This window comes from Lonchura striata, chromosome 19, assembly GCF_046129695.1.
Source record: "Lonchura striata isolate bLonStr1 chromosome 19, bLonStr1.mat, whole genome shotgun sequence".
In the NCBI taxonomy this organism is placed as follows: domain Eukaryota; kingdom Metazoa; phylum Chordata; class Aves; order Passeriformes; family Estrildidae; genus Lonchura; species Lonchura striata.
Window position 1 is genome coordinate 1318422 of NC_134621.1, and position 285760 is coordinate 1604181.

At 51.1% G+C, this 285760-nt stretch overlaps 1 protein-coding gene across 1 annotated transcript; it reads left to right on the plus strand.

Annotated features, from left to right (window-relative positions):
* Window positions 1–35754: 35754 nt before the first annotated feature.
* SHISA6 (shisa family member 6) lies at window positions 35755–169132 on the plus strand. Its single transcript, XM_021542398.3, has 6 exons — window positions 35755–36434; window positions 48290–48450; window positions 66324–66419; window positions 150082–150144; window positions 159393–159545; window positions 162866–169132. Exons 1-6 carry the CDS (start codon window positions 35755–35757, stop codon window positions 163414–163416), a joined length of 1704 nt encoding a protein of 567 aa, XP_021398073.3. The 3' UTR covers window positions 163417–169132.
* The last annotated feature ends 116628 nt before the right edge of the window (window positions 169133–285760 follow it).

The window sequence follows — 285760 nt, forward strand, 5'->3', positions numbered from 1 at the left end:
CAGCATTCCACACAGGAAAACAGAGACCTGTAGCACATCAGCAGCCCCTCGGGAATGCCAAAAAAATGCAGATTTCCTGGAGAAATGTGAGTCGTGTTGGTGAGAAACCTCTAAAGGGCAAGGGAGGGAATCACCTCTACAGGGCATCAGTGAATCCAGCCTGTAAAGAGCACAGAATAAACAGGAATAAAGAGGAATAAAAGGGATTGAAATGAATCTTTCCTTCTAAGCTGTGGGCTTGGAGAGAGAGCACAGTGGCAGCAGCTCCTCAGGAATAAATGTGACTCATTTCTATGTAATGTACTAATTTCTATATAATAAATGTACTTATTTCTATATAATAAATGTGTGTGACACATGGCAGGGATGGAGGTGGTGGCTGAGGTTTGGCCCCAGTTCTTGGAGACCTCCAGGCACATTCAGGGCATGAAAAGGAGCTGGGAAAGGGCCTGGAGCAGCTGCTGCTGAGGCTGCTGATGCTCCTGGAGGAGCCTGAGCCAGGAGGGATCCATGCTGAGGAACCTGCACGTGCCTCAGTGCCCCCTGCAAATCAGGAATCAAAAGCAATTCCATAACCAGTCCTTGAGAAACTGGGATGCAGCCAGGCTGGGAGGGAGGAAGGCCTTTCATGCACTCTAATGAGCTGATCTGACATCTCCTCGCTCGAGCTGACACTTATTACTGGAAATCTCAGCTTGTTTTCTTGCCATCAGCCAGGCCTCCCTCTTAATTTCCTCAGATTTCTCCCTGTCAGGTCACTTTAGAATTTCTTTGAAATAAAGACAGTCTTGTAAATAAATGGGGGCCAAGATGCTTCCCAGGGAGATGAGACAAGGCCTGTCAGGAGAAGAAATGAGGATTTGGAGCAGAGTCAACAAGAAGCACGTCTTTTGTTGCAATTGCTAACTAAGTGTAATTAACTTCCTGATGAGGTGCAGGATCTTAAGGACTGATTGGAGTTACAGACTAATCATTATTCATGAGAAATTAACAGACACTACTTACAGGGAGCTGAATGCTTAAAAAACCCCTGTAAAAGCTCACTGGGGCAAACACATCCATGATCCAAGGCTGTGGATGAGCTGCTGGATGGATTCCTCCAGGCCAGGGTGCTGTGGGGAGAGGAGAGGAATGAGCTCCCCTGAATTTGAATCCCTGAGTGAGGCTCCAGAGGGAGAGGGGTTCAGCCCATCCCATTTCAGAGCTGTGCTCCATCAGTGACCCCCTTTTCCAGGATAGCACCAAGGCTGTGTGGTACCCCAGGGTTCTGTGGTTTCATCCCAGGCAGGAGGGTGGTCCTGGCTCAGAGCCCACAGCCAGAGCCACCCAAAGCTCCATTCACCAGCAGCTCCCCTTTCTGCCCAGAAGGAATCCCCTGGCACTGGCAGAGGAGAGTTTTGCCTTCCATGCTAAGCAGATTCTCACACCTCTGGGTCTCAGGGATTGCAGCATCGTTAGGAATCCCCCACATTTGTCCTTAGTTCCAGCATCACAGGTGGAAGGCTCAGCAGCAGCAGGGTGTGCAGGGCTCCTGCAGTGCTGAGCAGATCCAGGGGAGCTGGAGCTGGCTGTGCCCGCTCCTTGCAGGGAGCTCTGCCTGATTATTGCTGAGCTGCTCCTTTTGGGCAGGGTTTGGGAGCACTGGGGAGGGGCTGAGCTCCCTGGCAGCTCCTGGAGCCTCTGGCAGCCTGACAGCCCCTCTGGCAGCTCCAGGGGCTCACAGCAAGTGTCAGCTGGAAAAAGAAATGGTTCCTTTGGAAGGGGCTGACCTAAGAGTGCAGGCAGGGCTTTGCTGGCCCCTGTGCCACTCACCCAGGGAAATGAGTCAGCGGAGGAGGAGGAATTGCTTCATGTGCAGAACACCTGAGCTTGGTCCCTTGGAAATGAGCTGTTCCCAGGGATTCCCAGCCCCAGGAGCTCCCTGCATCTCTGACACACGTGCCACAATCAGGCAGGGAGAGAGGGTGAGTTTATCCCTCCAAGTCCTGGAGCAGCTCCCTGGGAACGCTGCTGAACTGCAGGGGTTGGGCAGCCCTGGAATCACGGCAAGGAGAGACTGTGTCAGTCTGGGGAAACAAAACCCAGTGCTGGATTTTGGGGAGGTGTGTCAGCACTCCACCTCTGGATGTGTCCATTGGACACCCGTGTTCCTGCAGAAGGGAGCAGGTGAGAGCTGTGAGGAGGGAACTGTGTAAATCGGCTCCAAGGCTCTGCCCAAAGATCCAGCATTGGTCTGTCCTGCTCCTGGCATCATCCAAAGCTTCACCCTCCTCCCTTCCCTCCTTCTCCTCTCTGTCCTGCCATGTTGCTGCCTCCCAGGTGACACCAGAGGTAACTGCTGGTGACAAGGCACATCCTGCCTGCCGTGGCAGTGGCACCTCCTGTCCCTGGGCCCGGACAGCCCCAGCCCAGCGCTGCTCCCCTCGTCCCTCAGGGAGCAGGTGAAGGTTTGAATTCCTGCCCCAGGACCCACCAGAAAGAGCTGAATCCAGCTGGGGAACGACTGAATCGTCCTCCCCTGCCCCATTTGGAAGGAGGAAGGTAAACGGAGGTGTGGTGATGCTAAACATGTAAAATAAATGTGCTCAGTTTTGCTAAGGGGCTTGGTAGCGAAATGGAAATGCAAACAAGCAGGAGATTCAATCCCAGCCCCATCAGACTTTGCAGAACGTACTGAACTGGCGTTTTTATAAACTGACAGATGCCTCTGTCACCAGAAGGTATCAGCAGCTGTAGAAGCAGGTGTAATAATGAGATTGAAATTCTGGGAATCTGAAGTTTATGAAAAAACAAAATGAAAACCCAAGGAAAGCAACGCTCAGCTGTTTCTTCCTGAGGCATCTTTGAGGCCAGTTTTGAATCCCAGAATGGTGTGGGTTGGAAGGGTACACAGAGCCCATCAGTGCCACTGTCCCAGGTGGCTCCAATTCCCCTCCAGCCTGGCCTTGGGCACTGCCAGGGATCCAGGAGCAGCCCCAGCTGCTCTGGGCACCTGTACCAGGGCCTGCCCACCCTCTCAGGGAGGAATTCCATCCCAAAATCCCAACCTAAACCTGCTCCCTGTCACTGTGCAGCCATTCCCTCTTGTCCTGTCCGTCCTGGCCCTCTGCCTCATGGAGCATTCCCAAAAAGTGCTCGCCAAGCTGGGGTTGAATCCCTCTGCTCCATGAGATTTGTGCAATTCCTTTTGGATTTCTGCTGCACACTCCTGGCTGTGCTGCAGCAGGGCTGTCCCAGGGCACCGTGAGGGGCTGGACAAACCCCCTGCAGCAGGGGATGCAGCAGTGGCATGGGCAGGGCAGAGGCAGGCGGGCATTGGGAAAGCAGGGAGCTGGAAGTGACACAGGCACAAATCCCAGAGGAGCCAGCCAAGAGCCACCCGTGGGTCGGGCTCCAAAGGAGCTCCTGGAAATGGAGATAACAGATGTGGGGAGAGCTGAGCCTTCGTCAGAGCAGATAATTGGGATGTTCAGCGGCTCCATGCGAGTCCTGCGCTCCTAATTGCTGCAGCACCTGCGTTCTCTGGCTGGCACAGAGCTCCAAACCTTCAAGGAGATGAGAAAAAAAAAAAAAAAAGAAACGCTGAAAGTTTCCTGGCTTGCAGGCAGCTGCTGTATTCAGCCTTGTGTTTTGCTCCTGAAGGACATTCCCACGGCAGGGCAGAGCATTTGTGCTTCCAGGAGCAGCCTTGGGCTGGTCCCTCTGCTCCCCCAGCCCTTGCTGTGCTCCTGCAGGTTCCATTTTATTTCTTAGACATTTCTAAGCAGAACTATTTTAATTTTTTTTTCTTTTTGGTCCCCTTGTGAAGGAGAATTCTGAAAGCTGAGGGCTGCCTTGGCATAAGGAGTCTTCCCACATCTCCTGGCATGGTTTCCTCCTCTGTCTTGGTAGAGGAAGAGGCAGAGGGAAGGAATTGTTGGGTTGGGGGTGCTGGGTTGACAGTTGGCCTTGGTGAAGAATTAGAAGTGTTTTCCAACCTTGAAAATTCTGTGATTCTAAGCAAGGAGCCTGGAGGAGCTTGGAGGAGCCTGGAGGAGCCTGGAGGAGCCTGGAGGAGCCTGGAGGAGCTCTCTGGGCTGCTCTTCATGCTTGGATGGGGGAAAACCCAGAACCAACAGCCTCATTTGGGGGATTTCAGCCTGAATCCAGGACAAGGAGCTCAGCAGAAGCAGGAACTTGCCTGGGAAGTGACATTCTTACACTGATTATTGTCACCCTGCTCACCTGCACACTCCCTGGCACGGTTTGAGCTGTGCTGCCCTCCAGCCTCCTGCCCAGGGCTCAGCAGGAGCAGAGACCATTCCCAAGGAGCTTTTCCTGCAGAATTCAGGGGCAGCCTGAGAGGCTGGGCAGCCCCTGGAGCCCTGGCAGTGCCAAGGCCAGGCTGGACACGCTGGGAGCAACCTGGGGCACTGGGAGGTGTCCCTGCCATGGCAGGGGTGGCACTGGGTGATCCTAAAGTTCTCTCCCAGCCCAAACCAGCCTGGGACTCTGGAGCATGACCCCAGAAGTTGCAAAGGGCAGAAATGACAGCAGAGCGTCCCTGAACACCTGGAGATGTCCCTGAACACCTGGAGCTGTCCCCGAACACCTGGAGCTGCCCCCGGTCCTGCAGTGAGCAGGGACCAGGGGATTCCCCTCGGATTCCCTTCCACTTGGCTGCCAGGAATGGCTTTTTTTAAACGCAGCCAGGCACATAAAAATGCAAATAAGCAGCCGGTAGGATTTTTAAAAGCACATAATCCCCGGTAATTTTGTGGCAGGGAGGTGCCTGAATACAGATAAGGATCTGGGTGCAGGTTCCGGGCATTTACAGAACCAGTCCCAAGGGATGCCTCCCTGAGATACCTGCAGAGCTTTTTCTGCCCTGCAGCCTGGTTCAACACTGGCTTTCCCGAGGACTCCTGGCACCCAGAAATCCCCAAGTTTCTGCAGAGCAGCATTCCCCGTGATTGCTGCAAGCAACGTGGCTCTGCCAGAGGCGCACTAAAGCTGAAAGCTCTGGCTCTGGAAAATTCAAATGACATGCAAAATGCACGCAGAGGCATTACTCATTAATTAATCTAAATAATTGACCATTTCAGAATTGTGTCTGATCTCCTCCTGCAGCTGCCTCGCTTGTTCTGTGGACATCCCCGGGAAGGATTTGGGGAATGCACAAAATATTGAGCGTTTGACTGTGGCAGGAGTAAATATGCTTTTTATCCAAGTCCTCCAGAAACAATTAATTAACATTATAGCCTCCAAAAAGGGAGCTCTCCATAAATCACTGTCACTAAACCAACCTGCCTGGGTCTCTGCAACACACACACAAAAAAAAATACAGTTGTTTTATGTGCACAGACATAGCTGAGGCTTCTATCCCTGGGTGATCAAAGAGGGATTGCAGAAATACATTCCTTGGGAAAAAAGAGCTCGCAGGCACTTGACACTCCAACAAGCCTTGGAGAGCATGTCTGCCGTGCCAACAGAGCAAACATCTTCATCCTCAGTGAGATCCTGAGATTCTGTCTGCAGCGGGTGGTTTGGGAGGTCCCACCTGCCTGCGAGGGAGGGAGGGAGGGAGGGAGGGGTGGCTCCAGGGCTCCAGCTGCTCCACAGGATCCAGGGATGTGTGGGATGTGTGGGATCTGTGGGATCTGTAGGACCTGTACGATCTGTAGTATCTGTAGGACCTGTGGGATCGGTAGGATCTGTAGGATCTGTGGGATCTATAGTATCTGTAGGATCTATAGGATCTGTAGGATCTGTAGGCACCTGTTTGAGGTTTGGTCCTGCCAACAGCCACATGAAAGGGCTGCAGCAGGGCTGGGGACACGGCCAGGCCGGGAGGAGCAGCTGGAGCAGCGCCTGGTGGGTGCTGGGGTGAGAGCTGGGACCCAGAGCCCCCTGCCCTGGGCTGAGCTCAGGGTGATCTTCCAGGACCTGGAAGGATCTACAGGGAACGTAGAGAATTGACAAGGGATGGGGGACAGGACCCAGGGAATGGCTCCCAGTGACACAGGGCAGGGCTGGATGGGATTTTGGGAATTGGGAATTTTTCTCTGTGAAGGTGGGCAGGCTCTGGCACAGGGTGTCCACCCTGGATCCCTGGCAGTGCCCAAGGCCAGGCTGGACAGGGCTGGAGCAGCTGGGGCAGTGGGAGTGTCCCTGCCATGGCAGGGGTGGCACTGGGTGGGATTTAAGTCCTTTCCAATCCAAACTATCCTGTGATTCCCTGATTAAGTGCATCCCAGTGAAGCTCATTTTGCTCTCAGATTTATAGCACAGCTCCCAGTTTTATTTTGGCGGTTCAAATCTCTGAGAGGACTTGAAACAAAAAAAAAAAGCCCAAACTAAACAAAGAACAGCAATTCCATCAGCGAGACTGAGCCATGCCGGGTGAGAAACTCCCAGGGCCTGATCTGATTTGCACAGGTTAGGGGGTTTGCTCAGCCTCTTATTCATGAAATAACAGATTTCACCTAAAAAGTTTATTTTCCTCTTAGTTTTGTTGTTCTTTCCTGTTTTCAGAAGAACGGCACTGACTAGGAGGAAGGTTAGATGTTCATGATTTTCTTTTCATGCCAGAATTTTTTTTTTATCATTTCAACACCTTTGTTGTGATATCATTTTCTTCCTTGCTTTGCAAGTGTGGAGAGTTTGCCAGGTGGAGAGTTTAGATAAAATTTATGGGAAGATGGAGAGTTTGGATAGGATTTATGGGAAGATGGAGAGTTTGGATAGGATTTATGGGAAGATGGAGATTTTGGGTAGAATTTATGGGAAGATGGAGATTTTAGATAGGATTTATGGGAAAATGGAGAGTTTGGATAGGATTTATATGGAAATGGGCCTGTCAGAGTTTGTTACCTGGTGACACCAGAGCTCTCCTTGACTGTAGACAAAACCCAGTCTCTTTTCAAGGCAGGGATCCCAAGGACAGCCCTTCCCAATAATCTGGAGGGGGACAAAGTAAGGAAATGATCCCAGGTCTAGTGCAGCCCATGGTGGGAACAGGTTCCCAACTGTGGTCATTCAAACAGCAAAAAAAGGAAGAATATTTTCTTCCAAGAAGTAACTCCCAGCAAAGGAAGAGACTGTGATTTCTGAAGAGCTTCCATATGTATTTTAAACTTGGCTTTGGGATCCAGCCATCTGTCCAAATATTGAAATTCCTCAGCCGTTTCAAGTGGGCGTTCATCAAGCAAAAACATCCAAGGGAGCTCCCACGCCTGCTGTGTTCCTGGGCTTGGGCCACAGCCAAGCACCATTGACACAATTTTCTTGCTTTTGCATCTTAACTTTTTTTTTTTTTTTTTTTTAATTATTATTTTTTGGCTGCAAATCATCTCGGGATGGGAGCAGAATAGAGCTGTCAGTAGTGGCAGGGCCACGTGTCCTCTGGAGGTGAGGACAGCACCACCCATGTGCCCGTGGAGACAGAGAGAAGGAATATGAAGGAATATTTCCAGTCACACAGAAAGAAGGAATATTCCCAGTCACACAGAAGGAATATTCCCAGTCACACAGAGGGAAGGAATATTCCCAGTCACACAGAGGCTCCTTCTCCCCTCCCATGTGCCTCCAGAAAGGTCTGGAGAGCCTCAGGAAGCTCTGGTCTCACAGGCAAGGCCTGCTCTGCACTACTTATCTGCGTTTTCTTTCATACTTTGCCTAAAAAAGTTATTTTTTGCTTTTCTCTTCCAAGTCTGGCTGTCATTTCAAGGGAAGTAAAGTAATTAAAGTAGGGGAAGGAGCAAAGTCAGGCCAGAGCCCTGTGTGCAGGAACACAATGCTGTCCTGGCAGTTCAGAAAGGATCCTTCTGCTCTGGAAGGGTGACTCCCCTCCCAGCTGGAGCTGAGGTTTCCAAGCCCCGACTGGAAGATGCTGATTCCACAGGTTCTGACCCAGAACCGGAGCCAGAGCTGACCCAAGGGGCCCTGAGCAGGCAGTGCAGGGTGTGAGAGCTGGCAGGAGGGTGGGGGGGATGCCCTTGGCACTGCCATGGGCAGGAAGGGGCTGGCTGGGCCCGGGACAAGGACAAGAACTGCAGCTCTGCAGGGGAATCGTGGCTGCTGCACCCACAGAGGGCAAAGGATGAACCTGGGCCAGGCCTGGCAGGACACCTGGGTGAGTGGTGGGATTTCAGCCAGCTCCAGAACCCAGAATTTGTCTTCTGTTATTTGTTTTTTTTTAAAGTTTTGCAGTTTTTTAGAAAGTTTTCTATGTCTTCTGATGTTTACATATTTTTTGCCGGAGTTTCTTACAGTGTTCATCTAAAAAATGATTGTTTTACATTCTTTGTGAGAGGAGAGGATTGATAGACTGTTAGTTTAATTAGTGTAGTTGGAGGGGGTGGTAATTTCATCTTCTAATTTACTGTCACTTTTAGAATTCTGTATATTGCGGAGTCAGAAATAAACTTCCTCTTTTTTCCCCTCTTTTTCATCTAGTGTGAATGTGTTATTCTGTGTCACAGTGAGACATTGTCCCTCAATCCCGTGGCCACCAGAACCCTTCAAACGTCCCTGTCCCAGCCCTGCTGTGGAAGACTTGTCATGGAGCCATGGGGACATCCTGTGCCTCGATTTCCCCAGGAATGGGCCTGGCATAGCAGGAGAAGCTGGCAGACCCTGGGGACTTCACCCAGGGCTTTGGATCTCCAAGATTTGGGATTTCAGGAGACGCTTTTGGCCAAAGCCACTGAGGGTGGTTTGGTAGAATGTAGTGGATGAGTAAGTGAGGAAATCAAGGCTGGCACCTCCAGCTGCTGTCCCTGTGCCAGCCTGGCTCTGAGTTACCCATGCCATCAGCTTTTCCCGTGTTTTTGACCAAAAAACCTGGAAAAAGCCAAAGGATCAGTGGGAGAAGCCGAGCAGGGTGTGACAGGCCTGGGGAGTTTCCTTGGCAGAGCTCTGCTGAAGGACCTGGCCAGGAGCTCCTGGTGGCACAGCAGGCACGGGGGCATCATCCAGTGGGGAGGAGGGTTCACCCACGCCCTGTTCCACTCAGATCACTCACTGAACCCCAGCACTTCACCTGGCACTGCTCAACTGGCCTCCTGAATCACATTCCCAAACTGAAGCCAGGAATTCTCGTCCTTTTCCACTTTCCTCTGCCCACCAAAACTTTCTCTTCTTGCCCCTCCTCTCAATATTTGGCTTGGTTTGTTTTGTTCATAAACTCAAAACAAAGAGATCCTTTTTTTTTTTTTTTTTTTTTTTAAATTTAATCCGAGGATTTGGGAAGTTCATAACATGTTAAATCTCTTGCTAATCTCATAAATATAAATGACAATATTGTGATGAGCCAAAGAGGTGCAGACAAAGCAGGATCATTAAATCTGAGACTTTTAATGGATAATACATTCCTTCATCTGCAACTGATGAGGAGAACTTTGCTTTCTGTGTTTTCATGGAGAACTAGGGTTGAGAAAAATGAAATGCTGCTTTTGACATTTATAACCCTTGGTCCAAAATGACATTTATAATCCAGGTCCAGAAATGCCCCTGACAGGCAGGGGCACACGGAGCAGGCTCAAGATGAGGGATTCAGAAGCAGCAAATTTTGTGGCCTAAGACCTGGCTGGAGCTTCACCCACAGAAACACTTCACGGGACAATTGCAATGTGGAATAAATCGCTGGGATCCTTTCCCATCTAATTACACCCCAGCCCACGGTAGGATGCTCAGGGTAATCAGGATCAAACACAGCAAAGCTGTCTGCCAGCATCAAAGACAATGTTTGATGGCCAGAAATCCATCCCTGAGCAGACATCTGTGCACTGAAGCAGCCATGAGATGAAATTCATTCCTCACAGAGTGGGCTCTGAAATCCCCCTCCTCCTCCTCCTCCTCCTCCTGCACAAACACAGAATTTGCATTGATTTAGGAAATCTTGCAGCCTTTGAAATTGTGTGTTAATTAAAAATTCTCCACTCACAGGAGAACGGGGGAAGGTTTGAGCAGGAATTGCCACAGATCTCGCTGCAATTACAGCAGCAGAGACCCCGGGTGTCCCTGTGGGCACTGCCAGCCCTCTGTGGCATCCCTGGGCAAGGTGGAAAGTGCTGGCACAGCTCTGGGACCCTCCTGAGCTGCTCCTGTGCTCAGCAGTTCTGCCTTTGGGGTCACAATGGGCTGGCCTGGGAAGAACCTGAGAGCTGAGGGTGACTTTTCATCCCTGTTTTTAATGCTGATGCTTCCCCTTTGAAACAATAGGCCCAAAAATGATCTTTCAGAGCCCTGCCCTTCCTCCATCCCTGCTGGCACCCTTTGGGTCAGGAGGGAATTTCCAGGGTCGTGCCCTTCCTGAGATGTTCCACTCGGGGCCATTTCCACTTCCCCAGTACAAAATCATCCCAAAGCAGCTCAGGCCCTGCTCTCTGGAGTTGCTGCTCCTCTCCTTCCTGCACTCTCTTTCCTGGGAAGCCTTCACCTGCTTCTTTTGTGATTTCCAAGGATTATAAATGAGGACATTTATTTCACATTGCAGGCAAACTTGTTTGCAGTAGCAACAATCATAAGAGTAGGCAGCAGCTGTGAAAGACATTTTATTTTTCCTTCTGAATAGCAAAAGTTTCTCATTTACCTTCCAGACACTCTGGGAACACACTGCTCTGGAATTAAATACATGTTACCAGCAAGGAATCAGCGAGTGAAAGGAGGCATTGCTTGAAAATCCATTTCACTGCTTCCCAGCAAAAGAAAAGGCTTGGAAAATACTGCAGACAGCTCTTCTGTGGTGCCCAGATTGGAATCAGCCTCTCCAATGCCATGGGGACTTTCTCACCACAAGCAAACCCTGCCTGCTCCTGAGCTCTGAGAGCTGACTCAAACACCACCCAATCCTTCTGGAGGCCAGCAGATGCCACCAGGCTGCCAGCAGCAGGGTCCCTCCTGCCATGGCCCTGGGAAGAGGTGGCACAGCAGCAAAGGAGGGCTGGAGTGACCTGGAGCAGAGCCCCAGGGTGGGAGCAGAGCCCCAGGGCTGGAGTGACCTGGAGCAGAGCCCCGGGGCTGGAGCAGAGCCCCAGGGTGGGAGCAGAGCCCCAGGGCTGGAGTGACCTGGAGCAGAGCCCCAGGGGTGGAGCAGAGCCCCAGGGTGGGAGCAGAGCCCCAGGGTGGGAGCAGAGCCCCAGGGTGGAGCAGAGCCCCAGGGTGGGAGCAGAGCCCCAGGGTGGGAGCAGAGCCCCAGGGCTGGAGCAGAGCCCCAGGGTGGAGCAGAGCCCCAGGGTGGGAGCAGAGCCCCAGGGCTGGAGCAGAGCCCCAGGGTGGAGCAGAGCCCCAGGGTGGGAGCAGAGCCCCAGGGCTGGAGCAGAGCCCCAGGGTGGAGCAGAGCCCCAGGGTGGGAGCAGAGCCCCAGGGTGGGAGCAGAGCCTCCTGTGGGGAGCTGCAGGAGTGAGGAGACCCCTGAGATTCCCTTCTGCAGTCCCAGCCCCTCCAGCTCCCTCAGCCCCTCCTCACAGCACTTGTGCTGCAGACCCCTCCCCAGCCTTGTTGCTCTTCTCTGGACATGCTCCAGCCTCTTCACGTCCTTCCCAAATTGGGGTGCCAGAACTGGGCACAGCACTCGAGGTGCTGCACAACCAGTGCTGAGCCCAGGGGAAGAATCCCTGCCCTGCTCCTTCTGGCCACACCATTCCTGACCCAGGCCAGGAGCCACTGGCCTTCTTGGCCACCAGGGCAGTCTGTGGCTCATGTCCATCCTGCTGTCCCTCTGTCCCTGCAGGTCCCTTTCTGCTGTCCAGCCCCTCTGTCCCCAGCCTGGGGCACTGCAGGGGTTGTTGTGGCCAAAGTGCAGGACCTGGCACTTGGACTTGTTAAGCCTCACCTTGCTGGGTTCTGCCCCTGGCTCCAGCCTGTCCAGGGCCCTCTGCAGAGCCCTCCCACCCTCCAGCAGATCCACACTCACACCCAGCTGCTGTCACCTGCAAATTTCCCCACGGTGGGCTCCTCTCAATGAATTCTCAGAGTCACCCGGGGCACCCAGCACAGCAAATACTCAAACATGCTCACTTCTCCTGGCTGTCACCTTAAACCACGCTGAGCTGCCCTTCCAGCAGGCTGAGCTGATCCTCAGAGCCCAGGAGAGCTGCCAGGGAGCACTCAAACCTCTGGCCTCAACCAGCTCCTGTCTCTGGAAGCTGCCTTGCACTTGCTGCCTCTCCTCTCGGGGCTGGTTGCCCTTGTTACCACCTTGTTCACCTCCCCTGCAGGCAGCAAGGCAGGAGCAGTCCCAGGAGCGCTCCCGGGGCAGGACCCAGCTGCTCAGCACATTGACTCTGCTCTGGAGTGGAGCTGACATCCCAGGGCCTCCTGGGAGGATTCCTCCCCATCTGCAGGAGGGTTTGGGATCACACTGCTGCGCTCAGAGCCCTGCTGGGAGCAAGGAAACGCTCCTTCCACGGAGAGGAGAGAATTGATTTGGCCTCATTTGGCACAGGGAAGGCTCTGGGTGCAGGGGGAGCAAATATTTCCTGTGGCAAAGTGCAGGTGGGCATCGGAAAACAGGGATGAGGAGTGTGGGTGTGATGCAGGACATGGATGGGATGCAGGACATGGATGCAGGACGTGGATGGGATGCAGGACATGGATGGGATGCAGGACATGGATGGGGTGCAGAACATGGATGGGATGCAGGACATGGATGAGATGCAGGAAATGGATGCAGGATATGGGATGTGCTGTGAACTGGGCCAGTGACACTGAAAATGCTTTGCTGGGGTGGAACTGGGAGCTCATGGATACCAGGACTCCCTGGTGGGGTGAGAACATCTGGTTACACTTAGATGTTAAATCATCAACCTTTTCTTCTTTGTGTTTCTGTTTCCAGGGGCCTTCAGAGAAGGGATTGTGCTGATGCTGGAAAAGAGGAAGAGTTCTCTCTCTTTGTGAAGTTCTCTATTGATTGAAGGATTTAATCTCGATTTTTTAGATGTTTATTTTTGCCTGTTGTAATAAATTCTAATTAAAATATCTTTGTGGATTTTTCATCGGGTGGCTCTGTCATTTGGGTCTCAGGGTGCTTTGTATTTTCTGATATTTAATCAGTTCTGCTCACAGGCAGTTTTCCCTTTAAGCTCACCTTCACAATTGGCTGTGCTGCTCACAAAAATACAAGTTTATTAAACAAGCTGGGAGCTCGGGGGACCAAAGAAACCCTGCAGCTGCTGGCTCTCAATTTCCAAGTGTACATTACCCAGAGCAGCTCATTGGAGATGCAGAGGGGGAACTCATCCCCATCTGCTCAGGAGCACAGAAACGGAACCATGGTGCAGACAGGCTCAGCAGAACTGGGCGTTCCGAAGTCCAGGATTTCTGGAATTGTCCCCTGGCTCCTGTGTTCCAGCTGTGGGATCCTGCAGAGCCCTGCCTGAGGAGCTCAGAGCTTGCACAGGGCTTGTGCTGGAGACACAGCAGAAAGGAGGATTCAAAAATCCAGAAAGGAAGATGCAGAAATCCAGAAAGGAAGATGCAGAAATCCAGAAAGGAATATCCAGAAATCCAGAAAGGAAGGTTCAGAAATCCAGAAAGGAAGATTCAGAGCGCAAATAAACTTGGCAGGTTTTGGTTGAGGGAGGAGATGGGGACAGAAATCAGCTCATGTCCCCTGATGTCACCCCCAGGCTGAGCTGTGCTGTGACACCAGGCAGGGCTCTCTCCATTCCCTAAGCTCAGAAACAGAATTTGGCTTTAATTTTGGCCTGGAAACTGGTCTGGGCAGTGCCCAAACACGGAGCCACTCCAGGAGACATCCCCAAGGCAGAGATTCCTGTTCCCAGCACAGATCCTGCTTCCTTTGGCCCAAGCACAGCAAGATTTCCTCAGCTGGCCTTGGGGCAGCTCACAGGGATGTGGGGAAGGTTTAAAACCCAACAGAGGGGCAGGTGTGGCACAGAGGGGCAGGTGTGGCACAGAGGGACAGATGTGGCACACAGAGAAAGGTGTGGCACAGGTGTGGCACAGAGGGACAGATCATCGCTGCTCCCCTGTTTTGGAGCTCTGCTGATGTTCTGTACCCACTGCTTGATCCCAGAGCTGCTCCTGACCTTGTTCCTTTGCATTTTTCCTCTCAGCCCCACTGCAGAACTGGGATTGTTGGGTTTGTTTGCGCTCCCGTTCCCACCCCCAGCTCGGCAGAACCGTCGATTCCATGTTTGCATTTTTTCCACAGGATGAAAACCTTTTCTATTCAGCAGCCATCTGGGCTTTGTTAGGCTTTGTTGAGCAAAGCTTGGATCTGGAGCTGCAGACTCCTCAGCCCTTCCCCAGCACACGCAGGCAGTTCCAGCAGATCCCAGATTATTTGCCAAGGGATTATTCATCCAATATGTCCATTATTCATGCAGCAATTTTCCCATTATTCACCACATTCTGCCGGCCCACCAGCTGCATCCCAAACCTGGCAGCTCCTGCTGCTCTACCGTGTCCAAAAAATGGTCTCATGCCCACAAATCCACCCGTGGAGGGGTTTGACCCCTTGGACACCCCTCTGGAATGTCGGGTCCCAAGGGCTGTGTGGGGCCAGCCCTGGCCCAGGCGTGGGCTCAGCTCTGTGCTCAGCTCTGCTGCTGAAATCCCGGGAATTCTGCTCCAGGTGCTCCAGGGCCCCACAGTGTGGGTCAGCCCAGCCTCCAGCTCTGACAGCACAAATCCCTGCTCTTAGGACCCCCAAAAACATAAACAACAAGCTCTCCACATTTGTCAGGGAAGCAGGAATTCCCATTCCAGGTGCTCCATGTCATTCCTTCCTCACAACATCCCTGGATATGAAACCTAACCTGGCTGCCGGGTTAAAACACGTTTCTGGCACTGGTTATTTTTTATTTTTTTACGTCTTAATTCTCAGATTCATCTCTCGATTCATTCCGAAGCACAATTATCATGCAGCTAATGAAATAAGTAATATTTTCTCATTCCAAGAAATCTCGTTAAGCTAATTAGCAGGCTCCTCTGGCAGCCGAGATTGGGTTTGCACTGTTAAATGTGTGCGGGGTTTATTTCTTTGCTGGCCTGGGCCCTGTCCCCTCCCTCCACGTGGGAGGGAGGAGGAAAGCAAGGAGCTGTGTCCTCCTTGGAGTAGGGATGGGCAGGGGGCCGTGAAAGAGGCCAGCACAGGAATTCCCCATTTCTTGTGGTACCCTGAAGGGACACAGCTCGTGGCACTTTTCCAGCTCCCTGCTGTCCCTCCTGTCACCTTTCCCAAAGTTCCTTCCCCTCTCCAGGGTTTTTGTCCTGTGCAATGTCACTCCTGCAGGAAGGGGCTGTTTGTGCCTGTCCTTCCTCGTGGCTCTGTGCTCAAAGCAGCATCCAATTAGGAGAAGTTTTGTTGTTCAATTATGCAAACCCCTGTCTAGACACCCTCGTTTGATTCTAATTCAGCAGGGATCGGTTCCTGACACAGTGACATTAAATCAAACAGAAAAAAAAACCCACCTGGATGCTGCTCCTTCCATCTCTGCAAATCAAAGCCAGGAAATCAATCCTGGAAATCATCATGGGGGGCTCTGGAATCTCGAAATTTCATTTGGAGCTTCAAGGACCATTTTGCAAAGGGCAGTGCAGGACCCCAAGAGTTTCAGGTTTTTTATGCCAGTAAGTTCCAGCTGTGTGGAACGCACGAGGAGAGCACAGCACCAAAGTTTGGTTTGGCAGGGCAAATCCCGGGCTCAAAGCTGACTCTAAGACACAAACCCAGCAGCTGACGAGCTCCTGGCTGCGCTGGGACCTTGCCCAGTGTGTGGGAGCTGTGCCAGAGGTGCTTCTGTGCTGGGAGGAGAGCTGAGGGCCATTTCAGCGTCTCAGAAAGGGGAGGATGAGCCCAGAGGGCACCTGAGGAGTCTGAGCTCTCACTGGTGCCTCTCAGTGCTCTGATGCACCCACAGGGAAGGAGCAGAGCCAAGGATCCAGACCTGCAGACAGCCCAGCCTGGGGGTGCTCAGGTGCAGCACAAACCACCTCCCACAGCAGCCCAAGGTTTGGGCTCCTGGCTCCCAGCTGCTTTTTAGCCTCTCAAACAGGAGTAAAATCCACATTTCCACTGATTCCTGGGAGATTTGACCAAATACCTTCACAAACCTGACAGGAGAAAATATTTGAGGCTCCGCACTGGGAAGGATTACAGCCCCAATTCCCTGTGTTGGTTCTCAGTGCCACCCATGCTCAGGATAACCTCTGCTGCTTTTGTGTCTGTAAATGATCACCTCTCCACACCCCGCCAATGCCAGAGCATCCTTTGCCAGGTGACAATTGTACCACTCCTAAAGCTGGAAAATTCCACCCTTGCCCATGGAAAAGATCACCCCATTGGCTCCAAGTAAATTCCTGTTTTGTGGGGCTGCAAACGTTTTCCCTTTCTCCTGAAAACCCCATCAGTGTCCTCAGAGGAGGAGCTGAGGACTCGGCACAGAGCAGCTCCTGTCAGACACTGAGCATCAGAGAAATTCTGTTTGACAGGGTTCGGAATTAATTTGATCCAAAGCACTCCAGTCTGAATAAAGCAATGAAATCATCTGATATAGGTCAAATATCCCCTTGCAAGCCCAAGGGAAAATGGAGTGTCTGTTCAGAAAAGTGAAAACAGGTTTTGGAATTGCATCGTCCCCTGGAAAAGTGTCTGACAGGAAATTCCTCAGCAGAAAATTATGGATTATCTATGGTTGTTTATGGTTTTTCTGTGGGTTATCTGTGGTTTATCTGTGTTTTATTTATGGTTCATCTCTGGCTCTCTCTGATTTATTTATGGTTTTATTATGATTTATCTATGGTTTAGCTATAATTTATCTGTGGTTTATCTCTGGTTTATTTATGGGTTACCTGTGGTTTATCTATGGTTTATCTGTGGCTCTCTCTGGTTTATTTATGGTTTTATTGTGATTTATCTATGGTTTTATTGTGATTTATCTATGGTTTATCTATGATTTGTTTATCTATGATTTATTTATGGGTTACCTGTGGTTTGTGTATGGTTTATCTGTGGCTCTCTCTGGTTTATTTATGGTTTTATTAGGATTTATCTATGGTTTCTCTATGATTTATCTGTGGTTTATCTCTGGTTCTCTGTGGTTTATCTATAGTTTATTTATGGGTTATCTGTGGTTTATCTATGCTTTATGGCTCTCTATGGTATATTTCTGTTTTTCTATATTTTTTATGGTTTCTCTCTGGTTTTTTTATGGTTCTCTATGGTTTATTTATGGTTTATTTATAGTTCACCTGCGGTTTATCTGTGGGCTCTATGGTTTATCTCTGGTTCTCTATGGTTTATCTATGGTTTTATTATGGTTTTATGCTGGTCTATCTCTGGTTCACTATGGTTTATCTCTGGTTATCTCTGGTTTATCTATGGTTTTATGCTGGTTTCTCTATGGTTTATGGTTTTATGTTGGTTTCTCTATGATTTTATGCTAGTTTATCTACGGTTTATCTCTGGTTTCTCTATGGTTTTATGCTGGTTTATCTCTGGTTTTATGCTGGTTTATCTATGGTTTATCCATGGTTTATCTCTGGTATCATGCTGGTTTCTCTGTGGTTTATCTATGGTTTTATGCTGGTCTATCTCTGGTTCGCTATGGTTTATCTCTGGTTATCTCTGGTTTTAAGCTGGTTTCTCTATGGTTCTCTATGGTTTCTCTATGGTTTTATGCTGGTTTATCTCTGGTTTCATGCTGGTTTCTCCATGGTCCATCTCTGGCTGTCCATGGCTCCTGTGCCCTTCAGCCCAGCCCAGATCTGACGTGTTCCCACAAAATCCCTCCCCAGCTCCCTTTGGAGAGAGCTGTTCAAAGACCAGGAGGTGTAAGAGCCAAGAACCCTCTTGGAGGAGTAACTTGCTAAAGGCACCCTAAACTGCTGAAAAATCCCATTTCTTTCCCCCAGAACAGAACCTCTCCCAGCAAGCGGAGCACCGAGGCAGCTGGGGAGGGAAGGCTCAGCACTGAAGGCACTCAGAGCTCTGCTCACCCACCCTGAGAGCAGAAAAACCTGAGGAGAAGCTGCCCCGTGTCCCCCGAGCCCACAGAGCTTGGAGGTGGCAGCAGGGAGGAAGAGGAGCTGAGGCAGCAGGGAGGAAGAGGAGCTCTGGCAGGATGGGACGAGGGGACAATGCTGCTGTGTCACTGTTGAGTCAGGAACAGATCATAAATGACACAGACTCTCGCTCAGGAGGCTAAAGAGGCTGAAAGCCCCAAATTTATTGGAATCCCTTCTTTTGTACCCTGATCGATACAGGTGGATCCAATTGGTTATTTAATTAACACATTTCACACAATTGGCTGATTAAGAAGACACCCTTCAGTAAACATCTTATGAGAAAACCAATTTTTATCAACACCCCCTGCACATAGCTGACCATTTGATACCATTCTTTCTCTCTGCCTCCCTGGAGCTTCCCAGACCAATTCATGGGAAAGTTTATGTGGCTTTCTGTGTCTCTCTCTGTGACACCCACTCTGCTTTTCCACAGCTTTCCCAGTCTGTCACCCAGCCCACCCAGGCAGCTGAAGGACACAGGGCAGGGCCATTCCACGGCCTTGTGGCCATGCCAGTGGGGCTGTCCCTGCTGGCTGCTCCTGCCAGCCCCCTTTGGAAGGAATCCTCTGCACAGATTCCTCATGGGAAAACCTCCCTCGTGCCAGACCAGGAGGGTCCTGGGGACAATCGGGGACAGCAGCGATCCCACATGCCACGGAGTGATGTGCCTCCCCTCTCAGCCCCCCAAATTACTAGACTAGCCCAGAGGTACAAGGCCTCAAATCAAGGATTCAAAAGAGGCTCCAACTCCCCGATGTGGATCTCCAAGCTGTTTAATCCATGAGATGAGGGGGAAAGAAAGAACAGGAAGGGACATGGCCTTATCTAGGCTCTGGACAGGGTGGGCTCTTTTAGCTCTTTTAGCTCTCTGCCAACCCCATCAGAGCAGGAAGGAGGGGACCAGGCTTATCTGATCCCAGTCACAGGGGTCCCAGGGAATGGGGCGAGCACTGTAACACCAGAGCCCGTGCCAGGTGCCCTGCACAGCCCGGGGCTGCCTGCTCCGTGCCAGGGCACTGTGCAGGCAGCTCTGGCTGCCGAGTGCAGCTTCACCTGCGTGTGATAACAGCAGGGGCTGGGCGAAACCTTCACCCGGCCCTGGGGTGTGTGAGCACTATTGAGAGCAGCCCTGCACAGCCCCGAGCGGGCAGCACGAGTGACAGATGTGCAGGGCTCTGTGCTGGGCTGTGCCACCAGCAGAGCTCCTCTGCACTGATGAGGAGCTGCTCTGCTCCTCTCAGCCCACGGTGACCCTGCTGGCCTGGCCTGCGCTGCCCACAGGAGGCTGCGCTGGCAGCCCTGGCCTTTTCCTGCTGTGAAGATGTGGTAATTAGTCCACAGTTACCTTCCTGCCCTACTTTGGAAATGACATTTACTCCTGGAGTTTCTCTGGCTGCTGCTCTTTAGCGCTAATTAATTCTGTGCTGCTCACGAGGGCTCTGCTCCATCCCGGGGGAGCCTTGGCCACCCGTGGAGCTCCTTCCCCTTCCCCTCACTGAGGCTCCAGTAATTGGCCTGGCTCCCTCTGCCCCTTCCCGAAGATGTTTCCTCATCTGCAGAGCTGGAAGGGATGGCAAATGTGAACGTGCAGCTGATGGAGCAAAGCATTTCCTGCAGGAAGCTGCTGATCCGTGGGCTCGCTCAGGCAGCGGCCACCAGCGAGGGACACGGGGTGACACCCCCCGATCTGCCCCAGAAATGGCCACAAATTGTCACTCACGGATGGCCCTAATTGCTGAACACACCTCAGCAAAGCAGTCCCGAGCACTTGGCACATCCCAGTGGGAAAACTGAGGGGCTGACAGGGAAATCCCTCGTGGCACGGGGCAGGCCCTGCAGAGAATCCCAAACCTTGGGGAGCCAAAGGGGGAGATTCGTGCAGAGCTTCTGAAGCTCTGCAGTGCTTGCTGCCGTTATCACGTCCTGATAAAGAGAGGGAAATCACATTTCCAGTGAAGGGAAATGAATGTTCTCCTGCACAGACCCCTGAGCTCCCCGGCAGCGCAGGCTGTACTGCCGTGCCTGTGGCCTCTCCCAGCCTGGGTCACACTTTATAAATGGCACCAGGGCTGCTTTATGGGCAGGGGGAGGGAATTCCCCACATGCTTGAGCAGGGGATGAAGAAGCACGCAGTAAATCAGCAGGGAGGAAGAGGAGGAGGAGGAGGAGGAGGAGGAGGGGAGCGTGGAGCAAACGCTGCCACAGATCTGCGGGGCTGTCACGGGGGTCTGTGCCTGAGTGACTGCGGGGCTGGGGGATTTGGGAGATTTCAGTCTCCCTGAGAAACTGTGGGATTCCAGCTCCAGGGGCCTGCAGAGCCTGGCCAGCCAGAGGAGCTGAGCCTGACACAAAGGCTCTGCTGGAGGAGCCTCTGGGCTTCCCTCCTGCTGAGCAGGGCCAGGGCTGGGAGTAAGGTTAGGGTTAGGATTGAGGTTTGGATTGAGGTTAGGATTGAGGTTAGGGTCAGGATTGAGGTTAGGATTGAGGTTAGGGTTAGGATTGAGGTTAGGGTTAGGACTGAGGTTAGGAGTAAGGTTAGGGTAAAGGTTCGGATTGAGGTTAGGGTTAAGGCTAGGGTTAGGATTGAGGTTAGAATTAAGGTTAAGATTGAGATTAAGGTTATGTTTTGGGTGAGAGTTAGGGTTGGTTATGTTGCATGTTGGGGTTCGTATTAGTGTTAGGATTAGGGAGGAATTTCTTCCCAATATCCAACCTAAATTTCTCCTCTATCTTTCTGCACCCATTCCCCTTGTCCTGCCCCTCCAGGGCCTTGTCTGAAGTCCCTCCCCAGATCTCTTGGAGCCCTTGAAGCCCCAAAAGGGCTCTCTGTTGGCCCTGAGCCCTCCCTTCCCCCAGTGAACAGCCCCAGCTCTCCATCCCCACTGCAGACCAGTCCACACCAGTGCTGCCAGCCCTCTCCAGCACAGGGAGCACATCACCAGGGGTGCCATGCCAGGGGGTGGCAGTGCCCACCTGATGCTCCCCAAACCTTGCCAGACCCGTGGGTTTGTCCCCACACGTGCCCTGCAGGCAGGAGGAGAAGGGCAGCTCCTTTGTGCTGCCTCCCGTGCCGCAGAGCCAGCCTGCAGCCATTCTTTTTATTGCTGATGCTGCTTCCTATGGAAACAATTTCGTGCTAATAAGCTCCATTTATAATAGTAAGGAATGGTTCGGTGGGATAATTGTCTCTAAATACCATTCACGGCTTTGTTGCTTTTCCTGCGCGTTGCTAATTATTCTGCATCTGAAATAGCACCCAGAGAAGGCACTGAATGCCACTGAATAGGGCTCTGAGCACTCCAAAAGGATGAGGCAGGGTGTGATTAGGAATATCAAGGCCCTAATCCAGCAGACAATGCCCTGCTCCCCATGTCTGCACAAAACCACTGCCTTTGCAGGGGAAATGCAGAGTTCACTGAGCCCCAGCGAGCCTGCAGGGGTGGAGGAGAAAGTTCCTGCCACGGGGGCAGTGCTTGGAGAACCCCAGAATCCCAGAATCCCAGCACCCCAGAACCCCAAAACCCCAGAACCATAGAACCCCAGAATCCCCAAATCCCAGAACCCCAGAATCCCAAAATCCCAGAACTCCAGAATCCCAAAATCCCAGAATCCCAGAACAGGTTTGGTGGGAAGGGATCTCAAAGCCCACCCAGTGCCGCCCCTGCCATGGCAGGGACACATCCCACTGTCCCAGGTTCTCCCAGCCCTGTCCAGCCTGGCTTGGGCACTGCCAGGGATCCAGGGGCAGCCCCACCTGTGCCAGGGCCTGCCCGCCCTCCCAGGAAGGATTTCTCTCTAATATTCAGACTGAATTTCCCATCTTTCAGTCTGAAGCCATTCCTGCTGTCCTGTTGATGCCTCAGGTTTTGGCTTTTATATTTTTCACATTCTGTGCTGCTTTAGTGTGTAATTCTGGGCTTCACACGAGGGGATGGTGAGCTCTGCACAGAGCAGGAGACAAAACAATTCCTGCTCCAGCTGGGCACCAAGGACAAATTATCCAAACCTCAGCCCAGGAGCACAAACACCGTGGGCTGGAGAGAGAAAAACAAGGATGGGACTGCCTGGGCTGGAGCTGGAATGGGACAATGAACTCCAAGGTGCCAATGGAGCAGAACTGATCCCAGGGAGAGCCCCCGGGAGCGCTCGTGCATTTTGGGACCATTTTGGGACCATTTTGGGACCATTTTGGTTCATTTTGGTTCATTTGGGTGCAGCCCTGGCTGGGCTCTGGCGCTGCCCAAGGTGGATCCATGGAGGAGATCCTTGAATAAATCCCTATTTATTCTGTGACTCTGCCCAGCTCTGCTCCAGCTCAGCCTTCTCAAAGCATCACTGTCACTGCAGTTCCTGCTGAAAGTCCCTCTCCAGGTCCTGGTAGCCCCTTTCAGCTCCTGGTGGCCCAGGGTTTGGACACCCCTGCTGTGCCCAGCCCTGGCAGGCTCCTCCTGGGCTGCTCCTTTAGGGACTGCACAGCTGGAACTGAGATCCACGCCTGGTACTACACTCACCACAGCCAGGAGGGTGATCCCTTCACTCCCAAGGTGGTTTGAGCTGGGCTTAACTTTTAAGACTCATCCAAGCTGAAAAACATTTTTCTCAGTGGATCTCACCAGTTTCAGGAGCTGAGAAATCAGGTCCTGGCCCATCTCCAGCGTGCCCTTCCTGGTGGGAAAGCTGATCCCTTGGATGTTGGAGCCATGGATCACTATGGTAACATTATAATTGACATTTCTGGGGGATTATGGAGTCTGAAAGTCATAAACTTAATGAAAGTATGTTTTTATTGCACTCCAACTTCATCTCTGATTAAATCAAATTTGCATAATGGAAAGTTATTACATTTCCACGTTTCTAATTTCCCTTCCACCCTCCCTCTCCTTTTTGCTCCTTTTGCCGAGCGTGTCTCAGGTTTTGTCTGCAGCCGGGGCTCTGAAGGTCGCCCGAGGCACGGAGGGGTGAAGAAGCTTTTAACCCTTTGTGCCAGAGGAGCCGGGCAGCCAAGCCCTGGGGCTCTGTGCCCTGTGAGCAGCCTCTCCTTCCTCCCTGAGGAGACAGCAGCTGCTGAAAGGTCATTTATCAAAGAGCCAAGTGCTCTGCCCGTCCCCAGCCTCACCTTTGCATTTTACATTATATTTTAAGCAGCCAGTGTGGTTTTATTTTCAATAAACAAACCTCCCAGCCCTGCGTGTTCCCTGCTGCACTCAGGGATGACCCTCCCTGAACGGCCCTTGGGAGCTCCATGGAGTTTTGGTATGCTCAGTAAAAAGAAAAGCTTCTTTGGGTTTTCTCTGGGTTGTTTGGTTGATTTTTTTTCCCCCTTGGAAACCTGACAGTATCTGCTGAAATAAATGCAGCTGAAAATCCAATTTTTCTTTTCTTGTTGGCAAAATTTTGACAGGTTTTATCATGAAGCAATAAAAGCCTCTCTCCGGGGATTAAGGGCAGTGGGGCTGGCACCACTAATGAAAAATAAACAGGAATTTCCAGCAGCCTTGAGCTAAAGACCCTCCTGCAGGGAGAAAGGCCCATCCCAGAATGGGGAGGGGAAAGATGCTCCAGAATGGGCCAGGCCAGTGCTGAGGGACAGGGACAGGACAGGGACAGGGATGGGACAGGGACAGAGCAGAAAAGAGCCACACTCCCCTGCTGGGGCTGGGAAATCCCCCAGGGACCACCAAACCCAGCTCCTGCATCCTGGCAGGAATGTTGTGTGGCACCAGTGCAGGCAGAGGGAGGGAATATTCTGGGCACTACCAGAGGTGTTTCTGTTTGCCTCCAGGCAGAGAAGGTCCAGCTACAAACCACCAGCTCCTTGGAGAACACTCAACTCAACGCTTTCCTTTCAGAAAAAAATGAAAAAAGAGATTGCAGCTTTCTGTGGAAATTCCAGCCCCTGCTCCAAAGCACAGAAGAGCTGGAATTATTCAAAGAATGAGTCTCCAGTGTTCCTTGTCTTATCAAAATGAGGCCTTTTGTCTCCAGCTCAGGCTCAGAAATAGCAGAGCTGTGGGGATGAAACACAGCAGAACGCTTCAGCCTCTGCCAGAAGCTCGAGGTGGAAAATTTCAGCCCAGAGATGCAAGTGTGGAGGGCCGGGCTGTGCGATGGGGAGCTCTGAAATTTCCAATCTTCCCAGTGATCCTGGGAATATTGACATTTCCAGCTCAGGGCCGGGCTGTGCGATGGGGAGCTCTGAAATTTCCAATCTTCCCGGTGATCCTGGGAATATTGACATTTCCAGCTCAGGGCCGGGCTGGGTGGGGGCAGCAGGAGCAGCATCAGCAGGAGCCAAAGCCCCAAGGGAACAGTGTTGCCCTGATTTTTAAAAGTGCTATATTTCCTTTTATAGGTCTTTTGAATGTTTTAAAGTTCTCATAAAACTTACTTAGCCTTCTGATAATGAGAGCCAGAGTTCCCACACAATTTCATGGATAAATAGAATAGTTTCTATTCATAGTTTCATATTTCTCCGTGGGTGGAGAAATGATTGATTAATCTTTGGACCAGTGTGGTTGGGGAGGTGGTAATTCCACCCTGCAATCCATATCAGCTTTAGAATTCTATTAATTCCAGATGTTGGACTAAAACTGGGTCTTTTTCTCTTTTGAACTTCCCAAAGTTCTGTACACACATTTTGTGTCCAATAGTGACAAAGAGCATCCCCAGGCTGGGGATGTGCCCTGGAGCAGCCACCTGCAGCACCCGGGCTGTGCCAGGAGGGCTGCCAGGAGGGCTGGCCACAATGCCAGCACCTCTGCACGGAGCATTTGTCACCCATCTATATTTATTAGATATATTGTTTATTTTTAAGTATGTGTATATGATTTGATATGATATGATATGATATGATATGATATGATAGATATTATATTATATTAATTACATTATATTATATTTTAATGTTATATTTATTATATTATCTATTATCTTGAACTATTATTAACTCATTAATTAGAAAAACTCATGACTCTCTGTTTGAGAGTCTCGACATAGTTGTGGATTTAATCAGTTCATGAATTTAAACAACTATCACTAGAATTTAATTGAGAAATTACTTTGGGGAAATCATTTTCATACTATATTTTATGTGGGTATAAATACAGGAGCAGTGAGTGAGGTAAGGATTGTTTTGATCATTCTTTCTGTGCTTCTCCAGGAAAAACCCTGGGAGAGAACCAAGTCTCTGCTCAGAGAACATGAATGCCACAGCATTGCACACAGAGGAGCAGAGAAGGAAAAATCAGGCAAGCTAGAAGTTAAAAAAAGTTTAAAAATGGTGTTTTCTTTATGGATTATTGTTAAATTGACATTTTTAATCCCAGTGAGACACCAGGCACTGTTCTGGTGTCCTTCCAGGAGCAGGATCTGTCCTTCTGTGCCCTCCAGCACTGAGAATTCCCATCCAGCCTCGTGCTCAGTGCCTGGAAAAGCCAAAAAAACACACAAATTCCTGGCTGGAGCCTCTGGGGAAGCCTGGGCAGGCCCAGCCCAGCCAGGAACAGGTTACATCTGCAGCTGGTGGAATTCAGAGGAAATCCTTGTGAGCCCAGCCAGGAACAGGTTAAAGTCAGAGGAAATCCTTGTGAGCCCAGCCAGGAACAGGTTAAATCTGCAGCTGGTGGAATTCAGAGGAAATCTTTGTGCAAGCAAACCCAGCTTCCTCCTGTGTGTTCTTAAATGATCCTTTAAGAGTTAAACAAAAGAGTGGCTGGTGCCTTTTAAACACCAGTGACCTTTCTCCTGGTTCTTCCTCCCAGGTAAGTGTATTTTCATGTCGTCTTAAAGTCCTTAAGGTTTGGGGAGTGAATATTTGGTGTGTGGGTTTCAAAATATCTGGTGAGCAGAACTCCAATATTGACCCGAGGCTGGATTAGCTCAGGCTGGGGTTCCTTCTCTTTCCCAAAGCTGTGCAGGCTGCAGCTCTGGGATGCACTGTGGGTCTCAGATTCAGTCAAAGGAAGAAACTGAGTTTCTAGCCAGGCAGAGGCCTGGGAAAGAGCTGGGAAAGGATGTAAATAATTCTTTATCTCTCTTGTTTTCACACTGTTTATAGTTAAGATCTATCACTGTGCGTCAAGCACTCTGCACCAATGCTGTGACTTGTTTTCACTTCAGAACCAATGGATTTGGTCGTTGCAGAGCTCTGCATAAAAGAGCGGTGTATTTTGAATAAATCAGAGTTTTACTCTCAACAGCCTTTGGAGTCAGAGTCCTCTCATTCCTGTCCTAGCCAGAGCACATCCCAGGGCAGGGCCACCAGCAGGGAGCCCCTGGTGCCCCCTGAGCTGCTGTGGGGCTTTTCACAGAACATAAATCCCACCGATTCCCTTGGGTGGGAAGGGACCTTTTAAAGATTGACCTTAAAGCCATGGCAGGGACACTCCCACTGCCCCAGGTGCTCCCAGCCCTGTCCAGCCTGGCCTTGGGCACTGCCAGGGATCCAGGGTGGACACCCACCCTCCCAGGGAACAATTCCCAATTCCCAAAATCCCATCCAGCCCTGCCCTGTGTCACTGGGAGCCATTCCCTGGCTCCTGTCCCCCATCCCTTGTCAATTCTCTGTTTCCTGTAGATCCTTCCAGGTCCTGGAAGATCACCCTGAGCTCAGCCCAAAGCTTCTCCTGCCCAGGTGAGCGATGCCAGCTGTGCCAGCCTTTCCTCCAGCAGAGCTGCTCCATCCTCTGCTCATGCTGGAGCCTCTCGGGGCTCTGCAGCAGCTCCAGCTCCTGGGCTGGGGCAGCTCTGCAGGTGGGGCCTCACCTGAGCACAGGGAATGGCTCCCGCTGGCCCAGGGCAGGGATGGGTGGGAGACTGGGAATCAGGAATTGTCCCCTGCGGGTCCCGTTCCATCCCGTTCGGTTCCGTTCGGTTCCGTTCGGTCCCGTTCGGTTCCGTTCGGTCCCGTTTCATCCCGTTCCATCCCGTTCGGTCCCGTTCGGTCCCGTTCCATCCCGTTCGGTCCCGTTCGGTCCCGTTCCGTCCCGTTCGGTCCCGTTCGGTCCCGTTCCATCCCGTTCGGTCCCGTTCCATCCCGTTCCATCCCGTTCGGTCCCGTTTGGTCCCGTTCGGTTCCGTTCGGTCCCGTTCCATCCCGTTCGGTCCCGTTCGGTCCCGTTCCATCCCGTTCCATCCCGTTCGGTCCCGTTTGGTCCCGTTCGGTTCCGTTCGGTCCCGTTCGGTGCCGCGGGCGGTGCGTTACCGCCCCCTAGCGGTGCTGGCCGCGGGCCGCCGCCTCCGGGCGCTGCTCCGGGACCGCCGATCCCATCCCCGATCCCATCCCCGATCCCATCCCCGATCCCAGCCCCGATCCCAGCCCCGATCCCAGCCCCGATCCCATCCCCGATCCCAGCCCCGATCCCAGCCCCGATCCCATCCCCGGTCCCAGCCCCGGTCCCAGCCCCGGTCCCAGCCCCGATCCCAGCCCCGATCCCAGCCCCGGTCCCAGCCCCGATCCCATCCCCGATCCCAGCCCCGGTCCCAGCCCCGTTCCCATCCCATCCCATCCCATCCCATCCCATCCCATCCCATCCCATCCCATCCCATCCCATCCCATCCCATCCCATCCCATCCCATCCCATCCCATCCCATCCCATCCCATCCTCTCTGCAACCTGCATTATTTTACTTCCTCCTGCTCCCAGTGAAAGGTTTGTGGAGGGGACAGGACGAACAGATCCGTGCTGGGATTCATCCCTGGAGCAGAGCAGCTCTGCAGCTCCGGCTGTACCAAAATCTGCCCCCATCACCATTTTTTCCCTCTCTGAAGAGGAAATTAGGGAACAGCACCATTGGCTGGCCCTGCCCCTCCAAGTGACAGCCACAGCACAGTGGGAACACGGATTCCCACCCAGACAGGACTGGGAGAGAAGAAATTTCCCTTTTTTTGGGAAGTAACAGCTGAGCCAGGTTTCCAGAGGAGCATCAGGAATTCAGACTGCGAGTTTCCTCCTCCAACCTGTCTGCTGGGAGGGACGGGAAGGGGCCAGGACAGGGATTTCATTCAGGAACAAGTGCTTCCTGGGCTGGCTGCGTGCTGCAGGGCTGCATGTGCTGCAGGGCTGCATGTGCTGCAGGGCTGCACGTCCTGCAGGGCCCGTGGAGAGCGGATAGCAGCGGGGAGCAGCAGGAACACAGCGAGGCTGGAAGCAGCTTCCTGCCAGGAGAGGCACTTCCAGACAGGAACGAACCGGGAATGTTCATATGCACAGGGAAATCAAGCAGGAACCAGGAGGGGGTAGAAAATAGATCGTGGAGCTCTGGAGGAACAGCTGGAGTAAATTAAGGCAGGTAATTGGAGCAGGATAAGGTGGCTGAGCAGCGAGGCTGGAGGCAGCTATTCTTAGTGCAGCATTTACTCAGCAGCACACGGAATCCTGCTCTTGGCTGCTCTGGGAATGGCTTTGGCACTTGGCTGGACCCACTTGTTAGTCCAAGCCTGTGGTGACATGTGTCCGGAGGTGTCCAGAGCCTCTGGGGACACCTGTCCAGAACCTCTGGGGACACCTGTCCAGAGCCTGTGGTGACACCTGTCCAGAACCTCTGGTGACACCTGTCCAGAGGTGTCCCGTGGGGCACAGGGACGGGGAGTGCCGCTGTCCCCGCTCCCAGCTCAGGGGAGGGGACAGCCCTGCTGGGATGCTGTGCCCCGGGGCATTGGTTTGGCTCCGCTTTGGAGCCCACAGAAGCAGGGGTTGATCCTTTTTTCACCGCGCGTGGTCCAGCTTCTGTTGGATTTGCCGGGAGCTGCCAAGGACTCCTGGTCTGTGACACAACATCGTCACCTGGGGACAGCCACCTTGGCACAGCTCGGAGAGCCAGGGTGCTCCACAGGGCTGAGGGGGAGCTGGGGACCTTCCCCTGAGCAAGGACAGCCACCACCCCTCCTGCCGGGGTCTGGGTGTCCCCACCAGTGGGACCTGCTGTCCCCAGCTCACGCTCCCTGGCTGTTCAGCTGAGCTGAGCGGTGGCATCAACTCCTCTGAAGGTTTCCCGGTGCTGGGAGCATCACCCCGGGCGGGTTATTCCAAGGTGGAGAGGCTCATTCCCGTCTCCAGGCCGTGGCAGGGGTGTAACAGCTCCTTCCCACTTCCCTGGTCTCGTTCTTGGGGCTGCACTGAGGATTTGTGGTTTGAGCTCAAAACATCCCTGTCAGCGTCTGTAACAAAATTCACGGGTTTCGTTCCTCCAAGAGAAGCCACCGAGTCAGAGGTAACAACCACTTAGGCCAGTTAAGTCTCCTCCATTTGATCTAAAATATCAATTAATGCAAACCATCGGAATGAAATAACCGTGCTCCAAACCCTGCTTATCCCTCAGCTGTAGAAGAAAATCCCGGCAAACAATTTCGAGTAAACACCTTCATTAAACCCTGAAGGGAGGCGGCCGGGATTACGAGGCTCTGTAAACAAGGGAACAAACGGGCTGATCTAATCTCCCGAAAGAACAAAGCAAGAGGCGAGGGGACCCGGCTGCGTGTGACTAATGAAGGGCTGAGAAGTGAATAATAGCGGCAAGGACTAATTAATGCCTGAATATAGAGGGCTGGCAATGGGGGCAGGCGATCTGGGGAGGAAACCGTTATTTTGTAAGGCATTTCTTTTATAGTGTCTTTACTTAGGGTGGGAAAAGAAGGCTCAGTCCCCCGGCACGGTGCCCCCCGTGCCCTTTCTCCCCAGGCTGAGCTGTGTGGGCAGCACCACAGCGGGGATGTGCTCCCACAATCCTGTCCCTCCCCAGGTGTCCCCGCAGCCCAGAGAACCAGATCTATGACAAATGGGTTCTATAAATCAAATTATCACCTCTGCTGCACCCCAGAGCGTCCCCCCCACTTAAAACATAAATAAAAAAGAAATGCAGGAGGGCAGGGAATGAGGCTGGGGCTGGTGGGGAAAGGGTGGAGCAGAACGAGTGTCCTGGCAGTTCAAGAGAGGACTTTAAACATCTAACCAAAGCATGGTTTTGTTTGTTTTGCTGGAGAAAAATGAAGATCTAGAGACCATCATTATCCTGGGGTTAGTAAAGCTAGAAAAGACCTATTGCTTGTGCAGCCTGAAAAATCCAGCTGGTTATTTTTGGGGGTGGGAAGGGAGCTTCGTGCTTGCTCTTCTGAGAAGAGCAGAAACACATTGTCTGTGCTGATGGCATTTTGTCCCTGGAACTCATCCCACAGCTGATCACTCCATCACGGCAGAGATTTACTCCCATAGCTTCTGTGTTTTATAACATTTCCCAACTCGCTCGCTCCGCTTGCTGAAAACCCCAGGGGTGGGCAGTGCCCCCCAGCTCTGCTGCTCTCCTGGAAAAGGATTTGTCAGCGGAGGTCAAAGTTTTTATTCCTGCAGGTGACAGAGAGGAAACAGAGTGGAAACAGAGTGGAAACAGGAATCGTATCTCATATCTCATCTCACCCCACCTTTACCATGTTCAGGGACACCTCCCACTGCCCCAGGTGCTCCCAGCCCTGTCCAGCCTGGCCTTGGCACTGCCAGGGATCCAGGGGCACCCACAGCTGCTCTGGGAATCCCATCCCAGCCCTGCCAGGGAACAATTCCCAATTCCCAATCTCCCATCCAGCCCTGCCCTGTGGCAGTGGGAGCCATTCCCTGGCTCCTGTCCCTCCATCCCCTGTTCCTCCGCAGCTCTCCTGGAGCCCCTTCAGGTACTGAAAGGCCACAATAAAATCACCCTGGAGCCTTCTTGTTCTGCTTCCCTCTTGCTACAGGCCTGAGGATTTCAGTCAGGTTTTGTGCCACTTTGAGCCCTCAGCACGTGGAGAAGGAGGAGGAAGAGGATGAGGAGGAGGAGAGGCAGCTCCTCCTGCCCATCTGCAGGGACAGAGAGCAGGGCTGTCCCCTGCCACATCCATGGATGTAGAGGCTGAGGGATTTTCCAGCCTCCAGGGATTGCTCTGGCTTTCTTTCTGCCTTTTCTGTAATTGTATCGATGTGGGAAAAAAATGTAAATAGGAATTTTAATAAAAGTATAGCAGTAAGCAGATCTAATCTCTAACCTTTTGAAATATGAAGAAGCTGCTTTATCTGCGAGGAAGCACAATCTCTCCCCAGCAGAGATGGGAATTTGTGGGAGTTAAATTAACTAAGGCAGTGCTCCCCTCTTGCTCGTTGAATGTAAACGAAGCATATTGAGGATTATTGCAAGGGGAGAGTTAATAAAAACAGAATGGGGAAGTTTCAGAGCCAGGCATGTTTGCTAATCGTTTCCCAGGCATGGGGAGAGCAGCCCGTGGTCCCAGCAGAAGCTTCCGTGGAGAAAGAGGAGGAATGCTGTGGCAGCCTTGCAGTGGAAGCAGGAGCTGCAGAGTGAGGAGCGCTCCCAATTCCATGTTCCATCTACACACAGCTCTGCAAAGTGGGGCCCCTGTGCCTCCAGCCCCGAATTCGTGGGTGCCCCTCGGTGTCCCCCACTTCACCCACTGTGGGCTGCTCGTGGGGTGTGCCCGTGGATGGCCTTTAATGCTGGGCTTTAACGTCCCTTCCACCCCAAACCATCCGGTGATTTTATGATAATTTCTCCCGCAGCTGCCCGGTTTTGTGAAGAAGTCTGAAGTCCCTGGCAGAACGCGCTCCTTGCCCAGCTGGGATGCTCCTTCCTCCTCCCCTGGGCCGCTGTGCTGGCCGCAGGCAGCAGCAATTGGGCTCCCGAAGTGCTCCTTTGTCTGCTCAGAGGAGTGAACCGGCAGCAGCACAAAGACCTCAGGAAAAGAATTCCCATTAAGGCAGGGGCGCCCTGCCGGAGCAGCGCCTGCCCCAGCCCGAGCCGCTCCTCCCTCTGCCCCTGCTGGGCTCTGCGATTGTTCGTGCCCATGCAGGGCTGCCCCGGCCCGCCGTGCACACCGGGCTCCATCCCACACTCTGTTCTCAATTGGGCCAGCCTGGGGCTCTGCTTTCTTTGGTCTCCCTCTCAGCCTTGAAAAATATCCCGATTTCACAGAGCTCTCGGCTCTATTCAAAGCACTTTTGAATCCTCCCATTTTCCAGTCATTCACCTGGCCCATGAGCGACTGGGAAGGACTGGCTCATCCCTGGGGATTTTAGAAAACGTATAAAATTCACCTGTAAAGAGAAACAGAGGCACTCAGGGAGCCTGGGAGCGGATGTGTCACTCTCTCTGAAATCCCTGTCGTGCCTCAGGGACTCATCTGCTTTCTGGACAAATCTGCCTGCCTGGCACAGGGGCAGAGGGAGGAGCTGGCACCCGGCAGGAGCTCTCCTGGGAAACTCCTGTGTCTTTATCAGGCCATGGCATGAGCCCTGCACTTGGAATCCATCCACGTGGGGCCACCTGAAGCAGAAGACAAAGAAACTTCTACAGCAAATGAGAAATTCCTCATTATTTATCCAGCTCTGCTCATGTAGAAGCCTTTAGAAAGAATCCCAGCTCCTCAAATTGTACCAAACCCCAGAAACCACGGAATTCTCTCAGGCACAGGAGAACAAACCGTGACAACTGGTGAAATGTCTCTGTTTCACTCCTGTTTCTTGTCCTGTCCTTTGGGGCAGCTGCTGGGAAGCTGCAGGAGAAGCTGACCACATCTGGCCCAGCCTGTGTGAGCCCTGCCAGCCCCGTGCCCGCTGCTTCCCCTGGCATTTCCCAGCTGCGCTGCACCTGGAGCCAGCAGCCTCCTGCTGCACCAAACCCGGCATCCATCCACCCATTCCTGTTGGGCAGGAAGGAATCCAGCTCCACAGAAATAACCTCCCAAACTCCTATGAGGAGCTTTTTGTAGCTACATTAATTTTAGGAAAAAAAAAAAAAAAATAGGTCCGAAGTGCTGGGCTCATTTTAATGAAGATTCACGGTCACAGCTGAATCCCCTGAGGAGGAACCAGCTTTTGAGCACATCGGGCTCATTAGAAACTCCTCTCAAAGTCATCGGAGGTGTGGCAGGACAGGGGACCAGGGAGGAGTTGGATTTCGGGACTTTCTGAACCTGCGCTTCCCCTCCCTGCCTGCAGCCGCGGCCGCTCCGGCGAGGAGATGAAAGCAGCCGGCAGGGATGGTAAACAAGAAAACAGCTCTGGAGCAGTCACGCTGCCAAAAACAAGCTGGGGAGGATGGGACGGGAGATGAAAGTGCTGGAGGTTTTGGAGTGACTTCCAGGCGGGATGGAGCTGGCACAGCCACAGCGCTCCGCGGGCACGGGGGGAGCGCGGCTCAGCATTTTCTCCCACAAACATCTCAGCCTCTGTCCTTCCCTCCCACCGCCAGCAACGCGGCTCCAAATCCCAGGGAAGTCCCAGAAATCCAGCGTTGCTCCTTGGGGACTCTTTCCTTCTTTTCACATTTGCTTCAGCTTCTTCTCTCCCGTATTTTGGCTGCGGGCGAGGCAATGGGATTGTACCGCGCATCCAGGGAAGCTCCGTCCTTCTTTAGCTGCTCGGTGGCGTTGGTAAATGGAGCAGGAGGAGGCAGAGGAACCCGGGTGGGGTCTCACCGTCACCTCGGTGGGATAAAGCTGTGGTGGCATCAGAGGAGCACGGGAATCCGAGGCTCAGGAGGCTGGGCAGGCACGGAGGAAAAGCCAATCTCAGCCCCCACATATCCTGTGGGGCAGAAAACCTGACCCTCGGTGCTTCAGCAGGCACTCTCTGTGCCCTTGTAATGCTTGGTGTGAGGACAGAGCTCTGCCAGATGTTTCTGTCTCAAAACCATCGCATCTTTCCCCCAAGGGCTGCCTGCAGCAGGAAGCCTTGCCCACCTGGGAGAGGATGCTGGGTTTTTTGGGGGGCAGCTCCTCTCCCCTGAGCTGCCCTCCCTGCAGAGACCCTGGCTCCTGTGTAGGTGTGCAGGGATCAGCCACTGAGGGAAGGAGCCGGATTGTTCCATCCGGGTGCCTCCCACACCTTGCAAAGCCTTGGAGAAGCAGAGACAGCCCAGACCTGAGGAAGTTTTCTGTGGTGAATTTGATGAGGACATGTGGAAGGCCAGCAGCGTTTGGAGATGGCCTCCCTACATCAGTCAAATCTGGGCTCAGACACTGCGGAGGTCTGGGCACACCCCATGGTGTGGATTCACCTGGGCACCCCATGGATTCACCTGGGCACCTCCCTTAAGTCCAGTTCTCAGCAGCCATGGGAGGGTTACAGCTCTCCCCTCTGTGAGCAATGAAGGGATTTTTGATTTCCCCAGGGACTCCCCAGCACCAGAGCAGCTTTAGGTGGCAGAGCTAAAACTCTTTGCCAAGCTCACAGTCCGTGGGCTCTCCTAAGGGATTTGTCAAATGAGCTGTGGGCACTCACACCTTGGTAGCTCGAGGAAATGATTCCCGCAGGGTGTAAGATGGGATTTTTAGGGGTGCTTCTCCCTTTCCTTGCTGCCTTCCTCCTCCACTGCATTCCTGACACCTGCCTGTGTGCAGCCGCAGGGATTCCTTCAGGTCCCGTGTGCTCCTCCTCGCTGGGATTCCTCGCTGTCCTCTGTGTGTCCTTACAGCTGGCAGCACCTTGGCTTCTTCAGGAAATGTTTGCAGAGGCTTTAGTCGGGTTTGCAGTGGGACACGGAGGAAGCACCGGGACTTTGAGGAAATTCTGCCTCGGTGGCCGTGGCTCACAGCAGTGAAATCTGCCGTGCCTGAAGGGATCTTGCTCAGAACAAACCCGCGGTGGCTGTGCCCGGGTCACTGGGCAGCCCAGGCAGTGCCAGCTCACCCCTGCAGCTCCCCAGAGCTCTCCTGGAGTGGGAACAGCCGGGAGAAGTGGGGAGTGTGTCGGGCTGGGGTGGGGTGCTGCTCTGCCTCCACGCCGAGCACATCAGGGAGCAGAACTGGGACTCAGCCACCACAGGTTTGTTCCCTGCCAGGACCACACCCCCGGGGACAGGCACAGGGACCTCACTCCACACAAACCTTTAGGGACCACACCGCCGGGGACAGGCACAGTGGCACTCACCGCATCCCTGCCAGGAGCACATCCCTGGGACAGGTCCTGTGGGCACTCACCGCATCCCTGCCAGGAGCACATCCCCGGGGACAGGCACAGTGGCACTCACCGCATCTCTGCCAGGACCATATCCCCGGGGACAGGCACAGTGGCACTCACCGCATCCCTGCCAGGAGCACATCCCGGGAGACCCGCGCGAGGTGCGCACCCCACACACCCCTACACGCACCCCCCGCCCCGGGCCCCTTCCCCGCGCCCCTCCGGATCCCCCCGAGCTGCGGCGCCGCCCCGGCCCCGGCCGGGCGGGCGGGCGGCGGTGCCGGGGTGCCGGCGGAGCGGCGCGGCTCGGCGCGGTCCCGGTGATGTCAGGAGCGGCCCGGCAGCGGTGGGCGGTCCTTCCCCGGCTCCCGGCTGGGCTCGGCGCCCGCCCCTGCTCCGCGCCCGGCTCGGCGCCGCTGCGCTCCGCCCCCGGCTGGGCTGGGAGCGCGGGCAGCCCCGCGGCCCCGCTGCAGTCCCGCTCCGGCATGGTAAGGCCGTGGGCACGGGCCGGGCGGGCGGGGGCGGGCCGGGCTGCCCGGGGCGCGGCGCGCTCTCACCCTCTCCCCGTCTCTCGCAGCGCCTCTCCGGAGCAGCGCCGGGACCCCGCCGCCCGCAGCCGCGCTCCGCCGGGCTCCGCCGCTCGCCGCGCTCCGGCATGAAGCGCCCGGCGCCGGGCGGCCGCCGCTGAGCCGCCGGCGGGACCCCCGGCCGAGCCCCCCGCCCGCCCCGCTCCATGGGGCAGCGCCGCGGCCGCTGAGCGCCCAGCCCGGCCCCGCGCCCCCCGCGCCTCGCCCCTCGCCATGGGGCCGCGGCACCTGCTGCTGCCGCTGCTCCTGCTCTCGCTGCAGCTCCTGGCGCTGCTGCTGCTGCCGCCGCCCGCGCAGGCGGCCGGGCCCCCCCGCGCCAAGGGCAACCGGACCCAGGGCGCGGCGGCGCCGCGGCGGACCCCCAGGCCGGGCAAGGAGCTCCTGAACCAGACGCTGGCGGGCCCGGGGGCCGCCGCCCCCACGGCGCCGCCCGGGCGCGGCAAGGGCGCGGGGGGCGGCAAGGCAGCGCCCGGCGGCGGCGGCGGGGGCTCGGCCCCGGCCCACGAGACGTGCTGGGGGTACTACGACGTGAGCGGGCAGTGGGACAAGGAGTTCGAGTGCAACAACAGCCTCACGGGCTTCCGCTACTGCTGCGGCACCTGCTTCTACCGCTTCTGCTGCAACAAGCGCGCCGAGAAGCTCAACCAGAGCCTGTGCCGCAACTACAAGAGCCCCGAGTGGGCCCACCCCACCACGGCCAGCGGCGCCCTGCCCGCCGACGGCGGCGACGGCGGCGACGGGGACGCCAACAAGTACGACCCGGACAAGGACAGCACCAACGCCACCGTCTACATCTCGTGCGGGGCCATCGCCTTCGTGCTCATCGCCGGCGTCTTCGCCAAGGTGGCCTACGACAAGGCGCGGCGCCCGCCCCGGGAGATGAACATTCACAGGTGCGCTCCTTCCCCTGCTCCCCCTCGGCAGGGTGTCCTGGCGCGCTGCCCAGCCAAGGGGCCTCCTTTGGAGCCAAGGGCTCCCCGGCTGTGCAGTTTCCCGTTGCATGGCTCCTCCAGCAATGCCACCTTTGGACTTGCTGTCCAAGGGCTCCGTTTTCACACCTCTGCCCAGGGGTTCTCCTGCCGCGCTCTCTGCCCAAGGAGTCTCCCTGTGGGACACCCACTCGGGTCTCTGTGCTTTGCTCTGGCTCTCCAGGAGTTTCCCCTGCCAACCCTTCCGAGGGTTTCCCCGGTGCCATGACTCTCCGACGGCTGTGCCACCTGGCCGAACGATTTCCCATTGTTCTGCCGCGCCGAGGGGTCCTCCCTCGAGTCCTTTATCCAAGGATTTCCCCCTCTGCGAGGGCTGTCCAAGGGTTCCTCTTTGCACCATCCACCACAGCGCTTTCCCTTTCCATCCTCTGCCCAGGAGTTCCTCCTTCCCACGGTCCGAGCAGGGCCACCCGCACCCCTCTGGCCATCCCAGTGCCCACCCCTGCCCGTCCTGCTGCCCGGTGCCTCTTCTCCCGCGGCCGCGCTTGTGCTCTCCTGACCCCGCGTTCTCCCTCAGCACCGGCTCCGCGGACAGCTCCGGGACAGCTCCGGGACAGCTCCGGGATCATTCCCGGACAGCTCCCGGGTAATTCCCGGACAGCCCCGGGATCATTCCCGGACAGCCCCGGGACAGCTCCGGGATAATTCCCGAACAGCTCCCGGGTAATTCCCAGACAGCTCCGGGATAATTCCCGGACTGCTCCCGGATAATTCCCGGACTGTTCCCGGCCAGCTCCGCGCTGCCCAGACTCCGTCCCGGAGCTCCGTGCGCAGCCGCCCCCGGCACCCCCCGGCATTCCCCTCCTGCCCCCGGCACCCTCCTCTACATCCCAGAACGTCGCCCTTGCCCCTCGGCATCCCGGCACCCCTCTCCTGCCCCCAGAGCCTCCCTCTGCACCCCGGCACCCCCTTTTACCCCTCGGAGCTCCCTCCTGTTCTCCGGCACCCCGACACCCCCTCCTGCTCCCGGAATCTCCTCCAGCATCCCGGCTTGGCTCCTCTGCATCCCTCCTCCTTTCCCTGGGACCCCAACACATCCTTCCTGCCCCCTGGCACTCCCCTCCTGCCCCCTGGGATCTCGTACATCCCTTCTCCCCCTGGCATTCCCCTCCAGCCCCCGGGCTCCTCAGCAGCCCCCAGAACCCCCAGTTTGTCCTCCAAGCCTCCCCACAGCTCGCAGGGACAGCAGAGCCGCTCGGACCCCGCGGGCGCTGCCCTGCCCTGCCCTGCCCGGCCCGGCAGAAGTTTTTGGGGTGGATCGGAGCCCCCTGGCCGGCGCCTTCCCCGCGGGGGCTGCGTGGGGACAGAGCTCTGCCCATCCCCGTTTCCCCTGGCTCCCTCTCCACCCTCGGGAAGCTCTCCCATCCCTCCCTGCCGGCTGGAGAGGCGGCTCGGCTCGGCTCGCTGGAAGGACAGGAGCGCTCGGCGTGGCACAGAAAATCCTGCTCCAAAGCAAAGGCTCGGGCGGCTGTAGCAATCCTCCTTTTTAGCAATCCTCCTTTTTAGCAATCCTCCTTTTGGGCAGATGCGCGTTCTCTCTCAGTTCATATTTATTTTATGATGAAAAAGTCCCTCCAAATGATGAGTGCTGCTTGCGTGCCGCGAATCCGAGAGCTCCCTGTGTCTGAACATAAAAATTGGTGAGAGGCTTCTTTAGAAGAGCAGTGGTGAGCATCAGGGGGAAAGACCTTAACTCTAGCAGATAATGCCTCCTAAAAATTATTTTAATGAAGATTTTTAATCAGAACTCTTGAAATCATTGACCATGTTTTAAAGGCTGAACTTCAACCACAATCAACAGAAAGTGGGGGGAGAAATTTTAGTTTTTTACCTGGAAAAAAGAGATGGGTGACGCAGTTTTTATTTATTTGGAAAGATGTGTTTTATTTAGACTCCTCCCTGCAGTGAGGACAAACTGTGAGGCTGGTTTACATTTGCTGAGGGTCTGGCCCACATATTCCATTCCAAATCTCACCTGCCCCATGTCCCTGCAAGAACATAACTCCACAGTGTTAAAAACTACACACAGCTCGGGAGAGGCAAGGGTCCTGCAAGTGGCTTAGCCAGAAAATCGGCTTTTTTAAGTGTTCTGTTAATGATGGGATGGTTCCCCAGCTGCCCAGCTCTTCTGGCTTCAAGGCAACTTTGCCTGGGCCTTATCTTCACACTAAATTTGGAAATCTGGGTTGGATGTCCATATGTTACTTCTGCTCCAGCTCCAGCTCCAGCCTGCTGCAGGGTTGGATCCTTCACCCTTGGAAATCAGAGGCAGCGTTGCCAGACTTGTCTGGATTCTTCCTGATGTTTTCATTTCTTTGATGCTTGCTTTGCTTTATTTAGATAAGTTCTGGTGAAATGATTCACCTGTGTGTAGAAGTATGAATGGCAGATTGAGTGCTCGGGAAGCTTGACTTCCAGAGCATTTTAAGGAGTTGATTGACTTCTATAATATGGTAGCTGGTAAAAGATTACACCTTTCAGAGCTGTGTTACCTGAACCTGATCAACATCACACGAGGGTTTAAATATTTTGAAGTGCATCTCCTGCACCGGGCTGAACGCTCCGGGTGCTCGAAGCAGAATGTAAATACGAGGAGAGGAGTGGTTTGTCTTTGTCTCTGACAGCTGCTGGGGAGGAGCAGGGGAGGAGGAAAGCAGGTTGGGGTCAGATATTTCTGTCTGTTCGAGGTCAGCTGGAGTGAAGTGTGACACCCAGAATAATTCTGGGTAGTGCCGGCGGGTGCACCAAGCCTCAGTGTGCATCCTGTGGGAGGAGGAGAGCAGCAGCATGAGCACGGCTTGCTACAGGGGCTGGAAGGAGCCTCTGGGGCTCGTATCCCACAGGCAGGGAGGGAGAATCAGTCAGAACTTCCCTGCACTCCCCACCAGCAGCACCACACTGCAAATTTGACTTCCTTGTAAACGCCCACCGAGCAGTGTGGATGGCATCCCTCTGCTTATTGCTCGTCCAGCTTTTAAGAAAATCCTTATGAACTCGCTTGGAAAGAACATTTTGAGGGAGGCAGGGCTCACAGAACGTCTTCTGGTGGAAGGAGGCTTTACAAATTCCCAGCAGGGCTGCCAGCGTGCTGTGGAAGGAAGGGCTGGCTGTGCATGTGCAGCTCCGAGCTGGAACCAGCTCCTGTTTCCAGGCACTGCCACGTCCCTTTAAAGCAAGGCACTGCTGTGCTTCTGGGCTCACAATCACTCACACAGGCGTTTCCAACAGCAGTTAAGTGGAAGTGCTTTGAAAACCAGGAGCTGAAAGATTCCTATTGTACAGAAATCCTTGTAATGCTTTCAATTGAACTGATTTTTTCTTTTTTTCCTGGGCAATTATAGGATCTTTCAGCCTGGCCCTATAGAAGTGCCTCTTGCTTTGGGGGTTGCACAGGCAGAACTTTGCTGGGCTCCAGGTGGAAGCTGGGGCTGCTTTCTGACAGTTCCACCCAGCAGTGCTGCGTGTGCTGATGCTCTCTCCTGCATTGGTGAGGACAGGTTGTTTTCATCTCATTGCCAGGCTTGTTTTCTTCTCCTAAGCACTTCTTCAGTAAAATTTAAGAAGTATTTGAGTTGTTTTCAGTCTGGGGATGAGTATCATCTGGTCCTTTCCAAAGCTGGGTGAGTTTTTCCTGCAGCAAGAAGGGGTGACACAGAATGTTCTCATCCCGTGGCCATGCCTGCATCCCCTGCTAGAGAACACAAATAATTCACAGCTGTAGCACTGCTCCACGACCCCTGCTTAGCCTCAGCAGCAGCCACTGCACTCTGCTGAGCTGGGAGTGCACAGATTGGGACCTGGATTGAAATATCCCACGTGCATCCCTCTGGTCAGCTGAAGGCAGAGGGACACGGTGACAGAGCTGGCCCTGGGGCACTGCTGGGAGCCCAGCTGCTCTCCTGAAAGCAGCACTGGGATTTTCCCAGCAGCACTGGGATTTTCCCAGCAGCACAGGGGTTTTCCCCAGCATCACAGGGATATTCCCCAGCATCACAGGGATATTCCCCAGCAGCACTGGGATGTTCTCCAGCAGCACAGGGGTTTTCCCCAGCAGCACTGGGATTTTTCCCAGCAGCACAGGGATTTTTCCCAGCAGACCAGCTCTGTGTGCTGCTAAAAAACCTTATCTGGCCTTGCATGGAGCGTGGCTGAGGGGTGGGAAAGGGAGAAGGGAAACAGGCTCTGTGCTGTGCTTCACTTCACCCTCCTCCCACAGCATCTGTGCTGCTGCAAAGAGGGAAGAGATCTGTGCTGCTCTCCTCTCCAGCCTCTTTGCATCTCCTGCTCTGTGAGTGAGAACTGACAGCTTTTACAGAGGAACATCCTTTGCCCGTGTAGAGACCAGAGTCAAATTGTTCCACTCCTGTTTTTTTTTTTTTTTCTGCTCTGTGGCTCTGAATTCCAGCAGGGACCAGAGCAGTGGCTCTGTCTGCTCACAGATCCAAGGTCTGTGGGAGCCCAGGCTGCCTTGGAGCAGGGTTTGTGTTCCTGCAGCCCGGGGCTGGCTGAGGGGCTGCTGCAGGTGGGGAAGGTTGTGAGCAGTGCCTTTCTCCAGCCCTGCTCTTTGAGATGGGGATCACAGGCAGCTCCTTCAGCTCTGCTCTCTGCTGCTGGGGCCAAAGGATCAAACTCCACCGTCCCCAGGGCAGGGAGGGAGTGATGTGAACACTCCTGGGGAAACACATCAGTGGAAAGAGGCTGAAAGCAGGAACAGCATCCAAGAAAGAAAACCTCCTGCGGAGGTTTTCTTTCTTGGATGCTGTTCCTGCTTTCAGCCTCTTTCCACCAATGTGTTTTCATGCTCTGCCATTTTTCACTCCACTCAGACTCACTCGGGTGCCTTTCAGCTGCTCTTTGCCCTGCTTTGAGTTGTTTAATCCTGACGCTTTCTGAGTCTCTCCTCTGAAGTGCCCTGTCCCTCTCACAGGCACACAATACAGGTCAGACCGAGCTAGGAAAAGCCAAAAAAGGTGCAGCCATCAAATCCCAGCATCACAGAATGGATGGGGTTGGAAGGAGCCTTGAAGATCATCTCATTCCACCCCCTGCCATGGGCAGGGACAGCTTCCAGCTGGGACATCAGAGAAGTTGTTCTGTGTCAAACCATCCCTGCACCTGGCTGGCTTTGGGGTACCTCCTAAGCAGGGAGAACTCCTGGCTCTTGTCCTTTTGCAGGGTGAATTGTCCAGATGCAGACCCAAATCCAGGCCAGGTGTGTATCTGTGTGCCTGCACCTGTGCAAAACATTTTTCCTTTTGTTTCTCTTCCATGTGCTGGGAAAGCTCCAGTCTGGAGCTCTGGTCGTGGTTTGCAGTTTGATAATTGGGGTTTTCTTTGCTGTGTTTTCCTCTCTGAGTCCATTTTATGAAGAGATTGACTCTGTGGGAGCACAGAGGCTGCCTGGCCACTGCCTTCCTCTGGATGCTTCTGGGCTTCTCCTTTCCCTTTGAACTTCTCCTATTACGAGAGGCCAGGCTCAGAAATATGCTGCCTCCACCAAATCATCTCAGTGTCTCTAATTCCCATTTATTTGGCATTTTCCTGCTTGCTAATTAACTTTTTCTGTTAGTCCAACTCCGTCATGAGGTGTCGAGGGAATCCAGTGTAGCTCTGAACTTGATTCCTTTTAGTTTTGTAATGCCTTATATCCTTAAGTAGCAGTTGATCTCTGCGCCTTTGGAGATCAGATGCCTTTTTAAATTTCTGTTTCACATAAGATCTGGACTTTGTGGGGAAGAGGAGATCAGGACATGTGCTGCTTTCCTTTGCCCTCACGTGGGCTGGCTGTGCTTCCTCAGATCTGTGTGCACTGATGCTGGGAGGGCTCCGTGTTTATCTCCTTCCCCAGGTGGATAAACAGAATTCTTCCACAATCAACCCTGGGCTGTGCTTCAGCTCTCTCCACAACCTCCTTTGTTGTGAGGGCCCTTCAGAGAAAGTTCAGCTTTCCTCAGGGAGTTCAAAGCCCCGTTGCTGTGCTCGGAGCAGGGGATTTGGTGGAAAAGCAGAGCCCTGTGCCCGACCCTGCCCAGGCGCAGCCGCGTGAGCACCGGGTTCTGCGGCCGTGTTTGTGCCTGGGGGTCACAAACGGGAGCAGGACGAAGCTGGGCCAGCAGAGCATCATTCCCACAGCTGTCACACCCGGCAGGGCCTGCTGGCTTTGTTTGCTCTCCTTTCATGTGCCCTGTCCCTGTCCTGCACAGCTCCCCGCTCTCCCTGGCACCCCGATGCCTTTCCTGGGTGCCTCCCTTTCCAGGGAGCCCCCCCATTGCTGTGGGAAGAGAAGCACGGCTTCTCAGGCAGCTCCTGCCCTTGCTGAGGACACTCTGTGCTCAGGGTGACATCTCTCTGCAGAGAAACATCCCTTGGAAAGGTTCATTTTAAGCTTTTAATTACCAAATCTTTACATATCAGCTTTTGTTCTCCTCAGGGCTGCTGTGTTCAGAGGAACTGGTGTCACCCACTTTGAGCTCAGCCACTGCTGGAAGTTCTCTGCCCACGTCACAGCAATAGCCAGGGATTATTCTGTTTGGACACTGGTGTGAGGTGTGTGAAGTGGCTGCCTTTAGAGCCAGAGCTTCCCAAGTTCTTGCTGGCATTAAGATTTTTCTGGAGACATCTGATTTTTCCTGTGTGCCCTGGGCTGGCAGCCCCTGGAGTGTGGGAATGTCCAGCCCTGGGCACACAGGACCCGGCTGGCATCCCCTGGGATGTGGGAATGTCCCTGGAGTGTCCAGCCCTGGGCTGGCAGTCCCTGGAATGAGGGAATGTCCAGCCCTGGGCATGCAGAACCAAGCTGGCAGCCTCTGGAATGTGGGAATTTCCCAGGAGTGTCCAGCCCTGGGCACACAGGACCTGGAATGTGGGAATATCCAGCCCTGGGCACACAGGACCCAGCTGGCAGCCCCTGGAATGTGGGAATGCCCCAGGAGTGCCCAGCCCAGGGCATGGTCATTGTTTGGAGCTTCCCAGGCACCCAGGGGTGTGGGACAGGAGCCAGGCCATGACAAATGCACGGCTGCTCTCTGGGAGAGGCTGGTGTCCCAAGTGCTGTCCCTCGGAGAGAGCTGTCCCTTCCAGGTGAGCTGGCTCCAGGCTGGACAAATCCATCTCCTGCAACAACTGCCTCTTTCTTTCCCAGTTAGTAACAGAGCATAGGGGACTCTTCAGCCTGGCTTTTTTGGTAGGGAGATCCTGGCTGTGCTGAAGTGATTGGAGTTATGCCACCAGCTCCATCCCCACTCTGCTTTTGGCAGCTCCAGCTCAGGCAGGCACTGCTCTCTTCACTGGGCTCTGCCAGACCCATTTGGTCATTATCCTTCCATTCCTCCCCAAATTCGCAGGGGCTTGGAACAGGAAATTCTGTTTTTAAGGTCTACAGGTGAATCAGTGAAGCTTTGAGTGTGCACCACTGGAAAAGGGCAGCTCTGCCCTGTGCCCTTCCCGTGCAGCAGCCACAGCCCCTCAGCCCAACCTGGTTTCCCTCTGGCCACATCCCAGCCCTGGAGCTGTCCCCAAAGCTGCCCTGGCCTCAGCAGGAGGGACACCGTGCCCAGTCCAGAGTGTTAATTTAGAATAAGTGCTGGGAACCTGTGCACAGGGGGAAAGTGGGGCAATACCTTCCCAAAAAGGCTGTGGGGAGGACAGCAGTCCTGGTGGGAAACTCAGGGAGCAGAGTCAGGTTCTGGGCTGGGTTAGAGGGGCAGGATGAGCTGCAATGAGCTGGTCCCTCCCAGCCCTGCAGTTTCACCTTCTCCCTGGCTACAAAGCCACATTTTGGGATCAAAATCTGTCATTTCTCCTTCCAGCACCAGGCCCCAGCTGCTGGCCAGCCTTGCTTCCCCACTGCTTCAATCCACCCCCTCGATTCCTTTGGATTTACACCAAATCCTTTTGATTTTTCCATCTGAAAATTGATGTTCATCCCACTGGGTTCTTTCCAAAATTCGTGCAGAGTGCCACGAGAGCCATCCCAGGGAGCAGGACCTGGCCTGGGCTGTCCAGCCACGGGACACATCCGTGGGTTTCCCTCCCCCAGGCCAGAGCAGCCCCCGGGAGCAGCATCCCAGCTGGCACCCTGGGTTTGGCTGTGATGACGTGAGGGAAAGGTGTCACAAATCCTCGCCACAAATCCTTATCAGTGACACGCTCCAGCCAGGGAGCTTTGTGTTCCTCAGATAAGAGGTGTGTCGTCACAGGAAGGTTTTGGAGTGTCTCATATCCTTGTGCAGGTGATTAGGGGGCTGGTGACATCAGTGGCACTGATTGTGCCCAAACGGCTGCACACCCGGGATCCGGATATTCCAGTGGGTCTGTTCTGGAGCTCCGTGCTGGGCAGTGAGCCAGCTGGACCAAGCAATGTCACCAACCAAATCTGCCTCTTTGAAGTGGGACTGACCTTCCACGCCGTCAGGGCTCTGTGGAAATGCTCTGGATCCCACACAGCCCGTGACTGAATTGGCTCAGAAGGAGCCAGCTCCATCCCAGCTGGGCTTGCTGGTTTGTCCTGCCCCATTCCTAAAATCCCAGCTCCTCCAGCTCCCACCCTCTAGTAAAAAAACACTGCAAACCCCAGCTCAGGGAAGAAATGATGGTGTCTGCTCCAGAGCAGCAGGCTGAAGGATTGCTTTATTAAAATTATACTATATTACATTAATATACTATTTAAAGAGATGCTATCCTATTCTACATACTTACTTCTTACTTACCTAACTAACTGTCACTATTGGACATGAAATGTGTATACAGAAGTTTGGTAACTTTAAAAGAGAAAAGACCCAGTTTTATTTAAACATCTGGTATTTATAGGATTCCAAAGGTGACTGTGCCTTGGAGGGTGGAATTACCACCTCTCCAACCACAGTGGTTTAAAGATTAATCAACCATTTGTCTCTACTTATAAAGAAATATGTAAACTATTCTATTGATACATGAAATTTTGTGGGAACTCTGATTCTCAAATATGCAAACATTATCAGAAGGCTAAAGAAGATTTATAAGAACTTTAAAACTTTCAAAAGAACTATAAAAGAAAACACTTTTAAAAATTAGGGCAACATCTAACTAACTCGGACTCGTGACTCTGCTGAGAGCCCGAGCTGGATCCATTGGTCACTGACCCCAAACAACCTCACCAGATCCAACCCAGCCATCCCTGCAGGTGGACAATCTCCACACCACATTCCACATGGAATGTGGAATAATATCCTTCTCCTTTCCACATGGGGAGGACAAAGGAGCAGAGATAAAGATTGTTTTCTCCTCTCTCTGTGCAGTCCTGAGAGGCAGTACCGTGTCTCTGTCCAGGGAAGGTGAATGCCAGCCCACCCCAGCCTGTCCTCCCCGGCTGCCTCCATCAGAGCAGCTGGAATGAAGTGCTCTGGAGCTCTCCAGCCTGTTCAGTGTTCTCCCCAGCTCCTGGAGTGATGTGCTCCTGACACTCCGAGAGCCTTGGACGAGTGTTCCACACGAGCCCCAGCCACTGTGGGCCAGTAAATAACCGTGCTAAGGCAACGTGTGGGATTGAAAACCAGCCCTGAGAATGCTCATCTTGTGCTGAATGCACCTTGGAGATTCCTAGCAAGGGCTGGGCTCTGCCAGCCTGCTGTCCGTGACAAGTGGGATGGCTCCGGTGTGGGCTGGTGCCAAGCTGGCAGAGCTCACCCTCCCCATCCTCCCCAGGCAGCAGGGCTGGGGGCAGTGGGGAGGTTCTGGCCTGGAGAAGCCACCAGGATTGCCGGGGTGAATGATCCCCTCCTCCTGTGCTGTCACACAGGGCAGGAGCCTCAGGAGCAGCCTAGGGTCCTTGTTCTGCCACTCTTGTTCTCCGTGACCTTGGGCAAGGAGACAAAGTGACAAAAGTGTCCTGTAGCTTGGGGACCAGTGAGGGAGCACCCACAGCTCTGTGCCAGTCGTGGGGGAGGAATCCAGAAGCTTTGGGGCAGCACCAAACACCAGTTCCTTACCAAAACCCACTTCTTCACCCAATGCCATTTCCTTACCAAAACCCACTTCCTCACCCAATGCCAGTTCCTTACCAAACACCAGTTCCTGAACACCAGTTCCTCACCAAATACCAGTTCTTCACTAGAAATTAGTTCCTCATTACCAGTTCCTCACCAAACACCAATTCTGATTCACCAAACACCAGTTCTTCAACACCAGTTCCTCCCCAAACAGCAGTTCCTCACCAAAATCCACTTCCTCACCCAATGCCAATTCCTTACCAAACACCAGTTCTTCATTACCAGTTCTTCATCAAACGCCAATTCTTCACTAGAAACCAGTTCCTCATTACCAGTTCCTCCCCAGCACCAGTTCCTCCCTTCCCCAGGGGCAGACAGAAGGAGTCCTGGCCTGGCACAAGGCTCAGCACCCCTCTCCTGTGGTGCCACCTCCACCTCTCTCTGGCCTGGCCCAGCACAGCCTGTGCTCTCCTGTCCTTGCAAACAAAAATCCCTTCACCCCACCAGGATCAGTCTGTGTGCACACACGGATATCCATCCCCTGGTTGCTTATAGCCTCAGGTCTGCGCTTTCTACAACCAATAAATAATCAAAAAAAAGGGTAAAAATATCCTTATTCTCTACAGGCTGGCGCTGAACTAATGTGATCCTGCTCGGGAGCCTGTGAGATCCTCCAAGAGTTCCTTCTGTGGAGCACATTAGTATTGCAATCCATTATGCACAGGGACGGGAGTCTGGAGAGGAGATGATTTGGAAAATGGAACGGACCCAGGTCCCAAACTATTTCTCAGATGAAAGCCCAGAAATGTGGCATTTAAGGGATGCCAGTGGATATGAGCAAGGCCAGCATCCCTCTTGTTAATCTGCCATGAGGGGATGTCTCCTCCTGACATCTTCCCTGGGACCTGAGGTGACTCCAGACGTGTTCCCCATGCCAGGAGAAAAGAGCTTTTCCAGCTCCATCAGCCTTCAAGTGCCTCTGTCCCTCACAGCCCAAAGCCATCCCTTCCCTGCTTTTCCTTCAGGCCCAGCAGAGAACCCGGGGCTGCCCGAAGGAAATATTTCACTGTGTCCATGATATTCACAGAGTGGGGGAAAAAATCTTGGAGTATCCAAGGGGAAAGATTGGCTGCAGCTGGACTGGGTGACATTGCCTTTTCCTGGGAATGGCAGGGGGAACTCAGCCCTTAAAGCAATCCCTGATGAGCACAGAGCTCAAGGCAGGCTCAGAGCTGACACCAAGCCCTGGAGCTTGGTTAATCCATTTTTCTGGCTCGTGGTTCTCCTTTAAAAAACACTCCCAGCACTGCAGGGGTTTGAGCTGTGTGCAGGGATTTCAGGATGTGGGGCTCACACTCCTGCTCTGAGTTTTAAGGGACCTTGGCTTGGGCAGGGTGGTTTTGGTGTCACTTTGAGGAGGTGCCAGGGCTGGGGCTGGCAGTGGCTCCTGATGGGGCAGTGCTTTATGTGCCAGGAGCAGTTTGGCTGCTCTGGGAGATGACGGAGAGGTACCATAACCCTGAAGTGAATTAGAGAGAGCAGGTGAGATACCAAACAATAGCCAGGCGAGCCTGGAAATACCTGCAGCAGATACACAGAAAAACCAGAGCTTTTAAGCCATGTTTTTAAATTTTATTATTAGTGCTATCGTTGCTTTTTTTCTGTGTTTATGGTATGAACCCAGCTGCTTTGGATTCACCAGTACAAATACTGAATTCTATTCTGTTCTGTTCTGAATACTGAATTCTAGCTGCGTGAAAATACATTTCCCCCTTTCTTTTCCTGTCTCCCCAGGGCTCTGGCCGACATCCTAAGGCAGCAGGGACCAATCCCAATCGGACACTGTGAAAGAGAGACAATCTCGGCCATAGATACCTCCCCCAAAGAGAACACCCCCGTCAGGACCTCCTCCAAAAACCACTACACCCCCGTGCGCGCCGCCAAGAGCAACCCAGGTAAGTGCTGCTCCCTCAGAGCATCACCTGGGCCTCTGCAAAACCCAAATTTAGGCTGGCCAAGGGCTCCAGCAGGCAGCCAGGCAGAGCAGGGCTGGGCTGGTGGCTCCGTCAGCTTTCTGCCGAGCTCCCCTGGCCAGGCACTTTAAAAATCCACCTCAGCTGGGCTGTGAGTGCAGCTGGCAGCTGGGGAAGGTGCTGGGCTGTGTGTCTGCTGCTAAACTCCCCTGCTGCAGGCACACAGAGCTCCAAAAGCTCCAGAGGGCTGGGGCTGCCCTGCTCGAGCCCAGGGATGCTCTGGGACGTGCAGAGAGTGACCCCAGGGCAGCCCAGCAGCTCACAGAGCTGCTCCAGGAGCACTGGCCTGGGAATTGGGGCCCACAAAATGCATCTGTTGTCGTTTTTAGCTTCTTTTCATAAAAAAAAAAAAAAAAAAAAAAAAAAGGAATTTTTTTTGCCTTGATTTCCCCAGTGGCCCAGGGATTGCAACCTCTCCCCTGCAGACATTGTTCTGATTTACTTAATGCTCCATGGATGGGTAATTGTTGTTTCAGTGGGGTGTGGCAGCTTCTGTGGCACACAGTTTGTGTCCCTGGCACTGGGCTGTGTGTGGCACAGTTTGTGTCCCTGGGCTGTGTGTGGCACAGTTTGTGTCCCTGGGCTCTGTGTGGCACAGTTTGTGTCCCTGGCAGTGGGGCTGTGGCCCAGCCCCATCCCCAGATGTTCCAGCTGTGCAAAGCAGGTGAGCAGCACTGGCAGCAATGAGCCAGGGAGTGCCCAGGGGTGCTGAGCAGCCACCCAAGGGAGCAGAGGGCACCCAGGGCAGTGCGTGGACATCAGGGTGTAAAATCTGGGGAAAGAACAGCAAGAGCAGAGTTGTGGTGTTGTTCTGTGTGGTTGGAGCCTCCTGGAATTGCATGGTGGCACTCTGGGTATCGTGGCTGTCTGGACATGTGCTGTGACACGTCCCTGCCCTCGCAGGGAGGAATTCTTCCCTTAAATGTCCAGTGTGAATCTGCCCTCTTCCAGCTCAGGACCGTTACCTCTTGTCCTCTCACTCCACCCCTTGGAAACCATCTCTCTCCATCTTTCCTGTGGCTCCTTCAGGTCCTGGAAGGCCACACTGAGGTCACCCCAAAGCTTCACCTCTGCAGGCTGAGCACTCTCAGCTCTCCAGCCTGTGAATGTTCTGGAAGCCCTTCTGGCTTTCAAAATACTTGAAATATTTGAAGGCCTTTTGGAACCCGAATGCAGAGGGTCGGTTTTCTTTTCTCAGAATGTGGCAAAGCACCCAAAGGTGCACAGAGCTGGTGCCATGAGGGTGTTCTGAGTGCCCGAGGAGCAGAGGGGTGGCAGACATGCAGGGTCATCTCCTGGCTGTTCCCCAATCCAAGGAAAACCACAGACAAACCCAGGGAAGGCTTCGGCTGATCTAAGTCACTGTTCTGGCAAAGTGCTGGGTTTATTAAAACCTTATGGGTCAGGGGACTCAAATCCTGCCCCAGAGCTGGGACAGATCTCTGATCCTCCAGCACAGCACATTTCTGAAGTGTCCTGTGGGAATCCAGAGCATCCCTCTGGCTGCCCTGGGACCCTGGCAGGGGTCAGGAACCCCCTGGACAGAGCCCCCAGAGACACTGGCTGTGATCTCTGCCCATGGAAAAGAGTTTTCAGTCTTACAGGATGAATTACCGGCTCTGAGTGTTTGATAGAAGTAAGAATTAAGTGTGGCACGGGTGCAAAAGTAAAATTTTAGGATTCTAGATGAGGGGTCCAAAGGGGACAAGATGGAGGAAATTGGGTGTGCCTTGTCCTTTTTCTCCTTCTTCATGCCCTCCATGTCTCACTGTGGTGTTGGCATTTTTCTGTTGGTTCAGGCTGGGGACACACTGCCCAACGTAGGTGACAGATATTGGCACGTTCTTGTAAATCCAGCCCAGGGAGTTTCTGGTATTTAATGTTTGTCACATCCCACTGAGGGCAGAGCCCCACACGCTGCCCTGCAGGACAGAGCTGGGCAGAGCAGCAGAACATGTGAGAGATAAACAGAATAAACAACCTTGAAAACCAACACAAACAATTTATAAATTCTTCTTTGGCAGCGGGGCTGACAAAAACTTTCTACAATCTCAAAATCATCTAAATACCACAAATTCCAGCAGTGTTCCTTTATCCTCAGTCTCCTGCTGGCTCTCCCACGCTGACTCTTTTCCATGCAGCTCTCCTGCCATCAATCCCAGCCTGGGAGCAAAGGGATATTCAGCTCCATCAGGCTGATGTGGGAAGGCAGCTCTGCTCAGGACAGGGATGTCCCTGTCACCCCGTGAGATGCTCTCAGCAGTGAAGGCTCCCAGGTGTGCCCTGCTCCAGCAGCAGGCAGGGAGGGGAAGGCTGTGCCTGGAACTCTGGCACCTCTGACCTCCTCCAGCAGCAGGAGGCTGGGGAGCAGTGATGGGACAATTTTGTAGGAGGAAAGACTGGCCTAGGTCTCCATTCTGCTGGCCTCCTCATCCTCAGAATATCCAGCTGCCTCTCCAGGGGGATGCACAGGTCTGGGTCCTGCTCCAGAGGTGCCAGGGGAGGGCTGGGCACAGGGAGACCTTTGCCAGGGCTAAAAGCTGCTCCTCACCTGTGCTGGGCCAGCGGGACCTGCAGGTTGGAGAAGAGCTGGCTGCCAGGATCAGCACTTGGAATGCAGCAAACAGCACAGGCCGCTGCTCTGATTAGCCTGATCTATCTGGGGAAGGCTTTTAATAAGCAGTTGGAGTCAGGATGTTCCCGAGATGGATGCATTCAAAGTGCTGCTTTCAGCAGCGCCTCGCACCCAGAGGCACATTCTGAGCTCCTCGTGAATGTGAACAAACGCAGGGCAGGCCTTAAATCTTCACGGAAATTGTGGCAAACGGCTCCAGCCAAGCCCAGAGCAGCGTGGGGAGCCTTTCCACCCTGAGCAGCATCGGGAAGGGCTCTGTGCCCCTGGCCCTGCTCCCCACGGGCCCAGCAGGGCTCTGCCCTTTCCTAAAGCCTGGGGATCCAGGTTCCCTGTGCTTTATCAGTGCCTCCCCAAAGCCCAGGGGATCCAGGTTCATTCCAGGTTATCAATACTTTTCCTAAAGCCCAGGGGATCCAGATTATCAGAACCTTCCCCTAAATCCCAGTGGATCCAGGTTCATTCCAGTTACCAGTGCCTTTCCTAAAGCCCAGGGTATTTAGGTTTATTCCAGGTTATCAGTGCCTTTCCTAAAGCCTGGGGGATCCAGATTCCCTCTGCTTTATCAGTGCCTCCCCAAGGCCCAGGGGATCCAGGTTCATTCCAGGTTATCAGAATCTTCCCCAAAGCCCAGGGGATCCAGATTCCCTCTGGGTTATCAATGCCTTCCCCCAAAGCCCAGGGGATCCAGATTAATTTCAGGTTATCAATGCCTTCCCCAAAGCCCAGGGGATCCAGGTTCCCCCAGGTTTTCAATGCCTTCCCCTCATCCGTCCTTCCCCTCTGTCCCTTCCCCCAGATCAGCTGGGCTCTGCTTCCAAGCGCTTCCTTTCCTCCTTCGCGGAATTAGCGAGCTTCTCCCCCAAATCCCCAGCAAGTATTTGAATTAATTTGCCGAGGATCAGTGCCGGGCTGTGTGTGGAAGGCGTTCCAGCCCCTGCTGTTCGCAGTTTGTGTTGTCATTTACAGCTGTTCAGGGGAATACAAAGCAGGTGGAAAACGATCCCCCGGCCGTTTTCCAGCCCCTGCCTTCGCTGTGACAAACTACTTAAGGTGCAGGTGGGTGAAGAATTAGGGAAAGCATCTGGAAAACACCCAGAAAACACCCGGAGTATTCCAGGAACGGGGCTTTGCTGTTTCCATGCTCCTCTTGCCATTCCCTGACATTTGGAAAGAAGGGAACAGGACCAGCTTTGGAACCGTGAGGATTTGCAGGAGCTGGGGCGAGTCAGAGCCACTCCATCTGCTTCTCCTGCCAGCACATCCCCCGTGCTGGAGAGCCCCGGTGCCTTCCCTCCCAGCAAAACCCCAAAGTGCTCAAAACGTGTTCCCTGAGCCGCCCGAAAATGTCAGAGTTTCTTTCCCAGAACATTTCCAGGGGAAGAGTTCCTCGGTGTCCTGGCAGCCGAAATATCATTGCCGAGGGGAGGATCCCAGCAGGGCTGGGGGAGCTGAGAGCACACCAGCTGCTCTGTGGGGTGAGGGATTTAGGATCCTCATCTGGGACACCAGCAGCTCTGTGGGGTGAGGGATTTAGGATCCTCATCTGGGACACCAGCTGCTCTGTGGGGTGAGGGATTTAGGATCCTCATCTGGGACACCAGCTGCTCTGTGGGGTGAGGGATTTAGGATCCTCATCTGGGACACCAGCAGCTCTGTGGGGTGAGGGATTTAGGATCCTCATCTGGGACACCAGCAGCTCTGTGGGGTGAGGGATTTAGGATCCTCATCTGGGACATCAGCAGCTCTGTGGGGTGAGGGATTTAGGATCCTCACCTTGGACAGCAGCTGCTCTGCTCTGTGGGGATTTAGGATCCTCATTCCACCACGGCTGCCCAGAGATGCTCCTCCTGCATCTCCACTGGGCTCCTCAGTCCTGCAGCCTCAGGCAGCCGGGGCTGGGAGCAGCTTCCAGTGTTCCCTGGGCACTGGGGCTGCTGTGCCAGCAGCTTCCCACCCCAGGAGCTCGGCAGAGGGGATGGGAGGGCAGGAGAAGGAGCTGCAAGGCAAACACCCCAATTGCCCTGCCTCCAAATGGATCTGTGGAGCTGCTACAAATATTCCTTTGCTTATCTTTCCTTCACCTCGCTGCTTTGGCCACCCAAACTCTTGGAGCAGGCCCTGGTGTGTGTCGGTGGCTCTGGATGCTGCTGCTGAGCAGCTCCTGCAGGTGTCATTTCCCCCTCTGTGTGTACACACTCACACCCTCCTCCTCCTCCTCCTCTGGTTCCCCACAACAGCCAGACTTCCTGAGCTATTCTTTTTTCAGATTTGTCACTTGTTAGCTGCTTTAGCACACGAGCCCCTGCCATCAGTCACAGGGGATATTTGGGCATGAGACACCCTCCAGGTTCTCAGGGTCTTTCCTAAAGCCCAGGAAATTCCAGGTTCACTCCAGGTTCTCAGTGTCTTTCCTAAAGCCCAGGAAATTCCAGGTTCACTCCAGGTTCTCAGTGTCTTTCTAAAGCCCAGGAAATTCCAAGTTCATTCCAGGTTCTCAATGCCTTTCCAAAAGACCAGGAAATTCTAGGTTCATTCCAGGTACTCAGTGCCTTCCCCCAAAGCCAAACTCTTCTACCTGCAGTTAAGGAGCTTCAGCTAAAGCTGCTGAGAGTTTCCTCAGGGAGCAAAGCCAGGCCAGCTCACTGTCTAAGCAGCTGTGCCGTTCTGTAGCTGTGGACAGGTAAAATCATTTCTGTAGCAGGGCTGAGTCTCCCTGTTTGCCTCTCCGCGTCTCGCCAGATCAATTATTGTTTGTTACCTCCATTAGATCTTCAGGAGAAAGGCAGAAACACAATCTTTTCCTTCCATTAATCAGAGCAGTTTACAGAAAACATCAATTTAAAATGTTAAGGCCAATTTGCAACTGGTATTGACGACAATTAAATTGGCCTCCAGAAAGTTGCTTTTTGACACAGGGAGGAATGAAATCTTTATAAGCACATTGTGCGTGCCGGGCCTCTCCTGGCTCCTGCCTGCTGATCCCACCACGCTCCAGGGAGGTGTGAACAGAGGTGAGGAGCTGGAGGCAAAGCTCCATTGCTGGAACTCAAAATGTCCCTCAGACATTTTTAGAGGTTCCAAGCCTTGGTCAGAAGCATTTGAGACCCTGGCAGGCAGCTGGAAACAGCTGTGATTTTGGGTTTGAGCCATGGAATGAGTTACCAACTTTGAAGGTGGAACAAGCAGTCACAAAAGGTTAGATAGGACAGTAAAAGTAGTTACAAAACAGAGGGGAACATTTTTTAGTATTGTACAGGGGGGTTTTAGCACCTGTCCAGGGGGGTTTTTACTTTGTACATGGGGGTCAGAAGTTCTAAGATGGAGGAAAGTGGGCTGATCCTGTTCTTCCTCCTTCTTCTTCCTTGCCTCCATGTTCTTGGTGATGCTGGCACTCACAGATTGGTTTAGAGTAGAAAAGCACTTTGTAATGTAGGTAGTAGGTATCGGGGGAAAACTATAAACATGTAATACGTAATATATCATATAAAAGACAGCAGCAGCCCTGGGCAGGGAGAGAAGAAGCAGTCAGAGAGGAGAAGAGTCAGAGAAGGAGTCAGAGAGGGTTGTTTATTTGAGGAGCCCTAAGAAGGAACGATGCCCTCCTGCAGGAAAGGACACACCAGCTCTGTTTGGTTTGAAATATTTGAGGAGGAAGGGAAAGGGAGTACATCTGTCACAATCTCACTTACAATCAGTGAAGTTAATGGAAAGATTCCTTCTGACTCTCCTGGGCTTTGGACAAGGCCCTGTGCTGCAACATTAGCAAATAATGAAGTTCACATCTCATCAAATCCTCCTCAGGAAAATAACTCTAAAATATGTGGCTGGCCTTTTGCAGCTCTCTCCCAAATCCGTCCCTGGTTTGTGGGCTGTGCCAACACCTCTGTCTCTGGTGGTAAATCACCTCTGTGGGTAAGAGCTGCTCTCTAAGAGACCCCCACACACATTTTCCACCACTGCCAGTGCCCAGCAGTGCCCCAGGGCTCAGGGGGGCTCCTCCTGAGTGCTGAGCTAAATATTGAATTCTCAGAACGTGGCTTTCTACCCAGTGTCTGCAGCTGCAGGGATGCAGAGAATCTCCAGAGGATCTCCACAGGGACCACGAGTCCAGCCCCTGGCACTGCCCAGACCCCAACAATCCCACCCTGGGCATCCCTGGCAGCTCTGTCCAAACTCTCCTGGAGCTCTGGCAGCCTCGTGCCCATTCCCTGGGGAGCCTGGGCAGTGCCAGCACCCTCTGGAGGAAGAACCCTTCCCTAAATCCATCCCCAACCTGCCCTGGCCCAGCTGCAGCCGCTCCTGGCTGCTGTCCCTGTCCCAGGGCAGGGAAGGGTCAGGAGCTGCCCTGGCAGCAGCCCCTGAGCTCTGCCCGCTGTGATCCCCCTGGCAGACCCAGGGCACAGTGGTGCCCTCTCTGTCTCTGTTTCTCCTCCTCGCTGCCCGTCCCAGAGGTCCAGGGGTGACCCTGGGACTCCAGGTGTGGCACAGCTGGAGCCCGTTCCTGGCCCAGCTCCTCTGCTGCCCCTGCGGGGCACAGGGCAGCACCAGGAGGTGGATGGTGACTGCAGCAGCTCCCCACCTGCCTGCCAGGATCCTCAGTGGCTTTATCCACCAAAGGACTCGGGTGGGGATGGCTGTGGGATCTGCCCGGTGCTGCTGGAAGGGAATGGAGAGCTGGAGTGGGGCTGGACAGTCGAGTCGCTGCGGAACGTTCTGGAGCTCAGAGGGTGATGGTGTGGCTGTCGTTCTGATCTGTGATGTTCCCCTGTCCCTCAGGAGGCTGTCAGTGACCCAGGGCAGAGGCAGCAGCCCTGAGGAGCAGCCCCAGCTCTCCTGTCCTGGCACACAGCCCTGAGCTTTGCCCAGGGGCTGGGGCTGGGTCACTTCCAGGCTGTGAGACCCGGCCTGGCACAAAGGCAGAGGAGCTCTGGGTGCCCCTGGCTGGGCAGGGCAGGCAGGACAAGGCGTGGGCACCCTGCCAGGGGCCAGGGCAGTGATCTGGGGCAGTGAGAACTGGAAGAACCACCAGGACCTGTTAGAACCCCGTTAGAACCCACAAGGACCCTCCTCCTTTCGGGCTGTGCTGTCAGCCAGAAGCACAAAGGTTCTGGATCCTTCTCTGCAGGAGAACCCAAAGCCCCTGAGGCCTTTGGTGCTTGGGCTTGAGCTCGGTGTGAGCCACAGCATCATTAAAGCTGGAAAACACCCCCAGGGTGACCAAGGCAGTCTCCCTGAGGAGCTGCTGTGCTGCCCGTGGTGCTCACTTGGGCTCTGGCAGTCTGGGCAGTGCTGAGCTCTTCCCAAGGTACAAATTCTGCTCCGTGGGCTCCCGCTCTCACCTGTGGGCTGTGGTGCTGCCCTGGAGCTCCTGGAGCGTCCAGCTCAGCCCTGAGGAGCTGCCAGCCCTGGTCACTCCGTGGGACCTGCTCTGCTGGCACAAGCAGCTCCCAGCCCCGTGCTCAGAGGCAGGTGACACCTGTGAACATCACTAACACAATTGTCAGAGTGATCCGTGCTGGAGCTGATGAAATATTTACCTTGCAGCAGCTGGCCATTAATGTTTCACTGGCTGCTGCCAGCCCGCTCCTGAATTGTTTATGAGGTTTAATTGCGCTGCCCTCTTCCATCAGGGCTTCGATGGGCCACTTAATTAGCAACAGCTCCTGAGGGCAGCCCTGGCACAGGGCGGGGGTGGCACACCCACCGGGTGCCCCCATCCCACCCTCAGCATGGCCTGGGTGCCCAGTGCCACCCTGCTGTGTGCCAGGCTGGGGCACGGGGCTCTGCTGTCCCCAGGCTCAGTCCCTGGGGCTCTGCAGCCACTCTGGGCACAGCAGCACATGCAGAGGGGCTCCTTTCCCCTTGGCACCGCTGTGGGTGCCTCCCCGAGGGATGCTGGCCCAGCTCGGGGTGGGCACAGACACAGGACAGAGTGTGTGGGAATCCAGAGCTCCCCTCTGGCTGCCCTGGGACCCTGGCAGGGTCAGGAACCCCCTGGACAGAGCCCCCAGAGACACTGGCTGTGATCTCTGTCCATGGAAAAGAGTTTTCAGTCTTACAGGATGAATTACCAGCTCTGAGGGTTTGATATCAGTAATAATTAAGTGTGGCACAGGTGCAAAAGTAAAATTTTAGGATTCTAGATGAGGGGTCCAAAGGGGACAAGATGGAGGAAATTGGGTGTGCCTTGTCCTTTTTCTCCTTCTTCATGCCCTCCATGTCTCACTGTGGTGTTGGCATTTTTCTGTGGGTTCAGGCTGGGGACACACTGTCCAACGTAGGTGACAGATATTGGCACGTTCTTGTAAATCCAGCCCAGGGAGTTTCTGGTATTGAATGTTTGTCACATCCCACTGAGGGCAGAGCCCCACACGCTGCCCTGCAGGACAGAGCTGGGCAGGGCAGCAGAACATGTGAGAGATAAACAGAATAAACAACCTGGAAACCAGCACAGACCAATTATGGCTTCTGCTTTGGCACGGGGCTGACAGACAGAGACTTTTACAATCTCAGAATCATCAATACCACAGATTCCAACAAGAGTGCAGGTGCTGCCCCTGGGATGTGTGTCCTTTGTCCCCAGGACAGGGCCACCTCTGCACTGCCAAGGCTCAGGGGAGCAGCTCCAGCTCCTAAGGCACGCTGCTCTCCTTGACCTATTTGCTCATTACCTCCACAAATGGGATTTTGATTAAGGAATTTTCCTAAGTAATTACTCTGGCATTAGCAATCCAGCCAAACAGAAAATAGTCCAAAAAGCAAGGTGGCCTGGTGGCTGCCCTGAGGGTTCTTCTGAGGGAGGGGAGCAAAACCAGCCCTGAAGGGCAGCTGGACACAGCTCTGTCCAGTAAAACCAGTCTGAGGAGCAGCTGGACACAGCTCTGTCCAGTGAGGGTTGGCCTGAGGGGACACAGCTCTGTCCAGTGAGGGTCAGTTTGGTTAAGAAAAAATCAATCTTTCATAAATCTTACGATTTAAGAAAGGATCTGGACACTTCAGCCCTTCATGAACTCCAGCAGGCACCATCCCCACCTCCAGGCACAGAAGCTCTGCCAAGAGCTCTTCCCTGCCTTTCCTGGCTCAGCAGGATTTGCCCCTCAAGCCCTGGCTGTTCCTCTGAGATGCAGTTTTTGAAGTTGTTCTTCCCAAACCCTTTGCTTCCAGAGGAAAGCAGAAAGCATGAATGACTCTGTCTGAGGGTGTGAAACAGAACAACTCGCATCCTTGGACTGTGAATCCCATACACCCATTTATTTACTCGCAATTATAAACACAGCACTTCATAAATATTTATAAGGAGGCTCCCAAGGCCCAGCTGAGAAAATCAGTGTTATCACCATTTCCCAGACTGAGGCACAGGCAGAGACACTGCTAGAATTGTGCAATTTTATGGAATTCCTGTCAAAGTTTGGCCCAAAGGCCTCCAATTCCTGAATCCCCCTCATGTTTAGCAGAAAAATTTTGTGCAGTTTTACAGAATTTCTGTGAAGTTTGCCCCAATATCCCCCAATTCGTGGATCCCCCTTTTGTTTAACAGTGAATTCTGCTGTTTTACAGAATTGCTATAAAGTTTGGCCCCAAGATCCCCCAATTCCTGGATTTCCCTCATATTTAGCAAGGAACTGTGCAGTTTTACAGAATTTTTGTCAAAGTTTGGCCCAAGATCCCCCAGTTCTTGGATCCCCCTTATGTTTAATAGTGAATTCTTTTAATAGCGAATTCACTATTATGTCTAATAGTGAATTCTGCTGTTTTACAGAATTGCTATAAAGTTTGGCCCATAATCCCCCAATTCCTGGATCCCCCTCATATTTAGCAGGGATCTGTACAGTTTTACAGAATTCCTGTGAAGTTTGCCCCAGAATCCCCCAGTTCCTGGATCTCCCTCATATTCAGCAAGGAATTGTGCAGTTTTACAGAATTCCTGTCAAAGTTTGCCCCAGGATCCCCCAGTTCCTGGATCCCCCCACATTTATCAGCCGGGGTGGCTCAGCTGTCCCACTGAGGGCTGGGATGTGAGGTCCCAGGCTCTGGGTCAAGCTGCTCCTGGCAGAGATCAGGGTGGTGGGGGATGCTCCCCTTGCAGCCTCAGGGAGCACCCAGAGCTGCCACGCAGGGCCAGGGTGATGTGCAGACCTCATTTCTCTGGAATGGCATCTGAGGAGGATCTGGAGTTTCAGTAGTGCACAGCTGAGCCTCCAAAGGCTCTCTGATATCAGGGAATGTTCATCTCCAGCCTTCAATCCCTGCTGGGACAGTCGTTCCTCAGAATTGTCCCTCCACCCGAGAAGAGCAGGTTCCACCTCCCTTCTGCTGACACCCTTGAAGGTCTGATCAGCTCCCCCTTTGCCCTTCATCACTTTCCTTAGCCTATATAATTAAATTCCAGCAGGTATTGCAGCTAATTTTTGAGGAGCTCCTGAAGAACAAAAGCCAGCAGAACAAATTAATTAGATGGGGAATATTAGGCCCTCTCTAAATGAGATCCCAGCAGCAGCAGCAGCACAGCTTGGCAGGCTCTGGTGCTGGGTTCCAGGGGTACAAAGTGTTCAGGGAGGGGATGGGGGCTGAAGCAGCCCCTGCTCCTGGGACTGACCCAAAGCAGGAGCTGCTGGTGGGGAAGGAGAGGCTGGGCCAGCAGGTTCCTGCAGGAATGGCTCCCTGTACTGTCCCTGCCAGCCTGAGCCCAGGAAAATTCCTTGGCTGTTGAGCATTCCAAGGATGGAGCAGCCACAGCTTCTCTGGGCACCCTGTGTCCCCTCTGGCTGGGGACATGTCCAGGTGTCCCCTCGTTCTGGGGACACATCCAGGTGTCCCCTCATTCTGAGGACATTTCCAGGTGTCCCCTCATTCTGGGGACACATCCAGGTGTCCCCTCATTCTGGGGGCATGTCCAGCTGTCCCCTCATTCTGAGGACACATCCAGGTGTCCCCTCATTTTGGGGATGTGTCCAGGTGTCCCCTCATTCTGAGGACACATCCAGGTGCCCCTCTGGCCATCAGAGCTCCAAGCCAGGTGAGTGTCCCTGCGGAGGAGAAGCATCCCCCGGGCTCAGGGCTGCTGCAGTCCCTCCCGGGGCTCTGTGCTGCCCAGGAGGTGCTCTTGCAGAGCTGGCCAGGGGCTGTGCTTTATTCCTGACCCATGTATGCTCTCCTTGTGGAAGTGCTGCTCTCTGGGCTCATCGTTTCTGCCAGCCCACGCTGCTGCCGAGACCTCGAGCGCAGCACTCCTGGCTTTGCTCTCACAGAGGCATTTTTTAAAGTTACCAGCACCCCAAAGTGCTGCTTCCTGCAGCCTCTTCCAGCCTGCTCCAGCTCTCAGGGGGTTCCAAAGTCAAAGACAGCTGCTGTAGTTAACAAATAAACAATTAACAGAGGAATGTTCCCTGGCTCCCGGGAGCCAGCACAGCTTTGAGCTTCACTTTCTCAGCTCCTCCAGAGCCTGGCAGACCCAGGAGCCTGGGCTGTGTTCAGTGCTCTGGATTTGGGCAGGTTTTTGGCAGGGCTGCCCCTCTGGACTGCTCCAAACCCCCTGGCAGGGAGCTGACCCCCTTGGCTGGAATCTGAGATGTGGGGAGCTCTCAGAACTTTGCGAGCCAAAGCTGAGAATTAAACCCAAGCTTTGATCTGAGACCTTGGGAAAGGCTCCCAGACTCAGGTGCTGGAAGCAAGAATGTGGATTTGTAGTTTAAAGCAGAGACACATTAAGCTGAGGAAAGGAAAGTTTAGAGTTTCAGAGTTTAAAATATAGAAAAATAAAGTATTTACAGAGGTAAACAAGGAGTTTGGAATGCAGCACTGTAGGTTTGTGTGCCACAACAAGATTGGCTAAGGAAGCTCACACTGTAGCATGAGTCCATAAGATGAAATATTTAAGGATTGGGTTAAAAACATAAATATCCTTGTTGGTAGTGTTTTATTGGTCAATAACTCCTTAAAAGATCTTGTAACTGAGGGTCTTGTGACCTCGTGAGCCATGTGGTGAAGATGTGAGCAGAACTCACCCTTCCTGTCCATGTAGGAGATAAGAAAATAAATGGCACCATCTAAAGCAGCTCAGAGCTCCCATCTCCAACTCATTCAAAACTCCTTCTCCAATCCTCACACCCACTCTTGTCTCAGGAACTCTCCCAGGATGTGTCGTTTTCCACAGAGCCCAGCTCCTGGCTGATGATTTGACCTGAAAGTGCCAGGATTTGGTATGAGCAGGGACTTTTACCTGGCCTGGTTGCAGGGAGGGGTGGCAGAAGTGATGCAAATCCCCCCTGAAGGCCGATAACGAGGATCCCCCTGGATCAATCCACAGGGAAAGGAAGGATCTCTGGGTTTTCCAGCTGGAAGGATCCTCCTGTTGTGTTTTGAACCAAATTCCCTGATCCTGGCCTGAGCTGTTCTGTGCTTGGGGAGCTCCTGCAGGCACATCCCAAACCCTGGCAGGAAGCAGGGAAGGATGTTCCAGAAGCCTGGCAGGAGGAAAAGGAGCAGAAAGGAAGAGATTCTTTTGAAAGAAGGTGGAATTAAGGGTGGATTGTCCCATTTGCTGCTCTCCAAACCCCCTGAGAGGAGGGTGCAGCCAGGGGGGCTCTGCTCCCAGGCAGCAGCAGGACAAGAGGAAAAGCCAGCAGGTTGTGCCAGGGGAAGTTAAGACTGGACAATAGAGACAATTTCCCCATGGGAAGGGTTGTAAAGCCCAGAACAGACTGCCCAGGGGTTTCAAAAACCCAGATGTGGCACTTGAGGCCCTGGTTTGAGCCACAGACTTGGTGATCTCAGAGATCTTTCCCACCTTCATGTTCCTGTGCTGCTGGGATTCCTGGCACAGGGAACTTGGCTCTCCTCAGCCCACCCAGTGGGGCTTAAGCTCCAGAATATCATGGAACAATCTGATATTCCCTGCTCTGACCTGGAATTCATCCCGTTCATGGCTGACAGCTCACCCCAAGTACCGCTGAGCTCCTTCCAGTTGCTTTTTTTGTGCCCAGTTTCACGTCCTGTGCCAGAAGGAGGGTGTTAAACAGGCCAGCCTCCGTGCTGGAGCCCTCTCTGGGCTGCTTGTGACACCAGGGAGAGCTGCCAGCTGGCTCCTGCTGTTCGGGTGCTTTGGAGAAGGAAACTGGGGACATTTGGTGTCCCAGTGGCACCCCTGGGGTGTCCCTCCTCACTGTGATCTCTGCTAATGTGCTCCCCAAGAGAAGCTCCCCGCGTGCCTGACGTGGCTGCAAACACTCCCTGCCAACGTGTAGCCGAGTCTGACACCCCCAAATTCCCCAAACTGGGATGGGTGGGGTGTCCCTGGTGCCCTGGGCACCACTGGGGGCAGGAATCCACGGGTTTGGGTCTGGAGCTGAGCCTCCCTTGCATTCCAAGGTGCCCCAAGGGCAGTGGCAGGACAGGGGATGGTGCAGAGCGCCCTGCAAACTCCTGCCAGCCCTTCTGGCAGCTCGTGCCCTTGGGCTCGGGCTGGTTTCTGTGTGAAACGGCCCCAAAAGGATCACCCCAGCTCTGTTATATGGGAATCAGCCCCAAAAGGATCACCCCAGCTCTGTTATGGGGGAATCAGCCCCAAAAGGATCACTGCAGTTCTGTTATATAGGAAACAGCCCCAAAAGGATCCCACCAGCTCTGTTATATAGAAAACAACCCCAAAACCATCACTGCAGCTCTGTTATGTGGGAATCAGCCCCAAAAGGATCACTGCAGCTCTGTTATATAGGAAACAGCCCCAAAAGGATCCCACCAGATCTGTTATATAGGAAACAACCCCAAAACCATCACTGCAGCTCTGTTATGTGGGAATCAGCCCCAAAAGGATCACTGCAGCTCTGTTATATAGGAAACAGCCCCAAAAGGATCCCACCAGATCTGTTATATAGGAAACAACCCCAAAACCATCACTGCAGCTCTGTTATGTGGGAATCAGCCCCAAAAGGATCACCCCAGCAGAAATGAGCAGCAGCAGGAGCAGGGAGGTTGTGGATCCTGCAAAAACGAGAGGACTTTTCTCCGTTTATTTTGATTTCTTTTTATTTGCAGAGCCATGTCTGGCAGCAGGGCTGTGCTGGGGATGTCAGGGCTCGTCCCTGGGTGCAGGGCTCTTTTCCCCAGGCACTTTGTGACGAGGCTGAGGTCGGAGCTCTGCATCTTGCAAAAGTCTGTCCACGCCAGTCCCTGTCTGCCCTTCTCGGGCTGATGTAATCTGTGCTCACTAATAACATTTCCAAGAGGTGGATAACAGCATTTTAGTTCAGCTCTAATAATTCTGTTTAAGCAGAGCCAGGGTTGTAATTGCAGTTTGTGGCCGAGGTTGTTCCATATGTGAGTTCTGTAGGATGCCTTTGTAATGAAATGTTCCCTCTGAGCTCTGTGCCCTGAAGAATTTGCCTTTTTTTTGTGTGGCAGGCAGAGCACTCTGCTGCCTTGCAACCAGAGGAGATGGGGGAAAGAAATGTGTTGTAATAAATGAGCCAGGAGTCCATTTTTCTTCATGCAGGAAAAGCCACATCTTTATTGTACAGGTCATATTTTATAGGAGGATTATTATTATTATTGTTATTGTTATTATTATTATCATAATCATCATCATTAATATTATTATCATTATTATTATCATTATTATTATTATTTAGATTGTGTTGGTTGACAATACATTCACACTCAGTTCATTGGTCAGTACATGGTATTTTGCACATTTACCAAACTTCTGTATTTTTTAGTCAGTTTACTTATTTTTTCTACTAATTCTCATGGGATGGATCTTATTGTTTGTACAGCTGCACTTGTTTTTCACCCTAGGAATAGATTGTTGTGTTAATGCACTTTATTTCTCAAGCTGTTTTCATATCAGAACTTGCAAGCTGCACTTAGAAGTGACAGACTGGACATTAATTTAATTAAATGAAATTAAATTAATTAATTTAACAGAGCAGGCCTGGCTTTATGAGGCCTTTCTTTTATAATTTCTCTACCTGTGAAATTTCACCTTGTTTCAGTCTCTGCTGGGAATGTGGAGTGGTGTAAGTGTTGGTCCTCCTGGGACAGTGGGAGGTGGCCCTGCCAAGAGCTTTAAGGTCCCTTCCAGCCCAAACCATTCTGGGATTCTAGGAAAAATCCCCAAAATCTGCAATAAAATGAAAATCACTCCATCCACACCGTTTTTGCAAGGCCAAAATAAATGATCACAAGTGAGCAGGAATAAAAGAAAAAAAACAAACCAAAAAGCAAAAGTAGCATCCTATAATATATCCGTGGAAAGGGAAAAGTCAGGCTGCTTGAAGTCTGCGAGTTTGAGTTTCTCCTGGGAAAATGTAACTCCTGTTCAAATGCTAATGGCTCGTTATCACAGGGATGTTTTAATTGAACTACAACGTTCCATAAGCAGGGGCAGAGCAAGGTTCAGGGAGCAAATGGCTGATGAAGAATTCTCAATCTGCCAGTAAATGTTTGCTTTTTTATAAACTTCCCCTTCTTGATCTGTGTTCAGCAGCTTTTCCGAAGGGAGCTGTAAAAGGCAGCTGATTCCAGCTGGAGGTGGCAGCAATATTTGTGTGGTTCTTTTATCCTGGTTTAAAACAGGGAACTGATGGCACTTTTGGAGTGGCACCCACCGCAGTGGCCGAGAGCCCTGAGAGCACAGAAATTCCGGGATAGGAGCAAGAATTGGCTCGCTGGACAGGAAAGTGCAGCACATTTTAGCAGAGTGCTAGAGAAAAGGAAACCCAGTAGGGCAGGACAGCACAAACATCAAAGATCCCAGGGAGCAGAAGCAATTCCAGAGCTCTGCCTCCTTCCCAAGCAGAATTTGCAGGTGGGAGGTGGGGAAAGAAGGGAGAGAACCCACAATGTTTGCCATGGAAGCAGAAAATCCTCCTTTCTTTTATTCCTGGCTGCTTTTCTCAGGGAATTCCTGGGGAATGCCTCCACACTGGGAGGTTTTTTGCCACCGCCTGGCATTGGCACAGCTGCGGGAAGGAAACTGGGAGCTGGCAGGGCGGTTTCTGTGCACAGGAGCAAAGATTTGTCTCAGCATCCCCTGCCTGCCCCGGGGCTCCTCTGGGCTCTCCAAAACTTTCCATCTTTTTTAATCACCTTTACTCATTTCCATATGCACAGAATTTTGCAGCAGGTTCATGCATATTCATTTTGCTGATTTTACATTGTACTTACAGCTAGTTACACTTGTACTCGGGTTTTGTCAGAAAGTACAGAAAGAACTCTCGGGTCACTTTGCTCTGTTTGAAGGTTCGAGGTGTCTTTTTTATTTTTTAGTGTGGAAATTTGCATTCTTTTTCACTAGCTGGGGTAACTTTGCAGTCACTAAAGTAAACAGCGAATTCAGCCAGCTCAGAGTGGCACAGTGCACTCGGATCTAATTTCTGGATTTCCGTCCTGTGACATTTTCACTCTTCTCACTGGGCACAGAGGCTGGCACAGGGTGCCCGCGGGGCTCTCCTGTCTCCCGTTCCGCTCCCGGGTGTGCAATGGGTGTGGGGGGGACACAAGGGCTGGGTAGCACATAGATAAATGTATGAAAATGAAAAATGAAATATAAACACACTGTAAAGAATAAAAATATACCTATACCTATACCTATACCTATAAATATAAATATAAATATAAATATACATATACATATACATATACATACACATACACATACACATACACATACACATACACATACACATATACATTTTATAGATATATAAAAAAGAATATATATTAATATTATTATTATATCAATACTATTATATTATTAATATGACATTCTATTAATATTATTATATTATTATATATTATATGCATAGAGTTATATAGAAACATATATACACATATATAAAAATAGATGTACATATAGAAATATATATGAAAATATATTAATAACATAAATATAAAAATATACAAATATACACATAGATATAGATATAGATATAGATATAGATATAGATATAGATAGATAGATAGATAGATAGATAGATAGATAGATAGATAGAGGTATAGATATAGATATAGATAGATAGATATAGATATAGATATAGATATAAATTCCAATATCAATATCAATAACCATAACAATGCATGTGTAAATATAAATATAAGTGTAAATATAACTCTATCCACAGCGGCAGACTGAGCGGGGTGTGTTTGTTTCCTTTCCCGGCAGGTCACTATGGGAAGGACATTTACCGCAGCGGAGGGCCGGATCTCCACAACTTCATCTCCTCCGGGTTTGTCACGTTAGGAAGAGGACACACCAAGGGTACAGTGGAAACCGTTTTTTGCTAAATAAAACCTGTTCGGAACCCGGAGCCGCCTGGCCGGGCCGGGCCGGGCCGGGCAGGACCTGCGGGTCCTGGCAGGGCGCTGCGGGGCCCGGCCGCCGCTCTGTGCCCTGCTGCTCCGGCCAGGCTGGCAGTGCCCGCTGCAGAGCGGGCTGCACTCTCCCCTCTGCCCCTGCCCGGCCTCCTCCTCCCTTCTCTCTTGAGATGCTGGGAGAAAAGGGGGGGATCGCCATGAATATTTTATAAAATTATTTCTTTTTAGCTCCCCAAGCCTCTCTTTTCTGTGTTCCTATAATCTGTGATATAATGTACAAACGGGAAAAGGCCAAACCACACCTGTGCTGCTCTGTGTATGTTCTGTGTCCATGTACTGTATACAAACCCTGTGCAGAGACAGCTTTAACCAGACACCCATGCCCAGGGGGTTCTGGTGGCACCGCAGCTGTGGCGCCGCACCCCCGGGCCATGTTTATCCATGCCGTTGCCTGTTTGGTGAGTTTTTGGAGTGTCCTCCTGTGCCGAGCGCCGCCGGTGCCCTGGCGGTGCCACCGGGGTGCATGTGCCACTCCTGTGCCACTCCTGTGCCCTTGTGTGTCCCCAGGACTGCTGTGCTCCCTCTAGAACCAAGTACGTGGAGATCCCTCCCTAACCCAAGTCCTGTGCGTGGAGCTGTGTCCTCGTGCTCGCCTCGAACTCTCCTCTGTTGTTTCTGTGGATGACCGTGACTCACAAATGATTCAAAGACCTTGATATTTTAATTTTTTTTTCTTTTTTTTTTTTAATCCTACATTTCCTGCACTTTTTTCCAGTTCTCCACGAGTGTCATCCAAAGTAGTGTTGGTCCTGTAGAACTGTCAGAGAAGAAACAAATATATGTATATTGTCTGTGTATGTCTGTGTGTGCTTAAATAAAGTTTACTGAGGCTGAGGCAGCACCCGTGGGACTTGTAATCCAATACCATGCAATCCCAGAATTGTGATCCAATACCCTGAATTCCCAGTCCTGCAATCCAATACCCTGCAATCCCAGAATTGTGATCCCAACCCTGAAATCCCAGATTTGTATCTAATACCCAGAATTCCCATATTTGTAATCCAATACTCTGCAACTCCAGATTTGTGATCCAATACCCTGAATTCCCAGATTTGTTATCCCACCCCTGAAATCCCAGAATTGTTATCTAATACCCTGCAATTCCAGATTTGTAATCCAATCCCTGGAATCCCAGACTTGCAATCCCACTCCTGGAATCCCAGATTTTCAATCCCACCCCTGCAATCCCAGATTTGTTATCCAACCCCTGCAGTCCCAGATTTGCAATCCTAGATCTGCAATCCCAGATCTGCAATCCCACCCCTGCAATCCCACCCCTGCAATCCCAGATTTGCAATATCCCAGGTTTGCAATCCCACCCCTGCAATCCCAGTCCTGCTCTGCACCGAGGGAAGGGAAGCAGAGGAAGCTCAGGTGGGCTGGGCGCTGCCCTGGTTCAAGGAGGGACCCAAGGGTGACATTTCACACGAGCTGTCCCCATCCCAGGGGAGTTCATGGCCATGTCCTGTCACACCAGGAGCGAATTTAGGCTCAGGTAGTGAAGTGAGTGATGCTCCGAGGGGTGGGGTGTCCTGCTGGCCTCCACCGAGCCATGGAGATCTCTGAGGTCCCTGAGCAGGGCTGCAAGCCCGGCCCTTTGCCCCTCACCTCCCAGCCCTGGGGCACCTCCCAGCAGCGTGCTGGACAAAAGGCTGCCCCCAGTTCCTCCCAGCTGAGAAGAAAACCTCCTCTCCTCCTGTGGCTGCAAGGCTCGGGGGCTCTGCTCTCCTGCGGGTGGCCCAGGGGGTTCCACAGCTCTCCCAGAGCATGTTCCCTGTCCAGGGAAGGGGCGCAGTGGGCACTGGGCATGCAGCCCACCCATCCAGCACAGCATCACACACAGGGTGCTTTCCAAACGGGACAAAAGGATTTTGTTCTCTCAAGAAATGAAGGCCGTGGCTGTTTGTAGCCATCAGAATGGACTGGCTTTAGAATTTTCCTTTCAGCTGCCTGTAAATACACCTGCTTTTTGAACAGTGCTAGAACGTTCATTTCCACTTTCTTAATGGCAAACTCCCCCACTGCTGAGTGCTGAGAGTGATGAACACCTCCCACCTGCTGCAGGACCTGCTTGTGCTCGTGTGTGGCTTTGTCTGTGTCTGTGACATGACCTGGTTGTCTGTGCTGTGACAGGGGGGACGTGGGGTGCCACAAAGGACTGAGGGGCTCCATCGTCAGGACTGTGCCTGAAATGTTTGGATTTGGGGAAATATTGTGTGACAGATTTCCTGAGTTCAGCTTGAAGTCACCACCCAGTACCTGTAAGGGAGCTTCAGCCAGGGCTTTAGATGAGTGGGTTTTGTGCTATTTTATCCTAATCCTCTTTAGATGAGTGGGTTCTGTGCTCTTTTCTCCTATTGTTGTTTAGATGAGCAGGTTCTGTGCTGTTTTCTCCTATTCCTAGTTGGATAAGCAGATTCTGTGCTGTTTTCTCTTATTTCTGTTGAGATGAGAAGGTTCTGTGCTGTTTTCTCCTATTCCTGTTTAGATGAGCAGGTTCTGTGCTGTTTTCTCCTATTTGGGTTTAGATGAGCAGGTTCTGTCCTGTTTTCTCCAATTTCCATTGAGATGAGCAGGTTCTGTCCTCTTTTCTCCAATTTCTATTGAGATGAGCAGGTTCTGTGCTGTTTTCTCCTATTCTAGTTTAGATGAGCAGGTTCTGTCCTCTTTTCTCCAATCTCTATTGAGATGAGCAGGTTCTGTGCCGTTTTCTCCTATTCCTATTTGGATAAGCAAGTTCTGTGCTGTGTTCTGCTATTCCTGTGTAGATGATCAGGTTCAGTCCTGTTTTCTCTTATTTCTATGTAGGTGAGCAGGTTCTGTCCTTTTCCACTTCCAGCCCTCGTGTTAGAGCCTCCACTTCAGCCAAATCACCTCCCCCTGCCCTGTGGAGAGGGTTGTGCCCCTGCACTGCACAAAGCCAGTGAAGTTTCTCTCAATATTTCTCTGCACCCGGAGACACATTTTTGGTGTTTTCTCAACTGTCTTCTGTGCCGTGGCAGAACTCCAAGTGCTGAGTAATATTTAAGAGCTCATCTATTTCGGGCAGAAGACAAAGACGTGAGACGTGCCAAAGTACCATGGATACCAAATCAGCATCTTCACACGTCTGACGTGCCCAGGCTCCTGCAGGACGGGGATTTGGGGCTCTTCCATGGCATTGCACAGGACCATGCCATCCCAGGGCTCTGCAGCCATCCCAGTGCCTGTTCCACCAAGCATGGGCAGCTCCTCTGCTGCCAGGATGAGCCAGGGATGCCTCCTGGCTCTTTGGGCTGTCCAAGTCCCCGTGGTGAGGCACAGGGCAGGGCTGATCTCACGCAAGGTTAGGTAGGAGGGAGTTGGATGGTTGGTTCTGAGGTAGCAGCTTTTAATTGCGTGTGGAGGCAGCTGGGGGACAGCAGCACCTGTGAGGGGTTCACTGGGAGGGCACAGGGCTCCTCAGCCCCCAGAGAGGGAGGGTGGCTCCCACGTTCCTGCGTGGGAGCAGCTCCTGCTGCTGGAGGTGCCGTGGGAGGGTTCCGTGCTCCGGGGATGCGCGTGGGAGACGGGAGCCAGCTCGCCCCTCTGTGCACCAGGACAATGGAAATGCCAGTTCCCCAGCATCCCGACCCTGCCTGTGTGCCACCCTGGCTGTGCCCTCAGGGCTCCCCCCAGCTCTGGCACCCCCCAGCCTGCAGGGGATTTACAGCCACGGGTGCAGGCAGCCCAGGGACGGAACACATCCACTGCCACTGCCTACCCCACGTCACGTTGCTGAGCTTTTGGGTAAAAATGTGATTTTTATTTTGGTTTTTGGTTGGTTTTTTGGTTGTTTTTTTTTACTCCCGGTCTCAGATTTTGAAAATAGTTTCCCAGTGGAATTGAGCTCGCTGAGTTTCAGCAGTCTGGGACAGCAGCAGGAGCTCTGTGGAGCGTCTGATAACCTCTGGTCAGCACTCGACAGCTTCTTCATTTTCCTGGTAGCTCTGCAAGAGTGTGAGAAACAGAGAGGTTATTTTCTGGGAAAAGCAGAATTTCCCAGTTGAACTGAGTGCAAGGGCAGGGGGAGTGAGGCAGGAGGAACAGGGGGGTTCAGACTCCTCTGCAGGGTCACTTCATGGGGGAAAACAGAGCTGCCCCTAGAGTCTGCTGGTTCCCTGGGAGCTCGTGCCAGACCCTGCAGGGGCTGCAGAGGCAGGAGAACGCAGGAGGAGCCAGCTGTCCCCCGAGGCTGCCCAAGAACCCTTCCAGAAATGGAACCTCTCCCTCCCGGTGCCAGGCTGTGCCTGGATTCCCTGGCAGGTGTGCTCTGAGCCAGGGCAGCTGCAGGAGCTTGTTTTTCTTTTTTCTTGCTCTGAGGATGCTCTCGTGCAGTGCCAGCAGGGAGGACAGAGGGGAAGGGGTGAGCCAGGTGTGCAGGGCAGGGGCTGCAGAGCCCCGGCCCCGTGTGGCATCACCCCCAGGCGAGGAGCAGCCCTGCCGGAGCAATCCCTGGTTTGGGGTGGCTCCGTGTGGTGGAAAAGTCTCTCCTCTCACCCGAGCTTCCCAAGAAAGGCTCAGCAGTCTCTGTTGTTCGGTCTCAAGGCAGTTTATTGCAAGTTATCTAAAAGATTTTCTTCTGGGGCTGCTGTGGTTTGCTCACAGCTCAGGCAGAGGCACACACACACCCTGACATCCTCTCTGACCCCGACTGCTTCTTCTCTCCCCACCCAGGGCTGCTGCTCTCTTTTATATGGGACATTACGTGTTACATGTTTATAGTTTTCCCCAATGCCTATTGCCTATATTAAATGGCGATTTTCTACTCTAAACCAATCTGTGAGTGCCAACATCACCAAGAACATGGAGGTGAGGAAGGAGAAAGAGGGAGGACAGGGCAGGCCCAGATCCCAAATCCATCTTAAAATCTCTGACCCCCACGTACAAAACCAAAAACCCCCCTGTACAGCACTCAAAAATTCTTCCCTCTACTTTGTGACTACTTCTACTCTCACATCTAAACTTTTGTGACTTCTTGTTTTTCCTGCAAGGTTGGTAAATCATTCCATGTTCAAACTCAAAATCACAGCTGTTTCCAGCTGCCTGCCAGGGTCTCAAATGCTTCTGACCTGGGCCCGGAACCTCCAAAAATGTCTGAGGGACATTTTGAGTTCTGACAACCCTGCTGGGCACAGCCAGCCTGGGGACTGAGCAGCAGAAGCTCCCCCAGAGCACTTGGGCTTGTGCTTTGCTGTGCCTCGGGCACCCCAAACCCAGCCCCTCTCACGGCTGGGCACCAGCGGGGCTGCCGCTCCAGTGGCTGTAAATGTGATTCAGAGATGAGTGGGAGAGAAGAGATTTATTAATTTGCTCCTCATTAGCAGTTTGAGGGCTCTGATTCCCCCCTCCACCACTGCCCAGCTGGCACTGCTGGCACTGCTGGCTCCCCGTTGCTTGGCTTGCAGCTCTGTGCTCCAGTTTCTTTCCCAAAGCTCTGGTTTCGTACCCTTAATTCGTTATTTTGGGGTCTTATATTACATCTGTCACAACTTCCTGGGCCCAGCACAGCTACAGAACACGCAGTGAATCAGCTCCAGGTTGGAGTTTACTGCCTGCCCCCCTCATTAGTAATCCACACTTGCAGCAGGCTCATGATTACAGGCAAAGGCAGAACTTTGAGGATCATTTTTTTCACACCTGCACCTGTAACTTGCCATGAATAGATTTGCAAAAATTGAGGGTTAGGCGTGCTGGGTCCTTAAACACTTGTTAGAAATCCCATCAATGAGCGCTGTGGAGGCCGAGCCCGCTGCATCCCAATGAATCACTTTCTGTTTATCCCGGATAATTTCGGGTGGCTTTGCCTGTGCCTCGCAGTGGGCGCGCTGAAGATCACCCGCATCCTGATTCCAGATGAATCCCAAGCTTTGCATATCCCCACACCTAATTGCACTGACTCAGAAATGGGGTGATTGGGATGTGCAGAGGGGCCTGGCGGCTGGGCAGGAAGATTTCCATGACGCCAGAGGACATTTTGAGCTGCTCTGAATTATTTAACCTCCCTCAGACGTGGCCCGTCCATTTCTCAGCAGGCTCCGGACAGCTCCGGTTTTTATAGCCCTGGGAACAGCCAGGTGGGAGGAGAGGGGGAGGCACTGGAAAACATTCCAGTGGCTGCAGTGCTGTGGGAAGGGATGGGGGGACACCAGCCAAACCCCCCGAGTCCTTGGTGGCACCTGCAGGGAGCACTGAGGTGGCAGAGCTGAGGGATCGTGTCCTGCTGCCCCAGGCTGGGCAGGAGCCCGGGCAGAGCCCTTGTGGCAGCACATTTCCCCCTCTCTCAGGATTCTTCACAGAGAGAAATGAAAGAGAAAACAATTTCTATTTCTGCTCCTTGTTTTTCCCATGTGCAATGTGCTTGGAGAATTGTTTCCCTGGGGTGAGTGCTTGGTTGGATTCTGGTGAGGCTTGTTTGAGCCTGGTGGCCAATCCAACCCACCGGGGGCTGGGCTCTCAGAGAGTCAGGAGTTGTGAGTTAGATATGGTAATTATAAAAGCTAGGTTTGTAGTTTTAGTATCTTCTTTAAACAGTATATTAATGTATTATAGCATAGTTATAATAAAGAAACCATTCAGCCTTCTGAATTGAGTCAGACATCATCATTCCTTCCCACTGGGTTAACCTGCATGTACAACAAGCCCTCTAGCATGTGTGACTCTCAGAGTGGCTCTCACATTCTGCTGGAATCTGAGATGTGGGGAGCTCTCAGAACTTTGCGAGCCAAAGCTGAGAATTAAACCCAGGCTTTGATCTGAGACCTTGGGAAAGGCTCCCAGACTCAGGTGCTGGAAGCGAGAACCTGGATTTGTAGTTTAAAGCAGAGACACATTAAGCTGAAGAAAGGAAAGTTTAGACTTTTAGAGTTTAAAATATAGAAAAAATAAAGTAGTTACAAAGGTAAACAAGGAGTTTGGAATGCAGCACTGTAGGTTTGTGTGCCACAACAAGATTGGCTAAGGAAGCTCACACTGTAGCATGAGTCCATAAGATGAAATATTTAAGGATTGGGTTAAAAACATAAATATCCTTGTTGGTAGTGTTTTATTGGTCAATAACTCCTTAAAAGATCTTGTAACTGAGGGTCTTGTGACCTTGTGAGCCATGTGGTGAAGACGTGAGCAGAACTCACCCTTCCTGCCTAGGCAGAAGATAAGAAAATAAATGTCACCATCTAAAGCAGCTCAGAGCTCCCATCTCCAACTCACTCAGCATTGCCACACGAGCCAGCGTGTCCCACACTGTGGGGAACGAGCACAGGGCTGGCAGCTGCACTTGTTGTGGAGCTCTTTCTCCTTGGACCTGCAGGGAGATGCCACAGGCTGGAGCACGTGGATCCCTGCTGGGCCAGGGGATGCAGGAGATCCCTGGGGCTGCTCCAGAGCCAGCTGCAAGATGGAAAAGGAGCCTTTTGTTCCCTGGAGACCCCACTGCTCACCCATCCATTGATTCTGGCTGTTTTGACTTGGCCTGATCAAAGGGGCTTTTTTTTGGATGTGTTTAAAAAAAGACTGGACATGGCACGTGGTGCTATGGTCTGGTTGTGGTGTCAGGGCATGGGTTGGATTGATGATCTTGGAGGTCTCTTCAGCCTCATTATTCTGTGATTCTGGGATTCTGTGATTCTGGGATTCTGTGATTCTGGGATTCCATGACAGGACTGGGGTTGTCTCTTCTTTCTCTCTCTGAGACAGTGGAAGCCAAATTCTTGTCTTTGAGGCAGGGAAAGGCCACCAGTGCCTTTCTGGGTGTGCACAGCCAGGATTAGCCGGGTGTTTTGGCAACTGGGAGCTCACAGGGCTTCCCTGGCTTTGTGTGTGGCACACCCAGAGTCTGGGACTCAGTTTCCCCACTGCTGAGGGCCTCCTGTCCCCACGCCGGGGTAAATCCCACAGGTTTTCACCCCACTGATTCCTGCTGTGCAAAACAGGGTGACAACGTGAGTGACAGTGGCTGGGGGGAGAAGAAAGAAGCCCTGCCTGCTGCTGGCTGCCCTCTCACAGGCAGTCTGTCAGCTCTGGGGGATGTTTTGGCAGATACCTTTGAAAGCTGAGCTGAAAGCTGGGGCAGAGCTGGCAGGTACAGCCCAGCTGTCTGTGAAACTGCAGCTGCAGCTGCTTCCACAGGCTCCTCTTTGAAGAACGTGTTTTTCTCTATTTCTGATCAAGAACCGTTGTATAAAGAGCCCTTGCTATGGTGTCACTGAGGATTCAGGCTGGTTCTCTCCCCAAACTGGGATTTAGCCTCAATGCAGGCTCACCCTGGAGCTGGATCATGGGCCTTTGGCAGGGCTGCGTTCACTCTTAATCCTGCTTGCCAGTTTAAATAAGAAATTCAAATATTGTGAAAAGAGCTGGAGACTCCTGGCAGCAGAGAGGGGACTTTGCAGAGGGATCTGGGATTCTGAAGCATCTGTGATCTCTCCACAACAACATGGTCAGAGATGGGCAGATGGAGAGCTTGAGCACTCCCAAAAATCTACTGCTCCAGCAAAGCCAGTGTGTTGTGCCCAGTTTATCTGCCAAAATTCTTTGGGAGGGACTCCTTGAGGAGCTGCTCAGGGAGGTTGGGTCACCCTGGGAGCTCCCTGTGCCCAGGGTGGGGACAGAGGTGTCACCCCACAGCCCTGAGGCTCTGCTGAGGGGACACAGCTCTGAGGCTGAGCTCGGTGGCCCCTCACCTTTTCCTTCTCAGGGCTTCCTGTCCTTTCTGCAGCTTCAGGTGATGCCTTCGGTCTGAGCTTTCACATTCCCCAGGCTCTGAACTCACACAAAGTGCCAGCAGCTCTCCTCACAGCTCAGGCACACACAACAATCCTTTTCCAGCCCCACAACCAAGGACAGCTGCAGCTCCAGCCCCAAAAAGTGCAACCAGCAGGAATGGAGGAGAGCAGCCTAGGAGGGTGGGACTGCAGCACCTGGAGCTGGAATTGGGCACTGAACCCTGTGTGGGAATGGCCCAGAACTCATCAAAGTGGGACAACTCCTGACTCTGAGCCCACCTTGGGCCCACCTTGGGTGCAGCCCTGGCTGGGCTCTTGTGCTGCCCGAGGTGTGTCCTTTGAGGCCTTTTGATAAATCCCTGTTTCTTCTTTCCCCCTGCCCAGCCTCTGCCCCAGGCAGCCTCTCCAGGTGTCACAGCTGCAGGCTGCACATTCAGACTCCTTCCTTGGCTGCAGGGGTGGGAAATGAGGACTTTTACACTCCTGGGGTCATCCCAACACCCAGACCCTGAGAATACAGTATAGTTTTAATAAAGCAATCCTTCAGCTCCTGATACGGAGCAGGCATCATCATTTCTCCCCTGAACTGGGTTTTGCTGCATTTTTACCACAGGGAATAACTGCAGCAGGGTCCCACCAGTGCAGGAGCCCTGCAGCAGGACTGGCCATTCCCACAGGGTCACCCTGTCCCAGCAGCTCCCTGAGCAGCTCTGCAGCCAGCAGGGACAATGTTTCTGTCACAAACCTGCTGCAGCAACCCCGAGTGCCTGGCGGGGAGCAGAATAAAGGACAATTTCCCAGAGAAGGGGGATTTATGTGTGCCTCTGTAGTTCTGCTCTGAAAGCACAAATAATATCCCTCCAGAAGTAGCACGGAGTCCATCAGCTTCCAGCTGCTCGGCCCTTCCCTGAGCTGTGTCTGTTCACATCCTCCTCCTGCAGGAATTGATTGACTTGGAGATAAACAGATCAGGCCATTGCTTTTCTCTCCTCTAAACCCTCTTCTAAAATAGGTGCCGTGCCTCAGAACTCCAAGGAGGGGAGGGAATGCTGGCAGGGAGAGCAGGAGGGCACAGCTGGCACTGCCCCCTGCCCCACACCTCCTCCTTTCCCAGGGGGTCCTGGCTGCAGCCCCCTCAGAGGGACTTTGGGGGGCTGCTGGCTGTTTGTTATGGTGCATTTTTAGGGAAAAAAGGCTTGGAGGAACGTCACAGAATTCCAGGATGGGCTGGTTTGGAAGGGAAGCTAAAAAATCATCCAGTGGCAGGGACAGTTTCCACTGTGTCCAGCCTGGCCTTGGGCACTGCCAGGGATCCAGGGGCAGCCCCAGCTGCTCTGGGAATTCCATTCCACTCCCTCCCCACCCTCCCAGGGAGAAATGCCTCCCTATGTTTTTCTAAATATTTTAAAGATGAAAAAGAAGTTTTGCTTCTCTTTTGATTTGCAAAGTGGATCTGGGAGGAAGTGAATCGAGGAGCTGGGAGCTGCCAGGACTTCCCTTAGCCCGTTCCAGGAGCTCCTGTTTGGCTGCATGGATGAATCCTGCTGGGACGTCTGTGGAAGTGTCTTGTGAAGAGCAAAGCTCTTTGATTATCCTGTTGCTATTTGTCAAATGCAAAGGACCGTGCAAAAAAATCATTTTCGGCCTTCAGAACTACTCTTCTCTTGCTCTGCTTTTGATGTCTGGAGAGAAAATAGCCCTGTGAAGCAACTTGATTTCTTCAGAGCTATTAACAAGTCTTTCAGGGTCCCAGGGTGACATAACAGGTCTGCTCTGACTCATTCCATTTAAGAGTGTCTCCTTCCAGACAGAAATAGTTCAGCGTGCAGACATAAAAAAACATGAATCAATTAATGTCTTCTATTAACTAGAAATGCAGATAAATCTCCTCAGTCGTGGGAATACAAATTCCTGGCTCCTCTTCCTTGCCCTCTGTATTTGGCTCCTTCCTGAATTGATCTTTTCTGGGTGTTGAGTCCAGACCCACGTGGTTATTTTTTGCAGCTGATCTTGGGCATTTTGGGTTGCAGAAGGTTGTGTCACAGGGCACTGGTGCCACTCCAGGGGTTCTTTGTGCTGCTCCCCATGCAGTCAGGGGGTTTGGGTGCCCCAGACACCCCTGGAATGATCCCAGTTCAGCCAAACTCCGACCAGCTGTGCCCTGTCCAGCTGCAGGGAAAGGAAGTGTGCAGTACTGATGCTGTAACTCCAGGATTCGCTTTCTAAAGGAGTGCAAAATCCCTTTGATGAGGAATCACTTGTCCCAGGAGCATGGGGATAATCCACTCTGGGTGCTGCCATCCCTGGTATACCCCAGTGCTCCTATCAGCATCTTCTCAGATAACAAACCTGCTGTGCACAGGATCACAGGAGGTCACCTGGTAAATCAACAGGTGAGAAAGGCTCCCAACACATTCCAGAGGCTGAGCAGCTCCACAATTCCAGAGGCTGAGCAGCTCTACAATTCCAGAGGCTGGGCAGCTCCACAATTCCAGAGGCTGAGCAGCTCCACAATTCCAGAGGCTGGGCAGCTCCACAATTCCAGAGGCTGGGCAGCTCCACAATTCCAGAGGCTGGGCAGCTCCACAATTCCAGAGGCTGGGCAGCTCCACAATTCCAGAGGCTGAGCAGCTCTACAATTCCAGAGGCTGGGCAGCTCCACAATTCCAGAGGCTGGGCAGCTCCTCAGGCCAGCAGAGCCTGCTGGAGCAGGGATGGGGCTCTGGTGTGTGCCAGCAGCAGCTTCTGCTCCTTCTGGGCTGGGTTTATCCCCTCTCAGCAGAGCAGAGGGGCTGAACCAGCCCCATCCTGGTGGGGTTCCAGGGCAGCTCCGTGAGGGAAGATGAGCCTGAGGAGGAGCTGCAGCCACCCAGGACACAGCAGCTCCAGCTGGATTCCACATCCAGCCCCCCTCGCCAGGGCTGGAGAGGAGGCTGGCACTGCCACGAGAGCTGATGCCTTCAGTCTGAGCTTTCACATTTCCCAGCTCTGCACTGCACTGGGAAATAACTCTGAACTGCAGAGTTATTTTATTTATTTATTTATTGTATTTTAGTTATTTTATTTATTTCCTGCACTGCACTGGGAAATAGCTCTGAGCTGCACACAAAGTGCCAGCAGCTCTCCTCACAGCTCAGGCACACACAACAATCCTTTTCCAGCCCCACAACCAAGGACAGCTGCAGCTCCAGCCCCAAAAAGTGCAACCAGCAGGAATGGAGGAGAGCAGCCTGGGAGGGTGGGACTGCAGCACCTGGAGCTGGAATTGGGCACTGAACCCTGTGTGGGAATGGCCCAGAACTCATCAAAGTGGGACAACTCCTGCCTCTGAGCCCACCTTGGGCCCACCTTGGGTGCAGCCCTGGCTGGGCTCTTGTGCTGCCCGAGGTGTGTCCTTTGAGGCCTTTTGATAAATCCCTGATTATTCTTTCCCCCTGCCCAGCCTCTGCTCCAGGCAGCCTCTCCAGGCAGCAGGGGGATAACGGAGCCATTCCCCTTTCAAGGGGTCCCAGCTCAAAGTCCTGGAGCTCTGGAGGATCCCCAGAGCTGTGGGGGTGGAAATCGAAGCTGAGCCCCAGGTCAGGCTGGCAGGGAGGTGCAGGAGCTGCAGGATCTGGGCTTAGGGACATTCTGAGCCAGCCCCGGGGCTGGGTGAGGCTGGGGGTGCAGGAGGCAGCAGGGGAGGGAGAGAGGGGGCACAGAGCAGGATCCTCTGGGGAGCCAAAGAATCCCAGGATCCCAGAATGGTTTGGGTTGGGAGGGACTTTAAAACTCATCTGATCCCACCCCTGCCATGGCAGGGACACCTCCCACTGCCCCAGGTGCTCCAAGCCCTGTCCAGCCTGGTCTGGGGCACTGCCAGGGATCCAGGGGCACCCTGTGCCAGGGCCTGCCCACCCTGCCAGGGAACAATTCCTAATTCCCAATCTCCCATCTCAATCTACTTTCCTTCAATTTAAAGCCCTTCCCCTTGTCCTGTCCCTCCATCCCTAGTAAAATAATCGCTTTGCATCTTTCCTGTGGCTCCTTCAGGTCCTGGAAGGGAAAAAGCCCCACGCAGCAAGTGCAGTGTTCCCATCTGTGTGAGGGAGGGCTGGAAAAGGGAAATTCCAGTGACATTTGCATTGCCACGGACTCAGCAATGCTCTGGTGCAAAATCAACCAGGCACAGAATCATTTCCTCCTGTCCCCTTCTTCTCCGTGTGCTGAGGGAGAGGCGTCCCTTCCCCACGGGCATCCTCGTGGGGAGGAGTTTTGGGTAATCTCTGGGGTAGCTGGAACACCAAAGCCTCGGGATCCGTCTGTCTAGCGGCTCCTCTTCACCTGCTGCTAGGTGATAATGACTTGAAGAACAGAATTAATTAGGCTGAACCCTTCCCTGCTTCCCGTATCTCTCAAGGTGGATTTTTCTTTTTTTACTTTTTTAATACTCAGAGGGAAAAAAAAAAAAAGTTCCATCATTTTCCCAGTACGAAATAGCAAGGGAAGGATTTGCCTGTATTTTATTAACCATTTAATTGATTTCAAGCAGGGTTTGGTTGGGCTCTCAGGGTGTCCATATTTTCTTCCACTTTTTAGTCTTAGACTAAAGAGCAAAATATTTTCTTCTACTTTTTAGTCTTAGACCAAAGAGCAAAATATTTTCTTCTCCTTCTTAGTCTTAGACCCAAGAGCAAAAAGCTCTGAACATCCAAAGCTTCCCCCCGCCCCCCAACATTTTAGTCTTAGACCAAAGAGCAAAGTCTCTGAACATCCAAAAGTTGCTCAATAAAACTCTGAATTAGAGTGTATCCCTGTGGATTGCCTGTCCTAGGGATGCTCTAGGTCCCTCAGGCTCCTCCCTGACCAGGCTGTCACTGTCCCCATCCCCATTTGGGGACTTTTCTTTCTGTTGGAATGAATTAAACCCGGATTCATGCATCAAACCCTGCCGGATCCAGCTCCTCTCCCCGAGGGCTTTTGCTCCTGAGGAGCTGCTGGAGCGGTGTGAATCACGATCTCATCAGAGACAATAAAACCTGAAGAAGGTTCTCAAGTGCTGGGCTTAGGCTCTGCCAGGGAACGTGCCCATTAACATAAGGAATACATTCCCCATTTCCACAGTCATCACTCACTTTAGTCCCCAAGTCACCCTTGCTCTGAATTAATCTGGGGTCAGACCAATCCAGCAGCCAGGGAAAACACATTTATGCCCAAATCAGAGGATTACGGAGGAGGTTGAGGGTAGTGAACAGTCCCACGAAGAAAACATCAATTATTCATGCACGGGTGCACTCACACACAAACCACTCTGCTGAATAAAAACACCCAGCCAGAAGACACGGGGGATAAAACCATGGAAATAGCAACAAGTTCAGAATAAAACATTCCCACTTTTTCCTTGAAAATACCATTTGCATTAAAAATGTGTGGCTTTCATCTACATCTCCTTTTCCTTCAGAGGAGAAATTGCCTTTCCCCGTTATTCCCTGGGTGAGAAAGGAGCTGATTTCCCAGCGCTGCCCACCTTAGAGGCACAGCTCAGGCCGAGTTCTCCCTGATGCCCAGCAGGAATAACTGGCACAGCTCCAGCTGAGCAGGGCATGGCCTCCAAAACACCCCTGTGAGCTTTGATGCCTCAGCCTGAGCTCGGTGGGGCTCACCTGAGGCAAAGGGGGCCAGGCTGGGGCTGAGCTCAGGAGATGGAGCCAGCCCCAAAGCAGCCCTGCCTGCTCTGGGGGGACAGAAGGGACAGCAAGGGGTGCAGTGCCCAGGCCCTGCTCAGGGACCCTTCACAGTGGCAGAGCCCATCCTCTCAGCCCTGGGGGCACATCTGGGGTGATCCTGGTGATGCCAACCCTGGGGACACCTCTGGGGTGATCCCAGCCCTGTGCCAGGGTCAGTGCTGTGTCCACAGTTGGTGGCAGCTGCCTTCTGATGCACTGAATTATCCATATCAAGTGCAGGTGAGGACTCTCAGATTTATTCAGATTATTCAGCAGAAAGCAGGGACTGGGATTGCTCAGGACTTGTCTAAGGAAGATTTCCCCATCCCTGGCAGTGCCCAAGGCCAGGCTGGACAGGGCTGGGAGCACCTGGGACAGTGGGAGGTGCCCCTGCCATGGCAGGGGTGGCACTGGGTGGGCTTTAAGGTCCCTCCCAACCCAAACCATTCTGGAATTTTCGGATTCATTTGTAATTATTATTATTACTGTTGTTGACTAATGGGATTTCAGTGGGACCTCAGGAAGCTCAGAGCTTTGATCTGCACTCTGTGGTTTCAGGACAGGGGGTTGTTCCCCAAAGTGCTGAGAATTTCAGTGGTGGTGGCACAGAAAATGTTGTACACCCCCTTCAACACGTGAGAGTTGTGATGGCCCAGAGTCAGGCATGGAGTCTGAGATCAGACACTCTGCTCGGGCTGGGCTGGATTGAAATTGGCCCATTTTCCTCCATTAAAACAAACAAAAAATCTGGAATTATCACTTTAGACGGGGCTGCTGGTGCTCAGGGCAGCTCTCCCAGAGCCCAGGGACAGCCACAGCTGTGACCCCACTGTGGTTCCTGTCCCACCCCCCAACAATCCAGCTGCTGGCACATCTGGGGACATCTGGGGACACCTGGGGACACTGCAGCCCCTCCTGCCCACTTTCCCCACTCCCACGGGGGAGAGGCCACCTGTTCTGTTGGGCTGTGCTCCCCTCCTGATCCCAGCTCTGCCGAGCACCCTCTCACCACCACAATTAACACCAGGGCTGTAATTATTGCTATTATCGCATTACTGCCATTATTCCTGTTCCACAGCAGCGTTTTTGTCTCCTCATTATGCTGTTTCTGCTGTGGCCATGATTCAGAGGAGGAAGCCAGATGCTCTGCCTCGCTTCAGAGCTCCCCCGTGCCGGCTGCTGCCGCGGCCCCTGCGAGGAGCCGGCCTCACCCCGAGCCCTCCCAGCCCTAATCCCAGCAGCCACAGCAGCACCATCCTCGTCCAGCTTCAGGAGCCAGCCCCCGCCCTGCAGGATAGCCAAGGTCACTTTGCCACATTGCCCAAAGATTTGGGAGAGCTCCCAGCCTTCCCCGGTGCCCGTGATGTTTTCTCGTGCCTCCTGAAGCACACACAGCCAGGCAGGTGTTTACCCTGCTCGTGTTCATCCCTGACAGGTGTCCTTTCACTCAGATGCCATTTTCCCAAATCCCAGGCTATAAATGAATGGCTGAAGAAGAAAGATGTTGAGAATAAGAGATATTGAGGAGCTGGAGCGTGTCCAGGGAATGGAATGGAGCTGGGGAAGGGACTGGAGCCTCAGGAGGGGCTGAGGGAGCTGGGAAGGGGCTGGAGAACTCCTGAGGGAGCTGGGAAGGGGCTCAGGCTGAAGAAAAGGAGGCTCAGGGGGAACTTCTGGCTCTGCACAGCTCCTGCCAGGAGGGGACAGCCAGGGGGATTTGGGATCTCATCCCAGGGAACAGGGACAGGAGGAGAGGGAATGGCCTCAGGCTGCACCACAGGAAGTTTAGGTTGGATATTGGGGACATTTCTCCACAGAAAGGGTGGCCAAGCAATGGAATGGGATGCCCACAGAGGTGGTGAAGTCTGCCCACCCTCACAGGCAGGAATTGCTTCCCAATATTCTGAATTTCCCTTTTTCAGTCTGAACCCATTCCCCCTTGTCCTGTCCAGCCCCTGGAAGGGCTCTGATCTCTCCACACAACCTTCTCCTCTCCAGGCTGGACCATCCCAGCTCTCCCAGCCTGGCTCCACTGGGGAGCTGCTCCATCCCTTTGGCACCTCCCAGGTCTCCTCTGGAGCTGCTCCAGCAGCTCCTGCTCCTGCTGATGTTGGGGACCCCAGAGCTGGGCACTGTTCCAGGTGGGGTCTCCAGAGACAGAATCCCCTCCTGGCCCTGCTGCCAGGGAAATTCCAGCACATCCCTGCACTGGGACATCTGGGACCACCAATCCACCTTGTCCTACTGAAGCCAGCAGCACAGCTGACCCTGGTTTTAGTACGAGCAGAACTAGGCTGGATTTTTAAAAGGCACCATCGAATTCTCAGTCTGGATCCCTTGGAGCAGGTCCAGCACATGGAGTGGCCGTTTGCAGTCTGATACGAGGGAGATGGGATTATTGTTCCCTGAAATCCATAGATACTCTCCAAATCTGCCACTTCCCATTAGAATGCTGCAGAAGCCCTGGGAGAATGACGGCATTTTTCTCCGAAAGGTTAAGCAAAACATAATGAATGGAAAAGATGAGCTGTGACAGAACCGAAACAGGAATTTTCAACTTTTGAAAAACATCCAGATATTTAACGCCTTTTAAACGAACTCGAGATGTTGTGTGAAATCCATTTGGTATGGAAACACTGAAATGCACTTCTGAAATTCCGAGCAAACCAACCTTCTAACAACCATTCCACAAACATTTTTGAAGAGTCGGTGCGAAATCAGAACTTGGCAAACCACACCTCGCTGGCCTGCAGCTCCCTCCCCTCCTCTCCTCCTGGGAGCAGGGTGGGATGAGCTGCTCTCCCTGTGCCCTGGGAGGTCATTTCCAGGGAAATGGCCTTCAGCTGGCTTTTTTGGGCATGGTTTTTTGGTCTGAGCTGCTCCTTGCAAAGGGCGCATTTCATGCGATGCCATCGTGTCCCCACATCCAGGGAAAAGCCAGTTTGGGGACCCTGATGGGAAGGCAGGAGGTGATGTCCCTCATTTGCACTTGCCAGTCACAGGGAGAAGGTTCATCCCTCCTCCTGCAGCACCATTATTTGAGCAATCTGATTTTTAACTGATGAAAATTGAAATGTCTCCTCTGCGGGAAAGCTCCAATTTTTCTTCCCTAGGAAAAGCAGAGATGTGAATTGCAGAGATCACCCTGAGGGATCTGGATCTTGCTCTGGGGAGTGCAGGGATTGTACAAACCCGCCAGGAAGGGCTGAGGGTCACAGGGGCAGAATTCACCAGGATTTCTTTGACTTTCCCCGTTGCTGACTTCTCCAGAGGAGCAGATTATTCAATTTTGTCCTTCTTTTAGATGCAGCCCTGGAAAATGAGCTGTGGGTCCTGCTGATCCAGGAGAGGACACCTCCAGTGGTGCTTGGCCAAGGCCTGGCTATGTCCATCACACCCACATATCACAGGAGCTGCATTTTGGGGTGATTTGGGCTCCGGGAGGAACAGACACCACCATGTGTCTGGAAAATGAGCTGTGGGTTCAGTGCCTGCTGATCCCACAGGAGAGGACACCTCCAATGCTCTATTGGCCAAGGCCTGGCTGTGTCCATCACACCCCCATCCCACAGGAACTGAATTTTGGGGTGATTTGGGCTCCATAACTGGGCTCCAATGGTGCTTGGCCAAGGCCTGGCTGTGTCCATCACACCCCCATCCCACAGGAACTGAATTTTGGGGTGATTTGGGCTCCATAACTGGGCTCCAATGGTTCTTGGCCAAGGCCTGGCTGTGTCCATCACACCCCCAGCCCACAGGAACTGAATTTTGGGGTGATTTGGGCTCCATAACTGGGCTCCAATGGTTCTTGGCCAAGGCCTGGCTGTGTCCATCACACCCCCAGCCCACAGGAACTGAATTTTGGGGTGATTTGGGCTCCATAACTGGGCTCCAATGGTGCTTGGCCAAGGCCTGGCTGTGTCCATCACACCCCCATCCCACAGGAACTGAATTTTGGGGTGATTTGGCCTCCAGGACAGGGCAGACAAACCAGGGGTCACCGGGGGCTTTGGCCCTGCAGGTATCAGGCTCCCTGGGCAGGTCCCCAGGGGGACAGGGCCGGTCCCCCCGGCTCTGCCGTGCCCACCAGTAGAACCAGTTTGTGCTGGGAGCTCTCCAGGGAGGGGGAACGGCTCCGTGAGTGCCCCAGATCCAGCAGAGTCATGTGGCTCCAGCTTTATTTGCTGTTATTGCCGCTTTCAAGTGGAAAATTGATATAATAGCAGCCCTTTCTCAGCACACAGCAGTCTGCACATTTGTACAATGTTCTTTGAGGACGATCAGCAGCCACTGGCATAGAAAAGTGACAGATGCTGTCTGCAAATAATGAGCTGAAGCAGTTTCCTTTGGAAGGGGACTTAAGCAAAGTCCCTTTGAGTTTGAAAAGCCAAAGAGGTTCCCATGTGTCCCCAGAAGCTGCTGGGAAAAGGCGTTTTCTAGTGGCTGTGTGGCATAATTATTCTGTAACTGTTTCCCTCACACCAGCTCCTCTGGAGGGAGGGAGCGACCCAGTTCCTGTTTACCAAGCCTCTCCTGCTGGGGACAGGCATGAAAGAGAATGAAGTTGGTGGCTTTTTCTCCTGCCTCCTCCAGTGCTCCAAATCTACACAAATCACAGGGATGAGGAGCACAGCGGTGGATGAAGCACATCCCACCCCTTCGGGATCCTCACGTCCCTTCTTTGCAGCTCACACCAAAATTGTTTCAGCCCCTGAGGTCTGTGAGGAGTCTCCCACTTGTGAGGGTGAAGGAAGGGCACTGGGAGGTTTCATCCCCAGCCTTTGATCCTCTCTCCTTCCTCTGATTTATCTGGCACAGCCAGTCGTGTGCCGGGGGTGCTTCTCCTGATGGAGCTCCTGCAGGTTTCAAAATCCTCCCATCTCCTCAGAGCGCTCCAAAAACCCCAATTTACTGAAAATGGAGGGTTCAGAGTTTCCTGGCTGGACATTTCCAACCCTGTCAGTGAACTGGAGACACAGCTGGCCTTTCGTGATGGAAATCTTCTCTCTGGTGCAACGTGGATGTTTCTGCACTTGGGATTTTCTGGCTATTGCCACAGTCCTGAATCCTGAGGATGAAATCAGGCTCTGGGAGCCTTTGCTCTTGAGGTCTTGGAGAGATCCAGCATCTTACCACGCTTCTGTAGGGAACTGAACTTACAAAAAAATAAACAGATGGGGCTTCTCTCCAGTAAAAATAGCCCTTGATAAACTGTCCCTCAAGAAGGTCTCCAAAAATTGATTTTCTTCCAGCCTGACCTGTTCTCTTGGGCTTCTTTAGTAGTGGAATTCCAAGCAAATCCAAGGATTAATGGTGGGAGCCGTGTTACACAGCACATTAAATCACAAATGGATCAAAATAACGAGCCACCATCCCTTAGGGCACCAGGGGGTAGAGCTGAGGCACTGCCTCAATCTTAATTCCCTTTCTAATTTTTAAAAATATCATTTGCTAAACTCATTGTTTGTTTGATTCATTTTAGCTCTTTCCTTTCCGTCCCTTCCTGCACATTTATAGATGAGATGCATTTCTGGGCAAGTTTAGAACAGTGTGATGTTGTGGGAAATTAATTAATACTGATAATTACTGATGGATTCTGTAGATGAAACACATACAACAAAGGAGATTAAAATTAAGGGATTCTACTTAATTCCAGTGCCTGAAGGGAGCTACAAGAAAGATGGAGAGAGACTTTACAAGGGATGGAGGGACAGAGCAAGAGGCAATGGCTTCAAACTGGCAGGGAGTAGGGTTAGATGGGATTTTGGGAAGAAATCCTTCCCTGGCAGGGTGGGCAGGCCTGGCACAGGTGCCCAGAGCAGCTGGGGCTGCCCCTGGATCCCTGGCAGTGCCCAGGCCAGGCTGGAGCAGCCTGGGATCAGTGGGAGGTGTCCCTGCCATGGCAGGGCTGAGCTGTAAGGTGAGCCCTTCCCACCCAACCCTTCCAGAATTCTCTGATGATTCCAGATTCTCTCACAAGAATTCTCTGCGGTTTTGTTGCCTTTAAAATCTCCCAGCTCTGGACTGGAAATCTGAGCACAGTTTTCATCCAGGGTTGGGCTTTCCTTGGCTGGTTTTGCTCTTGGTTGTTCAGGGGTGATTTTTTGCCGATGCCATTATTTGTTGACTTGGACTGAGCTTGGCTTTTTTTGAGCTCTGTGGTGCTCAGTGAACTGTTCTCAGTGAGATGGAGATCCCTGGCGCTGAAGGGATAATCATTTAGTGACAGCAAAGGACAATAAGGTTGCAGAGCAGAGAGAGTGAAAGGTCCCCATGCCCAGGGTGGCAGAGCAGGGACAATCCCTCTCTCAGGGAATTGTCTGGCTGGGGAGCAGCCTGAATGCTTCAGGGGCAAACCAGCAGCTCCAAGGAAAATATCCACCCCATCCTGGCTCTGGAATAGTTTGGATGACAACAAAACCTCACACAACAGAGCTGGGAGGACTCTGCAAACGATTCTGCAGGTGCCCAAAGCTGAAAAAAGGGAGAACAAGTGACCACGAGGTGACAGGGTGAGGATTCATCTGACATCACGTAGGAATCTGGCCCAGAGACAGGCTCCAGCTCTGGAGAACAGCTCCTCAAACATAACCCATCCCTGCCTCCTGCAGCCCTGCAGCTGTTATTATCCACCACCAGTGGAAAAGACATTTCCCAGCCACAGAGAGCCCAGGGCAGCAGGAGGAGATGGAGGGGCCCACTTTGGTAGAGCTCTGTGTGCCCGTGGAAGCCAAAGCTGCCTTCTCCAGCAGCTGCAGAGGAGCCTCAGGGCCTGCACACACATTTCCTCCTGGAGAAACCACCTGAAACCAAGTGAGGCCAGCAGGAGGCTGATCCAGAGCCAGGGAGAGGTTTAACCCTTCCTCCAGGCAGGCTCTGCAGCCAGCAGGACATGGATAAGACATCCAAAAACATCTCTACCACATCCCTGTGGGGAGGGAACCGCATCTAAAGGACAAGGACCTGCCCTGGAGGCCAGTTCTACATGTGCAGAGGCAAGGTCAAGGGAGCAGCTGGAGGAGAATGTGAAGCCCTAAAAAAGCTGCTCTGAGGACAGGCAGGGCACGGCCTTGGCCCCGGCCTCAGACAGGGACAGGCAGCTCCTCTGCATTGTTTGGGTTATTTTTATCTCCACTTTGGTGCCTCCAAAGGAAGGCTGAGCACCCCTGCTGTCAGAGGAGGCGAGAGCTGCTTCTGCCTCCTTTAGTCTGTACGATTTACAGATGAACAAGAGAAACAGGGCTTTGGGAAGGGGGTCCCACGGGAAAAGCAGCTTCCAGCAGCTCTGTGCCCTTTCTCTGTGGGGCTGCAGCACGCAGGAGAGGGAGGTTGGGTGCTGTGGGTGACCACGAGGCCGAGGGTCCCTGTCCTGGTGGGCATCGGCGTGGCCATGTCCTGCTGTCCCCCCTGGGACTCTGGGTGGGTTCCCAGGGGATGCTGAGCCTGGTTTGGGGCCCAGGATCTGCTCCTGTGGAGAAACTGGCTCCCGATCCAGGCAGACAGACGGGGCAGAGGTTTGAAAGCATCCCTGATGCCATCAGAGCTGGAGGGAGGGGAGCTGGGGGCTGGGAGGGAGCAGGGCTGGGGCTGAGCCGGCAGCAGGAGGATGGATGGCCTGGCATCCCCCCCTCTCCTTCCAGCATCCCTGCATCCCTCCCACGGCAGATCACACCCTCCCTCCTGCAGCTGCTGCGCCTGAGAGGCCTCTCCTCCTCCTCCTCCTCCTCCTCCTCCTCCTCCTCCTCCTCCTCCTCCTCCTCCTCCTGCCTGATCGCCCAGCCACGGATGACGGGGATGGTGCCTTACCTTGGCTGCTCGGGCTCGGGGGTCCTGGAGCCTTTGGGACCCTGGGCCAGGGTCGCTGCATTGTCCTGGTGTTCTGGTGGCAGGGACGGTGCCACAGGCTGGCAGAGGTGCAGCAGGTTGCAGACACATGTCAGAGGTGCAGCAGGGATGATGCTCAGCCCTGCAGAGGTGCAGCAGGGATGATCCCAGCCCTGCAGAGGTGCAGCAGGGACGATGCCCAGCCCTGCAAAGGTGCAGCAGGGACGATGCCCAGCCCTGCAGAGGTGCAGCAGGGATGATCCCAGCCCTGCAGAGGCTGCAGACACTCGGCACACACCGGCACGGCTGCCCGGGCACCGGGAGCAGGCTGGCCGCCGCGGGGACACGCACGGAGGTGGCCGGGAATAAAATTCGGTTTAAAAGCCGGCTGCTGCGATCCCCGCTGGTTGCCGTGTGCCTGGCTGCAGCACAGCCCCCTGCCTGCTGCCAGCACAGCTGGCTGCCGGCGCTGCACGCCGTGATCGATATGTTTGGCTGTTCATCCATCCATCCATCCATCCTTCCATCCATCCATCCATCCATCCATCCATCCATCCATCCATCCATCCATCCATCCATCCATCCATCCATCCTTCCATCATCCTGCCGCGCCCTGGGGACGGCAGCGAGACCGGAGGGCAGCTCGGGACTCGGTCCCGTGTCTCTCCCCGGCCTGAATGCAGAGTGCAGGAGGAGCCGCTGCTCTCCCGGCCCTGCGGAGAGCGGGCGCATCACAGCCCCTGCTCGCCTCACCTCCAAAAAGAGCCGGGCTGAGCAGCCGGGCGCTCTCCTCCCCACACAGACACGGCTCGGGAGCGCAAGGCAGAGGGAAAATAGAGCTCCCCGTTTGTTTACTACCTCCTGGCACACGTCCATGCCCAGCTTTTTATATCCCACCGCCAGGCTCGGCAGCCGGGGCGAGCTCCGGGGGGACCAGCCCGGGACCGCTGCCGGCACGGGAAACTCCCGGCTGGGAATGGGAATTCCAGCGGTGCTGGGGCGGGATGGGGGACGGCAGCCCGAGCTGCTCTGGGAAAAGCTCTTCCCTGGGATCCGAGCTGCCATGGGCAGCAGAGCGGACGTCATTTCTGAGCAGGGAAATCTGTGGAGGTTTCTGGATGGTGCAAGGAGAGAAAGGCTAATCCAGAAGTACTGATGTGCAGGATGAGTTTTACATGTAAAAGTCCTGATATGCAGGCTGAGTTTTAGATGTAAAAGTACTGATATGCAGGCTGAGTTTTAGATGTAAAAGGAGGTATTTTGGCAAAGACTTTCATTCCCTGGGTCAAGGGAGCAGCCAGTTTAAAAACCCCACAATTCTCTGATCCTTTTGTACCTGGCAGTAGGGTGAATGTGATCCTAATGCTGTTTCCAGCTAGAAGGTAACTCCAAAATAAGTAACCATAAAAAGAAAGAAAGAAAAATTAAACACTCTTCAACCTAAAAGCAGTTTCACCAAGGACTGAGTGCAGCCCTGCACAAAGCCCCACTGCTTGTGCTGGGTGTGACCAGGGACAATGCCACCCCTGTTAGGTGACAGTGCCAGCACGTGAGTGGTTCCAGGTGCCCCAGCCAGGCAGGATGAGTGGGAATTCTCCTTCCAGCCCTCACGGGAATCATTTCAAGCCAAGGTGGCCAACCCATGGCCAACCCAAGGTGGCCACCCCATGGTATCTCACGGTGGAGGTTTTGGTTGGGGTGTGCTCGAGGTTATTGATTCACATTGAGAGAAGTTAGGGAAATAAAGGGAGGAAAGAGTGTGGGAGCTGGAAGGAAAGAGGGTTCATCCAAAAGCAGCTTGCCTGGCTGGGGATGGCCTGGATCCCGCGGCACACGGGGCTGGAAGCTGCAGAGCCATGCTGGCCGTGGGTGTTGTGGCAGCAGCAGGAGCAGTGGCACCGACGCCGTGCAGGGAGGTGCCCGCACGTGTCAGCTCCTTCCTCGCCGTGTCTGCATTCCCCTCCTTGCCTCCTTCACCAGGAAAAGGGAAAAAATATCCTTGAGGCCCCTTTTGAAGTGTCTCAAGCATCCCAGTGATGCTTTGGCAACAGCCTCCAGGGCAAGTTTACGGGTCAAGCGTGGCCACAGCATTTCCAGTGGCCCAGCCCAGGAGCTGGAGCTGCTGCAGAGCCCCGAGAGGCTCCAGCATGAGCAGAGGATGGAGCAGCTCTGCTGGAGGAAAGGCTGGCACAGCTGGCATCGCTCACCTGGGCAGGAGAAGCTTTGGGGTGAGCTCAGGGTGATCTTCCAGGACCTGAAAGGATCTACAGGAAACGTAGAGAATTGACAAGGGATGGGGGACAGGACCCAGGGAATGGCTCCCAGTGACACAGGGCAGGGCTGGATGGGATTTTGGGAATTGGGAATTGTTCCCTGGGAGGGTGGGTGTCCACCCTGGATCCCTGGCAGTGCCCAAGGCCAGGCTGGACAGGGCTGGGAGCACCTGGGGCAGTGGGAGTGTCCCTGCCATGGCAGGGGTGGGAGGATGGAATGAGACAGGGTTTGAGGTCCCTTCCAGCCCATCCTGGGGTGATTTTCTGACTCTGTGATTCTCTTGTCACTGGGATGTCCCCGAGGTGACCCGGAGGGAAATCCCATGGGGCCAGGACAGCTGCCTCCCTCCATCTGCCTGGCCTTGGAATGCTGAAACACGGCCTGGACAGATCCCAAATCCTGGGCTGGAGACCCCCCTGTGGGGTTTGCTGCAGGACCAGGGGTGTTTGAGGCACCGCAAGGTCTTGGGGTGGAGAACTGGGAGAGGAGGGATTTGGGATCCTGGGAGAGGAGGAATTTGGGATCCTGGGAGGGGATGGAATGAGGCTCTGCAATGGCTCCCACAGTCCTGCAGCCCATGAAGGGTTTTTAAGGGTTTGTTCCTGTTCCTCACAGCCATTCTAAGAGCAGTGCCTGGCGCTCTTAGAACTGCTCTTAAAACATTACCATATTTATAAGTAATGCCCTAATTTGAAGGGATATCGAGTTCTTTTGGATGTAAGTAGTTATTAATTACAATGCAACAGGAAAATTCATTAGGGAATAAAATCAAACTTTCAATTAATGTCATTTTTATCCGGGAACATTAGATGAGCTGCTTCTTTTTTTTTTTTTTTTTCCCTTGCCTTTAACAAGGATCTGGAAACATTTGCTAATTTCCAACTATTATAGTTCCTTCTATGAAATAATATGAGCCCTCATTTGCATATAAGAAAACATTTTCTGTATTCACTGTGACTCTGAGCTGCCCTATTTAGATCAGGAAATTGAGCTGAAGGCTCCCTGCGCATTTCAAGGCGAGGCTTTTCTCATGCAGAAGAGCAGAACTTTCTCCAGGCCCACAGTGAATTCGGGGTGTTATTTTGGGGGGCTCTAAGCCCCAAAGGAGATTTGCAGAGGGGCTGAGAAAAAGCTCAGGGGTTCCTTGCTGAGTGTTCCACAAACGTTTCCTTGGTCTCTCTCAAGTGCTCTCCGCACTTCTTGGTCCAAATCTTTACTTCCAATTTCGTTTTCAGTCTCAAAGCCAAACCTGCTTGATAGAACAAAGAGCCTTGAGGGGCCAGGTGTGAAATCCTCACCTCCGGAGAGCCAACAGCTCAGACACCTCCAGGCGCTTTGGTGGGGAATTTCTTTTCCCCTCTTTTCCCCTCTTTTCCCCTCTTTTCCCTTCTTTTCCCTTCTTTTCCCTTCTTTTCCCCTCTTTTCCCTTCTTTTCCCTCCTTTTCCCTTCTTTTCCCCTCTTTTCCCTTCTTTTCCCCTCTTTTCCCTTCTTTTCCCCTCTTTTCCCTTCTTTTCCATTCTTTTCCCTCCTTTTCCATTCTTTTCCCTCCTTTTCCCTTTTTTTTCCTTCTTTTCCCTTCTTTTCCCTTTTTTCCCTTCTTTTGCCTCCTTTTCCCTTTTTCCCTTCTTTTCCCTTATTTTCCATTCTTTTCCCTTTTTTCCCTTCTTTTCCCTTCTTTTCCCTTTTCCCTTCTTTTCCCTTCTTTTCCCTTCTTTTCCCTTCTTTTCCCTTCTGCTCTGGGAAGGTTTTCGGGGTCAGCCTTGGTTTTGTTCTGGTGTTTCTGCATCTGAGAGGCCGTTCCACAGCATCCCCAGCTGCAGCCCATGGAAAATGGATCTTTAGTGCAGAGGACTGAACCTGGGCTGCTCCATGGCCATCTGAGCTCTGAATGTTGATTTTGGTTTTATCTGTGCTCTTCTGATGAGCCCTGAACAGCCACAGGAAAAAGAAATAAAGCTTGCAAAGACTCCCTTTGCTCCTTCTTTCACATCCTTTGGCTCCCAGGTTTCCATTTTTGTTGTTGCTACAAGCATCAGATAAATCAGCTGAAAAAAAAATAAATTAAAAGCAGCAATAGCAGTAATCACCATTCCTTAATGATCTAAGCGCTGAGGGCAGGGCAAGGCAGATAATTACAATTTTTAAAGCAGAAAAAAAATCCACCAACGTTTCAGCTGACCCCAGCCAGTTTTGTTTTGATTTTAAATGGCAAAATAAGTTTCAGATCCTTGAAAAATAACTTTATTATGGTCAATCTCATCCTGAGCTTTTTCCATTGATAAAAAAAATTCACGGCTCAAAAATCCTTCTCCCCTTGCCCCATTATGTTATGAGGAGAGGAGCCCTAGGGACAGAGGGAATGTCCCCTGGGTGTCCCAGAACCCCAGGCACAGAGGGAATGTCCCCTCCTGGGGTTCCTGGACATCTCCCCCATCCCCAATCCATCCCCCTGGGCTGGGGGGCTCCTGCAGCATCCCCCAAATCTCGGGGGCTCTGTAGGGCTGGGGCAGCTCCCTCCTGTCCCCAGACTGTCCCTGCCCTTCAGCTTCACTCCAGCCCCTTCTCCTGCTCTCCCCAGCCTCTTCCAGGCTTTTGTTCCTTCGCTGAATGGAAACTTCCTTCAGATTTCCACTCGGAATTTATTCATGGCTAGTGCCTACTTTTTGTTCTTGTGCCAAGTTTGTCTGTTAGATCTTCTCCCTCCCCAGCACTTTCCCTACCCACATTTATTTATAGAAAGCAATCTTTGCCTTTTTTTTTTTTTTTTTTTTTCTCTTTCTCCCTTTTCTTCCTATTTTTTTTTCCTCCACAGAGCCCTTTCAGCTGTTCCTTCCCAGAGCCAAGCCTGGCTTTGGGGCAGCAGCCCAGCCTTGCTCTGGACCCACATTTCAGGGCTGTGCTCTCAGCCCTGGCGGTGCCTGGGGGCCAGCAGGACTTGTCAGCAGCTTGGTTTCCTTGCTGAGCCCCAGCAGAGCCCTTCAGCCGTCTCTGAGCCCCGTGTGTTTTTCTTGTCACTGTAATGTGCTTAGTAACAACACCTACCACTTTTCCATGTCACACTCTGCACTCCTCCCTCAGCCACACGGTGACTGCCACAGCAACACAAAGAAATTGCATTTAACCAGCAAGGGAAAACGTTCTTTTCCTAAATCCCCTTTGCCTCCTCCAGGTACCTCTGCAGGTCACGGGATTCCGGAGCTCTGGTGACTCACAGATCTCCCACCTGGCAATTGTTAGCTCAAAACAATTCCTGAAGCCTTAAACAAACCTTTTTTTGGGGTGCAGGAACCTCAGTGACATCTTGCCAGGTCTGCTGGAGTCACTGCTGCTTGGGAAAAATGCTGTGGCTTGAAGTGAGAAAAATATAAATAGAGATTTTAATATCAGCCAGTAATACATCACTGATATTTTACAGACCAGGAGGGATAATATATTGTGATAATATAATAACAGTTCCTGGGGAAAGTGTATTTTTGGATGAAAAGTGAGAAGGGAAAAAAAAAGTGTTTTGAGAATTGAAAAATGTTTCAAGTTTTCGAAGCATGGAACCCAGCAGGAGGATATTTCAAAAGGAATTCAGTTGTTCAAGGGAAACGCTTGTTCCCTTTGAAAAGATTATTTCCCTTCCAACCCTGGCTTTGGGCAGCCCTGTCCAGCTGCTTGTGGCTGAAAGGAAAAGCAAAGGAGGCTGAGGAAGGAGGGCTGGGCTGGCCCCACGCATGGGGGTGCTCCTGCTCCCAGCTGCCTGGGGCAATATTCCCATTTTTATGCTAAAATCCGATTCTGGAGCATCCCTGGCTCCTGTGCTCCCAGCTGGGCACTGCTGGGACATGGACCCCTCTCAAGGGTCTGGCAGATTCTGGGGTTTTTTCCTGGAAATGCAGGACTGGGGAGAGTTTGGGAGATTCTGGGAGCCAGAGTGGCCTGGCAAAGCTGGGAAGTGGCAGCACAGTGGGCAGGGAGGGATGGGAGAGCTCAGAGCCTTCCCAGCCAGCCAGGGGCTGGGAGCCCATCCCAGTGAGGGGCACAGGCTGCACACACAGCAGAGCTGGAGATGTTCTCCCTCTCTAAACCCTGGAATGACTCCTGGCACAGAGCCTGGCCAGCCTGGCAGCTTTTCCATCAGTCCAGGACGGGCCAGCAGTGCAGGATGCAAAGTGGCACCCAGAAAATCAGCCCCAGCTCCTGCTTACCCCTAAATATCAGGTTTTGGCAAAGGGGAGGTAAAGCCACAAGAACACTGGGAGATGTTAGCACAGAGATTTCAATACTCAACTAATGAAAAAAAAACATCTCTCCCACTCTCAGGGGATTTGTTTCCTTTTTTTAGGCAGGCTGGAGGTACCACAGCATTTCCAGATGATGTAATTAACCTGACCTATTTGGTGGCTCCATATTAATGTTTCTTTGTGGCGGATTTACAATAAAGCCTCATTATTAAGGGCTTCAAAACAAGATTTATTGCCATTATCTTGTTTCTCCCCATTCATTATTCCCTTCTCCTCAGCTGGAAGTGAGTCAGGACCCCAGGGCACTTTCCTCGTGGCTCCCAGGGATCTGGAGGAGACTGATGGGCCTGACCTCTGTGCTTTGCAATTTTCTGCCTTGCACAGTGGCTGCAGAGCTCTCAGCACTCCAGAGGTGCACCAGGTTTATGTAATGCACCCAAAGCTGGAGCCAGGCAAAGGGCAAAGGGCAAAGGCCGGGAATGCTGCAGTGGGTACAGATTGTTCTCCATGGGCATCTTCCTCCTGGTGCCTGAGCTGGAGCAGAGCTGGGCAGAGTCACAGAATAAATAGGGATTTATTCAAGGATCTCCTCCATGGATCCACCTTGGGCAGCACCAGAGCCCAACCAGGGCTGCCCCCAAATGACCCAAAATGGTCCCAAAATGCACGAGCGCTCCCGGGGCTCTCCCTGGGATCAGTTCTGCTCCATTGGCACCTTGGAGTTCATTGTCCCATTCCAGCTTTAGCCCAGGCAGTCCCATCCTGCTTGTTTTTCTCTCTCCAGCCCACGCTGTTTGTGCTCCTGGGGTTGAGGTTTGGATCATTTGTCCTTGGTGCCCAGCAGGAATTGTTTTGACTGGAGCAGGAATTGTTTTCTCCCTGCTCTGTGCAGAGCTCACCAACACTTCATGTGAAACTCAGACCCACACACTAATGCAGTTCAGAATGTGAAAAATAGAAAAACTAAACCTGAGGCACCACTGGCAGCTCCAAGCCCGCAGCTCCCACTGGCTGCAGTGCACTGGAGCATTTTCAAAGGCTCCACCTTGGGCTGGCACCCGAGAGGTTTTCATTAATCCCCATTTGTATCAGCAGCAAAAACCTCCCAAATCCCCGGGCTGAGCCTTGCTCTCAGCTGTAAGGGGTTTTTTTTTGGGACTACAATAGGTTTAGAGAGAATTCTGTACTGGAATCAGAACATAGCATTCAAACTTTTTATTTTTTCCCCTAGAACAAACTGTCACAGAGGGAACTGCAGACAGATTTCTATACCTGACTTTACTTCAAAGGGCAGAGCTCAGCCCAAACCCCACAACAGGCTTGGTCTCATTGACTGCCAAGGGCAGAACATTCTTAATGCATTGCTATTAAATAAACAGATGGGAAACTAACCCAAGATTTAAATTTCTGTTGAGATAATGTCGAAAGTTTATTGACCCAAGGGTGCTGGTGATTGAGTTAAGAGTTCCACATCAATAGCTGTGGCCAGGCCTTTTGTAGGACACAGAGGAATGGGCTCAATATTTTGAGGCCTGGGTTGGAAGTAAATTTTAAGACCTAACAGCAAATGTGCTTTGTTTGGTCCTCTGGGAACCCATCTTTAGAGAGAGTTTTGCCCCAATCTCCTCCAGCACAGGGCCCTGAGGACAGGGCAGGGAATGTTCCAGGGGTGCCAAGGAGCAGATTCAGTCTCTTAGAGCACAGGATGCTTGTGGGAATCCAGAGCATCCCTCTGGCTGCCCTGGGACCCTGGCAGGGCTCAGGAAACCCCTGGACAGAGCCCCCAGAGACACTGGCTGTGATCTCTGCCCATGGAAAAGAGTTTTCAACCTTACAGGATGAATTACCGGCTCCCTTTGTCTGTGGCCATCTCCAGTGACCCAGCCTGGAGCACTGAGGGGAGGTGGCCAGCCCAGCCTGGTCTGGAGAGGACCAGCAGGGCCACAGAGCCCCTGTTGGAAATGAAGCTGGTGGGAAGGAATGCTGATGTCTGACACTAGCTCAGAAGGCTGAATGATTTCTTTATTATAACTATAATATAATACACTAATATATATTTAAAGGAGATACTCAAACTACAAACCTACTTTTTCTAACTCCCATATCTAACTCGTGACCCTCTCTGAGAGTCCAGCCCCTGGTGGGTTGGATTGGCCATCAGCTCAAACAATCCTCACCAGAATCCAACCAAGCACTCACCCCAGGGAAACAATTCTCCAAACACATTCCACATGGAAAAACAAGGAGCAGAAATAGAAATTGTTTTCTCTTTCTTCCCTCTGTGCTGCTCTGTGAAAAAATCCTGAGGGAGAGAAGAATGTGCCTGCCACAAGCCCCTCTGCTCTGGCTGCACAAGGGGCTACAGAGGAACTCCAGTCCAATGAAGCTCAGAAAATGAGCTTTGAACAGGGCAAAGTGCAGGGACTGCAACTGGACCAGGCCAAAAGCCTGGAGGGAAGGGGCAGGCTCCATTAAAGTGTGCAGAGCTGCAGGGGGAATCACAGCGTTCCAGAGCTGCAGCCTCTGCCCCACAAAGTGCAAAGGCATTTTTTAGTCACCGTTCCAGGGGTCTGGAGAAGCAGGGCTGGGGATATCAGTATGCAGGAAGGAATCAAAGCAATGAATCTGCTACCAAATGAGAATTGCAAGAAAAATTGATTCCAACCAAGGAGCACAGCAAACAAAGCCCAACAAATTCCTGTCTGCAGAACATTCTTGCTTCCAAAAAGTGCCATTTGGAAACTCCACCTCATAAAAAAGGGGCAGGGGACAGTGTGATGGTGTGACCTCAGCTGAGACCTTGGCTTTGGGGAGGAGCTGGCAAAAAGTCCATGAGGTTCTTCCCTGTGAGAGGCAGGGTGCCCAGAGCAGCTGTGGGTGCCCCTGGATCCCTGGCAGTGCCCAAGGCCAGGCTGGACAGGGCTGGGAGCACCTGGGGCAGTGGGAGGTGTGGGATGAGAGATGGGATGGAATGAGAGGAGTTTCAAGGACCCTTCCAACCCAAACCATTCTGGGATTCTTTGACTTGAAGGGTTGAATGTGGGCTCTGGTTCCTGAGAGATTGAGGTGGGAAAAAAGAGAAGGAGGAGGAAGAGGAGGAGGAGGAGGGAGCTCCACCAGCCCTGAGAGAGAGGAAGAGCCACACTGCAGGGCAGCCAGCAAGAGAACTTTGAGTGGGGCTCTAAAATGATGAGGGGAGGAAGAGAAGGGGAGAAATGATGAGGGGAGAGAGAAACCAGGAGATGATCCCACAAACCAGAGCCAGGAAAACTTTACTGTAAAGAGCTGAGTGCTGGCCAGGGCCTGCAGACACCCTGTGAGAGCAGGGCAGCAGGGACAGGGCTGGTGGAAAGGTGTCAGAGCTTCCAAAACCTTCCAAAACCTCACAAACTGGGAGCCCACCTTATCCTCCAGGCTGCTGAGAAATGCTGCATCATCCCCATCCCAACGGGGACAGGGCAGCTGCTGTTCCTCACACGGGGTGGCTGAATTGCCTACAAAACAGGATAATCAAAAGTGATCTTTGCAGCTCGGAGGCAGCAGCTGAACGACCACAAGGGAAGCCAAAGGCAGATATTAGCTCTCTGATTTAAAATTAAAACAATTGATCAATTGTCCTTGCTGGAATTAATAGCAAAACGAATAGGCCTGCAATATTAAACTGAAATTCACTGCCTGGGTCTGGCTGGATCCAAATGTATGGGGTCTCTCAGGACACTGCTGGGTATTTATTACAGCTGAATGAATTGGATTTTTTGCACATAAAATGCAGATATCGGGCAATTTGAAAAGTAAAGGTCATTCTGTAAAGAATGGCGGGTTTTGATTCATTTTTTTGACGTGTGTGAATTTGGAGTTTCCAGAGCTGGTCAAGCTCAGTGCAGCAGAGGGCACAGTCGAGAATGGCAGTGGGGTCTGGAGGGAAGGAATTTCAGTGGAATTTCAGTGGAATTTCAGTGGAATTTCAGTGGAATTTCAGTCATTTTTATGCTGTGATTAAAGAAACTGCAGCCTCTGTGCTCTGGCTGAGGGGAGGGGGCTCTGCTCTTGGGTGGGATCAGCTCCTCATGGGCTCAGCCTGAGCCCTGGTGGCAGAATCGTTTGGGATTTGGGATGGAATGGGGACTGAGGTTCCTTCCTGGTCCCTGGATGAGCCTGAGCTCACCTGGGACAGCAAAGGGACAGCAAAGGGACAGCAAAGGGACGTGGCCAAACGCTGCTGAGCACTGGAAAGGGGCAGAGAGGAACCTCAGCACCCCAAAATCCTGGGCTGCTCTGGGATAGTGGGACCCCAAATCCCACCCAGTGCCACCCCTGCCATGGCAGGGACACCCCACACTGCCCCAGGTGCTCCCAGCCCCATCCAGCCTAGCCTTGGGCACTGCCAGGGATCCAGGGGCTCTGGGAATTCCATCCCAGCCCCTCCCCACCCTCACAGGGGAGAATTCCAACCCAAGATCCCATCTCACCCTGCCCTTGGCAGTGGGAGCATTCCCTGGGTCCTGTCCCCCCTGGGGAGTATGGAGCTCACTGGGGTTATGGCACCAAAATGCCTTTTATTTTTTCTTTAAGAGAGAACAGCAGTGGGAACCTCAGGGAAATGTTTGTGCCCAGTGGAATAAAGAGCAGCAGGATGTCCCTGCAGAGCCTTTGGGTGAAAGCAGAAAAGGAGGGATGAACAAGCCAGGCTTGGCTCATTCCCTGTGCAATTCCCAGTGGATTTAACCCCTCCTTGCATCCTCCCTCCGGCCAGGTGTGCTCTGGGGCTCTCACAGGGCTGGAGGAGCTGTCCCCGGGCTGGATTTCCCAGCTGTGGGTGCAGAGCAGGAGCTGAGGGCTGGGCTGGGCTTCCAGCCTGGCATCAGCTCCCCACTTCCACCTGGGAGACTTTTGGTCTGTGTTTAACAATGTGTTTCACTGCAAATTCCATGTTTGTCTTTAAATGACAATTGAAAGATGTTTCATAATGAGCCAGCTCTGAATGAAACTACAAATGACTTCCCCTGAAGGACCTCAATATGAAACTGTTCATCTGGAGTGCAGGGAATCGCTTATTTGCTTTTCTTTGCCTTAAACAGATCAGCAAAATGAAGATGAGTTTTCTCTTCTCTTCTCTTCTCTTCTCTTCTCTTCTCTTCTCTTCTCTTCTCTTCTCTTCTCTTCTCTTCTCTTCTCTTCTCTTCTCTTCTCTTCTCTCTCTTCTCCCTCTTTCCCTCACCTTCTTTTTTTTCTCTCTTCCCTGTTGTGCTCCAGTCACTCTTCTACCACCAATGAAATTCACAGGGTTTTTGGAGAATTGGTGTGATTTCTCATATGTAAGTTAAATTTATGAGAGGAAGAGACTATTATGGGATATAAACTATTGAGGGAATGGATTTGTCTACTCAAAGCTATCTGGTTTCACTATAAATTGCCTAAATGGACAGGAAGGAGCTGTTACACAGCACCTTTGGAATGATTTTTCCCTCTTCTGCTCTGGGACTTGTGTAAGCAAAATGCTGTTCCAAGGTGTAGGGAGGAGACATTAAATAAATAAAGCACCAATTGCCAAGATCTGGAGATGGAAAGTGTTTACACAAAATAACTCAAAAGCTCTCCGGGGGCTGGCTCGCAGAGCCTGGCAGCGCTGAGCTGCAGGGAGCTCTGGTATTGCAGAGCACTCAGGTAACGTTGTTCAGGACAACTTGTGCTGCTGATGGCCTTTAGACAAGGGTGTTTAAAGGCTGTCCTGAGAGTGCACCCCAGGATTTGGCACCAAAGGCCAGGCTGGATGGAGCCTGGGGCAGCCTGGGACAGTGGGAGTGTCCCTGCCCATGGCAGGGGCTGGAATTAGCTGTCTGGAAGGTCCCTTCCCACCCAAACCATTCAGTGATTCTCTGAAAAACCACCCCAGGAATGGCTGCACACAGCTGGACACATCTGGGGAGTTGGAAATCACAGGCAGGGCAGCCTCACACTCAGAGGCTGTGATGGGCTAGAGGGCCCTGCTGTGTTTGATATACCCAGCACTCAGAATTCCATGCATTGAATTGAAAAGTCTCATTTTCCAAAAATGTTAAAATGGTAGAGAATTTGTAGCAGGAATGGGGCTTGCCCGAGGCACAGGGAGAGCCTGGCTGGATCAGTGGATTCCAGTGAAGAAAGGCTCCATGGTGATGAGCTGACACCACCCCAGGAACAGCCTTGCACAAACTCTGGCCCTGCTGCTGTCTGCTGACCATGGGATGGGCTGTTCTGCACTTCTCTTGCACTGCAGCATCCTCCTGAAGCACCACCAGCCCCGTGGAGGCAGGGGAGAGCTTCTCCTCGAGCACTGCAAGGGATGGAGGAGATTCAAACAGGGCTCCTACGCCCAAAATGCAATATATGGATGGGCTGGGGTCTGCCTGTGGAGCCCAGCTGTACAGCCTGGGTCACCTCCTGATGTCAGGGACAACAATCCATCCAGCAAGGTTAAAGGACTGGATTTAGATTAATTCCAGAGCTTGTCCAATAAGATAAAGCAGTGTAGTGAAGGTAAATATTTGCAGCTTTATTTACTGGGAGATTAATGTAATTGGTTTGGATTCCTTCACATCCTCCAGCCTCTTCATAAACACTGCACACTGTTAAATGCTGCAATAATGAAGGCATTTTGTCTTCATCATACTGGAGGGCAAGAGGCAGGGGAGAGCTATTCTTGCAAAATATTAGCCCAGTTTTGCACACCCCGGAGGATCTATTAATTTAGGTTAGAGTCTCTGAAAGGGCTGAGCTCAGTGAGCAGGGGAAGCTTTCCATAACCCCACCTCCACCTCCTCTGGGGTTTTTCCCCCCTTTCTTCCTTTTTTTTTTCCCATTTTTTTTCCATGCAGCCAGTGCAGAACCCGGGCACAGAGTAACCCAGAGTGATCCAGTTTGTCTGGATTCCCTCCCCAGGGAATCCCAAGTAGGGCTTGGGCTGCTTGGAAAATTCCACAGCTCTGTGGTGTGGCATCACTGCTGTGAGTTCCTGATCATCTCCAGGAACTGGGAGATGGATGGGAAGGGAGGACTGGTCCCAGTCCAGCCCCAGTGAGCAATGCCATTTCCCTCTGCTCCTGCAGTGGGACAGCAGAATGGGGCTTTTCCAGCAGAACTGGAGATTTAACCCTGGGATGTGCTCAGGTTTGGCTGGCAAGGTGGGGCTTGCTCACAGGGTGGACTCCATGATCCTGGAGGTCTTTTCCAGCCTGAATTAATCTGGGATTCTCTTCTATAGACTCAGCATCCCAGGGAACAGGGACCCCTCTGGAGGCCCCCAGTCCCACCCAGCTCAGCTGGTCTCACACTGGTTGTCCAGGGCAGTGGGGTTAGGATACGACAAGGGAAAAGATTTCCTGTGTCTAAGTGGAATTGAAGTTGCATTTCAGCTTTGTATTCACTTTTTGGTGTCCTTTCACTGAGCACTGAGAGGAGCCTGGTTCCATCTCCTTCCCTCACCTCCATCCCTGCTGAGTCTCTACAGCCTCGGGGATTTTGTTCAGCCAGGGCAAGGCTCTCCCAGCTTCACCTCATGGAGGTGGGAATGGAAACAGATTGCAGTTCTGTTATTCAGAATATTTGGCTTTCACCCATTGCCTGGGAATCCCAGCTGGGCAATGACCATGTGTCGCACTAAGGCACGAAATAACTCATAAATAATAAAAATAATTATTAGATAATAGAAATAATGTACACATCCTAAATGGAAAAGAGGGAAAAGAGAGGAAGCTTAGTTTTGATCTCGCAATATATGGAATTCTAAAAGTGACAGTGGAATGGAGGATTACATTGCTGCTTCTCCAACCACACTGCTCAAACCAACAGTCTATTAATTCTTTCTTCCCACAAAGAAGAATGCAAAACAATCATTATTTACATGAACATGCATGAGAAACTCCAGTAGAAATATGTAAACATCAGGAGGTACAGAAAACTTTTAGAAGAACTTTAAAACTTTTAAAAGAACAGGGCGACAACCATGGAACAGAGGCAGCTCCTGTACCGTGCCAGCTGTGGCACCAGGCTGGGCATGGTCAGATGTCAGCCCCAGAGTGGAACTGGGCTCTCACCCAGTTCTATTTCACATAGAAATATGTACACATCAGAAGGCATAAATAATTTTTAAAAGAACTTTAAAACTTTCAAAAAAATATAAAAGAAAACTTAACACTTCTAAAAATCAGGGCAACACCAATCCAGCCAAGGGAATCTCAGCAAAATCAATTAAAATCCACCTTTCTGGTGTGGGACGGGCCAGGGCTGGATCCTGCTCGTGTTTGCCCAGCCCAGCACGCCAGGCCCTAATTACCTGCTGCTTTTCCTCCTACCCATCCATCCAAGAGCTCTTTTGGTGCTCAGAGCCTGCTAATGACTTTGGGGACTCTTTTACACATCCACTTGTCTGTCTCTGTGCTGCTGATTTCCTTTCCAGCCTGCAGATGTTCATTAGTGGGGTGCCTCATGGAATCCATAGACATTCCTTGATTGTTGTCACCAAAACGACACCTGGACAGCAATAACAACAACAACAACAACAAAAACAACAACAACAATCCAGGCCTGACAGCTCTTTAAGCTCTTTAGGATATTGATTAGGTGGTTCTGGCTTAGCTAGTGAAGAGCAGAAGTTGTTTGCTGCAGATATCTGATCATGCATCACCCAGCAGCTCTGCTGGGGAGAGCAGAATTCTCCCTCTGATTTCTGATTTCCCTCTCTCCTGCACGGGGAGGCCAAGTGCAGGGGATGTGGGGAGGGTGTGGGGCTGCAGGGGACGTGGGGATTTTGTGGGGATGGAGGGGATGTGGGGATTTCATAGGTCTGGAGGGGATATGAGGAGCTGCTGGGGCTGGAGAGGATTTGGGGAGTTTTTTGGGGCTGGAGGGGTCACAGGGATCTTGTGGGGCTGTTTGCCAAAGGACAGGATGTGGGACATCAGTGTAAATCCCAGCTGGAGGAAGTTCTGGGTCCCCAGGGATCACCACCCTCACCAACCTTCCCACAGTCTCATTTCTGCAATAACATCTGGCTTTCCCACACTGAAATTTGTCCTTCCAAATTCCAGTCTGGTGAGGAGGCCAGAGCACTCGGAAGGATTTTATTGCTCCGGCCATGCCTGGATGAGATAATTTAGTGACCAAACTAAAACTTGGGTCAGATAACATTGTCCAAATCTCCCTTTGTGCCTGCCTGTGCCACTGACCGTCCCTGCTGGGAGCAGGGGGAGATGAGGGCTGGGAGGGGACTCTGCTGCTCTCAGCAGTGACTTCAGCTCTGAAAGTCTCTACTCAACCCACAAATGGGTGTCAGGGCACAATCATCACGGTACTATTTCTACAGGCTCCCTGTAGGTGACTCTCCCAACTGCAGTGTGGATTAAAAACATGCCAGAATGTGAACAGAAGGTAATTTTAGGTCTGTGATTTCTTTATAGAGATTAACATCAAATTTAGATCTGTTGCTGTCAGCACAAACCACCCACCCAGAGACCTGGTTTTCCTGAGGTATTGCAGACAGCATTTCCCTTTCTGGGGACTCTCAGGATGCCCCATTTCTTACTGGCCCTGCTTTGTCTTGGTCAGGAAACTCCCCTGGACCCATCCAGTCCCATCTCACCCCACAGCTCCTCTGGGACAGGAAAAAAGGCTCACGAAAACATGGAATTCTCTTTCCCATCTCGTCCCTCCTTCCCCTCTCACAAGGCACTGAGATTCCTACACCTGCCGTTGCACCTGGACTCTCGTGCCATTACTGCCTGTCTGATCTGCTTTTCCATTCCCTGCATTTATTTTGCCTTTCTTTCATTTGTTTCCCTCCCGTGGCAGTGGGTTCCACAGTTCCATCAGGCACTGCTTGAGAAATGCTTCCCTGGCTGCAGCCAGCCCTGCCTTGGGTGGCGTGTGACAAAGTGAGAATGATCTGTGCTCACCTCTCCTCTGTCACTCTCCATTCCAGAGCCCCTGCTCCTGCCTCCCAGGGCAGGCCACGCAGAGAGCTTCTCATCCCACCAGCCCCAAAAATCACAGCCTGGAGCCGAGCACCTCGTCTGATATTGGTGCCAGGGGGCTGCGGGGCACACAGACACAGCAGCAGGGCTTGGGAACACCGAGGGGCTGGGCAGGGCTGGCAGGTGGGACAGAGCCCAGCCTGGAGCCACGGGTGTGACACGGGGCCACAGAGCCCCAGGTGACACTGCCGGGGTGTCCCTCCCTGGGACACATCCCCGGTGCCACCCACAGGGCACAGCTGCCCAACAGTGCTCTGTCACTCCCAGGGACTGCCCCTGCTCCCAGCACAGCCCTGAGCTTGCTTTCCTCTCTCCTCCCTTCCCTGAAGCTGGCATGCCTGGGGTTTAGCAGGAGATCCAGGAAATTTAATACCAGCAGCTCACAAAACATTAAATTCACTCTCAGAGTTATTGTGGCTGAGGCCTCCTGAATCACAGAGTGGTGACACTTTCCTTTCTAAAGGAAAACCACCACGTGAGCCACATAGTAATGGCTTTATCATTCTTTAATTGCTGCTTTTGTTTCTAAACAGCAACAACAACAACAAAAAAAAAGCATGCAAAGAAGCCAAGAAAAGTATATATTTACATCAAATCAATTGAGATACATGAATGAAAGGAAATGAAGCAATTTACCAGGCAGGAAAGGTTAAGGATGATTACATGGATTAAAATCTGTGCAATCTCTTTGCAGCACTACTCATTCGAGGCTGTGGTTACTGGGACAGAAATAGTCCTGTATTTTATATCACTAAAAAAAAGGGTTTAAATGCACTAGGGGGAGAAAACAGAGAGCTGGTGGGAGCTGGCCAAGCCTCCAGTGGCAGGCACAAAACTTTGGTCACTGGGGTCTCTGCTCGTGGCATCTCACAGCTCCTTCCTCCCTCTCATTTCTGTGCTCACCGAAGTTCCCCCAGATCTCCTCCCTCAGTTTTGTCTCCCCTCAAGCCTTCAGTGCTCCCCAGGCTGCTCTTTGTGGTGGCCCCAGAGCTTCTCCACATTTCTGCTGCTCTGCAAATCCCCACTGAAGAAGTCCTGGTGCTCCTGGAGGTTTTTTCCAGCCTGAGTGATGCTGAGATTTCCACACCCACTGCTCGGTTCTGGGAGTGCCTCGGGCGTTCTCCTTTACTACTTCACCTCAAAACAGGACAAATGGAAATGATGCAGGGAAATTCAGGCTTCCCTTTCAGTGGAGAGAGGTTCACACATTTCAGCGAGGAGATTTCAGAAGTGCAAATGTTCCTGTAGTACACTGAGAAATATGAATGAAAAGGAACACTCCGGAGCTTCAAAATAGCCTGGGGTGAGATTTTTTTCTGATGAGGAGGAGACAGAGCGAAAAAAAAAAACCCAGGATAATTTTATGCACAAGCCAAGATGGAGCAGGGAGCCTTTTTCATGTCAAAAATGGATCATCCTATTTTTGAAACAATGCCTGTTTCTGGTCTCCATGAAGCTGTCCCTAGAGCTGAGCTGCTCCTTTGCCATTCCCTCCCAAATTTGCTGTGTGTGCAGATGCCAGGGCTCTCCACAGGGACAGGGAGCTCAAGGCAGAGGCAGCAGGAGGAAATTCAATTCCCCAGGCAGCAGCAGGTCTTCTTCTGCTGGGATGGTGTAGATGCAACCTGGCCAGGGAGAGAGAAACAACAATGGATGGAGTGCAGCAGCAATGCCTTGTGAAGTGTGAGGAGGAAAGGATCCCACCAGTCTGGGGAAGGCTGGGGATGTTTTCTGTGAGCTGGGCTGGCCCTCGAGGTCCTGCTGTGGGTAAAGCCTGGCTCTGCTCCTGAGTCAGGCTGGAAACCAGCGTGGGGATCTGCCTGCAATGGGAATGAGAGAGCAGAAATCTCTCCTATGGTAACCCAGGCTTTCAGATCTGTTCTCCCTGCCCAGCCCATGGTGATCTGCCTTGCAATGGGAACAACAGAGCAGGAATCTCTCCTTTGGTGACCACAGAGGCTTTCCTTAGATCTGTCCTCCCTGGTGATCTGCCTTGCAATGGGAATGAGAGAGCAGAAATCTCTCCTTTGGTAACCCAGGCTTTCAGATCTGTCCTCCCTGGTGATCTGCCTTGCAATGGGAATGAGAGAGCAGAAATCTCTCCTTTGGTAACCCAGGCTTTCAGATCTGTGTCCCTGCTCAGGCTCCCAGCTGCCCCTCTGCCAGGACAATTCCCATCCCCTTCTGCAGCCAGGGCTGTTCTCAGCAGCAGCAGCAGCAGCATCCTGCACGAGTTCAGCACTCAGGCTGTTAAACCTCTGGGATTAATTACCAACATAACCGACCCTGCAGTTCTCTCTCCATCCTGCAGCTCTGAGGGCGATTCCTGTGCAACTTCCCATTGCTGGGGACTCCAAATGCCCAGAAATTCCTGCCTCAGAGGCACCTGGGTGCTGACCCCAGGACAAAACCCCACAAAATGCGTGTGCAGCCGCTGCCCTCGTGTTTATTGTGGTTTATTATGCCAGGACACCAGCTCAGTCTGCACCCCCAGCACCTGCTCAGGTGGGGTGTCCCTCTGCTCCCAGCCTCTCCTTGGCTTCCAGAGCTCTCCTTGTCTCTCTTCCCACCTCATTTTATTTTTCCTGTGGAGGCAACACAGCTGTACTTTCATGTCTTTGTGTGTTCTTAGCCTTGCTCCACTTCTCCAGACCTTTACCTACTTGGCTCTGGCTCCAAGCATCAGGAGTAAAACATATATTTATGGAATAAGTAATTTTAAAATTTGTTCTTGCTAATTATTACCTTCGTTCCGCCTCAGTCCCGAGGGAACGCTTGACGTTTTGAGAGCTTTCTAATCAAATTGTTCTAAAGCTCATTTTGAGCTTCATTAAAACATGGGAGGATCTTTCATCTTTATATAACTTTTGAAACTGCTAATGGCCTTAAATAAAATAGGAGCCTTGTGAAAAATGCACCAAATATACCAGGGAGGCTTTTGAAAAAAAAAAAAAAAAAAAAAAGGAGTGAGAAGGTGATGATTTAAAAGCATTTGTGAAGAAAGTTTTCCAGATTAGCTAAAGAAAGAGAAGTGGGAGAAGTTTTGTGGGTTCAGCACAGAGCAAAATCAGCTCCTGGGCTCAGATAAAGAGGGAACCTGCTGGGAATCCTAACAAAGGATGGCATAAAATCCTAAAGGGCCAGGCCTGCAAAATCCTGGCTGAGCCCCATGGCTGCATGCAGCTGCAGGAGCATCAGTATTCCAGGGGAAGTCAAAGCCAGTGCAGGAAAAGGTGCCAGGGAGGAAGGAGGCCAGTCACATTCCAGTTTCTTTGTCCCTAAAATGCTGCCTGGCCTGCTGGGGTGGGATGCTGAGGACCAGCTCGGTTCCTTTGAATGCACCCTGCACATCCCCAGGGTTGAGCAGCCTGCAGCCATAGGGGAACAGCCCCGTGTTTCCCCCTTGATTTACAAGGTTGTTTGCACGCTGGGATGCCAAAGGCCTGAACTGTAAGTTAGGAGATCATGGAGTTGAACACCAGCCTCCCATCCTGAGAGGAGCAAAGAAAATCCCTCTGAAGAGGCAGATTCTGGCTGAGTGCTCACAAACATCTCCAGCCAGGGCCCCGAGGCTCTGCAGGGGCAGCAGCACCCTCAGACACCCTCAGACACCCTCAGACACCCTCAGACACCCTCAGACACCCTCAGACACCCCTCAGACACCCTCAGACACCCTCAGACACCCTCAGACACCTCTCAGACACCCCTCAGACACCCCTCAGACACCTCTCAGACACCCCTCAGACACTCTCAGACAGCCTCAGACACCCCTCAGATACCCTCAGACACCCTCAGACACCCCTCAGATACCCTCAGACACCCTCAGACACCCCTCCATGGCTCCAGGCTGGCTGGGGAGCAGCAGCTGCTCTGGGACACAGAACCACAGAACCCCAGAGCCACAGAGCAGCCTGAGCTGCAGGGACCCCCAGGATCATCAAATCCAGCCCCTGGCCCTGCCCTGACCCCCAACAATCCCACCCTGGACATCCCTGGCTGTCCAAACTCTCCTGGAGCTTTGGCTGTGCCCATTCCCTGGGGAGCCTGGGCAGTGCCAGCACCTTTGGGGGAAGAACCTTTCCTTAAATCCACCCTGACCCACCCTGACACAGCTCCAGCCACTCCCTGGCTCCTGTCCCTGCTCACTACAGAGATCAGAGCTGGGCACAGCACCCAGATGTGCCCCAGGGCTGGGTAAAGGAGCAGGATCACTCCAGATGTGCCCCAGGGCTGGGCAGAGGGGCAGGATCACCCCAGATGTGCCCCCAGGGCTGGGATCACTCAGGATCACCCAGGATCACCCAGGATCACCCCAGATGTGCCCCAGGGCTGGGATCACCCAGGATCACCCCAGAGCTGCTGGAATGCCCTTCCTGGTGCCCCTGTGATGGAGCTGGCCCAGTGACTCCGTGCCAGGGGGGTCACTGCTGTCTCCACACCCACCCTGGGTTTGTTTCCTCCCCTCCTGCCGTTGCTGCAGTTATGATTTGGTTTTCAGCAGCACTCAGTTCTCTCGATGGGGAAACGATTGGCACTAATTGATAAAACGCTTTCATTTACTCGGTGACAGAATTATTAGAGGCTGATAATTGATGGGATGGTATCACACGGCTCTTTTCCGATGATCACATTAATTATAGATCCCTCCTGCTTTCTTGTCTGCAGCACTGTTGCTCCCATTCATGTTCATTTAACTCCATCATGCATTTCATTAGCAAACAATGAAGTGAGGTTGTGCAGAGCCAGAGCAGCAGCCAGCAGCAGTGGCTGAGCAGCACGATGGGACACAGGGAAATTCTTTGGATTTTGGAGGGGTATGTCAGGAAAATCAGTCCAGAAACATCAGAGGTTTGTGTCCAAAAAGGAGACAGAGGAGTCCTTTTGCTTCATTCCAATAAAGGGAGAAGCCATGGGGCATTCCCCTGGAGTATCTCAAATTTTTGGAGGATGCAGCCTCCTTTTAATCCCAATTTCCCACATTTCCCTCCCTTCCTCTTTCCCCATTGCCTGAAGTACTTGAGAGGTTCAGACTTCCCAATACCCCTGATACCAGAGATTTCCCTCCAATGTATAAACCTTCCTTTTAATTTTTAATTCTTATGGAATTCTGGGTTTTTCCCCATTGTTTCTTTCATCTTTCAAAGTCTCATTTCATTTATCAGCAAACCTAAAGCTTATTAGTTAAAGCAAACATCTTTTTTCCATTCATCAATCAGTGGAATCCTTCCCATTGTTACTTTTACCTCTCAGTGCTGGTTTTACCCACCACAGCTGGTTTGGAAAGACAAATCCCTCACTCCTCCCAGGTATTTGCTTCATTTGTTCCGTGAGAGGCTGGTCCAGACCCAAACAGGGGGAGCTGTCCTGGCAATTCCAGAGATGTGGATCTGCACGTGGATGAGGTGATCAGGGCAGCAGGGGTTCCAAAGCCTTCCAGCTCTTCTTAATGCAGATGAAATCCACATTTGGCCTTGGGAAGAGCCCTGAGGAACACAGAGGGTTCCTGGCAGAGGAGTGACCCTGGGAAAGGGCTGGGGTGAGAGCACCGAGGTGTCTTGATGGAGCTCTTAGCTAATTATCTTCTGGAAACGGGGATTCAGTGTCTGAAATTCAGTTTGTTTTCAGCATTCTGGAAATAGATTTTCAGAAATCTCAGGACATTTGCAGGATTCTGAACTGAGACGAGTTCCGACTCTCCTGGATCTGGGAGTTTTTAGGACGGGGGTGACTCTGAGCACTCAGCACAAAGGATTATGCAGGGCTGCTGAGGCTGAAGGGGTTAAACCCAGCCCAGCTTTGCTTCCCCCAGCAGCATTTTGCTTTGGGAGGCAAACATATGGCCCTGTGTGTGCTGGGGCTCCCCTGGCATTGCTCACTGACATCCCAGGCAGGACGAGTTCCAATATTTGCTCTCCCCTGGCAGCAGGAAGCATCTGTGGTGCTGGGAGCACTGGGATGGGGCAGGAAAAGCACAAGGTAAAGGGCATCCCAGGGAGGGGAAAGAAAAACTCTTAATTGGCACTGAAAATAAACCTGGCACTCAACTGAAGGAAGAGAGGCTCCAGCGTCAGGTAAAACCGTGGAGGTTTCAATGGAAGTGCAGAAAATGAGCTGAAAGCTGGAGGAAACATCCATCTGAGGGATGAGGTGGGTGTAGCACTATTAAATAATTCAAATACTCCCTTAAGATGTAAAAGAAGAAAAAAAAGAAGTTTTATTTCTGACTTCGTAATATATAGAGTTCCAAAAGTTCTGTTATTCAGAATATTTGGCTTTCACCCATTGCCTGGGAATCCCAGCTGAGCAATGACCATGTGTCACACTACGACACAAAATAACTAATGAATAATAAAAATAATTATTATATAATAGAAATAATGTACACATCCTAAATGGAAAAGAGGGAAAAGAGAGGAAGTTTAGTTTTGATCTTGCAATATATGGAATTCTAAAAGTGACAGTGGAATGGAGGATTAAATTGCTGCGTCTCCAACCACCCTGCTCAAACCAACAGTCCTTCAATTCTCTCCTCCCACAAAGAAGGATGCAAAGAAATCATTATTTACATAAACATGCGTGAGAACCCCAGTAGAAATATGCAAGCATCAGAAGGCATGGAAAACTTTTAGAACTTTAAAATTTTAAAACTACAGATCAGCAAGGTGCATGTTTGTCTCTCGGCCTGTGGAGGCGGGCATTGGCTGAGAGTCCAAAAAACCAGTCTGACAAAAATGGCACAAAAACGGCAAAAAAAGGCAAAAAAAAAAGGGCACAAAATGGCAAAAAAAAGGCAAAAAAGATGGCACAAAAATGCCCTTCATGGGCCAGCTGCAGAGAGGGAACAGCTGGGGAGTGGTGCCAGAGGGGACAGAGTCTGTGCAGGAAGGGCAGTGCACGGAAAATCTGATGTTTTACTGTCACCCTGATTTTTTTAAGATTTTCTAAAGCCTTCGGAGTTTACCTCCTTCTAGCAAACTTTCTCACACACTTTCTGTAAATTATTGTTTTTCATTCTTTCATAGAGGTGGAGAAATTTGAGGGCCTGGTCGTTTGTCCGGTGTGGTTGGAGGAGGTGGCATTTTCACCCTCCAATCCACTGTCACCTTTGGAAAATTATAAATTCTGGAGTCGGAAAATAAACTTACCTTTTTTACCTTTATCTGTGTCCTATAGTGACATTTTACCCCATTGAAACACTGGAGGAGTATCAGGGGTGACATTTGCCAAGGCAGCAAACAGCTCCATTTTGGGTCCATTTTGGGTCCATTTTGGGTCCATTTTGGGTTCATTTTGGGACCATTTTGGGACCATTTTGGGTCATCTTGGGTGCAGCCCTGGCTGGGCTCTTGTGCTGCCCAAGGTGGATTCGTGGAGGAGATCCTTTGAATAAATCCCTTTATAATAAGAATAAATACTTTATTCTTTAGCTCTGCCCAGCCCCTGCTCGAGCTCAACCTCTCCAGGCATCAGGGTGGGCACAGCTTCAGTTCCCAATAAATGGCACAGAGAACTCAAATCACTCCTGTCCCTCCACCCCTTGGAAATCCAATGGTGAATTCCCTTCTGGACTTTGTGGATTAAGCAGGGAGAGAGCCAGAGCAGGAGAAGTGAAAGAACAACATGAAATTATTGCATCTTTCTGTTATCGCTTAGCCCAGCATTAGAACATCAAAAAGCTGCTCTCCCAAACCCATGAAATGTTAAAATATTTGGGGTTTGCTGTGTAAATCTGCTGGATTCGTGCATATTGCCTTCTCTCTGCAGCCACCAGCACTGAAAACTTTTATTTGTTAATAAAGCTGAGTGGCTCGGGGATAATGGAGAGTTGGGAAGCAGCAGGAAATAATTCTGCATTTCAGTGGGAAGAATCAATGGGCTCAACACCATTTATTTGTTATTTTGCTGAACTCCTGAGCTGTTTGCAGTGGGCAGCATCCCTGACAACCCCAAACTGCTGCTCCTTAAAGGCAGAGAAAACGCTGGAGCTGGGAAGCTTCAGAAAAGGCCTTTTATTGAAACTTTTATTTCATTGCTCACGAGAGACGTGGAAAATCAATTTCACCAGACGTATTTTTTTTTTAAAGCAACATCTAATTGCTTGCAAATAGGGGCTTGGAGGAGAAGGGCCTCCTTCAATTATAAAGCAGCAGCATGGCAGGGGAAGAACACCATGTCTATTACTTTTTTGATAAATCAATAAAAAAATAAACAAACAGCAGCAGATTGGTCTCCTGGGGATGCCAAGTCCACTCCCAGGATGGATTTTATAGGCCTTATAAAAACAGAGTTTATATTATGGCATCTTAATTAGAGAAGGGCTTCCAGTGCTGCTGAGGATTGATATAATTCCTGTCCATGGGCCAGCCAGGCTGGAATTTCTGCTCTTCAGCCACAAAGGCCCTCTCCGAGCTCTTTTCTTGCAATTTTGGCTGCTCTCAGGGAAGATGAGACAGGAAACAGGAGTGAAGTTTAGATGAGAAATGTTGATACTTTGATGTCTTTTTTTTCCTGTCTGAAAACAGAAGTAAAAAAAAGATATTAAAAAATATGCACACTGATAACAGGAGAACCATGATAGAAGGATCCTGGAATTTTGTTTGTCTTTCTGTCCAGGAAAATCTTGACTCTCACTACAGCAAGGAGTTACAAAGCTACAAATGGATGTGTAAAGAATACAGGGATTATATAAAATATTTTAAAAAAGTAAAAACCAAAATGGCATCACCATCAGGGATTTTCCCTGGGAACTTTTCCCTTTTCCCTCCTGTCCATGCCTCTCCTGCAGCGAGGGTGGATTTCCAGGCAGGCTGGAGGTGCAGATTTAAATGTGCAAATACCCAGGCAGGCAGAGTGGAAATCTCACAATATTTGATTAACCGGAATTATTTGCTTTCATAAACAAGTAGGTTTTGAAGATCTCTCCAGGCCTGCAAATGATTTTGGCAATTATCTCGGCGAGATAATTACGGATTTCAAAGGAGGATGCTCGGAAGGGGAGAGGGGAGGATGCAAGGTGACCTGCTGCAGTAATCCACCATGGAGATTAGGGAGGAGGACATCAAAAGGAGCTGGCTTTATTGATGCCATTCCTATTAACAGGATTAGTGGTGGTAGCACAGCAAAAGTGCCCTGGACAGGAGAAATTTCCTCCCAGAGGCCTGAAAACAACACTTGTGTTCTTCTTTGGGCTGGGCAATTCCTGCAGGCCCACGCTGAGGTGTCCCTGCCCCTGGCGTGCAATAAAATGAGATTTAAGGTCCCTTCCAGCTGAAACCATTCTGGGATTTGATGACTTCTATTTTTTTTCTTGTTTAGTCAGAATACATAATTTTAACTAAGAGATCTAAATCCTCTTGTCTTCTCAAAACACTGAATTAAGAAAAAAAAAACAAACCAAACTTAGACTGCTAGAAATGCCAAAATGGGGTTTCTTGACAATTCAGACAGAACTTAATATTCTTTAACTGTTCATACTGCTTATTTTCCAATTACTGCAACTTACGTTATATAATATTAATGATATGATATGATATATGATACTATGTTATATTACATTATATTATGTTATATTATGTTATATTACATAATATTATGTTATATTATATTAGTTTATATTATGTTATGTTATGTTATTATGTTATACTATGTTATGTTATGTTATGTTATGTTATGTTACATTATGTTATGTTATGTTATGTTATGTTATATTAATTATATAATAATTAATAACAGGATCCTATTCCTGATGCTGTTGAGGCAGGACAGTACGAAAGAACTGCAGTTCAGAAGGTTGAGATTATAACTCCCATTTATTTATTTCCACTGGGATTAATTCAATTCCCAATTCCTGCACTGGGGTCTCCACCGGGATCACCACTGGGATTAATTCAGCTCCCAGTTCCTGCACTGGGATCACCACTGGGATTATTTCAGCTCCCAGTTCCTGCACTGGCATCACCACTGGGATTATTTCAGCTCCCAGTTCCTGCACTGGGATCACCACTGGGGTCAAACTGGCAATCAGGGAACCTGAGCGAGTCCCACTGTCCAGCAGCTCACATCCCACAGGGTACCTGTGCTTCCCATGCACGTTGTGTGTCCATCATTTATTTTTTTAATTTATCAACTGCCTTGGGGATCTTATGTAAGCTCCACCTGACACACATGGGAGGCGTTTCTGGGTCATGCTCTGTTATCTCTCAGAGCTCTAATTGATGCAGCTCCAAGAGAACATTTTCCTGTGGCACTTTATTTGATAATTATTCACCACGGGGTTCCTCAGCTGTCTCTGGCCCTGGTTTGGACAGGAAGCCAAGCTGGAGGGAGTCCTGTTGGACTCACCTCCAGTGATTTCAGATAATGGAGGTCCTGCATGATTACCTTTCCTGAAGAAAAAGATGTTCCTGTTTGCCACCATGACCCTTTCCAGGCAGTCCTGTCTCAGATTTTTCCTCCTCTCAGAGGGAGACTTGGCTCAGAGCACATCCCAACACCTCATCCCTCATTTTCTGCACACCAAAATATGAATTTTCTGAGAGGTTCTTGTTTTGCTGCAGATCTTTCCTTTCTGAGGGGGTGGAAGTGAACTCAAGGGTGAGGATCTTTGATTTTGCACATCAGTTTCCCCCCTGTCACCCAACACTGGAGCTACCTGACCATGAATAACCCCAGGAGATCCACAGTGGTGGAAACTCAGGGATTTCACTTCCACCACGGACTCTGATGATGGACTGGTCACTATGGAAACCCTTCCAGCCTCCTCCCTTCACCTCCTGGCAGGGATTGTCACAACCTGTTTGCCATGGGAGAGAGACTTAGGAGGGTCTAAGAACTCCAAGAAAATAAAGGACACTCAAATTCCTGTGACAGCTCCACTCACTGCCACTCCCAGCCCACATCCAGCCTCATTCCATGAGGAAAACTTCTCCTGGATTAATTCAGGGAGGGCAGTGAGTATTCAACTGCCTCCAAAAAGGAAAGGGGGAAGCACAGGTGCCCTCAGCTTTGTGTTTTCCTGTGTATGTTGGCATTGATGTTATCATCAGCTTGGATATTTTATTTGTATTTTTACATTTTTTGTGCCTTCCCCATGTGAATTGTGATTATTCTTCCCCACGCCTGTTATTGAGTCTGTTATGAAATCCAATTATGCAATGGCTGGGACAGGTCCTGTAGTGAAGACAGGTTCACATGTCTTTTGTTCCAATTTCTCCTTCAGCCCATATTGATAAATACTTCAAAAATAGGAATTCTGTGTCACAGCAGGTTGTGCCTTCCCTGACTACCCTGCTGTGTAGGTGTGAGGTCCAGTTTGCCATTTTCAGTTGTTCAGCTCGTAGACAGTCATGAAATATTCAGAATTTCCTTGATGCTTCTGTAGCTTTTTCAGATGCTCACATTTGCCCTGCAGCTACCATGACCCGTGGCTTTAAATTCTCTGCAAGGACCTGGTAGGAAATGTCCTTGGACTGAGAGGGTTTAAACAAAGCCCTTTAGATGGTTCAAAGGGCACTGTTGTAAATTTGGGAGGGTGAACACTGACCAGAGCACTGCCAGCCCCTGGGCTGTGGCACGCAGCACAGGTGAGAGCCAGGCTGGGCATTAAAGGGGGCATTAAACCCCCTTGGGCTGGGCATTAATGGGGCATTAAACCCCCTTGGGCTGGGCATTAAAGGGGGTATTAAACCCCCTTGGGCTGGGCATTAATGGGGGCATTAAACCCCCTTGGGCTGGGCACTCCTGGGAGATGGAGATGGGAGGTCTCAGATTCCTCCCTGCACCTCCTGAGCCTGCTGGTCTGTGGGCAGGTGGCACTGGAGTGTGGCTCAGAATAAAAGAATTATCAGTCGTATTTTGCATCTTTTCCTCTTTCTTCCACACCAGCAGGCCAGATCTCAGATCAGTGCAAGGACCTGGTGCTGAATTCCCATCCACACCCAGCAGGAGAGTCAGAATGAATTCCAGAGCAGGCACAGGGCACCTGAGGCACATCAGTGCACAGACAGCCCCATTGCTCTGTGACTCCTGTGCAAACGTGTTCCTCTAACTCCTTTTATAGATCTGCATTTTCTCCCCAACTTCTGGGCAAAGAACCTGGCTCAAGATGTTTGACCTTGGCCAACTCTTGGCTTTGCAAATCTGTCTAGCCCCAGTGTTTTGACAAGCTAGCTCTGCCAGTATAATTAGCATTCCGAGGGCAATGCAGGGTCCCTCTCTGGCTGTGAAAGGTTCTGACTTCCTCCTCGGTGAATTAATCCTTTTATTCCCGGGTCTGAACTTGCTCATTCTGTGGAATGACCCCAAATCTCTTCAGGGGTTTTCATTAAACACACACAGCTCTTCCTGTTAAAAAACTGTTCTTCCCATGGTGAGGAATCCTAAGTGGTGGCAGCTTTGTTTGAGCAGTTTGTGGTGTCCAAGGAGCAGAGTCCAGTGGTAGAGATCTCCATCAGAGCAGCAGAGGGGCCCAGCAGCTGCTGCAGAGAGGGACCCTGTGGTCACAGCTGCTCAAAGATGCACATCCATCCCCAAAATCTCTGCTGAGACTCCCACTCAAAGGCTCCGAAGGCAGAGACATCTTGAAAGCTTTTGTGAGCTGGTTAAGATCAAAGAAAACCTGGTTGCATAAATCTGGAATGCTAAACTGGAATGAAAGGAAGCTGGCATTGCGGATGGAGGGAAATGTGAATTCACAAAATTCACCATTTTCCCCAATGGACTCAGCCTTGAGCTCATCGACCTCAGCCTCTGAAGGAGCTGGCAAGGGCTGTTCTCACGTTGGAAATGAGAGGTGAGGCTGGGCTGGGTTCCTGATTTCCTTGGCACTCCAGCTCCCGTTCCCACGGCAGGAACCTTTATCCCACCTCAGTTTGGGGCACAAAGCAGTCCTCAGAGCCATGGGGACAGGGCTGACAGGCCCTTGGCTTCCATAATATATGTTTTTTTAAATTTTTCTTGCTTCATTTCAACTGATGGATCGTGTGTTCCTCCTCCTAAACCCACACAGGCAGCACCACTGGCTGCCTCTTCTCAAGAAATCAGTTTTGATCGACATTGATCAAAGTTTTGACAGGATTCCACCCACAGTGTTGTCCATCAAGCTATTTTCTCCAAATATTAATGATAGACTTGATCTTGTCTCTCTCACCAATTAGCAAGCCCCAGAGTTAAATGCAGTGGTCTTTTCTTTCCCAAAGTTTTGTCTTGCTCTTTCCTGGTTGGTTCCCACCTGAGCTGATGCCAGGGAGTCCAGGTTCATCTTTTCCTCTCCATCTCTAGGGGCTCCTTTCCCCTTTCTCATCAGCAGTAGCTTCTCCATTCCTTGACTCCAGGTTGTTTAATGTGGATCTTTGAGCTGCCCAAAGGTAGTTTTTTCTTCCTTTTTCCACAAATGTGACATCCCAAAATACGCCTTTAATCTGTGTTAATACATAGTCTTAGTCAATCTTTAATCTTTATTTTTTTTAATGAAGACTTCAATGAAAGCAATTCTTGCAATGGAAAATAGCTCATACTAAAATGTTCCACCTGTTCAGAGGGTCAGGTTGGACAGGGCTGGAGCAGCCTGGGGCAGTGGAAGGTGTCCCTGCCCATGGCAGGGGTGGCACTGGAAGGGCTCTGAGGTCCCTCCCAACACAAAGCTTGTGTGATGCTGTAGGTCTGTGACATAGGGATACAAAGGAACAGAGTGGAAAGGTTCATGAAGAGGGGATAAAATGGAGGGTGATGCTATTGGGACTGCAAAGCAACAACAAAGAGAGCAAAATCATTAAAATTCTGTTACCCTGCCTAGTCTAATACAGAGCTGCATTTTTGCTCTCTCATCTTCCCTTCTCTAACCCAGAGAACAAGCCAGGATCTGTCATTTCCCAGAGACTGGCAGCTCCTTTATCTCCCAAGATATTTTCCATCAGCCAGGCTGCAGAACGTGGCAATCCTGCGTGGGGATTGGCCTTGCTGAGCACACAGGAATACAGAGAGTTTTCCTGGCCATAACTCCTTTTTTGAAGGGACAGAGGTGTGGCAGGGCAGAGCACAGCCCTGTCCTTTGGGGGATGTGGAGCTGGGTTTGGATGTCACCCTCAGCCAGAGGTGACACCACGGGGAGGGACAGCAGACGTGCCTGGCACAGGGACACGGTGACCCCAGCGCTGTTTGGGTGGAATTTGCAGACATGAGTCACTGTCCCAGAGCCACAGCCACTCCAGCAGGGGAAATCGGGGCCTTTGCTCTTGTAGGTCATGCTGATGTGATGGAGATGCCACAGAGATTGGTGCCAGCACAGCTCTGGGGACGTTCCCCAAACGTGAGGGGCCCCGGGCAGATGTGCAGCCACAGCAGCAGATGTTTGCTTCGACCTCCCAAGGTCCAGCCCTCGCCTGAATGCAGATTAAATTGGAGACGTGGCCCAGAATGGCTCAAGTGTTTGTGGGGGGGAAATGATGCCTCAGGTTTTGGCTTTTATATTTTTCACATTCTGTGCTGCTTTAGTGTGTGGGTCTGGGTTTCATGTGAGGGGATGGTGAGCTCTGCACAGAGCAGGGAGACAAAACAATTCCTGCTCCAGCTGGGCACCAAGGACAAATGATCCAAATCTCAGCCCAGGAGCACCAACAGCGTGGGCTGGAGATAGAAAAACAAGCAGGATGGGACTGCCTGGGCTGAAGCTGGAATGGGACAATGAACTCCAAGGTGCCAATGGAGCAGAACTGATCCCAGGGAGAGCCCCGGGAGTGCTCGTGCATTTTGGGACCATTTTGGTTCATCCTGGGGCAGTCCTGGCTGGGCTCTGGTGCTGCCCAAGGTGAATCCATGGAGGAGATCCTTTGAATAAATCCCTATTTATTCTTTAGCCCTGTCCATCCTCTGCTTCAGATGATCCTTCCCAAGGCATCACCACAAATGTGGCTCTGTGGTGAGCTGGGGACAGTTTTGTCTGAGGGCAGAGAGGTTGAGTGAGTGAAATGTTGGAGTCACAGGCAAGTTATGATGCTCAGGATAAAAAAAAAAAAAAAAAAAAAAAAAAAAAGCATTTCCTGACTGTAATCCATCAATTTCTTGGCTTGAAGTGCCAGTATCAACTGGAGGAATGAGGCAATTTTGCCAGGAGTGAGCCCAGATTTATAAGCACCTTAAAACCTTAACTTCCTTCCCAGCAAGTGTTTTCAGAATCTTTGGAGTTTTCTCCACTGGGGCTTCAGGCCAGGCGTGAGAATTAAGGAAGATTTGGGCTAAACCAGCTGAGATTGACATTCACTTTGTGCTTTCTTTCTGCCATGGCAGAAAATGACCCAGGAGCAGCAACTCAGAGGTTAAATAGGGGAACTCTCCAGTGACCCACCAAGGAGGAGGGCTTTGAGGAGGTTATCTCAGGACAAGGTTATCTTGTAAGACTTATCTTAAGGCTTTTGGTACCTTCTCCACTGGAAAATGCCACCTGGCACACGAAATCCCCCTTCATGTCTCTTTTAATAAAATCCTCTGTAATTCCCCCCCTGCTGCAGCATCACTGTGTCCCTGTGGCCACTGAAGGGACTCCCAGGGACTTTGTTGTGATCCCATAAAAACCCAAACACGTTGCAGTGCCCAGTGCTCATTTCTGGATCGGAAAGGGCTGGGGATTAGCTGAAGAGTTTGAGATTTCTTTCCAAAACAGTGCTTTATCCTGCCAGCAAGACAATGGCAAGCAATAGCTGCTGGAATCCTGTGGTTGACAAGGTTTGTGTCCTGCAGGGGCTAAAACCAAGAAAAAGACACCAAAGTTTTTTCCCTTACATAAGCTTTGAAAGTTGTCCAAGCTAACTTTAACTTCATGGAAAAGTTTGCACGTTTGGAAAGTGTGACCACACCTCCCAGGAGAAAATCCAGTCCTTTTCTGAGCGGGAGGATGAAAGAATTGCAGGCACTGAGCTCCGGGAGCAGTGACAGACAACAGCAAAGTGCCTGCAGGTATTTATTTGAACTGTTGGATTAAAATTCTTCGGCTGTGCTCGTGACAACGCTTCTCCTTCGTTTTCCAGGTGTTCTTGTTACCTGCCTTTTATCAGCCGGAGTTACAGGAAAGTAGTTTTAGGAATTTGGTTGTGAGTATTGGACAGGAAACAAAACAAGGAGCAGTGTTTGAACAGACATCAAAATTCACTGCTGAGCGCAAGGTACCCCAATGCTGACAAAAACTCGTTTCATTTGCAGTTTTGAAGAGGTGCATCAGGAGATGTGTGCAAACAACCCCAGTGAGATAGCACAGCTCTGCCCTGAATTTAAACCAACCAGCCATGAAGGAAGAGAAAATTCTGAATATAGGAGCTGAATAATTTCTTGATTCGAGAAAATTTGCTTTTATTTCACAAATAAATCAGGGATTCAGACAGCACGGGGTATACTGAGTGTGGAGAGGAGAGAGCACGCTCGTGTCAGGTGAGCTGAGATGAAATGACAGATCTCATAAAGAGTTTCTTTAACAGCTGAGCCCAGACAGGCAGAGAAAAATCAGTTCAACACAGAATCCCAGAATGGGAAGGATCTTAAAGTTCATCCATTCCCATCCCTACCATGGGCAGGGACACCACCCACTGTCCCAGGCTGCTCCAGCCTGGCCTTGGGCACTGCCAGGGATCCAGGGGCAGCCCCAGATGCTCTGGGCACCTGTGCCACCCTCAGAGGGAACAATTCCTTCCCAAAATCCCATCCAGCCCTGCCCTCCTCCAGGTTAAGGCAATTCCTCCTTATTCTGTATCTGCAGGCCTCTGTGAAAATCCCCCTCCAGCCCCTTTAGGTACTGGAATGGCCACTAAATAATAAATAATAAAATAAAAAATAATGAGAATAAAATAAATAAATAAACCTAACATGACCAATAAGTTCCTCCACCCCTGGAGGATTTCAAGACAAGGCCAGAACTAAGACAAAACTCAGCTGCCGAAGCCAGAGCTGTGCAGGGATCAGGACTTGAGGAATTTGCCCCATGTGCCCAGGTCCCAGCCCAGCCTAATCAGAAGCCAAGGTGCCTCCTTCAGTGAGGAGACAAAAATGGGACATTTCTCTAATCAGGGCTGCAGCTGGAGGAGGCTGGAAGGAGAACACAGCTCCTGGTTTTTAGCTAGCCAATATTTGGTGATGTGCTTCCCTTGGGAGCCTCTTCCCAGCTGTGCAGAGTTTATGGATGGAATGTGCTGAGAGCAGAATTTTGCCCAGGTTTTCCTCTACCTCCTCTCCCTGGGAGCTCAGCACACTCCTCTGCAATGTCCCAGCTGCTGGTGATAGCAGGCTAATCTTTTAATGAGATTTTTCAGGAATTTATTGCTAGTTTTATGTGAGGAGTCCAGAATCCCAGTGTCAGGAGCTTAATAAATGAGGTTTGTTGGTCTGGGGAATTCCACAGATCCGGAGCAAAAATTACAAGAGAATTTTACTCATCCATGAGGCTGTCTGATAGTCAGGAGCTTGTTCTCCTGCAGTCACTGAAGAGAAAGGAGCTCCTCTCTTCAGCAGTTCAGGTCTCACGTGGAGCCTCATTTCTGTGGCATCAGCACTTCTTGGGGCGTGTGAAACCTTCAGCTCCAACTTCAGCACACAAGCACTGGGAGCAAAACCTGTGCACCTTCTTCCATTGCCACCTGCAACTGATGAGTTCCATGCAGCAAGAAAAGCCATGTTTATTAGATGTCACTAATCAGCTGTAGTAACTTTTGGGATGAGGCTTCAGGCTTGGGTGGATGGCTACCTGGCAGAATTCCTTATCTGCTCACTGTAACTCCTCAGGGGTCACTGGGGAAGGTCTCCAGAATGCAAATTCTTCATTAAGCACCCTCAGTTTTCTCTGCCTGTTTTACATCAGGCCTTCCATTTGCCAGTGAAATGGGAGCTGCATGAGAAGCAGCTCCAGAGATTCAGGAGTTGCTGGCAATATCTATTTATTCACAGAAGTGATCACTTGGGTTAGCTGGGAGGCCATTTCCACAGCAGCAAGTGAAAGCAGGCTCGTGTGCAAGGCAAAACCGAAGGTTCATTTACATTTTGCTCAATAAATTATGCATGAAAAGCGGGAATCGTGCTCAGAGCCCTGGCTCTGTGCTGTCAGGTGGAGCTGAGCACGAGCCAGGGGTGGTTTGAGCAGAAGACAGGGCTGGAAGGAGCCTCTGGAGGCTCTCAGCAAGCAGCTGCTGGGCTGCTGGTGCAGAATGCAGCGTGCAGCTCTGCTGCTGCACTGCTGAGCCTGCCAGGAGCTGCAGGGTGGGGAGGACCCTCCTCGCAGCAGAGCCCTGCCGTGGGCACCTCCGACAGCAGCAAACCACGGGCAAACCACTTCAAATTCCAGCAGCTGGAGAAAACACCCCTCTTTCCTGTTACAGCCTATTTTTATCTGGTTTCCCAAGCCGTCACGTTCAATTCTGCTTGGTTTAGTGACTTCCTTGCCACTCAGTTCAATGCTAGAAAGTGTTTGTGCAGGTACCGAGGCTCTCTCTCTACACAGGTGTTTGCATTTTTTCTTTGTGGGTTCTCACGTGGATGTGGATTCCTTTGTGGCTTCTGACTTCTCACAGATGCAAACTGCCTTCTTACAAGAGTAGATTGTTCTGCAGACTGATTCTCATTCTTCTGATTCCCATGGGAACTTGACAGGCCAGCTGGTAATTCAGCTGGAAGAGCAAGGCCTGACTTCATGAGGCCTTTCTTTCCTAAGGTTTTACCTGTGTGCAACATGCAGCTGCACACGAGGAGCTGCTGCTGCTGCTGAGGTGCCTGGCAGTGATTCCAGCTCTTTCCATGCTGCATCTCCTGCCCTGATTTTACAGCATTCCTTAATTCTGGCCTCAATTAAAATAGGTGATTATTCCCAGAGAGCTGTTTGTTGGAGTCCCAACCTTCTCCACTCATTTTCTGCCCAGGTCTTTGATCCTTTCCTATTATTCCTCCCTCTTTCCCATGTCTGGGCTGCCTCTCGTGAGCTCCTGTGTGAATTGAGCCCCGGGGTGGTCGCAGTGGGGTGGGAGCAGCAGGCTGGATGTGCCGCCACGGGTTCTGCCCCTCAGCCAGGGTTTGGTGCCTTCCTGCCCTCCCCTGCTCCATCCCTCACTGCACTGCTGCTGCAGGGGGGAGATGTCACCTGCAGTGCCACCCCCGTGGCTCCAGGAAGGTCCCCACGGAGATCTCCACCCTGCACCATGGCCTGAGGCACTGCCCAGCCTGGAATTTGGCATTTAGGTCTTAAATCCCCTTTTAAAACAGGGAAATCTGCTGCTTCATTGCTAAACTGGGAGCTTTCTCCTCCAATTACAATCTAAATATTCCAACAGCTGGCTGAGGCATCTCCAGGACTTCTGGGCACCAAGGGGAGCAGGCCAGAGCCACCTTTCACATATTCTTTTTGAGAAGCACAGTGAACACCTCCAACAAATCCCCAGTTCCAGGCTGCCCTGGGACTTCTTTCCTTTTGTTCCCCTCCCTCTCACCCTTCTCCTTTCTGCTTTCCAGGAGATTATAGCAGAGGCTGACAAAGTGCTAATCTTGCTGAGGATTACGCACGAGGAATCTCTATTGATTTCCCTTTTCTCTTTTACAGAAATAATAAAAGGCTGCATTGCAGGGGTTTGGGAGCTGCTGGGGATGAGAGCGCACTTTTTGCTCACATTAACTTTGAGAGTTTTGCTTGCATAAAACATTGATTTATTAGAGAACCTACAAATAAGAGACTTAGTAGGGAAGATGTTGCATTGATACAAGTGGAAGTCCTCATTAGTGTGTATAATAGCTGAGACAGAATAATGCAGGCAGAGGATGTTGGTATTATTTTTATTATTATTTTTATGTAGCGCTGTGAGTTTATGGCAGGCAGGCAGTCACACAATGTGCACTGGCTCTGTCCTCTTGGGCAAGGATTGATTCCTAGAAATTTGGTGTCATTCTGTGCTAATTTCATTCTTTTTCCATGGATTTTCATGAGACTTGGACTAGTTCAAAAGGAAAATCTGTCCCACCAGCTCCCCTGGATGGGAGAGGTTGTGTCTGGAAGAGAAGAGATTCTCCCTCCTAGTGTGAGATTCCTTCCCTAGTGTGAACCACTAGGTTCACTATTTATCCACAGAAGTGATCACTTGGGTTAGCTGGGAGGTCATTTCCACAGCAGCAGTGAAAGCAGGCTCGTGTGCAAGGAAGAACCTGAAGGTTCATTTCCATTTTTCTCAATAGATTATGTGAACCACTAGATTCACACTGAGTGGGTCCCCAAAATCCTGGTGCCCAAAATCTGACAGAACAGGAGGAAGCAGCCCTGGGCAGCAAAGATGAGTCTGCTCCCAGGGACTCCTGCTAATCCTCCTCCTGACACAGCCTGGGCTCATTGATTCATTTAGATCTATCCAGAATCATCAGGAGTGCACCTCTGTGTGCTCAAGGACGTGTGGAGCTCCCTGAAGCCAGGCAGATCACCAGCCCTCTGCCCCCTCCTCGCCATGGAGCTTCTCCCCACGGAACTGGGATGAGAAACAGTGAAATGGGTTCAGTTCTTTCCCTCCTGCCCTTCCTTCCCAGAGCGAGCACAGCACTGGCCTTTCAGAAAGGTTTGAGTGCATTTTTGGGTCATTTTGGGGTCATTTTGGGGTAATTTCCCTCCCATGACTGCATGGGCACTGTCGCTATAGGACACGTGAAAGCACGACTCAAGCCACTGCTACTGCAAAGGTGAAAAAGAGGAAGTTTATTTTCTGACTCCAGCATTTATACTTTTTTAAAGGTGACGGTGGATTGGACGGTGAAGGTGCCACCTCTCCAATGACATTGGACAAACTATTAGTACATCAAATTTCTCTGCCTCTATGGAGGAATGTAAAACAATATATTGTTTAAGAAAGCTGTGTGAGAAAGTTCTCTACAAGAATGTAAACTCAGAAGGCTTTGAAAAATCTTAAGAATCAGGGCAACAGGTCACTGCAAGGGCTTCTCCTGGACACCACTGCAGGACATGGGTGTTGATGGGTTCATAAAATCCTTCTGTAAAACCACCACCAGCAAAAGAAAGTCTTGGAATTCTCTAGTCCAGAGCCCAGGGGAGTTAAAATGAGCCCTGCAGGTCCTTGCAGGGCTGGTGCCTCACGTCCCCAGCTCTGAACACATCTGAGGAGGGTTTGGAGGAGTGTGGACATCCATCCCCCGTGGTCCCTGCAGCTCTCCTGCTCTGAACACATCTGAGGAGGGTTTGGAGGAGTGTGGACATCCATCCCCCGTGGTCCCTGCAGGGTTCCTGCCTCCCTGGCTGAGCTGGGATGTTTAATCTGAGCCAGAGACATCTCCCAGAGGGCTGGAGGGGAAATGTCCTTTGGGAAGCCACCCCGTTTCTCGTTTCACGTAGCTTTTACTCAATATCTTGTGACTAATTTCACCCCTTGCCTGAAGAATATGCACACTAATATTGATTTTCCATGACCCCCATGTGGATTTAGATCAGCGGGGTGGTGCTTATGGTAACTCAGATTTATTCCCAGGGAAGGCCGGGAATTGTTGATGTGGTTAGACAGCAATAAAAGCTTTCTTTCCCCACCCAGCACTTTCTCCCGTGGCTGGGTTGTGGGATTTGGAGGGATGATCCAGGCAGGTTTGCTCAGGGTGAGGAAAGCCCCAAAGGAGGAAGGAAGCCCAACCTTTTCTGTACTTCTTTGTTTAGGCTATTTTAGAATGGGGAAAAGTGAAAAATCAGGGAGCTTATTATGGGATTGATTGGAAAAACTCCTGGATGGTGGCTGCTGGAATCTGAGCTAAGCTCAGCAAGGCAGTGAGGAACCTCTGGCCTTGCCAGGGTTTCTTCTTTCATTTTAGATCCTAAAGAATCTGTTCTCCATTGATGGAGACCATGATTAATTACCTTGTGAAACAAGGACTATTTTTGCCAGCAAGAAATCCCTCCTGTTTGAGACTACTGACTTGGTTCCTCCAGTGAAAATTGCCTGCACAGGAGTTTCTCCCAGAAATGACCAGAGGATAAATGATGTGTGCTCATCATCTCTGAATCAAAGCATGTGGTGTGACTCGCCCCTGGCCAGCTCTGTCGCTGTTCTTATTATAGGATCTCCTACAAAGGTCACATCTCACTACTAAAAATAAACCCCTAGCCCCAAAAACCTTCGTTCCTCAGCAAACAGAGCAAATGTAGGCTACTCCTGTATTAAAAGTACAGATCCAGGTCACCGAGCTGACCTACTTAGGGGATATTTTAGGGCTTCCCAAAAGATTTCACGTCCTCCAAATGTCAATCTGACTTCAGCTCCACACATCAGCATAAGTCTTCTTCCTTCAGAGGGGACTCTTATTTAGATGTAGGTTTTATCAAAGTTAAGGCAGCTTGATGTTTCTTATATGGAGCTCGGAGAAAGTTGAGGTGAACTTGACTCCTGTGGTGGCAGCAGGAGCACGGTGTGAGTAAAACCTGATTTAGGTCCCAAATGATGCAGCAGACTCTCCCCTCGTGCCTTTGACAGCGGGGTGTGATTCCACCAGCAGCAGAGAGCAGAGACCTTCATTTAAAAGCTGATATCTGGAGAGCAGTGTCTGAACTCAGACAGGGAATGAACCCCACAAACAACCTCATTTCAACCTCGTTTCCAGCTCACACGATGCTGCTTCTCCTCTAAATGAGTGTCCTTGGCCTTGGCCTCCTGAGGAGGATGATGGTTGGAGGCAGCAGGAGGAAGGGCAGGGGCTGCTCAGGCTCTGCCTTGGGGTCCCACCCAGGTCACCCCCACCTCACAAGCAGCTCAGCCTTTCCTGGGGTGCATTTTCCCTGTTGACATCACCTCATCCTTTCCCGTGTTCTGTGCTCTGGGAAGAACAGGCAGCTTCACTCTGAAAACTCAGATTTCAGCGGCAGCCGTCGCTCTGTTAAGCCTGAAATGCATCTTCTGAAAGAAATCAATAATTTGGGGACAATATCCATGAGGGAGTGGCAGTCTGAGGAGTGAGACGCTGGGGAGGTGTTTCCTGGTGGGAGTGAAGGACAGCTCAGCCACCATCCCAAGGGATTCCAATCAGCCAGTGATGTTACAAGAGCAAGACCATTAAAACCAGACTTGTGCATTTCATTCTAATCACATCTGCAGATAGAATAATACTTTAATAAGCCTTAAGCTGGAATTGATTTTTTTTTTCTTCACACACCAGGAATTGAAATTGAGGCAAAAATGGTTGGAAATTATTTAGCAGTTACTAAGAATGAAGGGAAAACCCTTTATTGTTAATAAAAGTGGATTAATTTCTTTTTAATATTATTATTATTGAGGAGCTGAAATGTATTTTGCTCGTGTTGTGAGCTCTGCTGGGATGGGGGAGGCTGCTGGCATGGCTGGGGTTGGAGGTGGGTGCTGCAGGACTGTCCCTGATGGACACGGGGCCTTCCAGGAGGGCAGATTCCAGCAGAGAGCTGTTGTTCTGCCTCCAGTGCCTAAATCTCTATAAAATCAGGTTTTGGGGAGCTGGGCAGAGCAGTGCCCAGCTTTTGGAGCAGCATGTTCACTGCCACAGCAGGCACCAATTCATTTCTGTGTTTACACAAGTCTAGACTGACACAGATTTAAGCCTAACGGTTCCTGTTGTTTTCTGATTTTCCTCATTGGAATATTTTTCTATCACCTTGCTGTGATCCAAGGGACCTTTGTGTCAGCCACAGCTCCCTTTGCCCCTTTGATGAAATCCTCTGCAGGCTGATTTGGCTTTGGGCTCTGGGTCTGTCCCTCCAGCTCCCTCCATCACCAAACCTATTGAATTTATTCCTCTTTCATCTCCTCTTTCTACTGCAAGCTCATGTCCAAATAAATGCAGTATTTTGGTGGCTTCATGTGAAAAACACAGCCCTGAGGAGAGCACCAAAACCAGCTGAGGGCTCTGCATGTGCTGCTGAAAATTATATTGGCCTCTTTTGATTCTCCTTTGCAGTCCAAACTTCATTGCAAACTTAATCAGATGTTTGGAAAACCACTAACACAGCGTAAATAGAGATTGACAGAAAACTATCTCGGAACAAATAGAGCTGCTGGAAAATATACTGAATTTTAGAGTGGGGAGAATGACAATGTCACAAGGAGGCAATTTCACCAAAAAGGCTGCCATGAGGGAATACAGAGCTGAGTGATTGTTGGTGTGGAAAGAACCACTGGAAACTGGGTGCAGGAATATGGAAATGTGCAGGGCAAATTGAGGTGGCTCAGGTGGAGCAGAATCAAGCTTCAGGAGGGAGTGGGTTAGGGTTAGGGTTTGGATTAGGGTTAGGGTCAGGGTTAGGGTTAGGGTTAGGAGGTGGGTGCTGCCTTTTCCTTTTGCTGTGGGAAGCATCCTGGAAATGCAGGAAATGTCCCTAAAAGCTGGAATTCCTTCTCAGGGAAACGAGCTGGTTTGCACTGCTACAACCCCCTGTTCTGAGGAAGGACTGGCAGATTTTTCACAGGTTAAGCTGGAATTCAGTTTGTGAGGCTTCTGTAGCCTTGTTGATGAGCCACTACATTTTCTGACCTTAATGACTCTGTGATGGATGACCTGGAGTCAGAGGCTGCAGCTGGGCTGTGACAGCCTGGGTGCAGGGGGAGCTCACAGAGGGAGCCTGGGGACAGATGTCACTGCAGGAAGGACAGAATGTCGGTGAGCTCCTGGTGCTGACTCTGATCCCTACTCTCAAGCATAAAAAAATAAATGAAATAAAAAGGTAATGATAGCAACTGTTTCCTGTGAGTCATCAAAGGATTTCAGGGAACACACGGAGCAGCCCAGCGAGCTCATTTGAATTGGAAGTGGGTATCTCGGTCCCTGTTGGAAATGTCCCGGGAAAATGAAGCCTTGCAGAAGAAATCAGATAATTAACTGATCCACCAGCGCTTCATCCGACACTCTGGAGCAGAACAAGCTTTGGCAGGAGCCCAGAGGCTCCAGGAATCCTGACTGGAATTGTCCAGCACAGGGAGATCTGCAGCTCTGGGCTTCAAAGGAAAGGGAGGATTTTGTGGCAAGAGCTCAGACAACAAAACTGCCTGACAATAACTCCCTGTGGAGAGATCCAGTGCCTTTCCTGCCATGGCAATCAACTCTTTCCTTGCATTTACTGCCTGACTGGTGCAATTTCTGTCTCCCCACTTGTGCCAGCGGCCTTGCCTTTTTCCATCCCTGCCTTCTGTGCCAAGGGCAGCCCTGGCAGAGCCGTGGCTCCATCCCTGATGTGGGATCCCAGCTGGGGTCTGGCTGCCCTGGCAGCCCCCAGAGCCCAGGACGGGTCCTGCTGGCCCCACAAAGCTCAGGGGAGGCAGGGGGAAGGGATGAAGGGTGTGGGGGTCCCACCACGGGGTACCTGCTGGGAAATGAGCCCAGGCTTCGAGCCACGCGGGAGCTCAGCCTGCCGCACTGCTGCTGAGAGCTCCCACAGCTCCGGGGGCACCAGGAAATTCTGGGAGAGCAGAGACAGCAACCAGGGACCAGCAGGGCGTGGGCAGTGATGCAGGGACACCCTGGTGAATGAATTCTGTGTCCACCCAAAGAGCAGCCTGGGTGTGGGGGTGATAACCACAACCCGGGCATGCAGCAGTGCACCCCAACAGCTGCGTGGGGTGGGGGATGCAGCCCAGAACCCAAAGGTTCTGTTGTTGCAGACGTGAACAATAAAAGCCCCCCGGAGGTTTGTAAGGAACATGAGCAGAAAATACAACCTGGTGGCACAATTTTCAATCGGCAGCCAGAGCTGTGCGCGTGCCTGGTTCCCAGTCATGCTTTTAGCAGATATTTATTAATGGCAATTAGCACAAGTTGCTCAAATGTGCCTGCTAGAAGGCAGCATCAGCACATCTCAGGCTGCTGCTGTCCCGGGGAGGGCTCGGAGCAGTACCTGGGAGCAGTCCTGCTGCTCCTCTAATGAGATCTTTATTATTCTAATAATCGTCAGCGATGGCAATAATGTTTTACACGCACAAAGAAAGCTTATTCTGAAAGGATCCCCACAGGCCTTGCAATCCTCTTCACATCCTGCAAAGGCCAAGGACTCTGCCCACGAGATGCCAGGCTGGAAACCCTGGGTGTAAATTAGGAACGCTGCATTCCATGGATTAAAACAAAAAAGGAAGGCAGTGGTGGTGGATTAAAGCCATATTAGTGTCCAGAAGAATTGTAGACCAGAAAGGAGACACTGGACATCTCTCCAAGGTCAAACACACTCTGAGCTGCTGAAAGACAAGGGATGAAAAAAAAAAACAGACAGGGAAATTCAAAATGAATACATTTAAAATGGAAATGACAGGGTAGAAACGATCATCCAAGAAAGCCCAAATTTGCAGAAATGAGGTGATCAGGAGAATTTGGAAGCCACACAGAAGAGGAAGGGGCCAGATGCTGGTTCTGAGGAACTGAATTGCTGCAGCAATGAATATGCAAAAGAAATCAGCAGAGATGGAGAAGAGGTGGAGCAGAGAGGGGCTCCTCATCCTTCAGAATAAAGGGGGACAGCAGAAGTAAGAGGAGTTGGTGTCCAAGCAGAACAGCAGAGCACGAGGAAAATGAAGTGGGAGAGAAGAAAGGAGACTGTTCTCAGGCAGGATACAAAGGGAAAAAAGTGGAAAAAAGAACAGCAGGAAGGTGCCTGCGGTCAGAGAGTCTCGGTTAAGAATTTCTTGTCAGGGAAAGGAGAAGGAAGAAAGGAAAGGACAAATGTGAGCCAGCAGGAGGAGGAGCAAAGCCACATCAGAGCACCTAAATGGGTCAGTGTGAAAGGGCTGGGGCATCAGTGCCCGAGCAGCAGCGACAAGAGAGGGTGGAGATGTGAAGGGGCTGAGTTAAGGGACAGGGAGGGGTTGAGGCTGGCCCTGGGCTGTGCAGGGCTCTACAGCTGAGGTGGGAATGTGATGGAAAGAGGAGAAAATCCGGGAATCACAGCAGTGGAAGTGTGTCCTGGCTGCTCCCAGGCTGGCACAGAACGGTAACACAGGTTCTGCTGGAGGAATGTTCATCAGGAGCTGCAGGTCTGCAGGGCTGGAAATGGGTAAACGCTCCAAAATTAGTGTTAGGGAAGGAATTTTGTCATCAGGGGGATTCTAATCCCCTAGAAAATAGCATCTTACAGAACAACTCCCAGTTCCCTCTGGTGCCTTGGACATCTCAGGAGCTGCTCTCCCCACAGCCACTGGAGAAACAAGAGGCAGCACTTACACCGAGGAGCTGTGGGGCCTCACAGAACGCTCCTGGGACACGCTGACCTCGGCTGCAATAGCACACAAGGCTTCAGATGAAATGAAAGACCAAGGGTGGTCTGTGGGTAAAGCTCTTCCAAACTCAGGGGGGCGTTTAGCAAAGCCTGGCAGGCTCGAGGGCTTCAGTTCAGCAGCAGCGTCTCAAATTCCAGGTGTACAGTTATTTGGATCTGGATTTTCAGGGGAGGGGGCACCACACTTGGCTGGATTTCGAATAAGCAGAGCCTGGAAGGAAAGGGAGCAGCTCATTCCTTAGGCTGAGCAGCCAGGCATGAGGGGTGCTCGGGGATGGGTTCTGTGGGGTGCTCGGGGATGGGTTGTGTTTGCTGCACCCCACGTACCCCAGAACCCCCCAGAACAGGGGCAGAACCCCCAATTTCAGCCCCTGCAGCCTCACCCAGCGTTTCCCTGTCCCAGGGGAGCTGGCAGCCTGCAGGCACGGGCAGGATGCTGCAGGCAGGGCTGGCTCAGGCTGCTGCTGGCTGACAGGGAGGCAGCTGCCAGGAGGAATCCGTAATGCTTTGGAGATGCTTCCTCTTCCCTCAGTGCAGCCACTAATTTGAATCTCTCTCATCTACTCGGCTGCCAATTTTTTGGGGAAAAAAAAAAAAATCAAAAACCAAACCTTGCAGAATCTTAATTATCACCGGTGCTTCTGCCAGTCCTTTCAGGTGGGGCTGGAATTGGCCATTGGGTTTTAAAGCTCATGCAGGAGAGGAAGGAATAAAGAAGTGATTGGTTGAGGTTTTTTCCCCTCGGGAAACCAAGCTGAAGGAGATTGATCAGCAAAGGAGCACAACTTAGAGGTCAGGAGGTTCGGTGATGAAGGGAGAACTGTCAGGTGCCACAGTTAAAGCAGAGGGAAAAAGCTCTTTGGTGATGTAAATGAGAGGAGGAGAAGGAGCAAGTGAGGCTGCTGCAGAATGAGGGGATGTGAAACTCCAGCCGTCCTCAGCAGGGCTCCAGGATAAAGCAGGACTCGTCTCCCCTTTGTGGTGATGTGGATGATGCCAGGAGGACACAGCAATATTTGGGAATAGTCCCGGAGCTGATGCAGACCCCAGGCACAGGTCTGGAAGCAGCAGCAGCACCCAGCGGTTCTAAATGTCCCCTCGAGGACACTCAGGGTGCATCTGTCCAGCACCCAGACTGAAAATCCCAAACCAACCCCATGACAGAAAAGTGGAAATTCCACCACGTGCAGAATTCCAGATAATGACTTTTTTTGTTGTTTTGTATAAAGAGAGGAAGGGTCAGGGCACCCAATCATACACATTTCAAGAGATACTTAAGATTAAATGCTTTAAACACGTCTGTGTTTGTTTCCATGTGAACAACAGGAGGGAGGGAGGAGGAAAACAAGCTGTTGCTGCAGAGAGCAATGACACTTTTGTATTCCCAGGGAAAAGAAGCACCTCAGGTGATTCCTGTAGTGGCTGCCACCCCAAATCCAGCACTCCGATGCACCAGGGCAAAAGCAGAGTCTGGCACAAAGCTTGGCAGTTTGGTAAATGAAAAATCTGATTGTTCTGATGCATCTTCAGCAGTGTTTCCTTCCTGGAAATCTGTCTGTCTGTCCCTGAAATAAGAGGCAGAAATGGGGAGGGCAGACTGAACAAACTCCGGGTGGTTTGGTTTGACCCATCCCCAGAATTGCAGGGATTTAGACCAACATAAAGTTTTTTTTTTTTTTTCCTCCAGAACATAAGAAAAAGTGAATAAAGTGTTTCTGACACTCTTGATCATGCAATTGATATTCCTGAGGCTTGTGCAGCTCCATGAAATTTCCTCATTCCAGGAGCTGATGGTGCTTCAGGCAAAGGCTTGTGTCAAAGCCACTCATCCCCAGGGGCCAAAAACACAATTCCAGCCACAAAATTCCCCCTCCACCCTTTGGATCCGGAGCTGTTCGTGCTAAAACTGGAGTCAGTGCTCTCGTACTTGTCAATCCTGAATGAAAATCCAGGAGTTTTATTGTTCACTGCGTGGAGATGAGAACTGTAGGGTTTTACTGATTTACAGAACTAATTAACTTGCTGATAAATTTGAAAATATCTGCAGGGAGCTCATTAAGGGGAAAAAAAAAATAATCTCATGAATGGTGGAGTTCACAAAGCTTAACCCTGAGGTGAGAAACAATGAGCCAAGCTAAATATCACTCAGGAAAACTCCAAAGCAGCCCCAGGTAGCAGCCAAGGAAGGAGCTGGACACAGAGACACCCCTGGGTCACCAAGGCCCCTCTGCATGCAGGTTCTGCTCTGATTTACTTTGGAAGAATGTTTCTTCCAGTTTGAATTTTCTAGTCCTCCAGGTTGTCTGCTATTTGCCTCAAGAGCCAGGTTTGAGCTGGATTTCCTTACAGCCATGAGTTATTAGCACGTTGTGTACTTTTATTAAGATTTTTTCATAGAAATACTCAACAATATTGGCCTTAGGGGCTCTGGCAACTCCTCCCAGCTTGACTCTTCCCTTTACCACAAGATCTTTTCTGTCTTGCCTTTATTCAGCTCCTCCCTCCCCTTTTAATTCTCCTGTAATCCTCATTTTCCTCGCAGCACTAATGAGTCCCTGATGTGGCACCATATCGAATGCTCCCTCCCAGCCCCCAGAGATGCTATCGAGCATGTTCCCTTTGTCTAAAACCCCATTACCTTATCGGGCAGAGATATCAGATTAGCCTGCCACAATCTCCCTCGGATAGAGCCCTGCTATTTCCCACTCAGAGCCAGGGTTTAATTCCTCCTGCCTTCCCGAGCTCCTTTTCCAGGCTGCCACCCCGGGTTTGTCCTGCCTCAGTGAGCCCTTGCATGGGGCAGGGATGATGTCCCACAGGGGAAGGGCTCAGGGGCTGTGAGATCCTTCTGGGCTGCCAGGCAGGAGGGGAGGTCAGGAGGCTGAGTCTCCAATTCTGGGTGTCGGGGTGACCCCAGGAGTGTAAAATCCTCATTTCCAGCCCTGCAGCCAAAGGAAGAGTTTGAATGCACAGGATCAGCTTCTCAAGGCTGGTTATTTTCCCTTATCTAGAACATTCTCTCTCTGCCCTGCTGAGCTCTGGCCAGCAGCTCAGCCATGACTTCTGCCTCTTGCCTCAAGTGGAGCTTACATTATATACTCAAAATTACCTGTACTTTATTTACAATAACGTGCCAATATCTGTCATTTATGTTGGGCAGTGTGTCTGTGCCTTAAACCAACAGAAAAGTGTCACCAGCACAGCAAGACATGGAGGGCAAGGAGAAGGAGAAGAAGGTCAGGACATGCCCAAATCCCTCCATCTTGTCCCCTCAACCCCCCTTCTAAAAACCCCAAAATTTTACTTTTTCACCGTGTTAACTCAACTACCACACTACTCAAACCCTTGTGGTCTGTAATTCCTCACACAAAGTTGGCAGCTTTTTCCATGGGCTAAAATGGAATCCACAGGTGTTTGTGACTTTGTGCCAAGGTCTCTGAGCCCCTGGCAGGGTCTGAGCCAGCCAGGGCAGCCAGAGGGATGTGCTGGGCTCCCACAGGTGGGAAACTCCTCCCAGGGGGATTTTTTGGCAGCCTGGGGCAGCTGTGGCTGCTGGGAGCAGGCTCAGGGTCACCCCAGCTGTGGCACCACACCAGGAGATCTGGGTCCCTGAAGGGATTCAGGAGCTGCCACTTCTCTCAGGCATCCAGGCTGGGCAGGTCCCTATTGCTGCCCAAATGAAACCCAATTTATAAAGCTGTTTGTCTGAGGAGATGCACCCAATAAACGGCCTTTGCCAAGGCTGGGGTTGTTCCTCCCCTGGGGCAGGACGTGCATCTCTGAGCTCAGGAGATGAGGGGATGAGGACAGCGCCACATCTCCATCCAGCACAGTCCCTGAGGCTCTCCTCAGTGCCTCCAGAATGAAACGGGCATTTTCAGAGTACAGTTCACCACAGCTCCTGCCAGAGGAGCTCCCCTGCCTGCAGCAGCCCAGCTCCGAGGCAGATGTCTCATCAGAGGTGTCAGAAAGCACAGCCTCGGGAGCAGGGTTTGTTTCACCCAAATTCCAAGTGTCACGATGCTGAAAGAGCCTCTTGTTAGAAAAAGGTCAGCTCCTCTATTCCTCGTTATTCATTATCTTTTCATAGCCCTCTCCCATCAGCTGTTTGAAAAGCTATTATTGCAGCACGTTCAGCGGTGAGATGGATGAAGTTCTCTTCTCCCCCCATGCTGTGACCTCTGTGACGGCTGTGAATAAAACTAATGACAATAAATTATAGAGGTGTTGCTGGATATTGCCAGAGGAGTGATAAAATGTGATGGCAGTTAATAGAGGATGCTGAAAACACACAAGGCAACTGTTGTCTGGCAGGAGACACCAAAATGCACTCGGAAAGAGAGAGAAGTGGATCCTGTGCTCAGGGCCAGAGCACTCGAGGGCTCCCTGTGGTTCCTGCTGCCTGGAGAGGCTGCCAGGAGCAGAGGCTGGGCAGGGGGAAAGAATAAACAGGGATTTATCAAAAGGCCTCAAAGGACACACCTCGGGCAGCACAAGAGCCCAGCCAGGGCTGCACCCAAGGTGGGCCCAAGGTGGGCTCAGAGGCAGGAGTTGTCCCACTTTGATGAGTTCTGGGCCATTCCCACACAGGGTTCAGTGCCCAATTCCAGCTCCAGGTGCTGCAGTCCCACCCTCCCAGGCTGCTCTCCTCCATTCCTGCTGGTTGCACTTTTTGGGGCTGGAGCTGCAGCTGTCCTTGGTTGTGGGGCTGGAAAAGGATTGTTGTGTGTGCCTGAGCTGTGAGGAGAGCTGCTGGCACTTTGTGTGCAGCTCAGAGCCTGGGAAATGTAAAAGCTCAGACTGAAGGCATCATTTTGAGCTGCAACCTCTGGTTCTTTGCCTCTTCCCCTGCACAGGTGTGCTCCTGATGCCCGGGATCAGGCTGGCTTAGAAACAGAGACCAGAGAAAGTTAAAAAAGTGGGTGTATTTAATGAAGGGCCTTCAGGTACATTAAGGGCAGACAAAAGCCTCCCTAGGGGGTTACACCCAAAATGGAGGATGGTTATGAGTTTTTCAGACAGATATAAGTTTGGTCTATTTGCAATCAGGAGTTAATTGCTCCATTACAGCTTCAGGTAATGAAGTTCCCCTGATTTTCTCCCCCCAGTTCACTTTTGTTTATACTTTTTGGGGCCTCAGGCAGAGGTTGCCCTTGGATCTCATGCTTGTCAGGATTGTTCACTGACCAAAACATGAGGAGAGCTTACAACACCCTGTGTGGGGCTCAAAGCGATGCACCAGTGCAGAACAGGATCTGAAAAATGCAAATTTTAATGCATCCCTCTCACCTTGCCAACCTCTGTGCCAGCAGCAGGTCCTGGTGTGACCCAGCCCAGCCCAGAGCAGCAGGGATGGTGTCACTGGGACACCATCCCTGTTTTGTGTTTTGTGGGATGGTATCCCAGTGACCCAGAGCAGCAGGGATGCTGTCCCAGTGCCACCATCCCTGTTTTGTGTTTTGTGGGATGCTGTCCCCATGCCCAGCTCAGCTCACTCTTGCCCTGCTGTGACAGAATCCATGAACCTCTCGTTTGTCTCTGTCCCACCCTGGGCCCTCCCAGGCTCTGCAGGTTCTGCCCAACCTCCCAGATTTTGGGAGGACACGCCTGGCTTGGCAGGAGCAGCGTGGGCACAGCGTGTTTGGCTGCTGCAGGAGCCCGAGGCAGAGCAGAGGGGTTTCAGCAGCTCCTGGGTCCTTGGTGCTTTGTTGAACCCCTCCCAGCAGCACCAGGAGAGCCCTGCCACGCAGGGTGAGGCAGACTGCTCCTGACAGATTGCTGCTGCCGTGTTTGCTTTGTCAGAGCATGTACAAACTCCCTGTCTGCAGAGATGAGATAATCACAGGCTGCTGGGGGATTTGAGTGCCTCTGAGTGTCTTCAGCAAACATCGAGGGCAGCAAGTCTGGGATGCTGGGAAAAAGGCTCCTCAGCATCTCCTGCTCACTGCTGATCCCACCCAGGAGGAGAGCAGAGATCAAACTGAGACCACCCTGGACTTCAGTGGTCCTTCAGCCCTCCCCTGTGGCTCCTGCCACACTCGGGGTGTGTGAGGAGCTCAGTACCTGTGATTTTGGCTCTGGCTTTAAGCCAGGCTCCCTCAGTCCCTCACTGACCTGGGGCTGCAGAGCACAGCTGATACCTGCTCTGCTGGGAGCAGGGGTTCCTCCAGCTCATTCTCCTCTCTGGTCTGCTCTCACCACTAATCTCAGATATTTTAGGCTGGACTTTCTTAAGGAACGACCTCCCTGTAAGTCCAGCACAGATTTGGGAATCTTGATTTGGAATTTGGGAAGCTTGAGAGGTTTTTATCAGTATGAACCTACTGTTCTTTCTGCCCCCTCCACCCTCTTGCCTGCCTTGGGAAGGACAAGGCTGTGGGAGTGCTGTGGCTGAGCAGCTGGAGGGTTTCAGCACAGGGCTCAGGAGATGCAGCACAAATCACAGCACAGAGTGAGGGATGGACGTGGCTGTTCTGTGAGACACGTCCTGGGACAGGGCACAGAACTCACAGAATTCACAGAATCCCAAAATCACAGAATCACAGAATCCCAGAATCCCAGAATTCACAGAATCCCAGAATCACAGAATCACAGAACCCCAGAATCCCAGAATTCACAGAATCCCAGAATCACAGGATCACTGGGTTGGAAGAGACCTCCAAGACCATCAAGTCCAGCCCATCCCCAACACCTCATCCAAACCCTGGCACCCAGTGCCACATCCAGGCTCTGTCAAACACACCCAGGGATGGGGACTCCCCCACCTCCCCAGCAGCCATTCCAGAACTTTATCACCTTTCTGTGAAAACTTTTTCCTGATATCCAACCTGGATTTCCCTGGGCACAGCTGGAGGCTGTGTGCTCTGGATCTGTCAGCTCCTGGGGACAGAGCCCAGCCCCAGCTGGGCACAGGAGCTCTCAGGAGCTGTGGGGAGCGCTGGGCTCACCCCTGAGTCTCCTTTTCCCCAGACTGAGCCCCCCCAGCTCCCTCGGGGGTTCTCCCAGGGTTGGTGCTCCCAGCCCCTCTCCAGCCTCTGGATGTGGCAGCCCAGAACAGCCCCAAGATCTGCCAGGGACTGTGGGCAGGCTCCAGCTCCTCAAGGAGATCCCAGCCCTGCACAGGGCAGGGAGAGCAGAGGGAAGGGCAGAGGAGGCAGAACTCATCTCCCGTTCCAGAGGCTGCTAATTAAACAATATCTGCCATGAACGCAGGCAATGAGGGTGACATTTACCTCTTGCAGGCTATAAATACCCAGCCATAAGCAAACATCTCTAATCAGTGATTACGGGTGAGGTTATTTTCCCTGACGTTATAAACGATTGTTTGTTTATGCAGAGTTAATGGGCAGGATCACGCTGGAGGTGCTGGCCAAGCTTTTGGAGCTGGTGCCTGCACCAGGGCTTTGGCACCACGCTGGACTGGGTCAGCAGGACAGGAATGAGCTGAGCTGGGCATGGGGACAGCATCCCTGCTGCTGTGGGCTGGGCTGGGCATGGGGACAGCATCCCTGCTGCCGTGGGTCACACCAGGACAGGAGTGACCTGAACTGGGCACTGGGACACCATCCCACAAAACACAAACCAGGAATGGTGTCCCAGTGACACCATCCCTGCTGCTCTGGGCTGGGCTGCAGAGAGCCACCAGGACCTGCTGCTGGCACAGAGGTTGGCAAGGTGACAGGGATGCATTAGGATTGGCATTTTTCAGATCCTGTTCTGCACTGGTGCATCACTCTGAACCCCACACAGGGTGTTGTAAGCTCTCCTCACGTTTTGGTCAGTGAACAATCCTGACAGGGGGTGCCACAGAGCTGGCACGGCAGAGCTCAGGGAGCCCTGCTGCATTTATTCCTGCCTGCTTTTATCCAACAGGGCTTCTCCTCCTCAAAGTAGAAAACTGGAATGTGCTGGGCAGGGCTCTGGGAAGCATTGTGGAGCTCTGGGAAGCAGTGGGGTGCTCCTGGGAAGCATGGGGAGCCCCTGGAAATCAGTGTGGTAATTCTGAGAAGTGGTAGGAAGCTCTGGGAATCACTGTGGTGTTCCTGGGAATCACTGTGGTATTCCTGGGAATCGCTGTGGTGTTCCTGGGAAGCAGTGAGATATTTCTGGGAAGCTCTGGGAGGCTCTGGGAAGCATGGGGAGCTCCTGTGGAGCTCTGGGATTCACTGGGGTGTTCCTGGGAAGCTCCAGGAAGCTCTGGGGTCCATGGCTTGCACAGGAGATGCTCTCAGCTGAAACCTGCCCCAAATCTGAGCACAGGAACCACTGAGCAGATGGGGAGCAGCTCAAAGAGCCCAGATCCTCTCCCTGCCACAGATGTTGGCCCAGATCTGGGGCAGCTCCTGGTTTTATGCTGATTTTACACTTCTATCCCAGTGTACACTGCCATGTGATCCTTGGGAGGGTTTTTGTGCCCAGACCACACCTGGAGCTGTGGAGTCTGGCAGGGCTCTGCTCTGCAGCTGGACTGGGATGGTTTTGCACCACAAACTGGGATGGTTTTCCACCACAAACCAACCACCTGCTGTGTGGAGAGCCCGGCGCAGGAGCCACCAAACAGCGCAGCTGAAATATGGTTTTTATGAGAGCAAATGACACCAGGAGTATCTGCTGAGCTCTGGTGAGCTGATTTCAGCTCCCAGCCATCTGTGCAGCCTCATTTTCCAGAGCCTGGGGGCTGTCAGTGCTTCAGCAGCACGTGCAGCCTCAGCAGTGCCTTGCAGCCCCTTGGCAGCAGGCTGGAGCAGGCTGTGGCAGCCAAAATGTGGGAAGGATCGGCGGTGGGGAGAGCTTTGGCTGCACAGTGCCCCAGTTTAGCTCAGCTCCCCACGGCCTGGCTCAGGGTGGAGGAGCTGGAGATGGAGCTGGGGAGGGGAAGGGAGCCAGCAGTGCCTGCCAGCATCCAGCCCAGGGAGAACCAGCTCTCCTGCCAGGGAGAGCCCCCCTGGCCCACCACCCCTCTGCTGGCACACGGCCTCTGCCACACCGTGATGATGAACGGCTTCATCCCCAGAACAGGACAGCTGGGCACCCAGGGCATCCAGGGCACCCAGGGCACCCAGGACACCCAGGGCGCCCAAGGCACCCAGGACACCCAGGGCATCCAGGGCACCCAGGGCACCCAGGGCACCCAGGACACCCAGGGCACCCAGGGAACCCAGGGAACCCAGGGCACCCAGGACACCCAGGGCATCCAGGCCATGCTCATCCATGGCTTTGCTGGCCCCACCTTGGGCCACTCCCTGGGGGCTCCCCTGGCAGGGGATCCCTCCTCCTCTCGGGGTCTGGGTGTTGGGGTGACCCCAGGAGTGTAAAATCCTCATTTCCAGCCCTGCAGCCAAAGGAGGAGTCTGAATGAGCAGGATCAGCTTCTCAAGGCTGGTTATTTTCCCTTCTCCAGAACATTCTCTCTCTGCCCTGCTGAGCTCTGGCCAGCAGCTCAGCCATGACTTCTGCCTCTTGCCTCAGGTGGAGCTTACATTATATACTCAAAATTATCTGTACTTTATTTACAATAACGTGCCAATATCTGTCATTTCTGTTGGGCAGTGTGTCTGTGCCTTAAACCAACAGAAAAGTGACACCAGCACAGCAAGACATGGAGGGCAAGGAGAAGGAGAAGATCAGGACACGCCCAAATCCATCTTGTCCCTTAAACCCCATTCTAAAAACCCCAACATTCTACTTTTTCACCATGTTAACTCAGCTACCACACTGCTCAAACCCTTGTGGTTTGTAATTCCTCACTCGGAGTTGGCAACTTTTTCCATGGGCTAAAATGGAATCCACAGGTGTTTGTGACTTGGTGCCAAGGTCTCTGAGCCCCTGGCAGGGTCTCGAGGGATGTCCTGGACTCTGACACCCTCCCAGACAAGATCTGGGGAACTGGAATCAAGGCAGCTTTCCTGGAGCAGTTCTGTGTCAGGAACCAGAGGTGCATTGGACTTTTTTGGTCTTCAGCTTCTGTTTATTGTTATCTTATCAAAACTTCAGCACGCTGTCTGCACCAGACCTTGCATGCAGGAAAACAGCACAAAAATGGTCAACAACCTCGCGTTACAATGCCTTTTAAGCCTAATCAAAAACTAAACTACCTAATTAAGAAGTGAAGAAAAAGGGATGTCCTTTACCATCCATTTGAACCCATCTACAGCATACTAAAAATCCTAAACCCCAAATTTCTCACCCAAGTGACATCCTACACTACTCTCTATAACCTATTTCACACTTCGGAGAAGAGAGCAGGGAATTCTTAGTAAAAAACAAGATTTTGACGCTGTCACGCACACTTCGTTTATAGAATCGCTATTTTCAAAGCCCCTCTTTAACGTGACTTCAGCAGATGCTTAAAGTTAACTATCTGCTAAATTGCTGATAGGATTAGGGTTTAAATGGAGCTCTCCCTCCCTCCCTAACACGGAGCCGCTTCCTTTGTGCCTCAATAAAGCACTTGTGGCCATGGCTCATTTTAAGGGCTTGATTAGTGCCCGTGACTTCTTCATCTGCTTAAAGATAAGACTTGGATCAGTGTTAGATGGCATCAGCATCCTAATTGTCCCGAAAGCACTGGCCCAGAGCCACGTTTAGCAGTTGACAGGCATGCAGAGGAGCCTCCATCAGTGAAAACAAATCTCCAGCAAGCAGCACAAGGGTGCAATGAATTTCAAACCCTCCCATCCTCATCCTGGCCCCTCGCAGCCACTCGCTGCTGTGTCACATAAAGAGAAAGTCTTTCCTCCTGTGCCCAGACACCTCCAGGCTGGCCATGCCTTGGTGACGGATGAGGAGCAAGTGAATTTCTATGGCTTTAGAGTGATTTAAAACCAGTTAAGGACCTCAGGCTATTCATCTGCATCGTGGTGTTGCTCATAACAGCACAGAGTTCTCAGCCCTGCTGGGCTCTGGGCAAGCTGGGAGCCAGCACCCTCCTCTCCAGGCTCTGCAGAATCCTGCAAGCACCTGGAGGAGGACAGGGACTGATCCAAAGCCTTTGGGGAAAAAATAAAATATTATTTTTCCTGTGATGATGCTTGGAGGCAAGGGGTTTAGCTCCCTGCTGACTCCTGCTGCTCTTCACTCTGAAGAGGAGGATGGGACAGCCAGGCTCTGGTGCTTCCTGAGGAAAGCAGGGCTGGATTTCTGCTCTGCACGTGGATTTGAGGTCCAGCACCCCTGGACTCTCTGGAGAACCCTTCCCACAGAGATTCCATCCTCAGCTTTTTCTCTTTATACTTGGTGGGAGAGGGGAAAACCAGCGCAGGACTTGGTGTTCCCTCCCCTTCTCCTTTCTGCCAGCACCATGGGGTTAGAAGGGACCGTGTGTTACTTCCAGAGGTATTTGCATAATTATCTCAGCACCCGGAATGTGCAAGAGCTGGCTGTGTTCCACCAAAGATTGCCTTTCACTAATCCTGCTTTAGACACCCAGACTATTTATACCTTCTCAGATCGGCTCCATCTCCAGCAATGCCCTTTAAAGGACACGTTTTGTTCTCTCCTGACCATATGTTCCCCCCATTTTTCCCCGTTCTGGACCCGTTTCCAAAGGTTGCTGCTGCCCCAGCTGCTGTGCTGCTCTGCTGGCTGATGTTAGCCCTGCATTCTGCTGGGTTTTGGGCCACATTTATCCAGTTGGTGTTTCCAAGGCAGTGAGAAGTTCCCAGGCACCCCAGGGTTGTGCCCTGGGCTCTGCAGAACTTTCTCTCCCTGACAGGAAATTCTGGTTCTTTCTCTTGGTTGGATTTCTTCTATTCCTCCCTCCGCTTTTCTCTCCTGATTTATTCTGGAACGTGTGGGAAAGGGCAGCATGTTCACATGTTGTGTGGGGAGCTTGTGAGTGATATGTTCACATGTGTGTGGAGCTTGTGAGTGATATGTTCACATGTTGGGGAGCTCGTGAGTGATATGTTCACATGTTGTGTGTGGGGAGCTCGTGAGTGATATGTTCACATGTTGGGAAGCTCGTGAGTGACATGTTCACATGTTGTGTGTGGGGAGCTCGTGAGTGGGCCTGCTCTGCACGTTCCAGCGTGGAGAGCAGGGCTGTGTGGGAGGAGGAGAATCCTGTGAATGAGTGTGTGATTTGTGTGCAGGAGACAGATTTTTGTGAGCCAACCCAAGCCCCGTTGTACGAGAACATCCTGCTCACGCTCCTGTTTTCACTCAGATATTTCAGGCAGAAGGATTATTTTCCACATCACAGCTCGGTGAGCCTTGCTGATTTTTTTCATTTTTTTTCTTTCTTTTTCTCAGCCATAACTCCAGAACTTCAGTGCCCGTTGCAGCCACGTGTTTTCCACATGCAGCTGCACATTGTGGAGTGTGTCAGGACAGGGGCAGGGTGGATTTTGGGAAAGGTTCTTCCCCCAGAGGGTGCTGGCACTGCCCAGGCTCCCAAGGGAATGGGCACAGCCAAAGTTCCAGGAGAGTTTGGACAGCCAGGGATGCCCAGGGTGGGATTGTTGGGGTCTGGGCAGGTCCAGGAGCTGGATTTGATGATCCTGGGGGTCTGGGCATGGCCAAGGACTGGATTTGATGATCCTGGGGGTCTGGGCATGGCCATGAGCTGGATTTGATGATCCTGGGGGTCCCTCCAGCTCAGGACATTCTGTGATTCTATGATTCACCTCCTGCTCGATTTCTTAGATTTCATTTAATCCTTCATCTCACATAGCCTTAAAATAAGGAATAAACACAGCCCAAGCTGGAGAAACGAGGGGTCAAAAGGCAGCAAAAGGCTGAGCTGAAGCCTTGCAGTGCAATATTCACTCACACAGTGAACACACTCACACGCTCAGCCTGCAGGTGCTCGCTGGGTGTCCTGCAGGTGAAATCCCTGCTCCTGCAGGTGAAATCCTTGCTCCTGCAGGTGAAATCCCTGCTCCTGCAGGTTGTGTCCTCTCCACCTGGATGGGCCGGAGAGTGACAAACCTGGGGTTGAGCATTTCCAGTCCCCTTCCTCCCGTTGTGATCCCACCTGTCTCCATCATCTCCCCCCAGGGACACCAGGAGCGGTTCCAGCTGCCTTTCCTCCCCCTCAACCCGGCCGTGATTAATTAGCAGCCAATTTGTGCTTGCGAAATCCTATTAAAAAATCCCCCGTGTGATAGGAAAAAACCTGCCCCAGGTTTTCCAGGGCTGCTCCTGCGCAGGAACACAGGCTGGCAGGTGTGAGCACACCGCTCCTGGCTCAGGTAGGAGCTGTGCCTGCCCGGGATGCTCTTTGGGCTGCTCTTTGGGCTGCTCTTTGGGATGCTCTTTGGGCTGCTCTTTGGGCTGCTCTTTGGGATGCTCTTTGGGCTGCTCTTTGGGCTGCTCTTTGGGATGCTCTTTGGGATGCTCTTTGGGATGCTCTTTGGGATGCTCTTTGTGAGGCCGGGACGGGCGAGGAGGAAAAGCCGATGTGGAAAATACCAGTTCTGTGATCGGTGCAGGGTTTGGATGGCGTGGGATACTGAAGAACAGGGCCATTCACCGCTTAATGAGGATTAAAATAACTCCTGAATAGCTGCCTTATTCCCCGAGCATCCTGTTCAATGAATGAATCACAGGATTACTGTTGAAAAATAGGTTGGAACGGTAGAACAAAAACCTGACAGAATGGATATAAACGGAGGGTTTGGGGGACAACCTTTCATTTGGCATTTCCAGCCCCTCGAATGACTGGTGTGCTGACTCTGCCAGCACCTTAACTCTGGGTTTGTCTCGTTTGCCCCTTGCCACAGAACATTTTCGGGGGTCAGCGTGCTTGGTGCAGCCAGGCAGGTGCAGAAACACCCTGCAAGCAGGATTTTCACAGCACAGGGGGCTAGAGGAATTAGCTATTGGCTCGTGTGCACAACAGGCAGCTGGTTTCATCATCAATTAGGTTAAATATTCCTGTGCTCATCCCCTCTGAGCCCTGCCTGGGCAGACCCGGCTCAGGAGGGGTTTGGGGCTTGTTCTCCCATTCCTGGGCTGCCCAAAATCCCTGGAAAAGGGTTGGAACAAGCTGCTCCCCTTGCCAGCCCTGCCTGCCCATGGAGCAGCTGAAGGACATTTGCTCTGGGCTTCCCCTCTGGAATACAAATAGTGACCAGAAAATGCCGGAGGGTGATGAAGGAGGAGCTCTGTGCTGGAAGTGTTTCCCTTCTCCTCAGCAGTTTTTGGGCTGCTTTTCTCCTGCCTTGGGACCCTGCAGTCCCCTCGGTTCCTCAAGCCTCGAGTGCTGGGGAGGATCAGCCCTGGACAGGGATTTTCTCTTCCTCAGTGCCGGTATCAGGGAGGTTTCTTGTCACCAGCTGCTGCTTCCACCCTGCTCTGAAATCTCAGCACTTTTGGTGACAAGAGCAGAGGGGCAGAAGGCAAAGAATTGTTTTTCATGGAATCATTTAGGTGGGAAAATCTTCCAAGTGTCCAGTCACTCACTCGTGCCCCGAATGCCACATTTACCCATCTTTTAAATCCCTTCAGCAACGAGGATTGCGCCCCTGCCCCGGGTCCCTCCACAGCCTGGTGGCTCCTCTTTAGCTCATTTCTTTCCTCCTGTTTCCACAGGTTTCAGAGCAGCTCCAAATACTTTAATCAATTCTCTAAAACGAATGCAAAGTACAGCATGACTGTCAGAATGATCGTATATCTGTATTACAGTTACAGGTGGATCTGTAATACAGCTGGCATATATTGACAATATCCTTGCTTTGCAGATTTCAGAAAGTATTTTATTAGGAAAGACAGGCTGGAAAATGCAGCTTTTTCTTTTCATATTCTGACACTCTATTTATTTTTTTCCATTACAGAACACAATAAATCAAGTTTTTATTAGTAATATTCCCATATGAAATTCCTGAATCTGAGAGAAAAAAAAATAGGCTCTGGGGACGTCTAAAACCAAGTACCAAAGGAAAGGTTAAATCGGTGAAAAAAGGAGGATTTCCTAGGATGGGAACTCTTCGGGGGCTGTTTAGAGTTTCTTTAGGAGTACCCAGGGTTTTGCACCTCGGTGCCGATAATTCAGGCGGTGATTGTGGTTTAACCCCGGCCGGGAGGATCAGCCCCTGGGATGCAGGGGAGAACTGGAAGGCTAAAAGTGAAAACACTTGTGGCTAGAGGCAGTTTAATCAAAGAAATAAAACAATAAATTGTAAATGAAAAGGAAGGTGCCTCCTGTGCACGTGTTTGCAAAGGAGTGGGAGCACGGCTCCCTTTTTTCCAGTGAAACATCTCACTCTTTCTGCTGCTTGTTTTATCTGATCGCTCCTCCGCTGCGCTCAGAAATTTCCTATTGTGGCCTGGCAATTCAGAGCCCTGTGGCTCCTTTCTTCCCCTAATGGAGTTTCCTGGTAAATAGCTTTGAACTCAGATCCTTATCTCAACAATAGATAAGCTCCCGCCTAACTGGCACTTCACAATTAACAGCATTATCTTGTCAAACCTGAAGAGGTGTAGGAGGGCTCAGCCATCATTTTAAAGTATTTTATTGCTTAGAAAGTGTTTACAAAAGGCTGCAGAAGTGGTAAATGAAGCCCAGCGCTGCATTCAGATGCTTGATTAGCTCAGCCACATCAAAATGCCAATAATTCAGGTTCTGACGGGGCTGGAGGATTGCTGAAGCAATAGCCTCAAAACACCTGAGGTTTTGGAGAGGAAATAAAAAGGAAAGGAATGGAATAGGAATAGGAATAGGAATAGGAATAGGAATAGGAATAGGAATAGGAATAGGAATGGAAAGGAAAGGAAAGGAAAGGAAAGGAAAGGAAAGGAAAGGAAAGGAAAGGAAAGGAAAGGAAAGGAAAGGAAAGGAAAGGAAAGGAAAGGAAAGGAAAGGAAAGGAAAGGAAAGGAAAGGAATTTGAGGTGAAATGAGAAGTTAATCAGAAGATGATGGTTCCCATTCAGGTGCACCTGTCCTCAGTGAAAAGCCAGTTTCCCCCAGGAGTGAGGTAGTGGGAATAAGTGCCCCTGTGTTTTATGGCCAGGGAGGAATAACTCATATTGCAGCAGTTTCTAGCAAAGCAATGTGGGATTAATTAGAGAAGCAGGTTGTTAATGAACCTGTCTGGGGTGGAGGCCACGAGGGCTGAGTGACCATGCAGGGACCAAATATCAGAGGAAGGATGGCCTGGTGTGGTTCTGGATTTGGTCTCTTTGTTCCTGGTGGAAAAGGAATTTGCTTATTAAATTTGCAGGTGATATGAACCTTGGATGACTGTAAGTCTATTAGAGAACAGGATTAGAATTTAAAATGTTCTTGACAAATTGGATAAATAGCCTGAAAATAAATTGATTAAATGGAGAAAAATGAGATGCCCTGGGCTGAAGCAGGAATGCTAAAAAGCCTTTTCTGTGTTAGAGAACAATTGGAGGGTTCCTTGGAAAAGCAACAAGGAACCATGAAGGATCACAGACTTTACAGGAACCAGGAAAAGAAAAATATCACGTTTGTGTGAAGAAGAGAAGCTGAGTGGGGACAATGCAGACGTTCTGCTCTGTCCTGGTTAGGGCTGTCTCACAAACACATCCCAGAGCTGAGGAGGGTCTGGAACAGTGGGAGCAGGGGGGGCTGCAGGGACCCAGGAAAAAGCAGGTTTTACAGGGAAGCAGCAAAGGAATGGTGCCAGCACCAAGGATAAAGGAGCACACAGCAACTCTGGTCATACAGAGCTGGGCAGAAATAAAGGAGGTTGGCAAAACAGGAAAGGAGGAATTGGTCTGAAAAGGAAGGAGGATCAGTGACACAGAACTTCTGGGGGAAAGGAGATATCCATGAAAGGTTTGGGAATAGCAGAGCAGCCCCTGCAGTAAGCCCCTGCAGCAGCAGGGCAGGACAGGAAGGATCCCAAGAGATCTGCTCTCATCCTGCACTGCTGCAGCTCCATCAGGGGGGAAGGTCTGGAGCAGGAGCTCAGCTCCTTATCAGGAATTCCTTATCTGGAGATTGCATGGCAGTGAGCAGGAGACAGAGCTGCTCTCTGCCCCAGGGCAGCTCCCAGCCCCGGTTCTGCCCTGGATGGTTCCCCTGCGTGGATTCCCATTCCTGGGCAGGGATCAGAGCTCAGGTGTGATTCCTCACCTCTGGCTCCTCACCTTTGACTCCTCACCTCTGGCTCCTCACCTCTGACTCCTGACTCCTCTCTGTGCTCACACAGGACCTGGTGGCTGTGCTGGTGCTCACAGAAGGACAGCCTGGGCTTGCTGCTTGGGGCTCACATCCTGAGCACCTCCAAAGCCCTGGTGGAGCTGGAGCAGTGGGAAGGGGCCTCCAGGAGCAGCCACCCTGTGGGTGCAGCTGGGGGTGCTCCTGTCTGGGTGTGTTTCTCACCTTTGCAGAGAGCCCTCATTTGCAGGCTCAGCAGAAGGGGAGCAGATTCCCATTATCATGTTCTCCTTGCAACTGGAATTTTAAGTGAACTGCATAACAGAATCTTCTGCTTTCTTAAGCATTTCCTTCTCCTTTCTTTAATCATGCTGAGATTTCCTGTGATACTGTGAGCTGTAATTATCATCTGCAGATCAGTGGCGATGCTAAGCTGGTTCTTAAAGGGATTTTTTTTTTTTTCTGTGAATTTCAGATGACCAAGAACAAAATTATAATCACCTGATACTAAACGGTGACAACCAGACACCTACACATGGTAAGAGAAAGCAAAGAGCAAAATTACACACGTTGTAACTTTCCTCTGCCAGCCAGTAACCTTTACTGGCACCAAAGTGTGTTTAATGTGAATGGAAATATTCCTCTGGCAGTGCTGCATGGCTGATGGCTCCCACTGACATTAAACACAGGACCATATTTCCAGCAGTGTGCACAGGGAAATATGGCCCAGTCTTTCCTAACTGTGCTGATCAGCCTTGTGTCTAATTCCAAGATACTCCTTTGTTTCCCACTTGGTTTCCTCCACCTCGTCCCAGCCTGGAGATGTTTCCTTGCTTCCTCCATGGCCAGAAGCTGCCTCTCTCTGCTCAGCCTTGTCCCTCAGCCCTTCTGTCCCCTGCTCTGGGTTTCTCTGAGCAGCAGTGGAGCCTGGGCTGGGTCCCCCTCCCTTGGAGCCAGCCAAACCCTGGCTCCATCCAGCCCCAGGCCACTCCAAAGCCCTGTTCCTCAGTCTCTGTGCAACCAGACCAACCTCTGACTGATCCCTCAGGTCCCCTCTGCTCCCCCCTCTTCTGCTGCTGCCTCGTCTGGGTCCTGTCCGTGTCCCTCCCTGCCCCCTTTGCTTTGGGAATGTGATCCATTCCTCCTGCTGGGAGTCTCATCTCTATCACTTCTGGCAGCTCTGCATCTCTGTAGTTGTTACTCTTTATGTCCTGGCGTTTGTTCTGAATTCTGAAACCTCATCCTGACTATTCTGGAGCCGATTTCTTGCAAGTGGTGTTCACGTGCAGAAATCTCCCTGCTGCTAAGGAGGGTGGGAGAACACTTGTCCTTGGAAAGATCACCCAAAACCTTGGGGGTTTCTGCTTCCCAGAGGAGGCAGGCATCTCTTCAGCCTGCAAATTGCTTCCATGGTAAGCCTGTGTTATTAGGACTTCATTTTCTGTCTTCCAAACACTCCAGGAGGAAGAGTGTCAGCTTTAAACTCATCAGTGCCACAGCAGTATTTATTGAGCCTGAACTGACAGCCTCCAATGTTCCTGACTATTTATTCTGTTTATTTTTTTACTTTCCTGAGGAAAAAAAAAGAAGAAAATGGAGAAATAGGATTGAAATTGTGTTGTCTTCTCTTTGGTCTTGGTAGTCATTCTTAAAATCCAGCCCCTGCTGGGTTCTGAGCTGCCCTTGACCTGTGTCTGCCCAGGAGCTTTAATGAAGCTCCAGCACCAGGGTCCCACTGCATCCACAAACTCCAGGGAATGTGACAAAACAATTCAACTTCCCTCTGCTCCTAACAGATGCTTTGCTTTTATTTTTGGGTTTTTTTTTTTACTTAAGAGACAAAAAACCGAAGGCAGATTCACTCACGGTCTTGGATTCCTTGTGCTTCCTGTGTTTTAATAATTTGGTTGTTCCGAGGGACTGGGATGAGCTGACTACAAATGAGGGTGTGATTCAGAGGTACATCTTTCCCCTGAGTTATCCAGATGGCCGTGGCTGCTTTTGTTCCTTACATTCATGTGCGCTGTTGCTTGGTGAGTCTGAAAATACATTTGGACTTTTCAAGTAAGACATCAGAAGAGCTTGCAAGGTGGCACAGGGGGCTGGAATGAGTGCTGGGAAATGGGATATCGTGGGGAAGACAATTCCCAGCGGGATCACAAGTGACCACAGGCAGCTGAGTCACAGTGGTCGGGTTTGAAAGCAGAAACAGTGAGAGACTCCAAGTCAGAAATACAATTTATTAGGAAAAGGGAAAAAGAAAACAAAATACGTGCAGTAATACAAAAGAAAAACCACTGACAGAGTCAGGATACAAGCTGACACTCTTTTGGTCATGGTGTTGGTAGCAGTCCAAACTGGAATGGCTGCAGTCCTCCTGGAAATCCAGCAGGAAAGGCTGAGCCTGGAGTCCCAAAACCCCAGATTATATCCAGGTAGGAATGCTTGGCTCCTCCCTCTGGGTGGAGCATCTCCCAGTGGGATGTTACAGCTCTTATCATTCCCAGTGCCATTCAATAGCCCGTTATCAGCAGATGTCTCCCCTGAGGGAGGATTGGTTTGTGGAGGAGATTATGAAAACTGCCCAATTAATAGAAGACAAATGCCATAGCGATGGGAAATGGAAAACATCTCACCTTGCAGTCCGGGACACACAGGAAGTGTCCAAGGCCAGGCTGGACAGGGCTTGGAGCCCCTGGGAGGAGCCCTGCCCCTGGCAGGGGTGGCACTGGATCAGCTTTAGGGTCCAGCCCAGCCCAGCCCAGCCTGGGACTCCTCAGCTCCGTGACTCTCCCAGCCCAGGGGCTGCAACCCCAGGATTTCAATTCTGCTGGGGTTCAGGGCTCTGAATTAACCACAACATCCCACATCTGCCAGAAATCCCTTGGGGTTTTTTTCTGCTGGACTATTCCTGCCCCAAATTCCCCCCCCTCAGGACACCAAATGTCCCATTCCAGAGGCATCTACAGCCCTTTAGAAACCTCAACTGAAATTCTGCTTCCACCGACAGAATTTAGACTCCAATTCTACTGAAATCTGAATCTTCATGTGGATTTCCTTAACTCTAGACTTTATTTCTACCTCAGCTGCAGATTTGAGCTGCAAATGAAGAACTCTACAGCAGTTTTAGGAAATGTAGTGATTTGTATGTAAAATGTGAGTGGGAGGGAGCAAGTATTAGACTCTAAGCACAACCAAGTTTTACATATGAAATGCAGCTAAATCTTTTGATACATTAATTTATCTTGCTTAGATATTCAGCCTTCACACAAAATAAGCACATAAAATGATTTTCCTCCATAAAAACATTAAAATATGAAGGAAAAAAACCAAGCTGGGGGCACAAAAGAGAACTGAGCATCAGCTATAACAGAAATACACATTCACTGCCTGGGCTCAGTTTCTGTACAGATTATTGCTTTATTCTTTTACTGCTGCTGAAGTTTCATCTCATTATATTTAGTGCATATATAATTATCCTAACCTAAAGAGCACCTAATAAACATTTTTTTTTACATCTTTATAAATACCAAGCGCATTTCCAAATAATATGGTTAGGAGGAAGTTCATATCACAACTTTTATGTCAGTTAATTGCATTTGACAATCATCTCAAAAAATACGTGGTAAAGCACCATGAGCAGCCAATTACTTCAGGGTTTTAATCTGGCCAAGAGTTTTTCCATGGATGATGCCTGGGATTGCTCTGATGGAGGCAAATTTCATTTTATAGCGGTATTTGTGTGGGCTTTTATCAGTTTATCAGTCTCCTCTAGATGTACTCATGTATGAGTGTGGCTTCCCTTCCCTTCCCTTCCCTTCCCTTCCCTTCCCTTCCCTTCCCTTCCCTTCCCTTCCCTTCCCTTCCCTTCCCTTCCCTTCCCTTCCCTTCCCTTCCCTTCCCTTCCCTTCCCTTCCCTTCCCTTCCCTTCCCTTCCCTTCCCTTCCCTTCCCTTCCCTTCCCTTCCCTTCCCTTCCCTTCCCTTCCCTTCCCTTCCCTTCCCTTCCCTTCCCTTCCCTTCCCTTCCCTTCCCTTCCCTTCCCTTCCCTTCCCTTCCTCTTTTTTTCCTCTTCTCTCCTTTCTTTTCCTTCTTTCTCTTTTCTTCATTTCAAAAATCCAGGGCATCTTCCTTCCCACACACTAATAGGGCTTTGGGGGATATATTGCTGAAAAAATCCTTGCATCAATTTTCTAACATCAGACCAGAAGCTTCAATTTGGGGCAATCCCAGCAGATATGAAAATGATTCCCTATTCTGTCACATCTCCTCCAGCAATTTGTTGAGAGTTTTGTGTCTATTGTGTTTAAGACACTGTTTACAAAATCATAACAATTAAGGACTGTTTAAATTAGCTTTATCCCCAGCAGAAATATATGGGGGAAAAGGAGAAGATAATGAGATGTGCAGCATACAACACACAGAACAGCCAGACCCTGGATGTCCTGACCTTGTGCAGGGCTGGAATGGCAGTAGGAGGGGTGAGAATTCATTTGGGGGATTTTGGAAGGAATTTGAGATGGGAATTCTGAGTTGTTTTTGACAAAGAGGTTTATTCTTCTCATCTTCTACCTAGGCAGGAAGGGTGAGTTCTGCTCACATCTTCACCACATGGCTCACAGGGTCACAAGACCCTCAGTTACAAGACCTTTTAAGGATTTATTGACCAATATAATATTGCCAACCAGGATATTTATGATTTTAACCCAGTCCTTAAATATTTCATCTTATGGACTCGTGCTACAGAACTCTGTGTGCTCAGGGGAGAACTTTGTGTGCTCAGGGGAGAATTCTGTGTGCTCAGGGGAGAATTCTGTGTGCTATGGGGAGAACTTTGTGTGCTCAGGGGAGAATTCTGAGTGCTCAGGGGAGAACTCTGTGTGCTCAGGGGCCTTCCCACACCTGGCTGACAGCACTTGGGGGTGTCACTGTCACATCCACTGTCCCCCTGCAGTGTGTGCTGCATCCCTCCCCTCTGCACCTTCCTCCCCAGGCTGCTGCTCAGTTCCCAGCCAGGAGCCCTGCCTGACCCAGCCCAGAGCCACGCTGACAGACACAGGGTTTTCAATGGTGGCTCAATTTGAAATCCTCCATCTCCAGCTCACATAAATGAGGGCAGCTACTCGCTGGAGAGCTCTGATTTACACCACAGAGGATCTGACCTGGAAATGCAGAAACCTCCTGGAGATTAGTCATGAGAAATGCAAAGCACTGCTAATAACAGCGTTTGTAACACGAGGAAGCAGAAGTGTGAACACACAAAAAACACTCAAGATTTACATTCTAAATTTCGGCTCTGAGAACATCAGTTCGTTCGCCTGCCCTGACAGCGTGTCACTTCAGGGTGGCCTGGGAGCTCTGAGCCCTGCACAGAAGGCTCCAGAGCGTCAGCAGATGCTCCTGGGGAACGTCAGAGTGCGAGGCTCTGCTCTGAGCCTTCCAAGGGCTGAGCAGGAGGCAGTGCTGGGGGAGCAGGGAGAGCTCTGACAGAGGGCTGGAGCTCTGCTGAGCTGGAGCTGAGCAGCAGAAGGCTGGGTTGTAGCAGCTTCTCCTAGGTGACATTGTTTGCTTTCTCTGGGTGAATGTTTTAAAAGGCATCTGTTGAAATGTCTTGCAGAATTCGCACAACATATGTGCAGACTCAAATGCAAATCTGCAGCACATCCCTTTTGCCACTTGAGCTTTGTTTAAAACTTTGCCATCGATTCATTTTTTTTTTTTTTTCTGGGTATCATCTGCTCCCGTCCTTGAACATGAAAGGTTTTGTGCCTCATGTAAACACGCTTTGAAAGCGTCTCCCGACAAGAGGGGCAGAGCAAGATGTGACAGGAAGACTTCAGGTCTAATCTGCACAGCTCAGGAAATCCTGAAGCTTGCAGAGAGGTTGCAAAGCACTGGCAGAGAAATGAGGCTCAGCCTCAGCCCAGAGGGTTTTGTTTCCCTGTTGGATGGCAAAGCAAAGTGCAGGAGTGAGCAGAGCAGTGAATTTGTGTGAATCCTCCTGCACTGCCAGCCCCAGGCACAGCAGGGCTCAGGACCCACACCCACCTCTGCCACTCCCAGCCCATGCTCCTCTTTGGACCAGGGATGCCTTGGGGTGGCTACCCAGAGCAGAGGCTGGACAAGATCAGGAGAATAAAGTGGGTATTTAATAAAGGCCTCCAACAGATACACCTTGGGCAGTCAAAGTCTCACAGAGGCTACTGGACAGTGGTCATCAGTTTTTTTACAAAGATAAAAGTTTGCAGGTATGTTTGCATATCAGGGGTTAATTCTCCTAATTACAGCTTTGGGTAATGAAGTCACATTCCCCCAGTTTGCTCCCCACAATTCACTTTTGTTTGTACTTTCCAGGGCCTGTGGAGTGTCCTTGGATCTCAGGCCCAGAGGGATTTTCTGCCTGCCCAAAGTGTGAAGGCAGTTGGCCACACTTTATATGGAGCTCAGAGCTGTGCACTAATGCACTGCAGGACCTGAGAAACAGAAAAGCTGAAATCCTAAGGCATCATCAGGATGAGGTTGGAGCACAGGCAGTCCCTCCAGGGCAGCCCCTTCCCCACCCTGTGCCAGGGAGTGAGGGAGCAGGAGCCTCCCAGAGCCTGGCCCAGGGATGCCCTGGTTCCTCTGAGAATACAGCAGGGCCCAGACTGGCCTGGCAATTCTGGCTCGTGAAGCAGAAGAAATGCACCCAGCTGGCCTGGTGGGGCTGCAGGAGGAGAGACCTGGGCTCCACAGAGTCCCCTGCTCCCTCCTGAGCTCCTTGTGCCAGCCTGGTGAGCTCTGGGCTGTGCCCCTGCCAGGGCTGGAGCATCCCTGCTCAGGGCCCTGTGCAACCAGGGCAGTTTGGAGGGTGAGGAAATGCTGCAGAGCTGAATCCCTGCCCAATTAATCAGGCACAGCAGCAGAATTTTAAAGCCTTGCATTGGCTGCACCAAGGTGGGGCTGTAGCAAAGAGAGTTTGGAGCCCAAGAGGAATGGTGGGTGAGGTTGCTGTGGCTGCTGGGCTCCTCTGTGCTGGCTGAGCTTCACCTCCTGCCCTCCCCTGTGCCAGGCCTGCCAGAAAATGGACCAGAAATGGGCACCAAATGGCACAGAGGTGCAGGGTGGTGCTGAGGAGAATGGGGACCAAGCCGGACTTTCCAGAGCTGGTTTTCCAGTGGCATCTCCAGCTGGGATGATGGGAATGCTGGGGAGCACAGTGGACAAGCTCAGCAGAGCTTTTATTTGCATCCTGATTGTTGATTCTGACCTGCAGCTTCCACAGGAGCCCACAAGCACCACAAACAAAGAGACCAGAGACAAATATATTGCAGGAGTGAACAGCTGCTGAGAAACTGGTGCTGAACTGGCCTCAGAATATAAATTGCATGAGATATTTCTCCTTACTAGAGCACCTCAGTTCTCTGATCTCCCCCTCAAGCTACATTATGCAAAAGACATCTGAAATTAGCTTTGGTCATTTCAGTTTATCCCTTATTTTGCTGAGTGATGGGCAGTGGATTTCAAGGTGACTTCTGGTTTGCCAGAATCATTCTGCTCCGTTCCTGACTGCCTGGATGGGAAAAGCAGCAAGAAGATGAAGTGATCCTGCAGCAGCCCATCAGATAAATGCGTGGCACTTAATTTCACACACCTCATGCAAGCAGTCAATTAATGCTCCTGCTCTGGCACCGAGCACAGCTCCGTGCGTGGGACTGGGCTGGCTGCAGCATGCCCAAACCCCCATGAAAATGGAGATCAGCTACAGGTTCTGCCTGGGGAACCTGCAAAGAGATGTCACCCCGGGGTCCTCGCCACACAGTCAGGAGGAGGAGTGGGGACGTGGTTTCAGTGCTGATCCAGCCTCTGTTTGCTGGATAACATCGAATTAATGGTTCCCAGCCCCCTGGTGAATGCCACGCACTCCCTGGTCCTGCAGGCAGACTTGAGGCATGGACTGAAGTCCCCAGCAAGGAAATGCAGCTCTCTGAGAGGTGACACTGCAGATCCCTGGGGTCTGAGCTCTTTCTGCCACACCAGAACCCCGTGCCAGGAGAACAGAGAGCAGCAGGTGAAAGGAGATTTATGGGCTGAGGTGGTTCTTGCACTGGTAGGAGGAATTTTTCACCAGTGATGGGTTCTGTGGGGAAGCATTTCTTTCTTTCTTGCAGAATTACTGTGAGAGCAATTCTGGATTACTGGGGCAGGACTGCCTCAGCCTGCCTTCGACACTGTGCAGTGCTGGGGGTGGGTGCCAGGAGGTTTGAAGCATCCAGGGGAAGTCCCAGTGGGAGAAAAGTTGTGGAAGCAGCTCTGGATCCCCGTGCAGACACACGGATGAGCTGCTGGGTTCATTTTCAGGCTGCAGGGGCACTGAGGACACGGGGACATGAAAAATTCAGGGAGGAGGGAAACGTTCTGCTGTCCAGCAAACAGGGCTGCACAGGGCAGAAAGCAGCGGGGAGGAGGCAGCCTCACTCTCACGGATGTTTTTTGGAGGAAACAGATTCACTGAGGACTCAGGTCTAGACAAATGTCCATGAAATGTCTGCACTCTGCTTGGGTGGATTTTGTTTTGAATTGTTTTTTTTCTGGGAAATGGGAGAAGTTGTATGGACACTGCCCGAAGCCAGCAGTTTTCCAAGTGAAATTCCCCTGCTGCTCTGCTCCTTTTGGGCAGAATCTGTGCTTTTATCTCAACCAGCCCTTGGTGCAGAGGAGGCAAGAGGGCTTGGGGCAGGTGAGTGCACACTGATCATGCATTGCTCTTCGTGGGGACACTTAGGGATGTGCAACAGGAATGTGTGAACCCAAGACTTGGACATTCTGCTACTCCTGCAGAGAATTTACCCTTCTGATTCCATTTTCAGACCATACCTGAAGTGGCCACCTCCTTGGTCTTTTGGTTCAGCTTCTGGACCCAGTCACTGCTGTGGGGTCTGACAGAGCCCAGTGCTGTCTGTTCTGGCTCTGCTTCCAATAACTGAAGTTCCTGCTTTGTTAAATCCTTTTATATCTGTCCACATTAATAGCTGAACACCTGGGAGTTATAACTGCAGCTCAACAGGTCCCTGTGCCTTGGCTGAGCTGAGGAAAGACCATTTTCCAGCTTGCAGAGAAGGAAGAAGGTTTCAAACCTCTGCAGATGGTTTGGAATTCAATTTCAGCATCTGGGCTCAGTGCTGATCTTTACTGCCAGTGCCCTCAGCATTAGAGTTGTGACAGAGGGACTGGGACCCTGCCTGGGGTGACCAAAAAAATGAACATCAGTAGAGGAGCATCCTCCACCCCTCAGGATAGGGATTTCCTGCCTCAGGAACCTCCCCAACACCTTCCTTGCCCTCTGGGTGCCCTCAGAGGTGCCCCCAGCCCCAGAGCCAAGGGCCAGCAGTGCCCCGGAGCCTCCAGGCTCAGAGAGGATCCTTGAGGAGCCTGGCACACAGAGAGGGCAGCCCAGTTAAAGAACCCCCCAGACTGGTTTAGTGTCCCTGAGGATGAGGAGGGCACACTGTGGGGGTGAAGGTGAGTGATGCTGCCTGAGCGCCTGGCACAGCCCTGCATGCCCGGGTGAGTGCCAGTCCTGCCCCGTCCCTCCGGGCCAGCTGCAGGGGATGTGAGGCAGCGTTTGCCCTCCCCAGGATGGCCTCAGCACCCATTCCTGCCGGATCTGCCGCTTTCAGTCGTGCCAGGAGCCTGTGCTGAGCCTGGCTCGGGTCCTGCCCTGCTCCCCCTGGAGCCTTGGGCACAGCCAGCCTCTCTCCATCCCTGGACACGCTCCAGACCTGCCTTTCTCTGCTCTTTCCTTGCAGACAAGCCACGCATGAACAACATCCTGACTTCAGCCACCGAGCCCTACGACCTGTCCTTCTCCCGCTCCTTCCAGAACCTCTCCCACCTCCCGCCGTCCTACGAGTCTGCTGTCAAGACCAACCCCAGCAAATATTCATCTCTGAAGAGACTCAGTAGGTGTCAGCTCCTTCCCTTCCCCCTGTGTCTGCTTTGTTATCAAATAAGGAATAACCCCTTCCCTCAGCTGGGCACTCCAGTAGAAATATGGCATTATCAGAAGGCTAAAGAAGTTTTATGAGAACTTTAAAACTTTCAGAAGATCTATAAAAGAAAACTTAACGCTTTTAAAAATTAGAGCAACATATCCCTGCTCCCTGCAGGGCAAATCCCAGCCCCTGAGGCATCCAGGGCAGGTGTGGCCAGACTCCTGTGCCCACTGCAGGACACCAGCCCCTGGCAAGTGCCAAAGCCCCTGCTCCAGAGGAGTTCCAGCCCTGGAGATGCCAAGGCCTCCGTGCTCCCGCTGGGGCTGGATACACTCAGCACCTCCAGAATCACTGAGTCACTTTCCTGCAGCTGCTCCAGAGCCAAAGGAAAAGAGGCTCCCAGCTCCCCAGCCTCCCCTTGCAAAGTGCCACCAAGATAATGCCCTTATTCTCTATGAAGGAGCTGAAGGGAGCACAAAAAAGTGTGATATCTAAAAGCTGGGGTTTGAAAATTACTTATTGTGCATTCTTTTTTTTATTTAAAATTATTTCTTCCCAATGGACTCCCTGTTAGAAAAAAAAAAAAAAAAAGTAATGAATAGATCATTAACAAATACATCTATTCGAGCTAGATAAAAACTGTTAGATTTTTTAAAAATCTATGTTTCAGGTGTTTGTCTGGCTTGCCAGACAGGGAAAATTTACTTATTTTCCTCCAGTTAGCAGAGACAGAAGGTGAAAGACGAGGGCTTTTTATTTCCCTGGCCCTTCCCTCAGGGCACAGACAATAGAACCCGACTTGGGGGGTTTTGGGGGGCTCTGAGGGGCTGGGGGTGCCCTGGCAGAGACGAGCAGTGAGGGAGGGAGTGAGATGTGGCTGAGCAGAGCAGCCGGGTTCATTCCATCCTGCCTGGGGATTGCTCTTCCCAGCGAAGTGAGAAAGGTCAGGCAGGAAGGAAGCTCCTTTTGCAGGCACATGGAACCACTTGGTGCTGGCTGCAGAATCATCACGAGTCACTGGGCAGCTTGGAAATGTTAAAGCCAATTAAAGCAAGGAGAGACAAGCCCAGAGAGGAAACCTGCTGGAGCTGCAGGGGAAGAAAGCTGGGAAAATTACCTTTAAAAAAGGAGGGGGATTATTGTGGTGGCCTCACATGCACACACACCTGCATCTCTCCTCACCATAATATGTAAGAACAGGAAGAAAATCTGTATTTGGCTGTTCTGCTCCACGTTCCCTTCCCAGGGCACCGCAAACATATTTGTGTAAACCTCATTTCTGTATTTCCAGTGCCAGGGGAGCTCTGCTCTGCCCTTCTGCAGTGGCATCTCAGGTTGTGGTGGAATGTGTAAGAGCATTTATTTGGGGATCACCCTCCGAAAAAAAAAAAAAAAAACCAAGAAAACAAAACAAAACAAACAAACAAACAAACAAACAAAAACAAAAACAAAAAAACACCCAAAAAATCTGTCTGAGGGTAAAACAGCTTAGCCCAAAGCCAAAGCAGTTGAAGCACTCAAACATTCCTGAAGCTTGGTGAGACCAGCCCTGAGTGGTGTTTTGTGGCAGCAAAAGGCTGTACAGACCTGAACCAGGGTCACAGGGGGGGAGAGGGAAGGAAAAGGGATTTTTTTTTACCCTCCTGATGGACAAAACATTTTAAAGTGGAGCAAATGCTGCATTTTTAGTCTAAGGAATGACTTCAAACTCCTTCCAAGCAGCTGATTGTGCCACCTCTCTAGGAGCCCTCAGAGCTGTAAACTCACATAAGCTGGTTTAGCTCCTGCTGGCAATTACCAGAGCCAGGTGTGAGCATCCAAGCACATCTCCATTTGGGATGTTCTGTGCTTTAATTACATCTATTTAGAGTCACATGGGCAGATCCTGTGGAACTCCTCTCATCCAGAGCAGAGGCCAAGTGCCAGAGCGCTAATTGCTTTATTCCCACTCTGCAGCCAGCTCCAGCATCGCTGCTGAGCCTCTGCACACCCAGCCTGGCATTTCCAACCAGGCCCAAAACACAGAATAAAAGTGCCTACAGCTCCTGGGGCCATCTGGAATTTCCCCCGCCCTCAGGCTTCCTAGAAGGTGATTTTCAAGACACCAGAGCTGGAGGCCAGGAGAGCTGCTGCCTGGCATTTGCAGTGAGACATCCTTCCGAGAAGTGCTGGATGGTAAAAAATAAAGATTCATTCCTGCAGTGTGAGCTCGGGAGAGCAAATCCCACGAGCAGGAAGCCAGCAGAGGGGAGCTGTGGGTGCCCTCACGCCTCGGGGCTGTGTGGGCTCTGAGGAAGGCGCTGGCAGCGATGCTGGTGGCACAGATGTTCTCAGCTCCTACTCTGGGTGTGAGGGAACCAACCCCACCTCCCCACGGATCTGGGCTGTGCAGCAGTGAAGGGAGGGTGTGGGACAGGGGGTGAGGACGTGGCCCAGCCCTGCAGGGTTTGGCTGAACTGGGTATTGCTTTTTTAAAAAATCTTGAGCACCTGTGGAGTCTGTTCTCTGAATTCCCAGTAGGTTGAGTCAGGTCGTTGCAGCTGCTGTAGGATTCCGGTGATCTATCACGACACAGCTGCAGTAGCCAGCATCCTCTCTGAGCCCTCAGCATTTCTCTCAAAGCCAAAAAAAGGAGGGTGAGCGTGTGGGGTGTGTGTGCTGCATTTCAGAGCAGCACAGAGATCATTTAAGATGCAGGAGCAGCAAACTGAGCGAGAAATGTTCCATGGGATAAATTCTATTCTGTTAACCAAGGCTGATTATAAAAATGGGAAACCAAACCTTAGGCAGGTGAGTCAGTGTCTCAGAGACCGCCAAGCCTGTTCTGTGATCACATTTACAAATATTTAAATGCGGTAATTAAAATGTGATGAGGTCACTCGTGGGCTCCAGGGAATAGCCATGAGGTGAGAGGTGCATGTTCTCCAACGGGGACCTCACGCCCTGTTCTTCCCCAGGGTGACATTTAAAGAATGTGACAATTTGAGAAGGTGACATTTGGGAATTTCTCCATAACTCACCTCTCATGTAAATCACGTGGGAATTTCTCCATAACTCACCTCTCATGTAAATCATGTGGTACCACATGGAGGAGTGTGGGGTGCACTGCCCAGGGAATTACACTGTCCCCACACCTTTCCTCTGCCTGCCACAAGCCCTGGGTGACAGCACCCAGGCAGGGCTGTCCGTGCCTGTGGCCCACGGTCCCCCAGGTGTCACCAGGAGGCAGCTCCAGGCTCTGGGATGGCACTCGGACATTTCTAACCTCTGCCCTTCCCTCCGCACAGCTGACAAAGAGGCTGACGAGTACTACATGAGGAGGAGACACCTGCCCGACCTGGCAGCGCGGGGCACGCTGCCCATCAACGTCATCAAAATGTCCCAGCAGGGCAACCAGCGGGACAGGCCCCGCCGTCCCATCAGGGCCATGTCCCAGGACAGAGTGCTGTCCCCCGAGAGGATCATGCCCGAGGAGTTCAGCCTGTCCTACGAGCGGATTCTCTCGGACGAGCAGCTGCTGTCGGCAGAGCGCCTGCACTCCCAGGACCCGCTGCTGTCCCCGGAGCGCTCGGGCTACCCCGAGCAGTCCATGTCCAGGGCACTGTCACACACGGATGTCTTCGTGTCAACACCGGTCTTGGATCGCTACAGGATGTCAAAAATGCACTCCCATCCCAGTGCCTCAAATAACTTGTACAATACCTTGAGTATGAACCCGACCTCGGCCAAGCGCCAAGCGTTCGCCTCGCGCCGGCACAACACGGTGGAGCAGCTGCATTACATCCCCGGGCACCACCACCACTACCGCACCGCCAGCAAAACAGAGGTGACTGTTTGACACGACCCAGTGCATTGTAGATACTCCTCAAGGACTGGGGTGGCCCAGCACCCCGTTCTGCAGTGGCCTTATAGGCCAAGGTAACCTCTACTAACTCAGTGTCTGCAAAGACTTCTCTGACAGTCCCACCCACGCTGTTTTTAAAGCCACCCCTTCATCAGTGACACAGGAAGAACTGAAGCAGCAGTCAGACACTAGCGAGGGATAACAGAGGAAATTCCCTGGTGTGCATCAGTTTCTGTCAAAGAAAGCCATAGTAACCGATGGCTCCTTCCAAGGGCTCACCTGCATTATCCCATATTTCCACGAATTCAGGACTTTTCAGTTGCTCCAAGGAGAAGCAGCCTGAGACAGGGAGGAGGAAATGCAGCTCCCCCATCCTGGCAGGAAGGGGCCTCGTTCTTGGCCCTCATGTTTGGCCTTTCTGTAGCAGTAGGGCAGTTCTGGCTGCTGGGGTCACTCCCAGGCTGCTCGACACCCGTCAGCACCCACCCATCTCTTCTTTGTCACCCTTGGAGCAAATTCAAGGGCAGACTTTCCTATGGGGCTGGCAGATCTAGGGACAAGAATAGCCTGGCTGAGAAATAAAGTTTTAGTTTATACTAAATATACTCATAAGATAAAAACATACTAGTGCCTACAAATCGCCTGCTCTCTCAGTGTAGGAAGTAGTGGGGTTGATGTGTTCAATAAGCACAAATACGCCGAAATGCTTGCTAGACCCTTTTCTCCACTCATTCTAGTATCTTGGTGTCTCCAACATGTAAATAGGAATGGGGAAGAGGGTTTCTCTTCCTCCAGCTTCTCGCCACTGCTGAACCTAAAGCTCCAGGACCCGTTCAGCTCCAGTGGCTGACCTGTGCTGGGGGAGGCCCCGAGCCCACCGAGACCCCGCGAGGCGAGGCCGCCACGCCGGCCACCGAGCCCGCATCTCTCCCCACAAGTTTCTTTTCCTGACAGCATTTTCCGTGGCCCAGTTCCCCTGTTTCTGAACGTTTTCTCCTCCCATTTACAGCCTAGAGCTCCGTATGTAGCAAATCTTTCTCCAGCCCTTAGCAGAGGCACAAGGCTGAGGGTGTCTGTTTACCGAAAAGCAGGTCAGTAACTTTCCGTGGTTTCCTCTCCCTGCAATGGCCTCCCAAGAAAACCTTCCAAATTCCAATTCCACTGAGTCCCAATCCTAACCATGAAGACAGTTACATTTCATGCATATAAATTATATATCCAGCATAATTATAATTAATGGGCATGTTGTATATCTGATATAACGCTAATTAGATACTGTATATTTGTAAAATCTTTAAAACATAGACTCGTGGGTCCAGAATTTGTGAGGGTTTTACCTTTGGCTTTCCAGACAGATTGGGCTTTTCTTTGGTTTTTTCTTAGATTTGGGTTTGTTTTTTATTTTCTTTTTTATTCTTTTTTAACCCTTTGTGTCCCTACCAAATTCTGTAGAACCGACTCCCACCGGAACACGCTTCTGCGGCCAGGGAAGGGTCTCAGAGGGTTTGAAGGCCAGCCAGAGCTGGTGCTGGAGCTGTGGGTGCTGGACACTGTCCCCGGTGTTCCCTTGAGGCCCCAGCACAGGCACACACCCCGTGGGTCAGGGCAGGCACGCTCCCTCCTCGGGGTGAGGTGACGACTGACTTCAGGCTGTGAGCACACCCCTTGCGCTCCTTTTGGTGTCCCACATCCCCACGCCGACTCTTTTCCAACATGATTCACCACTGGGCGTCCCTGAACTGTGCTCTGCCCTCCTCCCTCCCCTCAAATACCTCCCACCTCCTGGCCTTAATGACATCCCCAGCCCAACTGTGTCAAGTCCTGTAGCAAACGATGATGGGAGGGCGTGAGTCTCCTGTAGAGGCTTTGGTGCAGCACCAGGTTTGTCTGGTGCAGGGCAGGCAGGAGCAGCATGTCCTTACCCCAGTGGGACTTACAGCTGGGCCTCCGTGGGGTGTGCAGGTGGCCTTTCTCTTTCCCAGGCTGTCCTGGAGCTGGTCCTATTTCCAGAGCTTTATCCTGCCCTGTCTGATGGAGCCTGTGTTGAGAAGGACTCCATCAGTGAGAGGTTACTGGGGCTTTGTTTGACGGAAACTGAGCTGGGAGGGAATAAATAAATAAATATCAGTCTCCAGGGTCAGATCCTGCAGCCTTGGGCAAAATCACTCTGGGCAACAGCCAGAACTGTCTGTGGATCAGGGTGGCAGTCCATGGCACGGGAGGCATGAGAGACAACAGGCTCACACCTCGTCTCCTGCCCCTCCCTTGATGGACACTACTCTCCCCTGACTACCTCCAAGCTCCTCGGCTCAGTCCCTGGATTTTTCCTCCCAGAAGACAATCCCTGTGAAAACATTGCCCTGCTGACCTTCCCACAGGCCAGAGGTGGGACTCGTGTGAAGAGAAGAGAAACTGATGGGGAGGCAGCCCTTGCTGAGGTTCTGGGGCTCTTCCTCTCTCTCCTGGCCCAGGAAAGCCAAGGAGATCTGAACACTGTGGGAGAGCAGAGGCCACTGTAGAGTCTCCAGGAGCTGTGGTGGCAGAGGTGGAGAAGAGGTGACGGTGGGAGGCTGTGGGTAGGTGAACACTCCTCTCTCTCCATGTCCATAGCTGTGTGTCTCAAACTCTAGTCCTCATCTAAATGTCCCATTTGTGAGCTAAGAAGTTGCTGGACCAGATGCAAATTTGGCAATTTTTCATTCAAGTAGCCTGTGCTGGGCCATTTGACCTCTGAGTCTTCTCCTGTTGTGGCTAACAAATATCACAGGCTGCTGACGTGTCTTACCTGGGCAAGAATCCTCCAGAGAAATCTCAGCCTTATTTCCTTGTCTTTTTTCCCACCCACTCAACTGTTTCAAGCAGATGTGTCCCACAAGGAGCCTTTTTAGGCCAAATCTCTTCAGGGACTCTGCCACCACCACAGCAAATTTTCAGCAAATTTCCTTGGGAAGGAGCCGTGCCCTGGATAGCACCATGTGCTCCCACAGCTCTCTCTGTGCTGGGATGGGTTGGTGGATGGGGCAGTGGCATTTCAGCACACACAGGTGTCCTTAGGTCATTTTTATCCCTTATTCCTGAGAATTCTGAGAATTTGTCACTGAAAGAACACTTGGTCTGGGACCGAGTGCCATGACCCACAGCCTGGTGCCCAGCACTTCAGTTCCTCATGTGACGACAAAGGGAATTTCCAGTTCTGTGGAGGGATCAGACCACGAGGTCTGGGGAGTGCTTTGAGACCCTTTCCCAACAGAAACTGCAGAGCAGCCAAGTGCTTTTGTTGATTTGTTTGTCGCTGTCCTGACGCACGGTGTGCGATGTGCCACCCTGCCCAGAAGGAGAGAGCTGGGGTGGGACTGCCCAGGCTCCCACTGCTCTCCTCCTGCTCAGGTCCTGGCAGGCTGCAGCTCCAAGGGATTCCCTGCACTGGCACCTTCCTGCTTCCTTCTCCTGGTGTCTGAACCACCACAGCATCCTGCACTCAGGAGGAAAGCAGGGAAGCGGCCACGTTCCTCTGTACAGTCAAATATAACCTGCCTTGATCCATCTCATGTACTCTGAAGAATTGAGCTGCATTTTCTCCACCCACAGGTGCAAACAAACACCTGGGGAGTGTCCAGCTCCCACAGTGCATGTGCAGGGACTGGGGGAAGGGGATGTAGAAAAGTTTATAGTCTTTCCTATGAGCTGATAATTATTTGCATTCCCTGAGCAGCAACACGTCCTGGATGGCTGCACTGGGTTTTATACAATTCTCTGTGTATGTGTATATAGATATAAATATATATATACACATACATACTGTAAAATGCAATCAACACGTTCTGACTGCCCCTGTACCAACCGAAGCTTCCAAACTGTGTTGAATCATTCTTTGAAATGTGGAAAACTATTTTTAATGAACCACACACAGCACCACACAGAACAGGAACTTTGTCATAAAAAGCCTTCTAATGCCAGTAAATCATGTTTTAAGGAAAAAAAAAAAAGAAATATTTTTCAATGTTTTAATGTTCCTTTTATAAATCTGTTACTGGGGATGGGGGTGGGTGGGAAGAAACAGAGACAGTTGTCCGGGAGTGAGCCCTCCTTCCCTGGCCTGGATTTAATTTCTGTCTGCTGAGCCTGGCTGGCTGCAAAGCTGCTCCCAGGAACCTGAGCTTCCCTCATGCACATTCCTGTTCCATCAGAAGCATTCCCACCAGGAATCTGCAGGAGCTTGGCATCAGGTTTTTGTAACTCCTGGTAGCTGGGAAGACATCCTCATCTTCTTCCACCACCACAAACAAAATCGCCATGCAGAACACTTTAATTGTGTTTGAGATAAATGTTCTATTTGTGATCCATTTGCCATCTTCAGCTCATGGAGAAATAGCTTGTCTTGGTTTAGTTTCAGATTTACTGCTTTACCTGGAAGGAGTGGCTCTGCTGAAATACCTTTAGCACAGACAGATTTTGTGCTCAGGTGCGTTTCAGCTGAGTGAAAGAAGGGAAATGTGTGAGAAAGGGGCTTAAATATTTTCCTAGCGAGTGCTGTTAGCAATAAGCTTGTGCTGGGGCTGCTCCTTGGGGAACAGCCACTTCTGTGCTGGGTGTCCACAGGCAGGTGGGAGAAGGGATCACTCCCAGCTCTCCATGGTGAGAGGTGCCCTCCCCGAGCCCAAACTGGGAAAAGGGCTGGGATCAAACTGGGAAAAGGGCTGGGATTCCCAGCCCGAGGGCAAGGGGAGAGCTGGATGGGGGTGTTAATCTGACAGAGATGTCTGCTCCCAGCACCCGGCTCTCCACCGTGGCCACACCATGGCCGGGACGTCTCCATGCCAGGAGGTCTCCATCCTGAGAGGTCTCCATGCCAGGAGGTCCCTCCATCCCAGGAGATCTCCATCCTTGGAGCTCTCCATCCCGGAAGATCTCCATCCTTGGAGCTCTCCATCCCGGAAGATCTCCATCTCTCCACCCTGGGAGGTCTCTCTCCATCCCAGGAGATCTCTCTCCATTCCAAGAGATCTCCATCCCTGGAGGTCTCTCCCATTGCAGGATTTCTCTCCCATCCCGGGATTTCTCTCCCATCCCGGGATTTCTCTCCCATCCCGGGATTTCTCCATCCCACCCCACTGCTCCCCCTGACCCTCTGCTCCGCCCGCAAACCCCTGAGACATTTTTGTAGCAAGAATTTCTTGGCTCTGAGGAAGACACTTCTTACTGTAATATTTTTAGTTCGGGGGACAATATTTCCTAAGAGGGGTTAAGTGGATATTTTTGTGCTTTAGCCCAGTTTATGGATTCCATGTTTATTATACAGTAGTACTGAAGAGGAAGTACATTTGTATCTGTAACTTTGCACAGACTCTTGGTTAACCATTAAACAAGCTTCAAGATAAGCAGTATTTGACTGTTTTTCTCTGTATTATTCTTGTTGTTATACTTACCTGTAAAAGCACATTCTGTATGTACTGTAAACAAAAATATTATCAGTTTAGTAAAATTTAGAGTCTTAAGGATTTTTCCACTTTTGTCAGTAACAACTATTTATGGATTAAAAAATAAAGGCAATTTCAACATATAAATAGTTTCTTTTTGATATCTATTGGGGGGAAATAAAAGCCATTTTCTTGGCAGCCTTCCCAATCTTTGTAACCAGCGTTTGAAAGGTAGATACCTGTGATTCTGTGTGTAGTTAAATAGCATCTATTAAAATGAATGCTGCAAGGTCTGGAAGACTCATTATTTTTATGTATTTATTTACTGCATTTCATCATCTTGCCAGGAAAAAGCAGGGGGAGCAGAAAGACCTTACCACTTGCTGCACAGTTTTGTCTCACAAGCCTAGAAGGTTTTATTTTAAAGTTGCCCTTCCTTGAGTTTGCCTCCATAAACCATGATATTGTCTCCGTCTAGAAATCCTTGAATTGTGAAGTTGGAGCCTGTGGGATGTCCCACGGTGGGGAGGCTGCCTCGGGGGCTTTGCTTTTGCCCTTGGCACTGGAGCACACCAGGATTTTCCCCATCACCCTTGCAGGATGTGAAAGCTCCAAGGAGGTCAGGGTGGGTCTGGCTGAGCAGCCCCCACGGCCACCCCAGAGGGGTCAAAATGCATTTTCACTTCTGCCAGCTCTGAGCCTGGGCTTCCTTACCACTCTGGCCAGCTGGGAAGGAGACATGGCACGGATTTTTTCCTTGTCTTTTGTGAAGGAAATGCAAAATTTCACATTTCTCAGCGCTGGTGCCCCAGGTATCCTTCCCACTGCTGCCTGGTGTGGGGCAGAGGTTGTCACCTCTCCACCACTCACCCACCAAGCCCCAAGCTCTGTTTTCAGTCTTTGGCACATTGGGATTGCCCAGTCGTGAAAAAGGAAAAAAAAAAGGCTTCAGGATGAGCTGGCTGGGGTCTTTCAGTGGAGCCAACAGGAAAGGTGGAGAGAGACTCTTCACCAGGACACAGGGAATGGCTTCACACAGAGAGACTGGCTTTGGAGGGATATTGGGAAGAAATTCCCTGGGTGTACCCAAGGCCAGGTTGGATGGGGCTTGGAGCAGCCTGGGAGATGTCCCAGGGGTAGCAATGGATGATTTTTCACATCCCCTCTGACCCAACCCAGTTTTCAGTTCAATTATTCTGTAGCTTTCCGTTCCTTTGCTGCTCAGCTTTAGTAGACCAAACTTTAGTTATCAAACAAGCTTTGAGGAGCAGCAGCCCACCCTCATTTTCCAGGGTGGGTCCAGGGGGAACACGAGAGCTTTTGTAGCCCTGTGGGCACCTTGTGGCTCCATGTGAGCAGAGCTCAGCCAGCAGCACACGGACCCAGCAGAGTTCATTAAAATGCATTTTTCAGGGAGAAGTTTCGTTTTGCCTGGCAGTTCTATTCATAATTACCCAATTCTGTCTAGCGCTAATAAGTGGGGATGAGCAACGGGGAATTTGCTAATTTCCCCAATTCCCATCAGAGTTACCGAGGAGAACGTCAGGATTTGTGGTGTTGAGAGCAAGGGGACAGAGATGAAGCTGGGACTAACTCCTGCCTCCAAAGCCAGAAAATCCCAGCCCATGTTCATTGGGCAGTGCAGAGCTGGGGCTGGGCAGGTGCAATGAGCTCCACCTTTCCTACAGCACCGGGTCCTGCGCGGCGGGGTAATCCGAGGGAGAGTTTTATCACTGCACAGAAAATAAATAAAAAATAAATAATATTGATTATTATTATCCATTATGCCGGATAATCTGAGGGAGAATTTGATCACTGCACAGTTAATAAATAATAAATAAATAATATTGATTATTATTATCCATTATGTTGGATAATCCGAGGGAGAATTTTATCTTGTCCCCTTGAACCCCATTCTAAAAACCCCAAAATTCTACTTTTCCACCCTGTGTTAACTCAGCTACCACACTGCTCAAACCCTTGTGGTTTGTAATTCCTCACACAAAGTTGGCAGCTTTTTCCACGGGCTAAAATGGAATCCACAGGTGTTTGTGACTTGGTGCCAAGGTCTCTGAGCCCCTGCAGGGTCTGGAGCAGCCAGAGGGATGTGCTGGGCTCCCACACTTCAGCACCAGAGGAGTCTGGCTTGGATTTTGGTTTCATCTCCTGCACTGCCACAGCCCTTGAGGCTGCTGCAGTGCTGGACTCAGGTCCCCCATCAGCTCTCCCTGTCCCTCCAGGCTGCTTTGCAGAGCTCAGCCAGCTCCGTGCCACCTTTGTGCCCACTCTGGTGGCAGGAACAGAGCAGATGCAGCTGTGGGTGCAGAGGGAGAGCCTCCAGCAGCAGCAGCAGTGTCTCCATCTCCCCAGCCAGGCCAGGCTGTGTCTGACCTGCTGCCCCCTTCCTGGCCCTGCTCTGAGCACTGGGGCTGCCAACTCGTGGTTTTCACCCACCCCCGTTATGTTTGAAGGTATTTTTCCAAGGCAGCCTGGTAGCAGCTAATTGAAGAGATCAAAGAGTTCAAGGAAGGGATTTAGTCAAATGTTGGATTATCTAAATAATTGCCTTCCACTGCACGTATTTTTCCCAAGGTAAATTCAAGTTAGCACCTGTTGAAGAGCTTATTACTCACTGTCTGGGCTCTGGAGCATTGGAATTCAAAGGTTTTCTGTGCTGGAATCCAAAGGCTCTCCATGTAAAATAGGACAATTTCTCATTTCTGCTGGCAGCCACCTCCTTGCTTTGTAATTAAATAAAGACTGCACGGCCAAAACTCACAGTCCCCACACCCAGGTGTGTCCCCAAGCCTGAGCAGCCTGCCCTGCTCTCCAGGACACCGTGGCTGCATCATCCCACCAGCCACGGTGTGGGCCAGTGTGCTGGGTCCCAGACGGGCACTGCCCTCTCAGAAGGGCTGTTTGGAGCAGAGGAGCCCTAAAGCAGCTGACAAAGGGTTTTGGCAGTGGTGACGATGTGGGAATGGTCACATCACCCCTGGGAGCTCAGGCTGCTGCTGCCAGTGATGCCTCAGGTTTTGGCTTTTCTATTTTGCAGATGCTCTGCAGCTTTAGTGGGCAGTTCTGAGGTTCATTTTAGGGGATGGTGAGCTCTCTGCACAGAGCAGGAGACAAAACTCTGTTCTAGAACCTGCAGGGTGCCCCTCGCTCGGCTCCGTGAGGACAGCAGTGACAACCTGCCCTGCAGAGCAGAGGGGTCACAGCACACGGAGCAAACCCAGAGCTCTGCTCCTCGAGGTGGTGGGCACAGCAGGACCCAGTTCGCATCTCACACAGGGTTTTCCAGTTTCACTGGTGCTCCCAGTGCTCCTGCAGAGAGGCTGGCAGGGCTGTGCAGCTGATGCAGCCGCAGCTGATCCCAGAGTTCCAGCGCTGACCTGGATTTAGGGGCAGAGCAGCTCCATCACACTGACTCAGCAGCAGGGAAGCCAGCTCTGCTCTGAGATGTGCCCAGAGAGGAGGGCCCAGGGCAGGGAGGTGACTCCAGCCCCTGGGGACGATGGGCTGAGGCCATCCACACGCATTAGAGGAATGATAAAGAGGGAGCAAGTGCAAAAAAGAGCCATAAAAATGATTTGAGGGTGGAAGAGAACACTGAAGTGAAGGATTTAAAACCTCAACCTGTTTAGCTAATTGAGGACACACTTGAAAGACAATGTGCTCACAACACGGAGAGGCTTAATGTGGAAAAACACCAAGTTCTGAAAGGCTCCTCAATAAACTGGGAAAGGCAACAGGAGCTGAAGCCAGGCTTATTCAGAGTGGGAAAAAATGTGCAGATCTCTTCCAGGAAGGATGATACAGGAACAAGCACCCATAGAGCTCATAAACTCTCCCACTCACAATTATTGAAAGGTGTCTAGTGTAAATGGTGTCCTTGCTCCAGTGAGGTTTCACCCACCACTCTGCTCCCTGGAGCAGCTCCAGAACACTGCCAGAGCATCCTCAGCTCCCCAGAGGTCTTGCAGAGATATTTATGCTTCAGCTCCAGCTGACCCCACATGCTCCAGGAGTCCCCTCACACGTTGTCTGGCTGTTCTTTCCAAGGGGAGGCTGATTTCCTGTGGAATATAAAATATTGGGTAGCCAAGAGCAGCAGCAGCCTGGGGAAGCACCAAAATCCTCCCCAGGGTTGCAGCCATCCTCGGACAGCTCTGCACCTCCCAGTGAGCAGAGCTGGACCTGCCACCAGCACACATCCCAGCCCCAGCACAAACGGGCCCTGGAAGGTCTCTCTGGGGGCTGCCCTTCTCCTCGTGTCTCGCTGCTCCACTCCCTGAGACCCAGGTTCCTCTGCTGCAGGGTGAGCCAACAGACCAGCTCGCCAGCAGGACTGGGAGCATTGCTGGCTTGTTTGAAGATGGATGTGGGCAATGGAATGCCTCAGGCTGTTCTGTTTTCCAGGGAAGAGCCAGCTGCATCTTGATTTCCCAGTTCAACCCTTTTGGTTGGTGCAATGTCTCCGAGATCATACATTATTGAAATAATTATGAATTTTTCTTATGCATGTGCCCGTGTATAGCACAAGGGAGAGCTGGAAGGGCTCGGCGTGGGTTTGAGGATGGGGCCACAAGGAAATTTTGGAGGAACCCTTGTGGTTGGCATGCTGTGATCAGCTCAAAACAAGGCCAGGGATGAACCAGCAAAGGTGGTGATGGCCAGGCTGGGGGGAAGCTCTCACTCACAGCAACCTCAGCCTGTTCTTTAGACACAGCTTAACATCCAACCAGACATTAAATGAGCACTGTGTGCTTGTGGAGGGCGCAGAGATAGCTCCTGACGATGCACTTCCTCACTCTCATCCTTTGCCAGTGTTCAGGGAGGTGTTTCATTGCTATCTGCATCAGCTGCTCCATCCTCCTGCCTCCTGGCACCGCTCCCAGACACAGAGGTCAGCTGCAGCCCAGGAGATCCCGCTGGCACTCAAATGTCTCATTGATTTGCAGAGATGCTGCCTGGTGCTGCCCCCACCCCGAGCTCTGGGGCTGACCCTTGGCTCTGTCACATGCCACAGGTCCCTGTCCCTCCTGTCCCTCCTGTCCCTCCTGCCCAGCCCACCCAGCAGCAGATGCTGGTCCTGGCTAGCCCAGGTGTTCCTACACCAAACAAGCTGGGGACAAAAAGGAGGGGACAGATGAGGAGAGTGGCCTGGGTGATGCAAGCAGGGACAGGAGCACGGAGCTGTGGGCAGGCAGAGCTGGCCCCTGTGACCCATGGGTGGAGCCACGAATGGTTCCTCTCATTAGCCCTGATGCCTTCAGGCTGAGCTTTCACATTTCCCAACTCTGCACTGCACTGGGAAATAACTCTGAACTGCAGAGTTATTTTATTTATTTATTTATTGTATTTTAATTATTTTATTTATTTCCTGCACTGCACTGGGAAATAGCTCTGAGCTGCACACAAAGTGCCAGCAGCTCTCCTCACAGCTCAGGCACACACAACAATCCTTTTCCAGCCCCACAACCAAGGACAGCTGCAGCTCCAGCCCCAAAAAGTGCAACCAGCAGGAATGGAGGAGAGCAGCCTGGGAGGGTGGGACTGCAGCACCTGGAGCTGGAATTGGGCACTGAACCCTGTGTGGGAATGGCCCAGAACTCATCAAAGTGGGACAACTCCTGCCTCTGAGCCCACCTTGGGCCCACCTTGGGTGCAGCCCTGGCTGGGCTCTTGTGCTGCCCGAGGTGTGTCCTTGAGGCCTTTTGATAAATCCCTGTTTATTCTTTCCCCCTGCCCAGCCTCTGCTCCTGGCAGCCTCTCCAGGCATCATCCCCAAAATCACCTTCCCTGATCTGTCAGGCTGCCATCCCCACCCACCCCCTCTGCATTTCCCAAAGGAAAGTTTTATTTCCTTTATCATTTTATATATTTTCTTTATAATTACCATATGATGCATTAAGAAATGAAATGCCTCCCCTGGACTAAGCCCATTATGCAGTTACCTCTGTCAGCCCAACCTGGAATTGCATCTTTTGTTTGTTTGACAAGACCCAAGTCCTACAAAGCCTCAAATTCTGGCAGCAATTGCCTCTGCTGGCCTTTAATCCAGCATTAGTCTCATTCGTGTTCTCCTGATCCAATTTGTCCATCTCTTGTGGCCTTTTCATCTTGGAAACTCCCAAAGGATGTCTCTGGGAGCCAAGGGCACACAGCATGGAGCCCAGGAGGTGCCAAGCCCCTTGTCTGGCTGCAGAGGGAGGATTCATTCCCTGCTGCAGGGAACAGAGGTGAACATCTCCCAGGCTCAGAGTTCACCTCAGAACCACCAGACTGTGCTGTCCATCTGTCCAAGGCAGGCAGCAGAGCTGAGCACCTGCCACGGTGGGACCTGACCCACTGGGAAGGATTCCCAGGACTGCAATTTTGCCTGGTACAGGCTCTCTCCCACTGCTCTCAGCTTCCCTGAGAATTTCCCACATCTTCCAGCTCTGCTTTGTGAAGAATTCTTTTTTTCCCCCTTTGCAGTTGTTCTCCATTCAATTTTATTGGCAGTTGCTAACACCATCCACCCTCCAGGCTTTTTGTCAGAGCTGCCTCTCTGCTTGTGGCCTTTTTATTCCCCAACACCTTTCTGTAGAGAATGTTTCACTTTTGTTCGTTTTCGTTTCCCCCTCCACAATTTTCTATTCCTAATTATCATTAACTTGGAGAACTTGCTCCTTTTGAAGAGCAGATAATTAATTTCCAGGGCTGACGCCTTTCTCCCCTGTAATCAGAGCCACATCCTCGTTCCCCCATGCCCTGTGTGCTGCCTTTTTGTGCTGGGCTCATCTCCTGAGGCTCTCAGCTCCCAGCTTGTGGCCCCAGCACGTCTCCTGGCTCTGTGCTCTGCCAGCTCCTCTCCTCTCCCTCTGATTTATGCAGCCAGAGCTGGGAAATGCTCCCTGCAAGGGAAGGATCTCACAGGGAAGAGCACAATGGGAGATTAGGGGGCAGAAGTGGCAGGAGGGGCACTGGAGCCTCACAATTTTGGCAACAAATGGAAGGAAAACGCCAACAAGCAGCTCATTTATTGGTGAGGAGTTGAAAGATCCCAAGTTCTTGCTGTGATCCAAGCAGGGAGCAGACTAAGGGTGGATTTGATGATCTCAGAGGTCTTTTCCCACCTCTGACTCTATAAAATAAACCCTTGAATGGATCCTAAGCAGCCACAGGTGACTTATCCCACTGGCAAAGGAAGGAAAGAGGGGATGCCCTCAGAATTGAGCCTGGAACTTCATATCCCGAGCCTCAGGAGTCCCCAAAAGCTGAGTTGGGCACGGGAAGCCTCTTCCTCCTTGGCTCCTCACTCTGCCCAGGGTGGAACCAGCAGGAATTTCCCCATGGAAAGGGGGCTCAGGGATTGGAAGTGCCCAGGGAGGGTTGGATGCCCATCCTGGAGGTGTCCAGGGAATTCCTGGAGGTGGCACTCAGAGCTCTGGGCTGGGGACAAGGTGGGGATGGGGCACAGCTGGGACTGGATGGGCTGGGAGGGCTTTTCCAGTCTCAGGCATTCTGTAATTCTGTGTGATTATCCTGAAAATGCCCGGAATGTGCCAGGGTCTCTAGGGTTGCTGACCTCATGGATATGAGCCACTTTTCCTCGTGTGGTTTCCATCAAACCTCCCTGAATATTCTGTTTTTTTCCAAGGTAGCGTTTTCCTTGAGCCACTTTTCGTCCTGTGGCTTTCATCCAACCTCCTACAGTGCTACAAATATTCTGGTTTTTCCAAGGTATTATTTTCCATAATAATAAAAAAATAATAATAAAAAAAGGTTTCAGGCTGGAGCACTGAACCAGCCCTTCCCAGGAACCAGAGGGGTCCAGAGGCTGTCACAGCTGACAGCTCCCTCATCCCAGCTCCCAGTGGATTCTCAGGAACATTGAACCAAAATACCAAATCCAGGCTCAGGGTCTTGCCTCGTGGTTTCTGGCACTAATCAAGATGAATGTTTTAGGAGTTTCCTAGAAGTGAACCCCAAAGTCTGCACACATAAGTGGATTTCAAGGCCTTTGGACAAGGTATTTCCACCCTCAGATCACCCTCTCCACTGACAGGAGCACCAGCACTCCAATTAGAGGGGCTGCTTAAACTCCATCAATGTCTTGTGCAGCCTAAAAGCTTTTTAAACGAGGCTTACAGCCACGAACAAGGTAAATACATTTGTAGATTTGTTTGGGCAATTACAGTCATTTAAAAAACAATGCATATTAAGAGACATGAATCTAATAAGCCATTGCTAATTAAACGTATTAATGCCACATTATAAAACGAATGCTGATATGTTGCAGCTCCTTTTGTGCTGTAAACACTCAAGCAGTGAGAATGGCAGAATTTGCATCCCTGGGCATTGCCAGTGCCCAGGGACAGAGGAAATGAATTTGCCCCAGTGGAGCCAATCTCCTGCCCAATCTCCTTTGTGGGCCTGCTCCTCGTTTTCCTTTGCTCTGCGAGCAACAATTGCAGTAAAATGGAGCTGGTTAACCCCAGAACATGGGACACCACTACAAAGCACTTGTGAAGACTCTGCTTTGAACTGTGCTCCTCTGCCAATTATAATTTGCAGCAGGTACAACATTCCCAGGCTGTGGAAAAGCCATTTCTCTGTCCTGGGAGAGTTCAGTCAATTTTATCTGACATTAAATGTTCAATAGGACAATTTTCCTTCTCTCGCTTTCATCTCTTTGGAAAATGTCACCAAACTGGAGTTAAGCAATTGACCACAGACCTTTTGAGGGGTCAGGCCCAAAGGAGCCCCACGGATGCAGAGAAAGGCTGAGAGCCAGGCGGGGATCCCCCGGGCACCCCGAAACACCAACATGATTGCTTAAAACCTTTAAACAATCGGGCTGGGCCGTGCTGGGGGTGCTGAAGGAAGGGTTCAGCAGGTTTGGGGAGCTGGGTGAGGAGTGGGGCCAGGATGGAGGGGCTGTAGGGCAGAGAGTACCCTCAGGCCTGCTGAGATTTGTTCCAGTGGTGGCAAAGTCACTCCCCAGGGTCTCCAATTTTATGTAAAAGGGAGCAGCCACATGTTCCCTGTTGTCAAACTGCCCGAAAATCACAGAATCCCAGGATGGGCTGGGTTGGGAGGGACCTTAATGCCCATCCCATGGCAGGGACACCTCCCACTGCCCCAGCTGCTCCCAGCCCTGTCCAGCCTGGCCTTGGGCACTGCCAGGGATCCAGGGTGGGCACCCTGTGCCAGGGCCTGCCCACCCTCACAGAGAACAATTTCCAATTCCCAAAATCCCATCCAGCCCTGCCCTGTGTCAGTGGGAGCCATTCCCTGGGTCCTGTCCCCCATCCCTTGGAAATTCTCCATCTCTTTGTAGCTCCTTCAGGTCCTGGAAGGCCACAGTGAGATTGTCCCTGGTCGTCTCTCCAGGTGAACAATCCCAGCCTTTCCTCCAGCAGAGCTGCTCCATCCATGCTCATGCTGGAGCCTCTCTGGGCTCTGCAGCAGCTCCAGCTCCTGCTGGGATTCTCCACCCAGCCCAGGGGAGCAGAGGAAGGTGCCCATGGCAGTGCCAAGTGGGCAGCTGTCTGCAAGAGCTCATGGACAGAAAGCCTTGACCTTTGGCTAATGAATCACTCCTAATGAAAAGCCTGTCCAGCTGGATTTAATTGCCTGGTTTGGGCAAGATATGGCTGGAAAATCTCAAGCCTGTCAAGATTTTTTTCCACCCCCTAAAGCATCAAATTATTCACCGTCCTTTTGTAGCATTTTGCAGCCAACTCTTTCCTGTGATGATTTTCAAAGGATGAAGAATGAGCACCCTGGTGACATTTCTAGTATCTATAAATATCTCCCCACTACCCTGCCTGCCCAACTGGTGAATTATGCAGGGAGATATATATAATAAAACAATCAGATCCATTTTGTTGTCAACAGACCATTCTTCTTCAGCTGACAGGAGAACAGCTCAGGCTGTGGCTCTGGAAAGAGCAGGCAGTGCCTGGGGAGTTCCTGAGCTTCTCCTTTCCTGGATGTACAGGGGCAGCTTGGAGGGCAACACTGAGCAGAGAGAGGCTCTGCTATGCTGGGAAAAGGAGGAAAGGTTTTAAAAGAGAAAAAGAATGAAGCTCAGGAGAGCAAAAGTCTCCGGAATGGCAGGAAATCCCACATCCAGAACACTGAGAATCACATGGATTCACACACAGCATCACTGAGGTTGGAAAAGATCTCAAAGACCATCGAGGCCAAGCTGTGCCCAACCCCACCTTGTCCCCAGCCCAGAGCTCCGAGTGTCACCTCCAGAAATTCCCTGGGCACCTCCGGGATGGACATCCAACCCTCCCTGGGCAGTGCCAATCCCTGAGCCCCTTTCCATGGGGAAATTCCTGCTGGTTCCACCCTGAGCCTGCCCTGGCCCAGCCTGAGGCCGTTCCCTCTCCTCCTGTCCCTGGGATGAGATCCCAAATTCCCCACCCCAGCTGTCCCCTTCCTGGCAGGAGCTCTGCAGAGCCACAAGGTCCCCTCTGGTAAAAGCAGCCTTGGAGATGTCCCAGTGAAGGACTAACCCAGCATGATGGATTATCTGCAGCACCATGAACTTCCCTCCACTCCTTCTCTTTTGTGTTTAATTCATGCTCTGTTCATGCATCTCAACCTCCTGCATGCTGAAATACACCGAGAATTTAATGTGCCCAAATCTGCAGAGCTGTGGGAAGTGACCAGTTTACATTTCATATCTAATTGGCAGGTCTTAATTTAAATTGGGAGGGATTTAATTTAATAGCAAAGCTTTCCCCAGCTAGCAGACCTCTACTAGCAGGGACTCATTATGTGGGATACTCTGCAGACCCTGTTGCCTCATTTATGGGTTAGAGGCAATTTTAAAAAGCCAGCCTAAGACATCTCTCTCCCTTCCATTAGATATTTGCAGATGGCTTTTGCTAAGCCATAACTAGCTCCTTCATCATTAATTTTTTGGGGCTGTGCCTTGGGGACAGTGCCTAGCAATTAAAAAAAGTTCTTACCAGAGAGTTTTCCCTCCTTACCTTCATCCAGAAGTTTCTCGCTCTCCAGGACTGCAGGGATGAGGATTTTGGATGTTGTCACTCCTGCAGGGAGAGAGCTGCTGTGCTGCTCAGGGCAGGAGAGTTCCTGTGCATCTCCTGCAAAGCCTGAGGGCTTCCCCCTCCTCAGTGGGTGTTGATTTCTCTTTCGGGGTTCTGATGGTCAGGGTGACCCCAAGAGAGATCATAAAGAGTCTTTGCTTCCCTAGCCCAAACACAGCCAAAGAAGGAGCCTGGAATGCTTCTGATTGTGCTTTCAAGGTTGTTTATTTCTTCTTATCTGAACATTCTTTCTCTCACCTGCCAAGCTCTGGCTAGCAAGGAAGCCATGGCCATCTGCCCTCGAGCCCTGGGCTGCTCCCACATTATATATTAAAAACTACGTGTCTATGTTTATAATTTATTACCAAGTCCCATCATCTATGCTAGACTGTGAATCTCTACCTTAAACCAACAGAAAAGTGTCACCATCCCAGCAAGACATGGAAAGCAAGAAGAAAGGAAAGAAGGTCAGGACATGCCCAAATCCATCCATCTTGTAGCCCCTTGAACCCCATTCTAAAAACCCAAAATTTCTACTTTTTCACCCTGTGTTAATTCAGCTACCACACTACTCAAACCCTTGTGTGGTCTGTAATTCCTTACACAAAGTTGTCAGCTTTTTCCATGGGCTAAAATGGAATCTACAGGTGTTTTTACTTTGTGCCAAGGTCTCTGAGCCCCTGGCAGGGTCTGGAGCAGCCAGGGCAGCCAGAGGGATGTGCTGGGCTCCCACAGGTGGAAGCAAAGCTGATCCCCCGGACTGTCAGAGAGTTGAGCACATCTGCCACGTGCCAAAGCCACCCGTAAAACCACTCAGTGTGAGGTGAGGCTCTGAGAAACCAAACAATGCCCACAGAAATGCTGTCCTGCTTGAACCCCAGAAGCAGGCAAGCCCCCCACGCCCCCAGCTCCCTCCCTCCCGGTTTTGGTCACATCCCCAGGACACAGAGATAATTTGGGAGTCCAGCAGAGAGATGGAACTTGGTTTAACTCAGCATTTCATTGCATGAACTGTGTGACATTGTGGGGGTTTCAGAGCAGGGCTGTGCTGGTGCCTCAGATCTGCAGCAGCAAGGCCACACCAGCGAGCACCCACTTGGACGGCTTCTCCTTGGTTTTGAGGTTAAAAGTCCACACGTAGGTCGGCCCTCGCTGACGTGTTTTGTACAGAGGACACGGGTACAGGCCCCGGGTGTCCTGCTTCTCATCAGGAATGGCCCTGATGAACACCACAGGCATGGCTGGGGTGAGCTCCTTGAGCCTGGCCTCCGTGATGGTCCCGGCCTGCAGAGAGAAGGACAGGTCACATCTCCAAGGTGTCCACCAGCTCTCCGAAGCACCTGAGCCCCCGTGATCTTCATCCAAGCTGCTCCTGCTGGGGAGGTGCAAACAGCTCCTCCAGGGTCAAGGGGCTGGATGAGCCTCTTTGAGGAAGCAGGTCTGGATCCAAGAGCTCCTGTCTTACCCATCTCTGGATCCAAGAGCTCCTGTCTCACCATGACGCTCCTCAACCTAGATCATCTCAAGGCTCCAGCTACCCGCACTCCCAGCAGATGCCCAAACCCTCCCATCCCAGCTGGACTTCGTGTGGGAATACTGTCCTTGGCCCTGTCAGCCTTATTATCATCAAAGTTTCACTTCTCTTCTCCTGGCTTCTTTCCTCTTGTCCTGTGCCAGGGAACAGGGACAGGACAAGAGGAAAACCTGAGCCAGGGCAGGCTCAGGGTGGACATCAGGAGGAATTTCTTAGCTGAAAGGGTGATGGAGCATTGCCCAGGGAGGTTGGGGTGCCCATCCCTGGAGGTGTCCCAGGAACACCTGGGGGTGGCACTCAGTGCTCGGGGCTGGGGACAAGGTGGGCATTGGGCACAGCTTGGACTCAGTGACCTCAGAGACGTTTTCCAAGCCCAGAGATCCTGGGATTATTCTCATGCATCTCTTCCTCAGAGTGTTCCAGACCAAAATCACCTTGTGGGAGGGAGGGTGGACACCTGACACAACTGGGATGGAGAACAGCCCCAAAACAGGCTTGTTCCCACTCTCATGACGCAACCAAGAGAATTCAAAATGACTTTTCTGAGGGAATATCGCCATTCAATATCACCTCCCATTATTCTCCTCCCAGCAATGCCCTGCCCAGCAGGCTGCCCAACGTAGGAGAGGGAGAGAACCCTGCCAGGGCAAGAAATCAAGTTTGTTTCTCTAATTTGGGTCTCTCTGGCATTTTCTCTCTCTCTTCCTGACAATAAAATACCCTGCACATCAATCCATTTCCAGGGAAAACTGCCTAATGGAGGCTAGAGAGACCAAATGAAAACAAATAGGGAAATGGAAATGAAACTTTTCAGCACTAAAGGAACTGCCTCTCACTGCAGCAGAGCTTCACATATCATCATTATTCCAAATGCTCTCGGATCAGAGTTGTGGGGTGAGATTCAACCTCTCCAGCAGTTTATTTATTTCTATAACAAGAGAAGAAAAATCATCCCTCCTGCCACACACCTCGGTTTAATTGTACTAATGCCATCTGTTATGCTCAGCTATGAAAAATCCAACTCTCATTTAGGATTTTATATTTCCAACGTGCTGAGCAAACATTAAATAATTCGTATAATACCGTGCAAAGTAGCTATTTATGAAACATTATTATGCACTCTTCTTAAATTCACACCTTTCATTTCTGAGACGGGGTTTTAATCAGGTCTGTCTCTTTTTTTTTTTTTTTTACAGCTGAGAATACTTCAAATGAAATTTCCAAGAGATATTCTACCTATTTCTGTGTTAACAAGAGCTAAAATCTTCCTGAGGTACCTTCACGTAAGATATCATTTTGTTATGTCTGGGCTGATTCTCATTTGCATGTTTTATCGCTCTCATCATCAGAAATTAATTCTGCTCTGAAAGCAGTTCCTCCTGACTAGCAGCCGTGGTGCAAAACCACCATTCTGTGCCTGGAGAGCTCAGCTCCTGAGGGATCCCTCCCTTCTGCTGTCCCGGATTGCCAGCAGCCAGCTGAGCGTGTGGCAGTGCCACCGGGGCTGGGGCCACCAGGAGCTGCCGCGAGCCAGGGGTGGTGCCAGAGGGGCCCAAACCCAGCCCTGAGACCCAGAGCCCTGCACGGGGATGGGTTCCTCACACCACAGCCCCCGTGGGGTCAGCTGGCCAGGGACACCAACACCACAGTCCCTTGGGGTCAGCTGGCCAGGGACACCAACACCACAGTCCCTTGGGGTCAGCTGGCCCAGGGACACCAACACCACAGTCCCTTGGGGTCAGCTGGCCAGGGACACCAACACCACAGCCCCTGTGGGGTCAGCTGGCCAAGGACACCAACACCACAGTCCCTTGGGGTCAGCTGGCCAGGGACACCAACACCACAGTCCCTTGGGGTCAGCTGGCCCAAGGACACCAACACCACAGCCTCGTGGGGTCAGCTGGCCCAGGGACACCAACACCACAGTCCCTTGGGGTCAGCTGGCCAAGGACACCAACACCACAGTCCCTTGGGGTCAGCTGGCCAGGGACACCAACACCACAGTCCCTTGGGGTCAGCTGGCCCAAGGACACCAACACCACAGTCCCTTGGGGTCAGCTGGCCCAAGGACACCAACACCACAGCCCCGTGGGGTCAGCTGGCCCAAGGACACCAACACGGCCTGGCTGCCTTGGGGATGGGGTCACCTGTGGGCAGGGAAGAGGACACAGAGTCAGCAGGGAACAGGACATGGAGCCAGCAGGGAAAGGGACACAGAGGCAGCAGGAAAAGGGACATGGAGTCAGCAGGGAAAGGGACATGGAGCCAGCAGGGAAGGGGACACAGAGGCAGCAGGGAAAGGGACATGGAGCCAGCAGGGAAGGGGACATGGAGCTAGCAGGGAAAGGGACATGGAGCCAGCAGGGAAGGGGACATGGAGCTAGCAGGGAAAGGGACACAGAGGCAGCAGGGAAAGGGACACAGAGGCAGCAGGGAGCACTTCAAGGTTGTCTCCAACTGATGGGTCAGTGTCTTCAGCTGGACAAGGGGAATGAAAAAACTCTTCCCTGTGGGGGTGGTGAGGCCCTGCCCTGTGGCTGCCCCATCCCTGGAGGTGTCCAAGGCCAGGCTGGACGGGGCTTGGAGCAGCCTGGGACAGTGGGAGGTGTCCCTGCCCATGGTGGGGTGGAATGAGCTGATTTTCAAGGTCCCTTCCAGCCCAAGGCAGTCAGGGATCCTGTGGCTCCGTGGCAGGGCTGCCAAAGATCCGTGGAGCACCCGTGGGGTGAGACCCACCCCTGCCCTGGTCCCACCACGCTCCAGCCCCTTGGCAGGGGCAGGGCACACTCCTGGCATCAAACTCTGTAATGCAGAGAGCAAGGGAGCCAAGAATCACTCAGCAGCGTGAGGTGAAATGTCTCCAAGCATCCCCAGTCACAGCATCCTCCTGACTGTCACTGAGTCCCAGTGACTTTAACAGGGCTGCAGCAAGAGATCATTCGCACCCAAAATAATCTGCTTAGTTTCATTTCATCTAACAGCTGCCTGCTGTTTTCTAATGAATGTTTTATAAATTTAAGACACCCAAGGGCAAACATAAATGTTTAAATAAATAGAAAAATGTGAGTAGCAGAACATAGAAGGACTCTTTCCTTTTTTGGAGGCACAACCTAAATGTGAAATATTCTTTTAAAAGTGGAGGCGTTCCCCAGAGGAATTCTTCTAAACGTGGCCTGCCGTTTTTATCAGAGGATTAATTTGGAAGGAGTACACAACCCAAAAGAGCTGTGCACCTGTTTTAAAAGTCCTGCATCCATTAATGCACACTGGTACTCACTGGATTATAGGTAAATGGAATAGTTCCACTAGGTAGAAATGATATTTCAGTGGGAGCAGCAACCCATAAAAATATCCTTTTCCTTTCTGAAATAAATTGAAGCATGATACCCAGAATGAATGGCTCCATGATCATAATTGCTCAGTATCTTTCAATCACAAGGAAAATGTAATCAGAAAAACACATTTACTGGTGTTGGGATGGTCTCTGAAGACAAATCCCATTGCTGGATGCAATCACCCAGACCAGTTATTGGAGGGGGCAGAGGGGAGAAGCCAAGTATTTCCCAAAGATTTCTGGTTTGCACCACCAAAACCTCTCACTCTACACTTCCAGCATTGCCTGGAGATGGGTAAAACCCAGACAAAACTCATTTTCTGATCATGGTGGCAGAGAAAACATAACAGCCAGGCACTGGGATGTTCTTAACTGGAGTATTTGATATGCAGGACCGGGAATTTTTAAAAGCTCTCTCTGTTGTGGTGTGTCCAGCTGATTTCTGTTTTTAGGGCAGCAGAAATCCAGTGTTCCCTGTGGCAGGGGCTGGGATCCCCTCGGGCTGTGTGTGGAGAAGGGAACAGCCAGGGAGCTGTGGGGGCAGAGCTGGGAGCTCTGGTCCTGCTCTGCTGCCGTGAGCAGAGATCTGACCTGGCCCACGTGAGATCCTCACTGCCACCTTCCAGCAGAGCCCTGGCCAATGTTCCCGGCTGCCTGTGGCTTCCCAGACCCAATTCAGGCCATTTCCAGAGCAAAAAACAGCCTGGAGCTTTGAGCTCCCCATCAGGGAGGACACAGCTTTCCCTAAGTTCCTCTCCTTCATGGAAAACCATTGCAGAGAGGGAGATGATTCATGACAAATAAGTGAGAGTGTTGGATCAGAATTTCAGGGTTGTTGGAACTCAAAATGTCCCTCAGACATTTTTAGAGGTTCAAGGCCTTGGTCAGAAGCATTTGAGACCCTGGCAGGCAGCTGGAAACAGCTGTGATTTTGAGTTTGAGCCATGGAATGAGTTACCAACTTTGGAGGTGGAACAAGCAGTCACAAAAGGTTAGATAGGACAGTAAAAGTAGTTACAAAACAGAGGGGAAATTTTTTTAATATTGTACAGGGGGGTTTTAACACCTGTCCAGGGGGTTTTTACGTTGTACATGGGGGTCAGAAGTTCTAAGATGGAGGAAAGTGGGCTGATCCTGTTCTTCCTCCTTCTTCTTCCTTGCCTCCATGTTCTTGGTGATGTTGGCACTCACAGATGGGTTTAGAGTAGAAAAGCACTTTGTAATATAGGTAGTAGGTATCGGGGGAAAACTATAAACATGTAATACGTAATATATCATACAAAAGACAGCAGCAGCCCTGGGCGGGGAGAGAAGAAGAAGACAGCAGACAGAGAGGATGTCAGGGTGTGTGTGTGCCTCTGCCTGGGCTGCTGAGCAAACCACAGCAGCTCAAGGAGAAAATCTTTTAGATAACTTGCAATAAACTGCCTTGAGACCCAACAACGAGAGGCTGAGCAGTTTTTCTTTGGAAGCACGGGTGGGAGGAGAGAGTTCACCACACACGAGACCCCAGACCAAGCCCGGGGTTCCCACACAGGGCCACATCTGTGGCTTCTCCCTCACCTGCAGAGCCTTGCAGAGCTCACCTGAGCATCCCAGCGTGCTCCCTCCATGAACAGCCCATGGACATAGGCCCCCTCCCGAGGAGCGCTGGCAAAATCCTCCCTGCTCTTCTTCGTCACGTCGCACTGCAGCGTCATCTTGTCCAGGGGCCACTTGTTTTTCCTGGCCGTGGTCTGCATGACGGCCGTCAGGAGGGCCTGGGGGTTGAAGAGCCCCCCGAGCCACAGCGTGGAGGGCAGGGAGAAGTCCCTGGTCCAGGCTTCCAGCTCGCTGATGTGAGCCAGCAGGTCAGCAAACCAGGAGCCCAGGCTGGCAGTGGAGGGGTAAGACCTCCTCACCCAGGACTCGGGCACCGTGCCCAGGAAGAGGCAGCTCTGCAAGGTCTCCATGTCGCTGGTCATGGTCAGCTCCCCCTGGGGAGAGAGGGCACAGTCAGCACTGAGCACTGCCCAGCACGAGGAAGGGCGCAGAGTCCACGCAGACACCGCTGGCCACGGACTGTGGGTGACTCTGTGAGTTTGGGCTTTTCCTGCACTCCTGCTATTGCATATTCCTGCATCCTGCTCTAAAAATGCTGCTGGGAGAAAACGCTGTGTTTAGGGACAGCAGCAGGGGTGCCCCGCGGTTGTCCCAGTGTTATTTCTGGTTTTTCTCATGGTCTGGCAGATTTTCAGGGGTGTAAAGTTGTTCTCACTCACTGCCAGAGCAGGATGCTGGAGTTTCTGATAATCTACTCTAAAACTATCCAAATATTTGCTATAGATATATATTTTTTTTTTTTTAGTCCTATCCCCCTCCTCTCCTCCAATTCCCCTCACTCCTCCCCTCATTTACTGCTTTGCAGTGCAAGATTTTCTTTTTGACTTCAGGTGTTGTCTGCAAATGTAATCACAGCTCCTTCCACAGCAGGGAAGGAGCACAACAAAGTAAGATATGATTCAGCCAAATGAGATAAGGAGAGGGGTTTGACTTTCCCTTTGTGCACCAATTAATTAGTTTCAAAGCTTTTAGAAACCTGTATCAGTTCTGCCAGAAGAGCTCAATTCCATGACACTCCACTGAAAAACAACGTGAGGGTGGCTGAAACAACTGGGGCAGGCTGTCCACAGAGGCTGTGGAGTCTCCATCCTTGGAAATGTTCAGAACCCACCAGGGCATGGTCCAGAAGAACCTGCTCTGCCTGTCCCTGCTCGGGATGGGGCTGGAGCAGATATTTCCTGACCAGCTCCTCTGTGATTCTGGCTCCCTCAAGCCAAGCAGGACACAAAGAGAAACCCTCCAAACACCAGCTCAGCTTCCCTGGTATGGAATGGTCCCCACAGCCCAAACCTCTGCAGCTCTGTGCTCAGCTGGAGGGGCACAGCACCCCCAGAACTTTGGAGACCCACAGATAATGGCCATCACTGCTCTCCCTTATAAGCACTTCCTTTTGTTCCCTTTTCGCTTTGCCAAAATTTATCTCATTTACAATTTCTCTTTGCCTCGGGCTAAGTGTTTTTGGAAAGATTAACTGAAATCGGTTGAGCCATCACTGAGAACGAGGGGGAGGGAATTGGGTCAGTCTATTCACATTAAAAGATCCCAACTGTTCTTTCACAGGACCTCAGTGCCTCCAGCCATGAGGTCAGCAGAGGTGCCCTTTGCTGGGGCCACAAAAATCTATGAAGCTTTAGCAAAAGTTGAAATCTTCTTAAAGCAGCCCCTGCAGTTGTTTAGCAATGCTCGTCAGAGCCCAGCAGTTCAAGACCTCTGCAGCTTGTTCATGCTGACCATGCCCTGTGGGACACACTGACAGCTGAAAAAGAACCTTTAATATCACCAAATCCAGCCATATAATTGTGACTTGGACAAGGGGTGGCAATTAGATTTAATGTGGGGAAGAATGTGCTCTTTAATATCAGTAGGGGAACCAGGGGATGCAGAGTGTGCAAATGAGCCACAAACAAAATTAACCACAGGAATCTGGAACAGGGACTGCAAAGCTCTCCCCAAACCCTGCCACGCCTCATGGCAGGGCAGGAGATGGGCTCTGCAGAAAAGGCTCCTCAGAGGCTGCAGCAGCCTCAGCTGGGATGCAGAGACATCCTGGAGAGCAGATTTCTGGTGGATGGAGAAAATCCTGAGTACAAAGGGCTTAACATGGGTTCCGAAGCTACAGCAGCAAATAAGGTGAAAAGAAAAGCTGGAAGAAGGAGCACTTGTAGTTAACACTAAAATATGAAGAAAATCTCCATCCTCAGGAGAAACTGGACACAAAGGAACCATCAATGGGCTGGGCTGGGCATGGCAGGACCATGCAGAAGAACAAGAAGCTCTGCTCTGGCCACAGCAGGACACTGGAACAGGAGGAATTTGTGTCCTGGAAGTGTTTTGATGTGGGTAAGAGCACGGCAGAATGTCTGCAAGCAGCCAAATTGATTTAAAGACAACCCCCCCTCGATCATATATCATGTCTAGCTTTACTTTCAGGAAACAAATGAATTAGCAAATGTAATTCTCAGCAAGGCTTGAGAAAGCAATTTTTAAAGCCTGCGCACTCAAGCATGCTTTGAGTCTCCTGTGAGGGTTCAAAGCATCTACAGCAGCAATCTCATAGAGTTGTCCAAACACAATTATGCATAAATTTGCATTTCAGATGCTGAATACTAAAGTGCATCAGAAATTATTCGATTTTTAATTTTTTTCCCAAACGCTGGGAGTAATTTTCATTTAAAGATACCCTTGGAGGAAATCCTAATCAGCCTGCAGCCATTCCCTCAAGATGAGCACACTACAGGCACAAACTGTTTCCTCAGTTCAGGTTATTTTCACTTGATACCCAGCTTGCCGATCAAAATTTGGTCTTTGTTATTTTACAATATATATTATCCTCATTTTGGAGGTTCATCCTTCATTCAAATTGCAAACCAGAGGATCTGCTTGCAAAAAATGAGGCTGGTACAACATTAACATGCAAGTGCTTCAGCCCAGCCTCTGGTTCCACCCAAGCCAGCCAGAACAAAGGGCTTTGAAATGCAACATGCCAGTTATTTCTGATGGCTACCAGTCTATTGCAATTTCTCTTCCTCCTAATGGGATGTCTCCTATTTTTGGACCAAACAATCACTTTCTGCTACCACGACACGATGAATTATTCAAAAATTCAAATTAGGCGTGACATTTCTAAATCGCCTTCTTTTGGCAGATCCTTCAGTCAGTTAAAAACAATAAGCCTTGTTTTCTCTGGGCTTTATTTATTCTCTGCTGAGCTCTGTGGGGCCTGGCTTGTAAACTCTCCTCCTCTGAGTGCTGTCAGTGCAGGCCCCCAGCCCCAGAGATGAACGAGCCTTAACAGCTCTTTAATTGTCAGGAAGGGCAATTAAAGCAGGATTTCCTCAGGGTAAGGCCCAGAGCCAAGTGAGGGGAGCATCAGAAGAGCCATCAGCCCCCTCTGGCTGTTCTGTGGTCCCCAGGTGTGGGAGGGATGCTGAGCAGGGTTTTGGGTCATGCACAAGGTCTAATTCAGCTCTGCAGGGACCCACAGGTGACCTGTGGCTGCAGACACAAAAGCTGGGCTCAAGTTGTGCCAGGATTGTGCTGGTTTGGATCTCAGGAGAGCTTTCTTCAGGCAGTGGGCTATAAAGCCCTGGGCCAGGCTGTGCTGGAGTCACCAACACAGGTTGGCAGAATATTCCGGGCTGGAAGGGGCCCTCAAGGATCAGAGAGTCCAGCTCTTAAGTAAATGGCCAGTCCAGGGGCTGAACACACAGCCTTGGTAGGGTCAGCACCAGCTGAGCCCAAGTACCCTGGAAGTGGCCAAAAACCATCTGGATGTGGCACCTGAGGCTGTGGTGCAGGGGTGAGCTGCTGGGGTGGTGGTTTGGTGATCCCAAAGGGCTTCTCCAGCCTTAAGGACTCCGTGGTTCCTGGGATTGCCCACTGACGGCCTCTCACAGCCTTCAGGTGTGCCCCTTGGCAAACACCAGATTTGCCAGACCCCAGAAATGCCAAACGCTGCTCTGCCCAGCAGTTCTCCTCCAGGCCAGCCCCAGGATGTCTCTGCATCCCAGCTGAGGCTGCTGCAGCCTCTGAGGAGCCTTTTCTGCAGAGCCCATCTCCTGCCCTGCCATGAGGTGTGGCAGGGTTTGAGGAGAGCTTTGCAGCCCGTGTTCCAGATTCCTGTGGTTAATTTTGTTTGTGGCTCATTTGCACACTCTGCATCCCCTGGTTCCCCTACTGATATTAAACAGCACATTCTTCCCCACATTAAATTCTAATTGCCACCCCTTGTCCAAGTCACAATTATATCTTGTTTGGAGCTCTGGGATTGAAACATTAAATCACTTCTGTTTACCTGTCTCAGGAAATAGAATTTTCAATTCCAGCTAGAAAATAAGAGAAATCTGTTTATGATAATTGACTACATAAATATCAGCTTCTTTCCAAACGGGCTGAACACCCTGACCCACCACCTGTGCCAGGGATATCTCTGCTTTAACAAGCCCCAGCAGCAAATGCAGGGCACACTCATCTGCAGCTGCTGTTTCCAGGCTGCAGCTGCCATTTGGGAGCAGCTTGGTGCCCAAACCCCAAGCCAAGCGTGCCCCTCCTCATGCAGGGTGGGCAGCTGGAGGTTTCTTCTGCAAGCTGCCCCTGGAGAGGTTTGAGATGAGATTCCATCTCAGGGCAGGCCCTCCTTGCTCACGCCCAGCTCCTCCCGTGGCCGGGCTGGCTCCAAGCCCAGACCCTCCAGCCACGCTGTGCACACCAGGGCTGGGAGCTCAGCATCCCCGTGAGAAGGGAGCAGGACACGATGGAGCAGGGAATGCCCGTGTCTGACGGGCAGGAGATCATCCAGCACCCGGCTGTGGCACGAGGGTGAGGCAGGGCAGGCAGCAGGGCACTGCTGAGGCTTTGTTCTGCCAGCTCCAGGCTGCATGGCTGTGCTGCACGTGTGCCTTCCAAGGGATGGACAGCAGCTGGCCGTGGGGAGGGGTCCCTGGGCTGACAAGGAGCAGGGCAGTGCTGTTAGAGGGCAGCTCCCACTCCCTGGCAGGGCAGCCGGATCCCTGCTGGCTCATCCCAAGGGACACTCACTCAGAGCCTTTTCTGTTTTGTGCCTGGGGGGATGCAGGAGGTGATTTCTCCTACCAGGGCATGCAGCATCAGTCACAGCCCTCCCTCACACCCCACTGAACCAGAAATCTGCACCCCAACTGGTGTGGCAAAGGCAGCACCAGGGGGACACAGACACCCCTGTGTGGGTGGGATCAGCTGCAGTGGAGCCCCAAGCACGTGGCTCACACCCAGCTGTATCTCTTCCAAAACTCTTCTGATTTAAGCCTTTTTCTTTTACAGTTCTGGACATATTGTGCCTTCACACAAAACCAATCTTTGATTTCAGCTCAGCCTGTGCCACTGAGACATTTTGTTCCAAGCTCCTCCTGGACATTTGATGAAAAGGTGTGATTTTTGGCTCACCTTTAAGTAGGCCATGTGTCAATTTGTGAGTGACCTGCTGGAGCTGTGGCACAATCTGGGGTGGCCAGAAGTGCTCGTCCTGTTCCCAAAAGCCAGGCACTGCTGTGTGTGCCTGCAAATCCACCTTGGAGCCCTGTGGGGCCAGGCTGGCTTTGCAGCCAGCAACAAATTCTTCTCTGTGACCCTTTATATTCCCTGAGCAGCACCCTGCAGGATTTTCCAGCTTTCCTACTGATGCCTTAGGATTTCAGCTTTTCTATTTCTCAGGTCCTGCAGTGCATTAGTGCACAGCTCTGAGCTCCATATAAAGTGTGGCCAAGTGCCTTCACACTTTGGGCAGACAGAACAATCCCTCTGGGCCTGAGATCCAAGGACACTCCACAGGCCCTGGAAAGTACAAACAAAAGTGAATTGTGGGGAGCAAACTGGGGGAAGGTGACTTCATTATCCGAAGCTGTAATTGGAGAATTAACCCCTGATATGCAAACAGACCAAATTTATATCTGTGTAAAAAACTCGTGACCATTGTGATGCTTAAGTTTCATCTTTCATATTTCCCAGGCTCTGAGCTGCACACAAAGTGCCAGCAGCTCTCCTCACAGCTCAGGCACACACAACAATCCTTTTCCAGCCCCACAACCAAGGACAGCTGCAGCTCCAGCCCCAAAAAGTGCAACCAGCAGGAATGGAGGAGAGCAGCCTGGGAGGGTGGGACTGCAGCACCTGGAGCTGGAATTGGGCACTGAACCCTGTGTGGGAATGGCCCAGAACTCATCAAAGTGGGACAACTCCTGCCTCTGAGCCCACCTTGGGCCCACCTTGGGTGCAGCCCTGGCTGGGCTCTTGTGCTGCCCGAGGTGTGTCCTTTGAGGCCTTTTGATAAATCCCTGATTATTCTTTCCCCCTGCCCAGCCTCTGCTCCAGGCAGCCTCTCCAGGCATCAATCATCCATCCTGGGCGCAGCCTCTGCGAGGCTCTGCACTGCCCAAGGTGTTCCTATTGGAGACCTGTAATAAATACCCACTTTATTCCCTTTTTTCTGCTCCAGGCTGCCTCTCAGGCTGTCGGTACCTTGAGGCCCAGCTCCAGCTCGGCCAGCGAGCGCCGCAGCTCGGCCGTCAGGGCGTTCATGCGCTCACACTCCTGCAGGGCAACCACGGCGTAGGGAGTCCTCTCCTCCACCCTGGCCAGCAGCTCTGCCATGTTGAACTCGTCCGTGAGCTTCTCCAACATCTCTTCCAGAAGGGCTTGCACCTGTGCCAGAGGGAGGGGACAGGGGGATGATGGTGAGTGATCCCCACGGCTGCCTGAGCTGGGAGAACTCCCCCTGCCCTGTCAGTGTCTCCAAAACCATCCCCGTCAGCCCTGGGCAGCTTTCAGAGGGCTTGTCCCATCCTATTAAAATCCAAATGCTGACAGAAATTAATGTCAGATGAGCAGCTGGCAAAGTGATGGTTTTCAAATGTCCCTGTGACATGTGGCAGCCTCTCCTCTTCTCGGCTCTCTTATTTCTCCTGAGGTCACACTCACAAGGAGATGGATGGGGCTGGGGCCTCAGCTGAGCCTCAGGACAACACAGCTTATGAGCTGGTTTTCTCTGGTGTATTGATGGAGAGAGGTGATTATATGAAATTGAATTTTAAGCTGAATTTGGCATTCCGGACTAATGGAGCCACGGAAGAAAAGCATAACGAAACAAAATTATTTTCTGCTCACCGCCACAGCTTCTTCAGAGCTCTAAATACTAAACTCCAATGCTAGAGGACCTTTGTAATGACTAAAACAATTAAATAAACTCCTTTCTGACAATGAGGCATGAAGCCCCTGCTGTCCATGGGATCAGCTGCATTTCCCAGGTTCACTGTGGAAGCTCTCACTCAAAGCTTTGTTTTACTGCTGAGCTGGAACCTGAGCAAGGCTGCTCCTTGCTGGGACCTTTTGGGCACACATAATTCAGTTTAAATTCTATGATCCCAAGTGCCAAACCTGGCATGCAGGGCCAGTGCCAGGTAGGGCAGGGTAATTTTACAGCCAGGGCCACCAATATTCACATTTTGGACTCTAAACTACAATTCCCAGCCCTCAGCTCCTGCCAGCAGTGACCATGTGTGGGCTGTTACTGCAGCCACCCAGGTGGCTAAAGCTGGAAAAGCTCCTCAGCTGCACCTCGGGGGCACTACAGAAATATCTGCTGGTGTGAAATTCCCCTGCAAGTCCCTTTGGCTCTGATTCCTGCTCAGCAATTACAGCTCCTTTGCTGCAGGGTGACCTCAGAAGTCCGTGGGAGGAACTGGACTGGTCAGAGCCTGGGGACAGTGACAGGTTCACATTTTCCCTGGAAGCTCCCTCAAGTCAGCTCGGCCACGCAGGGGCTGGGCATCCTTCAGTGCAGGAGCTGAGACAAGGCTCTGCTCGCTCCCACCAAGGGGAAGGGACAGCTTGGGCAATGGCAGAGATCACTGCAGGAGGGACATGAGCCCTGGGAGCGTGTCCCCAGGCACAAGGCAGGGCACTCAGGTCACGCTCTGCCCGCTCTCAGGCAGATTTTATTCCCAGAGAGATCCATGAGCACTTCTGTGCTCCCCTGAGAGTTTTCTTGATTGTCACCAGGAGTTTGCAGGGTGGCCACCACCTGTGACACCACTGCTGGGGCACTCCCTGATCATTTTGCTTCTCTGGGCTGAGGAGTTTATTTGTGTTTCTCCCACAAAAGGAGTGGGAAGGGAGAAGGGGAACTCACATTTGCTATCTCTGAACATCTTTTTTTGGCTTTGCTACCCCTGGATTGTTCTCATCACCTCAAATTTGAGTATGAGCTGAAAAATGACCACACTGGGCACTTTTAGGAGCCCCTTAGGGGAAGGCAGTGAGTTCCCCAGCTTCACACCAAGCCAGAGGAAACTCCTGTGAAACCACAGCTTTATGTGAGCTGCAATTAGCCATTCATTAAATTGCAAATCTTCAAAGACAGAGCTGGCACCTTAAGACTGCAGGAGCAAAAACCTGAGCATGTGTTGGCTGACTCCAGATCTTGTCAGGGATGTTTGGGCCGTGTTTTAATGAGCTGAGAGTTTCCACAGGGAGGGCTGAGATCAGCCCAGGACACAAAGGAGCAGCGAAGGAGTTCAGCTGGAAATAAGGAATTACAAGGCCCTGGGGAGCTGGTGGGACACGGTGGCAGCAGCAGGAGGAGGGCTGAGCTCTGGGTGGCACGCTGTGGGTGGCAGGCAGTGTGCCAGGGGCCCATTGCTATGCCAGTCACAGGGACTGCTGCTCAGGGAAGGTTTGTGCAACACCTTCAGAGGATAAGGAAGGCTCTGCGGAGCACGGGGTAATTAGGAGGCACTATCCTGTCACTGCCAACACTCAATTACATCCCACCAGGGTGATGTGCTGCAGAAAACCAGGCTTTGGGCAGGCAAAGGAAGAACACAGAACCATGGACAAGCCTGACAGATGAGACAGGCATCAAACCCCAGAGGCTGCCCCTGAGCACTCTCACCACATCCTCCTGGGTCTCCATTTCCCCTGAGCACTCTCACCATCTCCCCTGAGCACTCTCACCATCTCTTCCTGGGTCTTCTTTGTCTCTGAGCACTCTCACCATCCCCTCCTGGGTGCCCACTCCTTTTCTGCACTCTCACCATCTCCCCTGAGCACTCTCATCATCTCCTCCTGGGTCTCCTTTCCCTCTGAGCACTCTTACCACCTCCTCCTGGGTGCCCACTGCTCCTGAGCACTCTCACCATCTCCCCCTGAGCACTCTCACATCTCCTCCCAGGTCTCCATTCCCCCTGAGCACTCTCACATCTCCTCCCGGGTCTCCTTCCCCCTGAGCACTTTCACATCTCCTCCTGAGCACTCTCACATCTCCTCCTGGGTTTCCATTCCCCCTGAGCACTCTCACATCTCCCCCTGAGCACTCTCACCATATCCTCCTGGATTCCCACTCATTTTCTGCACTCTCACATCTCCTCCCGGGTCTCCTTTCCCCCCGAGCTCTCTCACCATCTCCTCCTGGGTTCCCACTCCTTTTCTGCACTCTCACCATCTCCCCTGAGCACTCTCACATCTCCTCCCGGGTCTCCTTCCCCCCGAGCTCTCTCACCATCTCCTCCTGGGCGCCCGCAGCCCCCGGGCCCGTGCTGCAGTGGCGGGGCTGCAGCTCCAGCACGGTGTGCAGGAGCTGCTCCGAGCGCTGCGTCAGGAACCCGATCTCGGCGTTGGGGTGGAGGCCGTACAGGTGGGGAGACTCTGCAGGCAGGGCATCATCTATGTACTGCACAGAGACATTCAGAGCCTGTTAGGAGCTGCCCAGGGCACTTTGCCAGCAGAGCTTCAGTGCTGGAACCGTCCCCCAAGAGGTCAGCCCGGGCTGACCCAGCTCTGCCTGTGGCTGAAACGCCGGGAAGTGATGGAGGAAGGAGAGTACAAATGTTTACAGAGCTGCTTCTGCTCCCGCTGGGAAAATTCTGTGATTGCTGGAGTTCGGCTTGGCTCCGTGTGTCAGGCTGGACCTTCTCTAGCAATTATCTGCTGTGCATTTCAGCATCAGCATCCTGAAATCTCTTGTGGGAATTGAGCTTCCAGTAGTTAAGTTTTATGAACAAAACCAGCCTGATGTGCCTCTCTGCTCCTGCATTTGTGTACAAAGAGCAGATGAGATCAGTAAGTAGATCAACAAGACCCTTCAGTGATTCGCATCAAAACTGATGATAAAAAGAGCTTGAAAGGGCCATTTTAGCAAACAGTATGTGGATGTAATTTTCCAGGAGCCCCACTTAAATCTCGAGCACCAATACAGTTGCTCTATTCATGCATGAACAGAATGAGCCCATGATGAAGTAGCAAATTACCATTAGACTTGGTTCATCCAGGGGAATGCTGAAACATCCACAGGAACGCAACATAATGGGAAATAAGAGGAACAGTGCAGGAACACTGCAGCCCTGTTCCTGCCTCCTAAGGCAGATTATGGGGCAGTTAGGGAAGACATTCCATTTACATGTATAAATAATGCCAGCAAACAAAGAGCTTACCTGGTGATAGCCATTATAATCCATGTTCCCTGGGAGGGGAAACCCAGGAGCAAGGCAGAGCTCTCCCTCCATCATTTCTGGCTTGATAAACTCTTCCAGGTAGGTTTTGCAGAGCCGCCTGTCCCAGTCATCCGTGATGTGACCTCCGTACATGATCTCGCCCACGAGGTAGCGCAGGTCATCGTAGGGGACCTGGGCGGGGAGCAGGGTGGGCTGAGCCCAGGTGCTGCCCTGCACCCTCAGGGCTCCCACCTCAGCAAACAAACATCAGGCAGGAGTTAAATCCCACCCCAGGAAAGCCGGGGCACAGCACAGTGCAGCTCCCTGCTGAGCGAGTGGCACTGAGGTCACCCAACTCCTCCCAAAAGCGCCCCAAACCTTGAAACCCAAAGACGCCAAGGAAATGGCGTTTTGGGACAGCTTCAGGCCACCCTGGTGGTCCAAAGCCCTCAGACAGCCCCACTGTGGTGCCCCCACCTTGGAGCTGGCCTGCAGGTAGTTGTGGAGCACGTTGACAGAGATGGTGAGGTCCCCGGTGCTGAAGGGGTACGGGCGGTTCCAGCCCTGGGCGCCGAACTTGCGCCGCTCCGCCACCACGGCGTGGAAATAGCACAGGGCAAAGAGGATGCTCCTGAACTCCTTCTCCTGGCTGCACATCTCCAGCGTGTCCTGCAACGCAGCACAGCTGCCCTCAGCCTCAGCGGCGCCCAGGGAACCCAAACGCGCCGTGCTTTGGACAGGGTGAGTCACAGAACCAGAGGCCAAGGCTCAGAAACACCCCAAACCATCACGTTCAACCTTCAGCCAAATACCCCCCTCCACAACTAATTCTGAACCGTATTTTTTGAACAATTACAGGGATGTGTCTCTACCACTTCCCTGGGTAGCTTGTTCCAGAGCTTAACCAACCTTCCAGTGCAGAAATTTTTCCTAACACCCAACCTGAACCTCCCCTGCTGACACTCGTTACCTGGGACAAGACGCCGATCAAATTGCCCTCCAGTTCATTTTTGTGTCATGCACACACGTATTTCAAAGTCAGTGGCTTTGCAGTGCAGATTTATTGGCAAACTCTAGCAAATATTTTCTGACTTAACACTGACTGTTCCCAGCTCCGAGTGGCTTTGCACAGGAACACACACAGGGAGGGAAGGACACGTGCACCCACTCAGCGCCCCATCACCTGCATGTGCTCAACATCCCTCACCAGAAAGATGAGCAGGGAGCCACAGAATCACAGAATTCTCTGTTGGAAGGGACCTTAAAATCCATGTTTTTCCAGCCCCTCTGCCATGGGCAGGGACACTTTCCAGTATCCCAGGTTGCTCCAAGCCCCATCCAATGTTTCTCTTTAAAAAATGCCACGTTAGACCTTTAATCCTCTGAGAGCCTGACAGAGCTCAGGGTCTGTGCAGAAAAGGGGGAATCATTACTCCAGAGGGTGCAATACATTGACCAAGTGCATATGATAATCAAGAACATCCCAAAAGCTGTTTTTCCCTGGGTTAGGCAGCACTCTAAGCTCCCTTTATCAGCATTGTGATGAAGAACTGCTTCAAATACTTGCAGAACACCTTTCTCATTTCAGGAAACATCCCCAGAACAACCCAGTTCATTCTCATTTGGCCTCTCTTCGCTTGTCAATTCTTCTTCAGCTACAAAGCAGAACAATATCCCCTGCACAGAATAAAGGGTCTTCTTTGTAGCCTTCAGCTGAAAGCTAAATTTGAACATCTCTTCTGTATAAAGCAGGGAAATGAGGTGTAAAAGCGACCCCACCCACTCGCTTCAGGATTTCTGATTAGAGATGTTTCATAATCCTCCAGCAATTTAGAAAATGCTAATTACTATTGATTGAAATGAGCAGAGGCAGGATGAAAATGTTACTTGGGGTGAAGGGTCTCCCCTCCCTTGTTCTGCAGGACATTTTGTGGAGCTCAGGATGATAAATGGCCGTGGGTAAGTTTGGAATAACCTTCCCTGAGCACTGGCATGAATCCTTGCATGGTGCCTCCCCCCACACCTGCTCAGCAATGTTCCCTCCTGCGCTTGGGATTCTCTCCACACCAACATCCAGATGTTGCTGTGAGCTGCCCCATGACCCAGGGTCCACAGCTTCTTGGAGCTGCTGTCTCATCCCAAATAACAAGAAACTTTATGGAGAGAATCACAGAATGGGTCCTTAAACCCAACCAGTGCCACCCCTGCCATGGCAGGGACACCTCCCACTGTATGGTTGGAGAGGTGGCAATCCATGGTCACTTTTGGAATTCTATAAATATCAGATGTGGGAATCCAACTGGCTCTTTTTCTCTTTTGAACTTCCTTGGACCAGTGTGGTTGGAGAGGTGGTGATTCCATCCTCCAATCCATGGTCACTTTTGGAATTTATAAATATCAGATGCTGGAATAAAACTGGTCTTTTTCTCCTTTGAACTTCCTTGGACCAGTGTGGTTGGAGAGGTGGTGATTCCATCCTCCAATCCATGGTCACTTTTGGAATTTATGAATACCAGATGTGGAATCCAACTGGTTCTTTTTCTCATTAGAACTTCCTTGGACCAGTGTGGTTGGAGAGGTGGTAATTCCATCCTCCAATCCACGGTCACCTTTGGAATTCTATAAATACCAGATGTGGAATCCAACTGGCTCTTTTTCTCCTTTGAACTTCCCAAACCTGCGTGCTCGTTTTGTGGCCAGCAGTGAGAGCAGCCGTGCTCCTACCTGGCTGAAGTTGTCCAGGGCCTTGTGCAGGTTGGCGCGCATGCCGGTGGGCGCCTCGCTGGTGACTTTGATGGCGCTCTGCAGGATGCCCTGGGGAATGATGTGGCTCTCGGGGCACGGCGCCGGCTCGGCGCTCAGGAACACGCGGAAATCCCGGTGGCTGCCCTGGCTGTGCTGCTCCAGCCTCTTCTCCAGGGAGCTCAGCCACTTGGCCACCAGGTGGATGTTCTGGCGGGGACAAAGGGACAAGGCTTGCTCGGTTTCCCCATCACACCCCCATGTTCCGAGCACCAAAATCCATCCCACTGACGGATGGCCCCTGGAATTTGGGACTTGGCCCAGGGGTGCCTGTGTGCAGCTCCCAGACCCAAAGAGCCAGGTGCATCAAGAACATTTGAAAATTCAGAATAATCAGTATAAATCAGCAGCAGAGCAGCAAGTCACAGCTGGGCTGGTTGGGCTCTCGGTGCTGGAATTCTCCTCATTTCAGCAATACCAGCTGAGGTTATTCCTGAGGAGAAAAATTATTTATTTTCTGTATTTATTTTCTATATTTTTTATTTTAGTATTTTTAAAATTTATATTATTTTATCTTTCTAAAAATATTTATTTATTTATTTTTATCTGTTATTCCTGGGGAAAAGAGTTGTTATTCCTAGGGTGTAAAGTTGTTATTCCTGGGGAGCAGAGTTGTTATTCCTAGGGTGTAAAGTTGTTATTCCTGGAGAGCAGAGCTGTAATTCCTCCCCCCAGCCCCACTGAGCTCAGATAATAACATTTGTTAATTTTAATCAAAATTACAGTGAGGACACCCTCCGTAGCAGTTTCCGGGTAAACAAGTCAAGCAGGTGATTTCACCAAGTCCTTTAACACAAAAGGATTTATTAATTCATAATAAATTAATTCATTTATTTATTTTCATCAATACTAGCTCTTTATCTTCCCCAAACCAGTTCTGCTGCAGGTAAAAGGAAAGGTCTCACAGGCCACCAACCAGTTAAAACACAGCTGACAGGGGTAAGGAGGCTACTGATGGAATTTTAACTCCTCACCATATCAAGAAGAGCAAATGATTGGTGAGCTGACAAAATAACTCATAAGACAAAGGCGTTTCAAGTGTTGCAAATAAAGCCTGGAAAGAGCTGCAGGAGGATGGCATCACTCTGAGCCTGGCAATGACACTGCAGCAGGAATCCAGTGGTGATAGATGCAAAGTAATGCACACAGGAAAACAGCCCCAGCTACAGATACACACACTGATGGGTTCAAAATTAACTATTATCACTTAGGGAAGGGAGCTCAGAGCCCTCACAGTGATTTCCTGCAAATTACAGCTCAATGCTTAGCAGTGCAAGAGCAAAGGAACGGGGGATAAAGCTGCAAACGGGATTTTGCCACTCCATAAATCCATGGTGGGCCTTCATCTTGTAAACTGCACCCAGCTCCCACTCCTCTTAAATCTGACAGGATTTAGCTCCCACAGAAGGAGACTCTCCATCAGCAGGGACTCGGCCATTTGGAGAGAGCAGAGCTGGGCTGGAGGGAGGGAGGCAGGGAAGGGTGAGCAGAGCAGGCTGCAAGGAAAGTGGAAGTGCATTTTCATGTGACACAGAACTAAACTGCCAATTTACTGCTTCAGGGTGTTTGGGGAGTTGAGAGAATCACGGAGTGGAGCTGAGCTGGAAGTCAGAGAGGAACAGAATTGTTAATGCTGGAAAAAAAAAGCTTTAAAGTCAGCAAATCCATCACCCCAGCAGCACCAGCACGCTTAGCATGAGCCCAGGTGCCACAGCCACACGGGGTTTGAACACTTCCAGGGATGGTGATCCCATCAGTGCCCTGTTCCAGCATCCCTGCCCCCTTCCCAAGGCTGTGGATGTTCTCTGCTGGCTTCTCAGGTGCCTCTTGTGAGGCTTCAGGTGAGCCAGGTAAGGACAGAGCCCAGCTGGGACTGGAGAAGAGGCTGAACACTGAGGAAAGGAAAAGCTGAGGAGCTCCAGGCTGGGACAGAGTGGTGGCTGCTGGCACTGTGATCACAATTTGAACCTGCAGGAGGGATGGTCAGCACTCAGAGAGGGCCTGAAGGCTGTGAATTGAGAGAATTGCTGTTTGGGGAAGCCACAGACACTTTGCTGCCTCCAGCATTTTTATTTAGAGCTGCAGAAATTCAGTCTCCTCACCTGAAATGGTTTAGGGCTGTGCTCACATTGCGTGGATGAGAAGGAGTTTGGGGTGTGGGGGGAGATGCCTGGGCAAAGGGGTTGTTCTGGGGTTGTTCTCTCACAAACAAGGGCTGTGTGAGGAGCAGTAGGCAAAATACAATTACACATGAGGGCTGCTGCAGCACTGCTGGCCTGATGCACTCAGAATTTCAGAGTTTTGTGAGATCAGATCATCCCAGACAACCAATTCACTCTACAAACATAAGTCAGAGTGCACTGAAACCTGCAACCAAAGTGCTGCCAACTCCACAGAGATTTAATAAAACCGGGAAAGATCTCAACAAAATATCAAAAGAAAAATCGTGCATTAAGTATCAGTTTAATCATAGTCTGCATATCTGACCTTAAGTGTTTTCATCTCTAATTGGTAGTTGCTTCCCACATCTGCTTTTGTGGTGTTAGATGGCTCAAATATAATTGCTTTTGCTTGTGTTGACATGACACGAGTGATCATTATTTGTGGGTATCACTGCCTGCTAACAGCCAACTTAGGGAATATTTCCAGTCCAGTGATAATTGAGTGCATTTATATCCTGTCCTTTTGTGATAGAAGGGATGAAAAACAGGAAGAGAGGCAGCCAAACATGGGCTGGTACTAAGAATTCATAATTCAAATAAATCTATCTGCCCAGGCCAGACAGGGACACTGCAGAAGAGATTCACAGGTGGGAAAGAAACTTTGCAAATTAATTCTCAGCAGACAGGGAACAAAACCTGAAAGAACACATCTAATGAGAACACATGGGCAGAGTAATGGAGAGATGTGTCAGTTATCAGTTATTGAGAGGTGTCAGTTATCAATAATTGAGAGATGTGTCAGTTATCAGTATTGAGAGATGTGTCAGTTATCGATAATTGAGAGATGTGTCAGTTGTCAATAATGGAGAGATGTATCAGTTATCAGTAATTGAGAGATTTGTCAATTATCAATAACAAGCCAGTGTGGGCAATGTAAAACAGCCCCTCTGCACACTGACCACCCACTGACCATCCCCACTGACCATCTCCTGCACACTGACCACCCACACTGACCATCCACTGCACACTGACCACCCACACTGACCATCATCTCCTGCACACTGACCACTCACACTGACCATCCTCTGTGCAGTGACCACCCACACTGACCATCCTGCTCCAGGTGACCCTGCTGGAGCAGAGGGGTTGGGCCAGATGCTCTCCAGAGGTCCTCCCAAGCCCAGCCATCCTGGCATTCTGTGATTTATGACACGCTGATGAATCTCACACAGTTGTGCTCCAGCAGCTCACTGTTATTTGATTTAATGCATCAACCTGACTCAGTGAAGCAGCAACCTAGGAAAATGGAAAGATGCTCAAGACTTAAATTAACTTGATCACAAAGAGAGGGAAGTGACATTTTGCTAATGGGTGAAGACTACAATTAAACTGGGAATATCTAATGTCTGAACTCTTCCCTGCACCAGTGCATTCCAACAAACACTAACAAATTTCCCTGTGTCTTTGCTGTTAAGCTGATCAGCCCCAGCTTGTGCTAACTCATAGCTGGGTGCAAAGCTCCTTCCTCCCTGCACAGAGAAAACCAGGAAACCCCTGCAGAGAAAGCAGATCCATGGACAGTTGGGCATGGCAGGGCAGAGATCACAGAGTCTCTGGGGCTGGGACACCTCTGGCACCCCCCAGCCCTCTGCTCAGAGCAGGGCCAGGCAGTGCAGAGGCCCAGGAACACACCCAGGTGCCTTCTGGATGTGCCCAAGGGTGAAAACATCACAAACTCTACAGGCAACCCCATCCACTGTTCAGCCATTCATATGGAAAAAAAGATGGTATTTACATTGAAATGGAATCTCTTGAATTTCAGGTTGTCCCCACCACCAGACAGAACTGGGAGAGTCTGGTCTTTACTCATCCAGGGAGATGGAACCATCTCCTCTCCAGGCTGAGCAGTCCCAGCACTGCATGGAGCATCTCCAGCTGCTCCCCAGAGCCTCGAGGAGCTGGCACTGAGCTCTGCCTGCCCTCCCTGATGGAATGCTCCCCAAAGCCCCCCAGACTCTGAACTGGGGCTAAGGAGACCCAGAGCCTGCTATCAAATGGGTTTTTGTGGAGCTCAGAGATCAAGCTCATCTCTCCAGTGCCAATGACAGGAGCAGATCAGCTGCTGGGCTTGAGCTAGGCTGTTCCTGCAGCCCTCAGGTAACAAAATCTCCTTTAAAGAGCTGCACTTTGGCCTCAGGGGCTCCTCTTCTGCAGCTGGACCGTTTATATTTGTAAAGAATAATTTTAGCTGTGGCCTTCACTCATCTGTCAGCACCCTGTACCAGAGCCCAGCACAGCTGAAGCCACCAGACAGGGACAAGTGGTGCTGAAGGGGCAGGGAGCTGCTGGCCAGGCTCTGCCAGGGCCAGGGGGATTATCTTCCCATGGAAATGAAGGACTGGGTGCCTTTCTGCTGTTCTCACTCATAAAATGAGTCATTTATGAGAATCTCCATTTTCAGAGGGAGCTGAGAAACTTTTCCCAGGGTGCTTTTGTCTTTTATTTTGCCTCTTGTGGTGTCAGAAGGCAGCAGGACTGAGAGGAGTGGCCCTGGCACAGTCCTTCCCAGCAAGGCAGTGATCCTGCTCCTGCCATCCAACAAAACCCTCCCCACAGCACAGAACTGGAATATTTGCCTGTGTGAAGTGTTACCAGCTCCAGGAGGCAATCCCAGATGTCTGAGTGACCCTGGCAGTGCTGGCACCTGCAGCCCTGTCCCCAGGGCCACTGGGGCTCTGCTGAGCCTGCCCCACACTCAGCACCCTGGCCTAAGCCAGCTGCATCGAGCCCAGGGGACTGGGTCACACCTGGAGAACCTGCCAGCCCAACCACCAACACTTCTGCTCCAGCAATCCCACTTCTGCAGCTCTCCTCATTTAACCACAGAATCATAAAACTATGGAATGCTTTGGGTTGGAAGGGACCTTAAATATCATCCCATCCCACCCCTGCCATGGCAGGGACACCTCCCACTGCCCCAGGTGCTCCCAGCCCTGTCCAGCCTGGCCTTGGGCACTGCCAGGGATCCAGGGTGGGCACCCTGTGCCAGGGCCTCCCACCCTGCCAGCCAGGATTTCTTCTGGTTTAGCCTTCAGTGTCTGCCTAACCTCTCACTGATTGCTCTGACCACCAGAGAAGATGGGAATGGATGTAATAAAAACCCTCCAGGCCCCCAGTGCTTGTCTGTTAGCTCTGGAACAGCACATGGAGCCTGGCACTGCTGACAGATCCCTTACAGCAGCACACCAGCATTGTAGAAAATAACTTTTCACTCTGCATTACTGAACAGCTCAGTATTTCCATCTGCACCAGTTCAAAGGCAGATGTCAGGATTGCAGCCCTCTGTATATTAAAAGCTCTAGAGAAGTTCAGCATTGTTTACCTCAAAGGGAGCTTGCAAAAAAACAACAACAAAAAAAGCAAAAAGTAAGATCAAAATATCAGGGATATTTAACTTCAATTCATAACCAGGCCTGCAGGCTCAGATCAGGACTTCGAGCTTTGTCTTAATCTAATTTTATGCAAACAATTCAGTGATAATGAAAGTTTATATAATCCACATCAAGGAAATCAGAGGGGTTCCCAAAACCTGTAATGAGAGCCGACATCACCGAGTGCACATCAGCAAAGCCAAACCCTCAGTGCATGAGTGGCTGCAGAGAGCACCTGACAGAGACAGAGCTCCCTGCACACCCCAGCAGCTCTGAGGCGTTTTGGGGGGCTGTGATGGGAGCTGGCAGCCTTGCCCTGGCTTGGGATGCCCAGGGCAGCCAGCCCCACTGCAGAATTTCCTCCCTCAGCAGCCTCTCCGTGCTCTCTGAGGTGCAGGGCTCTCAGAGCAGATGGAGCAAATATTCATGGAGCAAATAAAGGCACAGAGAGGTGCGGAGCAGGCTCCTGCACTGCACACCCCACACACAAGAGCAGATGGGGCAAATACTCATGGAGCTGAAACGTAAACTTTAAGGGACTTATAGATTTTAGAGGAGCTAAGATTTTAGTTAGAAATAAGCCTTACTAGAGTTAATTAAAATAATAATAATAAATGAGTAGGCCTTGATGAAGTAAGGAGTTAGTAGTTAACTAATAATTGATTGCTTGTCAGCACAATGTTGAGTTAGCTGGTTTATAATGGAAAACACACAAACTGACAAAGAGCTTTTAGGAACATAAGACAATTGTGGGCTTCTCTGTTCTGAAACCAATTGAAGACAAGGAATGGGAGTTCTACCAAGAGTTCATTTGTCATATTTGCATTGCAAAGGTAGAAAGGTCAGAACAAGGAAGACTTCATTGACTTCCTCATTTTGGGACCTCTCCCCATGAAAGGGACACCGACCCATTTCAAGGAACAAACTATGCATGGTTAAATAGCTTTTGGAGTGATAGGCATACAAAGCAGGGAATGGGCTGTACCAAAATAATGAATATGTATTTGTATTTTGGGTGTTCAATACTTTCATGGATTAAAGGGCTCTGTCATCACCTGGAAGCTGCAGTGTGGATCTGGGAGCGATCCCACACACAATAAACACACACTTTCTAACTTTAAACTGCTAGAGAGTTTTTGTCCCTCACAGTTGGATATCGGTACTTGACCAATATCCAGATTTTTTCAATAAATCAGAGCAATTAAAGGCACAGAGAAGCATGGAGCAGGCTCCTGCACTGCACACCCCACACACAAGAGCAGATGGAGCAAATATTCATGGAGCAATTAAAGGCACAGAGAAGCATGGAGCAGGCTCCTGCACTGCACACCCCACACATAGCTCCAGGAGGAGAAACCAGGCTGGCAGAGGCTGATCCCAGGGAGAGGAGGCTGCCTGGGACACTCGGTGACACCGTGCCCCTGTCCCCTCCTGGCAGCAGGGCAGCACTGGCCACAGCCATACCTGGAGGATGACCCAGTGACCCTCCCTCGCAGCCACGTCCAGAGCTTGCTCAGCCACCACCTCCTGGCCTTGGCCCAGGGAAACGTTGTGGAGGTTCCTGTGGTTGAAGGTGTAGCCCAGCTTCTTCCCTGGGAGGGAACAAGGAGTGAGGTCAGCCACAAACCCTCACACAGGAGCTCTGAGAGCACTTCTCTGCTCTCATTCTCTTGCTCCCACCCTTTCCTTCCCAAGTGCTCAAACAGCGGCTTCCCCCAAACTCTTTAATTCCAGTGCAGCATCCACACAAAGGTACCTTATTATGAAGTGCTTCTTCTTTAAAGAACATTATTCCCCTGCAACCTGGTGTAAAAACACGTTTTGCAGTGATAAGAAATTAAAATCTTTTCCTGCTGATTAACCAGCCTTTGAAAACCTGTCGCTATTGGACACAAAATGAGTACACAGAAGCTTGGTAAATTCAAGAGAAAAAGACCCAGTTTTATTCCAACATCTGGTATTTATAGAATTCCAAAGGTGACCAAGGATTGGAGGATGGAATTGCCACCTCTCCAACCACACTGGTCCAAAGATCAATCAACCATTTCTCTCCACCCACAGAGAAATATGTAAACTATTCTATTTATCCATAAAATTGTGTGGGAACTGTGACTCTCAAATATGTAAACATTATCAGAAGGCTAAAGAAGTTTTATGAGAACTTTAAAACTTTCAAAATAACTATAAAAGAAAACTTAACACTTCTAAAAATCAGGCCAACAAGCACTCACAGCTGACCATTCACAGAGAAATCAGCTCCACATATGACCACACACATGGAAATCAGCCCAGGAAGGACGACCAGGAAACCTGGAAACTGCCACAGAGCAGCAATTGTTACAGGGAGCTGTTGCTTATTTTTAGTTATGATGAAATCATAGAATAGCAGGTTGGAAGGGACCTCAAGGGTCCTCTGGTTCAACCTTTCTTGGCAGCAAGGATCTGGGAGCACGTGAGCCATCTGTGATGCAAATCACAGGTTGTGCACAGAGGCAGCTCGGAGATCCCTGCACTGTGAGCCACACTGGGAATCCAGGCAGCACAGGAAAGAGATGAGTTTAATTTAAACTTCAGATGAAAATCCCCAAAACTTTAAGAAAAACAATAAAACCAAACCAAAATCCCACCGCATCCTCTCACAATAATCTATTTTAAACAAATTACTTCTTTATCTACAAAGAGCTGAGGAAAAAAAAAAAAACAAAGAAAACAGGCATGTCGTGCTAAGATAATAATGCAGCAGATAAATGGCAATGCTGTGCTGTGCCTGGGGACAGGATTGATTTACCATGCTTCTCCACATCCTTCAGTGGGTCCACTCCTGGGGACAGGATGAAGAACATTGGGGTGCCAGGCCCTGATTCCTCAAAGGTCGTTGCAAAATCCAGCGATCTCCCCACCACGTATTTGCTGCCCAGCTTTTCTTCTACAAAATCTCTGCCAGAGAGGAAAAACTGTTGCCAGTTTGTTGGGAAAATGCAGATTCCCCTGCAAATAATTTATTATTTCTGGTGGAATCCCAGAATTGTTCAGGTTGAGAAGACTCCCAGGGTAGCAAGTGTGACCCTCAAGTGTCCACCCACAGGGATTCTGAGCACTTCCAGGGGTGCTGCCAGGCTTTAATAACCCTTCAACTGGGAAAGTTTCCCCTAATATTCAATCTAAACCTTTCCTGGTGCAACCTGAGGCTGTTTTCTCTGTCCCTGTCCCCTGGAGCAGAGTCTGTCCCTCCTGGCTGTCCTCTTGCAGAGCCAGAAGTTCCCCCTGAGCTCCTTTTCTCCAGCCTGAGCCCCCCCAGCTCCCTCAGCCTCTCTTAGTATGACTTGACCTGCAATTAGTTTTCATTTTGATGATTGAAATGATTTAGAAACTGAAATTAGGCAAATGAGCAGGAAATAATTGTGGGAGGATCTGTGGGCTGGGTTGCCAGGGCTGTCCCTCAGGAGCAATGCCTGGTGCTCTGCACAGGGCTGGGACACCAGAGGGGACACCAGCTCCTGCCAAACAAAGGCAAGTGTGTCACACTACTACACAAAATAACTCACATATTTGTTGTTTTGTTTCTTTGAGAGATTAATTTTTTTTTAAGTTTTCTATACTTTCTGATATTTACATGTTTCTGTTCAATTTTCTCACAATGACTGTTTTGTAATCTTTTCTGTGAGTAGAGAGAATTGATGGACTGTTGGTTTGACCAGTGTGGTTGGAGAGGTGGCAATTTCACCCTCCAATCCACTGTCACTTTTACTATTTTATATATAGTGGAGTCAGAAAATAAAGTTTACTTTTTCAGTTCTTTTTCTTTCCGTTTACATCTAACCTGCTTGTGTGAGTTATTTCGTGTTATAGTGTGACATGTATAAACTTAAGATGCAGAAGAAGGAAAAGAGGAAGTTTTATTTCTGACTTTGTAATACATAGAATTTTAAAAGTGACAATGGATTGGAGGGTGAAATTGCCACCTCTCCAACCACAGTGGTTAAACTAACATTTTATTAATTCTCTTTTCTTACAGAGAAAAATGCAAACCAATCATTATTTACATGAACAGTGTGTGAGAACTCCAGTAGAAACATGTAAACATCAGAAGGCATGGAAAACTTTTAACAGAACTTTAAAACTCTTAAAATAACAGGTGACAAAGTGGGAAGGGAGAGCAGTGGGAGCTGCATCCACAATGCAAGGCTTGATTGTGCCTGGGGAATGTCAGGAGGGAAGAAAGGAGCTGAGGTACAAAATCCAAGAAGCTGCCACGTGTTGTGCAGCCCAAGCAGCCCTGCAGAGGAGGCAGCGATGCTCTGAAAGTCCAGATGATTTTCACAATGGCTTTGATCTGGAAAGCTGAAAGGGAAGAGCTCTAAGAATGGCTGGAGCACGGAGCTTTAGCATGAGAGTGACAAGGGAGAACACAAAGGAGTGAGCAGGGAAGGGCTGAGCTCCACAGCAGCTGCTGGAAAAACCCTGTACAGGGAGAATGTTCTGGCTGCATTCCCCCAGGGTGAGCTGACATCACTGCTTCACACAGACAGAGGCACTGAGCGCTGATTCAAAGGTAGCAATGTTATATTCAAACCCCAGGAATTACTCAGGCCTTTTGAAGGCAGCCAAATTCTTTCTAAGAGAGCTGAGATCCTCCTTCAAGGACTGCTGAAAGGCAGTTGGGATAGAAATGCCTAAGGGATTGCCAAAAAAAACACAAAAACAAAGCACTTCCATATTTTTGGTACCCTCCTTCAAGTAGATTTTTCTGCTGAGGGTCAAGATTTGGTAAATTGCTGCTGGAAAGGCTCAGGTCACAAAATTTAACCAAGCCCATCAGATTTAAGGTCACAACACTCTTGTTTTACTTCACATCTCAGCTCTTCGAAACTGCCTTGGGGACTCAGAAACACAAGGTGCTACGAGAAGCTTTTTGAATAATTCAATAAGATTGAAGGGGGAAAGAGATTTACAGGGGATAAGAGATTTACAGGGGGTAATCCTTTCTCAGGAAATTACAGCTGTTGGTGCACTGCTGGTCCTGAAGCTCCACAGAGTGACTCAGGGGCTTCTCCTGATGACTCCTTAGGCCTTGGGAATGAACCAGAGTGGGCAAACACCCCCAGGGATCTGATGGGAAGAGTGGCTGGAGCATCTGACCTTCCCAGGCTTGGATCATCTTAAATCCCAAAGAAATCCTACACGGGGTGGGACACAAAGGGGCTTAGAGATGTCTGAACAGCAGCTGGAAATGAGGTTGGGATATTCCAGGGCATCTAAAATCCCCCATGCCACCTGTGGCTGGGCTGTAATATTACTCCTAAAATGCACCCATGGGCTGGTCAGGGAGGGAGGGGAAGGTTTGGACTGGTTGCATGTCCGTGGTCAGCAGTGAGGTGTTTCCTGTTGGCACCTGAGATATTAATAACTGAGCTCTGCTTCCAGAAGAGTCCCCAGAGCCCTGGGGAAGGCTCAGTGAACCGTTGCTGTTTGCACTTTGAGATAAGAAACAAAACAAAACAATACAAAAACCCATTTAAATACTTCTGTGCAAACAGAAAATCTTGACGTGCCCATACCCTAAAAATATCCAGCCAAGCTTTTGAACCTGGATTCCCTTTTCATGAAAGAGAGACAGGAAAGGGGCTGAAATTTGATGTTCCTGTTATTTCTGAGTAAGAAAGAAATGAATTATAGTTGCATAAATGCACCTAAAATTCCAAGAGCTTATTTTACTCACTCTAAACAACAACAGGAAAACCAATATTTTCAGCTGAGAGACACATGGAGAATCCAGCCATTTGAGCGAGAAATGAAAAAAGGTGGATTAATATCAGTATTATGATAAACTGTAGTATTTATTCTAATAAAAAATGATAACATTGACCACAGGGAGTTCCTCAGTCTTGGTGTTTTTCTGTGAACCTTGAAGAACAAACTGATGTGTTCATACACTGAGTAAAGTGCCCTGCTGTGTGCACCTTAGGTGGTGCAGGAATAGAAACTACTGGAGAAACGGGGGCATGAGAGACACAGAAATGCCAGAACACTGGCCAGAGAAGGGAAAACCAAGTCCTCAGGGAGTGAAAGACCTTTAGTTCGTCCTGGAACAAGGAGGTTGTTTTTGCAGAACTTCAGGAAGTTTAGCCTCGCCCAGTTACCTTCACTGCATTATTTACCACTACAACCTTCAGAACCAGCAGCACATAAATTTTGCATTTTACAGGAAAAAAAAAAAAAAAAAGAAAAAGAAAAACCTCTGTAAGACTTTTCTTTACTTCTGCTCTCATTCTGGTAGGGAATGCCCAAACTGATGCAGTAACTAAAACGGATGTTCCTGAGCTGAGTGCAGCAGATGTGTAACTCCTGTGAGGTGATGCTCATTCCTGACTTGGCAGGTCTGCCCCTCACCCTGGTCACACAGCTCCATCCCTGCTGCTGGCAGTGAGCTTGGGTCCCACTAGGCAAGAAATGCCACTTAAATCCAATGTGCTGATTGCTTGCAGAGCTCAGAGATCAATGAATCACACAAGGGTGGGCTGGAAGGGACCTTGGGGATCATCCCATGGGCAGGGACACCTCCCACTGTCCCAGGTGCTCCCAGCCCAGCCCAGCCCAGCCCAGCCCAGCCCAGCCCAGCCCAGACTAGCCCAGCCCAGCCAGCCCAGCCCAGCCCAGCCCAGCCCAGCCCAGCCCAGCCAGCCCAGCCCGGCCCAGCCCGGCCCAGCCCAGCCCAGCCCAGCCCAGCCCAGCCCAGCCCAGCCCAGCCCAGCCCAGCCAGCCCAGCCCAGCCCAGCCCAGCCCGGCCCAGCCCAGCCGGCCCAGCCCAGCCCAGCCAGCCCAGCCCAGCCCAGCCCAGCCCCACCGGACGGCGCAGGGCACGCGGTCGGGCCGCAGGGCGCGCAGGATGCACAGGCGCTGCAGGGCTGACTTGTTCTTCCAGTCCTGGGGGAACCTCTCCCTCTCGGGACACTCCGACTCAACAAACTTCTTCCACCGCTTTGCAGAGCCTTCAATATCCCGATCCAGGTTTCTGAATTCCTCCATGGATGAGAGAGCCTGGAAGAATTCAAGGAAGGTGAGGAAGAACAATCCTATGTGCCTCTGAAACGTTTTTCTAATTCTACTGACTCCTCGTGTTTTGCTCCACCAGGGAGCTGGAGTCTGGCACCACAGCCAGAAACCCACCAGGACCAGATTTTGTCCATTCCCCTTGGAAGGTTCAGTCCAGAGAAGGATGAAAGATTCTGGCATCAACCAGCACGCCCAGTTCATTACCCAAAAATGGAGAAATTCTCTTCTCCTGTTTGGAGCTTTCATATGTCCCAGGCTCTGCACTGCACTGAGAAATAGCTCTGAGCTGCACACAAAGTGCCAGCAGCTCTCCTCACAGCTCAGGCACACACAACAATCCTTTTCCAGCCCCACAACCAAGGACAGCTGCAGCTCCAGCCCCAAAAAGTGCAACCAGCAGGAATGGAGGAGAGCAGCCTGGGAGGGTGGGACTGCAGCACCTGCAGCTGGAATTGGGCACTGAACCCGATGTGGGAATGGCCCAGAACTCATCAAAGTGGGACAACTCCTGCCTCTGAGCCCACCTTGGGCCCACCTTGGGTGCAGCCCTGGCTGGGCTCTTGTGCTGCCCGAGGTGTGTCCTTTGAAGGCTTTTTTTAACAAATCCCCACTTTATTCCTTTAACACCATCTCTCTGATCCAGGCAGCCTCTCTAGGCATCATCCCCATGCCAAATTCCCAGGGATCCAGAGAATTCCATGGAGACTGTGAGCAAAGGAGTGATTCAACAGCTGTTGTTTCCATGTGTGGATTTGCACCAACAAGGAGAAATGTCAGCGACAGCAGGACTTGCTCCAAATCCAGCGCCGGATCCTGATTTCTGTGAAAAGCCAGAAACCAGAGCACCGAACGTGAGAAACTGAAACTGCCAGGAATGGTGGCACAGGTTCTCACCTGCCAAGCCCAGGTCCTTGCAGCAGTAAATGTAGTCAGGGCACCTCTCATGGCTGAGCGAAATACAACAGCAAATGTTGAATTCAGGGAGTTCTCAGAGCAAGTGCTCATATAAAACATCTTCTCACTGTTGACTTTTGACGTGATTTACTTAAAATATCACTTCAGAACTTTGGCTGCTGCTGCTTCAAGAAGTCTCTTGGCTGATGTTAACAAGGGAGACTCTGAAAAATTGCTTATTTCTAACTAAATAGCAAACGTGTAATCAGGAATGATGGTTTCCCTCTCTCCCTGAACAACATATTGCAGAATCATGGAAGTTCTAATTGCAAATAAAACCTCTGTATTATATAAATAAACACTAAAATTGTCATTAGCCAACAATGTTAATAGCATTTATCAGGAGTGATGGTATTAATGGGAGATGCTTCTATTTAAAAGCCAGTGGAGTGAAAGGTCTCTCGATCAGTAATCTTTCTGTGAATATTAATTGCTTTTCAATACCCCTGTTGTGAATTTTTCCAAGAAACTTAGTCCAGCAGTAAAGGATCCCTGTTTCCAGGCAGGAATGGTACACTGGGGCAGCAGATGGGAACTGCACATCAACCTGTGCAGGCTATCTATTTTTGTCCACATAATGAAAAGTACTTTTGTCACTTAGAGTTGTCATGGAAATTGAGAAAGACAAAAAATATTAGTCAAAATAGAAAATGATCCAAAGGGCTGGAGGACTCGAGCTCTTGTCTTTGCAGCCCACGCTGTGATCACCTCTGGTGGCTGGGAAAAGGAGGGGCTTGAGTTTATGTCTCAAAATGAGACTTTTCCAGCAAAACAGGGCTCTCCACAGCATGGCAGGGAGAGGCTCCACCATCTTCTCAGAGCAAGTGGTTTTTCATTCAGTGAGTCAGACCAGCTGCTTTATCACTTTAGGTTTCTCTGACAGCTCCTGCGTGGTGAGGAGCAGCGTTCCTGTGGAGCTGGAGCTCACACATCCCCAGATGCAGAGCTCTGCCAGGAGACACAGCAAGGAGCAGGCACTGCTGTAGGACACGAATCCTGGATGCCACCACCGAGCTTGGGTGGCTCCACTGCCCCAAGGAGCTGAGTAACCACGGGGATCTTCGTGGTGGACAGGGAGGAGAGGAAACCCTCGGAGTCCAGAGGAGCCCTTGGAGAAGAGGACAGCTCCACAGGGCTGCTGTCACTGCTGCTGCACACGAGGAATCTCCTGCTGCCAGACACAGCACAACAACTTCTGGACATTTATTAGAGGGAACACTTGCTCTGATCACTAAAGGCAACTGTTCTAGGGAAGCCATCTGCTCAAACTGGCCTCGAGTTTAGGTGTTGCTTCACAAGATGTTATAAAACCTTGAAAAGACCCAAACACGTATGTTAGCCCCATCTTGTCTTCCCCTCAGCTCTGAAAGGAATTATCCTCAAAAAAAAAAATATATATACATATATTGTTTTGCATTTTAAAATATTTCCATAATTAAAACACCCCTCCTCAGAGTCACCTGGCTAGAGAAGAGCTCAGGCAGGACAAAATCACCTCATTGCTGAGCCCTATACTGACACAAACAGGATGAAAATAAAACACAGCCAGTAAAGGGAGACCTGTCAGAACACTCCTAACACCCAGTCTGTAACCACCCCCCAGCAGCCACAGGACTGCATTTTAACTGCATTTTAAAAGACAGAAGAAAATCAAAATAAAGGAATTTGAAGGTTTTCGTAAAAGCTATCATTATCATTTGAGGCTTCAGGTTATATCTGGTTTTTACTTTCAGTTTTTACTAACACATCTTGCTTTTCTTTAAAAAAACTTGTCTCTGCTTTAAAAAATTACATTCTGTAGGGAACACATTGAACATCAAACATCTATAAAAATCACACAACCTGACAACACTGGAAAGAAATTATATTTAATATTCTCCCAGTTTTAATAATTGGTGAGATGATTAAATCCTGGTGATTAGTCATGATTGCACTTGCAGAGTTAAGGAGCTGTGGAATTTATGAATTGAGCTACACAGTTTTTAGGCAGAGATCCACAGAGGACCTTGGTGGGCTTGAGGGGTTTGGAGTAGCTCGTGGGTGAATTTTGTGGTGGGGTTGATGACCATGGTGGGATTCAGGAGAAGGCTGGACTCGAGGATCTTGAAGATCTTTTCCAACCTTCACGACCCTACAATTCTGTGATGCCCAAGCACTTTGTTAAGGTCTTACTCTGTCCATGGGCACATTTCAGCTAACATTGATAATTCCTTTCTCTCATTTTCTGCAGCTGGCCCAGGAGTCTTTAGGAAAACCAGCATCCCCCCAGCTGGAAAATGACAGCTCCTGGAAGAATGGCAAAGCCTGAGCTGCACCTGGCCTCGATTGATGGATTGGATCATTCAGGAAAAAGACGTATAGGCAGATGAATTGCTCCATTTAAATACTACTGTTAACTAGAGGAATTAATGTAGCAGATGATGGATTATTTACAATCTCTCCCATCCTGGGTTTTGGGTTGTATTATTCATACACTGAAGGTGTTATTTTCTGTTTAGCCACCCTACCTGAATAATTTAACTCATAAGAAAAATCTCCACCAAGGTGAAAATAAAGATTTGAAGGGGTTTGCCAAGCTTCAATCAACTTTCAACACAAAAATGTTATTTTAACCCTCCTTATTTCTTTCATAAAAGCTGACTGACAAGCTCAAGGCACTGTATGCTCCTGTCTCCCTTCAAACTCCCCTTGCTGCTTCTACATTTTAATGGGGACAGGAGGTGTGCAGAGCCCCACCACATCACTGTACAAACCCACCCTGTTTATCTGCAGGGCCCCAGGGTGTCACAGCATGCAGTGTGGACACCACAAGCAGTCTGATGAGTGATGGGTCAGAGCTCAGCACCTTTCCTCAGAAAATTTCCAGTGGAAAATCACAAACTGGGGAACAATGGCTCCAGCACTCATCTCCTTCCTCCCAGTGTGTTCTGAGAGCCAGCTCCACTTGATGGGAAAGGTCAGTAACAGAAATGAGACTTAGTCACAATCTTTGTATTCTCATTGCTTACAGCCACCCACCATTTTTCCTGAGATGTTTCCCAGATGGGTTCATGTTGACATTTTCTCTGCATTTTCTAAAAAGGTTGTTCAAGTGGGTTTGAGAAGGGGCCTTGCAAAGTCAGGCTCTTCTCCCAAGCCATGCTTTCCATCTTTCCTCTTCGCTCTTGGATGCCTCTCAGCAATCAGGGACACACAGCCAGAACCAGAAGCTGGGCACGGGTCCCCGAGGGCAGCTGAAAGGTGGTACTTGTGTATTTCTGAAAACTTTCCTGGATTCGGTTGTTATAAACCCAAGATGGGCCAATGCACAGCAAAACTGAAGGAGAAAATACGTCCCATTGTCTGCAAGAAGTCAGAATTCAGCTGGAGCAGCTGTTCCAAGTGTCCTTTTGAGAGCTGGAAAGCTCTCAAGGTCCACTGCCTGCTTGAGTATTTCCTGCACATTTCTTCTCTTTACTGACACAGGAGCCAACTGCTTTTTCTCTTCCAGAGGACACTCTTGCAGATCAGACCTTCCTGGCCTCTCAGTCCCGAGGTCCTCAGACAGAACCTTTCCCCTCTCAGTCTCTTCTCACAGTTGTGTTTTCAGGTGGGTGAGCGGAGGGCAGAGGGTGGCCCCAGGGCTCCTGGGGCCCACTGCTGTTCTGTGCTCACGTTGTGGGAATGAAACACAGATCATGAGAGCCTCCAAAAAAGGCCATCTCCTGTTCCCCAACCCAGGGAGAGCTCTGGTGTTTACCCAGAGGTCACTGCCAGGCAGAGCTGAGCTGAGCACTGGGTCTGCAATCTCCACAGCTCCTCACGTGAACCAGCACAGGCAGGGAGAGGAACCAGGGAGAGGGCTCTGTCACACAATGAGGAGCTCCAGCACGTCCTTCAGCACTGGATCAGAGAATTGTTTAGGTTAAAAAGGACCTCTAAGATGACCAGGTCCTCAAATGCCACATCCACATGGCTGTTCCCTCTCCTCCTGTTCCTGTTCCCTGGGATGAGATCCCAAATCCCCCTGGCTGTCCCCTCCTGGCAGGAGCTGTGCAGAGCCAGAAGTTCCCCCTAAACCTCCTTTGCTCCAGGCTGAGCCCCTTCCCAGCTCCCTCAGGAGTTCTCCAGCCCCTTCCCAGCTCCCTCAGCCTCTCCTGGAGCTCCGTTCCCTTCCCTGGACAAGCTCCAGCCCCTCCAGGTCCTTCCAGTCCTGAGTGTCCCAGAGCTGTCCCCAGCACTGGAGGTGCCCCAGCAGCACCAGCACAGGGGACGGGCACTGCCCTGGCCCAGCTGCCACAGCCCAGGTGCCCCTGGCCTCCTGCCCACCTGGCACACCTGGATTCATGCCCAGCCTCTGTCTCCAGCACCCCCAGGGCCTTTCCCACTTTTCCAGCCCCTCTGCCCCAGCCTGGGGTTGGTGTGACCCAAGGGCAGGGTGAAGCCATTACTTCCCTTTCCTCCCGTTTAGAGGGTGAAGAGGCTTTTGCACTCCAAATGCTCAGCGGACAGCAGGCTTTGTGTCAGGGAGGATTGAGAGGGAAAGACAGAGGCTTAGAGCATCCAGAAAAACTCAATTTCCACTCTGCAATCAAACCGACAAAGTGCGTCCTTAAATATTTGATGCCATCACAATCTCTGCCATATTTCAGATAAGCATCGGATCGTTAGCCAGCAGGTTAGGAAAGAAAAGGGGGGAAAAAAAGGTAAAACCTTCTCAAGTAGCATTTCTGTGAGACATTGGGAATATTTCTCTGAGACTTGATACAGAGGACAGAAGAATGTCCTTAGGAAACTTCTAGATGAGAGCAGATAAATGCCCATTGAAGTGTCACAATCAATGTTTTCTATCAAAGATGCTCTAAAAGGCTGTACATCTGAAGAACAGAGTTAATGGAAGATATTTAATTAAGGCTATGATTTTCTGGCATAATAATAATTCTGGGTGTGGGAGGGAAGCTGTGAGCTGCGAGCCTTTCCTGTCTGACCAGCCTGATCAAAGGACATTGCATATGCACAGAGAGCACAATGTATGCAGCAGATTGTGCCACAATGAATCTCAGAGAAGAATGAAAAATTTCCTCATCTAAAAAGTGCAAGAAGTGAAAGTTGGAAGAGCAATTTTTGTTCTTTTGTCCAAAAAAAAAATCCAGTTTTCTTAGATGCAAAATATATGATTCGGTATTTTATCTCATAAGCCACATACGCAATCTTATCATCTGCATTCTGCAAAATTATAAATATGGAGTTAATAAACTACTTTGTCTAGGGCTGTTCTCCTCCTCGAAAGCTGAATTCAGTATTTAGAGCTCATTATTCAACATCACATTTATTAAACAATGCCCTTTCAGTGGCGTTTTCATATCTACATAATGAAAATTCTTCCTCTTCAGAAAAAGATGAGGGAAATGATTGGGCTAAGAAGTAATCCAGGCTGGCCAGGTGTACTCCTGCTGTGCATTAACTGCTGCACTCATCCCGTGGGACACATCTGCATTCAGCACTGAAGAGGCACTGCAGGAAACACCACAAAGGAAATCAGGCTGGGGAAATGCACATTTCCAGTTCCCGGACACGGGGACAGCCCCGTGCTCCACGGGGAGCCACGGGGAGCAGCTGGAGCTGGGACAACTGGGGGAAACAAGTCCCAGAAGAACCCTCACCGCCTGGCTTTGGCCAAAAGTAAAACGTTTTGGTTGTGAAGACCACGAGGGCACAGCCAGCGGCTCCACCAGGAGAAGAGCCCAGGGGATGCTCGGGGGGTCTGTGCCCACAGCCAGGGCTCTGCTGCGTGGGCAGAAGGTGTGACCATGCCCTGTGGGAGGCTCACAGGGTCCAAACTCAGGCCTCAACCCACAGGGCTGCTCCAGAGTAAGGCTGGGTCAGACGTGGGCTGCAGGAGTTTCTGCCTGGGGCTCAGAGCCCAGCACAGCGAGGGGAAGGCGCTGCTCCCTCCCTGCTGCTCCTTTCATAGAGGAGCACAGAGGAAAGAAAGAGAAAATAATTTCTATTTCCGCTCCTTGTTTTTCCCATGTGGAATGTGTTTGGAGAATTGTTTACCTGGGGTGATGCTTGGTTGGATTCTGGTGGGGATTGTTTGAGCCTGGTGGCCAATCCAACCCACCTGGGGGTGCTGGGCTCTCAGAGATGGTCACGAGTTGTAAGTTAGATATGGTAGTTAGAAAAGTAGGGCTGTAGTTTATCTCCTTTATATAGCATATTAATGTATTTTAGCATAGTTATAATAAAGAAACCATTCAGCCTTCTGAATTGAGTCAGAGATCATCATTTTTTCCCACTGGGTTCACCTGCATCTACACCAGCTGCCCAGGGAGGTGAGGTGGCTCTGGTTGGGGAGCTCAGGGGAGTTCCACTGTGTGCACTCAGGTGCTGCCAGGCCAGCAAACAACTGCTGGCTCGTCTGCTTAATCTGGATACAGATTAAAGTCTGAAAAACCAAGCAAAGACCCTAAACAAGACCCTACAACCAAATGATATCATTTCAACATCCTGCTCAGAGAGGAGCCATGACAGGAGCTGCCTGTCCTTGCCCTGGGGATAACCAAGAACAGCTCGACAGGGCAGCCTGCCTTCACACAGGTTCAAAGGACCACAGGGCATCAACTCAGAGATGAATTCAGAGAATACTTCACCCTCCAGAGGACAATCCCTGCATGGATTCTGTGTTAATTCAATCACACAGTGAGAATTCCCAAATGGCATTTGCACCTGGCACACGCAGCAGCAGCACTGTGCTCTAAGGTGTGTCCACACATTTATTGGTGAGGAAACCACCAGCCAAGCCAGGAAACATGGCCAGCTGTGCATGGACACAGAAAATGCTTTCAGAAATACCAACAGAAATAAAAACTGTCAAGGCAGACTCTGGGAACACAGAGGGGGAGAACAGCACAACAGGCTGCAATAAAGGAAATTGAAAAGAGACAGAAAACCTCATTACAGGAACAAAAGAACACTTTTGCCTTCTCGAGGGATCACTGCTAAGCCCCTGCAAATGAGTGGCCTTAGGACTGAAATGACCAGCTCCACTGAGCACCAAAGCCAGGGACTCAGCAAAGGCACTGCTTTAATTAAATGACAAAATTCTGTGCCCTTCCTGCTCTCAGCTAACGCTCAGTAACCACAGGCAGGATCAGGCAATGGCTGTGCCCTTTGCTAACATCTCTAATACCTCCCCTGCTCCAGAGCCAGGCAAAGCTCCTCCACAGGTGCCACTCCCTCCCACACATCTGACTGATGAACAGAACCAAGCCAAGCTCAGAGCAGCTTTTCTCAGCCTTTAGCTTGAATTCTATTCCTCTTTCAGCTTTAAAGAAGCACCAAAGAGCCTGAAATGTGCCTATTTTCCCAGGTCTCTCAGCAGATATAATTAAAGCTATTTTCCCTACAAACCACCTCCTTCTGGCCAGGGCTGTGGGTTTCTTCAGCCAGGAGTGAACACCAAACTTCCCTGGCACACAGCTTACAGCAAAATGCTCTGTGAAACTTTGTGCTGAACTTGAAAGAAGCTGGAAAACTAAATCATAAATGAGCGCTTCCTAAATGAGATGCTCCAGCACCACGAGCTGCAAACAGCCAAGCAACTGCAAAGGATTATTGGCCTCTATATATTATTAATCAACCCCCAACAATAAATAATAAGTCAAGTCACACAAGGCCAGTTGCATGCCCAGAGCCCTCAACATTTAATGAGGTTTCCTTGGAAGTTAATGTGCCCAAAGTGGGAGGCTCAGAATGGGCCACAAATATCAATATTGATTTCTTTTGGCACTATCTTGGCCAGAACCCCCTGGCAAAAGGAGCCCTTTGGGCTGGAGCATTTGCAATGTTTCTGTGAAAAATCAGCAGAATGCTAAATTTCACTTCGAATTTGAAATATAAATCTGAAGTGTACTTTGTTCAAGCTTTGTTGAAGAAACAATTTATTATAGTATTTAATCTTCTTGATATAAGAGAAGGAGATTTTAGCCTGCTAATGAACTGTGTAGAATCCATGACTAATTAACCTAATTACAGTAGTCTGTGACAAAATATGATTTTACTAAACCCATGCCTCAAGTAACTAGAATTGCCAAAACCTCAGAGGTTAATAAACCAACAGACATCAACACAAACACTAATAAAAGTTGACACCAGCCATATTATTTACAGCAAAATCCATAGTACAGTCATCACGAAAGACAATCTGAAGGGTATTTGGTATCTGATAATGCAGAATTCACTATCAGAAAGTCCTGAAATTCATAAAATCAGTGCAGATTACTGGGCAGTGACTCTTGTGCAGTTCCTGGGGCCATCGAGTGCAGGCTGAGGGGTGCAGCAGACCTGGAAACCTGCACAGCAGCACCTCAGATTCCAGCACAAAGCTGCTCCAGGGAGGAGGAGGGTGAGTGGGAAGGGCTCACGGTGAAGGGAACCCCCGAGGGAACAGGAAAGGCCATTTCAGCCACACCGAGGGGGACTGGCAGCACATCTCACAGGGAAAACTCACTGCAAACCCAGCAGATGAGTGTCTGGGGGAGGTACCACCTGCAGCATCCTGCAGGAGTCACAGAGACCCACGGAATCCTAAAAGCTGGAAAAAAACCTCTGAAACCACCACGTCCAACCATCAGCCCAGCACTGACTTGTGTCCTCAGGTCCCACAGAGAAAGCATGCTGTAAATAAAACCAGGGCAAGGGGAATATTTCTCTGTCTGCTCTGGGGTGCTTGACCCTCATTCATGGAGAAAACTTCCAAAGCCTCAAGGTGAACCAGAAACCACAAAAGTGTGAAATAGATTGTAGAGAGTAAGTAGTGTAGTATGTCCCATGGGTGAGAAATTTAGGGTTTAGGATTTTTAGTATGTTATAGATGGATACAAGATGGAGGATATAGGGTGTTGTCTTGAGTTCCCTTCTTCTTTCTTCTTCTTCCTTCTTGGGTTTAGGTGGCATCTTGTAATTGGGTAGAAAAATCTGCATTGCGGGTCTTTAGGGGTCAGTTATTGGGTTAGAAAGGTGTCACTTCTTAATTGGGTAGCTTAGTTTTTGATTAGACTTAAAAGGCCTTGTAAAAAAGAGATTGTTGACCATTTTTATGCTGTTTTTCCTGCACGCAGAGCCTGCTGCAGACAGTGTGCTGAAGTTTTGACAAGGTGACAATAAACAGAAGCTGAAGACGAAAAAGTCCAATGCATCTCTGGTTCCTGACACAGAACTGCTCCAGGAGGGGCTCCCCTGGCAGGGATTTGCCCTACTTGGGGCCCACAAACTCACAACCACAGGTGCCAGGGACTGATCAGCAGCACAGTCAGACAGGAGACACAATCCCAGCTCCACCAAGGTGGGAATGAACAGGCTCAAGGTGGAGAATGTTTGGACCCTTTTCAGAAAACAAACCCCACCCTGATAAATCAGGTCCAAAGCCAGCACAATTCACATTTGTTGACAGAGGGGAGTAAGTATAGGATAATTCTCCTCTTTTTGGGTGCTTTTCCTCCCTTCTCACTCCAAACACGTGGCTGGTGCCAGACCTGCCCATTCCCACTTCCCTGCAGGTCTGGCAGCTGTCACAGCTCCACCCCCAGCACATCCCTGCAGAAATTCCCAATTATTCCCAAACACAGGGGCATCTCCATGTCCTTTACAAACTACAGCCACAAACCCCTGAGGGTATTCTCAGTCTGGTCTAACAGGGAGAAGCCTAAATCTCAGAGGGAAGAACCATTTCCCTGGGGACACACATGAGGGCACAGGAAGAGCCCTCAAAATTCGTGTGGGACCTGCAGAACTCCCATCTGTGGCCCCTCAAAGTCAGACCTTGGTTCACCAAATCCCACAAGGACCCTCTGGAGGGTTTTTGGAGAGCTGATTTCCTGTGGATCAGGTACCTTGATTCCTCCCCAGGCATGGTCAGACAGGAACTCCACAGGGCTCGTGACTCCGGGCTGTGCTGGGTATCTGAGCAGGAAATCCAGTTCTGCTGGGTCGATTTCTTTATTCATCAGAAGTATCTGTAATTCCAAACAAACAAGATCTCCTAGAGCAGCAACAAAGTCCAACAGATTATTTATTCAATTAACGTGCTTGAAAGACAATCAAGCCTGGAGCCCCTGCCTGGGCTGCTCTGGCACACGAGGTGCCCGGGGTGGTGCTGGTACCTGGAAGGTGAGCTGGGCACTGAAGGTCAGTTTGTCCCTCTCGAAGAGCCCCCGGGCCGTGTACTGGAACACGGAGAAGGTGATGCTGTCCATGAGGCTCAGCACCCGCCCCGCCAGGCTCTCAGCAGGAGCTGCCCTCTCCATGGCCTTCTGGAACACCCCGTGGAACGCCTGGGAGGGGAGACACAGCGGGAAGGGGGGCTGGGAGATTCCCTTTGCACACCCCTGGGTGCCCCTGAGGTGCCACAGTGGTGCCAGCCCAGGTCCTGCCTGCTGGGAGCACAGAGACAAACCAGCCCCTGGCTCTGCCTGTGGTGCTCCTCAGGGACACCTGGCAGTGGTGACATCCCCTGGGACACAGACAGGGCACGGGGAACTCCCACGCAAGGCTACAGGAGACGTTTCTGTGCCCAGTGTGCTCCTGTTGGGATGTCACAGCCACTTCCTCTGCAGATGGGGAGCCAGCAGAGAGTGCAGCTCCCAGAGGAAACAGACTCAGAACGGTTCCCATGGGGAAAACTCCAACACAAACACGTCCAATTCCACCCCTGCCATGGACACCTTCCACTGTCCCAGGCTGCTCCAAGCTCCAGCCTGGCCTCACACGCTTCCAGAAATCCATGGGCAGCCACAGCTGCTCTGGGAATTCCATCCCAGCTCCTCCCCACCCTCTCAGGGAAGAATTTCCCCAATGTCCCACCCATCCCTGCTCTCTGGCAGTGAGAAGCCATTCCCTGTTTCCTGTCCCTCCATCCCTTGTTCCCAGCTCTTCTCCAGCTCTCCTGGAGCCCCTTTAGGCCCTGGAAGGGGCTCTGAGGTCTCCATGGAGTTTTTTCCAGCTCTCCCAACTGGCTCCATAGAGGGGCTCTTGAACCATATCCATTGCCTCTTCTGGACCTGCTCAACCTCGTCCACACCTTTCCTCTGCTGAGGACCCCAGAGCTGGACACTGCCCCAGCTGGGCTCTTAGCAGACTGGAGCAAAGGAGGAAAGCACATCTCCCACTGCACAAATATTTCAACTCGGAGAGGAGCAATTCCTCAAAACAAATAAACAAAAATAAAAATAAATTAAATTTTTAAATCCCATGAGTGTTTTACTGTCTGGGTCCAGCAAAGGACTGGCTGAGGAGGGCAGGGAGCAGTGAGCTGAAGCAGTCCTTGAGGGAACAACCCTCTTATAGGAGAGGTTAAGGATTATTGCAACAACAGTTCTGATCTAAATGAGAAAAGACCAAACATCTTTCAGACTTGTTCCAATTAAAATCATGAGAAAATTATCAAATGCAACTGGAAAAAGAAAATTAACAAGCATAAACCCCAAGCCCTGATTAGCAATGCAAAGGCTCCGTGTGCTGGGCCCAGCTAAAGGAAATAACCAGGCCAGCACACACTGATGGCACCAACTAGACAAGGCATGACCATGCTGGCAACCTTATTTTTAGGGTTCTACAAAGGAAAAATGATGCCTCAACAAATTAAAGTAACACCGATACTGAATGCATTATTAAATAATTGCAGAATGCATTTTCCTGCTTAACGTTTCTTTAAATTGTGTTAAAACACGCTGCAGAGCAGCACATAAATCTTTGTGTTCTAATTTATAATGGGCTCCCAGCTGTGTGGCAAGTATTCTAAAATCATCCCTGTGCATCTTTACATGATGTTTTATGATCTGCCATCAAAATTTATTAGATAAAACTATTTCCCCCAATAATTTCCCATGTATTTGTACACGCTGCTAATGTTCACTGGAAAACATAAAACAAACAAACTACAGGAGACACAGATTAAAGGTGAAACCTCAGGAAGCCCTGTATCTATTATGTATGTGAGAGGGATGAATCTTTCAACAGGCACAGAAGATATTCTGTACATTTTTCCTGATAAAATTACTTCCACAAACGAGTCACAGCTATCAAGAGGAAAAGCTTCTTTGTGGATGAGGCTCAACATTTTGTAGTCGCTCCTCAATTCCTTTTTCCAGGTCACTTGTCAAGGTAAGAAATTGTTTGGAAGAAGCTGTAGACCAGGATGCTTGTTTAACCCTCCATCCCCCAAAACACCTTTCTTTTTTTTGAAAAGGGATCCATTTCACAGAATATTCAAGCTGCAACGTTTTCTAGGCAGGGCTTGGAGCAGCCTGGGATGGTGGAAGGCGTGGGACAAAAAGGGGTGGAACAGGATGGGCTTTAAACCCCTTCCAACCCCAACCTTGTGTGATTCCGTGACATTGTGACTGCAATTCTGATTTTAGGGACCCCAGTGTTGGAATTCGTGGTATTGATGATCCCCAGATTGTAGAAAGTCTCTGCCAAAGCAGAAGCCATCATTGGTCTGTGCTGGTTTCCAGGTTGTTTATTCTGTTTATCTCTCACATGTTCTGCTGCCCTGCCCAGCTCTGTCCTGCAGGGCAGCGTGTGGGGCTCTGCCCTCAGTGGGATGTGACAAACATTAAATACCAGAAACTCCCTGGGCTGCATTTACAAGAACGTGCCAATATCTGTCACCTACGTTGGACAGTGTGTCCCCAGCCTGAACCAACAGAAAAATGCCAACACCACAGTGAGACATGGAGGGCATGAAGAAGGAGAAAAAGGACAAGGCACACCCAATTTCCTCCATCTTGTCCCCTTTGGACCCCTCATCTAGAATCCTAAGATTTTACTTTTGCACCCGTGCCACACTTAATTATTACTTATATCAAACCCTCAGAGGTGGCAATTCATCCGGTAAGATTGAAAACTCTTTTCCATGGCCAGAGATCACAGCCAGTGTCTCTGGGGGCTCTGTCCAGGGGGGTTCCTGACCCCTGCCAGGGTCCCAGGGCAGCCAGAGGGAAGCCCTGGACTCCCACACCCCAGAAGCAGAGGGAGGAGGGCGGGTACCTTCAGGGAGAACTGGTACATGGGGTGCACGGCATGCAGCTCGTTCATGGTGAAGTAGAGCACGGCGGCGCGGCGGGCCACGGGTCTGTACTGCTCCCTGGCCTCGTTAATCCTGCCCTCTGTCACCTTGAACTCCTGCACCTGCAGGGAGACACGGCACAGCTCCTCTCAGCACGGCCCCGTGCAGTGCCTGCAGCCCTGGCACTGCGGGCACTGGGGCAGCAGCTCTCTGGCCACGCAGAGTAACCCATAACTTCCTCAGGCTTCGTGCTGGGAAAAGGGCAGAGGAAAGAATGAGAAACAATTCTTAACTTGCTACACCTGAGATTGTGAACATGTGGAATGTGTTATGAAAATTTCTTTACCAAAGGGTGGTTTCTTAATTAACCAGTGGTGATGGTGCTCTAACTAAAGGACCAATCAGTTCCACCTGCAGCGAACTAAGGTATAAAAAAGAGCAATATGTTTCTTAATAAAGATTATTAATCAACCTTCTGTAATACATGGAGTCTATACTAATTATTACCTGTCTGGGGGCCCATTTCAACAATAGACACTGGCCACAAAGCCATCAGGGCAAAGCCACATGTGACCACCATGGCACCAGCCCTGCTAGTCTGGAGCTGCCCTCCCCAGCATCTCCCCTCTGGAACCCTCCATTTAACTGCATTTCCCACCCAGTTGCCCAATCCCCCATTTTCCTGAGTCCCCTCCAGACTTCTCCCTAGGTTCCCTGCTCTTTGCTAACTGGAATTCATTTTCTCATCAAAGAGTTTCTCGTGCTAATTGCCCCCGTCCTGTGCAGGCCATTAACAAGCCTGGGCTGGCTGGAGATGGGGGGAGTGCAGAGGGAAGCAGCTGAACGTCCCCACCAGAGGTCTGGGACAATCCTGGGATGAGAACCACACTTCCCAAGCTCCCTCAGTGCCAGGAAAGACCTCTGGGCATTTACCTAAGCCCATGCAGCCAGCAAGGGCAGCTATGCTCACACAAATGCTGATTTATATTCTGAGGAATGGAAAGGTATGAAATACCTGAGTTCTTTCAGATTTACTCCAGATCACAAACTCCCCATACTCCAGTCCCTGGTCAGCACTAAAACCCAGCCTAACTGAGGCAGTGTGATGGACCCAGGATTATGCTGGAACGGCTTAAAGCTGCCTTGATACAGTGTGTAAATTTTATTGTCTTTACATCGGGCACCAATGTTTTCTCTTGGTCTTAAATAGGTCATTTAACACAAAAAAAGCTCCAAAGAACTAAATGGCCTGGAGCTATCCAGAATGGAGAACATTTACAATTTATACCAATTTCTACTCCCTGCTCAGCAGGTGAAGCAGAGATGGGCAGAGCAGAAGTTACATTCCACCCAGAAATCCTTAAAGGACCACAGACATGCCTTCCTCCAGGCTATCACTGTCTTTGTACCTTCTCCACAATCTCTGCAGCTGTCCTTTTAGTGGTCTCCAGGTTCTCCACCAACGCTGTGTCTCCCAGGAAATTCCCAGATGCTGATGACAGCCGAGAGAGCAAATCGTCCTCCAACGTTTTCAAGGTGATCTTGAATCCGTTCTGTTGCTTTGTGAGATCTGACTGCAAATAATAAATCCAGGAAGCTTTAGCCATAAAGGATGTGGTAAAGTAAGGATGAATCAGCTTCAGATGGGAACAGGATTCCCACTGACAATTGCCATAGCCCAGCAGTGCTGATTCCTGCTCTCCTGGGAATGGACAGAGTTCTGGGACCACTCCTTATCCAACAAGCTCAGAGAAACCTGGAACAGCACAGAAAGCACCAGGAGAACTGAGCCCTTGTGCAGAAATGTGGGAAAACGCTGGAAATGAATCAGGAAGACCTTTATCCCCATCTCAAACACAAATCTTGTGTCTTTGGGTAGGGAGACCAAAAGGAGAGTGAGGCTTGACTTGAACCTCTAACAGGATAACACTTGAACTGCCCCCCAGCATTGCAGGTGGGCACACACTCATAAATCCAGCTGCAAACTCTCAAATTCATGCCTTGTTGGCACTGCTGGCAGTGAGCAGCTGTACAGCACAGCTGCTTTGGAGGGTGAAGCACTTCCAAAACCTGGACCTGTCCTGGACCTCATTTCTTGGGGTGCAGCCAGCCTGGAGGGTCCCAGCTGCTCCTCACCCCTGCTGCTGAAGCTCTGAGAGAAAATATTTTGGCCTGTTACAAAGTGGGAGGAACAGCCAGAAGAGGAAAATATCACTGCCAGCCTCACAATATTTACGGAGAGAATCATTTACCACAAATGCTGAAAATTAAGCGAGATTAATCCTGCTTCCAAAATTAAATCTGTGAAGTCCAGAAAAAAATGGAGGTAATGAGAAACTCAGCTTTCAGTCACAAGAGGAGGAGGAAAATAAAGAGAATTTTTGGGAGAAAAACCTTGAAAATTAAGTACAAGGGTTCTCAAAATACCAGGCAAAGAGAAGGCTGAAGGAAAAAAAAAAAAACCTCTATGTTTGTTATCTAGGGGAAATCTGATTTTGGGGGGAGCTCAGCAACGTCTGCAAGTTGGCATGTGAAATGTGAAAAAAAAATTAAAAAATACCAATAACAAAAATAAAAATTAAAATCAGAAGTGAATTATGATAATGATGACTGTAACACTTGCTCCCAGTGACAATTCCCAGGTGCTGACCTCCAGCTCCTCCAGGTCGGGTCTCTCAGTGTAGACCAATAAAAACAATATCAATAACAATATCAATAATTACAATAATAATAATTAAAGTGTAATAACGATTCTGCTGATGATTTTTGCTCTCTCCCAGTGACAATTCCCACTGCTGACCTCCAGCTGCTCCAGGTCGGGTCTCTCAGTGTAGACCGATAACAACAATATCAATAATAATATTAATAACTACAGTAATAATAATTAAATTATTAGTGCAATAACGATCCTGCTGCTGGTTTTTGCTCTCTCCCAGTGACAATTCCCAGGGCTGACCTTCAGCTCCTCCAGGTCGGGTCTCTCCAGGCGCACCACGGCCGCCAGCAGCTGCTCCTCGAGGCCGTCGCGGGTGACAGAGAAGTTGATGAGGGTGCACTGGGCCTGCAGCTCGGGCTGGAAGTGGGGGTTTGCCAGCTTGGTGTGCAGGATCAGACGGAAGGCAGGGTGCAAGGCACACTCCTTGTCCCCAAGCCTGATGTACCTGGGATTTCAGCAGAAGGAGCATCACCAGGAGCTGTCACCCCAGCACACGGGGTGGTCTCAGTCAGTGGTAGTACCAAATAATTGGCAGTCCTCACAAAAATCATTATTTAATTCATACTGGGCACATTCAAATCAACTCTGACTTAAGGTGAAAAACTCAGAGAGTCTCTCCTGAATTTTGGATCGTGTTTAAGGAGGCTCAGATTATCCAGCAGCAACACAATAATCCAACCATGAACTCTCCTGGCTTTGGGCAGAGGCTGAATTCTGCCTAAAACTGGAGTTGCAGGGAGGAAAAGCCTCTCAGCCTTGAGCTTTTCACTGGTCACAGCTAAAATTACCCAGAGTGTTGGCTCTGAGTCCTGCAGCTGCACTGAGCTTCACACGTGAAGCCACACGTGGAGAGGGTGGCTGCCACTCCCAGGAGGTGACATCAGCCAGGAAAACCCACCATCCTCCTGCTCTGCACTTCTGACAGGCAGTCTGTAGCTCACAGAGACCCCAGGAAATTCCAGCATTCTCTGATCCCAGGTTAAACCCAGCCCAGAAATCCAACCATGCCCTGGGCTGCAGCCAGAGGAGCTTGGGCAGCAGGGCCAGGAGGGGATTCTGTCTCTGGAGACCCCACCTGGAACAGTGCCCAGCTCTGGGGTCCCCAACATCAGCAGGAGCAGGAGCTGCTGGAGCAGCTCCAGAGGAGACCTGGAAGGTGCCAAAGGGATGGAGCAGCTCCCCAGTGGAGCCAGGCTGGGAGAGCTGGGATGGTCCAGCCTGGAGAGGAGAAGGTTGTGTGGAGAGCTCAGAGCCCCTTCCAGGCAGGTTCTGCCTGGAGTCTGTGCTTAGGACATGGAAACACAAAACCCAGGGATTTTCTTTGTGATTTATGACTTATTTTCCCTTTGTTGGCAAAGGCATGATTTCACAGGGGGATTTGAGAGCAGACATGCACAAAAGGGGATGCCTGAGTGTTCCACTGGAGGGGGCTCAGATTTGCCACCCTCCCTGCTACACTCCCCTCTCAACATCCTCCAAACATTTCAGTCCTGCCCTGGGAACAATCCTGCCCCTCCATCCTCCATCCTCCAGCCAAACCCATGCTCAGCCACCCTTCCCAGGATGTTCTCCCCAGCAAACTTTACCTTGCCCACCTGTTTACAACAGCCTGGGATGTTTTAGGCAAGCAGGGAAATAATCCTCAAAGAAGGTAAGGGAGCAGAACTCCCTGGCTGCCTCCCTTGCTGCTCTCCTCTCAGCTGGAGGTGACCAGCAGCTGCCATGAGAACTTGACCTCATTAAGAAACAATTGATGCTGAAATCTGTAGCTGCATTTCTAAACACTGTGCAGCGTTTGCTAAAATTCAAGGCTGCTTTTACTTCACAACACAGCAGCAGCTATTTTGGTAATAATTTGGTGTCAGAACAGCCAATTACAGACCCCAAGGTCTGTGTACAATGGGAGAATTACAGGTCTCTCTTTTACGCAAGGTTTGAATGACGCTGTGAAATGAAATGAGAAATCCAGGTTGATTTCCAAGCCATCCTGTGGCTGAATTAACTGTGATTGCCTGATTAAAAACGCCCTCTCTGCTGAAGGCAGGATGTTAGTGCTGCTGGATGTGAACACCCACGGTCTGAGGGCAGGAACGGAGAGCACAGCAGCCCCCAGCCCCACGTGTCCCCAAGTCCCCCAAGCTCACCTGCCTTTCTTGATTGTTTCTCGCCCCAGCAGCGGCCCCAGCACTGGATCCACGGATTCCTCCAGGTTCTCAAGCAAAACGAGGTCTCCAGCAGCCAGGGCTTGTTCCAGTGCGTCCAGATACCTGCGGGAAACAGCGCTGGTGCTCCTGCAGCAGAGCAGGTGTGGGAGCCCAGCACATCCCTCTGCCTGCCCTGCTGACCCCAGACCCTGCCAGGGGCTCAGAGACCTTGGCACCAAGTCACAAACACCTGTGGATTCCATTTTAGCCCGTGGAAAAAGCTGCCAACTTTGTGTGAGGAATTACAGACCACACAAGGGTTTGAGTAGTGTGGTAGTTGAATTAACACAGGATGAAAAAGTAGAATTTTAGGGTTTTAAAATAAGGGGTTTCAAGGGGACAAGATGGAGGGATTTGGGCGTGTCCTCACCTTCTTCTCCTCCTTGCCCATGGAGGATGTCACAGCTCTACACAGGCCTGCTGTCCAGAGCAGCTGTGGCTGCCCCTGGATCCCTGGAAATGTCCAAGGCCAGGTGGGACAGGGCTTGGAGCAACCTGGGATAGTGGGAGGTGTCCCTGTCCACAGCAGGGGTGGCACTGGATGATCTTTAGGGCCCCCTTCAACCCAAACCAGTCTGAGATTGTGATATTCAAACAGCCTCAGCTCACTCCATCACCAGCTTCCGAGGAGTTTCTATGGTAACTGAGCCAAGTACTAAACAGAGCCTTGATTTAATAAGAAATCTGTCATTTTGGTAATGAACAAGCAGATAATGTGAGCAGATACAGTGGCAGCTTTCCCTCAGTGTGACTGGCTCAGTGCAGCTGAGTGCCCAGTGCTCCCCAAACACGCTGGGCAGGCACATCCCACGCTCACCACGTGGCACTCCTCACAGAATCACAGAGCAATGAGGGTGGAAGAGGCCTCCAAGATCATCAAATCCAACCCATGCCCTGACACCTCAACCAGACCATAGCACCACGTGCCATGTCCAGTCCTTTTTTAAACACATCCAGAGATGGTGATTCCACCACCTTCCTGGGGGTGATCCTCCTACTAACCAACCTGGGCTGGTCCTCCTGCTAATGAACCTGGGGTGGTCCTCCTACTCCTCCTACTAATGAACCTGAGGTGGTCCTCCTACTCCCCCTACTAGTCAACCTGGGGTGGTCCTCCTGTTCATCAACCTGGGGTGGTCCTCCTACTCCTCCTACTAACGAACCTGAGGTGGTCCTCCTACTCCTCCTACTAGTCAACCTGGGGTGGTCCTCCTGTTCATCAACCTGGGGTGGTCCTCCTACTCCTCCTACTAATGAACCTGAGGTGGTCCTCCTACTCCCCCTACTAGTCAACCTGGGGTGGTCCTCCTACTCCTCCTACTAACGAACCTGGGGTGGTCCTCCTACTCCTCCTACTAGTCAACCTGGGGTGGTCCTCCTACTCCTCCTACTAACCAACCTGGGGTGGTCCTCCTGCTAATGAACCTGGGGTGGTCCTCCTACTCCTCCTACTAACCAACCTGGGCTGGTCCTCCTACTCCTCCTACTAGTCAACCTGGGGTGGTCCTCCTACTCCTCCTACTAACCAACCTGGGGTGGTCCTCCTGCTAATGAACCTGGGGTGGTCCTCCTACTCCTCCTACTAATGAACCTGGGGTGGTCCTCCTACTCCTCCTACTAACCAACCTGGGCTGGTCCTCCTACTCCTCCTACTAGTCAACCTGGGGTGGTCCTCCTGCTAATCAACCTATTTGGCCTCTCACCATACACATTTACCCCAACCACCCAGCTGCCCATACACCCAGTTAGCCTTCCCCCCGTGGCTCGCCACACTTCCCACATGCCTGCCAACCCAACCTTCTGCCTCCTAAGGCCGCCAAAGCCACCCCACCGCCGCCACTGACCCCAGCCCTCATCCTAACCACAACAACAAGCCTACTCATTCCTCTCTAGCCCTGGGAGCAGCCAAGCTCACAGCAGGCCACCCCCTCGTGCAGCTGCCCTGCGCAGCACAGCCACCCTGCTCTCCCCGCGCCAGGGGACGGCTGAGTTACCCCTTGTGCCCCGCTGGGAGCACGCGGAGCCCGTCCCCGTGGGCGCTCTTGATCCACTTGCTGCCCTGCAGCTGGGGGTCCACCAGGAGGGGCCAGCGCTGGCAGCAGCTGAGGATGGCGGCGTTCTCGCGGGACGTGCGGTCGGCCGGCAGGCCCTGGTTCCGCCAGGCCGCCACGGCCGCCGCGTCCGCCAGCACCGCCAGCGGCTCCAGGCACGGTGTCACCGGGATGGCCACCTGCCAGCACACAGAAAGGCAGACAGAAAGGTTCCTGTGAGAGCCCAGCACATCCCTCTGCCTGCCCTGGCTGGCTCAGACACCTTGGCACCAAGTCACAAACACCTGGTTGTCGGAACTCAAAATGTCCCTCAGACATTTTTGGAGGTTCCGGGCCCAGGTCAGAAGCATTTGAGACCCTGGCAGGCAGCTGCAAACAGCTGTGATTTTGGGTTTGAGCCATGGAATGATTTACCAACCTTGCAGGAAGAACAAGAAGTCACAAAAGTTTAGATATGAGAGTAGAAGTAGTCACAAAGTAGAGGGAAGGATTTTTGAGTGCTGTATAGGGGGGGGGGTTTGGTTTTGTACGTGGGGGTCAGAGATTTTAAGATGGATTTGGGATTTGGGCCTGCCCTGTCCTCCCTCTTTCTCCTTCCTCACCTCCATGTTCTTGGTGATGTTGGCACTCACAGATTGGTTTAGAGTAGAAAAGCACCATTTAATATAGGTAATAGGCACTGGGGAAAAATTGTAAACATGTAACACATAATGTACCATATAAAAGATAGAAAAGCACCATTTAATATAGGTAATAGGTATTGGGGAAAAACTGTAAACATGTAACACATAATGTACCATATAAAAGATAGAAAAGCACCATTTAATATAGGTAATAGGTATTGGGGAAAAACTGCAAACATGTAACACGTAATGTACCATATAAAAGAGAGCAGCAGCCCTGGGCGGGGAGAGAAGAAGCAGTCGGGGTCAGAGAGGATGTCAGGGTGTGTGTGTGCCTCTGCCTGAGCTGTGAGCAAACCACAGAAGCTCCAGGAGAAAATCTTTTAGATAACTTGCAATAAACTGCCTTGAGACCCAACAACAGAGACTGCTGAGCCTTTCTTTGGAAGCTCGGGTTGGAGGAGAGACTTTTCCACCACACAGAGCCACCCCTACCTAGAGGTGTTCTTTGGCAACCTGTGGCTTCCATTTTAGCTCGTGGAAAAAGCTGTCAACTGTTTATGAGGAATTACAAGCCACAAGGGTTTGAGTAGTGTGGTAGTTGAATTAACACAGGGTGGAAAAGTAAAATTTTGGGGTTTTTAGAATGGGGTTCAAGGGGAAAAGATGGAGGGATTTGGGCATGTCCTGACCTCCTTCTCCATGCCCTCTATGTCTTGCTGTGATGGTGACACTTTTCTATTGGTTTAAGGCAGAAACACATTGCCCAATATAAATGATAGATATTGGCAGTGGTTTCCCATTCTATGGAGCATTTGCAGTCTGTTTTGTTTTTTTTAATCCCAGGGGTTTTGCTCCCACAGCCCAGCCCCACTGGCTGGGTCAGTCCCTGCCCTGCTCAGCTCCCTGAGCCAGCATGGAAGGATGGAATTAATGCCCTCCTGAGGCTGCTGTTGTGTTACACACCAGCATCAGCAGCTCCAGAAACACTGCTCTGACAGGGGAGGCCATTTCTGGGTGTGCCAAACAGAGCTCCCTGTGCCAGGTGTCTGAGCAGAATGGGCCTTTCATTTCCATTGGAGTTACAGGCACTTCCTCGGCATTTCTCAGCACAGTCAGGTCATTTTTGAAACCACATCTTAACTGAGGTTCTGGTTAAGAAATGCAGAATGAAGTTTTCCTCTCTCAGCCTAAGGAACTGTCTCCTTTGGTCAGCCCTTTGATTTGGGCATCTCTGGGATCTTATTAAAAAGCTTCTTGGCACCATTTGTATAAGGAACCTGTTAAAATTAGTGAAACATTTAACAGGTTTCAAGCACAATGATCTCCATCTGGTCCTAACAGCAAGACATGGGTAAAACCAGCTGAGAGGCAAGGCCAGCACGACCAGAGCTCGTGTCCAGAATGAAAAAACACCTGGAGTTTTTCCAAGCCTCCTGGAGAGCTGGCAGCGAGCTCTGCCTGCTCCAATTCCTCTTCTATATCCCCTCCTCTTTCGTGGCCACAGACAAAACTGCAGAGCTGGGCTCTGTGTTTGGGATTTTCCTGTGGACATGGAGGAACCTCATGGAGCAAGGACACCACATTTTCCCCAGGGAGGAGCACATGGCCACGTCCTGATCCTCCCTCCAGCTTGGTGAGGACACAGTGATGTCCCTCACCTGAGAGATTCCCTGTGAGCACCAGGATTTGTGGCCACATTAATCCCAGAAGCAATGGATTCTCAGAGCAATCAGGACTTACTTTTAGCTGCTGCAGATAGGGCCTCCAGATGCCATCCAGGAGGTCCTGGCGGTATTTCCTGGTGAAGTAGCCCAGGTAGGAGACACAGGCTGTGACCAGCAGGACGTCTCCACACAAGGTGCTCTGCTGCTGCTTGAAGTCCTTCACAGCCTCAGCCCATCTCACATTTTCAGAGGCAAGTCCCCCAACCTGCAAGTTCCCAAGTCAAATTGATCATTCATACAGTTGTGGAATGTGAACCTGACCAAGCCCTGCTTTCAGCAGAATTCCAGCTGCCTCCAGAGGGTCAGAGCCACCTTCACATTCCCAACACAAACTTGGTGCCATTTCTACGGCGTTGGTTGTCCTGCAGACATTCCAGATCAAACAGCTCTCCTCCCACCCTCATGTACCTCCATGAACAGCCAGGATCTCCTGATAAACCAGGATCTCCTGATAAAACAGCCAGGATCTCCTAAGCCAAGAAGTTACTGGGTTTCCCCCACTACAGGCGCAGCTCCGCAGGGCACACGCAGCTCCTGCAGCTGACAGCAGCCCTTGTCCTGGGAATGTTGCACACACAAGCACAGCTCTGGACACAGCTTCCAGCTTCCCACAGCTGCAGACTCCAGCACCTGCTGACCCAGAGCTTACATCCCTGTGCTTAACAGCCACTGATGGTTTTTGACTGCACGACTCAGCGTAAGCTGCTGTGGATATCAACCCAACTTTTGGCACCTACAGCATCCTGTGGGCAGGAGATCCACAGTTCAGCTGAGCTTTCTGTATAAAAGTACGTCCTTTGATGTGCTGCCTGAACTTTTCATTCGCTGAAACATTTGTCCAGTGCAAAACCAGGGAACAATCCTGCTGGCACCAGCTTCTCTGCACTACTCAGGATTCCATGCCCTCAGCACCCCTGTGCTTTCTTTTCAGGTTGAAGAGCTTTAGCCTCTTCAATAATTCCTCAGACAGAAGCAGCCTTTTGATTTTCCTTGCAATCGTTATCTGCACCGAGTGATGCAATCTTTATTATCTGGTTTCTTTTATTGTTGCTGGCTCTGCACCATTTCCCGTTCTCCTCCAGCCTTTGAGGTGCAGCAGAGGGGGCGTTGGTAACGCTGCACATTCAAGATTTATTTAGAAGGTATTCACAGAGCAGGATGAGGATTTTTCTGTTTTGTTCTCCCTTCTTTCCCCAATAAACCCTAATATCCGTTTGCAGATGGGCTTTGGGTTTGGTGAGGGCTTTTTGCTTCTGGGAGCACAGAGCTCACAGCACTCCTACTCCATCCTTTCACTCCTGAGCAATAACAATCAGCTCAGCATCGCTTACAGGGCATGTGAAGCAAAACCTCATTTCTCCAGTGTACTTCACATTACATTTATCCACCTGGTGTTTCAGCCCTCCACACTTGGGATGGTTTCTGCAATTCTTCACAGACAGCTGGCACCATCACTGCGGAGCCGTGCGACCTCCTACACACCAGCTCATTTATGATTCATGCAATCTCAGAATCACAGACTGTTTTGGGTGGGAAGAGACCTTAAAGCCCACCGAGAGCCACCCCTGCCATGGCAGGGACACCTCTCACCGTCCCAGGCTGTTCCAAGCCCCATCCAACCTGTCTTTGGGCACTGCCAGCGATCCAGAGGCAGTCCCACAGCCCCTCTAAGACCAAGAAGTCATTATTGATCTGATTTTCCTGGTTCTTGGAGGTGCTTCCATGTTCCTAATTAATTTTTTTCAGGTTACTTTTTATCTCCTTAAGTCCTGGAAGTCTTTTCTTCTCCTTTGCTTGGATCACACACTACTGCCACTTTTAATGCATCCAAGACACCCCAGGTGTCTCCCACCTCAGATCTTAGAAGTCATTGGAATTCTTTTTATTTAGCAAGAGGCAAATTAAAAGCTACCCTTGGATTAAAAGATACCCTTTGGCTCTTTGATAATGACAGAGAGGGAACAACCATCCCTCGCCCACCTTCTGCACACCAGTCATGATTTTAGGAGCTTTTCCAAAATGAAGAGCCCTAATCCATTCCCTCTCTTCTCACATGGAAGTGGTTTTGTACTTTGTTGTAGCTCCTCTAGGCTGCCCACAGCCTTCTCAGACAGGGTGACCACATGTGGGGTGTAGACACTGTCAGACCCAATACAATGATCCTTAACTTCTGTTTCCTGAGGTTTTTTCCTACCAATTAGTAATATTCAATTTGTCTTTTCTCCTCCTGTCAAGTGCCACACTGCTGTTCCTGAGAACTCTCTGCAACAACTCCAAGAGCTCTTCTGTGAGTGATAATGGAGCAATTAGGCCTTCTCCGTGTAACTGCATGATTACAGTTTGTTTTCCCTGCACACGTTATTTAGCATTTGTCATCACTAAATTTCCTCCCCTGCATTAGCACACACCCACTCACAACCACCACTCAGCAGCCAGCCTCCCTTTCTGGCACACAGATCCTGTCCTCTGCATCCTGGAGCATCTTGCTTGGGCCACCTGAAGCTGATGAGATGCCAGTGTGGCACTGTGAGAGCCGGGCTTGCCTCAATCCCCCAGGCTCATTTGTCAGTCCAAAGCATCGTTTCCCACGCTGTGCATCCTTTACACAACCTCAGCCGTGCTCGTTTCAAAGTCTGGGAACTCATTTCTACCCACAGCCACACCAGTGGCACCTCCTGAGTGCCAAATGAGCTGCACGTCAGTGAGGGCTGTCAGGTCCTGCTCCCAGATCAAAGGCAGGATGACACAGGAGATGGTGTGCAGGGCTCAGCAGGACGTTGGGATGCACGCAGTTCCTTGCCTACACTGCAGAAATGATGAATTGTTGACAGCATAAAATCACAGAATTGAGACTGGGAGCTGTTCCCGCGTCATGGGGTGGGGAATGGACGTAACCAGCATGGCCTGGGAGGTGGTGGTGTCACAGAATCACAGAACCATGGGATGGATGGGGTTGGAAGGGATCTAACACCCCACCCAGTGCCACCCCTGCCATGGCAGGGACACCTCCCACTGTCCCAGGCTGCTCCCAGCCCTGTCCAGCCTGGCCTTGGGCACTGCCAGGATCCAGGGGCAGCCACAGCTGCTCTGGGCACCTGTGCCAGGGCCTCCCACCCTCCCAGGGCAGGATTCTTTCTGTATATCTAAACTGAATTTCCCCTCTTGTCAGTCTGAACTCATGCTCCTTGTCCTGACACTGCAGCTCCTGATGCAAAATCCCTCTCCAGTTCCTGCAGGCCCCTCTCTAAACACCTTGGTATTCTGACTCAGAGGAGACTGAGGATTTTAGAGATCTTTTCTCTCTAATTCTTGTCATTTCAGACCCTGCAAAGCTACAGGCGTGTTCACACCTTTGTTTTTATGATACCATTTTTGACTCACATCCTTTTGGCCCATCAGTACCTGCTCACACATTGAAGCCCCAGGAAGGAGCTGAGAGTTGTGGTGGCAGCAGAACCAGGCACTTTGACAAGCAGAGCTGCCCCAAACCTTCTGGAATACAACAGCACTTTCTGCAGCTGCTCTCCTGGTATTATTTTGGTTTTGGTTTTTTTTGGGGTTTTTTTTTTGAGAAAGAGAAAACATTCTGCCACAACCTCATGGAAACAACCTCTGTAAAAGCGTTTTCACTGCTGGGAGTTGCTGCAGTGCAGGAGACATTGCCAAAACCATGAGAGGATGGAAGGTGCTGCGTGCACAGGGCCCAGCCCTGGTGCCACCAGAGCTGCCCGTGCTGGCACTCACCAGGCGGTTGGCGAGGCTGATGGTGCAGGCTGTGGCTTCAGCCTCCTGCTGGCACCTGAGCTTGTCTGACGTGGCCTTCTCAAACCTGGCCGTGAGCTTGCCCAGGTTCTCGTTGAGGCGCTGCGGGTGAAAAACAGGAGGGAGTCAGGAACAGCACGGATTCAGCAGCCCAGGGAGGAGCTGGAGCTCTGGGAGGAGGCCAAATGGCCATGAAAACACTCCAAGGGTTGGACCCCTCTGCTCTGGAGACCGAGAGAGCTGGAGGTGTCCAGCCTGGAGAAGGGAAGGCTCCAGGGAGAGCTCAGAGCTCCTGCCAGGGCCTGAAGGGGTTCCAGGAGAGCTGGAGAGGGGCTGGGGACAAGGATGGAGGGACAGGACACAGGGAATGGCTCCCACTGCCAGAGGGCAGGGCTGGATGGGAGATTGGGAATTAGGAATTGTTCCCTGGGCACAGGAGCCCAGAGCAGCTGTGGCTGCCCCTGGATCCCTGGCAGTGCCCAAAGCCAGGTTGGACAGGGTTGGGAGCACCTGGGACAGTGGGAGGTGTCCCTGCCATGGCAGGGGTGGCACTGGATGAGCTTTGTTATCCTTTCCAGCCCAAACCATCCTGGGATCCTGAGGCAAAGCCTTGTCCAGAGCTGGCCAAGCTCCAGCCCAGCTCATCCCCCAGGGCTGGGCTGGGCTGTGCCACTGTTGGAACTCACACCCTCAGCACAGGCAGAGGCAAAGGACACACAAAATGAATTTATCTGGGGCTGCTGGCTGAGCCCTGATGATGAGTGCTGTGGCTGAGGAACCCAAATCTGGCATTTCCTGATGCTACAGCCCCTGGTCTCCGAGCAGTCCTTGAGGCTCTGCTGATTCCCCAGGTGGTGCTCAAATCCCCAGGGGGCTCCTGCAGTTCTGCCTGAAGCCTCTCCAAACCGTGCCCTCACACTGTTCCAGCAGTGTACCAAGGGTGGGGAATGGTTCTGCTCTGAGAGCTGCCCAGGAGCCCCCAGTGAGGTGGGGCAGGGCAGGGCTGGGAGGGGCACGAGGAGGCCAAAGCACCTGCAGGAAAACCTGGAGAGCCCTGCTCTTGGACAGAGCCCTTCCCACTCGGATCTAAACCAAACTAGCAGCTCCCACAAGCACTTGGAGCATTTCACTTCTGATAAGAGAAGTAATAATTGATTTTATCTGCACCCAATGCTGACTGCTTAAGGCTAAACTGCTTGTAAATCACTTTAACATTGAGCTACACACTAGAAACAAACCTGAAAATGAAAAAGGATTATATTAGAGATCTCTGCAGCTCTCCTGGATTCTGGCAAACACAAAGCAGCCTGTCCTTGACCTTCCTTGGAACAATAACACAAAAAGTTTCTGTCCCTGTGTGCATGTGGATCTATCAGCCTGCAAAGGCTTGTGTATATAATACTCCACTATAAAAGCACGAGCTGATAATCTGTATATATCTGGTCTGCAGGGTCCCACCAGGGGCACACAAATACAGCTGTGTGCAGCTGTGGATGCACCTTTCACTCCTACCTCCAGCAGCCCCAGGTGCAGAGCACTCAATTCCCAGGCAGGGCAAAAAGACAGAAAGTCCTTAGTGTTTTGGACAATGGGAATTTTCTCATTTATTAATAAAAATGAGTGTGAGACAGCCTGGGGCCCAGCTGTGAGCAGGTATGAATCAGCAGCCAGCAGGGAAACCATCCAAGAGATCCCAGGTAAGTAAGGAGACACCTCCACATCCATCCCCACCTGCAGAGAGGAGAAGGCCCCTAAACCAGGCAGATTTCTAAGAGCGTGCCAGAGGAGCAGCAGTAATCTCCCCAAAGATTGCAATTTTCTTTAACAAAATCCCATTCCTTTGGTTTAAAAAAAAAAAATAAAAAGCCCAGGCATAAAAAAGCTTTGGAGGAGAGCAGCATAAAGGGATGAAAAAAGTTCCCCAGTACTGTATGGCACATCTGAGGTGGGAGAATTAGACACCAAAGCCTTCTAAATCCATCCCTGCTTCAGGTGCCTCCTTTCATCTGCAGCAGGAAGGGGCTGTGGAGAGTTCTGCGCCGTTTTCTTGTATTTTTAGTTAAAAAGTGTAGTAAGCATTTTAAGAATGATAAGGCCTTGAAAGCATCAAGGGAGTGATGTGTTTTCTAACAGGGTGGGGTGCTGGTGGACGGGGAGAGGGGAGCAGAGGGGCCTCACTCACTGGGACAGCTCAGCCACAGAGGGGATCCCATTCCCACAGGGAGATCCCAAAACACCCTAAAACCAGGCAGCTTCTGGAGCAGCTGCTTCCCACACCCTGTTCTTAGCAGGTATTGTGCTGGGAGGGAGAAGGGAGGAAAGCAGGATAAAGCAGGATGTGTTTTTACATAGAGATAATTTTCTGAAGGAAAATGATAAAGGTCTCACTCTACACTCTGTGGAAATGCACTTTTAATCACGCTGTAATTTCTTCTATTCAGAGATTTTTTAATTTTTTTTTTCTTTTTAAGTAGGAAAAATCCAAATAACATCCAGGATGTGCTGCCAGGGAGCTGTGCCGTGACAAATGAGGCTCCTGCAAGAGCAGTTGTCATCCTGCAAAAGCAGGGACTGAGTGTGCAGCCAGCCCAGCTCTGTGCTCCCAGCACTGAATCAGCCTCCAGTTCCCATCCCCTGCCCTGTGCAGCACACTGGGAACTCACTGGTTTGAGGTAATGAGTTTTCTGAAGGCCCAGGAGAAGAGGTAAATTACATAAAAAAATTAGGTGGGAATTAGGTGGGAATAACAATATTTAGCCTTCCTCTTTGGGTGCAAGCAAGGCTGGAGAAGAACAGAGGAAATTGAGAAAGCAGCAAGATTCTGTCACAGAGTCACAGAATTCTTTGGGTTGGAAAGGATCTTAAAGACCTTTTCCACCCCTGCCATGGCAGGGACACCTCCCACTGCCCCAGCTGCTCCAGCCCCAATGTCCAACCTTGGGCACTGCCAGGGATCCAGGAGCAGCCACAGCTGCTCTGGGCACCTGTGCTAGGGCTGTCCACCCTCCCAGGGAACAATTTCTATCTAAATTTCATCTTGTTCAGTTTGAAGCCATTCCCTGGGTCCTGTCCATCCCTTGTCCCCAGTCTCTCTCCAGCTCTCCTGGAGTCCTTCAGGCCCTGCAAGGGGCTCTGAGGTTTCCCTGGAGCCTTGCCTTCTCCAGGTGAGCACCCCCAGCTCTCCCAGCCTGGCTCCAGAGGGGCTCCAGCCCTTGGAGCAGCTCCATGGGCTCCTCTGGGCTCTGCAGCAGCTCCAGCTCCTCCTGTGCTGGGGCAGCTCTGCAGGTGGGGTCTCACCTGAGCACAGGGGCAGAATCCCCCTCCCCTCCCCCTGCCCACCCTGGGGCTCAGCCCAGCACAGGCTGGATTTCGGGGCTGCCAGTGCACCAGGAGGCAGAGAAAACCCCACAACCCCCAAAGCTCTGGATTCCCACCCCTGCTTCAGAACACGAGCAGCAGCTCTGCCAAAGCTGAGGATTCCCCCAGGCAGGAACGAGCAGGACGGGTCCCCCCGGGTCACTCACGGCGATTTTGGCCTTGACAGTGGCCAGCTTGTCCTGGGCTGCTGCCAGCTCGGCGTTGGCCCTGGCCAGGGCCTGCCTCTTGGGCTGCACCTCGCCGAAGACACGGTGGAAGCGCGCGATGTTCAGCACCCACGAGCACAGCCCGGCCGCCGCCGCCGACTTGGTGGCCACGGACTCGGGGTTGAACCTGGGGTCCTGCAGGTAGGGCTGGAGGGCTCTGAGGCAGTTCTCGTGGATGTTCTCCTTGTTGAACTTGATCAAGGAGTCCAGGAAGCTGTCTACCCTTGCCATGGCCGCTCTGGCTGCTTTCCAGCTCCTGTCCTTGGGGATCTTCCCTCCCGGGGCCGTCAGCACCATCACGGCCGCCGTGACGTTGCTGACAGCAGAAGGAGGTGACCCAAAGGACCTCAGCTCCGTCAGATTGGTCTGAAAAGGGGAAAACAAGGTTGTTAGGTAAAAATGAATGGGCTTTCTTTTCACTCTGCCACTAATAGAGCCAGGCTCCCAGGCTATCAATCTGATAAATTGGGCTCTGCCAGGGCCCAGCAGTGCTGCCTTTAGATCACTGCCCTGTGTGTTTGCAGCACACCTGCTCCACTCCCTGCTCCTGACATCCCAGCTGGGACCAGCACAGCACGCTGCTCCTCCCCACGTCCTGGGGGAGCAGGAGGCTCTATGCCCTCTCAGGAGATTGGGATAAATAACAATGAAACCCACACAAATAACGCTCAGGGCCTCTAAAACATCCTTCAGAGCTTCCCTTCATGCTCCCTCCTAAGCATGCCAATGCCGAATCCATCCTCTGATTCCCACATCCTGCAGCCCTCAGGGTTCAGGGAATGCAGCTGCTGAGAAAGCCCAGGCACCCTCACAGGGCAAGCAGCCAAACTGAACTGGAGGAACCAAAAGGGAATTTTTGTCTCCAGCTCCTGACTTGCCAAGTTTTCAAACTCACTATCACACTATTCATGAACTGCAGACCAAAACGAATTGCAGGGAGATTGCAGGGCCATCTCAGGCACGTCACAGAACCACAGAATTAACCAGGCTGGAAAAGACCTTTGAGACCATCAAGTCAAACCTGTGACCCAACACCACCTCGTCAACTAAACCGTGGCAGTGAGTGCCACATTGCATGGGAACCCCTGGAGGACAAACCTTCCAAGGCAACCTCCCAAAACCAATCTCCTGCAATCAGAGCAATGCTTATCTTCTGATCCCATGTTTTCCCAGTGGCACCTGCCTCTGGACCAGCTTTGTCTGCTCCTCTCCATGGCAATGAGTGAAGAGGAACATGGTGCAGCCTCGTGGGTGCTCCAGGTTCCACCAGGAACCCCAGAATCACAGAATTAACCAGGCTGGAAAAGATCTTTGATATCATCAAGTCCAACCTGTGACCAAACACCGCCTTGTCAACTAAACCATGGCACCCAGTGCCACATCCAGTCTTTTTATTACACTCTTTAGCACCAGCAGGGAGGAAGCTGGAGGAGGGACAATACGATGCACAAAACTTGGGCCACCAGATGACACAGCCCCTCTCCCCCAGCGAGGAGGAAAAGCACTGGGAATCCTCACCCTACCTTGTTGAGGGTGTTGAGAGCAGCCTGGGCAGCTGCCAGGGCAGGCTCAGCCTTGGCCAGGTCCTCCTCACAGTCCTTCTGCTTCTGCTCCACCTCCTGGGCGATGAGGGCCACCTTCCTCTCCTCCTCGTCAGCCACTGCCTTCTTCCTGCTCACCTTCTCCGTCTCCACCCCCACCACCTGGATCAGCTTCTCAGCATCCTCGTTCTTCTGCTTCAGCTCCACCTCCTGGGCTGCCAGCTTGGCCTTCAGCTCATCCACCTGCAGGGCAGAGCTCCGTGGGACCTGGGCTGCCCTGCCTGTCACAGAGTCCTGCTGATGCCTTCAGGCTGAACTTTCACATTTCCCAACTCTGCACTGCACTGGGAAATAACTCTGAACTGCAGAGTTATTTTATTTATTTATTTATTGTATTTTAGTTATTTTATTTATTTCCTGCACTGCACTGGGAAATAGCTCTGAGCTGCACACAAAGTGCCAGCAGCTCTCCTCACAGCTCAGGCACACACAACAATCCTTTTCCAGCCCCACAACCAAGGACAGCTGCAGCTCCAGCCCCAAAAAGTGCAACCAGCAGGAATGGAGGAGAGCAGCCTGGGAGGGTGGGACTGCAGCACCTGGAGCTGGAATTGGGCACTGAACCCGATGTGGGAATGGCCCAGAACTCATCAAAGTGGGACAACTCCTGCCTCTGAGCCCACCTTGGGTGCTCTTCCTAACATCATTTTCACCCCACAAAGATTGGAGTTGGGATCTGCTGACAGATCCAGAGCTCTGAGGGTCAAGGGGCTTTAAATGTGATGTAGATGAGCCCGAGAAGGGACATCCCCTTGAGCTGGCAGCCAGGAGGCCACCAGCATGGCCGTGGTGGCAACTCCTCACCCCTGCTCACACACAGGAGCCCTCACCAGCGTTTGCATGGGGGAAGCTCACACAGGCTCTCACTTGCAGACACAAAATCTGTTAAAATCCCCATTTCAATGAATTTACCCAGACTCTGGGCAGACCTCGGAGGCTTTTACTGCCTGATCTCAGGCCCATAAAGGTTCACTTGGAGCTCCTGCGGTACATCTTTCCCCACACAAAAATACTGACAGGAAGGGAAGCCAGCCACTCGTTTTGGCAATATCCATTTTGATACCAGAAGGGAGAGCACAGCCTGCAGTCCATGAACTGAAGCTGTTGACATTTGGCATTGGCTCCACGTGGAGAGCAGTTTTTCAGGGCTCTCCACACGCCCTCCATCCATCCCCATCCCCTGCTGCCTGGCCCTGTGGGACTGCTCTCTCCAGGACAAAGGCACAGCTGTAAATCCAGGCTCACGTAATCCCTTCGTGTGACAAACCCAGCAGCAGCTCCTTGTTCAGCTCCAAGCCTCTGGGGGCTGCAGGAAATTGAAGTGGGCTCTGCTGATGGCTGATATGGCTGTGACCTTCTGCCCAGAAATTTGCTTTTGTGTGCTGGATACACACACACACAGCAGCTCAGGGCTTTACAGCCAGGACAAAACAAGCAGGGGATTAAAATCCACGGGCACTCAGCAGCACAAAGAGCAGGTGTAAGCTCAGCCCCGGGGAACAGACAATGCCCTGCCAAGCACACGCACAATGGAAGGGGAAATATTTTGTCAGGGTTTTAAAAAAGCAGGAATGCTGGAGAGGGACTGTTTGCAAAGGTCTGCAGTGACAGGACAAGGGGGAATGACTTCAGACTGAAGGAGGGCAGGGTGAGGTTGGCTATCAGGAGGGATTTCTTCTCTGTGAGGGTGGCCAGGCCCTGGCACAGGGTGCCCTGGATCCCTGGAAGTGCCCAAGGCCAGGCTAGATGGGGCTTGGAGCAGCCAGGACAGTGGAAGGTGTCCCTGCCATGCCAGGGGTGGGATGAGATGATCTTTAAGATTCCTTCCAACCCAAAGAATTCTGTGAGAAACCTGTAAACAGCTTCCTGAGTGCAGAACAATCTGATGAGCAATTAGTAATGTGAGGTGGAAAGGGAAAGAGCAAAGCAAATGAGAAATTCAAGGGTAATGTGCTGTGACTTCATCAGGGAAAGGAAGGGAGAAGCCCTTGCCTACCACCAGAACAGCATGAGAAAAATTATTGAAGAGAAGAAAACCTGGAGGGCAGGCTCCCAGAAGACTCATTTTATCTGATTGTCCCTGCCTAGTTTCAAGAACACAAAATACATCAAAAGGTCAGCGATTAATTGATAGCGGCAGCCAGGCTCGAATCTGGAATCCAGTGATGCAATATTAACCACAGCCAGCCTCAGAATTACTCAGCAATGGGTGCTGACCTCTCGGTGGCACACAGCACTCTGAAAAACAAATGACTCATCCCACACATCTTCCCCATCCATTATCTCCTAACGGGAAGGAGGCTTCAGCTTCCCTGAGTGCTGAGGATGCCCACAGGGAGAGGTGGCTGTAAAACATTGCTGGAGGAGCACAGCTGGTCAACAGCATTGAGGTGTCCAAATCTCCACAGGAAAGAAAAAAAAAAGGGGGCAGAGGTAGAGAGGACCACAGTGAAAGGAGGCAGAGAGGTTATTTTGAGTAAGAAACACCTACAGCCCCTCTGAGGGGCCACTCTGAGCCTACAGAAATACACAAACCTCATGCTCAGCTTGGAGAATGCCAGTGATGAGCACCAGTCCCCAGAGCTGCATCCCTGGTGATAGCCAGGGCTCAAAATCCCCCACCTTTCCTTTGAAAATACCCCCCAGCACATCGCTCCCAAGCACAACCCGCAGGTGACACACCTGAGTGAGAGAGGACTCTTCACTTCCTCAGCCCCAAGACCAAGGATTTTCATGGGTGAATGCAAAGTTCAGCCATTTAAACTCATGTTCAAGGTAGAACATGCTGGTATGATTTCCAATACTGATAAATATCCACACTCTGCTTTCAAATCAACAGCAGTTTTGACTATTGCGCACATCTGGTAATTTAGGTGTTTAATTTTAGGCCCCCAGTGCTAATTTTAGACTTGAATTTGACATGTTTTGTCCTCACTGCTCTGCATCTTAAGCACCTGCTCAAGGAGGCACCTCTGAGCCCAGCCCCACTGCAACCAGACACCAGCATTGAGCTCTTTCATCCTCCTTGTGACTGGATTTTCCCATCCTTCCCACTGTCTCCAAGTCCCAAACCACTAAGTATAACGTGAAATTAGTAGAATGAATACGCATGAAACTATGTATTTTATCACATAAAATATATTAAAACTTATATTTTATGTAGATGCAAACTAGTAAGGGTAATAAAAAAGGATCAGGAGTTCTCAGGGGCAGGCATGTCCTTTGAAGGGGACATACCGTAATAAACATACTGTAATAAACATACCACCCCTACAAATCTTTATAGAAATTGTGGGGTTTTGATATTTTGTCTGTGTTTCAACCCCTCCATGTCCTGCTCCGTGGAGGAGGCTGTTTGAAGGGAGATGGAGATATCAGCCCTGAGAGCACCAGCCCAGCCCATCCATCACCTCCAGGCAGGCTGCATCCCCTGGAGCACAGCAGACGTGATCGATGCCCCCAGCACCCCCCAGAGCAGATGTGTGGAAGGGGAAGGACCTGCCAGTCCTTCCTTCTCACCATCCCCCCTGCATTCCTGCAGAGCAGCTCCAGGAGAGCCTCATTTGCCACAGGAGAAGCTTTTTGAGTGAACATTTGTAAGAGTTAATAGAATATGAAATGGAGAGCAGAATGGGAGTGTAGCAACAGATGTAGGTGTCACTGCAGAGAGGGTTGGGAAACACCCAGAACAACTTCTAATCACTACCAGAGAAGAGTGCCAGCAGGAGTCTTCAGCTGGGGGATTTTGGGATGACTGATGTGCATTTCAGACATGTATTAGCTTTCCTTAAAGATGGATGCCATAATGGAAGGGAAAATGAACATCAGCCTCATTTTAACAGCGTGCACTCTTTAGTCGGAAAGAGTCTTGCTGAGGTTATTGTAGATTTACTGGATGCAACTCCAAAAATCACTGACTGTCCTGTATTTTCTAAGCTGTTTTGTCACCACAGCTGAAATTTAACCATTAAAAGAGGATGGCAGAGCCAGCTGGATCCCAATCTCATTTTACTTACCGAAACCTTTCAGTTACCTCCCAAGCAGCAGAGACTGGGCACACACCTCTCCATTCTCCTTTCCAGTGCAGAGGATCACTTCTGCTCCTCCAGTAACCTAGCACAAGCCAAGATCCAGCCCAAATTTCTTCCCTGTAAAGCTCTCCCTCGAGCCAGACAAGAAAAACAAGGAAAACCAACCCCAAGGAGTCTTTACCTGGGCAGAAGTGCTCTTGAGCTTCTCCAGGCCGTTCTCCAGGCGCTCCATTTTTGCCTTCAGGTCCTTGTCCTTTTGCAGCAGCAGGTTCTGGTAGAGTTTGATTTGCTCCAGGAAGGACTTGGGGGTGGTGTAGTTGTAGCGGCGCTCGTTGCTGAGGTACAGCCGGGACACCTCGTTGACACTGATGTGCACGTGGGCCATGAATTTGCTTATTGAATCCTTGACTGAATCCTGAAGGTAAGATGGGAAGATGAGGAGAAACTGTTTTAAATAGAAAACTATATATAAACACAGGTCTGTGCTGAATATAAAGGAGTTTGGTAACTTTTGATTTTGCTGCAGCACAATCCAAGGTGTAACACCTGAGCTGATCTCTTTTCACTGTTATCTCTAAAATAACTTTGCTGCTCATGTACTTTATACCTCTTTTTTTATATCTTTTTATCTCACACATTATCTTATTCCAAGCAATTTCTCTACAAAATAACAGCTCTTTTAAGTATAATTTTGAGCTTTTCTCCTGTACAAATGGGAAAAGTGCACACTCCTAAAAAGAAACATTGTAGGCTTTATTCTTCCTAAACCCTGCCTGGAAAAGCTAAATAAACAGAAACAAATCTCTATTCTAGTAGCAGATTGTCATCACTGAGAACTTGACCTATTTTTGCCCTTGAGATTTCCAGAGGTTCAGACACAAGTGGGGAGAGCAGCAGGTTATTTTCTGTGCAGGTTTGGGACTGCCCTTGTGCTGGCAGAGCCAACAGCTCCCAGTAACACCTCAGCAGCTCCCAGTAAGACATCAGCAGCTCCCAGTATGACATCCTCAGCTCCCAGTGACACATCCCCAGCTCCCAGTGACACAGGAGTGTGGTGCCCATGGCTCTGCTGGTCCATGGTTCTCTCCAAAAAAATGTGGAGTGTGTTTCAATGATGGTTTGGTTGTGCTCAAAACACTTCAGTGCCCCCAGTGATGCCCCTCTGGACATCACCAGTGCCACCTGGATGTGTTGGAGGCCAATCCATATGGATATTCTCAGTTCAGTTGGAGAGAAAAGAGAAAGGTTTCTGCCAGACTAAGCCTGGGAAAAAGTCTGGGAGGAATGTAAACCATCTGTTATCTTGCTTTCTGTTCATATTGTTTATAGATATGTTCTGCCACGCTGACCTGAGTCCAGTGTACAATCAGGTGAAATGTTTTCACTCTAAGACCGATGAAATTAATGTTCACGATGTTGTCCATAAAAGAGAGAAGTGCTTTTGAATGAACACTCCTTTTGCCTTCTGGAGTCTCTTCATCCCCATCCCTGCCTCAAGAGGGACAAACCCAATGCTCCCGGCAATGGCGCGAGCGACTCGGGGCCGCTGCTGGCGGTGGCCAGCGTTGTCCCCAGCGTCCCCAGCAGGATCCGTGCTGGCTGCTCACCTGCAGCGTGCCCATGTCCCGCAGGAAGCGGAGGCTGACGGACTCCAGGGCCTCCCGGGGCCACGGCTGGAAGCAATCCATGGTGGTGCAGCCGGCCAGCGCCGGGAAGCGGCGGCTGCGGAGACGCAGCTTGGGGCCCACGGGGGACAGGCACAGAACGACCTGCAAGGAGGAGAGGGCACGGGGAGATGGGCAGGGAGAGCAGGAGAGGGCACAGGGAACAGGGCAGGGAGAGCTGGAGAGGGCACGGGGAGATGGGCAGGGAGAGCTGGAGAGGGCACGGGGAGCTGGGCAGGGAGAGCTGGAGAGGGCACGGGGAGCTGGGCAGGGAGAGCAGCACCTGCACAGGGAGCAGGTACAATAACAGGCTACAAATACGTGTGTAAAGAACACAGAGAATCTATAAAAGGGAAAAAGGCAAAGAATCTTTCAGCACCAACCCCTCGTGCTCCATCTCACCTTCAGCCGCCGTCGGACTCGCTCGATGAAAAACCTCCAGCAATTCTCCCTGGAATCCACCAGCCCCTGGCCTCTGACTTCGTTCCTCACACTGCTGAGGATGTTTTCCACTTCATCATCAGGGAAGAGATCCGGGATTTCCCCTAGGAGAGGAGGGCACGCTTGGGTTTACACATCAGGATGCTGCTGTGGTCCCAGAGCAAAGGGAAGCTGCTGTTCCCCTGCTCAGGTAAAAGCCCTGCACCACGTTCCCCTGGGCAGCAAAGGGCACAGGAGGTCATTCTGCTGAAAAATGAACAGCTGTGAGACCAAACTTCCTCACAAAACACAAGGGAAAGGAAGATACCATAGAGTCAAAGTACAGAAAATCTAATTTTTTTAGCTTGGACTCAAATTAGATTAAAAGAAATTTCAAATCCCTAATATGCCATACATATTACAAAATCATTGTAGTTTTGCAAATGCATTAATTACCTGTAAAATTTTTGCAGCTGTTCAGGGCCATTTCCAGCAGTGGCCAAATAACTCCCAGATCATCCAAACATTTTACAAGTTACAAATCTTGTAAAAACTTTTATGAATTAATAGTTAAGCACCTGATTGCCAAAAATGCAACCAACCAAGTATTTAATTTTTTCGTGTGTTTCCTTAATTTATCACATATTCACTTCCTTTCTGGCTTCTGATTTGATGAAAATCATCATTATTGAGCCAGATACGTTCAATATGAGCACTAATCACTTAGGGAAATACACTAATCAGGAATCTGTTCATTCATCAGAAAAATTAAAAGGTGTATTTTGTTCTAGATAATGACAAGTGAAAGAAGTAAGAAAGACAATTTTCAGTATCCCAGGTTGCTCCCAGCCCCATCCAGCCTGGCCTTGGACTTTTCCAGGGATCCAGGGGCAGCCACAGCTGCTCTGGGCACGTGTGCCAGGGCTGCCCACCCTCCCAGGGAAGGATTGTCCCTGGTCCTGTCCCTCCATCCCTTGTCCCAGGTCCCTCTCCAGCTCTCTTGGAGCCCCTTTAGGCACTGAAGAGTCTCTGAGGTCTCCCCAGAGCTTCTCTTCTCCAAGTTGAGAAGTCTCAGCTCTCCTGAGCTTCAGCCAGCAGAGGTCTGTGCATTACACCAGGGGTGGGAGTCGGTGGGAGCCCCTCCCCACAATCTGCAACAACCCTGCCCTTGCTCCCGATGACAAACCCATCACAGCTGAGTCAGAGGGAAGAGCTCCAGAGCTTGTTTGCTGCTGAAGCCATCTGGCCACCAGTTTACAGCCGCACACGTCACCTCAGGAGCTACTCACCCACAGTGCTGCTGGTTCCTCACCTCTCCCCATCCCTGGAGGGACCTGGCCCAGCTGGGACCTTCCCCATCCAACCCACAAACAAGGCAAAAAGTGGCAGGGATCTGCCAGGGAAAATGGGGACATGCCCACTCCAGGTGTCCTGCCACGGTCCTGGTGACACAGCCTGCACCCCCAGGTGTTTGGGAGCTGCACACGCCTGGCACAGGGATGCTCATCCACACAACCTGTGCCATGCTCTGCAGGGAAAGGAGCACTGGCATGGACACAGACTGCCCTCAATGATTTGGGTGAGAAGCACCTCAAAAACCTGAATGCATCTGGAAAAACAACAGGGAAAATCCCTGGAATGGGATAAGCAGCCAGGTGACACACTGACAAGGTCAGCTCGTGGCTTTGCTTCATCCTCACAGATGCTCCATTCAAATCTTGTATCCAGAAATAACCTTAATTTCTAAGGTGGATGCACGAGATCCACAGGTGAAACTCCTCACCCTTGGCTCTGCCCCCAGCTGCAGCACCCCAACAGACACATCCCTGAACAACTATCTGCAGAATCCCATATGGAAAAACGGGTGCAAGACATGAGGGAAAGACAAGAAATCTCCCATCTGATGGAGCGTCCCTCCCCAGGGAGGCCTCAGCACTCCAGAGCTCAACCTCATATTTTATTCACTAGGAAAAGTAACTTCCAGCACATTCCATCACTGCCCCTTTGTCTATTCCAGCCTTCCAGGTGCTGCCAGGAGCCCAACTTGCCAGGAGGGGGACAGCAGAGCCCGAGGGCTGTACCTGATGCCAAGAAGTCGTTGACCAGCACCAGGAACTGCTCATCTGCCACCTGCGCGTCGCTCAGCAGGAACACGGAGCCCACGCCCTTCAGCCCGGCCTTCAGGTACAGGTTTGCCAGGTCTGCCTGCAGGTGGGACACCAGGAGAGCTCACGTGGGCCAGGCATAGGAATGGGATCCTTCAGAACCTGCCCAGTCTGTGCTGAGAGCACCAGAACAGCTCTGGGCACTGCCAGGAGAGCCCAGGTGTGGCTGCAGCCCTGGGCAGACACACTCCAGCACGGCATTTGCTCCTCTCCACAGCAGCATGGTGCCTCTGGGGTGTTTCAGTATCTCATTTAGGTTAAAAAAGCCCTCTAAGAACATCCAACTGTTCCCCCAGAGTGGCCAAGGCCACCACTAACCCATGTCCCCAAGTGCCACATCCACATGGCTTATAAATCCCTCCAAGGGTGGGCATTTCACCACCTCCCTGGGCAGCTGTGCCAGGGCCGGACAGCACTTTCAGTGAAGAAATATCCCCCAATATCCACCCTGAGCCTGCCCTGGGCCAGTCTGGAGCCGTTCCCTCTCCTCCTGTCCCTGTTCCCTGGAGCAGATCCCAAATCCCCCTGGCTGTCCCCTCCTGGCAGGAGCTGTGCAGAGCCAGAAGTTCCCCCTGAGCCTCCTTTGCTCCAGGCTGAGCCCCTTCCCAGCTCCTCAGGAGTTCTCCAGCCCATTCCCAGCTCCCTCAGGAGTTCTCCAGCCCATTCCCAGCTCCCTCAGGAGTTCTCCAGCCTCTTCCCAGTTCCCTCAGCCTCTCCTGGAGCTCCGTTCCCTTCCCTGGACACGCTCCAGCCCCTCCAGGTCCTTCCAGTCCTGAGTGTCCCAGAGCTGTCCCCAGCACTGGAGGTGCCCCAGCAGCACCAGCACAGGGGATGGGCACTGCCCTGGCCCTGCTGCCACCCCATAGCTGGATCCTCTTGCCCACCTGAGCACACCTGGGCACACCTGTGCTCACAGCCATCCTCCCCCATTCTCTTTCCCAGTGCACACCCATCCTCCAGGCCACGCTCTGCCCTTTTTTTCCCCCTTCCCCTCCATTCCCAGTCCCCCACCTTGAGGTCAGGGACGCCGTAGCCTTTCCTGAGGGTGATCTGGAAGAGCTCCAGGGCGCTGAGGAAGGCGGCCAGGCGGGCCAGGCTCTGCTTGCCAGTGCCTCCCACGCCGACCAGCAGCGCGTTCCCCCGCGGCGCCGCCAGCACGCGGCTGATGCGGCAGCTGCAGCAAAACCTCTCGTTAATAAGGGTTTTCTGCTATTTCTCTGCCCACTGCTTTTCAATACATATTTGATTCACTAGGAAATTGTGTTCTGAGCAGGCTGAAGTCTCGCAGATGTGGCAGCAGTCAGTGCCCATCTCTGCCAAGACAGGGTGAAAATTTAACAGAGTGAAAATCCATTTAGATTTAGGCGAAATGTGCTACTTTCAGCTTACTAAATATACCGTTCAGTCTAATAACTACAACACTAACAAAATTACCCCAGCTAAAGAAAATTTCCACACTAAAAAAATAAAAGATAAAAAAAACTCCTCAGACCTTAAAGCAGACAAAACAAAGGAACCCAAAAGTTCTTTCTATACTTTCTAACAAAAACTAAATACAAATATAACTAACTGTAAGTATAACATAAAATCAACAAAATAAATATACATATGCCTACTATAAAATTCTGTACATATAAAAATTACTCAGAGTAATAAAAAAAATCAAACTTCTCAAAAATACACATATCCATTAAAAAACAATAAATCCCCACATACATCCACAACACTATAAATAAACAGACCATTCCCTACAAATCTTTATTAAAATTATAAAATTTTAATTTTTCTCCCCATTTCACTGCTGAGACCTGTCCAGAGGACGGTGCTGATGAATAAAAACCCAAAGTTTGCTGGCAGTTCAAAATGTGCCCATTTTTTTTCCACCTGCCAAGCCCTGCTGGACAGAACAATGTTTAAGTATGACTTAGCAATGTTAAATCCCTGGTTGTCTTTGTAGGCAGTGCAAGGAGAAAAGGTGTTACACTGACATACAAAAACTGAGAGCAAAATGCAAGGCTCTGACCCCCCTCCCCAGAAAAGCCCCTCTTCTCCAGGCTTTGGGATTCGTGCACAGGTGAGGAGCCCTGCTGAGCAGCACAGAACATTCACACCTGGCTGGAATGGCACAAACCTGCCTGGAAAACAATCTCTGTTCCTTTCATCCACACCACCCCTATGTAATGGGGAGATTTTCTCACTCTTACAATGATCTCGCTGTTATTTCCCAGGTCTGCACCTGAGAGTCCTGTGGTGAACTCTGCATCCCTTTTGTTCTCTTTAAGCAAATGCTGACACCCCCACGTGTTCCCCACTAGGTGAGGGGGGTCCAGAGGATCCCACCTGTGGAACCTTCACCATCCTGGGTCTGAAACACCAGCCCCATTCCTTCATTCAGCTCCCTTCACTATTTTCCTAAATTAATCTAATTATTGTTCAATGAAGACAGTGAGAAACACTGCCCTGCTTTATTACAACTCTAGCATTCTATAATCTATGCACAGACTCTGACTGATTTTTTTGATAATTTAATAATTTCTGTGAAATTACTTCTATAAAAGCAATCCAGACCGTGAGGAGAGCTTTAGCATTCCTGCTCAGAATTACCCAGAGCAGCTCTGCCCATGCTCCCTGCCTTGATGTGCTCCCCAGGGCTCCGTGCTGTGACACAGCCCTGACTGAGTGACTGACAGGTATCCCCCGTGGCCCTACACATATTAAGTCATCAAATGTCTTTTTTCCTTCTCTTTTTCCTCCTGACTGAAAATCTTCAGCAAATTCAAGCTGACATTCAGAAGCTGTTTGAGATGGAAGAAGTTGTGTATTGCAGCCAAATGCAATTTCCAAATGCAGTGAATGAGATTCACTCAGCTCCAGTGAAATTGGGAAGTGCTGCTGGATGCTCAAATCTTGCTTTCCTCATTATTCTCAGTGCCGTGGTTTGCAAATTCCAATTGCAAATCCTGATTTATGTAAAGTGCAAGAGCAGCACAGGGTCAATATTCCTGATAAACACTCATGGACAGCAGATTTCAGGGAAAATCTGCCCCAGCCCAGTGGTCAACAATGCAGGTTGGGAGCACTTGGAACAGACAAATTTGTGTGTGTGTGTACATATATATATACATGTACATACATTTCTGTATATATACATATATATTTGTATATATCTATGGATATTTATTTATATGTTTATGTATTTATTTATTTATTTGTTTATGTATTTATATATTTATATATATTTATATATGTATGTAAATGCTACTCCTCTATACATATTGATATATATAACAGGCTGCCAGGTCCACTGAGAATTAAAACCACCCACCCTGGCTGCAGCAGGTTTCCTTCCAGCTTACTTCCAGCTCAGAGCCCCAAATCTGCACCTCCTGGGACAAGGTTTCTGTACAAATGCAAGCTCTGATTCTCCATCTCCTGGAGCCACCTAAGGCCAGCTCTGCATCCCAACACCCAGAAGTGACCCTGGCTCTGCTGGGATTCCCCCAGGCTGTGTGTGACAGCTGGAAATCCCCCCTCAAAGCATGTCAACAGCTTCATAATAATCAGCAGGAGCCTTATTTTCACATAGTCCCACATGTCCAATTTCCAGCTGGAATCCATCTGCACCTCCAGGCATCTCCATGCAAGCAGGTTTTCCAAAGGATCAAAGTAGTTTAAATGCCTCTATCCTTTAAAAGTAGTATGCTGAATGCACATAATCTTACTTTATACAGAGGAAAATCCCTCTAAGGGCCTGTGTAAATGTGGCTGTAAACCAGCAGTCAGCATTTGGGGAAACCTCAGTACAACCAGTTCTGTCCTGGCTGGCAAGGGAAGACAAAAAAGCACCTGAATGTTGTCACATCTGAGAAATGTTTATGCAGAGTGCAGGACCCGGCACTTGGCCCTGTAGAGCTACAAGTTATTTGCCTTAGCACATGGATCTGTATTCCTACATCCTCCAGGAAACCCCACAAAACCATTTGCACACACAAATGATGGAGGCAAAAAGGCAGAAAAGCCCCTTACACGTGGCTCATGGCATCCTCAAACAGCACCAGGTCCATGGCAGCGTTGACTTCGTTGTAGCTGTCCAGGGCTTCCACAAGGATCTGGTTCAGCTCCTCCCAGCTTGGAACTGGCCTATAGCCAGGCTCCCCGAGGCCTTTGGCAAAATGGCAATAAATATTCATGTGTTTGGCCTGCTCTAAAGTGTCCTCAATGTCCTGTAAAAGAGAAGAAAATAGTAGAGAACAAATACAGGAAAACCCACTGCAGCTCTGAGCCACCTCCCAAGGGAACCATGGGGTTCCAGCCTTTTTATGTCCACACGGTTGCAGCTGTGTGTTGGAAAAGGGGAAACAGGCACAGGAGTGAAAGAGAGGGAGAAGAACATCCCCAGTAGTGATTTCCCTTCCAATAAATCCATGCTGTTCCATTCTCATCAGAATTAGACCTCATCAGACCTCCACACTTACGTCGTAGCATTTCTTCACCGCCTCCCGCTGGATTTTATCAAAAGTGTCCCAGTCCACTTCTTCAACCATCCTGTCCCGGTACACCCGGTTTGACTCGTGCAGGTAGAGCTTCACCAGGTCCTGGGGCTGCTTCAGGCATTCAGGGGTGGAGAAGAGAAGGCCCTGTGGAGAGCAAAGACAGCCAGGAAACCCAGGCTGGGCCCTGGGGGATCCAGCCCAGCACCCACCAGGCTGAGTGTCCCTCTCAGCAACCTGAGCAACCCCACACCAAACAGCCCAGGGAACGTGGCCTTTGTTCAGCCAGAGCTCCCAGAGCTGCTTCTCAGCCCAGAAGGGGTTCAATAATGAGTTGGAAGGGTCCGTAAGGATCATCCCATCCCACCCCTGCCGTGGCAGGGACACCTCCCACTGCCCCAGGTGCTCCCAGCCCCATCCAGCCTAGCCTTGGGCACTGCCAGGGATCTGGGCACCCTGTGCCAGGGCCTGCCCACCCTCACAGGGAAGGATTTCTTCCCAAGATCCCATCCAAACCTACTCTTTGTCAGTAGGAAGTCATCCCCCCTTCTCCTCCATCCTTGTCCCTCCATCCCATGTCCAACGTCCCTCTCCAGCTCTCCTGGGGCCACTTCAGGCACTGAACGGCCACAGCCAGTTCACTTCAGAGCAATCCTCAGGCTGAACACCCCCAGATCTCCCAGCCTTTCTTCACAGCAGAGCTGCCCCATCCCTCTGATCACCCCAGTGTCCCTCTGGACCCCCTCCAGCACCTCCAGCTCCTTCCTTGGATGTCCCCTGGTGCTGGGAGCCTGGAGCTGGCTGAAGTCTGACAGAGCAGCACAGAGGGGCAGAATCACCTCCCTCAACCAGCTGCCACAGCCCTGGGAATGGCTGTTTCCCACATTCTGTGGAAGGTTTACACTCATTACACCCAAAATCCACACCCAGCCTCCCCTGGCCGGGCTGGGGTCCTGCTCTCAGCAGCGCCAGGCACCAGCCCAGACACGTGGTTCTCCCATCCCAACCCCATGCCATGGGTGCTTTGTCAAGAAGGAAAAAAGGTTTGGAAATGTTACTGGTGGCTATTTTTTCTTTTAATCAATTAATTCTAATTAGGTGCATTCTGCCTGCAGGAAATATCAGTTGCTGTCTGCTTAGCACAGTATGTTTACCATGAACTCTATTAAAATGCATAAAAGAATTATATTTCAAAGAGGTGTCGCCTATACTAAGCCTATTAACAGCACACAGGGTTTTCAATGGTATGAATTAAACAGACAGCTTTTATTCCTAACATCTAATTATTTATACATTAAATATCAAATGCATTGAAAGCAATGTAAAGCAGGCCCTCTCAGCTCACTGGTCCATGGCTCAGATTGTTTGGGTTTCACATCTGTCATTACAGCTGTCAAATTATTTTATTTATTCCAGAAAAAAAAATAAAATTGGTGAGAAAAGCTGACAACTCAAAGAGAGGAAGGAAAAACACATCAGATCCTACACTGATCAGAAGAGAATTAAAGGTCACTCAATCCCTCTAAAGGGACTGAATCTAAAGAACCCCAAAAGCACGAGGGACACGTGGCTGTGGGTCACTGCATCTGGGATGGAGGTGGGCCCAAATTAAGAGAAACAGACAAAACAGGGGATGGGGAATCCCTTGAGAGGAGAATGAGGAGAATGAGGAGCATTCCTGTCACCGCCCTCTGCCCAGAGCTGGGATCTGGCAGGATGTTTTCTGTTACCCCCAACCCTGGCACATTCAGCAGATCAAATCAAAGCCTCCCACCGAAATGCTGAAATTCCATGTATTTCATGACATTTCTGGAACTGGGAGGCAGGATTTACCAGGACCCACATCTCAGCTGAGCGCAGTGACAGGCCTGACTCCTTCCTGCCACAGTGGAGTTATTTACTCCTTCAAGGTCCTGGTCCCAGATTTCCCTGTCTGTCACTACTTCAGCTCCTGTCTGATGGCAGGAACAAGGCTCTGAACTTCCACGTCCCCACTCTGTGGAGCAGATGTTAACAAGGACAGTGACAAATGACCAGCTGGGGCTTTAGAACAGGCTTCGGTGCTGACCCTCACTTTGGCTGCTGAGGAATTTATCCAATTTTATTAAGCAGCCTGAAACTCTGGAAGGCTCTCTGAGCAGTAACACCAGCTGCCTCAAAGCACCTGACTGCTGGGGAAATCAGAAAAACAAAATCTCACCAAAGGATGCAAGACAACATTTCTGGAGCTGAACAACTTTGCTTTGGTACAGTGGCTGGTAATTCACTTTCAGTGGTAAAATCGAAGCTGCTTTGGATTGATTTATCAGCTCTTGAGCTGCCATCCTGCATGCACAATGCTGAGCACCTGGGAGGTGCTCACCAGCTGCCCTGGCTCTGGCAGAGCAGCTGAACCAGCTCAGGACCAGCAGCCCACAGAGTATCCAGCCCCTGCCCCTGCAGGAAGAGTTCCCAGTGTGGTGGGTGGTGCCACAGACCCCAGACTCACACCACTGGGGTGGGCATCACCAAAAGCAGCCCAGCTCAGCACACTGACAACAGCCACTGCTGGAAGGGCTGGGCTCGGGAGCCTAAAGCTCTCTCCAGTTTGTCCTTTCTCCAGCCAATGGAACACTTCATACCCCTCAAAATGTACACCTCCTTCTGGAGCTGTGCTTCCCTGCCTGTAGCCAGGGGAGCTGGAAATAGTAAATAGCAAACAGTCATGGGTGATGGCTCTGGAATCCACTCAAAAACAATCAGGAGTCAGGGGATGGCCCCAGGTCACCCCCTGAGCTCAGGGGACACCCGTGCTGTGTCATTACTGAGTGGGACACTGTGTTTGGCTCACCAAGGGCCAGAGGAGCCTCAGCTGCCTGTGACAAACTCCAAATTGCCACAGGACAGGAGCTGCACTTACTTGGAAGATGTTGGAGAAGTCTCTGAGGTTGAAAACGTAGTGGAACTTGACAGCTGTTGGCAGGAAAGTGGCAGCCACCTTCCGATGCAGCCCCAGGGCCAGGGCAATGAGCTGCTGGGCTGATTTCTGCACAGCCTCTGAGAAGTTCCCACTGGCCAGGTGCTGCACTAAGATGGTGCTGTAGATCCTGGACAAGGAGTCCTGGCCAGGGTTGGAGAGAGCGAAGACACAGAAGTGACGCTGAGGAAGAGAAAGTGAGAGGTGGGAAGGTCAGAGAGATGGAGACCACCTCCCAGGCCAGTGCCCTTTCTGTGGTTGGACACAGCACTGAACAATCTCATCTGGGCTCCACTTCCCAGGAAAGCTTGGCCCAGATGATCCTTTGAGGTCCCTTCCAACCTGGGATGCTCTATGATCCCATGACTTGAAGTCCACCAGAACTCTGTGCCCCCTCCAATTCCCCAGCAGAGGACAGCTGGCAGGAGACCCCTTCTGCTGGATTTTCAGTGGTATTTCACAAGGGAAGCTCACTCCACTGAGGACCTGAATGCTCTGAAGGTCCCACAGAGCCCTGGTGAAGCCCAGGCCTGTCTCTGGTGGGAGCAGCCCCTGGAAGGTGCCACCTCCCTTGGTTGATGAGGAACTTGCAGAGGAAGAGAACATAGAATGGTTAAGGTTAGACAAGACCTCTGAGATCAAGCCCAGCCACTGAACAAGTCCCAGAGCACACTGTGGAGTGCCACATCTACTCACTTTGGAGCACATCCAGAGTTGGTGACTCCACCACTTCCCTGGGCTGTGAGTTCCAATGCCTGATCACCAAAAGACTTTCAAGAACTATGGTCCAGCAGTCGTATCAGCTAGAGAAAGGTAAAACCCGCCTGTCTGAACCACAGGTTTTCCTGAGAGTGGCTGGGAACTTGTGACTTCTTCCCCCAAGGAGCAGTAAGACAAGAGGAAACCCAAAGAAGGGAGAAATTCCATCAGGAATTACAGTCACAGATCTGTGCTGTTTCCACTGATTGATAACAGCAGCATCTACCACAGTTCTCCTGGAGCCTTGAGCCTGAAGAACCCACCCCAAAATGAGAGCTATGGAGCAGGGCTGTACCTGGAGCCGGGGGTTGATGGTGAAGCTCCCAGCACTCGGGTTCATGCAGGACACGTACTGCACATTGCTGACCTCCTTCAGGGACAGCCTGCTCCTGTCGTACCTTGGGGCACAGCAAAAGCCACAGATGGTCACCACACACCCCTGAGCGTGTCTGTGGGCTGCCAGGACCCTTGTGGCTTCGGGGGGGTCACACGGTGCCCCTCTCCAGGGGGCAGAGACTGCTGCATGTCTGCAGATGGCCCAGCACACAGGGCCCTGCTCCCGGGGGAAATCCCAAGGCTCAGGGCAGAATGCCACAGCCTCCTTCCTGGGCAGAGCTCAGCAGCTCAGAGAAAGAATGTTTAGATAAGGGAAAATGAACACCCTTGAAAGCACAATGGGACACATTCCAACTCCTCCTTTGGCTGCAACAGGCCAGGGAGAGAACTTCCACACTGCTGGGGTCCCGACAAGCTGTCCCCAGGAGTTTTGGCGTCCCTGGGTGGGCTCGAAGCACCAACTTGACAAGCTGTCCCCAGGAGTTTTGGCGTCCCTGGGTGGGCTCGAAGCACCAACTTGACAAGCTGTCCCCAGGAGTTTTGGTGTCCCTGGGTGGGCTCGAAGCACCAACTTTCCCATTCACAGCCTAGAGCAAGGGCCCAGCAGCTCGTACCAGTGGCCGTAGTCCAGGTGCTGCCGGAGCAGGGTGTGGGGCTGCACGGTGCCATAGGAATCCACCTCGGGCATGTTTAGGTCATCCATGAAGTACACCAGCCTCTTGGTGCCCGGAGGGCCGTAATTCCTGCCAGCCTTTTTCTCCAGAGGCTTCTCCAGCACAGCTGCAGGGACAGGAGTGACGGGACGAGCGCTCAGCCCAGCCCTGTGCCTGCTGCAGGGAGCCCCTGCCCCCCCAGCTCCGTGCTTGGGGCTTTTTAGAAAGGAAGAGCGTGGAGAGAAAACTCATTTGGAAGCTCTGGAAAATTCCCATTTGCTTTAGGAGAGGGCTGAGGTTGCGTGCTGCTCTAGACTGTAGCATATTGGGAATATTTACAATGCTGGAGTGGTATTTAATGCAGATCAGCCCACACTGCTGCACAAAATGTTTTATAGGTTATTGATTTCTTTCACTGCAGCCTGAGCAACCTTTACTGCCTCAGGAAGGGGCAAAGCAAACAGCAGCAGATTTTCTGGGGTGAATTTCCTGCCAGGGGCTTTCCTGGAGCCCATCCTCACTCCCAGGTGCTCCCAGTCCTCCTGGAGATGGAGGCAGAATTTATTTCACTGACACAGTCTGGGGTTATCACCAGTCCTGTAAGCAGCAGCATGGCAAGGAGCAATCCTCTGTAATTAGGGACAACTGGGAGTTTTGATAAAAATTTCGTGCAAATGCACACTTCAGCCATCCCTTATCAAGGGCAAAAGTTATTAGGGAAAATTTATATTCTGGGTTTTTTTTCAGACTTCAAATCTTTTAAAACCCCATTTGTTTCCTGCTTGGGTGCCCTGCAGACAGCCTGGTTACCCACTACGAATTCAGCTGTTTTCTTGTCACAGACACTTCTGCACAAAGCCATGAATTGTGCTTAGAAAAATGATAAATTTTTCCTCAGTGGAATCTCTCTCCCCCTTCAATAAAACCACAATATTTGAAATTTCTGGTAGCAAGTCAAATTAAGTGTTTCAAATAAGCATTTAATTTAAATTTAATTAGGCCTTAATTAACACATAAAATCAGCCCTTTTCGAGGTTAAACAAGGATGCAGGAGATTCATCATAGTGAAATGCAATTACTGGGGATGAAGTGACATGTTTGTGGAAGTTGCATTTTAATTCAAAGCTTATCCCAAAATAATCCTGCAGGGTCCCTGCTCTGGGCTCCTGGCACATCCCCACCAGCCCCTCAAACACTCACTGCACACCAGACTTGGCGAGTGTGGCTCCTCTCACCCTGATGGCCAAGGGGGAAAGAATATCCAACCCCCCAAAACAACATTTATTGTCGTTTTCTCAAGGCAGATCTGGAGGGGGAAGGTGGGGAGTGAGGGCAGGGATAGAGCTGGTGGAGGAGCAGAGGTCCATGGAGCAGCACTCCAGAGGTCCAGGCTCCACAGCCAGTGGGATTTGCTCACAATACCCCAAAGAAAATCCCCAAATTGTGCTCAGGTTTGGGCACAGAGAGAGTCTGGCTCCTTTTAGCCCCTGTGCACATGAAAATCTGTAAGCTACAGGTCCACAAAGATTGTTTGAACCATATCCCTGTGCTTCCCCTCAAGAGTGCAGCTCTGCACCTTAAAAATCTCTGTCCCAACAGGCACCTTGGCTGAAAATCCCTGCCTTTCAGGTTGGCTCTTCGTAAAGTAAATAAAAACTGAAATCCCAAAGTGCTTTGGATTCACATTTTACAAATCTAAAGAGGCACCTGCTGGGGAAGAAAAAAAAGCAGCCAGCTGACAAACTCCACAAAAAGGGACAAATTAACTAAAAAATGAGCAGTGGGGAAGGATGCCAGGCAGCATAAATCACATTTCCCTGTGATGAAGACGTGCTGGGCTCTGCAGAGGAAGGAAGGAAGGGGAGGGCTCAGCCTGGAGCTCAGAGTAAGAGGGACACCCTGTACCTGCCCCACAGCTCACCTGGGCAGGTGGGGAACACCAGGGTCCTCAGCTCAGCCCCTCCCCAAGCCAGGGCACTCCCCACTCCAGCAGGAAAAGGAAAAAGGGAGCTTGCAACCATCATGCTGCCCATGGCTCTGAGACTGGTCAGAAGAAGAGGTTTTACCCCTTTTTTTTTTTTTCCTTGAAGGGATTCCCTGGGGCAAGAGATTCCTTGTGGGTCTGAGCCCCCAGGTCAGCAAGCTCTGTGCCCCTGCCCCATGGGACATGTGGGATGTGGCAGGACAGGAGCACAGCCCAGGAACCAGCCCTGGCTTCCAGCCTGCACACATCCATCAGCACCACCCTCACTGCTAATTGGGATGCAGTTCCCATCACTGCACCCCGAGGACAGTTGGGATCTTCTCCAAGAAACCCATCTTCAATTCCAGCGTGTTAGAGACACACTTCAAGTCATGAAAACTGCAGCAGATTGAAGCCTGGGCTTTGGCAGAGCCCTGAACCAGAGGGGTGGGTTAAGAAGGCAAATTCTCGGGTTGGAAATCATCATCTCCACAAAAGCAGGGCTCTGCTGAGCAGAGTTTCACTCTGGGGTTGTGAGTGTGCCCACAACAACACCCATGGGCAACTCACCCATGGGTCTTTCCTTGAGCTTCCCATGCACATCCAGCTCCAAACCCCCATGGATGCTCCAGGAATGTCACAGGATGACACAGAATCACACAGAATGACACAGGATCACATAGGATGTCACAGAATGTCAGTATGACACAGGATCACACAATCACACAGAATGTCACAGGATTACATAGAATGTCAGAATCACATAGAATGGCACAGAAACACATAGAATGTCACAGGATGTCACAGAATGACACAAAATGTCACAGAATGACACAGGATCACATAAGATGTCACAGGATGACACAATGTCACAGAATCACACAGTGTCACAGAATGTCACAGGATATCACAAAATCACACAGAATCACAGAATCACCCCAGCTGGAAAAGACCTTTGAGATGACTGAGTCCACCCTGTCACCTAACACCACCCTGTCAACTAAACCATGGCACCGAGTGCCACATCCAGGCTTTGTCAAGCCCCTCCATGGATTCTGACTCCACCACCTCCCCGGGCAGCCCACTCCAACGCCCAACCACCCTTTCAGTGCCGAAATCCCTCCCAACATCCAACCCAAACCCAGCCCCGGCACGGCGTAAGCGCTCACCTTGCAGCATGGCAGAGGTGGTGTAGTAGTTAAAGGGGACCTTCTTCAGCAGGAAGACGTCGGGGTCCAGCGAGCAGAGCGTGTCCCCCAGCAGCACAGACTTGCCCGTGCCAGCAGCGCCCACCAGCAGCACGGGGCGCCGGCGCTGCAGCAGCCTGGCCACCAGGAACCGCAGGCGAACCGTCTCGGCCGTGGGCACCAGGCAGGCCTGGGGGCACAGCACCCGCCTCAGTGTCCCTGCCACCGAGGCCAGAGCCTTCGGCTGTGAGCTTTTTAGGGGAGGAATGACGTGCTGCTGCCAGCTGATAAAATCCATCTATTCAGGTGAGCCCCCGGGAGCAGCGCCTGGATCCCCCCCACAAAAGCCTTGCTGAAACAGTGATGGTTTTTACAAGTCAGCTGTGGCACTTCTGGAAAAACAGAGAGGAGCAACTGGCAGCCACAATTCACTACCTGAGGAACTCTTTTCTTGGCCCAAACATGAACCCATCTCTAGTGACAGCCACCAAGAATGAGAACAAGCCGTGGTGTCTCGGAGGCTTTGTCCCTGCTCTGTCTCACCACTTCTCTCTGCACCCCGGGCACAGCAGCTCCCTGCCCCTGCTACATCGCTCATGTTTGGAAGATGGATGGAGGTTGTGGCGTTGCAGTTGAAGCACAGCATAAAAAAAAAGGTAATTTAGTTGTATCCAGTGAAGAATTCCATCAGTGCCTGGCCTTTCACCAGATCTCACTGAGACCCCCACGTTCAGTCACTAAAACACTAAAATCCCTCAGCCCAGCAGCCTGCTGGGGTCACCTACCTGCAGGGGCATCTCCGGGTCAAATTCAAACTGGGGAATAAGTTTAGACCAAGGCTCAAACTTCTTTGTTTCTGGATCAACGTAGAAGTCAAAGACTGTGCCCTGAGAAGGGAACTTGATTGTCTTGAATTCTGCCACCCACCACTTGCTGAACTCCACTCTGTAGTCCACAAGCTGCAGGACAAAAAGAGGAGAAAATAGACAAATTCAGAGAAATTCAACAGAGATGGAGAATGTTATTTATCCCAGTCCACCAGAGCAGGACCAGTCCTTAAAAATATATTCCACAGCATAACAATCTTATCCTTTTTCCTATTATTAAGTCTAATTTTTCATTTTATTAATTTTTTTCTCATCATTCCTATTTATTCCCCTAAATAATTCATCCTCTGTGTTGATCACTCCTAGTATGTCTGAGATGAGACAGATGGATCAATTTGAAAAAGAGAAATACGTGCCTATGACTAAACAGACACTTGATTGATTTTTGGTGCCTACTTCTTCCAACAGACAAGGACACCACATCCATCTCCATCCGTGGCCATGGACAGTCAGAGCATGCATACCAAATCTCTTCCTCGTAAATCACACCCTGCAAACATTTTGTTGTTTTCTGGCCTGTTTTCAAGCAGGAGCAGCAAGGCTGGAGACCCCAGTTCAGCAAAGAATGGGAGAGAGGAAAGCAAGCTCTTGCTTTCCTGCTTTTCCTCCTTCTATCTCTCCATGCATGAAGATTTTGAAGCATCTGAACTTTTTTTCTGGGCGTTAGGGAGACGGTTTTTGCTTTATGCAGTGAGTCAGGATTTCCAAAATGTGCTTAGTCCCTTCCCTGCCTCAGGTCTCCTCTGTGAAAATGGGCCAGCCACTGTCTGAACCCTTCCCACGCAGAGCACAGGGACTGCAGCCCTCAGCCCTGGGGAGGAACAGGGGGGAAGGAGGGGAAAGTGCTGCTAAAAAGATGTCTGGGAGAGAACACATGCATCACTGAACCAGTTTTAGCAGCACAGTTTGTTCCTGGGGCATCTCTATTGGGTTTCTCTGCCCATAGCCACCACACGGGTTTTTGGGACCAGGTGAGACCACGGAGTGCTCAGCCTCCCTCAGGAAACCTGGCTTTGGACTGAGTGTCCTCTGCAAAGCTCCCCGAGCCAGCACACATCAAAAGACCAGAGGATTTGAAAACCACATTATTAGCATCCAAGATTTTGCAGTCTCGTGCTGCCCAGAGAGGCAGAATGACTGTAATCTCCTTTCTCCTGCTGTCACAACTCCTCAGCCCGGCAGCAGAACAGGGATGTGCAGTGCTGCTAAAAGCTTTCTCGCAGTGCTGGGAGGGGCTGAGCCCTTAAGTGGAGCAGTCCAAGCCCCAGCTCTTTTGCCAGAATGGTGTCGAGCTCAAACTGCTTCTTTAACAAAAACCCCGTGTGGAATGCTGCTGATTTCAGGGCCTGGAAATGGCAAATCTATCATCTGTTTTTATAGAGAGGCCTCGCTCCCCACCAACAAACACGGAGCAGTGGGAAGCCTTCCAGCCTGTTTCTCCTGACATTTCGGCAGCAAAAGGTCACCAGGAAGGGCACCTTCAGCAGGGAGCAATAAACAGCTTTTATATTGGATCGTTTTTCATCAGGCTCCCCCTGGCTCGGACGCCGCGCGCTCACGCTCTCCTCCCTGACATTTGCGGAGCAGAATCCTCCCGGCGGGATGCTCAGCCTGCTACCAGCTCCTCCTGCCACACACCTGGCTGTGCCAGGCCCTGCTGTGCCAGGGCTGTGGCACGGGAATGCCACCTCCAAGTGCTCCAGCCAGAGCCAGGGGCTGGAGCTCCTCTGCTGGGCAAGGGCCCCCCAGGCTTGGCTTAAAGCCACCCTGCGCTGGCAGAAGCAGGGCTGTGGTTTTCCCAGCTGGCACACAGGGAATGCAGGGTGAAATCCTCCACAAGGACCCCAAAAGCCTCGAGGTGATGGCACCAAGGGAGCACCAAGCTGGGCTGGGCCATTCTCCAGTGCTCCCTGCTGGGTAATGAGGCTTTTCATGAAAGGGAGTGTTTAGTTCAGGTTTCCAGGTCGAACAGCATCACTGACACAGCGTTAGGTCTGGGAAAGTAGAAAAAAGTAGGGGGGGAAAAAAGGTAATAAAAGGATTCTTGAAAGATACTGATGTGGCACATCCCTTCTTACCTGGTCCTGGAACATGGAGCCACCAAAGGCCCAGACAGCAGCAAAGACAAAGTAAAGTTCATAAAGCTCCTTGGGACAGTCAGGAGGTGTGTTGTCCTCTGTCAGGAGGCATTCCAGGAGGTAACACAGCATCTGAACCATGCTCTGCTCAGGAATGGGAATAATCTTCTTAAATCTGAGGGGTGGAAATGGAAAACATAATTGGGAAATACAACTGGGTGAAGCACCAGGGCTGCTCCCAGCCCGGGAAAGCAAGGCAGGAATGTTTTGCTAGAATATCAGCATTTTCCTTGTCAGCAGTGGGTGTCTCATTCCCTGGAAGAGCACTGAGGAGAACATCCATCCTCTGCCTGGCCCCGCTGGCACTGGCACACACACACATAATAACAGTAATCAGAAGTTTCAGGCATTTAAAAACTTTGATCCTCTTGAAAGAAGTAAAATGGAGGAGTTGCTGAAGGCGATGATTTCCTGGGAGCGCCGGGAGTTCAAAAGTGGTCAAATAGAGGAGTAATAAAATAAAACCTTTCATCTTGCTATTTTACATTCGCTTAAGCTACACTTACAGAATTCCAAACTAATATTGTAGCAGCACTGAAGTCCTCCATAAAGTAATTAGAGCTATTTGAAAGGTTGGTTCTACAATTTCTGAATTAAGCAAGCTACCAAAATACTCCGCTCGGGGCTGGTGCAGCTAATCCTGGGGATTTCACGGGCTGACAATTGCTCAGCAGAGAGAGCTGGAGATGCTTGATGGGCTTTGCTGCCATCAGCTTTAAATTTTGGGCACCCACAGAGCAGCTCCCCAGCAAGATTCCCAACTCCCAGCTGCAAGGAGCAAGACTTGCACTCAAGCAGCTCCTCCTGACACCTCCTTGCTGGGGCTGATGGTGCCCAGGTTCAGTTGCTCACTGATTTTTCTTCTTTTTCTTTTTTTTTTTTTTTTTAAACTGCAGGTATGAGGAGCAAGCAGAGGATGGTGAATCACACAATCATACACCAGATTGGGTTAGAAGGGAACTTTTAAAAATCATATATTCCAACCCCTGCCATGGCAGAGACACCTGCCACTGTCCCAGGTGCTCCAAGCCCTGTCCAGCCTGGCCTTGGGCACTTCCAGGGATCCAGGAGCAGCTGTACCTGTGCCAGGGCCTGCCCACCCTCACAGCCAGGAATTTCTTCCTAATACCAAACCTAAATTTGTCCTTGTTCAGTTTAAAGCCACCACTCCTTGTCCTGTTTTTCCCATTCAGTGTCAGTGTCTGGCCATGGAACACACCCAGGCTGGGTGCTCACACAGAGGGACTCAGCTGTGCTCAAATGCTTCAGGAAAGAAACCCAAGAGAGGACAGCCTCTGGAGCAATCCCACCTCTCACACCAACACCAGCTTTCTCCTCATCCCCAGGGGGCAGGAAGAGATGTGGGGAGAGGATCTGCTCTGCATCTTCCACCCTTTCTTTCAGCAGTGGTCTGAAATCTGCCATACTGCCCCAAAACTTGTGCAGGCAACTCACGTCTGGCCTGACACATCAGGAGACTGGAAAGATTTTCCCTTTAGGATCTCCTGGGTTTGATTTCCAAGAGGCACAGGACTGATCCAGGCACAGGAACCATCAAATCAATATGCAAGGAGAACCAGATCAGACCAAGCAAGGATGGAGTGCCAGCTACCCCCTCACCCACAGCTTCCTGCAGCTGAAGCCACTCGGGGCTCCTGGGGACAAGGAGGACTCTGGCCAGCCCTGGAGCTGGTCTGGAAGGTGGTGAGTGACCACCTGCCCTCTCCAGGGGCACACAGGGCCCCTGCAGTGGTACCTGGTTCTCAGGGTGTCCAGGCAGGCGGGCAGGTACTTGTCAAACAGGATGGTCAGGTTGGCCCTCTCCGACTGCACCTCCCGCCGGTCAATCCAGCTGCTCACGGGGGCATTCCAGCCCAGGTCCGAGGCGTTGATGTACAGGATCCCTGGAGGTGCAGGAGAGGAGACAGGAGCAAGGACACGGCACAGGCTCTCCCTTTTCCCACCAGAAACTTTCAGCTACTCTCAGACCACTGAAACCCTGTCAAATACACCTAGCCCCTCATTGCCTGCCCCCTCCTCCTGCCCCACTGCAGAGGAGAAACATTAACAGTGGAGAGATGTAACTCAGGAAACCAGGATGCCTCTCAGGACCCTGCACCAAATTTGGAACGTGGTGTTGTCTGAGCCATGTTATTGCTCTGGAGAGCAGACACCAGGGGACACCTTCATTCCCTGTTCCCATGCACTGCTCAGGATCAGGATCACAGATCAGGAGCTCCGTGGGACAGACACTGCTCTCTCCTCATCAGGCCCACACAGAGCTGTGCAGGAGTGTTCCCTCAGCAGTGCCATGACCCCACAGAAGCATTGGGAACATTCCAAGTGCACCCCCAAGATGATGGCAGACCCCGAGTGGGGCTGGGCTCAGCATCCTCAGTGTGTCTGTGAACTTCAGGAACACTCCCAGCACCCCACAGGCAGCTGTGCTCCCAGCCTGGCAGCTTCCAAAGGATTCCTGGGTTGGAAGAGACCTCCAGGATCATCGAGTCCAGCCCAGCCCCAGCACCTCAACCAAACCCTGGCGCCCAGTGCCACACCCAGGCTTTGTTAAACACATCCAGGCCATTCTAGAACTTCATCACCATTTCTGTAAAACACTTTTTTCCTAATATTCAACCTAAATTTCCCTTGGCCAGCAAAAGGCTGCTAGCAGCCCCAGGCAGGACCCACCTGCCCGGGACACGGTGGCCGGGGTGGCCGAGTGCAGGTGGCTGATCTCAAACAACAGCCTCATCGAGGGCTTCAGGGGGATCCTCTCGTTGCTGGCCAGGGTCAGCACCTGCAGGTGCACACAGACAGACAGACAGACAGCCAGCCTGAAGCTCAGCCAGGAACAGGAACGAAGCGTTTAGCACTTGGCACTGCCCAGCCCAGCTCCTTGAGGCACAGCAGCAAAGGCTGCAGCCCAGCAGGGCCAGCAGGACACGTGGGGATTCTGCCCCTCTACCCCACTGAGGCCAGAGCCCACCTGCAGAGCTGCCCCAGCCCAGCTGGAGCTGATGCAGAGCCCAGAGAATCTCCAGGATGAGCAGAGGATGGAGCAGCTCTGTTAGTTCTCAGACAGGCTGAGAAAACTGGGGGTGTTCAGCCTGAAGGAGAATCTGGGGTGACCTTACTGTGGCCTTTTGGTACCTGAAGGGGCTCCAAGAGCAGGAGAAAGACCTTGGACAAGGGCCGGTAGGGACAGGACCCAGGGATGGCTCCCACTGCCAGAGGGCAGGGATGGATGGGATACTGGGAAGGAATTCCTCCCTGGTAGGGTGGGCAGACCCTGGCACAGGGTGCCAAGAGAAGCTGTGGCCACCCCTGGATCCCTGGCAGTGCCCATGGGACAGGTCTTAGAACAGCCTGGGACAGTGGAAGGTGTCCCTGCCATGGCAGGGGCTGGGATGGGGTGAGCCTTAAGATCCTTTCCAGCCCAAACCCTTCTGTGATGCCAGACATGATTTCTGACAGGCACAGAATGCTCCTTCTCTCTTCCACAACCCAGAATCCAAAGCATTCCCTCAGGGTGGGGAAAAGACATGGAATTATGTCCCTACCTTACTTCTAAAGGGCCTAAAGTTATGATCAGGACATTTGCAATTACTCACGTGCACGACTCTCCCGCAAAGGGAAATTCCAATAAAAACAAGCTCTAAGTTATTTCCCTCATGCACCATTGCCTTTATGCAATATTGTTTGGTGTGTCTGGAGAAACACAGCTGCATTATTCCAGGAGATGTTATTACAATCTGCATTTCTCTCAGGCTGAATCACCCCTGACAAGGAATACCTGCTTCTTTACCTTACATCCATTACCTTATTATCATCCATCACAGTGTTCAGAGATTCAATCCACATTGGATCAATATCTCCATCTAGTACCATCCACTTGGGACCATCGTGTGAGATGTTGGCCAGTTCTCTCATGATTGATGAAAACAGCCCTGGGAGGGTGACACAAATATGTTGATGAACATTGAAGTTGCCACCTGCTCTAACAGATTGTTCCAGCAACTTCCTAAAAATTATGCTTTCCCCTTAACATTCATAACTCTTTGCATCTGGACATAAATAATACCATATAATGATATCTGCTTTGAAGAAAAAAGAATTATCAGAGTTATTTTCACTGAGAATGACTGTGGGCCTACATGAGCTTCATTCCCACTGAAAACCATAAAACACGGAAAATAAAGAGCAGATACTCAGAGAGAACAAACACCACAAACTACACAATGCAGAGAAAACCATTTGAATATGCCCTGAAAATTCTTATATTTGGGGTTTTTTTTTCTGTAGCTTGAAGTATATCAGGAAAATCAAGGTGCTTTAAACACTGGGTCATGGCTTCAGTGAGAATGAGGGGACAACAAGCCCAGACTGACATTGAGTGACAGAACAAAATGTCAGTAAAATCAAGGAGACAGAGAATATACAGAGTCTCAAGGGGGGTAAATAATGAATGCTAAGAAGAGTGAGAAGCTGGGAACAGAGCAGAAGTACTGCAGGGCAAACGAGAGCTCCACAAAACCATCACTCTCCTCCACACGAGGAAATACCAGGGGAAAGGCTGGTTCTGCGTGAAGGAACATCAGGCAAACATTAAAAAGAGCCTCTCTTCTGGTGAATTGTGACAGGCACGCTTTTTGTTTCTCCAGGACCAGCTATTCCCTCATGCTGCAGGTCGGGAACTGCCAGTGGCACTGCGAGACTGAAACCCAGCACAGGCAAGGCAGAACAGCTGAGCCACGAGAAGGGGTCAGACACAAATCACACCTCCCTGCCTCTGCCTGGGCTCCTTTCCTCTGCCTGGGCTCCCCTCCTCACACAGCTTGGCAACCTCCCCAGCACTGCCAGTGCCAGCAGCAGCTCCTGCCTGGCAGCATCACAGCCAGGGCAGCAGCCGGAGGGAAGTGCCCCTCTCCCAGCCTCAAAACCACAGAGGGGTTTTGGGATTTGAAAGAGGAGTTTGGTTCTACAAATAACACTTTTAGGATTCCCTTGTGAGGCCTTTTCCCACCTAACGTGTGCAAACTTCCCAGCTGCCGGCAGTGAAATGAGTGACAGGATGAACTCGGGAAGAGGAAAAGATGCATAAGGGGACACATCCTCTCCTGCCAGCTGTGCTGAAAATAGCCTGGCTGCTCTTTGGCATCAAGAAACAACTTTTCCAGGAATGATTAATACATAAAATATCTGCCTTGAGCCATCAGAGAGGAGTCCTGCAAGTTCTCTTGAAACATTAGGGGATTGAGAACACTGGACAGCCACCTGCCAATGTCTCTCCTGCTGTCCAGTGCCACCCACAGTCCCTGATCCACAATCCCCAGGGTGCAGCTCTGTCTGCAGAGGGCTGGCTACATCCCACACTTCCCTCTGTCATTTTGATTTAGGGTCCCCTGTCACAATTAAAGAGAAATTAACCCTGGCATTGGAGCAGAGCAGGGGGCAGGAGGGGTGGTGGCAGGGGGCAGGGAAGGTGGTGGCAGCTCCTCTCCTGGAGACCTCTGGCCGAGGATGATTTATGGAGCTGTCCTCCCTCGCCTCCCCCTCAGCTCCCAGAACAGCCACACAGGGAATCAAAGCTGCCTTTCTGGATTAGTCACAAGCCAGCGCTTTCACTCCGCATCTCTGTGATCTCTCAGCAGGTCTTAAATGCTCATCTCATCCTCCTCAGGAGCAATCAGGATCAACAGCCTGGCCAGCGCCGTGTGCTGGAGATCAGGCAGGGATATTCAGTGGGAAAACACCTCTCAAGAGCTGCTGGGAGTGTCCAGCCACGGAAACCTGGCAGTGGCTCTTTTTGGGGGGCCCCAGTGCACAGAACAAGGAGGGAATCCTCTCCCATCAGCAGCCCAACCCCAAAAAACAACCTGCCCCAGTTAGGAACTGGCAAGTGCTGGCGTTACCATGTGGGAGTCCAGCACACCCCTCAGCTGCCCTGGCTGTCCCCAGACCCTGGCAGGGGCTCAGAGACCTTGGCACAAAGTCACAAACACCTGTGAATTCCATTTTAGCCCATGAAAAAAGCTGACAACTCTGCGTGAGGAATTACAAGCCACAAGGGTTTGAGTAGTGTGGTAGTTGAGTTAACACAGGGTGAAAAAGTGGAATTTTGGGGTTTTTAGAGGGACAAGATGGAGGGATTTGGGCATGTCCTGGCCTTCTTCTCCTTCTCCTTGCCCTCCATGCCTTGCTGTGCTGGTGACACTTTTCTGTTGGTTTAAGGCACAGACACACTGTCCAACATAAATGACAGATATTGGCATGTTATTGTAAACATGGCACAGGCAGTTTTTGGTATAAAATGCAAACACCCCCTGAGGGCAGACAGAAACCATGAATAACCTGCTGGACAGAGCTCAGCAGGGCAGAGAGAGAATGTTCTGGAGAAGGGAAAATAAACACCCTTGAGAAGCTGATCCTGCACATTCAGACTCCTCCTTTGGCTGCAGGGCTGGAAATGAGGACTTTTACATTCTCGGGGTCAAACTCGAGATTAGCAGACATGATGATTATCCTTATGGCAAAAGGATAAATTCCCAAAAAGCTGTGACTCCCAACAGCAACTCCTCACAGGCCTGGGAGCAGCACCTGGGCTGTGAGACCTGCACACAGACACCCACCACCCCCTCATTAAAAATACCCTTTTTATCTCCAAATTCAGCCATGAAAAGACATTTACCATCTCTCCACTCCCTCGTTGCTGGGTTAATGATGCCGAAGAGCTCGTCGTTGGTGACTGCTTTGGGGTTGAGGTCTGTCCACACAGCACGGCGCTTCATTCTCTGGTAGGTTTTGTGCAGGGACCTCAGCACCTGGGACTTGCCTGTGCCTGCAGCCCCCACCACGAACACGGAGTGCCGGACACTGAGCAGCTCCTCCAGCTGCACCACCTGGGGAAACACCCCCAGAGCTCAGACACACACACCAAACTGAAGTTCAAAATCTCGGGGAAAGAGTCCCTGTCCATGGCTTAGGGTTGGAATGAGATGTCCTTTAGGGCCCCTTCCAACCCAAACCATTCTGTGAAATTGGCTCGCATTGGGGCTCCTGTATAGAAATTTGTGACCTAGACACACTAAGGGATTTGACCCTGAGTTTGGTCTGACCACTCTAACCACAATAGTGAAATCCTGAGCAGACAGGCAAACCTCCAGCCATGTGACAGCCACCAGCCAAGGAGGCTCTGCACGTGCACAAGAGTCAGTCTGTAAATCCAGGGAAGGGGCAGAACTGGATTTAGGAGCACTCAGACCCAGCACAGCTGACTGTGCTCCATCAAAGTCTGTCTGCAAGGGGAATATTGTGGCTGCCCCATCCCTGGAAGTGTCCAAGACAAGGTGGACAGGGCTTGGGAGCACTCTGGGATAGTGGAAATTGTCCCTGCCCATGGCAGTGGGTGGAACGAGCTGAGCTTTAAGGTCCCTTCCAACCCAAACCATTCTTGGATTCTGTGACTGTGCAGAGCCCTCTTTGAAGAAGCAAAGGAGGTTGAGAAAACCCATCTGAGCTGATGATGCTGCAGGTAGAGCAGAATACCCCTTGGCCTTACTTTGAGCACGAAGTTGTCCTCGGGCTGCAGCCGCAGCTCCAGCACAGCCTCCCTCACCACGGCCTCGAAAGCCAGGTCGCGCTTCCGAGGCACGTCCAGCGCAGGGAACAGGTCCCCAACCAGCCCCATGAACACTGGCACGTCGTCTGTCACGATTTTGGGGATGTTAAAGTCGCGGAGGGAGCGCATCAGGACCTGCTCCTCGGGCCGCTCGGGGTCCGCGCGCTTCAGGGAGCCGGCCACCACCAGCACCGACTTGATGGCCCGCAGACCCCAGTCGTAGTGGTCCTGCAGGAGGGGGAGGAAGGAAGCAAAAACAGGGGTGAGTTTATGCCTAGGCAGGGCTAAAAACCAGCAGTCCCAGCTGCCAGAGCAGGCAGCAATGGAAACGCAGCCAAACTCATTATTTGTGTTGTGGCCCGAGTCTCCATTTCAGAAGGTGAGCTTCCCACCAGGGAGAGCACTAAGGACTCAAATAATTCAGCTGTTCATGCCATCACATGGGCTCAGAGCTTGCACTCTGCACACCTAAGCAATTTTTTCCCCTAAACCCTTGGCCTTTGTGCAGGTTAAGCAAGGCCTGCCACAGCCCTGGATCTGCAGGAGCTACTGAGGTGGAAGGCTTGTTAATCCATTCTGAGGCCTCAGACGCCCAAATTTCTCCATCGCCAGGTTACCAGGGACATCTGGCCCTGGGGACAGCCCACAAGCAGGGGCAGGGAGGACACTGCTGGAAAGGAATCCTAAAGAGGCAGGAGAGGAACTTTCAAGCCAACTAGCAAGTCCTTCTATTTGTGCTCCATTGAGACCCTGCAGAACACAGCCCAACATCTTGACTGCTTTGTGTGCGAGGCCAAAGCTCCCACAGGGCCTCCACTGCACAGCACAAAGTTTCTGTGACAAGGCAGAAACCCATCCAAGCTCATGCTGGCACAGCCAAGATCAGGATTTCCATCTGGAGTCCTGATTCAGCTCACCCCAGCTCTGATCTATGCAGACAATGCCAAGTTAAAATTTGATTAACCAGAGTCTTGCACTGCAGGTGACCTTACATGGTCAACACTTGACATGACAGAGAAGCATTTAGTTGGACTAAGAGAGGAACAGTGATCATGAACTCCTTGCAGGCAGGAGAATCAATAGGAACTAAGAGACTGGAAAGCCAAGGGTCACTGGATACTGCCCCAGTCATGGTGGCATTTGAGGCTTTTTGAAAAATCTCCCTCACTAATGCAGTTGGTCAAATCTGTTCATGCAGATCCTCCAGGAGAGCAGTTTGAAAATGTCATTGCTCGGGTGATCACAAATCAAACCCTCCCTTCTCCCAGCAGCTGCCACAAAGGCAGGACTAAAAGCTGTGAAGCTTCAGCTGTGGAGGTGCGTGGCAGAGAGTCACATCCCTGATTTGGGGGATCTAGAGCAGGGTGTCGCATCCCTGATTTTGGGGATCCAGAGCAGGGTGTCACATCCCTGATTTTGGGGATCCAGAGCACAGCAGAGGGCTCACCTGCTTGGACAGGAGCTCCTTGCAGAGTTGGTAGAGCGTGATGAATTTCCTGGCTAAGGCCCGGGCCTGGAGGAAGCCCTCAGCCACCAACATGATCTCACAGATCAGCTCAAAGTCTGGCACCACCATGGCACAGGGCCTAGGGAGACAGGCAGGAAAGGATTGCAGAGCAAGTGTTGACTGCAGAGCTCGAGGGCAGTGGATTTGTAGCTTTATCTTGCAGGTCCTCTCCAGTGAGCCACTGGAGACTCTCCCAGTCTGCCCACACTGCCTTTCCCATGGCACAGGACAGAGCTCCCTTGTCCTCCCTGTGCATTCCCTGATCCAGGCTCGGTGCACAAGGCTGAAACCATCTGTGCATCCCCAATGTGAGTGAATTTCCCAAAAAAATGAAGCCTGGATGTTCCAAAAGAGAATTTCTGCCAGCTTTATTACACAGGTAAACCTGACCTCAACTCACCTGAAGAGAGCTTTTAAATTCTCAGGTAGCTCAGTTCGTCCTGCATAACCAGGGTTCATGGTGATGAAAATCCCAACTGAGGGGACTAAGTTAATGTCTTCTCCAAGAAAATTGAAGGATTTCTTCTTCTCCCGGATGGCATCCTGCACGCTCTTCACCTGGGAACCAAGGTGCTGGTGTTCAGGTGTGAAAAACCCCAGAGAGCACTGCTGCCCTTCCTACACTCGGCCTATGGCGACTGGGGATTATCACTGCTCTGGTCTGGGTCTTTACTGACCATATAAAGCTTTCTACACTTTTGGGGTTAATCTGTGTCTCTCAGCACAGAGAGAACTCTGACAAAACAGAAAGGGCTGAAGACACTGGACAGTCAAACTGAAGAGAGTTCCAAGAGTTAGCTTCATATGACACTTGGCTGGTCTTTTCTACTTGTCTGATTGCAGCTTTGTTCTTCTCATCCCCCACTTTCCAAAGAGAGAGAGTCCATTACAGCCAGAGCACCTTGCTGCCCACCTTCCATTCCCAAAATCACAAAATCCCTGGGTTGGAAGAGACCTTTCAGATCGAGTCCAACCCAGCTCCAACACCTCAACTAAACCCTGGCACCCAGCGCCACGTCCAATATTGTTTTAAACACACCCAGGGATGGTGACTCCACCACCTCCCTGGGCAGCTATTCCAGGATTTATCACTCTTTCTGTATAAAACGCTTTCCCAAACAGCAAACACAGGCAGAGCACCCCAGTGCCAGTCCCTCCTTCCCCACTTCCCAAGGGAGCAGCTCCCTGCAGCCAGCTCTCCTCCTGGATAGCTCCATCGAGGGAGGATCTCTGCCCTCAGCTCACCCTTTGCCACCTTAAAGCACAGCAATTAAGGGAGTTTCTCAGTGTAAGGACCCACTCCGAAGGAGCTGGTGACTCAGGCAGCCAATTAACCATCACCATGGTTACCCTCTAATAGCAGCAGAGGCGATGATGGAGTGACAGCCCTGCTCGCTCAGACACCACGCTCCGACAGGAGCCAGGCAATCATTAGCAGCTGAGTCATAGCTGGGCTTCTTTTGTTCAGCTTCCCCTTTTATTTTAAGGTCCTCAAAGACGTTTTTCAGTGACAACTTTAAGCTGGAACCTGATGGAAGGGGAAGGGGAATGGAGAGGGAAGGACACACAAACAGCTGCACCTGCCTGGGATTTCTTTGGGACATCACAGGAGGTACAACGATGAGACAAAGAGAGATGAGAGTCAGGAGTTCCTGGAGGGGTTCAGAACAATTCCTTTGACCTAGACACTTACAGAACTGTAGAAACTTCTGGGCTCTAAACCTTAATTTCTGCAATGCCAAGCCTCAAAGTGGGTCTAGAAATAATTCAGCACCTCAGTCAAACACTGGGATCCCAAAACCTGCATTGACAGCTGACATTTGGGACCAGAAGAACTCTGATATTTTGGCAACTCCATTTTCAGCACTGAAGTTCCCCAATACTCAAACACTTCTGTTCTGGCCCTGTAGGAGGGAGGGAGGGAAGGGAAGGAAGGCTGGCTTGTATTTATCCACAAGCTTTTCTCCACTTACCTGTACAGCAACCACAGAAAGCACCTCAACTGAGATCCTGTTAAATTCATCAAAACAGCCCCAGGCTCCTGTCTGGGAAAGGCCTTTGTAAATATTCCCACAAGACTGAAAAGAAAAAAAAAAAAAAATTACAAAAGTGAAATCACAAGCGGAATCAACTCCAGCAAAAAATAGATTTGATTTCCCTGCCTGTTTATTTATAGCAATTTACAGACTATTGTGGGTATTTAGAAAAGTGCACGGGAGCAGCAGGCACAACTCAATTATAATATTTATAGCTCTTCACAGTTTGCCACTTGATTTGCTAATTGCACTCTCTCGACATCTCTGCACTCTGGTTCCATCCAAAGGTCACCTGGGCTGAGTTAGTGATGGCCCCACGTCCATGAGAGACCTCAGCTGGATAAAATATGGTCCAAGGCCACCAAACCCACTGCCCCTGGAGGGCACAGGGATCAGCCCCGTGACCAGAGCTGGCCTTGTCCCAGAAAAGGATCCCAGGAAGCCAGGAGAGCTCCCTCCCCATGCCTGGGACAGGCACCCTGTGGGTCTGGAGAGAGGGAATGGATCAGCACAGCCTTGGTCTCCACTGAATTTGTGGAGAATTTCATGGACAACCTAACTCCAGAAGGGCAGGGCAAGGTGGAGCAGGGCAGAGAGCACAGCTCGGCTCTCCTCCTCCTCAAGAACCTTGTGCAAGGCTCAGAGGTGAAAAGGAGGACGAGGAGAAGCTGTTCAGCAGGAAGGGAGGCAGAGAGGAGAGGGGATGGATCAGAGCAAGCCCAGCTGGGTAACTGTAGGTCTCAGATTCAGCCAAAGAGAAAAATGGAAAGTTTCTAGCCAGACAGAAGCCTGGAAATCTGTTGGAAATGTAAATAAGGGTTTTATCTCATTGTTCATATTTTTTATATTTAAGTTCTATCACTGTGTGTCAAGCACTCTGCACCAATGGTGTAGATTGCTTTCACTTCAGGACCAATGGAATCAGCCTGGATGAAGCTCTGTATAAAGAGCACTGCATTTTGAAATAAATCAGAGTTTCACTCTCTCAGTCTTCTGACTCAGTCTCTTCATTCCCATCCTGCCTGAACAGCATCAGGTAAGTCCCAGCCTGCAGGTCCCAGGGCCCTGAGCAGCCCCAGCTCGGGGGGAGCAGCACCTTGTAGTCCATCTGCTCGGAGCAGTTGAACACGTACACCATGATGCCCAGGGCACGGCCCAAGTCCTTGGTGGTCTCCGTCTTGCCGGTGCCAGCCGGGCCCGCCGGGGCCCCGCTCATGGTCAGGTGCAGGGACTGGGTCAGGGTGATGTAGCACCTGCACAGGACGAGGGAAAAGGGGACAGAGACTGAGCCGTGCCACAGGTCACTGCAGTGCGCTCTGCAGAGCTCCTCTGGACAGCTCTGCGGGGGCACGGCCAAGCTGGAAATCCTGGTGGGCATGAACGACCACCTCTGCCCTGCTGGGACTTCTCCGGTGTGCCACACAATCAGAAGGGTCGGGAAAGACCTCTAAGATCATCACATGCAGTCACCAGCACCTTGCTCACCACTAAACCATGTCCTTCAGTGCCACATCCACGTGGCTTTTGAACAACTTCAGGGATGGTGATTCCACCACTGCCCTGGGCAGCCTGTGCCAGGGTTTGACAACACTTCCAGTGAAGAAGTTTTTCCTAATAGCCAATCTGAACATCCCCTGGTGCAATTTGATGCCTTGTTCCCTGGGAGCACAGCCTGACACCCACCTGGCTGCCCACTCCTGTCAGGGACTTGCAGAGAGTGAGAAGGTCCCTCCTGAGCCTCCTTTCCTCCAGGAAAGTCCCCCAGCTGCTCCTCAAATCCAAGAGATCCTCATCTCCCACTGGGATCTGCCCAAGCCCTTCACTCCAGGCTCTGCTCTCTTTGGACTGTCACACTGAGTGACCTTGGGCATGGTGAGGAAAAGTCAGCTTTTCTGAAAGACCTTCCTTACCTGAATACAGCAAACTTATAGAAGTGTGAAACCCCTGACCCATTGTCCATTTTGCGTGTAGCCCCCGGGCGGGGCTTTGCCTGCCCAAAATGAACCTGAAGGCCCTTCAACAAACATAACCAGTTTTTACTGCCTGAGCTCTGCCTGGCCGTGCCGTGGGGCGGCCCGGGAGGCCTCACCGGTCGGTCAGGGGGGTGATGATGAGGCGGGGCGTGTTGCCCAGGTACTCGTAGCAGTAGCGGAACCGCGCGTCGCAGATGTCGGCCCAGCAGTGCCGCTCCTCGTCCGACCAGCGGTGCCGCAGCTGCGCCAGCCACACGAAGGCCTGGCCGCTGTCCACCTGCAGAGGGGAGCTCAACACGTCAGCGTTCCCAAACACACACCATCACAGGACATGGTTATCTGCAGGTGCCTTCACTGAGAGCTCTGGGAATCAGGGGTGCAGCCCCAAATCTGACTCCGACACGGCTTTCGAGCTGAACATATTTTATATTCTATCCTTATATAACTTAGATGTTAATCATTAAATTTAGATTGTTTAGGAATACACATAATCATGGGATGTGATTCCATGCAGGTGCTTTTATTGAGAGCTCTGGGAATCAGGAGTACCGACCCAAATCTGACTCCGACACCCATTTCGAGCTGGGATCCATCTTCGATCCACCTTGGGTGTCGCCATGGCCAGGCTCTTGCACTGCCCAAGGTGTGTCCTTTAAAGATCTTTAAATAAATCCCTTCTTTACTTTTCTAGCTCTGTCTAGTCTCTGTTCCAGTTCAGCCTCTCTAGGCATCAGTTCTGGCACCCCAGATGGGACAGAAGGTATCTGGAAAACCTCTGGAGCAGAGGAACACCCAGCTCCTGCCCCCACTCCTGCCAGAACTCCCAGCTGGGGTCCAGAAGGCATCAGAGCCAAAGGCCAGGCTGGACGGGGCTTGGAGCACCCTGAGATGGCAGAAGGTGTCCCTGCCCATGGCAGGGGGTTGGAATGAAAAGAGCTTTAAGGTCCCTTCCACCCCAACCCATTCTGGGAGTTTGTGATGACAGAGCAGTGGGGTGGGAGTGGTGGAAAAATCCCAAGGGATTCCCTGTGGGCCCACACTGGAGCAAGAAAGCTACAGAGAAAAAACCCCAAATGCTTTTTTTTTGTGGCCCTGCTGAGGCAGGCAGAGCTCGCAGTGCCTGTCCCTGGCCTGTCCCTCCACGATCTCCCCTTCAATGCCCAGCACAGCTCACACTGAGCTGGGAACACCGACCTTCTGTGCTATCATCTTGGCCACCACGTCGCGCGCGTGCACGTCGATGGTGCAGATGGTCATGATCTTCTGCCTGTCACCCCTGGAGAGCTGCCCCAGCAGCATTGTCACCAGCGTGTTCAGCTGGGCCACCTGCTTCTTGTGGTACTCCTTCATGGCCTTCTCGTAGCCTTCCTTCATCCTGGAGAAGGCCATGCCCACCTCAGCTGTCCACCAGATCTGGGTGCAGCAAAGAGCCACCTGGGGAGACAGAGTGGCTCAACAGCAGGGCAACACTGGGGATTCCTCACACCTGAGAGTGCCTCTTCCATGGGGAGGTCAGGGATGAAACATGCCTGACGTGAAGTGTTGTTATACAGGATCACAGCAGGAAGGAGAGCAGGGATCCATTTCACATCCATTGGAATTCCCATCCCGGGCACATCCAGCAGCTGCTCATCAGTAAATGAGCCCCTTTCTCACATCTGAACACAAGGAAGGTGCCAGAGGGGCACCCGAGGGGCTCCTTCCTCTCATCAGGCCCCATCAATTTGTTGTCTCACCCCACTGGGGGCAGGGGCTTCCTGTGACCCCTGGGCTGCAGCAGCCACTGCCCAAGTCCCCGAGCTGCATCCTGCCTGGAGCTCTGGTCAGAGCACAGAGCTCAGCCTGGGAAACCATCAGGAGGTGGCCAGGAGAAAGGAGAACTCACCTGATACCTTAGGTTTTTAAGTTTTTCTGTTATCTGGTGTGCAGCTTTACCTTTCTATGAAATGTTACTGGGGTCTTTTCACAGGGTGGTGGAGACAAAACAATCCCATTCTAGCTGGAAACTCAAGGACAATCTCTTCAAACTTCAGACCCAAAGCATGAACAACGTGAAAAAAGGAAGGTGGGCAAGCAAGCAAGGAGGATGTAACTTCATCATTTGAAGCTGTTAATTGGACAGTTAACTCCTGTATGCAAATGGACTAAAACTTATCAAAATGGGAGATCTCATGGCCAAGCCCTCTTTTGCTTCCACCTTGGAGCCATCTGGGCAGAGCCAGGACTGTGGTTCCAGTCCTCCCAGGGTGCAGCCTTTGAAGGCACTTCAAGAAATATCCACTTTATTCCTCTTAGCTCCATCTAGCCTCTGTTCCAGCTCCTTAAGGCATCCCACCCTCCCTCTCCCCGCTGGAGAGCACAGCCAGAACCATTCCCACCCCCAGGCAGAGACCCCTCTGGCAGCAGGGCAGGGCAGTACCTGGGCAGGGTGGTCAAAGAGCCACTGGTCCCTGGGCTTGTCCTCGTAGGCTGCCACAGCCGTGCTCATCCCATCCCTCACCGTGGCCCTCATGGTGTCCAGCAGGCGGCCAAGCCACACCTCCACCTGCAGAAGGGGTTAAATCCCAGGAACTCTCCTGCTTTTCATCCCTGGGATGGTCCCAGGAGCACGCCTGCCAGCCCTCAGCAATGAAGGGGACAAGCAGCTCAGCTCTCCAGCCAAACCAGCCTCAGGCCTCCTCCAGACTGGGGGATTCAGCCATTTCTGCTCCTGCAGGGTCAGCATCTCCTTCCAGACACCAAGGGAGGATTTTGGGGAGCCCCAGCTGGAGGAGGAACCACACTGAGCTCCTCTGAGGAGCAACTGAGCTCAGCATGTTCCAGCTCCAGGCCACGGCAGAGTGGCTCCAGACTGGGGGATTCAGCCATTTCTGCTCCTGCAGGGTCAGCATCTCCTTCCAGACACCAAGGGAGGATTTTGGGGAACCCCAGCTGGAGGAGGAACCACACTGAGCTCCTCTGAGGAGCAACTGAGCTCAGCATGTTCCAGCTCCAGGCCACGGCAGAGTCACCGGTGGGATTGCAGCACAATCTGCCAGCAGCAAGAGAATGCTGGGAACACAATTCCTGCTGAATTTGGTATTTCACAGGCAAAGTCCTCACTGAGAGGAGAGCTTAAATGCCAAGTGCCATCACTGGGGAGTTCAGAGCTTGTATTACCTACTTTAGCTTCCTTTAACATTCCACGGAGAAAAGTGCAGCTACAGAGACAGAAAAGCTGTAAAATGCAGTAATTTGATTCTTAAATTTTGTACTTCAACACGTCCTATGAAATAAGAAAGATTTGGAAAATAGGGGAAAAACCCTTTTCTTTCCAAAGGTATCCCTGCATAAGTACTGTGGAATAATTTAATCTGTTTTCAGTCTGCCTCCCCTCCCAGCTGGGAGGGTAAGAGTAATCTTCATAACATCTTTCAGGAATTAACATGAAAAAGCCCAGTAAAGAATAGGGCACAGCCCTTCCTCACACCTTGGGCTGTGAGGACCCATCCAGAGCAGGACTAGAGCTGTGCTGTAAGCAGGGATGCAGTTCCACACCAGCTCTTCCAGCTTTTCTCACTGCCATGGTTTGACATGGAAGTGAATTTTCTCAGGAAGTTGTGGTCAAACCCGTCAGTGGTCAGGTTTGGATACTGACATTTGGAGTGACCACTGAAGGCATGGACACACCTCTGAGAACACAGGGGTTTAAAAGCAAAGAACTCCCAAAATCGTGTCTCACTGTGTAAGGGTAAAAATTAAGCAGGAAGAAGAATGTTTCAGGAAGTTTTCATCCTGAATTCTATGCGTCCCTTTTAGTGTAGTTATAAGTTAATACAATTTTCTCCTTTATTTTTAAGCTCAAACCTGCTCTACTCAATTCCTAACCACATCTCACAACACTCATGTGGGGAAGGTGCATTTTTATAAGAGCACTAACACTGCACCAGTGCCAAACCATAACACCCATGCAGTGAAACTCTGCAAGGTCCTGGCCAGGGATGGCCACCCAAGGGGTGGGAGCAGGTCCCACCAGGCCAGACAAGGTGTCCCCCCTCTCACCTGCCCGCTGCAGTCACAGGGTGCACTGAACTGGACATACTCCTCCTCTCTGCTGTACATTCCCAGGCCAACCTTGGTTGTCTTCTGCTCAGAGTCCACCTGGAATTCCAGCCTGGCCAAGTTGTCGAAGAGCTTGGAGAGGTGACGCTGCACCTGCCAAAGGGATGGTGTAAATGAAGAGAGGGGGACAGGGCAGGCAGAGCAGAGAGCAGCAGAGGTGTGGCAGCCACAGTCCTGCTCACAGAGAGTGACCTGGATGTCTTGGCAGCACCACCTCTTCTCACCCACAGCCAGGATGCTGCCAACACGAGCCTCGTGCTGTCCTCAGGAGCTGGATTTGATGATCCTGGTGGGTCCCCTCCTACAATCCATCCTACGGCCTGTGT

Coding starts and splice junctions, on each gene's coding strand:
- SHISA6 (XM_021542398.3), top strand. CDS start 35,755: ATGGGGCCGCGGCACCTGCTGCTGCCGCTGCTCCTGCTCTCGCTGCAG. Junction 36,435..48,289: donor CGGGAGATGAACATTCACAG/GTGCGCTCCTTC, acceptor CTGTCTCCCCAG/GGCTCTGGCCGACATCCTAA. Junction 66,420..150,081: donor AGGAAGAGGACACACCAAGG/GTACAGTGGAAA, acceptor TGTGAATTTCAG/ATGACCAAGAACAAAATTAT.